This window comes from Mustela nigripes, chromosome 5 (genome assembly GCF_022355385.1).
Source record: "Mustela nigripes isolate SB6536 chromosome 5, MUSNIG.SB6536, whole genome shotgun sequence".
NCBI classification, from domain to species: domain Eukaryota; kingdom Metazoa; phylum Chordata; class Mammalia; order Carnivora; family Mustelidae; genus Mustela; species Mustela nigripes.
Genome location: NC_081561.1, coordinates 90,200,534 through 90,410,827, shown reverse-complemented (window position 1 = coordinate 90,410,827; position 210,294 = coordinate 90,200,534). Strand labels below are relative to the sequence as shown.

The 210,294-nt window shown below is 37.5% G+C and overlaps 1 protein-coding gene across 5 annotated transcripts; it reads right to left on the bottom strand.

Moving 5' to 3' along the window:
• Nucleotides 1–47,516: 47,516 nt before the first annotated feature.
• ADGRG6 (adhesion G protein-coupled receptor G6) lies at nucleotides 47,517–185,018 on the bottom strand. Of its 5 annotated transcripts, none has more exons than XM_059400841.1 (26): nucleotides 183,835–185,018; nucleotides 183,436–183,617; nucleotides 176,189–176,289; nucleotides 118,865–119,206; nucleotides 116,129–116,752; nucleotides 107,399–107,467; nucleotides 105,110–105,193; nucleotides 98,929–99,014; nucleotides 96,089–96,141; nucleotides 95,053–95,115; nucleotides 91,450–91,592; nucleotides 88,558–88,669; nucleotides 87,409–87,473; nucleotides 86,529–86,739; nucleotides 85,330–85,501; nucleotides 83,827–83,967; nucleotides 81,353–81,472; nucleotides 79,631–79,676; nucleotides 78,168–78,274; nucleotides 74,132–74,259; nucleotides 72,492–72,760; nucleotides 71,212–71,308; nucleotides 69,651–69,934; nucleotides 56,495–56,596; nucleotides 55,699–55,851; nucleotides 47,517–50,421 (listed from the first exon to the last, which is right to left on the bottom strand). In XM_059400841.1, the coding sequence occupies exons 3-26, from the start codon at nucleotides 176,286–176,288 to the stop codon at nucleotides 50,243–50,245; spliced, it is 3,750 nt and encodes a 1,249-aa protein (XP_059256824.1). In that variant the 5' UTR covers nucleotide 176,289; nucleotides 183,436–183,617; nucleotides 183,835–185,018; the 3' UTR covers nucleotides 47,517–50,242. The 5 variants fall into 5 exon arrangements, with proteins under 5 accessions (XP_059256824.1, XP_059256823.1, XP_059256825.1 ...); XM_059400843.1 differs by lacking the exon at nucleotides 183,436–183,617 and adding an exon at nucleotides 53,107–53,152 and having other exon boundaries at nucleotides 50,335–50,421; XM_059400840.1 differs by lacking the exon at nucleotides 183,436–183,617.
• Nucleotides 185,019–210,294: the final 25,276 nt, after the last annotated feature.

The window sequence follows — 210,294 nt, the reverse complement described above, 5'->3', positions numbered from 1 at the left end:
TCTGGGGGAGGGGCCTGTTGTAGTGATTCTCAAGTGTCTTTGCCCCAGGCGGAATTGCACCGCCCTTACCCGGGCCCGGGGTGAGTAATCCGCTTGGGTTTGCTTTTAGGAGCTTTTGTTCCCTGAGCGCTTTCTGTAGAGTTCCGGAGGACGGGAATACAAATGGCAGCCTCCTGGTCTCCGGCCTGCAGGAGCCGAGAGCCCAGGGCCCCACTCCTCAGTGCGCCCTCAGAGAATAGTGCCCAGTTACTCCCATCTGCCTGACCTCCGGCCGCGCTCCGAGCTCACCGAGCCTGCAACCGGTTCAAGGTAACACCGAGCTGCGAGCTTACTGTCGGCTCTGTCTTTGTAGCCAAGCCAGTGCTTTTTAAACCTTTGGTCCTGACTCATTGCTAGGTCATAGAGTCAATTCAGTATATCACCCTCAGAATTTAGAAAGGAATAGCATAAAATAGAATGGGATGGGAAGGGGTGGGATGGGGTAGGATAGACTAGAAAAGAAATACGTCAGATTGTACCGCAATTTTATTTCAGTTAGATGCAGGCATATGTTTATGTGTGTTTGCACTTGGGCTTGTGGATGATGACATAAAGGTAGTCATACTGTGTGTTCTTGTCAAAACAAGGTTGAAAAACACTGCCCTGGAGAAATTCTCACATATATGAGCAAGGAGGCATATACAAGAACGCTCATTGCAACACTATTTTTTTTTTAAAGATTTTATTTATTTATTTGACTGAGATCACAAGTAGGCAGAGAGGCAGGCGGGGCGGGGTGGGTGGGAGGCAGGTTCCCTGCTGAGCAGAGAGCCTGATGTGGGGCTTGATCCCAGGACACTGAGATCATGACCTGAGCCGAAGGCAGAGGCATTAACCCACTGAGCCATCCAGGCACCCCGCCCCAGCACTATTCTTAATAGCAAAGTTTTAATTGTGTAAATATTCATCAAAAATAGAAAAAATGGATTATGGTAAACTCAAATAACAGAATAACAGTAAATTAGCAGAATGTACTGAACTTAGTCTATGTTTGTCAAATCAGACCAGTTTGAATGGAAGATGTAATGTCCTAGAGGGCTTATGAAGTGTGATACCATTTTGAAATATTTTTAAAAAATCAAAATCATGCATTTTGTAATCATGACCATCCGGTAAGCAGTCTAGTAGTTACCTTGGGGAAAAAGTGGAGGAGAGAGTGAGAAAGGAAAATTAAACTGTTGGCAGAAAGCTCTTCAATTCTCTTGGTAACATTTTCTTTTTCATCAGTTTAAGTCTTCAGAAAATTTGGCAAAATGCTGTTGCTTATATCTGCTTAGTATCATATTAATTGCTATATTTTTTGACTATCTGAATTATTTTACAATAAAAATTAATTTCTTGACAACAAACAAAGTACTGCATAAATCATGTCTATTCCATATCCTTAGCATCTAGGGCATGCTTGAATATAGTAGTTGCTTAATTCATTGGTTAGTCAACCAGTGGACTTTAGGATATTGATTTTATTAGAGTACTTGCTAAAGCCAGATATCTTGCATGAGATAAACTGGTAGAGTGTGTAGGCTTGTAGGAAGAGAGTAGGCAGGGTTGGAAGGTGGTGTAGGCTTGTAGGAAGAGAGTAGGCAGGGTTGGAAGGTGACAACCTTATGACTAATTGCTTTTTCATTCCTAAGCACTCTATAGGAAATCGGGAGGAAAATTCAGACACCCCAGATAATGTATTTTTTAAAATCATTGCAGAACTTAATTTTACTCCAGCAATGATACAAATACAGTTATACTACAACCAATGTCTCAATGTGGAGAGAACTGCCAGATAATGTATTTTTTAAAAAAAATTTTAAGATTTTATTTATTTATTTGACAGACAGAGATCACAAGTAAGCAGAGAGGCAGGCAGAGAGAGAGGGGGAAGCAGGTTCCCTGCTGAGCAGAGAGCCCAATGCAGGGTGATCCCAGGACCCTGGGATCATGACCTGAGGCAAAGGCAGTGGCTTTTATCCACTGAGCCACCCAGGTGCCCCCAGATAATGTATTTTTGATGGAGATGACAGCGTGAAGAAAAATATCACCATCCCTCCTTCTTAACGAATGCAAAGTAAGAACCAAGAAGGGATGTTCGGTTGCTGGATGCTTTTCATCAGTGTCAGAAATTCCCAGGAGGATATCTTGATCCCAAGAAAATCCAAAAGGGGAAGGAGGAAAACCTTAGGGCATCACGGGACAACGCCAGGTGCCTCAGACTGCCATGAAGCTGGAGATTCAGCAAAGGTGTGCGTGTGAAGAGAGAGACAAAGAGGATCTCAGCCTCAGGGGAATGGCTTGCCTTGACTGTGTGTGGCTTTGTAAATTCCTCTGCATTTCTCTTAGTCTGAGGATCCAAGGCAGCTCTACTCAGGATACAGTCCCATCCAGGCTACAGCTGTGATGGATGCTATTGCTCTCAGGGAGAGACAGAAATAGGTTTGTGAAGGCATACAACTCCCTGGTTTAGAGAAAAAGAGAGAATTCATAGTGAGAGAAAGGTTGTCCTCACCCATTCTTCTTTGTCTGAGATGCTGCCTCAGAAAACATGCAATTCTCAGCCATTCAAGGTTGATTGAAAGTGAAAATCCCCTTAGTAGCTGATCACAGACCTAAGGAATCCAGTGGTCCCAAATTATGTCTCAGTGCTTATTGTACCAGTCTTCTTGCACCTGATTAGGGGAGATAGGTGGTATAGGACAGTTTCCAAGGGATGATTTTATAATCTCCTTGAATTTTCATCTTTTAAGAGAGGCATCTGATTTATTTTGACAAGGAAGAAGAGGAATTTTCTTTTCTTCTTTTTTTTCCCCTAGCAGTGGTTTTTTGAGGTTGGGGATGGAGGGAAGGCTGTTAGCATTTGGAGAATGAGTGCACTGGCAGACCAGAACACTATGTAGACTGGACAGACCAAGTCCAGGGCTAAAAGGGAGGGACCACAGAGGGGAAAGAATGAAGGAAAAAAAAATAGAGAAACAAAATAATACCTAAAATTTATTTGGGGTTTACTATAGATCAGTCAGTTTATAGACTCTTGAGAACATTGCTTCATTTAACCCTCTAACAACCCTAAGAGATAAGCACAGTAGAATTATTAAGGATGAATACAGGAGGTATAAAAAATAAAGTAACTTGCCTGTGGGAGTCATTAGGTTTGCTCACCACTACAGATCCCCTCCTCCTAAGTGCATGGTAGAATAGTATCCTTCTGCTTCCTGAAGGTAAATGTCACCATTTTACTTGTTTGGTCTAATAAAACATATTAGTGGAGGTGACATATGTCACTACTGGACAGTTTTAGGAAACAGTGTTTCCTATGTCTTTCCCTTCCCCTTGCCATGACAAACCAGAGCCACTCCAGTCTGGGTCCCGGAATGAAGAAAAATGAGCCAGTTCTGTACTGATTGGGAAGCACAGCCAAAATCTACTGCTTCAGCCCTTCCCATGATTTTGTAAGTGGCTAATTCAGTGAATTCCATCCCTTCTTGCTTAAAATACCTGCCATGTATTCTGTTACCTTTCTTGACTAATAAACTTAGGGAAAGACTCCTGTAGAATATGACACAGAGAACTACTCCCTCCTTCACCGTCTCCCTTTGGCCTTGGTGGCATTGTTTTTTCTGTTTTCTTACTCCTTCCCAGTGCCCTTCACAGGTTCCGCACCCTCTGCCCACCCCTAAAATGTTGCTTTGTTTCAAATTTGATCCTTGGCAGCCTTTTCTTGTTGCACATTTTGCCCATAAAATTCTATCCACACATGTTCATTTTCTACCGTAATCTATATGGATGCCTGCCAATATGCTGATGGCTATTTTCAGACCTCCCTTCCGAGCTCCATATCTGCGTTTGCAGCTACCAGTTAGACATCTCTATTCGAGCACTACATAAATACGTAAAATTCAAAATGGAACTATCCTCCTCAACACCACCAAACTTGCTCTTCCTCTGGGGAGTCACTTCTCAGCTAATGATATCATTAACTGAGTGAAGTTATTCACTCCATGGCCGCCTTCAACTCCTTCTTTCCACTAACCCTCACACTTTACCTCCCATCTGTGAAATCTACTTAAGCAAGTTTATTCTGTCCTCTTCTCTATCACTTTTTAGTTCAGAAAATATATATTAAAAACAGAAATATGTCAGAAACATCATGTCAGACAATGGTGAATAAGATGTGGTCTCTGTCCTCAGAAATCTTAGTTTAGTTCATGCATCATTATGTCTCACCCAGCCTATGGCAATAACCATCTAACAGGTGCATCACTCCAATGTACCTTGTTATTGCTAAAGTGGTCTTTCTGTATTGAATTTGAGATTAGAGGGTCTTCTGTACTCAAGAGTGATCTGGTTTTGAATGATTTACTACTTTGTAGTTATGTACCCTAATAACTCAAGTAAATTTTATGTTATGTTCTTCTATATGAAATAGGCATAGGGAGATAAATAAAAGTTAACATAATTAAAATGAAAATCTGATCAAGTTACTAGCCAGCTTATACTTTTGTGAATCTTTGTTAAGAATAAGATAAAGTCAAATTCTCTTTATCATAGGGTATTAGAATCTTAATGAACAGGATAGAATAAATTTGACTTTGGTTCTCTGCACCCCCCACACCTATCCTGTGTTCCTACTACACTGAATGACTTGTACTGAATGTATCTGTTATGTTCTTTCTGGCCTTTGTGTTCTTGCACATTCTGTTCTTTCTGGCTAAAATACTCTTCTCGTGGTTCACTGTGGACTACTGATCATTTTTCAAGACTCAATTCATTCAGCAATATTTATTGGTTATTTATAATTTCCCAGACACTACTATAGGCACTGGGGAATTAAACTTTATAAGACTTTGTATTTGTTCAGGAGGCCCTTACAGTTTAATGAGAGAAGTGTCTAGTAAGCAGGTCATTATAATACCAGGTGGTAGGAACTGTGATGGCAGAAGAAGACAGAGGAAAATTATCTCAGATTCAGAGGGTGTGAGATTTGGGGGTTGAGGAGATGCCTGAGCCGGGTTTTAAAAGAGGAGGTAGAAGGTGCTGGCTGGCTCAGTGGGTTAAAGCCTCTGCCTTTGGCTCAGGTCATGATCTCAGGGTCCTGGGATAGAGCCCCATGTCAGGCTCTGTGCTCAGTAGGGAGCCTGTTTCCTCCTCTCTCTCTGCCTGCTTCTCTGCCTACTTGTGATCTCCGTGTGTGCATGTGTGTGCATGTTTAAGATAGGAAATATAAAAACATGTTTCTATACTGATGAAAATAACACAACTGACCCAATAAAAAAGCAGTAATTGATAGGGTAATGAGAGGGAAGAGTTGCAAAGTGGTGACTTTGAGAGAACAAAAGAAGACAAGATCCAGTGCACAAAGGAAGTACTTGACTAGAGGTTGGAGCATGGAGTGGTAGAAGGACTCATCTACAGTACACTCATGCTGCCTTCTCCTCTGGTATACTCCTTTTCATCTTTCTAGAAGCTCTTATTACCATTTTCCCAGCAGAGATAGGATTTTAACCATACCTCTGTAAGTAGAAATCTCAAAAAACAACCCTGTAGAATGAATAATAAATTATGAATAGCCTAGAGACTGCACCAACATGTGCGAACCTATAACACCAACATGTGAAAACCTAAAACACAAAACTTAAAACCTAAAATCTTGTCCAAAGGAAAGAATAATTGAATTACAAATTGCCTTTTGGAGCACACTTATCCATGAATTAAAAACTACCTTTAAATGAACTTTTGAGACTTCATTAAGGTAAAAAGCTTCTGCACAGCATAGGGAACAGTCAACAAAGTGAAGAGGCAACCCACAGAACGGGCGAAGATATTTGTAAATGACACTACAGACAAAGGACTGATATCCAAGATCTATAAAAACTTCTCAAACCCAACACCCAAAAACCAAATAATCAAGTAAAAAAATGGCCAGAAGACATGAACAGACACTTTTCTGAATACTACATACAAATGGCTAAAAGACACATGAAAGAATGTTCATCCACACTAACAGGGAATTCAAATCAAAATCAGGGAATTCAAATCAAAACCACATTGAGATAACACCTTACTCTAGGTAGAATGGCAAAAATTGACAAGGCAAGAAACAAGTGTTGGAGAAGTTATGGAGAAAGAGAAACCCTTTCACATTGTTGGTGGGAATGCAAGTTGGTGCAGCCACTTTGGAAAACAGTGTTGAGTTTCCTCAAAAAATTAGAAATAGAGCTACCCTATGACCAGCAATTGCACTACTGGGTATTTACCCCAAAGATACAGACGTAGTGAAAAGAAGGGCCATACGTACCCCAATGTTCATAGAAGCAATGACCATAGTCACCAAACTGTGGAAAAACCAAGACACCCTTCAACAGATGAATGAATAAAGAAGATGTGGTCCATATATACAATGGAATATTACTCAGCTATCAGAAAGGATGAATACCTAACTTTTGCATCAACTTCGATGGGACTGGAGGAGATTATGTTGAATGAAATAAGTCAAGCAGAGAAAGTCAATTATCATATGGTTTTACTTATTTGTGGAACATAAGGAATAACATGGAGGACAATAAGAGAAAGAAGGAGAGAGTGAATGGGGTGGAGAATAGGAGCGGGAGACAAACCATGAAAGATTATGGACTTCGGGAAACAAACTGAAGGTTTTTGAAGGTGGGGGTGAGTGAATGGGTGAATGGGTGAATGGGTGAGTCTGATGATGGGTATTAAGGAGGGCATGGATTTCCTGGAGCACTGGGTGTTATAAACAAACAATGAATCATGGAACTCTACAACAAAAACTAATTATGTACTGTATGGTGACTTACGTAACATAATAATAAAATAAAATACATTTTTTTTATTGCAAACAGTTTGACCTTTAAATTAATTTAAACAACTTTTCAACTTTTTTGAGAGGAGATTGTAAATGCTGTTTATAGAATTATCCATTTCAAAATAATAAATAATAACTTCATTTTATATAAAGAAGCCCTTAGATTTTGGAATTTTGCATATTTGCTCTGAACAATTCCACTAAGAAAAAATGTTTTTTTAAATATTTTATTTACTTACTTGAGAGAGAGAGAGAGAGAGGAGAGAGCAGGAGTGGAGGAAGGGACAAAGGCAGAGGGAGAAGGAGAAGCAAACACTCCACTGAACATGGACCCCTACTCTAGGGTGCAATTCCAGGACCCCTAGATCATGACTGGAGCTGAAGTCAGACACTTAACCAACTAAACCACCCATGTGCCCCTGAAGAAAAAATTTTTTAGTAAAAAGATTAAATTATATAATTATTTATCACAGCACGGTTAATTTAAAAAAAACAGGAAACAAAATAATCTATAAGAGGAAATTAGATTTAGAATTTTGTTAAGTTTGATACAGCCACTGAAATGAACAAATAAAAGAATATGTATATTTAATGATAAAAGCCTGTTTATTATATGTATATATATAATAAATAGATACAAATATATATTTATATATAAATATAAATTGTATATATAAATATATATATTCAAGTGAAATAAACAGTATACAATAGTATGTTCAATATTTTTTTTAGGAAAAATACAGATTAATGCATTGGAAAAATTATCATATAATTTTCTTTGCATATTGGAAAAATCACAGTTTTTTTTCTTTTCTCTCTTTCTTTTTGCTTATCTAAATTTTCTAGTTTTCTACAATGAAAAGATATTACTTTTGATTTTTAAGTGTTATTTTTCATTAAGAAAAGTCTATTTGCTGCATATTCTATCAACTCCTACAGTCAACATTCTATCTATGTGGTGTATTCTAATTCTAATCCTAATTGTCATCCTAATTCTCCATCACTAACATCTTTAATAGACCACATTTTCCTTCAGCTCTTAGAAGCAAAATGTATTTTACCTCAGTGTTAAATCTCTCCTGAAGTAAAAGACTGTTCATATAGTGTTAGCATTCATCTGGAAGGAGCATGATGGTGTGGCATTCATTTTATATTTTCCATTCCAGACCAGGAATTGTACATGTGATCTGGGCATGTCAAAAATAAATGTTCATGGCCATTGGATATTTACCTAGCCTTAAAAATGCTTGGTAGCATTTTTCATGCTGTTTCTTCAGGTGGTAAATTACTATTCATTTGTCATCTTAGAATATTTCATTTTCTCCAATGCAAGTATGCTGTTTAAAAAGTAGTCTGCAGTCTTTTGAATGAGGAAAGGGAAGGTTTAAACTGGTGAATGCGTTCTATCTCTAACACAGAATCTATAGCATCTCCAAAAGGACACTGAAGAAATGTTATACAACTGGTGTTCGTGTTTCCTGGTTTGGCTTGTCATAGGTAAAAGTAACATTTTCAATTTTATGTGCTCAATGCCCTCCATCTTAGTTATCCTTAATTTCCACTGTAATCTTCTCCAAAATTAGCCACCAATAGAACACAAGCCTCCTCTCCAAATATAGCCTCCACCAGAATTAAAATAGCAAGCTTCTTTTTTTCTATTTCTTCTTCGTCACAATCACAGAAGAGAGAATTCAGTAAAATTCTTCCCTGTGAGGAGCATCTTAAACATAATTTGAATCCTTTTGGAAAAATAACCTCTCTATAGATGTATAGCTGGCAGAGGTTTGGACTATTAGCGTTTAATGTGGCCAGTGTTCCTTTAGACCTAGAATGGATTTTAATTAAGCAACTATGTGGACTTGTCTATAGGCCAGGTGATGGGAAGCAGGCTGTCCGTTCTCCTCATACTGTATGTTTTCATTGGTACTGGTCCTGAGGAATGCCAATGTGTGTGGAATAAGGAAATGCAATAAAGGAAGACTCAGAAGAAACATAATTTTTAAAAATAGCAAAAGGGAATGGAAAGGATCTGCACATTCATGGGGGGAGCTCAGAATTATAAATATATGGGGAATAAGTGCCAGAAAGGAAAAAAAAAAAAAAGACTAGAACAAGACTACAAGATTAATCAGATGTTGGATGCCCAGCTAATTGAGAAAATATCAGTCTTGGTCAAAGAAAAAGAAGTACAAACTAAAGATTTAGAGAGCTTCTCCAAATTAGAAAATTAAGAAATGAGTACAGGAGAGTTATGATGCTTCATGCACAACAAATGTTCTGGTATGGCATTCCTTTCTACCCTTTGAAGGAAGGACTTTGGGGTGAAACAAGCCAGAAAGGCATCTAGAGGGAAAAGCAGTTTAATGGAGGGAGGAAATCTTTGAAAGGGGAAAGATTTGAGAGTTGCTTCCCATTTGTGCCTCATGCAGCAAGATACCTTCCTCACCACCCCACCCTCAACTTGAGTCTGCTTTCCCTTATTTAAAGTGGGCAGTTTAGCCACTATCTCTTTGGAGTTTTATTATCTCTGAAAATAGATAGTATGATGACTAATATATGATTGATGCCTCTGCAAAAAGTATCTATAATTACTTCAGAGAATGTTGAAACCTGTAAATATAGCTTCCCAGGAAATGCTTGGTTACTCTGACTTTGGGGTACAAGTAATACAGCCATACTATACATGTTTGTCTAATGTAGCCAATGTCCTTAACTTTTTATGAACAAACCAATGTAATGCACGGGTTAATTGATAAATAATATTTTCTCACTGAGCATCATGATTCAGTATTAAATATTATAAATACCCAGTAAACACATTTTGCTTTTCCTGTATAAATTCAAGAAGTAGCAGAGACCAGTATGGAGAAATGGATAAGAATCAACAACAGAGGTCAGGTAGAATATGGTCATGGTACTAGTCTCTGGTGTCAAACAGACCTGATTTGAAAGACTGGCTGTGCCTACTTAATGCTCTGTGGTCCTGAGCAAATTGTTTAATCTCTGTAAGTATCAGTTTCTTCAACTCTATAATATAATGAACTACTAAAAATTAATTATTTCATTGGTAAGTAAGAATGAACATAGTAAATATTAATTACTGTCATTAGTAAGTAAGACATAAATGGGTGTTTGCGAATGGAGGGTAGTGGACTCAAGTCCCTGCCTTGCCTAGTATAGAGATGCAGGCTTATAGTAAGAGCTTGAAGCATCCAAAATGGACCTAAAATTAGACATTACGTTTGTAAGTATAAACTTTTCTCTGACCCTTGGTTAAGTGTTGAGAACTCATTTCATATTAAATAAATACTTCTGAGTTTTATTTTTAAGTTACTGTTAGCTATGGTGGCATTTGCAAAGATGAATAAACACCCAATCATATTTTCTTTAAAGCATATGTCACTGAGATAGATACAGAGACATACAAGTGAGGAAGTGACATGTGTCATAAGCCAAGTGTAGATAAAATGCTATGGGACTTTGGAAAATTATTGCTTTCAGTTGGGGGTAATAGAGATGTGATAACTTCTCATGGTTTTTTTAAACCCCCCAAAATCTGTATCTAAATATGGGATTATTGAGACACAAACAAGCTCTACTTTCCAATTCAATCAGGGCACATTTGAGTACAAATTGGAATTATGTCATGAAGAGCACCATAAACCAATATTTGGTTTCCTTTCAATTCAAGGTAAAAGATCAGTTTGTACTATTGAGTGGAAGTTCCCATGTGAAACAAAATATACTGACTTAACAAGCCAACCAGAAATTTTGGTTCTAATTCAGTTACCTCATAGGTGATTAACCTTAGAGGAGAGTGAGCTAATTGTACCGGGACTTCTCAAATATGACAATAACAATAAACCAACGATTAAGTCTTACTAACAATCATTATAGAGAAGTGTTCAATCAGACAACACTATTTGTCTATACTCAACAATGTGGAAAGCAAGTAGCTCCAAAGACTTAAAACCACCTCCCTGCATAATAGAGCATTTTGTCTGCTGGGAAAAAAAGAAAGTATAACCCTAATTGCAAATGGGCTCTCAACTCTGAGAAAGTATTTCTTATTTGAATGAAGATCAGAACAGCAAGTTTGCCATTACTTGGCAAAACTAAATAATGACAGGAAGTCTTTTTCACAGATTTGATATTGATTTTGACCTATGGATTCTCTGACAGACTCTTTTTACATGTCTATAATCTCTGCAACTCTTTAAGATTACCTAACTACATAAACTACATAATGTAATTCAGACCATTTGAAGTCTCCATTGTTTAGGTTGTTTTTAAATGTTAGTGGTGAAAGAAATCAGCTTATTACATATTCCCTATTCCTATTTCCAGATATTCTCATTCACTGAGTCTTGGGTGGGACACAAGTTTTGGTATATGTCATAAATGGCCCCAAGTCATTTTGATGCAAGGGGTCCATGGACTGTATGTGAGAAACCCTGTTATAGATTTACTAAGCTTGATTATAATGGCCTCCTTTAATCAAAGATCTAGTAAGTTCTTTCTTTCTGCAGTTTCTAGAGTGCAGCCCATTCCCATGTTCACTCTTTCTTAAAAATGCCACTCACTTCTGGGCCAAATCTTTGCCATGCTGTGAAAAAGAAAAATATTCTTTCTGTGAAACTGTTTAAATTCTCAAAGTTAGTTGTCTTCCAAGTAGGTGTGTGCATCCTAAGATTTGCACAAGGAGAGCCACTAGAGAAGGAAAAAAAATAGGATTTCTATTTCTATTTGATTTTATCTAAAAAGATAAATTAAACTTTATTAATTTCATTAGATTGGGGCAATAGTATAAGTGTGTGGTTTCTTTTTTTAAAGATTTGTTTATCTATTTGAAAGAGAGAGAGAAGGAGAGCTGGAGAGCAGGGAGAAGGAAATAGAGAGAGAATCTCAAGCAGACTCTGTGCTGAGTGTGGAACTTGACAGGGGGCTCTATTCCAGAATCCAGGATCATGACCTGAGCTGAAAACCAAGAGTCAGACACTTTACTGACTGAGCCACTCAAGCACCCCAAGTGCATTATTTCTAAGTGAGTAAATATACAATAGAAGCATGACCCCTCACACATTTTTACTAGTAAGAATAAGTTATGAAGACAATGAGAATCAGCTGCTTTGAGCAGTAAATTTCCCATTTTCCTAAAATTTTTAGCATTTATTAAAGCCTTGTATCATTACTTACATGTTATGTGCTTAGGTCTTCTTTTCTCATTTAGAATATAAACTGGTGGGCAGTTTAATTCCCTCTTCCCGCACCTAGCACTTAGCCCAGAGCTTTCCATTAGTGGACGTTAAATAACTATTAGGAGATTAACTGACATGTTTCAAGTCTTTCAGGATATTCATTCTCTAATGTCAATAAGATTGACAGTACCACTGACTGGCCTTTTTTATCCATATTTTCATATGCTGTGTCAGCCAGAACGACTCTTTATTCCTATTTCCCTCTGGCGAACACATACATTGTTGCACCAGCTCCAATGCTACCTCTGATGGGTTTCCTACTTACCCAGCCTCTGTTAAGTCTACTTGTTTTCCTGACTTTCCCGAGTAACTCATCCATAATTCTGTCATAGTCATTGCAATGCTGTGTGCAAGCCTGAACTTTCCTGGATTCTAAGTTTACAAGAGAAAGACTTAGGTCTTATGGTTATAACAGTTATAACACAGGAGACACTCAACGTGTGTTTTTAAATGCTTGGTTGAGTAATGAATGAAGGAACAAAAAAGCTGCCTTTATTCTTTGTCTGTGGAGGTAAAGAATCTTAGAAATATGCATATCAATTTAAAAAGAAGAAAGCATAATTTTATCAACTTAAAGGGAGTTTTCACAGCATCTTTTCCTTTCAGCATGTGAATTGCTATGCTAGAACTAAGAAAATTAGTCCAGTTTCCTTTCAAAGATAGCAATTTGTAAACAATTGCAAATAAGAAATGCCTTAAAGAATGCACAAGCACCCCAGAGTGCACCCCAGAGTGCTGATGAGTTTATATGGTGATTTTAGGAAATAAATGGATGAAGTTAAATATATATGAAAGGATAAGAAATAATCTTATATTAAAGTTCATCTCTTTAGATCAATAATGCAAGAAACAATAGGTGTCCGTGAGGATGTGGAGAAAGAGAAATCCTCTTGCACCACTGGTAGCAATGTACACCACTGCAGCCACTATGGAAAACAAGATGAAGGTTCTCAAAAGTTAAAAATAGAAATACCCTATGATCCAGCAATTGACCTACTAGATATTTACCCAAAGAATACAAAAATACTAATTCAAAGTGTTAACATTAATTAAAAAGTATTAACATTAATAAACATTGCACCCCAATGTTTATAGCAGCATTATCTATAATAGTCAAATTATGGAAATAGCTCAAATACCCATCGACTGATAAACGGATAAAGACAATGTGATGTGTGTATGTGTGAGTACACACACACACAAACACACACACACAATGGAATATTACTGAGCCATAAAAAGAATGAAAGCTTACCATTTGCAATGATATGAGTGGAGGTAAAGAGTATTATGCTGAAAAAAATAAGTCAGTCAAAGAAAGACAAATACCATGTGATTTCACTCCTATGTAGAATTTAATAAACAAAACAAAGGAACAGAGGGGAAAAGGGAGGCACACCAAGAAACAGACTCTTAACTATAGAGAACAAACTAATGGTCACTGGAGGGGAGGTGGGCAGGGAGGTGGGTGAAACAGATGATGTGAATTAAGGAGTGTACTTGTGATGAGCCCTGGGTATTGTATGGGAGTGCTGAATCACTAAATTGTACACCTAAAACTAATATTACAATGTATTTTAACTAACTGGAATTTAAATAAAAACTTAAAAAAATGAATCTCTGTCCAGGTTTATTTTCATTTTTTTTATTTAATTTTTTATTTTTTATAAACATATATTTTTATCCCCAGGGGTACAGGTCTGTGAATCACCAGGTTTACACACTTCACAGCACTCACCAAAGCACATACCCTCCCCAATGTCCATAATCCCACCCCCTTCTCCCAAACCCCTCCCTCCAGCAACCCTCAGTTTGTTTTGTGAGATTAAGAGTCACTTATGGTTTGTCTCCCTCCCAATCCCATCTTGTTTCATTGATTCTTCTCCTACGCACGTAAGCCCCCATGTTGCATCACCACTTCCTCATATCAGGGAGATCATATGATAGTTGTCTTTCTCTGCTTGACTTATTTCGCTAAGCATGATACGCTCTAGTTCCATCCATGTTGTCGCAAATGGCAAGATTTCATTTCTTTTGATGGCTGCATAGTATTCCATTGTGTATATATACCACATCTTCTTGATCCATTCATCTGTTGATGGACATCTAGGTTCTTTCCATAGTTTGGCTATTGTGGACATTGCTGCTATAAACATTCGAGTACACGTGCCCCTTTGGATCACTACGTTTGTATCTTTAGGGTAAATACACAAGCACTTGAACACAGTACTTGTAAATTATCTATAGTTACATCATTCCAATATATTTTTTAAACCTCGTATTTCCTAGTCCATCACATTAAGTATATATTGCCAGAATGATTCTTACTGAGATGTTTTATAATATGTTCATGTTGCTATTCTATATTCTATGCCTAAAACCTTAAAGAGATTACCAAGGAACTTTTGAGCCAGGAAGTGATTGGAAGGCTTGATTTTATCCTGAAAAAGATGGACAAAATGTTCTGGTAGTCACAGTAAATGAATGTTTATACCTATCATTGGGAGAGTCCCTTCCTTCCTTCCTTTCCTCCTTTCTTCCCTTTCACCCTCCCTCTCTTCCTTCCTTCCTTCCCTTATGGCAAATCCAGTGATCGAGGTAAATAATAATGATAAAGTAACTGTTAGTCAAAAGTATAAAACTATTAAAAACTTTGAAGCCATCCACGTGAAAGGTAGTAGTAGCTTCAGGTAGGAAGGTGGTAGCGTCTTTATTTTATTTCTGATTTTAGGGAGAATGTATTCAATTTTTCATAATTAACTGCAATATTATCTCTCTGTTTTTCATAGTTGTTCTTTATCAAACTGAAGATGTTCCCTTCTATTTCTAGATTATTAAGAGATTTTTTTCAGGAATAGATATTGGACTTTGTCAAATGTTTTTTCTTCATCTTTTGAGATAATATACATTTTTTTTAGTTTGTTGAAATGTTACTTACACGGACTGATTTTCAAAGTTAACCAACCTCGCATTCCTCAGAAAAACTATACTTGATGTCCACTCTCACCACTAAAACAAGAACTGAAATTTGCACAGTTGTAGAATATGAATTCAATATACAAAGCCATCTTTACTTTTATGCACAATCAATGAACAATAAGAAATTGAAATTTTATAGAATACTGTTCACAATAATATAAAAATAATTAACTTAGTGGTAAATCTGACAAAAGATCTGTATAACTTGTATACGGAAAACTACCAATGTTCCTGAGAGAATTTAACAAAATTAAAGGATATCTAAATAAATGTAGAGATATACCTTATCCATGGGTTAGAAAATCCAATATTAAGATTCTAATTCTCTTGAAATTGGCCTACACATTACAAACAAACCCAAACTAAATTCTAGAAGCCTATTTTGTAAGGATTGACACTCTGATTCTAAAATTTATACACAAGTACAAAGAACAAGAATAGACAAAACAAATTTGAAAAGGAAGAGCAAATTTGGATAATACTTCAAGATTGTTTATAAAGTGTTGGTAATCAACACACTGTGGTATCAACATAAAAATAGGATAGATAAAGAGACCTGAATAGAGAATCCAGAAATACATTGCACCTATATGGACAACTGATACCTGACAAAGGTGCAAAGCAACTCAGTGGAGAAAGAATACTCTTCTCAACAAATGGAACTGGGATCATTGGACATCCACATGGCCTCTCCCCGAGAACGATCTTTGAGCTATACATTACACCATAGACAAAAATTAGATCAAAGGGAATCAGAGTAAATGTCAAACCTGAAATGATAAAATTTTCTGAAGAAAACATAGGTGAAGTTATCATGACCTTGGGTCAGGCAAAGATTTCTTAGATTCCACACTAGACACTCCAAACATAAAAGAAAAAAATGATAATCAGATTTCATCAAAATTAAAACTTAGCTCTTCAAAAGATGCTGTTAAGAGACTACAAAGGCAAACTCAGAAAATATTTGGAAAACATCTATAAGGAACTCATATCCAGTATATAAAAAAATCTCAAAACTCAGTATCATATCCAGTATATAAAAAAATCTCAAAACTCAGTAATAGAAAAAAAAATTTAAAAATGATCACAATGCCTGGCTAGCTCAGTCGTAGAGCATGTGACTTTTTTTTTTTTTTTTTTGAGCATGTGACTCTTGATCTCAACATTGTAGGTTCAAGCCCTATGTTAGACATGGAATCAACTTTATTTATTTTTTGTAAAGATTATTTATTTATTTATTTATTTGACAGAGATCACAAGTAGGCAGAGAGGCAGACAGAGAGAGAGGAGGAAGCAGGCTCCCTGCTGAGCAGAGAGCCTGATGCAGGGCTCGATCTCAGGACCCTGAGATCACGACCTGAGCTGAAGGCAGAACCCACTGAGCCACCCAGGCACCCCTATGGAGCCAAATTTTTAAAAAATGATCAAAATAACTGGCTAGGCATTTCACTAAAGAAGACAAAGGGATGGCAAATAAATATATGGAAAGATACTCAGCATCTTTAGTCATTAGGGAAACACAAATTAAAACCACAATCAGGTACCTGTTATAATGGCTAAAATGAAAAGATTAATCATGCCATGCACTGGCAAACGTATAAAAGAATGGGCACTCTCATTCACTGCTGGTGGGAGTACAAAATGGTTATAACTTGTTGGAAAATTTCATCAGTTTCTTAAAAAGATAAACATCTACCTTCTATAGGATCCAGTCATTCCTCTCATATTATTTACCTATGAGAAAAGAAAGATTTATCCACACAAGGAATTATACACAAATGTTCACAGCAGCCCCATTAAAGATGGTCCCAAGCTGGAAATAGTTAATGTCATCTACAGATGAATAAATAAACAAATTGTGGTTTATCCATATAATAGAAAGCTACTCAGTAATAAAAAAGCAATGAACTACTGACATACTCAATGACATCGGTGAATCAGAATAATCCTGCTGAGTTAAAGAAGTTAGACATAGAATCCATACTGTATGACGTCATTTATATAAAATTTTTAAAAATGAAGATTAACCTATACTGACAGAAAGTAAGTTAGCAGTTGTCTGGGGATGAAAATGGAGGGCAGAGAGGATAGACTATAAAGAATGACAGGAAGCTTTTGGAAGTGAGGAACCCGTTCATGGTCTTGTTTGTGGTAATGACTTCACAGTTGTACACATATGTCAAAACTTTTTAAATTGTTCTTATTTTTGTACAAAATTATACAAAAAATTTAAATTATCCACTTTCAATATGTGCAGTTGATTGCATGCCAGTTATACCTCAAGCAAATCTGAGGTATGTGTACCTATTAGAAAAGATGCAAGACTGTAATAAAGCACTTTAGAATTTTAAAACCTAAAATGACTCTTAAAAAGCTTCTTTTATAATTGTATTTATTTTATTTTTTTAAATTGATAGGTAAAATAAAAAGAACTATTTTTCTCAAAAGAAAATTCTAGGAGGACCTGGTCATCCCACTAGATCCTGGGTAAGTCTTTTTGCCTTCTAAGATAAACCTCCGGGACGCCTGGGTGGCTCAGTTGGTTAAGCGGCTGCCTTCGGCTCAGGTCAGGATCCCAGCGTCCTGGGATCGAGTCCCGCATCAGGCTCCTTGCTCGGCAGGGAGCCTGCTTCTCCCTCTGCCTCTGCCTGCCTCTCTGTCTGCCTGTGCTCACTCGCTCGCTCTACCTCTATGCCTGACAAATAAATAAATAAAATCTTTAAAAAAAAAAAATAAATAAGATAAACCTCCACAGTTTATTCACAGTAAACTGTGTATAGGCTAATTTCTCATTTACCCCCACATATTGTTAAAGGCTTTATTGCTTCTTCACCTTTAATTCTTGCTAAAATGTTATTGCTTCCTACAATTATGCTCAGAGTCAAGTACAGCCGAGTGGTTTGAAGTCATGCTATGTGTCTGCCACTGTTTCTATACAAGTCCTCACTTCATTGCTAATGAACCAAAGACTCCCTTTTAGATTTTATAATAAGTTCTGTATGGTTGGATCATCTTTAATCACGCATGATGTGGAAACAAGGAAGGAAAGTCAGATTTCTTTAGCCTCGGTATTCTAACAGAATGAAAAATAGTGAGTAAAATGTACTTAGCCAATTGCCAAACATCTTGCAACTAATAGGCTTTATTATTGTTACCTCTTTATCATTGTGTCCCAATGAATGTCCATCTGTCTGTCTGGCTATGAGCCTCACTCTCCTCCGTGTCTGTTTCCAGACAGAAAAAACTATCAAACTTCCCAAGGCAAAAACAAGCAGAAACTAGTAAGTGATGTAGCTTGGGTTTCAAGGCCTTTCCTGCCTGACACTACTTGTCACCATTCTTGTGTGCTGCTTTCCACAACTGCCAACTGACGTGTTAAAATACATTGTAGGCTCTCAGAGTAGGTGCTCGGTATTTCAGGAATTGAATAGAACTGAAGCTTGTATCAGGAAGAAGGGATGGTTGCATGCCAATACTTATTTTGCATAACATGACCTTGTATGTGGCTTCCTTAACAGAAGGCAATGCAGTTTCATTTCTCTGTGGTTCCCTGAGTAATTCCCCACTGCATTTGCTATGTATCCCCCCCCACTTGCCAAAACCCAGATGCTCTTTTTTGATCTGTATTTGTTCAGTAGCGGAATTGTGCATGCTATCAATTGGTCAGTTGGCACTCATAATATTTATCCCTTTATGATTCAAACAGTGCTAATTCTGTTGGGGGGAAGAGAGCAGTTGTTGATATATTTTGGCCTGAAGATCTTATTCTTTAAGACACCAGCCTATGCTTACATTTCCCTTTCACAAACATTGGAAGTAAAAAATCTTTTCTTCCTCTCCATTTTATTATAAACCTAAGGTGGCTCTAAAAAATAATCTTGAAGGGACACCTGGGTGGCTCAGTTGGTTAAGCATCTGATTCTTGATTTTGGCTCAGGTCAGATCTAGGGTCCTGAGATGGAGCCCCATGTGGGACTCCTCACTCAAAAGGGAGTCTGTTTGGGACTCTCTCTCTCCCTCTGTTACTTCCCCCTCCCAAATAAATAAACCTTTAAAATAATCTTTAAAAAGTCCTTTTTAAAAAGATTTTATTTATTCATTTGCGAGAGAGACAGAGAGAGCACAATCAGAGGGAGAGGCAGAGGGAGAGGGAGAAGCAGACTCCCTGATGAGCTGGGAGATCTATGTGAGTTGGGAGCCCTATGCATGGCTGGATCCCAGGACCTGGAGATCAAGACCTGAGCCCAAGGCAGACACTTTACAGTCAGAGCCACCCAGGTGCCCACCCCCCACCCAAAATCCTTTTTCCTTCTTCTCATTTGCATCACATTCCACATTCCATTGCCATCCTAGAGAAACCATGAAAAAAGTTCAGGGTGTAACTAAACTTTTAAATATTTTATATGATAATAGCTTGGTGAGTGGGGGGTGTGTGTGGCTGTGTGTGTGTGTGTGTGTGTGTGTGTGTGTGTGTGTGTGTGTGTGATTTGTGCTTGTTATGAAAATATTCTTTAGTTGATATTGGTATATTAATTTTTAAAAATCTAATTTTCCAAAAATATTGTGGGAGAAAGACCTAACATGGCATGAGTGCCTACTATGTACATGAGATTTTGCATAGGATGAGAAATCTTATAAGAAATCCTAGGAAAATGGAGGCTCTGAGAAATTAAGGAAATTGTCACATTGTAAGTGGCACAATCTGGATTATTTGATCCCAGCTATGCCTATTTTAATGTTCCTCATCGCAGTTACTGGAGGGAAAAGAGGATTCTCATCTTGGGAAAGTTGCTGCTGTCTACTGGTGTTAACACCCTTCCTACCTCGAGTCTGTTCTCCTCAGTGCAGGAAAAATTAAAGCTAGTTTTAGAGAAACAAAGTTTAGTTCAGAGGCAATGAGGGAACAGGGTTGCCTCATCTCTCTACTTCTTGTGACCCACAGGGAAGCTCTGGTAAATATTGGAGGAGAGCTGAGTGAAAGAATTGTTAGGGCTACTCATGAGGTCCCTGGGGGCTGTTCACATCATGATGGCCACTTTCAAGCCTCTGTGGTTCTACTCTGGAAAGGCAGAGTGGAAAAGGCAGGAAGGCAGTCAGTGGAGAAGGGACTCATTAGAAATAGAACTGGGTATAGTAATTTGAAAAAAGAAAAAAAAAAGGAAACAAGCAGAAAACACAAGGGTTGGAGGTCAATGATATGTTTCATTAGCTCCTCTGAGCTACTAATGGAATATGGATTGTTTGCCCTGTGATGGCTGGTTACAGCATAAGTCAGTGGTAATGTTCCTCTTGCAGAATACATTATCAAACTTTCTCCTGCCATAGCTGATATATCATCATTTTATAGCAAGGCAAGCATAAATGACATAGTAAATTTTCTCAAGATAGAAAAACATGAGGGAAGAAATTTGACAAGTTTATAAATCTTCTCTTTTATAAATGTACTCTCAACACATCATATATTCACGAATTTGAATAATACTTTTGAGGTATAGGATACAAGGGTACCATTCCCAGCTTTTGGTTGGGAAAATTTAGATGCTATAACCAAGTTATTTAGCCAAAACCTTATATGGGTTTGTTGCAGAAGAACATAGGTCTCCCAACCCATGTGCTGTCAGTTACTAGTTGGACTTAGTATATTTCCTTCCTGCCAGGAAAGACTATGCAGTTTACTGTGGTTTCTAGTGCTTAGCTGCCCTGGCGAAAAACATCACCATTGTTTTGAATTATCATCATCATTAAAAATTAGTAGACCTCGAAAGTAATGGTCATATACCAAAAAGATAAGAGAAGAAAACTTAAAAATAGTCTTTACAGAGATCCACATCTATAAATGAGACGCAAGCAGTATCACTTCTGAGCTGGACAATGATTTTTCGTGTCAACTAAAGAGTTCTCTGAATATGAGTTCATAACACTGAAGGAGGAACTAGGCATCCATCAATGTCTTTCTTACAAGGAAAGGATTTTTATATTGAGAGTTCATGCCTATTTTATCAGGGTCCCATTTAAAAGAAGAAGAATATATAATTTTTTAAACTGTTCAAGTCTGTTAAATTTTTTTAAAGTGTTCTGGCAAAGTCACATTGCCCAGGGAAATATTGAAAGAAGACCTGACACCTAGAGCAAGAGAAAAGTTTTTTTCTCTAAATTCCTTATTTTTTGAATTTTGAAACTACAAAGGAATGTCAATTATTCCAATGTTTCCCTCCCTCTTGAAGAGAAGAGGAAATATTTGAATCATTATACAATATAATTCAACAAATCTCTCAGAGTCACATAACTTTACTTTTTTGCCTTTTGAAACTTATATGAAATATTTCTATAGTGATTGATTTGTAGCCTGACCCAGTTTTCTGGGCTGAAGTAGAACACAGAATGGCTGATTCCCCAGAGATGTGATAGTGAAGTGGTTTGAATTCAGGTGCTGGAATTGGACAGATGTGGACTAAGTCCCCATCTCTTTCACACACTGGTTTGTGCATATTGGACACTTATGTAATCATTCTGGCACATTTCTTAATCAGCAAAGTTGTTATTGCATTAAGTAGTATTTTTCTAAAATGTTATCTGATGTGATCCCAGAAAGTATCTAGCAAATAGTCTACCCACTATGAACATTAGCCATGATTATAACCATTACTTGTGTTGGAAGAATTGACAATTTTTCTAAGACAGATCACGGAGGATGGAAAGAATCATCCAACTATAAAGGGTCTAGCATGTGTTGACTGGTGGTGTAATTGGAATTGAGGATGAGGTACAAGTGAGGCCAACTCCTCATGGAGCTGATAGAGATGAAGACTTGACAATCAAGTCTTCATTGATTGGAAAGCCCAGGTGGAAGGTTCTGCCCAGAATCACTGGGAAAGCCCAGGTGGAAGGTTCTGCCCAGAATCACTGCCCAGAACTTACCTGGTGATGTCACCAGACACAACCTGGGCACTCTCTGCCTTTGCCAACACTTCAAGGTGCCTGGTGTAGCAGCCATTCCTGGAAGGCATGGATTCTCACTTTGCCTCCTCGTTTGAATCACTGTCTTTAAACTCAGAGTTTTGAATAGATGATTCTGATCAGTGAAAGGGCCCAGAAGAGCAAGCACACCTTTTCACTTGCTAAAGCGAGAGTCAGTTCTACCTACTGTGACTTATAGGATAGAAAAACCCAAGTTCGAGAAGAAAATGACAGACTGACCAGCCGAAATATTTTGTACATTGTAAGTGGATAGGATCAGTGTCAGATTTATTTCAGAACCAAAGGTACTTTTGTGAGTCATTCTGCAAAATGATTCATGCTTAGAGTGTAGGTTGGGAAGTTCAGCAGTTAAACTGACCGAGTAATCCATTGTCTAAGGTCTCTTATTGGTCATTCTGTTCTGGAAGGCATCTGGCCTATCTCCATGACAGCCTCCAGTATTTCCGTGAGCTCTCTGAATGCTTATGGGAAAAGTTAGGGGTTGAACTGTTGGTAAATTAAAGTGGTTTCCCTGCTCTTGATGTGAACAATTCCTCCAGGGCTGAAAGAGAGAAGATAGTATAGAGTTTTTGATTGGGAAGAAGGGGACACCTACTAAGTCTAGGCATTATTTCCCCACCCTACTACCTCCAACCATAGCCCAGACTCGGGTTCCCATGTTTTGGGACAAGGAGGAGGAAGTCTTCGAATCTCTTCCTTAAACCAGGTAACCCAGATTTACTCTAAATAGAGAACATAAAAATAATTTTACCAATTTTGATGCTTTAAAAGCAAACATGGTTTTTATATAAAAGGATGTAATTTAATAAAACATAATTTTGAAAAAAAAATAGAGAAAAATGGAGACTTTTTTATCATTCTAATAAAACCTCGTTGAGCCTTTTGGCCTATTTTTTGTCATGCAGCCTCTGCTGTTAAAAGGCATGTGGTTGGGGAAGCGCCTGTGTGGCTCAGTCCATTAGGCATCCGACTCTTGATTTTGGCTCAGGTCATGATCTCAGGGTTGTGACACTGAGTCCTGAGTTGGCTCCACAGTGAGCATGGAGTCTGCTTAACATTCTCTTTTCCTCTCTTTTTCTGCCCCTCCTGTCTTTCTCTTTCTCTCCTTCCTTCTAAAAAAAAAAAAAAAAAAAAAAAGGAAAAAGGAAAAGCATCTGATTATTCCCCCAAACATCCTTTAAAGTAGAATGTGAAGATCAACTCCAGGTATACGTGTGTATCTTCGGAGGTTAGGGAGAATGGAGAGGGAACGAGTCCTGAATATTGGCAACAGGATTGTGAATCCATCCTTGCTCTTTGTAAATGTGGTGACCTGAGCCATCAGTTGACCTCTGTGACCCTGATCTGCCCACTGGTGACAATGCCAATTACAATGGTTGATATGCAAATTACTGGAGAGCAGTAAAATCACGGATGCAGCAGTGGAGACACACATACCCATGGACACAGAAGGAAAAAGAAAAACAAAGATCCCTACTTACTTCCTTTATCCTCTATGGAATAGGCAACTCATGAGGAACATCACACTCTAATTATGCTTATTAGACATAGTGGCTTTTATCTAACCATATTTAAATATAGCACTTTCTTTGTGTCAAGTCCAGTTCTTCGGGTTTTATAAATTAACTCATTTATCCTCTTAGCACCCTAGAGGGTGGTATTATTTCACAGCTTAGGCCACTGAGTGCAGAAAGTATACATCACTTATAGACCTCAGGTCCCACAGCAGGTAAATAGCAGGGCTGGGGTTCAAATGCAGCAGCTAGACCCAAATCCAAGGGCTCTTCTTCTCCTGAGATCACCTGAAAAACAATTTAAACTTAACATCTTTCATTAGGGTCTTACCAAAGGTAGGCGACTTAGTGCTGCTCTGCAGGCTGGGTGAGGTCTGTGCACAGCAAACCAGAAAGAGGACACATCCATGTTGAAGCAAGGACCTTTCTCAGGACTATTCGCTCCGTGTGGCCATTTCTTAGACCGCATTTAAAAACAGATAGGCAAAAAGCAATCTAAAAAGTTCCCAGATAGGAAGATGAGATACAGGAGCATAATTTTGCTGGCCCAAACAAAAACCCAGAGCACAAAACTACCACAGGTTCCTTTGAATAAAATTTTTGAAACTCAAAGAGAGAAGTAACTGTTGACACGGTTTAAGTGCAAGGAGGGCTTCTTATCAAGCGGCTGCAGGTGAGGGCTTCTGAGGGGTAGAATTCTCAGCTGGAAATTTCCTGTGGAAGAAATCTCACCCTGAGAAATAAGTACTTCCAGGCAAGTTGCGCAGAGTTCCCACTCGGAATACGGGAGAGGGCTGGCTGTTCAGTCCATGGGGACAACGTACTCTTTCCCTCAAGCAGACACCCAGGAACTGCTTCCTCACAGACTTCCGGTCTCCACATGAGATGCCCTCATTTTGCAAATAGAAAATTGACAGCCTGACGAGCTATGTCTAAAATTCCATGGGGAATCACCTCTGGTCTCCAAAATATCCTAATAGACTCTTCCTTGAATCAATCTTCCTTCCTTCCTTTTTCTCTCCCTCCTTCCCTCCCTCTTTCTCTAACATTTCCTCTCGACTCTCTTTGCCGATTGGATTAGACAATATTAAAAAACGAAAAGAAAAAACGAAAATCTCTTTTCCTGGGAATTGTCAGAGAGTAAGCCACATTCTCATGCAGTAATACTTGTAAGAGACATTGTCCTTGTCAAACACCTAATGTGGGCAAGATACTTTATAGGCACCGTTTCTGTTCCTAACACAAACACTGACAAGTGGTTGTGGTTAATCTCATTTTCTAGATGAGGAGAGTAAAGCACTCAGAATAAGGAAATTGCGGACAGTTATACAGTGACCTTGGATTAGAGAGGAGATCGGAAATGAGGTGCACATGTTTCTTTCTCATGCAGTCCGTCCTGAAAACTCAGGACTGGCTTGGGGTAGATTTGGTGTTTAATACGAGAAGTCGCAGAAAAAACTATTTAACTCAAGACCAAATGGTTGATTCCCTGAAGTATTTGGTTTCACGGAGGGAGGTGTTGCATGCTGGCTTTTTTGTCTATCTGTGAGCCATGACAAGAAAAATAATTTTTACGATGTGTGTACTCCTGACTCTTGGCACCAAACGGCCAGTGAATGAATGAGCGAAATGTAGCTGGAAGGAAAGTGGAAACAGGAAGCAGCGTGGCCTCTCCGAAGTGATGTAATGCCTCCCTTCCGCCCACAGTCTATAAAACATCTTCAGAACAGGTGTCTTCTGGAAGACAAGACTCAGAGAGCTCAGTGCCTAATGAGTCTAGCCATTTCCTAACCGTACACCATGACGATCCCTTTAGACCGGAGCACATGGAGTTATTCCCCCTACCAAGTAATTAAACTGCGTGACATCCCTTCTCCTACACCTACTCCCACCCTCGCACGTGGCTTTGTTAATGAGAACATGTGGCACTGTAATGTGCTTAGCAGTGCCAGGTGTGGGGTGTAAATCTATCCAAGGAGTAGGAGATAGGCATGGAGGAAGAAACCTCTCTGTGCCTTTGAGTAACTCAGGAAGAGAGAACTCAAATAGCTAGTGGATTAAAGCCTTTATTTTAGCCTGTCATTGCTGCTGCTTAATAAAGAAATTGTCCCTAGAAAAGGAAATTGTGAATTTTGTGGTACTTGGTACACTTCCAAGGCTTTAAACACGGAACGGCAATATCTGAATCACTCCAGGAGTTCACACAAATTCTTTTGTCACTGTCCAGCATTGTGCCAACATTAATTCTTCACGTCTGCTTCTTTGGATCAGCTGGCAGTGGATCACTGCCTTTTTGTGTTGATCTTATTCATGTCTTTGGAGGTGAGCTTCTTTCTCTAGGGTGGAATGAGGACAAAAGGAATAGAACTAGAGTTTCGCCACCAGACGGATGTCAGTGACCCCCACATCGTCAAGCCTGGGGAGTTGAGCAGCTGCATTCCCTCCTAGGCAGCCGGATCGTGATGGGGCTCCTGGTACCGGTTTGGAAGCATTAGCCAACACGATGCAACCTCAGGACTGTTCCCAACCAGGTGCATTCAATGGCTCCCAGGCAGCCAAAGAAGATCCCAGGGTCTCTTTCTCTCTCTCTGTCTTCCTTCCCCCTCTCCTTCTCCCCTTGCCCCACTTTCCCTTTTTCTCCTTCTTTTCTCTGATGGTGGCAAATATGTAGAAATTCAAGGATTCAATAATAAGAGTCGCAAGTACTCATTATAGAAATTTAGAAAGCTGGAAAAGTTTAAAGAAGAAAACAAATGGCACCAGGAAATCGTAGTTTACAGATAAACACGATTACTATGTTTTTATCCAGCCTTCCGGCTCATTTGTACTATGTGTGGGAGGGGGAGGAAAGCATGGAATTATCAAACCTTTCTCCCTTCCAAGTACTAACCAGGCCCGACCCTGCTTAGCTTCCGAGATCAGACGAGATCGGGCGCGTTCAGGGTGGTATGGCCGTAGACTTATCAAACCTTTCTAAGGATTATTGTGCTTCATCTTGTAAAGGTAAATATAATTTACCATGAAATGATGTTGGAGTGTGAAGACTGAATTATGATATTTCCTATTGGTCACCCTAAAACCCATATTCTTCATATTTTAGCATAATATTTTATAATAATTTTATCTCTGTAAACAAGAAAAAATAGTATGAAGTATTTCTGCTCACCCTGAACCTATATCCCCGACTGCTAATATCTTACCACATTTGCTTTATCATTCAGTCTGACTTACGTTCTCTTCCATGGATGAGAGATGATAGATAGGTAGGTAGGTAGGTAGATGGATAGATTTTTTCTAAACTCTTTGAGAGAAGTTATAAGTTGCAGACCTTGTGCCCATGCACTGATGAATACCTCAGTGTGTATTTCTCCAAAATAAGAGCCTTCTTTTATATAACCATACACAACTGTCAAATTCAGGAAATTAACAATGATACAGAACCATTACGTAATCTACAGACCTTTTTCAAATATTTCCAGTTTCCCATGAATATCCTTTCAAGAGATACTGTGTGTGTGTGTGTGTGTGTGTGTGTGTGTGCGCGCGCGCATTTCATGTTTCTGGTTTGATACCAGGTCTAGGATTACACATCTAATTTAATTGCTATGCTTTAATATGGAAAACTTCTCAGCCTTACTTTTTTGGTTATGCCATTTTTGAAGAGCCATTTATTTTGTAGGATGTGCTTCAATTTAAGTTAGTCTGGTGTTTCCTAATAACTAGATTGAAGCTTTAAATTTTTGGCAAAAATACCATAAAATATTCCATCTTTCTCAGTATATCATGTTAGGAGAGACATAATAACCATCTTACTACTGGTGATTTTAACTACAATTACCAGATTTAGGTAGTATCTTCCAGATTTCCTCACTGTAAAATTATTTTAACATTTTCCATTAGTAAGTTTCTGTTGGAAGAAATAAGTATCTTATGAAAGATACTTATATATACTTATACATATAAGTCTATATACTTATATATATACTTATGAAAGATACATATTCTTATGAAAGATATGTATCTATATATGATTTCTTTTTCTTGGTCCTTTGGATTGTATACTGGATAAGATAAATTATGAAGATTCTGGATTCTATTATTTTTCTCCAACAGGTATTACTTTCTTCAAGCAATGTAATTGACAATATTAATAGATTTATAAATCGTGTTAGGCATGGTCCTGGACACCTAACTGAGAATAAGACAGAGAAGTTCTTCAGTCTCATGGAAAGAAAAGGAAGTGACTGACAATGAGCAAGTACACAAATAGGTAAAAACATCACCAACGTGACTGGTGTGATGAAGAGAATAAATATGATAGTCCACTACACTAGGGGTTGATCAACTTTTTAAAAAGATTTTATTTATTTATTTGACACAGAGAGAGAGATCACAAGTAGGCAGAGAGGCAGGCAGAGAGAGAGGAGGAAGCAGACTTCCTGTTGAGCAGAGAGCCCGATGTGGGGCTTCATCCCAGAACCCTGAGACCATGACCCGAGCCAAAGGCGAGGCTTTAACCCACTGAGCTACAACAGGCACCCCTGGGGCTGAAAAACTTTTTAGGTAAAGGGCCAGGTAGTAATATATTTTAGACTTTGCAACTATTAAATTTGGCCACTGGAGCACCAAAATAGCCCTGGGTGATACATAAATGAATAAGCACGGTTGTGTCCCAATAAAACTTGATCCAAAAAATGGATGGTGGGCTTGTTTGGTCCATGGGTCAACGTTTTCTAACCCCTGTGCTAGGGAGTAAAGCATGCTTGATTCTTGATACTTGAGACAGAATGGTCAGAGAAGATCTTTCTGAGGAGAAATATTTTAGCGGAAGCTTTAAGAAATGCCAGTGTGTTCTGGGGAAAGAAGTCGTAAGCGTAAGAGTTCTAAAAGGTGGGAGAGGTGTGGGCTGTTGCAGGAGCTGTGGAAGGTTGGTTTGGCTGGAGTGTGGTCAGCAAGTGAGAAGTTAAGGTTGAGGAGTCATCAAGGAAGATTATACAGGGCTCATAGGTCAACGTGAGGAATTTAGGTTTTTCTCTCAAGTGCAAAGGACAGTCACTACAGGGTTTTAAAGCTAGAGTAATATGACCCATGTAATTTAAAGGTCACGCAGTCTATCTCATGTTGGGTCAACTAATGTGTATCTAATTAACATTGGTTGAGGGACTAGAGAAATCATTTTCCCATTCTTAAGTCTCCCTGTATACAAGAGGATTTTAGCTGTTTTTGTTTTCCTTCTTTTCACCATTTTGTCTTGGAAATGTGGCTTTCAACAAGGTCAGGAAGAACAAGAGGAAATTTAAAGAGAAGCTCCAGACAATTATCTCTTACTGCTTGCACATACTACTTCACTAGAAGCACTCATCACAGCAGTTTTTGACTGTTTATTGACCAGTGGCAACCAGACTCTGCATAAGAGCCTTGCACACAGTAGGAGATCCATAAACATTTAAGTATATTGATATACCAATCCCCAAAGATTTTCTTTAATTCTACAAAAATTAATTTTTGTGAATTTATTTTTATGTTCGATTAGCCGGCATCATTAGTTTTTGATGTAGCGTGCAACGATTCATTAGTTGCGTATAACACCGAGTGCACATCACCACACCTGCCTTCTTTAATACCAATCCCCAAAGATTGAACCCACCGCTTTCTAATTTTATGCTCAGCTATTATTAATGGTGCAATGCCATCTGCTGGCAGTATGAGTAATTACAGTTGCATCCGTGAAAAATCTTGAGGGACTTTTTCCTTTGTTGCTTTATGTTGCTTTAACAGAGAAAATTGTGTGGGAACATTTTATGTCTTTATAATAAAATAAAAAATATGATCTCTGTAGGCCATAGAAATCTCTTCATTTTCCCTGCAAAAATGACAAAACATGAACCCTCACCTATAGTGAGAGTTCTAAGCAAGCCAGGGAAAGGCTGGAAGCTGGAAGCGAATACACCTGAATCGGGAAGAAGGAACCGAACAATGGGGAGGCGCGCCCCCCTGTGGACATTCTGAGCCTTACCTTAAATGGTGAGGTGGGACCCTTTTTTAAAGAATTTTAAATTAACAATAAGATTTCTGACTGCCTAGAAAATTCTCAAATTTGATTTGTTATGCGGTTTGGTCCTTTAGAAACAAAATCTTCCTTGGCATGTTTAAATTCTTTTAACATAAGCCCTTGTGAGAAAAATTTGTGTTTTTTAGAAACAAGAATAGGTTACTCCAATGTGGGATTTCTCTGGGCCTCGAGGTTGTCCTATAAAAGATGGATTGTTCTAGAGAAACTCTAAGGTAATTACAACCTTGAAAACCATTAAGTCTGCTAAGCATTTCAGCTTTCCTCTTCAAAAGTGTCCTCACCATCTCTCCTCTCTCTAAGATACAGTGCCTGTGAATATGAGAACTTACATGGCAAGTGGGAGTTTGCAGATGTGATTAAATTAAGGATCGTCCGATGGGGGGGTTGATCCTGAATTATACAGGTCAACTCAATGTAATCGCAAGGAGCCTTGAAAGAGGGAAGGAAGACCAAAATCAAAAAAGACAATGTGACAGCAGAAATAGATCGAAGTGATGCGGCCAGGATTGTCAGCAACCTCCAGAAGCTGGAGCTTCCAGAAAGAATCCGCCATCTCAACACCTTTCTCCAGAAGACTCATTTCAGACTTCCAATCTCCAGAACATTAAGAGAATAAATTTGTGTTGTATCAAGTCACTAAAATCATGGCAATCTGTTACAATAGCAATAGGGAATGGGTAGCAGACATATTTTTAATAAATAATGATTTTAATATAATCATGGTGCTATTATCAGATTCCGCAAAGTCAACCACTCCTTAATACCCTGTTCAAATATCCTTAATTTTAAGGCTCCAATCACTGTGTATTACTGTCACCCATTTTAACACACCTGCTTCCCCCGCCAGACCATGATGAGTTAATTAAGAAGAGTTGATTCTATTCAGCAATGTATGTCCTACAATGCTCAGTTGTAGCATATAGTAACTATCTAATAAAAACGGGTTGAATTGAAATTAATCACAGCCACAAATAGCCTTGATGTGAAATTTCTGAAAACGCAACTTCACTCTCATGACTATACAGGGTACACCAAATCAGAAAGACATCTCACTCCAACGACAAAGTTACTGTTTATTGAGTGGCCAATCTGGCAGATCTTATTATGTGTAGTTTTAAATCTAATTGTTCTAACCACTCTGTGAAATAGCTAGTGTTATCATATACAGCCATGCCTTGATTTATTATGCTTCACTTTATCGTGCTTTTCAGATAATGTGTTGTTTTGCAGATGAAAGGTTAGTGGCAATCCCTCATCAAGCAAGTCTATCCGTTCTGTTTTTCCAACAGTACTTGCTGCTCACTTTGTGTCTCTGTGTCACATTTTGGCAATTTTTGAAATAGAGCCTACCTTTTCATTATTATTATATTTGTTGTGGTGATCAGCAATCCTTGATGTAACTGCTATAATTGTTGAGGGCACCATAAACCACAACGATATGAGATGGCATCTACCAACCTGATCAGTCAGCAGCCATTAATATCAAGGCAAGACCCTCCACCAGCAGAGAGAGGACAACTCACTGGAAGCTCAGATGACGGTTAACATTTTTTAGCAGTAATGTATTCTTTTTAAATTAAGGTAGGTGTGTTGTTTTTTTAAAACATAATGCTATCGCACATTTAATAGACCACAGTATAATATAAACATAACTTTTATATGCACTAGGAAACCAAAAAATTCACTAGATTTGCTTAATTGAGATGGTCTAGAACCTAATCTGCATACCACTGAGGTATGCCTGTGGTTGGTCTGACTGAAATTTAGAGGTCAGTAACTGGATAAACGTCATTCAACAGGTGATTAGCTCAGATGAGATTCAAATCGTGGAAACATCTACTGTGAGCCACCCTGCCTTCTTCATGAATAACTGCTGCTTCGTGAGGTGAAGGGCACAAGAGCAAATAGGACAGGGGATGGCGGCAAACCATGAAGCCCACAATACCACTTGCTTGCTGTAATTCCCACAGCAGAACTGTAGGTGGAGACAGACTGGCAGAGAGAATGCCTGGAACAGGGCAAATCAGAAGGTAATGATTCATGTTCAATGTCAAATGCCTATTTAGTTCCGGAGTTATGAGTGAGTATGAATGAAGGTCATCAACCCCCCCCCCCCCACACACACACACAAAATATCAGCTGCAGTAAAAAAATAAACCCCTTAAAAGGCTATGGTATGGTAAGAATCCTGGGTATCAGTTAGATTTTGCACCCTCTCACTTGCTTACGGTGGTAGGCTGATTTATGCCTCCTGAATCCATCCAGGTCCTAATCCCTGGAGCCTGTGACCCATACCTTGTATGGTACAGGCTTGCAGGTGTAACTCAGTTAAGGATCTTGAGATAGCGAGAATGACCTGGATTAATTTCGTAGGTCCTAAACATAATCACAAGTGTCCTTATAAGACGGAGAGGGAAGGAAGAGACAGAGAAGACGGCAATGTGACTGAAGCCGAGAAAGATTTGTCTCTAGAAATGAAGGAAGGGTTCCTGAGGTGAGAACGGAAGGAGTGGAGAAGAATCTGGGAAAGGCCAAGAAATGGATTCTCCCCTAGAGCCTCCAAGGGAGCGTAACCTGGCTGAGACCTTGATTGTGTAGCCCACTGAATCCGACTTGGAACTTCTGGTCTCCAGAATCATAAGAGAATAAATCTGTATCATTTTAAGCCACAGAGATTGTGGGCAACATGTTAAAACATCTACTGGGAACTAGTACACACACATAGAGATGATCTCTAATTACAGGTGTATTTTAGTTTCTAGAAAAGGCATGCTTCAGAAAATACTCCTACAAAGTATATAGGCATCTCAAATAAAATTTTCCATTGTCTTTTATTATGAAACAGCAAAAATTGTATTATAGAACTTCAAGGGAATTCCATATTTCAGGAAGAGTTAAAACTGGCCCTCTAGTGACTATCACATGGTTTTACTTTTAAAACTGCATACACAAAAGAAACTTACGAATAGTAAATGCAGCTTGATGAATTTTGAAACAGTGGATGTTCCTGTGTTATTAGCATCATCAAGAAATAGAACATTCCCAGCGTCCCAGACAGCTCCTGCCATGCTTCCTCATAGACATTTCACAGGCGCTCTCAGCCTTTCCCCTAAGAATCTTCTTGACTTGTACCTGGTTATGAACTTTATTTATTTATTTAAAGATTTTATTTATTTATTTGACAGCAATCAGGAGAGAGAGTGAGAGAAAGCAGAAACGAGGAGGCAGCAGAGGGAGAGGGAGAAGCAGGCTCCCCACAGAGCAGAAAAAGAGGGGAGAGAGCATCATAAGCTGACTCCTCACTGAGGGTAGAGCCCGGTATGGGGCTCAGTCCTATGACCCTGAGATCACGACCTGTATGGAAACCAAGAGTCGGATGCCTAACCGATGGCACCACCCAGGCAGGCATCCCATTGTAGCCTTATAATAAGTCTTGATGTATGCCAATGTTAGTTCAGATCTTAAAGCTTGCCTTAGTTATGATTGTCTCTGTTTTTCTACAAAAAATTGTAATTTTAGCTTGTCAGTTTGTGTACATAACAAAAGAAATCCTACTGGAATTTTTAAAATAGGATTGAATTGAATGTACAGATCAATTTGAGAAGAACTAATATTTTTATATTAATGACTTTCTCAGCCTATGAATGTGGCATATACATTCCCCTTTTATCCATACCGTCTTCAACCCTCAGCCTTTGTCAATAAGGTTTTATATTTTTCAGTGTGAAGATCTTGCATATTTTTTCTACCTTTATGATTTTTATGCTATTTCGAGTGTCAATCTTTTATAATTTTGTTTTCATGTGAGCTATTGTTTATATAAAGAGATACATAGTATGTAGGTATATAGAGAAATACATTTGATGTTTTTTGACATTTTATCCAGTAGTCTTATTAAATTTGTTTACTAATTCTAATAATTTAGATATTATTCTTTTAGATGTTCTATGTACAGAATCACAGTATCTGCACATAATTACATTTTAATTTTTTTAACATAATTACATTTTTATCTCTTCCTTTATAGTCTTCATAATTTCTATTTTTTCTTGTCTGATTGTCCCTCTAAGGCTTACTAAATAGATGTGGTGTTGGCATGAGCCTTTGTCTTGTTCCCAAAAGCAAAATAAAGCTTTTCATATTTTGATATGAAATCTAATATTTATGGTAGTATTTATTTCGTAGGTGATCTAGATTCCTAGCTTGCCAACAGGTGTTTATAAGAGAGTTTTTCTGTATCTATGAAGTCGATCATATGCCTTTTCTACCTTATTCTGTTTACATCACAGTAAGTGATTATCTAAAATGAAACCCATCTTATCACTCCTATTCAACATTGAACTGATGGTTTCTGCCAGTGCAATAAAACAAGAAGAAATAAAAGTTATCCAGGTTGAAAAGAATCAAATTGTCTTTATTTCTGGATGACATGATTGTATATATAACAAATCCAATAGAACCTATAAAATAGTTGCTAGAACTCATAAATGACTTTAGAAATGTTGCAGGATACAAAAACAATTGTGTTTTTATATTCTGGCAATTAACAGCAAAAAGTTGCAATTTAAAAAATATAATTTATAATAGCATTAACAATATGAAACAATAAATCTGACAAAAGATACAATTGATATATAGATATATTAAAAATGAGACATGACTAACAGAAATTAAAGGAGATATAAATAGATGGAAATGTGTCCACTGTTAGCAGGTTGGAAGTCAATATATTTAAGATGTCAGCTATCCCAACTTGAGTTGCAGATTCAAAGCACCTTCAATCAAAATCCCAAAAGGCATATGTATATGTTACATATGTGTGTTTGCATGTATGTGTTTGTGTGTGTGTGCTGATAGATAGATGTAGGTATAGACTTATTAAACTTAAACTCCACCTTATTAAAAAATTTGGGGGTCAGCAAACTATATAGCCTGCCAGCGAAATCTCACCAGCCATCTGTTTTAGTAAATAAAATTTTATTAGACCACAGCCTTGCTCATTTATTTGTAAAGTCTCATACGGCTTTCATGCTACAATGGGAGAGCTGAGAAGTTACAACAGAGATCATATCCCTATAGCCTACAAAGCCTAGGATATTTATTATCTAGCCCTTGGAAAATGATTGCCATTCTGTGCTAAAACTTATATGATAGTGACGGAATTAGCCTAGGTAAGACAATTTTGAAAAAGAAGAAAGATTTGGAGGACTAACACTATCAATAAAAAGAAAAACGCTACTGATACCAGAAGATGGATGGATGGATTTCAAAAGCATGCTGAGGAAAATATGTATGTAATGAATAAGTATATAATGAGTACTGGGTAATTACATCTGTGGTAACTTTTAGAACAGAACTAATTTATAGTGACAGGAATGTGATTTTCTGTGATTAAAGAGATTGCAAAGAACATGAGTGACCTTTCAGGAAGATGGCAATTCTGTATTTTGTGGTAGTGTTTACATTACATGGGTTTACACTTTTGTCAAATCTCACTGAACTGCTTAAAATGATTACAATCAATAAAGTTCATTCAGGGAAAAAGAAAAATGGATGTAAGGAGCACAGGGACAGGTATATTCATCCAAAAATAGATGTGTGTCTTTGAGGAATGTGAAATTCCTCAAAGTCTCAGGTTCCTCAAGATGACTCTGGCTAGCCATGAGGCCCTGTCACAGGTTTTTGTTCTGTTCCTGGGATTCAGAAATCACTAACTATATTATTTTCCATCAAGGCTGGTGTCATGGTTACTTTTATGTGTCACTTTGCAAGGGCCATGTGTGCCCAGATTACCCATTGTTTCTGGGTGTATCTGTAAAGATGTTTCTGGATGACACGAGCCATTGAATCCGTGGCCTCTGTAGAGTAGGTCGCCTCATGTGGGAGGGCATGATCCAGTTTGTCGAGGGCCTGAATGGAACAAAAGGTGGAGGAAAGAACATATCCCTTTTTACCTCCCTTGTTGAGTTGGGATGCCTCATTCATCTGCTCAGCCCTTGGACTGGCTTTTGGACTTGGGCTGAGTGACACAGCTGGCTTTCCTGGGTCTCCAGCTTGTAGACAACAGAGCGTGGAATTTCTTAGCCTCCTTAAGCATATAAGACAGTTCCCACAATAAATATCCATATACATAGATATCAATCATGGGCTTGGAAAGCCTTGAACTCTAAGGAAAGGACTTTAGATCTGATTTAGTAAACAAGACAGAGGAGAGGGTAGTGATACAGTCAGAACTTAGATTTTAGGGAAATTATTCAGTTTTCTGTGTGTATGATGTTTGGTATACAAACCACACGATATACTGAATGAAAGTGGGTTGGATGAATTTTAGAAATACGGCTTTACAAAGTTAAGAATTTAAGAACAAAGCAACAAAATGAATGCAAAAGTCCTCCATGCAAACTGATAAAAGAGTAACATTAAGGTTCACAAAATCTTAGTACTTGTTACGCTGTATGGTATGTATATATATTAGCGACAGGAGACAGCAGGGATGTGGGTGATTTTACATATAATAGAAATTCACACGCATAATAAATAGAGTGCATAATATCTGCTATTATTATGATTATGCTAGTAAACTAATAGGCAGCTATTTTGAGAGATGGTAAGGATAGAGTTGGGTAGTGAATCTTACTAAGGGATGAAAAAGCCACGATAGATCATAGTAAAACAGAAACATCTCTCTTAGACCAAGAACAGGGAGAAGGAAATCATCCTAAAAATTGGAGAACATGAGCCTAGCTAGAAACCTGGATTCTGACAGAAAAACATCATAAATTTTGGAGACATTATGGACTTCAGGTTTTTTTCCACTAACAAGTTGGCAACATCTGCAGAATGTGGCCAAGATCGTATGTTTCCATTGCTATTTGAGAGCCTGGACTTTGAAGGCACAAGGTTGTCACCAGCATCACAAACACTAGTTTTCCCAGGAGCTACAAACCCTAATGATACTTCACATTACTGGTTTTGGTTCCACTCAGCCAGGACAGGAGGTATATCTAGTAATTTTCTGAGAGCCTTGCAGCCAATGCGGGAGGCCGCTGGCTGTGCTATAGGAAGAAAGCATTTCCCGAAGCTGAGGGATCCTCTAATAGGGAATTCCATATTCCAGGAAAAAGACTGTGTTTGGTAGGGCCACCAACTTACGAGGTAGAAGTGTTCCCAAGTCTAAGGTCAAATTTCTGAGTGACAAGTTAGTAACTCATGGAGACACAAGAGATGCCTTCTTTAATAACCACAATTTCCAGTCATGGTCAGAGAGCGGAGACTGACCATCACTTTACAGGAATAGTCAGGACTGCAAAATTAACTTCTTTTTTTTTTTTTTTTAAGATTTTATTTATTTACCTGACAGACAGAGAGCACAAGTGGGCAGAAAGGCAGGCAGAGACAGAGAGAAGGGGAAGCAGGACCCCCACCGAAAAGGGAGCCCCATTCGGGGGCCTAATCCCAGGATCCTGAGACCACAACCTGAACAGAAGGCAGAGGCCTCAGCTGGCTCTGCTACCCAGGCACCCCCAAAACTAACTTCTTAATGGAAAGTCTTTTGTTGTTTTCACAACATCATGCTATCAACTTCTTGATTTAAAGCAATCACACTTAAGGGACAGAAATAATCATCAATATTTTTTTAATTTTTATTAAAGATTTTATTTATTTATTTGAGAGAAAGCATAAGCAGGGGGAGGGAAGGGGCAGAAGGAGAGAAGCAGGCTCCCCTCTGAGCAGGGAGCCCAAGGCGGGGCTGGATCCCAGGACCCTGGGATCCTGACGTGAGCCGAAGGCAGTTGCTTAACCACCTGAGCCTCAGCCAGGTGCCCAGAACCATCAATATTATTAACATTTTAATTAGAAAGAAATGACACTTTTATATCATTTTCCTGGACTTTTGGAGAGAGATTATAAAGAAGAAATAAGGTCCGGAGAAACTGGGAGCTGGTGGCTGGGCCACATGACCTCTTTCAATTCCATGAGGTCAGCCTTTTCAGAGACAGTTTCCAAAGACATGAGCTAGCACTGCCCCTTGTAAGTTCCAGGAAATGCTCAAGTGTTTGCCTTCCAAAAATGTCCTAATCCTATGTGGGGACAAGAATGAGAAGAGATATATGAAGTGGTTAACAGCACTCTGTCCTGCAAGAAGCACCTTGCACAGAGTCCCTCCCTATTAACATACAGGTGATGGTGAATTTTACATGTCAACTTGGCTGGGAAACAGTGTCCAATTGGCCAAGCATTATGCTTGGTGTTTCTGTGAAGGTGTTTTTGCTTCTCTCAAGCAAGAATGAGTGTTGCCAACAGATGGCTTTTGGACGTGGACCACAACTCTTCCTTGCGTCTTCAGCCTGCCTGCCTCTCCCATCAGATTTTGGATTTGTCCACAATTGTATGAGCCAATTCCTTGAAATAAACCTCTCTGTATCTGGTGGCTTTATTTCTCTGGAGAACCCTAAATAATCAATAACACTACTTATATTATGTAGTTTATAATATGCATTATACATACACGCATAGATACTCTCATAGACACAGATATCTCTATGTACACTCTATGCAACCATTGAATGAATGAGCTCTACTGCCCCCTATGAAATTAAATCTAGCGTGCCGACCAAGTAAACAGATCATCCTTTTAACAAGATGACAACCACACCCCGATTGCCTCCGGGTTTGAGGTTCAGGGTTCAAGACAGAAGGCAATAATCTCAGTTGAATTTCCTTCTTTGAGAAGGAAACAGAGAAGGACTCAAATTGCCTGAGACCATTTTCATTCACCTGGATATTATGGCGCAATTTGTACCCAAAGGAATGTTTCATTAAAACCATCAGCTTGGACACTTGGGTGGCTCAGTGGGTTATGCCTCTGCCTTCGGCTTAGGTCATGATCTCAGGGTCCTGCGATGGAGCCCCGCATCGGGCTCTCTGCTCAGCAGGGAGCCTGCTTCCCCTCTCTGTTTCTGTCTGCCTCTCTGTCTGCTTGTGACCTCTCTCTCTGTCAAATAAATAAATAAAATCTTAAAAAAAAATTAAAAACAAAACCAACAGCCCATGTTCATGAATTCGAGAACAGAACACTACTCTCATTTGGGAAACACTAGATTCTAGATACCTGTGCACACCCACGCTGGACTCCACAGAGGTTTGTGTTGATGAGAATTTAGGAGGAGGGAGGGGTTGGGGTACGGTGGATTTGCTCTGCTATTTCCTTGTAGCTGGAGAAAGCAAGGGGCTGCATGTCATAAATCTTTCCAGAAGAGCTTAGAAGCCCTAGGAATCATTCAGCCTGGGTAGATCGGTAGGTATAAAGAGGCATCTGCAAACTTGGAGAGGCTGTGTCATGTACCTGCTAGAGCCACCATGAGTCCAGGTCATTCATGGCCACTTGGATCCCATATACATTCTATTTGAGATATGAAGAAAACAAGGGGAAAACTACGGAGAATCTGCTCTGTGCAGTGGAGTAAACACTGACTGTGCAAAACAGCAGGACAAATGTTCGAGGAAAAGATCCTTTGAAAAAAAATGTCCAACTGAATCGAGAATTATTTGGAAGAATGAAAAGCCTCAACTATGTTAGCAATCCCTTATCGCTTTTGTGGATGAAAACAACAACAAAAACCCCCAAACCAAACCCAAGCAGAACAAAACAAAACGAAACAAAAAACAAGCCAATGCTTTGTAGCTACCAACCAATTTTTCTGTAAATTGTGGCAAAGGTCTAGCAAAACATTTTCTAACTCTTCTGTTGGGAGTATTTCCTTGGGATTGTTTCTGAGAAGAAAACATCCTTTTAACAATTCTGAGCACTTTATTTAGAAAGCAGTCTGTGTGTGCATGTGTATACATTTTCACACATATATAGTTATCTATCAAAAATGTTGAAGAAATGCAGTTTTGGGTTTTTTTTTTTTTGTTTTGTTTTTTTGTTTTTTGGGGGGTTTTTGTTTTACCTTTGGGTTAAAATGTAACTGGAAGCCAACTAATCAGACTAGTGTATATTTTCAGAAATATACCTGCATTAACTTTAAGATACTAATTTAATAGCTGCCCGGACTGCCAAGTTATTCAAGAAACCCTCCTCCTCTGCCCTGCAATATATTTGCCTTGCCATAGACAGTTTCCCATTGTCGTGATGTCTGTAAACTCATTACAACTTAGGAGACTCTCAGGGCCCTAGAAAGTGAATCACATGAATATTATCTTTCAAAATGTGCCTTCTGTTTTCTGCAATATTCTGTACTAAGAACTGCCTTCCATAACTTTTATGCACAAAGCTTTCTTTAATTTGAATGCAGCCCTGGCCTCGGCATTCAGGGGCAAAGATAAGATGTCCTCTGGGCTGTGGGGCATGTCCATGCATATTTATTCAATGGCCCTATTGGTTTTGCCTTCTCACTCACCCAGAGGGAGATCCTGTATTACAAGTTTGAGGACAATTCTTGGCAACAGGCAAGTCTGTTTTGCCTGCTGTCTTTGTATTTCCTGCTGATTTGTTTTCTCCTTTTCCCCTGTGGCTATGCACATTGTTGTCACACAGCTGGGGAGGAGAAATGGGGCTTTTTTGTACCCATGTTGGGAAGATCATTAATTCCACAGACTTGTTCAAAGAAAACTGGGGTTTTATCTCTGATTTTCACAATAAGTACTGACTTGCTAATGAACTGTATTCTCCTTTGTATTTGAGAGGGAATATTCCTACTAATTTAATCCCTAAAGATTTCACTAGTGCCCTAAAAATATTAAAGTTTGTGTACAGAAAAGGCATTTATTTTGAAAATAAAAAGACTTAGAATTTACATATTCCCTTGAAAAATTCAGTTGGAAGGAGATCAGACTTGGTTGATAGTTTTTGGGTCTTTAGATTCTGTGTGATTCTATACGCGTTTTTATATTTAAAGAAGTTAAAGGGAATTATAAAATTCTAGTGCTAAAAATATTTGAGCTCTTAATCAGCCTCTTTTAATTAATTTATTGATTTTTAAAGATTTTATTTATTTGAAAGAGAGAGAGAGATCACGAGCAGAGGAGAAGGGTAGAGGGAGAAAGAGACTCCTTTTTGGGCGGGGAGCCCGATGTGGGACTCAGTCCCAGGACCCTGGGATCATGACCTGAGCCGAAGGCAGACACTTCACTGACTGAGCCAGCCAGGTGTCCTCAACCTCTTTTATTTACCAGATATACTGAGGCCCACAGCAGATGGGTGACATACTAAAGTCATGCAGCATAGACCATTGCTAGAAGAGTAAACATTTCCTAAAAATTAAACTTGTGATGTTCCTTCTACAATATATGACTCCTTTCAGAGGGCAGGAGCTATTGGCTTTAGCAAAATGGGATCAATATCTTTCTAAACCTTAAACAATATTAACTGCTTTCTCTAGTTCTTATCGTTACTAGTTATGAGCATCATAGTTTACCATCCTTGCTGTAGGCTGTAACATAGATTACTTGTAGAAACTGTCAGACAGATAGTAATAGAACCCAGGCTAATATGCTAGTTGGGATATCACACTTTTCATTAACTGTAACAAGCTAACCAGAACAATAGTATATTTGCCAGAAGTTCCTACAAAGCAACTCTAAAAGATACTGGCTTTCTGTTAGCCAAATTATCACTGTTCTCTCAACAACCTGACAGACATCCAAGGGAACTGATGAATTTACAAAATGGGGATAAAAATTAATTCTCAAATGCTCAATTCAGCATGCTTCCTAAATGTCTCTTGATTTTACGCATTGAACGTAGAGAGAGAAAAATATGGTAGTCACATTTAATCTCTAAACCCTGCTTTGTATTATTAAAATATCTTCTCTCTGTAACTCATAGCGGAAGATACTGCTCTCTGGTGTTCTGTGCTGGATGTTTGCTGAGCCTCTGCTCAGCAGCACTTGGAAGGGGTCCGGTAGCAATCCATCAGGGTGACTCTGCATGGCTCCTGGCCACACAGACTTTGAGGCAGACTGTCTAGCCATTTTGTATTTCTGTGAATTGGGAGGGGTGCCCGGGGCGGGGGGGGGGGGCACTACTTGGATCTTTCCCAAGAGAACTTACTGCAAGGAGCAGAGTCAGCTAATGGCCTCTAGATATTTGCCTCAGAGGTCTGCTCCTGTGTGTGGTGTCCCTGTAGACATGAAGACCGTCTTTTCCTAAACAATCCCAACCAGCAGGGAGCACAGCAGAAGTTGCGGGGTATGGGGGTGGGGGGCAGTGCGTCCATCCAACATGGTGCCCAGGGATGAGAGATCTGTGGGCTGCGCAGGCTGCCAGGACTTGTTCAGAGTTGGGCTGCACTCCGAGGCTCTTCCTACACCATCCTTCTCCCTCCAACTTTCCTTACATGGGAGTGACACCTGCAGACGCTCCTTCCCTGCCTCCTGCTCCCTCTGGCTCCTTCATCTTTCACAGGTGTTATTCTCAGTAAATTGCTTGAGTTTCTAAATCCATACTGCTTCCTGGAAGACCCAAGCTGACACAATGAGCTAGTAATAAATCACTTTTTTCCATAATCCACTTGTTCTAATTGAATATACTTGAAGAATCCTGTCTAAATTAGCAAGTTTGAATGACCACAGCTTCCGTTGATGGGGGTGCCGGTGCAGCCACAGTCATACCAAATATTGTTGGACAGCATATAGATACTTCAATAAAGCTGGGTCAACCAGAGTTGTTTTTCTTTCTTTCTTTCTTTCTTTCTTTTTTTTTCTGATTTGCAAGGTTCTGATCATTCTCTTAAGACCATTATTAATTGAGGTAAAGCTGACAATGTTGTATTAGTTTCAGATAGGCAACATAGTGACTCAACAATCCTTTACATTATACTCTGCTCACCACAGTAAGTGTGGTTACCTTTTGTCACTCTACAAGGTCATTACAATATTATAGGCTACGTTTCCTATGCTGTGCTCTTCATCCCTGTTCTTTATCAGTAACTGGAAGTTGGTACATCTTAATCCAACAAGGGGCTCTTTTTCAAGAATTTAAATTAAGAGATACTGAAAAAAGAGGTGGTCTGGTACTGAGAGGCAGAGCTGTAATTTCACATTTAGGGTGCAGGCCCAAATTGGCACGGTGGTGATTTCAGACCTCACAGATAGCACAGCTATGAGGGGGACGTGAGTCTAGAGCAGATGTGGAACGATGCACAAAGCTGAAACATCATAGCTTCACCACACTGTAGACTGGTGGTTTCTTACGGAACTAAACACACTCTCACCACACAATCCCGCCACTGTTCTCCTTGGTGTTTATCCAAAGAAGGACCCTCTGTGCTCTCACATTGAATTCCCTAGTACTGAAGCTAGTTTGCGCCGTTCAACAGTTAGCAAGACAACGGCTCAAAAGCAGGTTTATATATTTATTTGTGTCAGACTTGAGTTGAACCTAGTTCAATACCATTAGAATTATTTAGAGTTAATACCAAACTGATGTTTTTTTAATCTTACCCCACTTGCTGTATCATACAAAGTGCAATGTAATGTTAATACTTTTCCTCCCTTTGCTTTGTTTTTCAAATTATGTTCTTGCAAACCCACCAAAATACAAGGTACTTTGGAGATCTACTTTTCCGAAACATAAAATGCAAACAGACCCAGCAATGTCCATATGAATTTCAACTTAATTCAATAAACTTTAAAACCAAGCACCTGATATGTGGCCCCAATATGCTATCACCTATGAAAATGAGGAGCATAAGCTTAACCCTTAATATTAACTTCATTCACTAGAAGACATACACGTATGGTTCTTTCAAAAGAACCATAATACAGGGGTGCCTGGTGGCTCATTACATTAAGCGTCTGCTTTCGGCTCAGGACATGATCTCGGGGTCTTGGGATCAAGCCCTGCATCAGGTTCCCCGCTCAGGGGGAAGTCTGCTTCTCGATCACATTCTCCCTCTGTGCTCTCCTGCTCGCTCTATCAAATAAATTTTAAAAATCTTAAAAAAATATATAATGTGTCAAGTTTATGTTTGTTGCCATTGTGTTACGGCAGACAATCCATGAACTCTAATTTGTCAGTATCGATTACATCTCAGATCTTTACAGATAAACATTATTTTTTGAGTTAAAATAGCTTCTTGTCATATTCATTCACTCTACCCAGCAAATTCCTTGTAGGATGGTTACACGGTTATAATCATTTAATTGATTGATGGAGCTTCAGGATGATGAGGAGGAAATTAAGGAAAATACTGCAGTGCTCTAGAGATCTTTCTTTTGCTCCAAGAGTATTTAAACTTTCTTTTGTATTGTTGTTTTCTCATGCAGTGCAAGTAGACACTCTAAATATTAATATTAATAGGATTTAATGTGAATATCAAATCTTTTACTTTCACTGGCATCTTGAATTTATAAAAATCATTTAAACTGATTCCGAATGAAAATGAGTCAAGCCAACCAGAAGATGTAATTTGAAAGATTCAAAAGATTTTGGAGTATGTCTGAAATGATTCATCATCCAATTATTCATAAATGTTTAAAATAAATCCTTGATCAATAAGGTTTGAGACTTTGGAATATTAAGTGTTTGGTTAGGACCTTGAATAAACAAGCTTTTCAAAACATACCAAATAAAAATATTTTAATGAGATGATTTAGGGAATATACTTGTAAAAACTACTCTAAGGGCAAACACCACTTATTAATTTATTTAATGTAAATTAGCCAAGGACTTACATTCCCTGTAAGGTTGTTCCAAATCTTTTTAATTTTACTCAGATCCCCATCTGGGTACCACCTCTGTTATAATACCCAGCATGTGAAGTGAGGCTCTACATTATTTTTACTGATAAAAATCAAGAAACTCAACAAGCTTTCCTCACTCTCTGTCTGGTTACCCCTCCTTGTCTCACATAGTAACTATCTTCCTCCCTCCAAAGGGCACAGCGCCAGTGCCTCTTCTCTTTGCCAAGACTAGCTCTCTCCCTACAGTTCCCACACCCTCACCTCCAGGACCTTCCATGGAGAGCATAGCATCTACTCTGTTCTGCTGCCTTTCTTTTTTGCCTTCAAAAAGGCCTTTACATTCCATTCATAAACAAGAAACGAGGGGGCTTGGGAGAAGGGGTTTGGGGTTATGGATATGGGGGGGGAGTGTGTGGACCTGGCGATTCACGGACCTGTACCCCTGGGGATAAAAATATATGTTTATAAAAAATAAAAAAATTTAAAATAATAAAAAAAAAAAAAAACAAGAAACAAAACTCCATAAGACATTTTGCTTTATGTTCAAGGTGTCCTGAGCAACACAGGCTTAGGGTTACCTACCTCCACGCATCTGACAAGCCAGTATAAGCTGTGACTCCCCCAAAGTGAACTGCTAATAGCATCCTGTTAACCAGACCTTACAGATAACACAACTGATGAATACACAGTGTGTATGTTCCTATGTATCCTTACAATAAAGTAAGCGGAAGAAAAGAGAACATTATTAAGAGAATTGTAAGGAAGGGAAATAATTGGCAGCACTTATTGTATTTATCAAAAACGGCACACATATAGGTAGATCTGGGTAGTTCAAACTCAGGTTGTTCAAGGGTCAACTCTACTCTTTAAACAAGACCACAATTTCTTCTCCTCCACCCCCTTTCCCATATTTGACATAAACAGCTTCTTTGAAAGACTTACTTTCTTAGTGCCTCTAACCACATGATATCGGGAACAAACAGGGTGCTCATCACTGTTTTAAGTACAATGACCTTGCACCTACCTACCTAGTAATGTGGGCTGGCGGCCCCTTGGGAAGCCTAGCGGCAGGCGATATCACTCCCAAGACCTGCGAGCCCAGACTCCATTCTTCGGATCGCCTCGCTCTTCTGTCAACTTCTCAAAAGGCTTCCTCATTCCTCTAGTCCGAGACCTCTGCCTTCTAATTATCCTTCTGTGGTCACCATCTTGAAGTGTCCTTGCAGTGAGGATTCTGCTCCTTCCCTGCCTGTAACCTGTATGCCTCCCCTGTGCCTGCCCCAGCCACACGCCCCTCTCTCAAGCTGTGACCTGGACTCGGCCTCCCTCTGCTTCCACACCCCACAGTCATGCCATCCTCAGCTGTGTTCCACTCCCTGCTGTGGACTTCCCGAGCACCAGGCCTGGAACGACTCTCCTTACTCTCAGGAGAGGCCTATCAGAATCTCAGAAATTCGAAGACCCCACGGTCACTAATCTGCTGTGGGCCCAGAGCTTCTCTCTGACGTTCTGGAAACTCTCATTGGAATCTCATGACGTGGATCCCATCCTTGCAATGCCTTCCTTCACGAGGATGCCGGTTCTTTGAGGAAGGCCTCGAAGACCCTCCCATGTAGAAGAGTGAACAGAGACCTACAGATTTACTTTGAACCCACTCTCACTTCCTCTGCGGCCACAACAGGTTACTTACCAACTTCAATCAACAATGACCCAAAAAGAAGATTAAAACAATAACCCCTCCTAGAATTCTGCCAGAAAGTAGGAGAGAGAGCAAAAAAGTATCTTGTACCCAAGTATGTTTGTAGATTCGATCTTTCTTTTTCTTTTTCTTTTTTTTTTTTTTAAGATTTTATTTGTTTATCAGAGAGAGAAGGGGGAGAGAGCGAGCACAAGCAGACAGAATGGCAGGCAGAGGCAGAGGGAGAAGCAGGCTCCCCGCCGAGCAAGGAGCCCGATGTGGGTCTCGATCCCAGGACGCTGGGATCATGACCCGAGCCGAAGGCAACTGCTTAACCAACTGAGCCACCCAGGTGTTTCCCCCCCCCCCCCCCCACCCCAATCCCCCCCGTTGGGGGGGGGCCCCGGTGTGGAAAAAAAAAAACCCCCCCCCCCCCCCCCCCCCCCCCCAATTTTGTGTTTCTGACAGGCTATAGAATAGAAATGCAAACACTTGAATATTTCACATTTGTTCTCATTTTTCTCTAGGTTGGCAGGAACAGAAAAGCGTTACTTTACTCTTCCTTAAAACGAAGAGGGAGGTCAGTTAGAAGAAAGGGTGGGGGGAGGAGGAGGAGAGCAGAATGGAGGAAAGGAAGGACGCTGGGCGGGAGGCAGGGAGGGAGAGAGGCCTCGAATGCCTTTACATAAGGAAATTAGAATGCTATTCAACGGCCAACACAGAAATGCTTCCCAAACACTGCATGTGTAAAGCCCAGTTCCTCTAGATTTCACAAGATTGCAAACACAGGTCCGCCAGCCCCAGCGAATCAAATCAGTGTTTCCCATCCGCGCGCCCCAGCCGCTCCCCAGGCTTTCTGAAGGAACCGGCTTGTGTATGAGTGTAGAAGAATCGGAGCAACCGCCTGCCTGTTTTCTTAACAGGGCTTGGCCGGGAGTTGTGAACATTGGCTCGGAAGACCCGATTTCACAGTGACCAGCTAACACACCTCACAACTTAGCACTGAGTAGGGCTGGGAGCCAAATTGGCCTTGGCTCTCTGCAGAAGAGAGAGCCTCAATAACCACAGAAAAGGAACATGGGAGGTTCTGTTCTAATCATGCAAGTAAGCTGGCTAAATTCTGTCATTTTCTAAGCTTTCCACCATGAAAACAGCAGCTATAAATATGAGAAAACATCTCAAGACCTCACTCCATGTTATATTACTGATTTGGTTCTCTTTTTGAGATGCTGAAGATATCCTCAAAAAGGAACCTACATTACTTCTAATCTTCCACACGGCTTGGCTTGGTCATCTTAAGAAAATCCAAGAACTTCAAAATGCATTAATCCCCGGTGAGCTGGATCTTCGTAATATATTCATTCTTAGTGTTTGGGCAAAGTAACGCCTTGTCACTAGCTTAATTGGTGGCAGGTTATTTTCCAGTTGTCCAGCGATCTTTTCCTATTTAGGAGTCAGAAAAACACTCACTCATAAAGGAATTGAATAATCTGGATCACGAACAACATAAGTATTTATTTGAAAAACATTCTCCATTTAAGTAAAATGACAAATCAGTTACAGTAACTTCTTACTACTAATTCTAATTTGCACTCACAGTCACTTTTATTCATCATATTCAAAGATATTACTACAGAAAACTATTTCACAAAGTAGGAAAAAATATATACATTCTCTCCAATAGAAAGTTAATTAAAATAACAAATCCAGGCAATATAAAGCTAAGATATGAAACAAGCTGGCACTTATACAAATAAATAAATATGTACAAAAGACTCTATACCAACAATGGACAAAGAAAAGCTTCACAATGCAAGGAACAATGGTAAGAAGACAAAGTGTCTCAGAACCCTAGACTAAGACTAACATAATGTAGTTAAAAAAAGATGAAAAGGAAGAAAAAAAAGAAACACCAGGGAATATGAATTGGTATTACTCCCAAGATTAGTCTGAACTAAATTTTGGCTCTACAGCTAAATTCCTACAATTCTTCTCTGAGGGAACCCACTGAAGGTGAGAAGCCCATGCTTGGAACTGAGGGTAGAATTTGGCTCAGTCTCTTAAATCCATCTGCAAATGTTTTTATTCAATTGCTTCTTTATTTCTCCTTACCTGATTGATGGAAATTTTGAAAGCGGAGTTGACACTGTTGTCAATGATGAAAAAAAGAAAATGTTTTCCCTGGTCTGAATGAACAGGAGTAGAAGTGAAAGCCATTTTGGCAGCTATCTCTTAAATACTATCAACTAATTATGCACTTTGAGTAGAAATCTCACAGTAGAAAAATAATGAAATTCTCTCATGAATCTCTAAGACTTGGGGGAAAGTATATGAAGTTCAGTGATGATTTAAGACTAATTTTTATCTACATGTAACCTCTGCCGAATAAGCAGCCTATTAATAATACGCCTATAGCAAAGGATCTGGCTCTACTTCAGTGAATCTTAGTGACCTTGAGGCTTATTATCTTTTCCTACTATATATACTCCTCCCCTGTGAAAGTCAAGCAGGGTAAGGCTCATGTCTCCCAGGCCTGGTCCAGACTGCTGCAAAATGAAATGGTAACAAAATCCCATCACCATATTACCTTATCACCCACTTAAGTCTGGCAAATAGCTTTATGACTGAAGATCAGCAAAAGGTGAGAGATCCCTTGGATGCTGCATAGCCTGAAAGCTCTCTTAGGTCTCAGAGAGAGAGCTACCTGCTTTTTGCACAGAAAGACCCCCAGGTGCTCAGTTCTAGCTTTTGTCTTCAAGCAGACTGGCACTACCAGAAAGCTTTGTCTTCTCATCACACAGGCTAATGTCTCCCAGAACCTGATACTTCCCGGATAACCCAGAGCAAATATAAAAGTACAACATGTACTGAGACCAATTTCTAAAGACCTAAATACAACTCCATCATTTAAGAGAAATTTAAAAGTCCTCTCTAACACATTCACTAGGAAGCAGGCCACTTAGGGCAGTTGGAAATTTAGGTAAACTACTTAATATGCATGATTTGTACACAGAAACCCAATTTATTTATCTATCTTGCCAGACCTTCTCTGGCTCTTATAATCAGAGGACTCATGTACAAATGTTTTTTAGACTAACAACTGCAGACCCACATTTTTATAAAGTATTTTGACTAAAACAATTCACCCATATGTCTCAGTTTATATTCTTTGAAACAAAACACTTGAAAAGGAAGTAAAGAGGATTTCCAATTGTGCAAATGAAAATGTCTTAAAGTCTCTAGAGCAAGGACAGGACCACAGAGTCTCAAGGACTGTATTTTCTAAAAGGGAGAGGCTATTATACACAGTATGTCTAAAGGAAATCCTCATTCCTCCCATGAATCTATAGGCTCAACAGATAGTAGAGGAGCAAAACCAGAGGTCTAATGGATTCATTCTCAGCAGGTAGTTGGAAGTCCACTTTAATATAATCTCAACATTATACTTCATTCAAATGTATGGGACTAAATTCTAATTTATGATGATGTTTAAATTTAACCTTATGTCTTGCGTATGGTAAGTGAAATAGTAGAAATTTACAAGGCCTCGTACTAACGGAGTCAAAATTTTGGAAATTCTTTCTCAAGCATATTAATGTTCTGTAGGTGAAATATTTGATATAAAAAGAATGAATTCCTTTCTAATCCTTGGGCCAGATATTAAGCATTCTTTTGTATCTGTGGTTGAAAATTTATGGAAAGTGAAGAATTGCTACTGCATTCATAGACACTAGCACTGAGAAGCGACTTGTGGGCATCCAAATAGTTAGGACTATTGCTATGCTTTTCATTGTTCAGAAAGATGATGTAGCAAATGGCCATATCTAAACCCTAATAGTGTGGTGTGAATGAGCTCTGAGCTGTGCTTGCCCCTTGCTCTGCCCCTCCCTTGTCCACTAACTTTAATGTCCCCCACCTCCCTGAGTTCTAATTAGTCCAATCCAATTACAGATTTTAAAAAAATCATATCCCCTGTGGCTACTGGGTCATGTTGCTCTCAGTACTAAAGTTTTAGTGATGATCAAAATGCTCCCATGGAAGAAATGCACTGAAAAGACAGATATTTTAAATTTCACAAAAGCCTTCTTAACAAAGTACATTCCTCATACACGTACATCCAGTTACCAAGGTCACAGCACGTTCCTGTGTGCTCATGATGGTTTTCACTGCTACAGAGCTTCATGTCACGTAGAAAGATTCTTCTCTGGCATACTAACCACGTTAAAACTTTGTGCTGTGGCTGAAGTTGTCTGACATGATAATATTTTTATAGAAGTTATCTGAATGAGCATTGCAGTAACCCTTGACCTTATCAATGACCTGGTGGACAGGGATGATTGATGTTTGTTCTCCATCAGCACGGGTCAATTTGGACAAGGATTTGTCCATGGAAGCGCTGTCTGTAAGAAATGATACCAGAAATTAGACTGCCAGATGAGGTGATATGCCTAAGGGCCACCAAAATGGACATTAATTTGCACATCCAAGTACACAAAGGAAATGAAGGTCTGTTCTTTCTTAGGTTAGGTAATAGGCAGCACTAACATTTCATGCTTCTCATCTTCAAAGTGCATTTCTATGCATGATTAAATATTAATTTGCCTCCTAGTAATGTATGTTGGAATTTGTTTCAAGAAATGTTCCTGGCATTTTTCAAAGGGTCAATGAATAGAATAATCAGAAAATTGCCACAAAAATAAAATGTGGCAGATAACTCAGAAGAAGTAGGGACAGATTATATAGCAAATAAATTAAAAGAGGCCAAAATATCTATGAAAGAAATGTCTGATGTCTAAGATAAAATTTCAGAATAATACAGACTGGGGGAAATGGGTAGGTGACCATAAACTGATCGGTACATTACACTATCCGCTCTACTTTTTATATATGTTTACCACATTCCATAATAAAAACTTTTATGACACATAATCTAAACTATGTTGAAGAATAAAGTGAATGAAAGTGAATATGAAAGGGTATTTTGAACACATTTCTCCATAGTTTTTAACTTATAAAAAATGATTGGAATAAAAAAGTAATCTTTTCTCGGGGCACCTGGGTGGAACAGTGGGTTAAAGCCTCTGCCTTTGGCTCAGGTCGTGATCTCAGGGTCCTGGGATCGAGCCCTGCATCGGGCTCTCTGCTCAGCAGGGAGCCTGCTTCCTCCTCTCTCTCTGCCTACCTCTCTGCCTACTTTTGATCTCTGCCAAATAAATAAATAAAATCTTAAAAAAAATTAATCTTTTCTTAATTATTTCTAAATTATAGAAATCAAAATTATCAGAAATATTTATGTATGTATTTTATTATCTATGCTACTTTCTCAGAATGATGTTATTGTTGATGGCAATAATATCAGAGCAATTGATGGTGACAGAGGACTGCTAAATACATATCTGTTCCAAATTTCTCAATATTATTTATTTGATTATTTATTTATTTATTAGTTTTAATTTCAATTCCAGTTAGTTAATACGCAGTGTAATATTAGTTTCAGGTGTGAAATTTAGTGATTCAATGCTCAGTACCATATATTTAAGTATTATCTCCCTAGTGCCAAAACCTTTCTAAAATTGGTTCAGATAGTAGTCTAAAACTCACGTAAGCCCTATTATCTACAAATTCATATGGCTGTCTTTATGTACCCTATGAATATTTTGTAAGTATCAGCTCTTTTCGCCTCCTCAACACACTTTGGAGAAAAATTCTAACCTAAAATTAACCACAGGGATCTCACACCAATGAAGGAGCAAATGTGACCTTTGATAAAGTATTCCATTCCCTACATTGTATATTCTCTATTAATTGTGGAAAAGACAAAAACTCTATCATGAAAAATTCCTTCTAGGAATCACGGCTCCAAATTTGGGATGTTCATTGCGGCCATTTTTCAGCTTTGTGTAAGTTGCCCCAACATGTGACATAACATGAAAAATCCATCAGTAATTGGTAAAAACCATCATCACTCCATCTGTTGTCTTTGGAAATGACTCAAATTGTTCAAATGCTGTCTTGTGTGGAAGGAGACACTAAATAAAATGAAGGCTAAAAGAGGAAATGGTGTGTCCACCCCATACTAAAGGAAGAAAGAGAGAACAGATGGCTCATGGGAAGAATGGCAGGTTGAAGCATGGCAGAATGATTACATCCCAGGACTGCTGAGGAAAGGCTTAGGAAGACATTGTAGAAAGGCCCCTCCCCATTTAGCTCTCAGCAAGCTGATTGATCCTGTGCTTCCTTCAGTTCATATAGTCACTAGCCATTGGTTTTCTACTGGGGATTTTTCTATTAATTTAAACATCAGTAACAAGAAATTTGTGCTTGATGTTTTTAAAAAAACCACACATCCTCAAAGAAGCTTCAAGGATACACTCATTCTGCTTCATTGACAACTTCCAGGAGCATGGGCCTTTGAGATATTTTTGACCAGCTCCTTTCCAAATATGTGATCCAATTTTCTGGGTCTTATAGTCAATAAAGTAGAATTGTGAGCAAGGGCTGTATTTCAATATGTATGCTATTCCCAGTCCTCTGGTTAGACATTACATCATTAACAATAGAGATTTTGGTTATAGCTGCAAGTTTGAAAACCAGGAGCTAGGGAAATGAACTATTATTTGACCTATGCTGAAATATCAAGCAGGTAAAAATCTTCCAAAAGCAGGCTTTGAATTGACAATTTCTCCATTATGACTTCTATGAATGTACCATGACATCGCCAGTAATTCATAAGAGCAGTGGAAAAGTAAAGAATTTTACTCTCTTCTATAACAAACTTCTCAAGTACTACTATCTCTTCATTATTTTACATGCTACATGACCCATTAACTCTAGAGCATGGTACATTTCCTAGAAGGAGCAGCTTGCAGACACCCACATGCAGAGAAGAACCAGCACAGCACACAACCATTCGAAATTCCAGAAATTCCAGCTCAATGAAGGAATGTCAGTCATTGTGCTAGCTGAGTATTGTAAAGAACAAGCAATTTTGCTGGTGCAGCAAGAATCTTAGTTTAATCCATGCAAATATTCTTTTATTACCTTGCAAAAAAATTCATGCATTCAAAAAAGTAATAAATGTTTACCTGAATGATCCACTTTTGCTGAAGGAATGCTCTTAGAAGACATTATCTACACCATAAACATATGAATTTCTAGATCAATTTCAAGAAATAAACCAACTAGATATCCAAGATGATATGCAGTGAATTTTTGCATACTCCTAGGGACCCAGTACACCAGCAGTCACACTGAGAACTGGCTAGGTAGCTAAAGGTCATTGGTATATCAGTTGAAAGGAAACCTTAAGTTATTATGTCACAGAAGTAATGTCATATAGCTGACTTATGCTAGCTGACAAGAACTCATTTAACCCCAAGGTTTTTATTATGGGAAACAGAAAAACAATAATGCATTCCTTTAAAAACAAAAACAAAAACAAAAACATGCACAACACTTTGAAATAGCAAAGTTTTTCTTTGGCACCTCCATTTCTGTATTTCCTTTTATCTTTTGGTCAATTTTCCCCATAATTCTTAATATGCTTAAATGTTTCATTAAGACTTCCAAAATGCCCCCTGTTCCAAATGATCTACCTTCTTATTTTTTCTCCCCTTTTTAATAGTGGCATTTTTCTGGCTAGCTATCCTCAGCTGTATTAAGAGGAAAACAATCTAGTTGGTCTAATCCCTATTCCTTCCTAACTGACATACAATGCACTATTTGCATTTTAGAAGGGCAAGCAAAATTGAGTAATTTTTTTTCTTATAAATGGGATTGCTTTAATTTCTCTTTCTGCCACCTCATTATTAGTATATAGAAATTCAACAGATTCTAGTATATTAGTGTTGTATCCTACAACATTACTGAAATTCCTTTATCATTTCTAGTAGTCTTATGATAGAATCTTTAGGGTTTTCTGAATATAATATCATGTCCTCTGCAAATAGTGAATATTTTACTTCTTCCTTACCAATGTGAATCCTTTTTCTTTTTCTTATCTGACTGCTATGGCTAGGTCTTCCAAAAATATGTTGAATAAAAGTGGTGAGAGTGGACATCCTTGTTCCTGATCTTAGAGGAAAAGCTCTCAGTTTTCACCACTGAGTATGATGTTACCTGTGAGTTTATTATGCTGAAGCATGGTCCTTCTAAATCCTACTTTGTTTTTACCATGAATGAATGTTGTATTTTGTTGGGTGCTTTTTCTGCATCTATGGAGATGATCATACAAACATCTAATTTTATAAATAATGTGAAAAATTCATTCATTATAAGTAAAAGAAATTTTGTGCCAGGGAACTACCAACTAGGTAGGATAATCTATCTCAGACTATACACCTGTCATCAATTTTCTTACTCAGGTATTTAAAGAGGGGATGCACAGACCTCTTAATTTTAGGCAAAATTATTTGTGTACAGGACTCAGAGGTTGCATCTTATACTGGAAGGGAGTACACAGCTTTCACTTGGTTCTTGTAAGTGTCCTCTACTACAAGAAATGTTTAGAACTGCTATCCTAAGCTGCTCTAAATTTTCAGGTCTTTAATTAATTTTGTAATTAACAAACTCTCCAAAGGCTCAAACATTTTTCCAGAGAGCTATCTTGAATCTGAGGCAGTGGCCATTCCAGTGGCAAGTTACAAACTGTGGTGCAAGCAGGGACATGTAAAATGATTCAAATGTACATAAGGGTCATTTGAAATCTAAGTGTTTGTAATATTAACATTTACAGATACATTACACAACATGTTTCTTATTTGCAAAAAGCCAAATATGAATCTCTTCAGTGTCATTCACCTCTGCTTATGTTTAATAACTAAACAAATTCAAAATTAAGTTATTTCCATTATCCCTTTAGAAGATCTTTAATTAGGAAAGTGCTGGTGCTAAGTGTTGACAGCTGTTTGCCTGAAGCATAATTAGTATTTCAAAATAGCAATTATGCTTTTTTCCTTTGAAATTATTAAAATATTGCAACTTTCCACACCACTCACTGGCTATCAAGTACGGCAAAAGAATCTTTATTTCTACATTGTCTTCAGGATTATTCACACACATGCTTAGTGTCAGAACCTGTGGTCACTGTAAATATCATGACAGTCCAGAAGATGAACAAAGACATGATGTTTCTCACCATCCTGTATCACTTGCCAAATATGATGCTCTCTATTCTGTCATATTTAATCAGCAATTGGCAATAACACTTCCAATGGTTAAGGACTTAACCCTTAAATGTAATATACCCTGTATAGTGTTTCTACCTGTTCCCATGTCAACTTGCTAATTAACTTTCATAGTAAGTTATAAATCATGAAATACGCAGTATTACAAATAATTACAACTCAGTTTCTGTATTCTTAAAATAAAAACATAACTTTTTAAATACAGTATTTTTGAAAAGAAAACAGGTTTAAAGCAAACTAAATAATAATAATACTCAGAGCTAATAATATTATGGCTCGATTTTGGTTATAAAACTTAAAAAACTTAAAAAAAGACAAAAACGTCCACAAAAGTGTTGGATAAAGTCTTCAAAGAGATTGTGATTTTCATAAATCTAACATAAGCACCCTAAAGGGCACTGTTATCTATCAATCTTCATGATATGCCAATTGTAATATAAAGATGGTGAGAAATGGACCAAAGAACATTTTACTACTGTTAGAGTGACTCACCAGTGTGGCTGTTCCTTTTGAAGTAAGTAGTAGAGCTGGATTTAGATTTGGATGTAAGATATGTTGAGTTGGACCCAATGGAGCTTGAGGACAAAGATTTTCCTAGGTTATCAGAACTTTTCTTAATGATATTGGTGGCTGTCTTGCTCCAGTCTGAAAGAAAGAACATCTCTCCATGAATGTGTTTTAGGGGGTATATGTTCTACTATGAAAAATCACCACTGGATTATTTAAGTAATTTAGCCAAAGCACTCAATCTTGTATATGCTAGCAAAGGGCTCAGTGAAGAGACTGACATATGAACAATAATAAAATGAAGAAGTAAGCTTCAAACTTTGACCTATAGCACATATTGTTTAAGATCCTACCGCAATTTTGTAAGGGTGAGAGGTAATTATTGCCAAAAAAAGTAATGCTATTCTTCAAGTATTTTTATGCAAAGAAAAATATCTTTGCATAATAATGTGATCAAGGGCCTCGAAAACATGGAAAGGAGTAGGTGGTATGGTGGAACCTCTGGATACCTGAGTTGTCAAACTGGACATAAAACCTTGAACAACTCAGTTCACCTGGCTGGAATTCACGCTTCTCTGTAGAATAGAAGGGTCAGGCCCAGACTCCAGATAGCTTGCAGTCCTCGTATTCCAAGATTCCAACTAAGCATCTTCACGGGCACCACCTTTACAATGTGCTACCACTGGGACTGCATTGCTCTAACAACGGAAGGCCAGATGAGGAAGGTTTCTGACTACTCTCCTTTTAGGTATAAAAACCAATGACCAACATGCCCCTTTACCTGAGTTGTCTGCTAACCGAAATCTCCCACAGCAGAGATGCCGCCTCCACTGTTTCTGAACATTCTCCTTCATAGCACAGTGGAAAATAAATATAAATAAGCCTGGAACAGAAGAAAATATAAACATTTAAGCCAATAGACACATTCTTAAAGATAAATCTTGTGAAACACATGGATTCACTTTAAGGTTTTGTTTTGTTTTTTTCTTTTTAGTGTCTGAGTCACTGAGAAACAAGATCTTAAGGGATCTTGAAGTATGTAGATTTTTTTTTAAAGATTTTATTTATTTATTTGACAGAGAGAGAGATCACAAGTAGGCAGAGAGGCAGGCAAAGAGGGAGAGAGGAGGAAGCAGGCTCTCCGCTGAGCAGAGAGCCCTATGTGGGGCTCGATCTCAAAACCCTGAGATCATGACCTGAGCTGAAGGCAGAGGCTTAACCCACTGAGCCACCCAGGCTCCCCGAAGTATGTAGATGTTTTAATCTTTTAGAACAGAATAGGAAGGCTCGAATAAAACTCGAATAATTATATATATCTGATTCTGTCTTTGTCTGTTCTGTTCAGCAATTACTATAACTTGGCCTAAAAGTTAAGCTGAAATGGGCAATTTTCAATTTAAGAGGCATTTAATACTTCTCCTATGTTTGTTTTAAAATTCTGTAAAAGTATCTAAAAATCATAGAAAAAAAGAGAAAACTGAAAATATCTATAAGTTCAATTACAATTTGTATCTTCTAAGCTATTTTATGTATATGTATTTTTATAAGTTTGGGCCACAGAAAAATGGTATTTTTGTGGGTCAAAACAGGCCAAAAATCAGCAAATTCATGTGGCTTTACCTAGCCTGCTTTAGTTTTTCAACATTTTTAAAAGATTTTATTCATTTAATTTAGAGAGAGAGAGATTTTATTTATTTGAGAGAGAGTACAACCATGAGGGGCAGAGGGAAAAGGGGAGAGAATTTCAAGGAGACTCTATGCGTAACCGCATACATACCCAGTTACTCCCTGGCTTACTATATTTTCTATGGCTACACTGTGCCAGTAAGTACTCATCTTCTCCAGTCATGTGCTATGAGTGCCATACGCTAATTTTTACATTTGTCCCCATTTCTTTCTCTTCCCGCCACCACCACCAAATACAGGACACCTTCTTTGGCTGTATCTCTCTACCTGGCAGCATCTCAAACACCTAATGTTCTCAACAGACATCCTCTTCACTACTACCCTCAAACCAACATCTCAAGTTCCTTCCTGTCCAATACCATTTCAAAGGCTCCTCTTTCAAATCTTTCTGGAAGTGCTTCCTATCTGTCACTCAGGTGTTAGATCAACTCTTCAAAGAGGCCATAACCAACTGTTTATTTCATGTTACTTTAATGTTTTGGCTCTCATCACACCCTTGCACGTACTTTTGTCAGGGCACTAATCAGTACCCGATATTCCTGTATTCCTCATTTATTTGTTTGCTTGGTTGTCTTTTGCTAGGAAATAATGAGCTCCAAGAGCACAGGATATTTGTCATCCAATGCTGTACTGGTCATTCTCAGAAGGATACCAGAAACTAAGCAGGAACTCCATGAATGTTGAATGAATGAACAGAAAGCGTAATTAACTGCTCATCTATTTACATGAGCTAACTGAATACTTACACATACATTCTAATGTGTTAAATGTATTTGGGGGTAGGGGATGAATGATAGGAGTAGAACACAAAGAAAGGAGCCACAGAATGTAAAGAAAATACATTTAAGGCAAAAGTTTCTAAGAAGTATGCAACCTAGTTGCCCAGGTACTACCTTTTTTTTTTTTTAATTTTTAATTTTTTTATAAACATGTATTTTTATTCCCAGGGGTACAGGTCTGTGAATCGCCAGGTTTACACACTTCACAGCACTCACCAAAGAACATACCCTCTCCAATGTCCATAACCCCACACCCCTTCTCCCAACCCCCCTCCCCCCAGCAACCCTCAGTTTGTTTTGTAAGATTAAGAGTCACTTATGGTTTGTCTCCCTCCCAATCCCATCTTGTTTCATTGATTCTTCTCCTACCCACTTAAGCCCCCATGTTGCATCACCACTTCCTCATATCAGGGAGATCATATGGCCAACTAATCTTCGACAAAGCAGGAAAGAATGTCCAATTAGTAATATACCATGGTAACCAGAATATCTACATAAGGGAGGGTCTTTTAGAGGGCACACGGTTTGAACTGAACCTGAAGAAAGCTTTGGCTAGGGAGGCAAGGGAAGTTTCCAAAAAGGACAATTCATTCGGTGACTACTAAGCACTGTTAGGCAGGAGGAACAGTTGTTTTAAGCTGGATATTCAAGGGTAAACAAAATAGATGATCATTGCACTCATGAGGCAATGGATCTAGCATGGAAAGATATAAAAGTAAAAAAAAATACAGTATATTTAAGGGACATTAAGACTTTAAGGCTTATCTGCTCTTTTCAAATATGGAGTATTCATCAAGAAAACTGTAAATTACATTGTAGCGTATACAACTGGAAAAGTGGGGAAAAATATCCAAAGGACTCTCTTTTGATATGGGTCGTTAAACTCAGAAAGTTTGTCTAAGGTTATGCTTGTATGTTTCTATGCTTCAATATCTTAACTCAAAATGGTTTATAATTTAATTCCAGAATAAATTACATTATGAACTATTAGAAAAGGAGCATGCTGGATTGCTATAGGCTGGGCCCTGACCCCAGTGAAGGACCGTGGCAGATTCTCCTCTTCTGGGATTAGCTTCTTGGATCACCAGTGAGTGTTTGACATTCAGGAGGGACTATATAAATTCCTATTGCTATCTCTGATCACTGATTTCAATAGATAGCTAACTTATTAAAAATTCCTGGGAAATGCAAATGTATTTATCTCTAAGAGGTATAAATAAAACATACAATGACCTAAGTGAAGTAATATAGGTCATCAGCAATATTACCAATTTATTATTTTTATGATTAAATCATCCTCTGTATATTTATATAAGTAAAACTATTCTTTTACTTATTATATTATTACTAATATTTTATTCTTAATAAAGTGGTCAGTAAAGGAAATATATCCTAGTGACCTAGTTATTTGTCCAAAATGATATCACATAGGGTAAGGAAGTTCTAATTTTAAAAGAAAGCTCTAACAAATATGAATCCGATTTTAGACAATGAATCAGAAAACACACACACACACACACACACACACACACACACACACACACCCTTTATTGACGGCGCCTGTGCTGTGGGTAAGAAGATGGCAGCTGGGCTGGGCAGGGAGAACCAGAGAGAAGTGGCTGCTTACAGACCTGCCTGGCTTAGGCATGACAAGTCTCAGAGTAGGGGTAAGATTTCTTTCCACACTCCAAACCCTCAGAGTCAGCACCAGGAGGCTGACCCACCTTCCCAGGGAGTAGGAGAAGACCTCACTGGGTCTGGACCTCACCCTCACACTGACTGACTAAATCTGTCTGCTTGTCAAAACCTTCCCACACCTACAACCCCCGTTCCCTATGCAGTTAGCTTGATACAGACAATCCCTTTAATAGGTAAACATGCCTTTCGGTAGCACTGAACCAAGGTATATAAACAATCTGAATCAGTTAACAGATTCTCTGAAGTTTCTTTGAGGTGGTGGCAGCAAGAATCAAGGGGGTATGAAAGCCTGAGGATAGGTTAACACAAGTCATAGATGAAGGCAGCTGCTGGTGGAGGGGACAGAGCCCCTGCCGTGGGTTTACTCTATTTTTGTGAACTGGGGCAGAATTTTCAGGGTTTGCTCTTAGAGGTATTTTTTGTCAGATCCTGAAAACCCAGGTAACCATGTGTTCTCAACACACTGTTTCACAAAGTCACGTAGAGGTGCTTGGAGAGATTACAAACTTCAATGAGAAACTTTCCTCCTCAGGCGTCACTCACTATAGGGCCTCGCACTGAGCAAATGATTTTCTTTTAGTGGAGAGCAGGAGGTGAAGTTGCCGGATGATGCTTCCTTTGTGTCACACTCAACAATTTTTATACATGTCATATCTATTTGAGGAAAAAAAAAACTTCAGGGGTTATGTCTGGTGTTTTGAGGACACTGGGAGGGATGTCACTTGGACATCCTTGCTGGGATGCTAAGATGGGCATTACTTTGAGGGACTGACACTGACCACAGTCACAGAGGAGGAGGTTAAAGATAAAACTGACTCAATAAAACAATTTTTTAGATTGTGCAATGCTGTTCTAAATTATAATTACACAGCATTAGATGACAGGGCCTATTTTTAAGCAGCTGTATGTGCCAGTAAATCTAGAGGCATCCAGTAAGTTCAAGAGATGCTGGAATGTAAATTAGATTCAAAATCAGAACATCTCTTCTCAACTGCTATGATGGCAGTCATTGAAATGATCCCTACCCCCAACTACGAACTGTGATGCTGTAAGACTAAAATTAAATGACAGGCACGAGAAATTAGAATTCTTAGGAGTTAATATATTTTTAAACGCCAAGGTATTAGGCTGATTCTTTAGCCATGAGATACATTTCCATTTTAAAGCAGAATAGAATTCTCATAATGGGTTATTTTACTATTCATAGTAACAAACCCTTTCCGTGTGAATTTAAATTAGTCTGGCAATAAATATTATACCAAAATTCTGACAGGACAAAACATCCCTTTTACAGTTCAGCTGTGGGGAATGTGGTAGGTATGCGCATCTGGAAGAACACACATACTCAGTATGGACAGAAATTCTAAATACTTCGGGGAGGAGGTGGAGAAAATGCAGCAGGAGAGCCAAGGGAACTTGGAGGCCAAAGTGAGAAAACAGAGGGCTATTCCCTCAGTTCTGAAGGTTTTTCTGCTCCCTCTTCATCTATTTATAGGTCTTGGTGCCAGAAGCAGAGCTAAAAATCACAAAACCTTAAAGTTCTTCACCGACATCCCAGAGAATCTGTTTGATTTCTCATCCCCATCTATGCTCCCTTTCTAGCAAATGTTTTCCCTTTTTTTTTTTTTTTAAAGATTTTATTTATTTGTCAGAGAGAGGGAGAGAGAGTGAGCACAGACAGACAGAGAGGCAGGCAGAGGCAGAGGGAGAAGCAGGCTCCCTGGCAAGCAAGGAGCCTGATGTGGGACTCGATCCCTGGACACCGGGATCATGACCTGAGCTGAAGGCAGCTGCTTAACCAACTGAGCCACCCAGGCATCCCGCAAATGTTTTCCCTTTGAGAATCATCCTATCAACCAGACGGCACCTCAAAGAGTATGTCCATACCACCTGGAAAAACATGCTCTTCTAGCTTTCTGGAAAGAGCTTTCAGCAGGGACCAGGATAATTGAACTAGACTCTTCATATTGACTTACAGCTTTATTTAACTGACCAGGGAGTAGAGAATATTGCTCATAAAAGTTGGAAGCTGAAATGGGGTGAAAAGATTCAAGCAGAATTAAAACCTTTACTTCATCCTGACAGGCTAAATGCTAGCTCCATGAAACCTTGATAACTCACGAAACACAGCTCATGATGGTCTTTTTTTGGTGAATTTTAGCCTGAAAACCAACCACTCTAATGAATCCAAGCCAAAATTCCTTAGCAATCATTTCTTTGACTTGATAACTGCTTTGATTCTTTATTTTACCTGCATGAACCCAGATTCCATGTTGGAACAAGAATAAAAACAAAAACGTAAACATATTTTAAACGAATACATTCCCAACACATCCTCTACCCACACATCCCCATCTCCTCCTTTTGCCACACCATCTTTCACTAACAAGAGGGACCTGCCCCCTTAAAAAACAAAAATCTAGATGAATATGTGAATTCAGTATGTTGTACTTCTCTGTAAATTTTGCCATTTTCTTTTTTTTTCATTTATTTATTTTCAGCATAACAGTATCATTATTTTTGCACCACACCCAGCGCTCCATGCAATCCGTGCCCTTATAATACCTACCACCTGGTACCCCGACCTCCCACCCCCCTCCACTTCAAACCCCTCAGATTGTTTTTCAGAGTCCATAGTCTCTCATGATTCACCTTCACTTCCAATTTACTCCAACCCCCTTCTAACTCCATGCTTTTTGTTATGCTCCACAAATAAGTGAAACCATATGATAATTGACTCTCTCTGCTTGACTTATTTCACTCTGCATAATCTCTTCCAGTCCCATCCATGTTGCTACAAAAGTTGGGTATTCGTCCTTTCTGATGGAGGCATAATACTCCATAGTGTATATGGACCACATCTTCCTTATCCATTCATCCGTTGAAGGGCATCTTGGTTCTTTCCACAGTTTGGCAACCATGGCCATTGCTGCTATAAATATTGGGGTACAGATGGCCCTTCTTTTCACTACATCTGTACCTTTGGGGTAAATACCCAGGAGTGCAATGGCAGGGTCATAGGGAAGTTCTATTTTTAATTTCTTGAGGAATCTCCACACTGTTCTCCAAAGAGGCTGCACCAACTTGCATTCCCACGAACAGTACCATTTTCTTATTTAAAATAAATGACCTTTTCAATTTCAATGGCAGATGGTGTTGCAAGCATGTGGGATGGTGAGTCTGCCCATGGGCACTGCCAGGGAAGAAAAGGTAATGAACTCCACTTCCCCCAAATCCTCCCTGGGAAGCACATCACAGGCCAAAGCTGGGTCAGCAAACATGGCAAAGGGACACCTACAAGAGTGACTTAAACTTGGAGCAAGACTTCTGAGAACTCTCATCAAGAACGGGATTTGGTTTTTGATACCTACTCCTGTCACTGACCGGGGAACGCCTTCAAGCAGCATGTCTGCGGTGGGGAGGAAGCTTCCTTCTAAATATTGGCACGATGTTTGCTGTAGATTTTATGAGCTGTGTTTTACTATGAATTTAGAAAAAAAAAAAAATTCTAAGCCTCAATATTTTGGCTAGGAATTTAGCTCCCGCATGGGACTCATTCTCTTTGATTGATTCTGGCAAAGATCTGGGGCTATCTGGGGGCAGATATAAAATGAGCAGCCAAAGGGATGTTCTCAGATCTTGAGCCTGATTATCAAAAGTTAAAAAAAAAAAATTGCCAAGGAACAGTTCCCCTTGGATATAAAAATGAAAGCGGGGAAGTAAAATTCAGGGCAGCACATACTATCATTCTTTCTCGGGTCCAAAAGGTCCCTTTCGAGAAGCCTCGGTGGAGGGGAAAACAACAACAAACAACAAAACCCAAATCAAAACCCAAACCTAGGGTCCTCAACTCTCAATGAGTGCTTTACTGACAAAAGGCCACTGACACTTCCAGCAAGATTGTCATCAACTGGGCGCCTGGGTGGCTCAGTGGGTTGGGCCGCTGCCTTCGGCTCAGGTCATGATCTCAGAGTCCTGGGATCGAGTCCCGCATCGGGCTCTCTGCTCAGCAGGGAGCCTGCTTCCCTCTCTCTCTCTCTCTGCCTGCCTCTCTGACTACTTGTGATTTCTCTCTGTCAAATAAATAAATAAAATCTTTAAAAAAAAAAAAAAAGATTGTCATCAACAAAATCCAACAAACGGCCTCCCTTAATTTTTTCTTACTCTGGATAATAAAAGATCCAGAAACATAGTTGGGGCAAAACTGTAGATTAGCTATAGATAAATTCAGGGATGCAGGGTGGAGTCAGAATAGGTAGTGATGAGCGAATGGCATCTTAATCAGGTCCACAAGCACGAGCTGTTCTGGAATTTTGATGGGTAAATCAATTAAGAATTAATCAAATCCCATATGTGAGCAAAAAAGGATGCATGTTTTAGATAAATCATTTTATTTTATTTTTTTTAAGTAGGCTCCACACCCAGGGTAGAGCCCAATGCAGGGCTTGAACTCATGACCTCGAGATCAAGACCTGGACTGAGATCAAGGGTTGGCTGCTGAAATTACTGAGCCACCCAGGCGCCCCAAGAGAACTGCTTCTTGACAAAAATGGTCTAGATTACCTCTCCGCTTCCTAGCAAGCCTGAGTCCAAGTCTCTGAATGGCTCATATATTCCGCTGTCGCAGAGACATAGCCAGCCGGCTGCAGGGCTGGGTTTATAGCTCTCCTTGAGAACCTCTTGACTCCTCCTTTCATACTACCAAGATGCCCTTTAGAAAATTATTTCTCTGTGGCACAAAATGCCCTGCCAACAGAGGAGTAATTTATTTCCTTGCAGTGTGTGACATCTCAGCCAACATGACATCATTTCGGATGTTAGGGTTTTAAAGGTGGTTCACGTCTTTACCTTGGCACCAATGCCCTATGTTGCGTATGTGATTACAACCCAGCTTAGCTGTCAGGAGGCTCCTAACTCTTAATTGGATTGAATTTTCTTACTTTACCAGTAAGATTAAAATAATAATAATAAACATATTCTCTTTAATTATTTTTTTCTGAGTAAGGGTAAGAATAACATTTATTCATTAAGCATATAATTAATGATAGTTTTTTCAGTGGATACAGATACTTCCTAGAAACTTTGAAACAAAAAATTGAAGGGCAGTAACTTATTTTCCTTATGCTTTAGTCCATCATAATGTATTTTTCTATTTTCATATATGCTATATTATAAATATTACACTGTGAAATTCAGACTGAGCTTGGGGGAATCATTAACTCTTCTGACCCTGTTTATTCATCTATAAAATGCAGAAAATACCTTCTTTCTTGGGTACCTACTTTCTATTGTTGCTTTAAGAATTACATCAAATCACTGATGCTGTGTGTAAGTTTTTTATAAGCCATAAACCATTATGCAAATATAAATTATTTTATTGCTCTGGGTATATCTTAATATTATCAAATTAATTAATAGCAAGCATTATCTGAGTAGACTGACAACCCTCTGTGTTCAGAGGCAGCTTCTATTTCTAGAACCATACGTTGCATCTTATGCTTTCATAAAATATGTATAGAAAATGGGCTGATTGTGCCTGAGATGATTAGTCAATAATGCTTCACATGCCTAGAAAAGGAAAATTGAAAACTACCTTCTTGCTAAGGGAATAAACTTCAGATCTTGATAAACTTACCAGGAGTGTTAAACTTCCCTATATGTTGAAAAAGTCTAATCTAATAGATAATGTCAAATGTCTTTGTACAGTTAATGAAAAATATACATGGCCTGAATACTGTTCATGACTTTTGTGCACATACTGCATCTCAGAGCAATAACTTATTCTACAAGCACATTGATATTGCCAAGGGCAAGAAGAGCCCAAGAGGACTCTGGCCATGATCTTCTCAACAATCTGGGAATTGCCTTTTACTTCTTTAAAATGAGTGACTCTGTTTTTCCTGAAGTGTAGTCTAATGTTCTCAGGCATGTGAATTATGATACACAAACATCTGTTCCCTTTTAAACAGCAATTTGTATACCATGCCATTTTCTCAAGTTGTAGTCTTTAGAAAAAACTAAAATATCTAGTACAGTGATCTGCCACTTTCATCCTGGGAAAGCAACAAAGATAGCAAAAGCAGGTAGATAAGTAACACTACCATGGCAAGAGAAGACATATTTATCTTTTTATCTTACAAAAAAAAAATCAGTGGATTGATTAAAATATAATTTGTTGAAGTGAAGAAGCAATGTACTGTGAAAAATTAGAAAATAAGCTTAGATGCAGGCTCAATTCAATTCATGATTTCATTTGCTCATTCAAATAGGTAGGATTTTGATTATAAGCCACACAGGTTATAATAATTTCCTAATATTCAATTAGCACTATTTTGGCAATTAAGTTGTATGGTTATAAATACCCATAAAAATTAAAAAATACATATAATAATAAACAAAAATATATATTAAACTGAACATTAAAATATTAAAACATGTACAAAATTTTAAAATGTAGGCTCTGCAAATTTATGTAAGTATCCATATAATTATACATGTATATGTGTTTGAACATACTCATATCTATACATGCACTTATTTATAAGAACCCTGAAAGATAAAATGGATTTTTCACATGTTTGAATCAAAGTTTGGAAGAGAAACACAAAAATGAAATGCAAGCTGCTAGCAGAAGCCACGCCTGTGTTAGAGACATCTTGGCTTCCCTGCAGACACAGCTTGTACATCTGTCCTTGGAGGCCTCACCTCTATAACACTCAAGGGTGACTTATGGGATTCTAAATGAAGACCTGCTGATTTTCAGATGCTCAGCTCCAAGATAAATCTGAGATTAAAATTTGTTTGGTATAGATTTAATTTTTTGAATATTATATCACATTCTAAACCTTTGGCTGTTGCTGAGTCCAATACTGGTAGGTGTTAATGAGCTATGGTATGGCATTAATCAAGAAGACCGCTCACCCTAACCACTCTAGAAAAAGAAGAGTTTACTTTAATGAAACTCAACACCAGTGTTGAGTGTTTTATGGCAGCATCGTTCCAAACTTTCTCTTGACTCTTCTCATGTATCTCCAGCTCCCCCTGCCCCATCATAGTCTAAAATATGGCACTGCCTTATCTCCCCCGGACCACAGCAGTAGTCTCCTCTCTGCTCTCCCTACAGATACTCTGGGAGCTCCAATCCCTTCACCACATTATGTCCAGCTTCGTCTTTCTAAAACGCACATTTGATCATGTCATTCCACAGGCCTAGAAGATTTCAAAGACTTTGCATGGCTCTTAGCAAGATCAAAACACAGGGCCTTCTGGTCCAGCCCCAGCCTCCCGTTTGTGCCATTCCCCCCCACCCTGTCACTCTGTGGCTCCTTCTTGGTTCTCCTGTTATTTGAGCATTTTTTTAAATTTTGGGGGCATACTCATAATCATCACGGATAGCAGGGTTTTTGCGCATGGAGGGCCCTCCACATGAAATTTTCTCTTCTTGGTTCCTACCCGCACCTTCACCTCGCTCTCCCTACATATCCTTCAGATTACAGCTTAGACACTGTGGTTTCTGTCGTGTGTTCTCCCCACCACCAGCTACGTTTCACAAGGTGACTATCTGATTAGTGGTGGTCTCTCCCACTAGAATATAAACTCCATGAGACAAAGGGATCATGTCCAGTTTCTTTTTTTTTTTTTTCTGGAATAAAAAAAAAATATTAGAAAGAATAAAAAAGACAATGTAGTCTGCCTAAGTCTTACCTCAATTTATTTTGCCTAGATACTACCTACAGTTCGCTGACTTGTTTCTTTAGATGGTCTAGATTCTAAGTGCACCTTTTAACAAAGCATACACTTCTGACAACAACCAACAGCCTCTTCTTGGAGGGTTCAGAAATGACTCAAATAAGAACCATTAAGTGACTTTCTATAGCATCCTGACAAGTTTTTGTACAAGCTCAGCCAGTAAGCAATTGTTGGTGGACTCATATGCTCGGTATCACTGTGTTTTAATTTAAATTTCCTTTTCAGGAAGTGTTTTTAATGTGACTGGGTATGCAGAAATCTGTTCTGAATTTATATAATTTAACATCAGTCTTAAAAGCTAGCGATTTATGAAGAACTGGGACTTGATCATGGCTTAGAATATTTTTCCCTCCCAACAGGAGACCTAGGCTGGGAAAAATAAGGTATCCCAGTTCTCATTAATGGAGACAGAGCTGAACAGACAACTGTAGGTGCTGAAGCTTACTGGGACTGCCAGGAAATTCTAAAAGCAAAAACAAGGTTGGGCTGGCAGATTAATGTGCCTGAAATATAAAACCATGGAATTTCTAATGTTAATGGACATTTTTGTCAATATTTATCTAGGCACTTTTATGTTGTATATTACAGACTAAATTAAATAGAGGAATGCTCACTTTACAAAGCACGGTATGAAAGTGCATTCATATGGTATTTATCCAGTTTCCGACTTCTAGAGGTGCACTTGATGCTTATTATTGTATTTACTAAAGATAATGAGCCCACAGATTTCCTCTGTTATGGAAGAGTGAACCTGTAAAATTTGCTGAACTAATTAATGCCTTTTTATGCCAGAAGGGTCTCAGGTTGGATTTAGGCCATCTCAAAAGCCCCTTCCCTTCTTCACCCAGCCATCCATTTATTTGTTTAACAATCACTGAGCACCTAATGCACGACAAATATATATATATATATATATATATATATATATATATATTTTTTTTTTTTTATTATTTATTTTTTTTTTTTGCAGGAGCTCATGAGCTGGTGGAAAAACTAGGAGTGAGACAAAGCGGGTATGTATGATATAAAACAGTAAACACTCCCCTGCGGATAAATACCAAGTTCTCTTAGAATGCACGTGTAGGGAGCAGCTGTCCAGGCATCTTATTCAGTGAGTAATACAACATGCCCCCCACCACGCCACCCACCCCAGCTCAGATTTCGTCAGCTTTAGTCAGCTTGCCTTTCCCCACATGCTTACAACTGCACAGCCAGGAGCTTCAGGTAAGCCCGCAGTAATGCCCTACTCAAAAAATTCCAAGCTTTGTCCCCTTGTTCCTTTGTTGTGTGGGCCTCCTGGTGCTTCTGAACATTGGGGAAATTAATCAACAACCCAAGGTATATCCAATATCTTAAAGAACGTCATTCACCTTTTGCAAAATATAATTTATGTTTATTTAAGTTTAAATGTTAAGTTCATCATGGAGTATACTCAGGTGTGTATTATGGAATCAGAAGCGTGACAGTGAGCTCCTCAGAGGAAGCCTTTGATTTTTGTACACAGCAGACCATTGGCAAATGTTTGCTAAATTGTTCAACTAAATGCTGTATCTCATGAGAAAATGAGCACTTTTGAGCTGGAGTACTGGTATTTATTTTGAAATCCAAGGAGTCAAAGAATCTAGGAGACTTGTTCTGTCCCTGAATAGATTCTAAAACAACTTCTGGCCAAGATTGTTACATCCACGTAGGATATTAAGGAAAAATGTGTAGAAGGTAAAAGTTATCTGTGCCTCCCTTTAAACTTGCCATTGGATACCTCCGTGCCCCATATTTAGTCATTAAACAATACAGATTTGTTGAGCACCTATACCTGCTAGGCACTATTCTAAGTGATACACCTCACTGAAAACAAACTGACATCCTACCTCACCTTTCTGTTCAAGATCCTTTCAGTGAGTACCCTGTACCTGGAACTATGTTCATTATTTGGAACAAAGATGTAGAAATTTGCATAGCATCTGGCCTTAAATGAAACTGTCTGTACCCATGATGAAGTCTGAAGGCAGCAATTGCTTAGCTTACCTTGTAATGAATTGAAGATGGAGAACAGGTACATAAAAGGGACATTTAAGGGTCCCCAGGCAAAGAAAGCAAAACCCCATGTCATGCCCAGCAGAAATGTTAGGCTGATCACACTGCGCAAGTTCCTTAAAACCTCTTCACGCAGGGTCCGGTTGCTTCTTTTGCCATTCCTCCCACAGATTTGCACCATCACCACGATGAACATGGCAACATTCAGAAAAAACATGACTCCAAAGTACCCAGCGCAGGTCACATAAAAGACGACTGGATCCTGAATCCAACAGCTGAAAGAAGAAGAAACCAGAAAGAAAAAGATTTATTACCACCTCCTGTTGACTGAAGGCTTTTCCTGGCTTAGCTTGGGTTTCAGCAGATTTCACAGCTCAGCCTTTCTCAATACCTTTAGACAGTCACTTCATTTTCCTGGGCCTCAGTTTCTTTTTTGATGTTTACACAGTTATTTTGTTTTGTTTTGTTATGTTTGTTTGTTTGGCTTGTTTTGGCTAGCCATCATCTTAATATCAAGTTATTTAAGTCAACAGTTAAAAAGAAAACAAGGTGGCTTCTTGAATTCTGTCTTGGTGTGAAGACACTCATGTTTGGCTCACCCAAAACCAAATCTAGACCCCTTTCCTCTTATGAAACTACTCTCCAGAGAATGGGAAATCAAAGTACTCATTTTCTCAATCTCTTTTGCAGGGACATTGTTCTATGAAATGGGGAAGCAAAATCTTCTAGGGGATTTTTGGGAGAGACCCTAATGTGTTCTTTCCACTTCCACCATGAAAACAAGCTCTGGAGCTGTACAACCACATACTAAATTTGAGAGAAAGGCCAGGATCGCTGTAGAGCTGCTGATCCCAACATTTTCAGCCATAAGACCAATGGCAGTAGCTGCCTAATTCCAAGTCTCCCATCATGCGAGTGGAGTAAATTCCTACTTAAGACACATGTAAATCACGAATTCCATTACTGTTGCAAAATAATTGGCCTAGTTGAGGCAAGACTTCATTATAGAACTTTGATACTCCTATGGTAATGCTCCTCATGAAGTTAAAAAGCTTACACCAATCACAACATCTTTATAAGATGTGGAAGGATATACTTGATATTCAGAATCACACACACACACACACACACACACACACACATGCACACACATAGATAGACAGAAAATAGATGAAATTAATTTAAAAATGGTACCATGTGTAACATGTTCTATGAGTAATGTCAACACAAACTAAACAATTTACAGACGCTCCCCAGGCCTAATTAATACTATGGGAGTTCTTAAGGTACCTCAAAAATTGGATAAAGTATTTAAAGCAATTAAATTCATCTAAAAATTCTCGTAAAAATGGTTATCATTCTGGGTTATGTATTCCACACTGGAACATGACTGCCACAAAGGCAAAATCTGTCTTGAACATCTTTGAATCCCAGACCCTAACATGATTCCTGGCATATAACAAATGCTCAATAAATCAGACTGCTGATGACACAGAAAGCAAAGGAGATACACTCATCACAAATAAATTTCCAACAAGTTGTTATTACTTACAATTCATCCCCCTGTCCTTTTCCATAAGTATCTTTTCCGTAGACCTCATTTTGCTTTCTGCTTACCAGAACAATGGACACAACAAAGCCAGGCAGACCTGTTATAGAAAGACCATGACATAAGCAACTGCTCCAAAGCATCTAGAACTGCCTTATAAGACTGATAATGGCAGGCGGGGGAAAAGAGAGAGAGAGAAAGAAACCCCCCCACATCACAGAATTTTTTTTTAGAACTTGCAACTTGCTTAAAAGCAACAATACGATCCCTTCTTTGGTGAGGAATGTCCAACTTTAACTGGCAACAGTTAAAACCTGTTCTTAAATAACAGTTAAATATTGTGTTTGCTTACTGTTACTCATTAGAGACCCAGAACCTGGTTTATTCTGAATCCAGAGCAAATGTCCTTCGTCGATGACAGCTGCCACTCTGCCAGAGTTTGGGCAGTAAGGAAACTGCAGTTTATTTTGTCCCTTTCTATGTAAAGAAAACTCCTTAGAAACAGTGGGGAAGAAACCATGGGGCTGTAAAGTTTTTACAGTCTCCTCTTTCCTCTCCAGAGAGTCAATAAAGTATTTTCATGAATATTTCACTGGGGAAGCCCACACCACCCTAATTCCCTGAAAGATGATTTTAGTTCCCAACGCCTTGGAAATGTCCCATACATCTGTATTGCTATCTCTGCCCACCACCCTCCCAAGAAAAAAAGAAACGAGCAAGCTCTAAATGTTTGCTCCATTATGAACCCAGATAGAGAAGAAGCCCATTTAGAAGATTCCAAACAGTCTAAGGCTACCATCCATGTCTGGCTAAGGAATCATGTTAAGAAGTACAAGGCAAGAATTTTGTCAATATTCTGGTTGCACACACAAAAATAACACTCTCTTGCTGGATCCAAGACATGCGCATGTGTTTGGGGGTGAGGACAGCAAGGAGTCTAAGCTGCTTTTATATTTTGAAACATAATGGAAATGCACCACTGTCCGCCAGCTGCTTCTCCAGACTTGGGTGGGCTGGCTCTGGTCACAGGAAATAAGTTTGTGGTGACTCAGGAGGCTAGGGCTTTTTACTTTACTCCTGAATTTAGTAAGAACAGCTGAATAGTTTTTAAAAATACCATTCTGAGGAAGCCCCTGCCTTGGGATGTGTACACCAAACCCGCATCATTCACAATTTTGAAGTTTCTTTTTAGCAGCACTAATCTTTCGACTTAGGACTTTCCTGTGAGAGACGGTCAATTTCCCTGACAGTGAACACAAAGCCAAAACGTTTATGAGGCTTACCCCAGCCAGCGATGCAGAATTTCAGTATGTATCTGCGAATGTAAGTATTAAATACTTTAACCAGGGCAATGTACATGTGAATTGCTTCCAGCCCCATCCAGGTAAAGGTTGCAAGAAGGAAGAAATGGAGCAAGGCCGCAACGGCCGTGCAAAGGCCATCCACATGAAATGAGGCGATCCAGCCATCCAAGAGGAAAAGGAGGTTCAAGAACAACAGGGCTGTACTCAAGTTCATCAGGATTTTGGAGGGATAGTCCCTTCGCAACTTTCTGGAAAAGGGAAAAATGAAGAGAAGAAGGAATACCGTAAATTAGTATTTTAAGCACAGGTGGTCAATTCCTATCTTCGATAGATCCCCGCAATAAAGCCATCTTTGTGATGGCACCATTAGGAGGAGATTTGTATCTAATTAGGAGTATTTAAGAATATTTATGAGTATTTGACAAATTACTAAGTTTTTTAAAAAAATTAAACATTTTATTTATTTGAGAGAGAGAGAGAAGAACAAGTGCGTAAGCAGGGAGAGGGGCAGAGGGAGAGGGAGAAGCAGACTCCTAGCTGAGCACAGAGCCAGACTCAGAGCTTAACCCCAGGACCCTGGGATCACGATCCAAGCAGGAGGCAGATACTTAAATGACTGAGCCACCCAGGTGTCCCTAAAGTTTTTTTTTTTTAATTTTTTATTTTTTTATAAACATGTATTTTTATTCCCAGGGGTACAGGTCTGTGAATCGCCAGGTTTACACACTTCACAGCACTCACCAAAGCACATACTCTCCCCAATGTCCATAACCCCACCCCCCCTTCTCCCAAACCCCCTCCCCCCAGCAACCCTCAGTTTGTTTTGTAAGATTAAGAGTCACTAATGGTTTGTCTCCTTCCCAATCCCATCTTGTTTCATTGATTTTTCTCCTAAAGTTTTTTTAATATCAATTTTATTTCAAAACTGTTTCCAATTGTTTACCAAATTTCCAATTAAGTTTCAATGGCTTTTTTTTTTAAATCTAGAAAACATCTTAGTTATAAAAATGAGATTTTTGTTAAAAAAATTTCCCTAAAATTCTCTGAAATTTCCTTGATTTTTAATGAGGTAAGGATCCATTAAAAAAAAAAAAGTTCCTGTTAGGGTACCTGGGTGGCTCAGTCGGTGAACTCTGCTTCAGGTCATGATCTGGCATCCTGGGATGGAGCCCGACCCCTAGGGTCACTGCTTGGAAGAGAGTCAGCTTCTCTCTTTCCCTCTGACACTCTTCCCCTTCCCCCTGTTCATGCTCTGGGACAAGCTCTCTCTCTCTCTCTCTGAATAAATAAATGAATAAATAAAAAATCTTTACCGAAAAAGGGTTCTTGTTTCAGGACTAATTTTGTTTTAAATTAACAAAATGTATTATTTGATTTATTTATATGTTAATCATCTATTAAATGCGTTTTATCCATGGACATACAATAATTATACATTAAGATTCTATAGTGAGAAAATTTATGTTGCATGATCTATGTTATGAGAAACCTGAACATTAAAGTTGAACCACTCTCCATGATTCAGAAAGTGTACAGTGATTTTTTTAAAGCAAAGGCAATTTCCTTATTCATGTTTTGGGGCAGTTAGCACTGGCTTTTGACAGATAAAAAATACTTACTCAAATGCAACATATGTCAGGAGAGTGGCTGCTGAAAATATAGCAGATAACCCACACCCAATATAGGTGATGAAGGTGAGAACTTTGGTGTTTCTTGCATCTATCTGAGAGGCAGTTCTTTGAAGGTCCTACATAAAAACATGGGAAGCAGCTGTTAAGAATCTCTCTTTTCACAGGAATAGTGTTTTATTAGAAAGTTCATTGCTAGCACTTACAATTTTAGCACAATCTAAGGGGCTAAAAGCAACACTGCAAATCAATATGGAAGCTTCCATGTATTGTACTCTTGCTGATAATTCCATAAGCCAAAGTGTAGCATTACTGAGAGGGTTGCATGTTGTTTTCTCTCATTACCTGGTAATCCAAACCCTTTGCCCACCAGAATAGACTGAAGAGCAAAACCACTGGGTTGGTCCCTCACCAGAAATTGGGGAAGTCCCTGCCTTGCATAATAAATGATCAGGCCCATTGCTAACATTCACAGGGCTAAGGACACAAGTACAAATAGAGGCCACTATGGCCAATGGGAGCCCTCAGGCAAGTGCTGGCTTTCCAGTAGTGCGGGGCTCAGCCAATGGACAGCCAGAGACTGGTGCTTCTGAGTGTAGTGCTGAGGACCTTAACTGTGGTCATTTCAAAGCTTGGCATGTATTGGTTTAAATGGTCTTTATTTATTTATTTTTTTATAAGTGAGAAACCGTTATAGATTTTTAGATTACAGAGACTTTTCTTTTTTTAATCCCTGTTGACCTGAGAGGGCACCATTATGATTATGATTATTATAACACCATTAAGTGTTATGATTTGTGGAATGGAAAGAAGTAAACACTTCTTAGCATATTAACATGAAGTATTAATTTCACTATGCAGAGGCAAACTTGTAAAGTCTGGGTCTGGGAGGGAAATCTTTCTTTTCTTCCTTAAATAGGGAATTGGGTTAGGGATAAATCTTGAGTTAAGACCATCCACTAATCTTGGTTGGAGAAGAGAAGACATCTCTGTTATACGCAGATGTTCAAAAATGGAGACTTCTTGGAGAAAGGCCATATTCCAAAGGGGATATCTGGTTTAAAATTTTAGATCTTAAAAAAATTTTTTTAGGTCTTAAATTATGAAAAAATAAATTCTGCTTTATAAGATTTTCATTTTATGTCTTAATTCTCTTTAATTTTCACCAGCATGCCAATAAAACTTGTTACTCACAAACAAAGCCTCCGGTAGGTTGTGTCTGCATGTGAGTTTGTGTCTGTGAAATGATGACAGAAGAGTCGGTCTAAGGTTTGGGTAAGGCAGTAAGAAACAGGTAACCACTTCTGTGGCTCCCAAAAATGCACAGTGATCAAATTCAGCAGACACAGGGCTCTAGGTCAGAAGGGACATAGCCTACCTTTTTCTCCCAGAAATCCCTCCAAACACTGGAAGAACCTGGGACTGCCCTGGCACATGAGATGGGGTTCAAGTCAGTGCCAGTGGACTCACGGATAGGTTACCCTGACCAACATTTTGGTTACTCCAGGATTTCATGGAGCAGAGAAATGGTCTTGAGGAATCTCCAGATGACTTGTTCTTACCTCTTGAAAAACTTGTGGCTTCCCATCTAGGTGAGGTGAACTTGCAAGCCACAATTAAAACCATAACTTAAAGTGTAAATTAAATAATGTTGTTTACTATTACACATTCATACACAACTCTCATGTTGTTTGTACTTTTAGAGAATGAAGAATATGAAAATATTTATTCCTCTGAACTAGCCAACATGAAAATGTACTAATGTTAAAAGCATTAAATTCAGTTTTACTATAAGAGAATGTTAATAGAGGACATTAAAACCTTTGCATATTTGTAGATTAAAAGAAATAATTATAGGTCTGGGGTATATTTTTTAACCTCCCCTATGGTCAGTGTGTCACAGGGCAATGTAGACTCTGAGAATATCTTATATAAATGAATAAAGAGTTTATAAATCAAAAAAGTTTCTTAGCAAAGTCCTGGTGGTCTGGAAAAGCTGAGGGGACATGGGCTCATTGCCAGGAAGAATAAATTCTTGGAAAGTTTGTCTCCCAGCAGTTTATAAACTTGTAAGAGCAGCCAAGGTGCAAAGAACAGTATTAAAAAATGCATATACTTACATATATGTAAAACTAATTATTTTATCAAATGACAACAGAAAAATACACAATTACAAATTCATAATAAAATTCAAACCATATGTGAAGAAACTAACCAAAGTAACAGGAAACCAACTTGGGTGACACATAAATCACTACTGTATACTGAACTGTATTACTGGTTACCTATTTATCTAACCTTAGACCTACAACATACACAATCGTGCTCAAACACACACGTGCACATACATACATGTGTGCACATGTACACAATTCAAAGAGATAAATGAATTAAGCTAGAGCTTATATACCTGAGTGAATAATGTTGCAAATCAGTGTTTTCTACAACAATGTCTACTATCGCTTTTGGAGAAAGGAGAAAGTGGAAGTTAAAACTGAGTAGGTTTGGGGGCAGCTGGTGAATGTCTGACTCTTGCTTTCTGCTTAGGTCATTATCTCAGGTTCTTGAGATCAAGACCCGTATCAGGCTCTGGACTCAGTGTGGAGTCTGCTTGAGATTCTCTCTCTCCCCCCTCCCTCTGCCCCTTCTCCAGCTCGTACTCTCTCTACCTGTATCTCTCTCTAAAATAAAAAAATAAAATCTTAAAACAAAACAAAACCAAGAGCGTGTTTGTTTTACTTAGAGAAAACATGCTTTAGTTTAATTGTTCATTTTCATGCTCTAGCAGTAGAGAAAAATACTTCTATTTTTGGAAAGTTAAAAAGTTATTTGCTATAATTGCTGCCTTTTTCGATGACTTGCTTTATCCCTCAGAGCATATATGCAGTAGAGTGTCAGGAAGATCACTTTCAGGATGGCCGTATGACATCGACCATTTACATTGGCAAGTGGGTTCATGAGCCTAATGCCACATCCCACAGTCCCTACTGCACCTGCCCAGTCCCACGGGAAATGGGAGTAAGATCTAAGGGAGGGGAGAAACATAACCATGATGTTTGTGATTCAAATTCAAAAAGCTTTACTGTCTCAGCCTACACGAATGCCATCAACATTTTAAAAAGCAAATGTGGTTTGATCCTTGGGAACTAAACCAACTACCAGAAACAAGAGCTCTGTTACAAGCGGAAGGATATAGAACACATCTGAAATCTATCCTCAAAGACACACATCTATGAGATATAAGACAGAGGAATAAGTCTATCGGGGAATCCAAGAAAGTTATTACATGGACGGTGGCTCTCAAAAATTTGGCGAGATGAAAAAAAAATGTTGATGTGATCTAATTTTTGTTTTTTAAAACTGTGGACAGGCTAGTTAATGAGACAAAAATAGGGCCATGGGAAAGAAGGAAGGAAAGAAAGAATAATATGAAGGTTTAGTGGTAACAGGCATGTCACACCCCCCTCTTCTCTCACAGTCCTGAGGACTTCATGGTGTCTTAGTCCCTAATCTGTTCCAACAGGCTGTGCTCACGAGGGGTTGGGGGGGCCTGCATCATTTGGGGTGACAGCTGGATCACCTAGCACAGTACCTTCTATAAAGTCACATTCAGTCCAACGAGAGATAATACAAGAACAATATTTTATCAAAATTTTCACAGTTCCCCTCAGTGTGAGTAAAACCCAACATTGTCTTCCTCTTTAACTTTTTTCTCTCCCTCCCCCTTTCCTCTCTGCCTCCCCAACTCTGTGTCTCTCTTAATTCAAGAGTCTCATGGTGATCCTCTTATTTCCAGGACTATTTATAACTGCTGTTAATACTACAGGAAAAAAGAATTCTTTTTTATAATTATTGTTACATATTTTAAATATGTGATCTCTGCTAATTACCAGGATTCAAAATACAGATGACAATTATCAGGAAATAATTTCCCAAAACACGTAATCTAAAAAGGCTGACTTCCAAAAAGAAGTATGCCTTCCCAAATTATACCATTTCAAAATGAGTTTAGAAATTCCTCCCCTACCATCAGAACTCCAAAGTGTGTGAGGTGGTTACATAAGCAGACGGTCTCGCTCTCATCTGAATTTCTCTGTGTCACACATCCTGAAGTATTCCAAAATCCAGAACCTTCTGCAAGAGGAAGTCCACAAACAGTGTGAAAATAACAGCAGGCCAGTTCCTTTTCTATAATGGATGATATCTTCTTTAGGAAAATATGCCTCAGTCTTTTCTGCCTTGCAGTTTATCAGTCAAACAGATACAATTCTTAAAGCTGCCAATACTCGGAATAATTTAGATTCCTGGAATCATAGATTGTTAGTGCTGGCAGCAAGACATTATCTAGTCAGTGGTTTTCAACTGTGTTCTACTGAAGATCCTGCAAAAGTTTGATTTTAGTTTAACTTTTAATGTATTACAAAATAAACTTCCATGAAAAGAGTATCCCTCTTTCTAATATGTTACATACTAATGAAGCCTGAAGATCAACACATTTTTTGCCTTGGGTCAGCCTTTATTTTTGTAAAGACATAAGAACAAACAGAGGTCAGAGTTCTTATTATTATGTGCACAGCAATCATGCACAGTGGAAACCTCTTATAAATGCCCTTAGTACATCTTATCTGACTTTTATGGTAGGATATGGAATATGAGCAATTTATATATTTGAAGAGTATTTTAAGTCTGCAAGGTAATACCATTTTAATTATTTTCCAGCAAATCCAATTTCTCAAAACTGTGCAACTAGAAACCAAACACCACAACTTTCCAGTTCTGATAAGGCTTATCAAAAACAGAGGTTGGGACACCTTCAGACTCCATTTTTTACCAAGAAGCAGTAGGACTGGTCCTGGTTTAGATTTAGCCAGGATAATCCCACCGGGTATCCCCAAGAGAAGGTGACCCTTAGGGAGCAGACGAGGGAAGTTTCATAGTTGTATGAAGAGATCCCCATACCTTATACCTAGTGACTTCTCCCTTAATTTTGCCTTTTTCTCTTAATTGTCTAATGCCATTTTGGAGGCAGTTCATTTCTTTCAAGCAACATACATGTATTATAACCATTTCTTATTTATAGTCCTTTAGCATGTTTTCCACATAATCTGAAGTCTGGTAGCTAGATTCTAAATTGTGTGCCTCATGCATATTAATAATCTCAGAGGCATCCTTAAAAGAATGAGATCAAACATATATCGACGTTCATCTAAAAGTGGCAATCAAAATGCATACTGTATTTTCAAAATAACTGAAATCAAAGAGATTGTTTGGTTAAAAAAAAAAGTCAAGTTTACTTATGTCTTCTTGCAATGAGTAAAAAGTTGCAGAAATGTGGTTCACTTCCCAAGCTACCTAAACTAAACTCCGCAGTTCAGTTATCACACTTACACTGTGACTCATTCTGGCTGGGGTGGAATGAAAGGAAACGGGGGTGTCTAACAATGTTTAAAATTCAGTTGTTCTTAAGACAGCCAATATTTTAAAACTTACCGTTTTTGCTCAGATCCCAGAAGGCACAGATGGGATGAAGCACTGCCTATATTAACATAAGAATAAACATGCGAAATTGTGTTTAAAATAAGTGAAAGATCTTAAGATCTGAATATGGGAAAAGAATCAGAATGCTAAGGTTTTCACAAAGAAAGAGACCAGTATTAGTCACGCTGATACGACCTAGGAATGGCAGGCAGTCCAGAAGGATCTCCTCTCACAAAGACTCCAAGTGGAAATCAACCATAACCTCGTGAGGAATCATGCTTCCCATTTATCTAAAGGTGACTATGTATGTCCCACCATAAAATGCTGTCCTCAGCATTTATCAAAGCTCTTTACACTGTAACCTCGGTTTACCTTCAAAATTCTCCTTTACATCTAAGTAAGTGCCCAGAATTGAAAGTAAGGATTCAAATAGATATTTTAAACATCCCTGTTCACAGCAACATTACTCCCAAGAACCAAAAGGTGGAAACAATCAAAGTATGATAAATGGATTAAAAAATGTAGAAGACACACACACACACACATACACACGCATATGGAATATTATCCAGCCTTAAAAAGGAAGGAAATTCTGGTACATGCCATAACCTGAATGAACCTGGAAAAAGATGGTTAAATGAAATAAGCTAGTCACAAAAGGAAAAATACTATACGATTTCAATTATAAGAGGTGCCTAGAGTGGTTAAGTTCACAGAAAGGGAGAGTAAAATGGTGGTCATAGGGAACCAGGGGAGGGGAAATGGGGTGCTACTATATAACGGCCCACAGTTTTGGTTGGAGAACATGAAGAAGTTCCGGGGATGAATGGCTCTATGGGCACAGAAAAATGGGAAGACACTAAAAGGTCACAGAATGGTACACTTAAAAATGGTTAAAATAGTAAATATTATGTAATGTACATTTTACCACAATAAAAAAATTCTTTATGGATGAAGGAGCTGAAACAAAGGAAGCCAGAGGGTAGAACAAGGACATCTCAGAGGGCTCGATGACAAAGCCAGGCTAGTGCTTAGATGACCTAACTTCCAAGCCTCGGTCCTTATCAGCCAGTTTCCTTCCTGCCTGCCTTCCTGCTTTCCTAATAAATGGGAGACCCATGAGTGGGCCCTCTTGAAAAGAGAGGAGAGCCTGTGCCTGGCCTTACCTGAGACCAAAGGACCCCCATATAATTTTATCAAATAAACAGACGATAGCAAGGGCATTGAAGCAACACAAAAAGCAACATTTGCCAAGATTCTAGATAACTGCTAACCTCTCAAAAAATGAGTCAACCCTGCCCTGTTTCCCTTCTGCTTTCCCAGTAGCAGTAATTTCTGACTTAAAAAAAACAATCCAAGCCTTTTAATGGCAGGATTGTGCAACTGCAACTGCCTCTAATTTCTCAAATTAATGTGTCATTCCTTAAAAAGTGGGGTCCTCTTCTTCACTCTCATTCTTCTGAAGGCTGAATCCTAGAAGGGACGAATCCCCCGACTTGCCAATATTTACCATGACATTACAGCACCACCTGCTTACCTGTTCTCCCCTTTTTGGAAATTTGCCCTCCTCCAAAAAGTGCCAGAATAAAATTCTTAACATGTAGAGAAGAAGAAGGAGAAGAAGAAGAAGAGGAGGAGGAGGAGGAGGAAGAAGAAGAAGAAGGAGAAGAAAGACCCCACACTTCTCTGAAGTCATCTGCCTCTGTTCCATTGTCCTTTGTGGCATTTTCTTACCTGGTTTCTCATATGTTTGATTTTAATTTGAACAGGATCCTTCAGACCCTGGATAGTCATGTTTCCAATACTGCATGCCATCACATAACTCACTAAGGTATATTTCTTGGTTTCTACATCCTTTGAAAGAAAAAAAAAGTGTATTACTAGTGAGAAGTACACTTGTATTTGATTTTGTACTCCCAAACACGCAAACTGTCAGCACTTTTTGCTTTTAAGATTTTCAATTATAGAACATCCTGTTTATAAGATCAAATTGCTGGCTTTCCTGAAAGAGCTTTGCTATTTCCCTTATTATAATAAATACATTGAGGGAAGATTATGAGCTGATGGTATAAGGCAATGTTCATAAACCTCACTCGTGATTGCTGTGACTGATGTCAGCCAGTTAACATCAGAAACAATGTGAACCCAGAAATCATGTACTCATAAAAGCCACGAAACAATTAGATCATTTCCCTGCCCTAGAAAACAGATGAAGTCGCTTGCTCTTAGAGAAGTATAAAAGAAATATGGAGAGAAAAATAAACTAAAAAAAAATTCATCATTCAAATCCTTGCTAACAATGACCTGACGTGTTTAGTAACTTACAGCGAAATGTAATTCTACTAGATGAAGTTCCCATCCAGATTTTCTTTTTTTCTTTTAAAGGTTTATTTGAGAGCAAGAGAGAGAGAGAGAACGAGCATGGGTGTGGGGGCAGAGTGAGAAGGAGGGCGTCTTATTCAGACTCCATGCTGAGGAGGAGGGGCTTAATCTCAGATCTGAGATCATGACCATGAGGTCATGACCTGAGCCAAAACCAAGAGTCAGACATTTAACCAACTGCACCATCTAGATACCCCCATCCAGAATTTCTACCTTCCTTCACTGTACACTTGCCACCCTCTGGATCTTCCCCTTCGGAGATGAGGTTGTGAAGAAATCAAATCAGTGAATCCATATTGCAAAATGACTGGGGCCAACAGCATGTCTGTCAGCAAGACCTTCTCTCACTCCCTCTTCCCTCGTGTTTTTCTTGTCAAACCTCCTGCATTTCTCTATTGCAGCTTATAAATCAGTTGTCTGGGAACAATTACATGGCTTCTTACATGCCAAATAAATCTCAGCATTCAGAGTATGGTTTTTTGTTACTTACGTGTGATCATGCTCAATAAAGTTGGTAATGCCTTGAGGATAACTAGTCCTTTCTTTAAAAAATATTCATCTCTTGTTCACTATGTTAAGAGAGTACCAGAGAACCCTTAAAATCTTCTGACTCTGCTATAAATTTGCTTTAAAAAACAAATATATGTTTCCTAATAATATGTTGATTGGGAGCTGCCAAGGGAAAAGGGAAAGGCAGCATGCAGAAGACAGACTCAAAATGAAACAATGACAGATTCTGACAGTTCTAACCTTTCTCCCAAATCCTTCCCTCTGGACTCAACCTCTTTGAACAGAGCCTCCTTCACCACCCATCACATTTTTGTGACACATACTGCATTGTTTTGTTTTTCAAGGTGGCATTGTAAGCCTCAAATAATTTTTACAAGAGCAGTTTATTTGTTCCTAACTATTAAAGCCTTCAAAATAATTAGTAATCGCATTCTAATTTACCCAAAATTTTACATAGCTTGTTTCTAAAACACTGGCTGAAAAAATGTTAAAATTTTAGAATTATTGTAAATGATTTCATGGTATTTCTTCTCTGCAACTTATATTGCCATGCCTCTGTATGTGACAGTTGGAAGCAATGCTATTGGCCTTGAGACTTGCCTATTTTCTCTTACACAGATGACATTGTTTAATATATGCTGGTATCTTTAATTTAGTAGACAACTTCTATTTTTTAAAAAAGAGTTCAGTGAAACTACTCTGGATAGGGTTGCACTGTTACAGACAATGAGAGGCCACCAGTGTTTGCTGGCAGTGGACTTTCTAGTATCTAGAAATGATGCCAATAATAATGACAGTATGTGCTCAGCACAATGCCACCCAACTCTGGGGTGTGAGGGCCGAAGGTCTTTTGAAATATTAATGGGAAAACTGATTAAAGCCAAGAATGCTGCCCATTATGTAAACAGTCCTTCCTGCTGAATTTTAAAAAAACAGAAACAAAAACCAAACCTTTCCTTTGGCATACAGTTTCTTTGACTCTGAAGGTCTAAATTGTTGGAGAGCATAAAATATTTAACAAAAGGAATAATAAATAATTCTTTCTCCACAAATTCCATTCTTAATTGTACCATGCCAGTCTTAATCTAGTATTTGATTTATTTAAAAAACCTAAATGAACACTTCCTGTAATAAGGATATAATCATCTGAAATAAAATGCTTAACTAATTATGTTAAAATTTTTCATTTTTGAAGATAGAGTAGGTTAATTTCTCTATATCTCTTGATATATTTTCAAGGAATCCAAACTTTCATATTTTCCTTCTGAACAAAGAAACTCAACTTGCAACTGAAAAATGATTTAATGAACCCTTACCTGGAAAAGTCCAGTTTTATTGAAGAAAGTAAACTGTGCTCTTTTAACTAATACAGAATCTTCTTGACTTAAATTCTCAAGTAAGTTGGGAGGCAAAATTACAGAAGCCAATGGGTCTATTTGTCCACTCTCAAAATCCATCTGCCACACAAAGAGAGATTCACAGGTCAAGTAATGACAAATTACAATGATAACTACTCCATGTACTGAGCGAGGCAGGAGAAGGGCTACTTAGCTAGGGCTGGGGTTTCCCTTCACTGGAGTCACTGCCCTCCTGACTGAATCCCTACAGACAAAAGCCTGGATCTTCTCTGAGTTTTGCAAATGTGGAAAAACAGAGAAGATGCACTGATTTCAAGGCAAGTAGAACGATCCACAAATCAGTTAACATCTTCAAATATGAGTGAGATTTACACTTAATAGACTTCGAATTTTTCTCAAAACACCTAGTGAAAGCTAACTACAAAAAAGGAAAAAAAAAAACAAACCCACAAGATTGGAGTTGATTTGTCTGGTTGCTGAGACCAAGTATCTCTGCGCAGAGGAAGCAGCAGAAGTTGTATGAATAATCTTTGATATCATTTCCCCAGAACCCACAGATCAGGACAAAACGTGTCTTTCCACAAATGGATTCAGAATGAGACTGAGGCTGACCAACTTTTCACTCTTAAATGTGAAACAGAAATATCCAAAAGAGCCGCTACTCTGAGGCGAAAAACATTCTTCCTTTCCTCCAGATTTTTAAACATTCCATCTTGGTTTATCTCCACAGTGGAGAAGCACCACTGAGGGCTCTCCCATCTCAAGGACGATGTTCCGATCATTTCATTTACCCACACGGCTAACACTGACACACGTGGGAACTTGAAAGTTATCTGCTGAACAGTCACATTCACAGGGCAGAGAAGCTCTCTGTTAACCCATCCAATCTCATTACTGCCTACCCCCTCCCAGGCTCCACGCCACTGGTTCTCAACAGAGCTCTGTTCAAAGACTAGCCCAATCTGCAATGCCTGGAAACTTGTTCCAAGTACAAACCTTGGAGATCCACCCAGGATCGACTAACTTAGAAGCTCTGGGGATGGGAGCCCTCACTCTGTTCTGACAAGCACACCAGGTAGTAGTACGCAGTTTGACAACAATTGGTAGGGTTGAATACATGGCAGTTCTTCCCACCCGGACCCTGAATAAAGCCCTTTCTTCTAACTGAGCAGATCCCTGCCCACCAACCTCAATAGGGGTTTCCCACTCATGGTTGAACACTCAGTTCCACTGTCACCTCTTGCAGAAGGTAAGCTGACCACCCTATCACGCAGGTACTAAAAGGATACCTCCTCTCAGTGTCCACATGCCTGTGGCTACTGCTACTATTAACCTCAGCCAGTACCTGAATTACTTGCCTGTTACCCCACCAACCAAGATGCTGAAGCAGAAACTGGCAAGTGATCAGGTAGTTTTCCTTTGTCTAATTAATTAAAATTAAAGAAAGCACTAGCTCATTACCTGGAAATAGGACTCATTATTGCTTGGAAGACCGATGCTAAAATTTGAAATTTCATTTGTCTCTGGGGACAGGGATGATACTCCAAGGGCCAAATTCCGAGTTGTAATATTCACATGGGATGTGCTACTTAGGTCTATCTTGAAGGCCAATTCGTCGATTGTTTTTAAAGCTCTAAAGAAATGACAGTGCCACTGTTAAGCAACACGTTATTTATGTAGTTGTACACATGCGATTTGCAGCAGGGACAAAATACAGACCAAGTAAAACTGCCTTTAAATTTTCTGATCTTAACAGCATGAATACCAACAAAATTACTCCAAACCATAACAACATCAATAAAAATACAGAATCATACGGATGAATACATCCTCAAGAGAAATATTATCCTTTAAGGAATACCAACCATTGTATCACCCTAAACAAATATTGTTTTTCACTTCCTAGCCTTTTTCTTTCCTCATATATAAAAATACCTTTTCTATTTCATAACTGAGTGAGAATCAAAGGAAAATAATGAGGTAAAAGCATTTTTTTGGACTCTAAGACACTATAAAAAAGTTTATAATTATTATGTAGATAAAGAAAGTCAAAAATATATTTTAAAAGATACAAGATTTTCATTGATAAAATTTGGGTGAAAGGAAGGAAACAAGAAATATTAACACATTAATTGAAATAAGTGGATGCATACTAATTGTGTAAAAATGATACATTTCACATGCCCTGAGCATTTTCATTCCTGAAGTACAATGATCACAGCTATGGCATTTCCATGTCACAGTCCGTAGGACAGAATTTACATCGACCACGTTATGCATAAAAGATGTGAGCGGAATGTTTGCTAAGTGTCTCCTTTGCAAGGAAAGTGTCCTATGCTAATATATATAATAGCTTATCTTGTGAATTAATTCCAGTTAACATTTTTTTCAGATGAGAAATGACATACTGATTATGTTTTTCTGGAGCTATTTATATATCTTGCCAGATGGACAATCCTAATCATTTTGTAAATTATATTTCTCAAGAGAGAAAATAGAGAACTTTGAAATCCATTTTGTGAATGATCTTGGGAAATGTCCATGGATCTTCTGGAGATTTAAATGATGAAAGCTGGACACCAAGCAGTCAGATAACTGAGAAATTACATAACATGTATCCAATAAATTTTACTCTCCAGAAGAAAAAAAAAAATACTTACTCAGAAGAAGACTCAAGCAAGTCACTGTCTGGACTGGTTAAGATATTGGAAAATATATTCATTAAAGTTGAACCAAGCATTATATCAATGTTTTCTTCTTTATTCACAATCCTTTTGACCTGTTCTACGATTCTGGTAATATTGGCTGAGCTTAAGATCTGCCCATCACTGGTTAAATTTAAAATTTCGTTGGCCACTTCATTTGCTTCCTCTAAAAAAATACAGGAAAAACACACACACACACACACAAGATTTTGAACATTTCAGGAATCCAAAATATACTATGATATTTTCACTTCATAGTCCCCACTTTGGAGGGACCAATATTCATACAGAGTCCTAAGAGAAATATCCCCAGAATCATAAAATATAAATGTATATCTCCTGCCTAAAAATAATACACAACTAGGGGTGCCTGGGTGGCTCAGTTGGTTAAGGGTCTGTCTTAGGCTCAGGTCATGGTCTCAGGGTCCTGGGATCTACCATCAGTGGGCTCCCTGCAAAATGGGGAGCCTGCTTCCCTCTACCTCTTCCCCTCCACCCCCAACCAAGGTTTCATGCTCACTTTCTTCCTCAAATGAATAATAAATAAAATATTTAAAGAAAATAATATACAACTGAAAAACATTGACACAAGTATCAATTTATATATTACATGTTCTCTAAAATTGACTATTTTTAATCTCCAACAGAAAAAACAGGACAAAAAGTTGGAATCTGGAAAAACAGAATTTTCTACCTTAAGTGAAATAATCATTTGCTTAGTTTTTGCTATTACAATGATTATCATTTAGCAGGAGAATACATCTGAAGAGGATGAAAACTATGATGTATGAAGTCATTTCATTTTGCCTGTGAGAACTGAAGAAAAATTGCTCACTTGAACAATTGGAGAGATCAGGAGGCCCCCAGTAGGCTACAGAATTGTTGTCAGCCTTAAGATAACTGTGGAACAAAAAAAGATATTTCAAATATTTGGCATAAATGACAGTTTAAATGACAAAATTAGTTAATAGTAAGTTTGAGAATTTGCCTTTGGTACCTAGGTAAATTTCATTTGAAAATAAAATTGTAATACATGGAAATAAAACTCCCACTAAGAATCTTATTAGAAAAAATAATCAGGTGTCATGCACCCTGGAAACACTATTGTGTGTCCTAAGCTAGGATATTCTGGTTACTAAGGGTAATGGCATACTCAGTAACATGGGTCAAACACCTCTTTAAGAACTTTGATAAAGTCTGATTTTGATTTCACAAGACTCAGTAAATCGGGTTATAATCCACACTTTATAGGTGAGGGAAAGGACAGAGAAATCAAAGAACATTCTGAAGTCTCACAGCCAGGAAGAGGGAGAGCCTTGTTTCAAGCTAGGGTCAGTAACTCTCTAAAGCTCATTCCTTCCTTCCTTCCTACCACATGTCAAACAGCAGAATGTGCAAAGTTGGGCCAGTTTCCATTGCTGACCTCTTCTGTCCCTGTGAGAAAACTCTAACTGGGGGTGAGGCGGAGGGTGAAGGGCTGGTCTTAGTAGTCAGTGAATCCTCTGCGGTCAACGTGGGTCTGGGGTTTTTGTTAAACTCTTCAGAAAAATCTATTCCCCGACAGCCTGCATTAGCAGCCCAACCTGAACCCTGAATTTATTCCCTCTTTTTCTGCCTATTTTCACTCCAACAATAACCATTGCCAACTGTTTAAAAGTTCTGGAATTTCAGATGCATATTCCAAAGCTGTGGGTTAGTGCTGTTCATCCACATGCTTTGCTCTAGAATCACCCTATGGTTTCCAGATTTCCCCATCTTTCTTTGGAGAAGTCTTAAATCATCATGGTGCTTGGGGTCAAAAGGCTTCTCTGGGTAACCTACCTGCCTCTTTACCCTCCATGAAGTGTGTGATTTAGGTATTCACAGACTCTCTTGCCCATCTTCCCAATCAATATGCAATGCATGGGAGCTATCGTGCACCCTGTGTAACCCAGGAAGGTAGGTACTGTGGAGCTCTACTAGCAAGATTCAATAAAAGCATTACCATGTCCGTGAAGCAGAAAAGCCCTGTTTCCCTACACAGGGATGGATGTATACAGAAGGGTGGATGTCTGGCCAGTAATAGCCTTTGGGATCCTCATCAGCAAGACAAAAGCCTACATGAAAATAAAAGCCAACATGGACATGTTAATCTATTCTTTGAAGTTAGGGGTGAAAGATGAGAGAAAATGATGGTGTTGGTACTTAGGTATTTATTTCATGTAATACTAAAGTACCAGTTTTTTATGGTCAGAATTTGTAAAAATTTAGAAATCAGGAACAATAAACATTTAGTACATTTCAGATACAAAAATTATTCAAATCAAACCACACACTTAAGTATAATCATAAAACATGCATCATTATTCTAATACAAATCATTAGCCAATAAAATGAGTAAGATAAATATATTTTCAAAAAAATAAACACTGCATGCAATGATGATCCTGAAAAGTTCAAAATGTGATTTTTGAAGATCAAAACATGATCTTTTTCCAAAGGTGAAACCCTATAAAGTAACGCAGTAATTGTGCTGTCATTGAGTTGTAAGCATGTTTTATGGAAAACTTTTCTAGCTGCTCTGAAAGCATCTATTGCCTGGAAGTTTGCTGGGGGGATGGCAAGAGGAGACCCATGAACCAGCATCACAGGCCTCTTGCACATGCCCTCCTCCTCAAATCATCCCACCTGTTGTTGGAAAACTCTCTGGGCAAACGTCATGACGCCAGTAATTCAGATTTTACGATTTTAAAAATACTTCAAATATAAGCAATATATTAATGACAACAAAATTATGTCATTTCAGGACAGAAGAATAGCAAGTTAAACCAGACTATTGGAAACTGCTATTAGAGTTACCAACCAAATATTTAAAGAAATTTCCCATCTACACATTTTAAACCTTAACATCACCAGGGTTTGTTCTTAATATTTTCAATTGGTAGGAATTTTTCCTCATAGGCCCACTTGGAGAAAAACAATAAAGCACAGGACTTAAATTAAGTCATATAAATTATATGTCTAGGTATGCAGAGAGTTTTCTGGAATTCCTCAGCCCCTTAGAACAGAGATGAAGCTGACTGACCCTCACAGAGCTACCCTGTCATATATAATCCACCATTCATCAAGCCACTTCCTCATGGAGACTCATTTGTGAAAGGCAGCATGTGCACTCTCTCCAGGCTCATGAAGCCTCATTTGTTAATAAGCAACCACTTTCCCACAGAGGCTGAGAAAGTGTTCACGAGGATGATGTCCATAATGATGACTGGCATTCCACCACATCTGTGAGTTCTCTGTAGTTGTGTAAGTGGACACATTACATATGGGTAATTCCTTATTGAAGCAGGGATGCCTGCTTCTCTATCACACCGGGATTCTGGCCTCAGTGGGAATCAGCCTCTTAGAAACTGAGAAATACTTGCTTCCCTCACCTTAGCCTACTGTGCGTGTATCAGGAAAAGTATCAGCTTTATTTCTCTTGATCTCTATTAATATGCTTAATCATAACATAATTATATAACATTACAATAATAACTTCACTTCTGGTTGTCCTTATTTGTGACCATTAATTTTTCCAAAATATTTACATCAAACCTCATTCTCTTATTTTTTCAAGTATTTAAGTGATAGGGAATGTGCTGAGTGTTCATAGGGCAGGTGGGAAGTGAGGGTGATTAAAAAAACAAACATACTAAGAGGTGTTCTCAAGCCAGAGGAGATTCCTGTTTAAAGAAAATATCCATAAGAACGTAAATAAGTCCAGTCAAATGTTATGGTCTTCTAATTTGTCCAGAGTTCTAGGGATCCAGAAAGCAGGAAGTGGATGCTCAAAGGCACTGACTCCTACTTATGCATCATGATGTCACAAAACACACCACAGAAAAGACAGCTTTGGGCAGTCTTTAAAACAATGGTGTGATGTCAAGTGGAGGGTGGGAGTATGGAAGAACCGTGTGGGCAAGACACAGAAAAGCACCAAGGAGCATGGCATGTCTGCAGAGGTACACATGCGTGGTTGGAGCTCCACATGCAAATGGCGTCTAGGTAAGAACTGATTCTAAATCTGGGCGAAGTCCCATATTTTACCTATTCCTGTGAAGTCAGTGCTATCATTAATGAAGATGGGAAGCATAAGAGAAGAGATGTTTTCTAATAAGAAACTGCCTTTTCTAAGATTTACCTCATTAGAGTTCCCATATATCCACACATATACTTTTTAAAATTGACATACAATGTACTATTTGTTTCAGGGGTACAGGTCTGTGAGTCATCAGTCTTACACAATTCACAGCACTCGCCATAGCATGTACCCTCCCCAGTGTCCATCACCCAGCCACCCCATCACTCTCCCCGCCCCACCCCAGCAACCCTCAGTTTGTTTCCGGAGATCAAGTCTCTTATCATTGGTCTCCCTTCCCCAGTCCCATCATGTTTCATTTTTCCCTCCCTTTCCCTTATGACTCCCCCACACTGCCTCTCAAATTCCTCTGATCAGAGAGATCACATAATTGTCTTTTTCTGTCTGACTTATTTCGCTTAGTATAATAACCTCTACTTCCACATATACACTCTTTATTCCTTAAGCTAAAGTCAATTCTGATCAAGTCTAAATGGGCACTTTGCTCATGTTCTTAGTTTTTCCAGAATATGTCCCCCAAATAAAGTGTAAACTCTCCTCCGCCCCTTTCATTCCTTTAGATTCACATGTGTTGATATCTCTGATGTGAACCATGTCACCCACTTGTTACTACGCCACCAATATGATGAACATCATCATCAGAAAGAATAGTTTTCAATAAGCAAACAAGGCATAGAGGAAGAATATTGTTGTTGCTGTTTCAAGTAAACCTGAAAAGTTATACAAAATACACATAAAAAAAAATACTCAACTTACCCAGTTGCCTCACACTCACTGTATACAGCCTCAAGCCTTCATCCAGGGACTCGTTATTTTTTAAGAGCTTCCTTTCAATGTCTTTTCCTTCTAAACTGGCATTGTTGGTAGCATTGTAAACTAGAAGGGCCAAAATCACCAACCTAGAAAAAGGTTTCAGATGTAATTATTGGAATTTCTGATTGGTTGGTTGATTTATTTTTATTTTTATTTTTATTTTTATTTTTATTTTTATTTTTTTTGGTGGAAAAGAAGGACATTTGGATATGGTAGTAAGAGGGATGACCATGAAGGGTTGAGACAGGAGAAACCGGCCAAGGCACTCAGAGACTCCTGTGGCTACATAAATTATAATGTTAAAAATATCTCAGTATTGGGCACCTGGGTGGCTCAGTGGGTTAAGCCGCTGCCTTCGGCTCGGGTCATGATCTCAGGGTCCTGGGATCGAGTCCCGCATCGGGCTCTCTGCTCAGCAGGGAGTTTGCTTCCCTCTCTTTCTCTGCCTACCTCTGTCTACTTGTGATCTCTCTATATATCAAATAAATAAATAAAATCTTTAAAAAAAAATCTCAGTATGAATAGATTATATATATATCTCCTGTATAATTCTATTATATCATATCACTATCACCTCATTTCTTTTAAGAACTATTTTAAGTAATATTTATAGCATACAGGCAAGAAAGGGTCATACTTGTGGTTAATTTGTTAATTGTTTCTTTAGAGCCAAAAATGAAGTTTTTTTAGAAAAGCTAAGCTCCAACGAACCTGACTAAACTGATCATTTGACTTTAAAATTATTAAGGGTGTTATTGTTTACAAATGTGTTAACAATTTCTCCAGAATAGTGATAATGATTTTCCATCTCTGTGAAGCATTGCAAGTATGTTGTATGGTGAAAAGTTACAAAATAAATACTTAAAATATACATGGTGATTGCGGGGGTATTATAGATGGAGTTTATAGACTGTCTGACCTTGAATGTCTTTAAAAAGAAAATATTTCTATGAGAAGCAGAGGTGTATCCTAAAAACCCCACCAAAACTTTTGGTTCTACATTTTGAAATAACGTAATTTTCTGTTCCACTATAATCATAGCTAGAGTCAATAGCAGAAATCAAAACATGCCAAATTCAACATAATAATGCTGCTTTTGAAATAAGTATTGCCAGTAGAGAGGCATGACATATTGTATTTATAAAATTATACAGGTGTCAATAAAAATAAAACCGAATACTGATACATTTGTGGTGCTAAAAAATGAAAGACTAAATGAAATCTATGCTATTCAAGGCTAGGTAAAATTAAAGAAGGGCTCCATTTCCCCCCAAATATGTGTGTTAATTTCAAAGACAAAGTGTGACTGTTCTCATAATTCAGTCCGAAAAGCTATTTATCCCAAAAATGATCTACTCCCCACTGTTCATATATAAGTCATACTTCAGGTTGAGCAAGACACAGATGTAAAAAGAATGGTGAACTGTGATAACTTAATGATTTTTTAAGTGGCCTAGGAAAAGTATCCTCTGATTAAATTATTGTAGGAAGATAAGCTTTGCTACTCCAGTTCCTGAGAGCTTAGTGTTGGGAACATGACCTTTTACTTCTCTTGAATATTGAGAACATCATGAGCACAAATGCATTGTGATAATCCTGAATACCCAAATTCAGCAATCCAAGAGCGGCCATGCATTTTCACTGGTCTTATCTCTGTATTTTCCTCTCTCATCCTGAAAACTGAAACTCACTTATGGTTCCACAAAGTTTCATTGACTGTTACCATCAATCATCCTTTATTTGAATAAACCTGTCTCTGCAGCTTTGGTTTCCTGTCTGTCCAGGCAATAGAGGATGATAGCATTATCTGAGCTTATGGTCTATGTTAAGTGTTACAACCAAATAGAAGGAAAAGTTTGGAAAAAATTGACTCTGGTTTTGAGAAAAACTATGAGGAACTACAAAGATTCATCAATGAGCGTAGAGAAGAGAAAAAAGGGGAAAGACTATAAGAATACATTTTAAAACAATTCAAAAATCATTAAAACATGCTTAAACAATAGGCTTTAAATAATTTCAAAAATTTTTGAGAAAAAGATTTAAAGATTTATACCGAAGAAAAATTAAACATGTGGACTTTCCCATATACATGGTCTTAGTTCCCTCTCCCTGTAATTTGCTGTAAAGTTGGTTTGACAGACAGAAAACGGAGAGTCCATGAATTTAAATGTTTTTCAAGCAAGAGTTTCTGAGGTATTGATGTACACTAATGATGGCTGGGACTTAGTATTACTGGGTAGTAGAAGAATCACAGAGGGTCCACTAAAAAGGGCCCTGCTGACTTCCTGAAGAGGATTCACGACTGGTGATACCCCAAACTATGGCTGCCTCAATTATTAGACAAAGTGTTCAGCAAAGGGATCCATATCTCTGATCTGTTATTAAAAGCTCAACATGACCTAGCAGCACAGGTTAGAGAAAAAAATGATTTGGCTAAATAGAAAAGTCCTGTCACCATCAAGAGAATAGTATTAAAATAATTATTCTGTTCTTCAGATCATAAAGGAAAAAGAACAAAGAAGATAAAAAACAAATTTCCCTCATCTGATAATTCGAGCCAATCTGTTGAATACATACCAAAAGGAAAAGTTTCAATTATAACTTAAACACATCTGCTTCCTAATATTAAACAGAAAAAGAAAAATAAGAAGAAACTTTCTGGTCAAATCTCATATGAAATTCTATTTTTATCTTCTCCTGGTAAGAGTATATCACCTGAAAAGAAGGATTTTCCATCATTATGGTTAAATCTGTAAAATTAATTCAGTGTATTGACACAGAGCCAGACTTACATGAACTTTTGCCTTTCAACTATTTCCTTTTCTCTTCTTTGGAAATGTAATAGACTACCTGAACCCAACTAGATTTATTTCATTTAGTAGTTTAAGTTTTTTTTTAAATTACACAGCACTCTGAACAGTTGGCCTTTATCTGCCAGCTGAATCTGTAGGACAGATCTGTTAAATTACCTGCTTGCTTAAGTCATCATCTTGATTTAAATTTTAAAATGGACACTTCCAAAAATTAACTATTACCCATATTATTAGATGCTACTGTACATAAGTACCTTACTTAAAGCTGTAACTATCTTTTTTATTCTTTGACAGTCTTTTTGAAACTTCAATTAAGAGGTAATGGGTTATTGTAAGTAAACTAAAAATACAAAAAATAATAACTCATACATTTTAAGTGTTCTACTTCTGAATTATTTTTCACCAGATGTACATCTCCATCTACTCTACTATTTGATGCCTTTGACCACAAGAAAAAAAAATTAGTGTGCCAGTGTTAAGGAGATAACTTAAAAGCATTACCTGTTTTTTGCTTTTTTTTTTGTTTGCTTGTTTTTAATTTATTTTTTATTTTCAGCATAACAGTATTCATTATTTTTTCACCACACCCAGTGCTCCAGGCAATCTGTGCCCTCTATAAAAGCATTACCTGTTAAAATGTTTCTCTCATCTCATTATTTTCACTTCTCTACCAGTCAAAACAAAGAGCTAGAAAAAGGATGTTATACTTTCTATAAGACTTTGTCAGTGTTACCTTTGATCATTCACAATGCTTCTCTTGACTTTAATCTTGTCCTCTCCCGTGTTCAGGTGAAAACTATAAATACAATATGAATATTCATTATCAACCTCATCTGCCACATCATCAGCAACAAAATTTGAGGAGGTAAAAGAAAGAGGCAAAGTGAACGTTGTAAGCCAGTATTTCCAGCATGTGTCCTGAGGTTCCAGTTCTTTTCATAGGCCCCAGATCAAATGGCTCCTTTGTAAATTAGCTTGACAGCTGTGCACCCTTGTTCTCTTTTCAAGACTCATGATGTCATGTTGGTTACACTAAATAATCTGAGATATTTGGATTTATAGAAATCTGCTTCAGTTTGTTTAAGAACATACTTCCTGAGCTAATTCAACATGTGATCCCTTTTCATGTGTTAACTTATGATGTCTCTTGGGTTCACAGAACATCTATCTAGGGGTAATGACATACACTTTTGAAAGCGAATTTGAAACTGTGAATGCAAGTTGCAGAGGAGGATATGTGGATGATACTATTTGCTAGGCAGTGCAAGTATTTTAACAGAATAGTAAAATATATTTTTGAAAAGCTAGGTGCAGAGTGTAAGTGTCTTATCTTGTAGAAAAACGGTCTCTAAACCATGGTGCTATCACTGGTTCACTGGGGTGTGAGATGAAACTAACACAACTTCTATATATACTCGATTATCTTGTTATATTTTGTAATATATTTATAACATGTACTGGTTAAGTAAGACGCAGATTTTAAATAAAATCACAAAATCACAAATATATTTTGGGAATACATACTAGTTTTTTTAAAAAAAAAGATTGGGATCCATGATCAAAAGAAAATTAAAACCAATTGCTGAAGCACTGAAGATTTTTATGCAAAGAAATTATATAATACAGAGTTGTTTTAGAAAGACTATATATATGGTGTATGTATATGTGTGTACTGGTGTCATGTGTGTGGGGTATAGTCAGAGAGATGAAGAGTAGCATTAAACTAGACACTACTTTTTATTCTTCAAATCATTCATTCTGTCATTTACCTGATATTAACCACATAAACAGTGTAGTTCCAATTTTGGAAGGTTGAATTGAGCTGTAAAACACAATGGAAAAGGGTGAGTTCTGATAATACTTCCTAAAAAATATCTGAATCTAGTTTCTTCCCTCCCAAAAGATAAGTTGTTATTTGAATAAGATCCTGGGAAAATCCCAGAGAGCCAGAGGAGTGAAAGAAAGGTAAAAATAACATTCACTGGATCATGATATGCCAAGAACTTTACAAAGGTTGTTTCTTCGATCTCACAACGACTAATGAGATAGGTATTATCTGTTCCCCAACCCTCATAGATGAAGAAACTGAGCTTCATGGAGAGGAAACAGCTTGCCCAATGTCCCTGACTAAGAAGTAGCAGATCCCAGATTAGAATCCAAGTATGTATGTCTGGAAACACTATACTTTTCCTCTCTAGTCCATATTATAATGGGCCCCACTCTAGTGGTTCTTTGAATTAGCCATAACACTGAGGGCTACATAGGAGGATAAGCATAATAAACACCTTCTATATTCTTCCTTCAAGAAACACTGTGGTACAATAACATATTTTTCTAGTAAGTATCACTTCATAAGGATATTAGTAAGAAGAATTACAAATTAACAACACAAAACAAACCTTTAAAAAACAAACAAAATGAGTTCAATATTATTGGGAACTATGTTAATTATTATGTGGGTTATTTAATAGTCTTATAGGTCTTAGTACCAGACTTTTTAAAGAAGCAATGGATTATATTCTCAATATAAATAGCAACCTCCCATGATGCACTGTCCAATATGATCACAAATGAGATAGCTTTACTGTTATGAAATCTTCCTATTTCTGTATCACTTTCAAAGGGTTTTTTAGGTCTTATTTCATATACACAGTCAGCCTTCCTTGCAAGCATTCTTAAAGTTGAATGTAAATTCTACAAGGTGCTGACAAAAAGTATTAAATTATTTTAAAATTAAAACAGCAATAATATGAATCAGGAACACTACTTGTGTTTTCTCTAGTATCAAGCATCTGCTTTGGTATCTTGCCTCCTAAATGAAAAGTTTCCAGTAAAGTTTAGATTCAGATGAGAATGAAGCTGCATTGAAAACTATGCATGTAATAAATATAAATGTAAAATTATATGCTGCCTAAGGCACAGACTCTCCAGTGAATGTTAATTTCTCAGGTTAATAATATTAGTAGTGGCTTATTTGAGCCACTTTTATCTTTTTTATCTTTTTAAATCATTCTGACTTAAAACAAAAAGAATTCTTGGAAGTAAATGGGTTGCAAGACATTGGGGGAGTATGTGCTATGGTGAGTGCTGTGAATTGTCTAAGACTGATGAATCACATACCTGTACCCCTGAAACAAATAATACATTATATGTTAATAAAAAATTAAATTAAATTAGATTAAATTTTTAAAAAGAATAGGCTCTTTATGTAAGGCTGCCCTCCATTTGGAAATGACATATATCTCCCAATGTTTGAATTAATTACTGACTGTAATATGTCAGTCCAAAAAGTCAACAGCAGCATTTTTCATTGACTTCTATTAGAGAATGTTGCTCCTCTCAATTTTATAATAGAATTGTTCTATCCATATGATTGTTTCCTATGTTAACCTGTTTTAAAGTGTATTGAGAATAGGAGTTTTCTTACTACAGACCCTTCAAAACAAGACTGTATTGTTATATTAAGTTATTCTTCAAAGATAGATAGATAGATAGATAGATGATAGACAGATAGATAGACAGAAAGACTGTCACTTCTACATCTCAATGTATGATTTAGCTTTGTTTTGCTACCAAGGGCATGGTTACTAGATACCTTCTGCATAAGAAAACCTGTCTTTCACAAAATGTATACTAGAGTGACTTTATTCAGTGTTTAGTCGATAGTAGTATTACATATAAAAAGCAGTATAAAATCACAGTATGCAGTAGACAGAAAAGAAAAAAAAGAAAAAACAAAACCTATGGAAAATGAAATTTTTGTTATGGAGACAAAAATAGGTGATATCTGTAAGGACAAGAAAAAAAATACTGAGGTTGTTTTCTTTTTACTGGAAATTACAAAAATTTTCATTAATAGAATACTGATTAAATAAATTAGTATGCCCTAAATCTCCAACAACAGAAGACTTGGGAAATCAATGACCAGGTAGCCGCATAATGCAATACTATGCATCATTAAAAAAAAAAAAAAAGAAAAGGAAGGTCTCTGCTCACTTACAATATAAATCTGACAATAACAAAAGTAAGTACAGTGTAGAATGGTATGCAAAATATGTTTTTAGTGTAAAAAGGAGGGAAAAGATGAATCTATAGTCTTATTTTCTTTTATATGCACAAAGAAATTCAGGGGGGAAAAACAAATAAGAAAAATTAACTGATTTCTAAGCATATGGGTTGGTCTCCAGGGAGATGAGCTACAGGGATGGGTAAAATATTTTCATGATATATTTTGTTATGCTTTTTGGTTTATGAATCAAACATTCAAACAATTAAATTAAAGATATATAATCTATTTCTTAAAGCTCTGCTAAAAATGTAGGGATATAGTAGTAAACAAATATACCTATGAAAATATATTTCTATTTGTGTGGTACTTTTCTTCCTTAGATATTAATCGTCTATTAGGCCTGTCCTTAATTCAAGTGCACCTCCCTTTCTAGAAATCAGCATATACCTCACTTCCATGTTTATTCTTAGTACATATAAGGAACAGTGTCTATGCACCAGTGTGATCTGTGGACTCAGTTACCCAGACAGCAGAGTCCCTTCCAGATTTTCAGAGGTTAAAGTTTTCAAATCAAAGAAGAAATTGTAAAAGTTCACTTACCCATTCTGCTACCTTGCTCTGCACTTTAACCTCAGGGTGACGAAGGATATTTTGCATCACTATGGAAATTCTATAGATAATTCCATCTGTCCATTGGAAATAGGATTTAGTCCATTAAGTATAATTTACAGTTATATAATTCCCAATTTAAATTTACAATCACACAATTTTAAACACTTTAAAAGAAATGCCTTTTTTGGGAGATAGAGATTCCAGTAGGAATGCATAAGTCACAATAATAAAAGGTACAGTGCAGAGAACATAGTCAGCAGCATTGTAATAGCATTTGTATGATGACAGATGGTAACTATACTTGTAGTGAGTACAGCATAACACACACACTTGTTGAATCACTATGTTGTACACCTTAACACTGTCTGTCAACTACACTTCAGTTAAAAAAAAAAAAACAAAAAACCTAAAAAGAACAGAACACCTTCTACATAGGTACAGAAAATTTGAGATATTTTGACGTTATGCTCATTGACCTTTGTAACTTCTTAGAAAGAGTTCTCAATTTATTCTTATAAATAATTCATTGTCTCACAATTATCACCTACATGTTTCTTTAATTCTATGGATTTTGGATATAGAATTCTAAAATTTTTTCATGACTTTTTCATGTACAATTTGATCTCTTATAACAATTATCATTTTTTTGTACACTATAAGGAACAACAGAGTTTGGGATATGAAAACTTGAGTGGGATGATGGACGAAGTTAACCTGAAAAAGAATAAGCATACATATATTTGGTGCCCTCGGCCCCTTATTCTTCTTTTACTCTTTCCCCTCCCGAATATAGCATTTATTTCTACTCATTTACCAGATTTTTCATCGAAATTCCATAAATTTAGTTGCTTGTTTCAGAGTAAAGGGGGAAAAAAAAATATTTGCAGATAGAGTTTTATCTCGGCTAAGTTGCTTCAGAAAGAAAATCTTATGGGAGAGGAAAGTTCTGCCTCTTTCTTTTTGGGACAATCTTTAAAGTAGCCTGAAAAAAATATATATATATGCGTGTGTATATATATATTTATATATTTACATAACTCAATTTATCCAACTCAATTTACATTTACATTATATATAAAATGTAAATTTATATATAATTTATATAAAATGTAAATAAATATAAATAAATTGCATTATATAAAAATGTAAATGTAAATATATATATATATATATATATATATATATATTGTAAATGTAAATTGAGTTGGCTGGTAAATTGAAGTTACCAGCCAGGCTTTGCTAAATCTCTCTAGAAGTGTGTTAGAAGGTAACTTACTATAAGCAGCTAATATAAAAAATATATCATTTTAAAATATCATAGGCTATACAGAGAAAAAAATTGAATATCTGTTATTGTCAGTCATCTTTTTTCATGCTTATAGTTTGGTATATCTTAAGTAAAATATGCACAGAAAATGTAGAAATATATAATTAAAACTATGTTGGGGGAATAGATGTAACAAAAAAGTTGGGAAGTCAGTAGAAAAAATATAAAACTCTGACTCCAGAAACCCCTATAATCTATCAAAATGGAAATTCCAGTCACACTACTAAAGGAATGCTTTTCCATTATTAGGTCACAATCTCATGCTAAAAATTTTTCCACTCCCCGAGGTAATAATATAAATACATGAAATTTGCACAAGTCCAAGGACAGGTGGGCTTAACTTATGTAGACTAGGTTATTTAGCTTCTAAAGCTCTTCAAGTATTTTAATGATTTTTTATTTTATATGCCTCTCAAAATATTCTGAATTTAAAATATTTAGAGGAGTATATTTAAAACAAATGATATTAATTCAGATTAAAAAAACCTTTATCACACAGTATATGTCATCATATCAAATCACGGACATTCTGAGTGACTGAGGAGAAATCCAAATTGCAGATGTCCAAGAGATATTCTAGGATCCTAAGGGTATCCTGTGTATCCCCGGTGTCAGCAGAGGAGCTAAAAAGCAACCACTAGATGGAGACCTAAAGCATGTGTTTAAGAGTAAAGTGTTCTTCCCTCTCAGGAAAATACTGCAAAATACTAAAACTCATTATTTTTTTTTATTACTGACATTTCTGTAATGTTTTGGAAACATTTAAGATATTCTTCTTTAAATTTTAAATATTTCCTGCCTCATTTTTTCCCCAATCTGCTGTTATTTATAAATGAAAAAGACATCCAATATCAGAGACAGCCTAAATCAATATATAAGTACAGCACTCTCCCTAGAGTTAAATTGCTTACAGCAAATAAAACGTGAACACAGAGAACAATGTAACATCTTATGTTACAGATTCTCTTATGCTATAGATCATTTTCAAGTAATCTCCCTTCAGAAGCCTCAGAATGAGGCATTTATATACTCGGGAGTCTACTTGTTATACTTATTTAAAATTTCTGAATAATGTAGGCAAACAAGTCCAGGAGTGAACTGTCAAAACAAGATAAAATGTCCACCAAAGAACTGGTAGGAGGGGTTTTGGACTGCAGCAAAATAGCTGGCTTAAGCATTGCTGTTGCAGAAAATATACAATTAAGACATACTGATTCAGGCTTTCCCGCGTCATCCCAGCAGTCAAGGCATCTTCTATAGGTGTAACAACTCCCATAGGTTCTCAATAGAAACGCTAATCACACATTTTCATATATTCCAGAGACTTCAAAAGATATATGTATTGTCCTAATAATGACATCCAAGCCAAAAAAATTCATGATAGACATTTCTTAAGGTTGGGGGCATGGTGGGGGGACAAATTTACAAGCATACCCATTTTCCAATAAAGGACTCTTCCAATCAAGTAGAACCTTAAAGTAGAAATCATTGCTTGCCATTATAGATGTGGTGTCAAAAGCGTATATTCCTGTCAATAGGTCTTTCTCCAATTAATCTTTTTTTTTTTTTTTTTTTTTTTTGCTCCTTCTTAGCACTCTTTCCAGGGTTTCTTAGGAGACACAGAAATGACACTATGTATTTATTCTATAGTCAAGGATGTGTAACATGGGTTTGAGAAGGTAGGTTTTAAAACATTTGTGTGAAAAGAGAGATGTTATAATATACACCAAATGTTATTTTAGAGTCAAAATGATATCTTTGAACTGGTGATGAGGTCACTATAACATGACAGTTGGATTTATAATATGACTGGAGTTCTGCTCATTCTACACATATCATTTCTTTAGGTAACTGGCATCCAAAGCTAGATTGATTGTCCAATCTATACACACATCCAGAGAATTTTTTTTTATTTGAATAGTTAAACATATGTTTTTTGAATAGTTAAACATATGTCAAGAATCTGGACATATGCTCAGTGGGCTAAAGCCTTTCCCTTTGGCTCAGGTCATGATCCCAGCGTCCTGGGATTGAGCTCTGCATCAGGCTCTCTGCTCAGCAGAGGGAAACTCTCTCTCTGCCTGCTTCTCTGGCTATTTGTGATCTCTCTGTCAAATAAATAAATAAAATCTTTGAAAAAAAAAAGAATCTGGAAGTAGTGATGTAATTAATACATGTAAGCTAGATTTTTAGAACAATAATAAGGACTAACAGAGTTATTCCCTTACTTGGGTTACTTGTGTTGACCCCACAAGATTTAATATTCAGTAGCACTGGAGTGATGATTCAAGCACAGAAAGTACAATTTAGTATGCAAATAATAATTGGCCCAAGAGCGCTCCTTAAGAGTATAATGGAAAAGGCCCAAAAGTTATTGTGGGAATACCTAGATTATCCATCCCATATTGAAATATCTGTTCATGAAAAATAACTTAAAGATATGATTTTACTAGTATACAAACTGAGGTAACAGATACAAGTCATTTGAAGATAACAAAAAGAACTTTCCATAGAGAAACAGGAATACTTCATAAAGTTTAGGAAAAGAAATTTTATGGATACACTTAAGAAATCTGTCTGATTATCAAACAGTCACAACCCCACCCCTCCCCACACCAGCATATCATCACTGAGAGACCCAGCAAAACTCTTCAATAAGCCAGAATTTCAAGGACTGGATAAGTTAGATGACAAATTTGATAGTTGTCCCTATCTTTCTTACAGTGAATAATGAAACAGGATTTTCTGATATATCAGATCGTAAGCCTGACTGAGTTTCCCAAGGAATAAGAAAAGTGTATCTGGAATTGCTGACAGTATATAAATGATTTAGATAGTCTAGGACATGACGTTAAATCCCATTTATTCACAAGGTGAACAAGTAATTCTCTTTCCAATTACTTCTAATTTGACTACATCAAAGAAAAAATATTAATTATAGTCTGTCTCTAACTCTTTGTTAACTCTTCCTTTTTTAAAAAGATAATGAAGTCTTCAGGCATAGAGATATGAGAAAGCAATAGGATATAGAGAAAATTCAATAACATTGTTTTCATTACACTTGCTCTTGCTTTTCATTTCTGTTTTACAACAAACTACTGATTTTACAAGAGCAATATCGATTTTCCCATATAAGTGCAAATGTTTAAATTAAAATGTGAGTCAATTTAGATTTAAAACTATTAAATCAATAGTACAGATAGCTCAAGGATGTAGGAAAAAGTATTCTGATAGTACACAGATTTGAATACATAATTTTGAGAATATTTCTACCACATGATGACTGTGGAGTAATTTTAAATGCTAGGATTACTTTTTTTTTTTAAATCAAGAATCATCTAAATTGCATTTTTCCCTTTAATGTAGTCAAGTCAAGCCATTTTAACTGAGTCTAACATTTGCTTGCTTTGTTGAAAATCCAATGAAGATTATGACGCAGAGAGAAATGGCTGAACAAGGCTCTCTTCAAGAATGTCAGAAATTACATGATTGAGTGAATACAGCTCCACTCCACCAAGTCAAGGACTCTGAAGCATCGTATAAATGTTCTTGGGCAGTAGAGGATGTGCCTGTCCTAGAGGGAGAATGCCACAGAGGCTCTTTGTATATTCATACAAAGAGTGAAATACTTAGTTAGAATTATAATATTCCCATCCACTGGCTGGAGTCCATGTGAAATATGCACTGGGAACGTCAGCTGCTGCTGCTTTCCTGGGGGTTGCTGGAATGTTTGCCCCGTCATAAATCTCCGTGGTGTAACTACCAGAATAACCATAAACACTTCCCTGAATCGATGTCTTCATAACCCTAGTAAAATTTATATCTATGTAGCATGTAAAATATTCCATACTTCCAATTTAAATGTCCTCACAGAGGAAGTTGGTGTAACCCCTGAAGCCAAAGAAAAAAATGAACTATGTGGGTTTCTTTTCTCTGGGTTTTGGTCTCTGCTGATATATTACAGATGTTTTGGCCTCACAAGTTAAATGATTGGGGTTGAGAAAATTCCTTTGTTTCTAATAGCTCATATTTGAGAATATTGCTGTAGGCAAGGCAATGGTGTGGTCACCTGATTGGAATTTCTCTTTCCTAGGAGAGACTTAAACCATTTATTCTGAATTACCAAGGCTATGTAGTCCATATAGGTGGCATAACTCACATTACCTGGCATTTTCCCTGCTCATTTCTGTATCTCATATATCTGCCCTATTTACAAATTACAAAAAATATAAATAAAAGAGTATATGTGGAAAAATAGGCAAGAAGTATTGACACTTAAATTGAAATTTCATCAGTTGAAAATTGACTTAGTTGATATGCAATCATATTCTAACCATTACTCTTCAAGAAATAAAAATGGAGAGCAAAGTATTATCATATAAATAGATCTAAATGTCATGAACACTTAAAGTTGGTTTCAGTGAGAAATTACATTACTAACATAATTCAGTTTTTTTGAAATTATAAAATTCTTTAAGAAACTGGTTTCCTGGAGCATATAATCTGACAAAATACCATGAATACTTTTTCAGATATCTAGTATAAAGCAAATTAATCCCTTTTAATTAAATGTTTTTCTCTTAACGCTTCCTTTGAAAGCAGTTTTTGCTAAAAGTGGACAAGAGTAGTACTGGAAATGTACTCATACCACCAGTAATCAGAATAAGGAACTCCAGGGAGTCAAGTAATATTTATTTCTCTTACTAATCTTTACAAATGTATAAATGTACCGACTGAGTCCAAAACCAGAAATTTTGTTTGAACATTCGATTTTCCACTCTTAGAAGACAATTTTTTTATTACATCGACATACCACAAGTAAAAAAGGTAATGATTTCTTACCATTGCTTTGCTTAGCGATTCTATTAGTAACAGGCATGTTAGTGGTGACAGTGGGTGGTGTAGTACTAGGAGAGTCTACAGTAGCTGGTAATAAAGATGAGAAAGATGTAATTTTGCAAGGAGCACATGACAGTTAATTTGGATGAGCAATCTACAATTAATGCATGAAAATATACAGAGGAGGAATAGAAACCATTTCTTGCTACTAAATACAACAGACTCTAGGGTTACAATGCATAAAATGAAGCAATGCTTCCTATGGCACATTAAGAATCACTTCATATGGCCTCTGGGGTCACATTGTGCAAGAGCATGGAGCTGGTACCAAGGAAAAGGAGGAAGAACATTGAGATTCTAGACCCAGGTCTGACTGATGACCACAGAGTGAATTACTAAATCTTTCTAGAACCCAATTTCCAAAGTTCGTAAAAAGAAAAGTTTAGAGAAGGCAGTCTGTACTGCACCTATATCAGTTTGAGAAATTATCTAAACTAAGTTAGTCTTCCACTGAGACTAGAGAAATAGTCTCCAAGGAAAAGTATTTCTTCTTGAGAAGATAAATGTGAAGAAAAACAAAAGAGAATGAAATGTATAGACTATATAGAATATTAATGTGTAGGATCATTTACAGATCCCAATAACTCTACTAAATGTTGATGGATAAAATGGATTTCAAAAGAACAAGCCTTACAGGGGAGACCTTTTCAAGGCATTATGTCATAGCTATGCTTCTTCTACTATTAAAACTTTCAAAGATTAAACCCTTATGGAATGCTTTATTATCTTTCTAAGAGATTCTGGAGGAGCTGTATAGGTAGTAAAATACACACACAATCTCCCTTTAGTTTATCTTAGGAGTATGTTTGTACTAGATGTACATTCATATACACAATGACCATAACGTAGTTCCACAGTGTAGCGGTTAGCACGTCTGCTTTACAATGGCCATTTGTTACATATCTCAATTTTAAAAATATTACCTAAATTTAAGACATTCACTTGATTATGCATTGAGTGATTATGATTATGATTACCTTCTAAAAGTGAAATTCTTTGATTCAAAATATATATCCTTAACTAAAATAATTTTCCATGCCAAAGTATTCTTTTTGAAGTTTTTCTTTTTTTTAATTATGAACAATTATATTTATCTTAATGCAAAATACATCAATGAATTTAAAAATGCTTTTTGGCCATTTAGGACATGGGGAAGGGGAATTGCTGGGCATTTGGTCTTTGATCTGTGGAATCAGGACTATAGGTGTCTCAGATTAAAAGAAAACAACAAACCCTTCAGATCTTGAACTAAGCAAAATTAAGTTTTCTTCCTATTTCATTTAACTATTTCAAGACTAGAGTGAGTTCATGGAAATTCTGTAATGACTTTATTTTCATAGCTCATTCATCCATAATAATAATGAGAAATACTGAATTACATCCCTTCTTCCTGACTACTCCTACACTAGAACCACAGAAGAGAGTTTAGGTTACTACTAAGAAACACTTCTAACCACTGTCACTTTCAGGATATGATACTCCTGATAAGAGATCCAGCTTTTTCAAAAGGCATAGTCATGATTCTTAATGTGGCACATAGAACATGTTACTTCGTAAAGAAATATTTAATAGAATAAATGGATGAAAATGGGTCATAAGTAATTAGGAGAAACAATGATAAAATTAAAGCAAAATACTTATTATTTTAAAACTTTAATTATATATTATTTGCATGCAACTATTTAGTACATAATTTATAACTGGGATATTGGCCATAATATAGTCATTGTGCATTATAATAATATAATTACATTAAGATTAGTTTAATATAACTAATTTTATCTTAATATTTAAGTTATAGTGTACACCATGAACTGCCTTATGGTCTTGTCTCAAGCTTAACTGAATATTTAACTTAATTTACCCCTTATTTTTTATACATGAATACCTTTTCAAAATACTGCATGACTATATTTATACAGGATCTTTGCAATACTCTTGAGAATAAAAAGAGGAAAAAATGAAATAAATCCTTGTTTAATAACATATAATCATTCACATTTAAAAACCCAGTCCTTTATGGAAAATGGTCGTCAAGCATGTGAATGCATTCTTTCTCCACAGTGTATGTACTGTGCACCCACACAACTAAAACACATCCAGAAATTCTTCTGTTTTGCTGGTTTCTGGCTTCTCAAGTGAAAAGTAAGATAATAATCAAAACAATTACAACCCCATTATCCAAAACAGCAAGTAGGAAACAGACTCCGGAAGACGATGTTGGCTCCCTACCTTGGCAGAGGGTCCCCAAATCGGCACAGCTGGCTAGTTCTGCTGCTGGGAGTGGGATCAGGTAGGAACCTTGATCAACACAGAGGAATTATACAAGTTTAATTGATGATTTAATGACATTATCCAAAAAAAAAAAAAAAACAACCCACCAAAATGCCCACAAATCTTATGGTTGGCATAATGGGAGCAGCCCTAGAAGAGTCCATCAATAATCTAACACGAAGAAAGTCTCTTAAAGCTTTTGTGTCTTTGTTTCCACAAGTGTAAAATCAGGTTATTGAAATTTCCCTCAAAATCTTCAACTCAATTTATTGTCTATCCACACATGAAATGAAAAGAAGTGCTACTTCCCATTAAAGTTTGTGTAAAAAATCCAGGGCCATTTCACAGAACAAATTACAAAGCTCTGGAAGAAATTCATATAAATAAAGTAATATAAACATCAAAGATAAGTTTCAAAAGTAAACTTAGATATTATTAATATTCATAAAACGCATATTTTTGGTTCACAGGCACCAGCATATGCCATTTGCAATTCCAGAAATATGTTCCTGTGGCTTCAAGTTGGTCTCTGTGTCTTTTTATTTCAATTTTTTTTTTTTCTGACTCATCCTCAGCAGGAAACAGTGTAGAGCTGGCTTTCTAGTAGGATAAAGGATTTTCTCTGTTACATTAAATCTCCCTGACAGTTAACAGACTTTCATCAACAGGTTGAGTCTGGGGAAGATGTGCTAAGCTTACCACAAAGCACCTGCGTTATACAGAAAGACAGAAGAATAAACACATACGCATGCACAAATACATGTATTTGATTTTAAAAGGACATTTCTATAACACTGATTCCAGTCTAATATTTAAACATTTTCCAACCTGTCCTGTGGGAATAGTACATGAAGGCAGAGCAGGTACATGATCTAACAAAAGATGTCTAATTAGGTAATTGATGTGCATAAGCAGAAAGCCTCCCAACAGTTTTTAACAGCATCTCATGAATCATGACTTCTTCATTCTCAACTGCCTCAAGCACCTAAGCCCAAGGAAGAAATGTTACTTCAGAAAAACTCAACTCTATAGGCAGGTCTATGAATTTACCTGGCAAGAAACCCTCATCATAGACATTTACATGTCCATTCAAAAAAAAGTAATCACTGTTTAATGTGTGAGGCACACAGGCTAGAATAACACTCTAAGACATTGTCACTGCCATCAGAATGGAAGATAGAATCACAGTTCTCTCAATGCTGTAAGTACTCAGTGGCTCAAAGGAGGGTATAATTAGCAGCTTGGTGAGAAGGGGGAAAGAGAATCCAGTACAAAGAAGGAAAGTAGTATCACTATACTGATGTGGGGACAGAAGACTAGAGATGGATATTCCTAGCAAACAGAATTACTGAATTATACACCAAGATGGGAGTAAAAAGCTCTGAGAACCTGGGTGACATGGCATTACTGGAGTAGAGTATAGGAATGATTGGATATATAGACAATGGATACTAGTGGAGGCCTGATAGAATATTGGCACCATGAGCGGTAGGACTCTTCCAATGGCGTATCCCACACACATAGTAGGTGGGTACTCAATCTTTAGCAAATACAGTTCTGGATACATCATGAATGACTGAGAGCATTTTGAACTCTTTCTTAGAGGAAAGGGAAAACATAAAAGGAAAGTAAGTGAGAAAATTAGGTTTAAATCTGAAACCACTTTTGAGGCTCCAGGGTCAACTAAAAGGGAATATATAAGAATAAATATTATTAATTCACACTTGATATCATGAATACAATGAGGATGACAAGAAAGAAATGGATATAAGCCATCCAAAGATAGAATGTACAGTATTTAGTAACTAATCAGAGAAGAGAGAAAGAAATAGAAGACTAGGGCATATTTTTCTGGTTTCCAGCTTGAGAAATTGGTGTAAAATGATATAGAAGGAAAGAAGAAATACTAAGAGAACAGCAGACTTAGGTAGGGTGGGATGAATAAGTCCAGTAATGGGAATTGAGGTGCCTGTGTGACATCTGGATACATGGGCAGGTACACAGGTTTTTGTAAGAGTCTAGCCGAGAAAAAATGCTGCAAAATCTGCATATGTGTCTGGGATCGCTCAAGCTAGAGTAGAGATTTGATGGAACCACAGATACTCCTATTTTCAAATATCATATCATTATTTTTTAAATTTTTTTATTTATTTTCAGTCATATTATTTTTTTAAAGAGCTCTAAATCTGAGAAGTAAAAAGAGTTCTTGAAGAAGGTGACTTTATAGAATTTAAGTGAAGAAAGTTTCACAGAGGTATGGCCATATCAAGTATACTGAAATGGTCAAGAATGGTCAAAACCAAGAAGACCTTTAACTCTGCATTGGAATTTTGGTGGTAATGGTAGAGGGCTTCGTTTCGGTAGCGTGGGAATGATGAACTCAGGAGCACCACTTGAGAAGTGACTGCAAGAAAAGGAAGCCTGGCTATGAAAGAAAGCAGAGACAGGGAGGGTGAGTTTGAAAGACTGGAAACTTAGACAGTGTACTGTGGAAAAGGGCATCTGAGGAGGCAGACGTTGAGGCTTGCCTGGTCAGGACCAAGGCAGAATTTTACTGTCAAAGTTTCTGTCCACTGTTCTTTCTCATCTTATTTTACTTATGACCCCTTTTTGTAGAATCTTACTTCTCTGTGAGCTACTTATATTTTAGTGAGGAATTTCTGAAAACTAAAAAGGCTTCAAAACTCAAAATGAGGAAACGTCAGCCACTGCAACATAAGGGAGAGAGAAAGATCCTTGGATGGAGTTCCTGTGCTTCTCAAATTACACACAATGTTGGCTGTCAAAGGTTCCTTAGGTCTTTCTGGCACTGATACCATAGCTTTGGAAGACAAAGAGAGATAAGGAGATGGTGTGGGAAAGAAGTTTATAGACTAACTACACTGCCACCACAGTATGTTAAGGGGCTCAAAGGTGGAAATGAGGAAAGAATCAGAAGAGTTATTATTTAGAGCATGATACTTAATAATTTTTTAAATATTCATTGTATGGTAACAATTACAAATTTATTAAATAGTAACAAGTGTCATTGTATGATAACAAGAATAAATTCCAAGATGGGACATCCCTGTCACAGTAAATTATAATACTTCTCAATATTTAAATTATTGGTTGCTCTTTTTTTAGGTACTTATACTGTAGCAAATTGATACTGCATTATAAACACTCATTAAACACTGTTTTATGATGATTCGATACAGAAACAGAAATTAGATCTGGAGACTACCTGGTGTAAGTATAAATGACAAAACTTATTATTTTTTTTTATTTTAAGAGTTATTTATTTATTTATTTATTTATTTATTTATTAGAGAGAAAGAAAGAGTCAGGGAGAAGCAGAGGGAGAGGAACAAGCAGACTCTGCATTGAGAGGGGAGCCCGACATGTGGCTTAATATCATGACCCTGAAATCAGGACCTGCGCTGAAACGAAGAGTCAGACCCTTAACTGACAGAACCACCTAGATGCTTCCCAAGTGACAAATGTAATTAGCAGAAAATTACATTGCTAAACGAAAGCTTTATTACAAATATACCAAATTACATAAACAAATACATAAAATATACAAAGTACACACAAACTTTTTATTTCTACCCAGTTCCATTTTCAGCGTATCCACATAAAAAAGTCATTCTAGCATCAGTTTTCCTAGGTGGACATATTTATGAACCAGACTGATAAGGAAGAAGAGACAATTTTCTTTCCTGGATCATAATATAATTATTATCAAGGGACTATATTCAGAATGTGACCTATGTATGTTCATTGATGTTTGTGGATACCACAAAGGCATTTATTTAATACTAACTGTAAAACTTAGTGCAAAGTTTCCTTGTAAGATGTAGGCACTGAAAATGAACAGGTGATGAAAGGGTGCAAACTTGTTAATCTCTCTTCTCCATCTGTTGTCCTTCCAAAATCTTGCCACTGAAAGGAGTCACTATTTACACAGGCTGTGGTAAAAAATGACTGATGTGTAGCCAAGAACTCATCTTATATTCTACATAATGATAATCCAAATAATAGCCAAATCTTCACAGCGAGTAGCAATAATGAGAAAAAAAAAACAATTGCTTTCAATTCCCTCTTTGCAGTTATTATTAAAATGAATTTTATAATTTTTCATAAATATACTTAAAATAACATTATTTCTGGACCTCTTAATTCTCATAGAGTTTGGGGCATCTTCAAAGAATAGAGTCCTCTGTAAAGATAAAGTAATTTTTTCCTGATTTTATTACTTAAAAAAAGAATTCATTTATCTAAAAATGCTACACTCAATAATTTTTTTAGGGATGAATGAAGGAGCCAATAGTGAGTCACAATTTTATGGCTGTGAAGGACAGAACTGTAACAATTGACAATGAAAGGGTAGGAATCCAAGAGTTGATGAAGCCTTGGTAATTAAGAACAAAAATCTGGAAGTGAAAATAAAAGTCAGTACAAATCCAAAAATTTCTAGAAAAGAATAACAAAAAAGTTGGGTACTTAGGAATTGTGTCTTATCTCTACATCCAAAAGTGGTTCATAAATGGAAGTGTTTAATAAATTTTGTTAAATAAATGTAGTTTGTTTGAGCTTAGACTGTTTATTGGGTTATACTGTACCACTCCTCAGGAAAGAGCAGTCATCAGGAAAATAAATAAAACTCATATAGAAGGCACTACTTGTTCTTTGTGAAAACTCATGGACAGTAGCCAGTACCTAAACTTAAAACATAACACAGGCAAATACTTGCAGTTATAATTAAAGAGTCCACTCACTGGGAAAACTATCTATGGAGGTCATAAAACTGAATATGTTTAATAAAATTGGGTTAAGTAAAATATGCTTAATAAAATAAAAATTATAAAGTAAAAATTCTAAGAAAAGGAATGATGCTATAAAATGAAAAAGAATTACTGCTAAACAAAGTCTTTCTGAAAAAAAAAAAAAAACAGACAAGATTAACTGTGTTTTAAAAAAAGAAAAACAGCCTGCTGAAAATTTCTTAATTAAGATATAGTTCCCCACAAGGTTTAGAATAGTGTAGGAAAACAAGAGTCTAAATCTGAAATTGTTGAAACATTAATTAATAACATGTTGATTTTATTAAGGCTAGGATATTTACTATTTGAAATAAATGACAGGATGTTTTAATGTTAGTATAATCAGTTCTGTTTTACCATCTTAATTTTCATATCATAATTTACTCAGCAACAGACCTTTGGAAAATCTATTCATTCTTCTACCACAAGTTGAATCTGGAATTAAAGGTCATATTTAACAGACATTGTCAGTCCAATGGAATGTTAGGCATGAAATTCTATTTTCCCATTGGTTACTGTACTGATCATTAGTTTTTGGAAATTACTGTTACGATAAACAGCAAGCCAAATGTTCCAGGAAAAAAAGAAAGGTTAAAATGTTAACAGAGTAAACTTTTTTTCACTTGTTCAAAGTTCTGCTTAGCTAACAAGCTTAGATATCCTCTCTCTTACAGGTATTTCCTGCCAGTTAATAAGTGACTCCAGTTCTTCAACTCCCAAAGCTGATGACTGAACAGCGGGAAACTCCCTCTCCAGTGATGATTCCTGAAATGCAGCCCAGGATATCTGAATCCACGGAATGGGGTGTTTGACATCACTGTGGAATGTTAAGAAGACTGCTATAAAAATTAAAGGAATTCAAGCCCGCTGAGTCTGTGACTTGTGCTATTCTTTCAATGAAATCATTTTGAAAACATATAGATGACTGTGTTACACCACCATATGTTTGATGTGTCCCAGTAATCTTAGGCCTTGGGAAAGGAGTTTTAAAGAGAGTGTTAAAGAAAATGTGAGGACACCCAGATATAAAACCTGAGGAAGGGGGACAGGAGATGTGCATGTTAGTTCACCAACTGCCTTGACCACTTACTTAATTTTTTTTTTTTTAAGTTTCAGTTTCCTGCCCTATGTTAAGTGAAGGGACTGGCCTAAGTTGGAATTCCAAACAGAAATGCCTCCTGGAGCCAGAAGGCCATCTGAAGATGAAAGGGGGCTGGTGGAAGAAGAATACCCAGAGCGGTAAGGGCTGAGGAGAACGCCCATCCCTTCACAAGGAGTGAACACCACCTAGCTCCAGCTGTGTTGGCCTGGCAGCAAGACTAGCCCAGGCTTCGTTTCTTGTTTGCCAGCAAATCCAAAAATTTATTTTTATTTGAGATCATTTTCTTAATGTTGGAAAGAAATCATTGTTTAAAAGCATTTGTGTGGAACAAATATAAATAAATGAGAACAACTAAATACTACCACCATCATGGATGTCTGAGGGCTAAATGAGCTCATGAGGGGCTGACTGACTCCCCCTGGCCCTGGAGACCTAGCAGGTCTTTACCACAGTCATCCAAAGTGTGTGCTTCGGGAGGTTGGACCCTCATGATTTTTTAGACTACTTTCAAGGATCAGCAAATTTTCTCTGGAAGGGCCAATAGTAAAAATATTAGGATGGTGGGCCATGTTACAGTCTTCCACAATCACCAACTCTGACCCTATAGCAAGAGTCAGCCACAGACAATACAAAGCCTCCTAGTCATGGCTGTGTCCAATAAAACTTTATTTACAAAAATAGGTGGCCTGTCATAGGCCTTCCTAGTTTGCCAACCCCTGGTCTAAAGGATTTCCTAGAGAAGCTTAGAAACCAATCCATGTACATCCCTCACATTTTATCACATTAATGTATCTAAGAGGCAACACAGGAAAGAAAACTTATGACTTTTATTTAAAACAAATAAAATATTTATGCCCCAGAAAGCTAGTGTTTTCCCACAGATCACTCCTGGGCCTTCATACTCCTTATCCAGGCAAGAACTAGCTCATCTACTCTAGTATGTCCCATCTTCTAGTCTGATTTATTCCAAAAGACAGTCAAATTTATACTTGTAAGAGACATAGCTCTAAAATTAAACTCCTGTGTTCACCTCCTGGCTTAGCCACTTATTAACTGACACTAGATAAGTTACTTAATTTCTTTGGGCCTTACATTTCACATCTGCAAAATGGAGTTAGTAATAAGACCCACATCAGGGGTCTATGTTGTAGAAAAGAGTGATTATGTGTAAAGGGCTTAAAACAGTACCTAGAAAATATGCACTGAATATTCAAGTTAAGCACATAATTTAAGTGTTATCAATTATTAATACACCTACTCAAATATTTTTGGTTGCCATAGTCCTCAAATATTTCACCATAGAAAGGCAACTATTAAATGGTCTATATTATGACTTTCTAATAATAGCCAAAGATATGGTGAAAACAGGCCACTAGAGCAAAAATAATTACCCTGGACATAAGAAGACTATCACTGCCCTCTCACTGTTCACCAACCCACACCAAACACACACACTTGATCTTCTCAATTTCTTCACTGAGTGAAAGTCTTGTCAAGGGTCCCTGACCACCCTCTGTAGCTAGTCAGACTGAGAGGATGCTGGGGAACACCATCAGCTCTTATAGAGTTCTGCAGTCGTCTTCTGCAACATGCTTGTGGTTTACCCTCTGCCAACAACCCACAAGAAAATACCCCTCAAATGGCATCACTTCATAACCTCTCACCATTTGTGGGATCACTATGGACCACTCGAAGGGATGGGTGACTTACACTGAGAGTTTGCTGACAAGAGTTCCCCAGAGCAGAAGGGCACACACAGGTCAGGGAAATGGGGGAAGTGGTCTCAGGTCTTCAAAGGGGTCCTACTTTGTTCAAACTATTGGGAATGAAGTTCTGAAAAAAATCTCCTCCAAAGCCACATGAGTATTACTTTTTAACATCAGACTCCTCTCCTCTTTTAATGAAAGTTATTTCTGTGACTAAAAAGTATTTATTATCAACACTTTAGATTTAGTCATATTACATTATCAAAAGTGACAATGAAACTTTACTTTTTGTATTTTAATCAGTCCTATAATAAAATAAGGACTTCCAAAATTAACTTAGGTATGTAGAGAATGTTTGATAGAAGTCTATTTTAATATAGTGTTGTCATATGGAATTATTTTCCTAAATATTTTGCATTTAGCTACTTCCAGTAATATTACATTCTAAGTCTCTCAAAGAGCAACTATTACGAGTATTGAAAACAAACAACAAATGCTCATTTTCAAACAGAGAAGAAAGTTCAAAGAAAAATCTGATAATTTCTGATTATCAAAGATTTTTCCATAAAATGGACAGCTTCGATATTTTATCCTGGCTGAGTAAATACCATTCCTTTTCAGGGGTAGTTGTTTATTTGAATGACATAATGGAAATTTCATAAAGATCAGCTTTTTATTGTACCTCTTTGTGGTCAAAAACAATTACTTATTAATTAATTTTGTTTCAGTCCTAGTGTTAACCTTTCTATTCGAGGTATGACAGTTACAACTTTTGTTACATCAGTGATAAACTGTGTGATATTTTATGACATAAGAAAAACTTTAAAATGGTAGAACCAAGAGCTTTGATTGAATAACGAAGGTTTGTAATCAAATGTATACTATGTTTGGCTGAGCATATAACATTTTAAAAATCAAAAGCTCATTAATGACAACTACATATATACACACACAAAAACATACACACCCATATATATACACACATACATAGACACAGGTACATGTGTATGATTTCTTGTTCACCAACATTCATAGAATAATTTTAAAAGGGGGGGGGCATGCCCAGACTTACCACAGCTTAAGTTGCTTTCTGCTTTCAGAGCTAGGGTGGGGATATTCCAGAAGTCATTTTGCCAGTCAACCACATTCCCTTTCACATGGCAGCTGAGGTTGGAGAGGACTTTGGAATTCATGGTAAAATTCCAGAGTCGAAAGTTATAAATGTCCCCTTTGAGGGAGGCAATCTCATTGTGCTGGGAGCCTAACAACAACTTCCCATTTCCAGGAATAACTTCACTGATGGTAGAATCGCACGGAACTTCTTCATAGTTTCTTTTGAAATTTACACCAACAGAACCCATAGAATTATTCCAAATGATGCAGAGCTGCTCAAAGCTTTCTGTGAAAATGTCTTCTTTATCCTTCACAGGTAACACGCTGTTTAGGAAGCATTTTGAGCCAGAAATAGAAATAAAGTAGCCATTCTTGGCCTTTCCAAAGCTAAGCAACTGTGTGAAAGATGCATTTGAGTAGGAAAAAGCTATCCATTCATGGTCTTCCTTGCCAATTTTGGTTGCTTCAAAACAGAGAGTGAAAGCGCTGAGCTCTGGAATAGAGACACTTTTGGCAACAGATACCTGATAACTATCTAGCATCTGGGGTAAAATGACCTTCTGGTTCCTTAAGGACACAGCAACTAGGAAAAGTAATAACAGATAAAATGTATTAACTTCAAATAAGAACTAATGAGAGATACAAAGCATCTGATATGCCCACCCCCACCACACCACTTGACTGACTGACCTCTGCCCCACCAACCCTCTTTCATGATTCTCTATCACCAACCCATCACCTTGTACCAATAATAACAGCAATATGAAACCCCATCTATATTCACGGTGGGATCTCACATCAAAACTTTTGAGCTAGAGACGACCAAGATGATAAACATCTTTTTTTAATACCAGACCTAAACAAAAACAAAAAACAAAACCCTCAAAAACCCAAATTAAGGAAACTACTATTTCAGGAAAGCTCTGTTTATACATTTTTCCAAATAATTTTCTAAACATAATAGCTAATAGTTCTATTTTTCATTAACAAGAGCCTTTTACTCTTCTTAAACACTCCTATGCTACTTCAGATACCCCATTTCCTATTCATTTTCCCCATCACCAGGCCATTTCAGGAACAAAGGTAAAAATACTATTATGGAGAGGCAGTCCAATAAAAAAAATAAAAATAAAAATGGAATTTTAAGCCATATTTCCTTTATAGCAAGGCCTCTGCACTCCTTTCTGAGAGAGAGCAAGGAGCAGAGGAAAATGGGGCAGACAATGCAACTTCCCATCCCAGCTCTTCCACAAAATGCAGTGTGACCTTGGACCTGTTACTTCAGCACTCTGTACCTCATTCTGCTCATCCATAAAATGAAAGACAATGGCATATATCACACAGGTGGTCAACAGGAATTAATACTTGGAAAGCACTAGGAAAGTGTCTGTTAAAGTCAATCTATAGTTAAGATTGTGTACTAATGTTACTAGTTATTAATAGATTATTATTATCATCTGCATAATATATTCCAAGTAAAATGAATCAGCCTATCTCTGACGCATGTGAAATTGTTAAATAATATAATGGGTTTCACCCTCTGTTAATGTAATAGACACCATGAAACATGTACTGACTGAGAAAGAAGTAGCTTTCCTCGAAAATTCTGTTTAATGCTAGCTTTATAGGAATGCTAGTTTGAACATTTTTTAATATATACCAAGAACAGGTCTATGGTAGAAAAAGCATTTTAAAGTAAACATTCTAGTTAAAAATCCAGGGTGGAATTTAATAGAATCATGGATTTTTAGCCTACTTCTTAAACAAAGCATTTGAGAGCTCTGATTACCCAAAGGGATATTTATGTAATAGGAACCCAGTATTCTACATGTATTATTGAAAAGGCTGAAAGGAAATATGTCCATCAACACTTTATTAGTAGTTACGGCTGGTTTATAGATATATGGCCAATTCCACTTTGCTTCTTTTTTAATTTTCAAATTTCCTGTAATGTTTTACAATTTTTAAAACATTATAATGATGAGGGTCATTTGCATAATGGTGCCTTTCTCCTTCGTTTCTTTCACGCATGACATCTACTTACGAAGCTACCCTCGAAGCTTGAGTTTTCCTTAAGCAAAGAGAGGTTTTAGAGAGACTGAGATTATTCCAATGCTTTAATATGCCAAAATCTGGGAAATATGTTTGAAAGAAATTTTTTTTCCTTTCATTAGTCATTTTTAAGGGGCTTTCCTTAGGCTATGTTGTTTATTAGCTTTAGTTATAAATAGCTCTTTTTTATTTTATATGCTAATTTTTTTATATTTGTCCCCTAGCATAGTTCCTTAAAAGGGCAACATCTTAAAAGCCTAAAATAAAATGATTTCTGAAAAGGAATATTTTAAATGTTCAGTGAAGAGCTGTCAGCATTGCAGCTTTTAATTATTAGCTGTGGAATATCTACAATATCTTCCAAGCAGCCTTTAAATGTTCTGCATATAAACAATATAAACAAATTTGGCTCTACTGTGACCAGATTTTGGATCTGGTAACTGTATATTGCTAATGAGAATGTTCAGTGAATATTAACAGATTCTTGCCCTTAAGTGAATATTAACAGATTCTTGCCCTTAAGTTCTAATCCTAATCATTCACATTCACATAAAAGCACATAACTCTGTCTTCTGGTCCCGGTGTTTACTGTAGAACATGTTAAATGAAAGCAGAAGGTTGGCGCCGCCTGTGGTTTACATACCTCTGATGTAGCTGGCATTGAAACCTTTCTTCTGGATGCTAAAGTCGCTTGAAAAGGACACTTGCATCTCATTCGCACTTGAGTTAAATGATAGGCCTTTGGCAGTTGCTCCACAAAATTTAGTCTGGCTCTCTCCATTTTCAAGGGATAATGAGTCATAAATGCAATTGGGAGCTTCTTCAATGTCGAAATCATTAAACGTTATCTGAATGATATAGCCGGTGGGGGCTCGCAGGGTCCACAAGCAAGCTTGGCTGTTAGGGTAGTCGTTAGGGTAGCATGGAGAAGTAAACGTCCCAGAAGGGCTGGACAGGACAACCCTGCAGTTGGCACATCCCCACGCTGTTGGCCAGACAAGAGAGAGACAGAGAGAGGGCGGGGATCAGAGGCATACAATAAACCGAGAATACCACACACTGGGCACAATCAAACAAGAAACATTTTAAAACACCAAAACACAATCATGCAAAATAAAAAAAGAACGAAACCATCTCAAGGAGAAAAAGGAGAAGAAACAGAGAAACAAAAGGTGAAAGAAAAAGAAAAAATTTTAGAGCAATGATTCTTAGACTTGGGGGATCATATACCCTAAGATAATCTAATGAAAGTTACCGTAAATCTCTGTCAAATGCACAGAAGCCACTACAATACTACACTTTGGCATACTGTTTTAGGGAGTTCATGAAGCCCCAGGAGGTAACCCTGGATTTCCCAAAGGTTCACTGGCCCGGGTGAAGAATCTCTACTGTAGAGAGTAACTGCACTGGGGTAAGGGAGTTACAGAACCATAAAGGAAGACAGAAGTCAGTATTAAAACCTTGGACATAAAGGAGCATCCATACGTAGGAAATAAATATTTAAAGAGAAATCTACTAATACAAAATAAACAAGCAAATAAGTTATCTTCTGGCAGACTGTACTTTTTTCTAAAATTCAAAAAATTAGCATCACCTTGCATGTGTGGAACATTTATAGTTTTTAAAATGCTTTCACTTATCTCCTGTGCTCATTACAGTTGTTAAGTCTATACATGTGTGATGATCTCATTCTTTCATTCATGCAGTGAAGATTTATTGAGTGCCTGTTACATGCCAAGCACTATTCTAAACAGTATATATTAATCAGCAAGAAAGATGAAGTCTATGTCTGAATGATTCTTACACATCAGTTCTGGGCCCAAAGATAAACAAATAATATAATGACAGATGGTAGTAAGAGGAAGGAAGAGAAGTAAAGCAATCTATCCTTTCTCAAATATTAGTCATCCGGGACCTGGTCACCAGTGGAACCAGACACCGAAGTCTACTGTCTTTCTGTCTGGTAGTGCTTTGGTAATTAATATTCATGTTCTTTTAAATATTTCTGTAAGTCTAGGCAGTAAATTCATTTATTCAATATCCTGGATAAATAAGCTGCCATAAAACTTACACATACACTTTAAAACAATAAAACACTTTAACCATGTTAATGAAAATCACTCAAAATTTGTGTTCCTCCCCCTTTTACTGGGTTGAGTAAAATAAATATGCAATATTTTTTCTTAAACATGATAGTTACTACAAATACAGTTGATAATATGCAAGGACTTATCAGATATGTTAACACCACTCAGGTTAGGTTTTTCTTTTTTCTTTTCCTAATGGCCACGTTGGGTTATCCTCAACAACACTGCTCCCCATCAATTCTTTCTAACTTTACCTCCCTCTGCTCCTCCTCCCTATGTCTTCAATGTCTTCTATGGGGATGAAGACAGAGAGAGGAAAACAAAATGATCACCAAGTGTTAGCCAAACGCCTTCTCTCATGTACCTCTGGAACACCACGTTCCTCTCTGTATCTCTAACCAGAGCAGTTGTGATCCTTCCACTTGTGACATTATTCACTTATTGTTTGTTTTTCCCACTCTTCTCTGAGTCCAGAAAACAGAGTAGGTACTGTTCTACTTACCTTCTTACTCCTCAGGACCTCACTGCATCCCTGGTACACAGAAGACTTTCGGTAAAATTTGTGAAATTTGTGAATAAATCCATGAATAGCTTAGATCATGTCTCAATTAAAGAAGGACTAAATATAGCATATGAAACTAAGCCAAACAAAGTCCAAATCAGAAAAAAGACAGTACATGAGCTCTGTAATGTCCGTTTGGATGAAGCTTTGGGCTCTTTCTTCCAATAGTTTCACTCACAGTATAAGAATGAGAACACTGGGCCTCTCTCACCCTTTAGCTTCCTGTTAATATACCGTGGGCCGAAAAGAGGGAAGTAATCCTACTAAATTAACAATAATGAACCCAGTAAAGGGCACTAAAGATTTAAAAAAAAAAGGGGGGAAAGGGAAATAAGATACAATCTCTGTGTCATCTAAACATCAGTGATGTATCATCATTTTTGCAAAATGAAATACCATCCCCTATGTTGAACACCCAAGTAATGTTCATGACTTGCTTTATACCAGTGTATATACTTTTTTACCAAATTCTTCTCTAAGAGCTGAATGAAAACTACAGGAACCTTCGACCTGACTGAGCACATGGAGTCTGTAATCTTGAACAAATTAATCTCTCTGTGCCTGAGTTTCACAACATTCATTTCACACTGATGGCAATGGAAGCACCCACCTCCCACGGTTATTGAGAGGATGAGATAGGTTAATATTCAGAAGTCCTAGGAGCCACACCATAGAAGTGCACCAAGTGTCCTGGGAGCACCACACCCATGTTGGCTATGGTTAACCATCCCTGTAACACAAAATCCATAACTTCAGAGATAAAAACAGCATCCCACTTTAATAGAATCTCTTTTTCTTTTTGGCACTCATTGGGATGAAAAAGTGAAAGAGAAAAACGCAATAATATTCATTTAAAAGCCATTTAAAGCATTCTACGATTCTCATCTAAAGTCACTAGACAATAGTTAGAGAGTGCTCTGAAACCCCAATGATCTTAGTTGGATGAAAAAACCAATTAAACCAGGCACAGTATCATTATGTCCATCATATTTGTAGATAACTTCACAGTAAAGGACTTCACATATATTATCTCATTTGACATCAAGAACAACCCTGGGAATTAGTACCACCTCCATCTTCAGATGGAACTAATAAGGCTAACAGATTATATAATTTGCTCAAAGTTAACATCTAATTGGCAAGAGGACCAAGACTCAAACCAGTGGTTCTAAATAGAAGTCTAGTGTTTTTCTAGGGGACAAGTTTCCACAATATGGTGATTTGAATTTGACCATTTAGAGCAATCAACTGTCACTCTTAATCAATTCCTATACAATGAACTGGTTCATTAGAACTTAATTCGTCCCCCCCCCCCCCCTTAAAGGCACAGCTACTTAAAAAGATAGCTACTGTGGGAGGCACTGAATGCGGTCTCGGTAAATCCAGAGTTAACATATTTTCTAAGATACTCAACTCAAAACATCTGGCCCAAATGGTTTCCAAAAGCCAAAGTCGTGTAACATATTCACACCTATAAATTTATAAAAGCGAAGTTTTTTTGGTAATCTAAACAACAAACCAAATTCCACCCTCAGCCCCTGCCTATGCTTATAAATGTTTAGTAATAACTTACTCATGCTTATGTCACAAAACTTTATTCTTCAAAGAAACTCAAATCTAAGACTGAAAGCCTCTCAGTCATGCAAAAGCCTATTGCGATTTATAAGCAACATTTAGACCCAGATTTCATAATCATGACCTTCTGCGTTTTTTGTCGTCGTCGTTTGATCTCAGAGATTGGGACTCTCATCCCATCCTTGCCTCAAATCCTTCCTCCGTAACAAATAGTATGTTCTTTACAATTTAAAGCTGGAGTATCAGGTTCCAAAAGATAAATCAAAAGAAATCAATTTTAGCTGCTTTCAACACAGATCTATAGATGGAATAACTTTTTCCTCCACTGTATTAAATGAGGAGCAGAAAGAATGCATTTAAATGCAATCTTGTTTTTTATTTGAATGCTATCTCAAACTGCTGCTGATGAGTCTGTTGGAAAACCTCGCCGGTGAAAATCAGCTCAGAAAATTTTGGTTTAAAATATTTAGTAGCCTCAGAGGGTTCTGCAGATTAAGTGGAAAGGTCAACAACTGAGAATTCCAGCATCTGTTCTAATGCCTCAATCATCACAAAGCCAAAAGGAGTCACACAGGATTCTCCAGACTGAGTACAATGCTGCCAATCATAATATCACTGAGCTGTCAAATAGCTGACTGATAATAGACAGAACTATATATAATATATAGCCATCAAAGTAAGTGTTTAAATTTAAGTGATTTCAGGCCTCGATGCATATTTTTTCAGGATGGCAAGGAATTTGAAGGCAGTCTGGCTGTGACATCTGCGTTTCTGTTAATGTGACAGACTTGGCAAGCATTCCCACCTTCCCTTACCCCTCCTCTTCAAGCTCTGCACTCAGAGATAGTATTTCCATGGAGGGGAGGATCCCTTCTAAACCAGGGTTACACTGGTCATTCCAGTCTCCTGCTGGAGTTTCCAGCACCCAAGCAAGGATATCAATATGCTCCCCGACTCCTCCTCAAACACTGGTTTCCCCAGAGTTAGCTAGAAAATTGTCTGATTTCCCACTGTGATGTTTCAGCCTCAAAATATTCTTTGGAGGCACCACGGATATGAAGCCAGCACCATGACTTGCATATTAGTTTAAAAGGGTAGCATTTTACCTGAATCAGTTCAATTAAGTTTGATATAGCTAGAAAATTAACGAGAATTTGAAGTTTCCTTGATGAAGCACCATAAAGCCCAACAATTTTTTTAAATCCCCAAAGCGATTCACATGCACCATACTTTCAGATACAGTTTTATCTTCTGTAATATTATTAATGTTTAAACTTTAAGTTTTGCCTTTCCATAATCACTGGAGCATAAGAACATTCCATATGTAACTGTGAAAAATAACGCTTTCTGGATCCAAACATGTGAACTGCTGGAAATCCTTCCAGACTCACTTTATTATGTAGTTACATTTCCCTTGCAAGGGGATTAAACAGACAAGCATGTCTGCATGCATATGCACACACCCACACACATTTTCACGGGAAACTCCCCTCTCTTAACCAGTGGTTGAATCCTTCTCCAGCTGTTAACAAACAAACAAACAAACAAACAAAACAATCTAAAGGCAATGTATAACTTTAAACAAACTAAAGCTGCAGGGCCCATCACTTAACTTACCTCTGGTTAACACGTTCAAGTCTCTTATCCCGGACCTCCATATTCCTACACTGCATGCCCCACCCCCCCGCCAACTCTGTATTAATCCAGCCATGGACCTTTTGCTCTCTAGTACATAGGCTTCCAGAAGAGAATCCACAAAACTGTGTGGATTTATACTGAAGAGGTTTCCAAATTTATCTCACTCACTCTCTTCAACATTCGATGTCTCTGAACATTCCCTGATTCTTGAGTCTCTCCACTCATAGCTCCTACCTTCTCCTGATTCTCCTCCTGCTCTTCTCCTAGTCCTCTCTGAGCTTGCCCCTGCTCTAACTGCCCTCACAATTTTTGCTATTTTAAGTGTGATCCTCAGACCCACAATTTCAGCATCACTTCATGCTCGTTAGACATACAGAATAAACCAGACCTACTGAACAAAACTTGTATTTAAAAATATGTATACATATCTTTTAATTTTTTTTTAAAGATTTTGATTTATGAGAGAAAGAGAGAGAGAGAATACGGTCCAAGGGAGAAGAAGACTACCCAGTAAGCAGGGAGTCCAAACCAGGTCTCAATCCAGAGACTCTGAAATCATGACCTGATCATGATCAGATGCTTAACCCACTAAGCCACCCAGGTGGCTGCAAAACCTGTATTTTAAGAAGATTTCTGGGGCACCTGGGTGGCTCAGTGGGTAAAGCCGCTGCCTTTGGCTCAGGTCATGATCTCAGGGTCCTGGGATCAAGTCCCCATCGGGGTCTCTGCTCAGCGAGGAGCCTGCTTCTCTCTCTCTCTCTCTCTCTCTCTCTCTCTGCCTGCCTTTCTGTCTCCTTGTGATCTCTCTCTCTGCCAAATAAATAAATAAAATACTAAAAAAAAAGAAGATTATCTGGTGATTCATAAGTACATTAAAATCTGAGAAATGCTCCTTTAAATAACAACATTCTATGGAAGCTATTCACAATCATAGCACATACACCTTCTTCCAGAGCGATCTGCCCCTCCCACAACTCATTGTGTCATATTGATACTATCACCACAAGGAAGGACCCCTAACCTGAAGGGAACTAAATCATGGGCTTGGCTACCCAGATTCTCTGAGAATGTGAAGTTAGGGACACAGATGGTTTTTTCGGAGAATGATAAAAAATGGCATCCCAAAGTTCTATGAATTCAAGGATAGCAGCATAGCTTGCCTTCTTGCAATGGAAGGGCACTGATGAGCAGAGAAAAAAGAAAGCAAATGTAGAGAACACAGAGATAAGAGAAAACCAGACTTTTGAGAAACAGAGAGACTAATTTTATACATTCCGTGTCCAGACGTCAATGAGAGGAGCTGTTCTTTGTGGCTCATCCTTGAATTCTATGATAAGAACTCTTACACCTGCCGTCTCATTTCTCTTGATCCACCTTCAGTCGATTTCTGTTCCTTACTACCAAGAGTGCCTCGAGGCAATACTTTATGGGGCTCTCCTCTCCCTTCAGCTTTTCTGTCTCTACACTCAGTCTTTCTGGATGATCTCATCCAAACACAGGCCTTCACTATGTCCAAATGCTGATGACGTGCATGTCCTATGCGTACCACACCCACACTCTCGAATGTCTATTCAATAGCTCCACGTGGATATCCCATAGATCCCTCAATTCAAATACCATTCCTCAAGTGATTTGTTCTTATCCATTTTACAATTGTCAGCAGTACGAGAAACACTATCCAGACTAGAACTCTGAATCTTCCCGTCTTCCTTCTCCTATACCTTTTCAAAAATAGTTGATCAAGAGCTGGGTAACTATCTTATTCACAGTTATTCAGTTTATCCCTTATCTCATTCCCATGCTACTCAGGTAAAGGTTCACATCTTTTCTCTCTTGGACAAAAAGCTCACTAGCTAGTCTCCTTGTCTTATCACCTCCAACTCATCTTTCATGTCACTACAAGAAAGAGCTATGAAAATATAAATGCAAGGATAAAAATGTGTTTTCTCTAACTCAAAATCTTCTCTAGAGTCCAAAAAGACAAGCTTCTTTGAATGACACATATAGCACCCATATTGTCTTGTTCACGCTGTCTTATCATCTCTTACCATCTCCCCATTTCCAGTCACTCAGTAAATACTTCTTAAGCATCTCTGTGCCTGGCATTGGGAATATTAAGCATACTGTGGACAGGATGCAATCCCTACATCTGGATTATTTCAAATACAGACAAGTAAGTAGACAGCAATAAAGCACAATGTGAAAATTGATCTAATAGAACAAGTAGACGAGTGCAATCACCTGGATTTAGAACTTGTGGAAACAGCGCCATTTCGAACAAATGAGAAAGAAACTAAGACCTAAATATGCAGCACAGAAGTGGGCCATATAAAGAAAAATGTGCCGGCCAGTAGGTCAGCAGGTGCAAAGGGCAGCAGATGAAAGAGAACAAGACTGTTCAGATAACCTAAGAGTTTCATTTTGTGGAAACATAGTATCCAAAGTGAGGCAAAACAAGAGATAAAGATGACAAAGTAGGCTGAAATGAGATTCTGCAGAATTCTGCAAGCCATCCTAAAGTAATAGTAAGAACAGTAGGGAAAATACGAGGTTTTAATTAAGGGAAAGCAAATTAATCAGATTTGTGTTTAGCACAGATTTTTTTTTTTTTTTAAAACCTTACCCTTCTATATATAAACAACACAAAACTACCAGCAAACAAATTCCCTTGTATGAATCCCCGCAGCCTCGCTCAAAAGACTGGACAGGAAACAAGAAGAAAGAGACAGCAAACTACCCTGGTGGCTCATTTGTGGAGAGAGAATAGTGGTCAAAAGCAGAGGAAGATTAATTTTGCAAGGACTCCCCAAAGCACAGCTTAACTGGGTAAGATCTGAAACCTACAGTGACCAATCTAGTGTTCATCGAAGATCTGTCTTACTGTGATCTTACACGTTTTATTACCCCTGACGAAAAACTGAGGGAACTATAAAAAAACAAACACCCACCTAATGTTCATTTCGCTTGAGAATGTCACAGAAAACTTCTGCATATGGATTATCTAAGCAGCATTGCAGGGTAAAACTGGTTTACGTTGGCATCAGCCAGAAAAATATTGCTAAATATTACCAATACAAATGGAAGAATGTCTTAGCCTAATTAAAGCTAATTATAGTTCTATACCCATGAAGGCAATGATATCATTATTGGAAGTTACTTACTTCTTGAGCACATGAATGCAACTAATGAGAGGTCCATACAATATACTAGGACTGCACTTGGCTGCTAGAAAGATGCTCAAATAATGTTAGTTTTTAGTGTTGTCGTGACTGTGGTTGCTGCTTCATAGCAGAGCATGTGAGCGATATTTCAGATTCTGTTAGTTCATTCATTCGTTCGTTCATTCCTTTTACTGGGCCCTTACTTCCACTCATTTCCAGATTTCTCTTCCATGTCTTTACACAGGGTTAACAGAGGGTGGGCAGAATTGGAGGTTGGAGTCAAAGGTCATTGCTTCCAATTCATGTCATGTTATCTGGTACAGATGAAGAACCTGAAATTAATTGCTAGAACGGGTTTTGGTTTAACAATCCTGCCCTCCCAATAAGTTGGGAGAATATATCTGGAAGAAGATGGCAGTGGCAGGGCAAGTGTGCCCTGTAGCTCAAATTTTCCAAATAAGCCTATAATTTGAGGACATTAAAAACAACAATAACAACAACAAAAAAAACCCACTTAGGTTTGTTCACATAAATGGCAGTGGTTTAATTTGTGAAGGGCTTGGAGCAAAGTAAATGACAGATGCAACTAGCATAATTTTGCCCCTTTATGGAATACTTTTTGTGTAAACATTTTGGAAATAAGAAAGGGCTGATGTAAGATTTCCATAATATAGATTTTTAAAATTAAAATGTTTTTTAGTAAAAGTTTCCATTTAATACATAAACGGGTTGTTTAAATATGCTGTCTAACTGCCTTAAATTAATCCATTGCTGGAATTAATTACTTTTCAAAATATTTACATAATGTCAACTTTGCACACAGATCTCAAGAATAATATATTTGAGGACTGTATGAGAGGGAAGGAAAAAGAGAAACAGATTCTCTTAAGTTTGTTCCGCACACTCTGAAATTAAACTTTATAAAGTTCTATTTCCAACTTTTTCCTAGCTAAATCACAAGAGCTGATTAAAAATATTTTATTATTTTTGAAAAAGAAACACTGTGGCAAGGACAATATACTCTTGATGCTGAGTTAGAAGCTCTCTCAAAATCCTTTCCAGATGTAAAATCATATTTTTCGAGGTAATTTTTTTTTATGAGAGAGAGAGAGAGAATGAGTGGGAGGGGCAAAGGGAGAAAGAAAACAGAGCCCAACGTGGTTCTCGATTTCATGACCCTGAGATCATGACCTGAGCTGAAATCAAGAGTCAGATTCTTAACGGACTGAGCAACCCAGGTGCCCGCAAAGTATTTTCTTTAAAATTTCAGTATAAGCCATTTAAACTCATATATATATAAACGAGAATAATTTTAACAACCCGATAACAACTAGCCATTTGGTGAGTGATTACTTTGTGCCAGATGAGAGAAGACTATATTGAGATAATGTTTACCTCTTGAGATAATATTTATATGAATATTTGGTCATATTATGAGTGGATCACAGTGTGTTCTGGTCTTGGCTCTTCCATTAACCAACCATGGGACTCTGAGCTAGTCACTAGCCATTAAGGCCTCGGTTGCCACATCTGTAAGAATTGTCTCTTCCAGCTCTGAAACCCCAATATGGATGATAGATTCAAATTTTCACACACCATAGAGCTTCAGTTGTTCCCTTTAGTAGGAGAAAGCTTCTGGGAGAGTCATGAGGATATCTGATACTTCCCTAAGGAAAAGAACGCACTGATCATTCATGGAACTATGAGGAAATGGCGTCTTCTTGAGTATCCAGGAGTCCCAACCTGAATGTTTGTGTTCATTTGTCCACATTGAGCCAGATGTCAGCCATTACAGGTTGAATAAAAGTAGAGCTAATGGTCAGCAAACATCCTGGCTTCTGGGACATATTCCGACTGCTCAAGAAAATTTCCACATCTTGCTAACAGTGGTTATTATGCTATTTTGAATATTGCTGGCTCAGAATTATAGAGCAGCTTGACAGACTGTAAAGATTTAGAGTGTGGTTACATCAGGGAAAAAAATCACCTACTCACTACCTATTATAGCTGCTTTAGTGTGTTCTTGATGTCTCCCAGCTTACTCTACAGAGGAAAAAACAGTTTATTACTTTTATAAAGTTAATACACCTATTGAGAAGTAAGGTTGAATTTTGGTTTGCCACACTATTGCCAAAACGTTTATCTAAATTTCAAACTGCCCTGGGTTGGGAATGAGGTAATGTAGATGCAAACTTCACAGGGCTTCTGGAAGGTTATGCACATCCAGGCAACTCCACTGACTTCACATTTAAACCGCTTCACCTCTGTCTCAGGGGTCGCCCACATTAATCACAAAATCTGCAGCAAAAACACGCCTGGGAAAGTTCATGAAGGTCACCAAACTTTATAATTATAAATTTGCAGGGTAGTAGAAAAATCAACTTGCTTACTCTGTTCTGGCCACTTGTATTTTTAAACTCCAGAAAAATGGGAGAGTGACTTGTCATAGGTGGGTGAGTAAGGTCACACCTGCAGACAAGCCAGACAGAAGGCCACACCACCACAAGTGGGCGGGCTGGGTGGTCTGCAGAGCAAACAGTGCAGCATGTTTCCAGCTGGAGGCACAGACCTAGGAACAGAAGCTTGCTGGTGTCCTAGAGATTTGAACTGGGGCAAACTGGGCAGCCGTTGGAAAGGGGAGGTGAGCTCAAGCTGCAAACATCTGTTTCAGCTACCATTTGAGGGGCTTAATGATCACTTGAAATTCCCATCAGATTTCTTCTATACTCTTGACCGTAAATTGCTCCTATTTAGCTGTGCAGCATTGAGAAAAGGGGAAATATTATTTTAACATGCAGATTCCTTTCATGATCCTCTGTAGAACGCCATGCGGGGGAGTTTCGGAGGGCATTCTCGAAGGAAATGGCTTTGGAATAACAACAGGTATAGCTCTATTCTGGTTCAATACAAGTTAGTAACACACAGTTTAGTTGTGCCACTCCAAAGTAACACTGATGAAGAAGCAGGCCGAGCCCCAGGGATTATCACGATGACACAAGGAAGTTGCTTTTACAGAAAAACTGGAAGGAAAATTTCAAACAATGGCAATTTGGGATTCCAATATAAATATAAAGCTTTGGATAAATATATATAATTTTTCTAGGGACAGGAATATTATAGGACTGTAAGTCCTCTTGGCATCAAATCTCAACCCCCAAAAGATGAGAAACTTTAGGGGTGGGGATTCTTTAATAATGCATTAAAGTAAATAGGATAACATATCTTTCTGAAATTTATTTACTAAAATAATTTGAATTGAATTTCTACTTAGGAAAATCAAAATAATTTTCTCCTTCTTCAATATACTCAGCTGACTTCCAGTTTTTATGATGCGCATGACATAAGGCTTTGTGAAAGACCACCCAGCCAGTGTGATTCTCTTCTATGGGGAAGGACTGAGCCTCACAATGCAAAATGGGCCAAAGAACAAAGTTAACCAAACGTTTAAGGAAAATTAATTTTTGCTTGTAAAGTGATGTCAAAAGTTTACATATATGTGATTTTGCCTGAAATGAATCACTTTTTAAATTACTGCAAAATTTTTTTTGTCTAATACATCATTTTTATGCATGTTATTTTATGGTACTTTATACATTTTCTATAAAACTAAGTCACGATTCAAAAGCAGACAATGCAGACGAAGTTCCTTGGTCATTCTCTCTGTCTCCCAACAAACAGAGTCAGGAGGAAATATACATATCCCACTGATCTTAAGGAGCAGGCCAAAGCTCTTGGCTACAACATGAGAGAGAATGTTCTGAGTGACTGTGCCTAAGACAACGGACAGCTGACAAATGGAGGATCATATCTGGTCATCAACAACTCAGACACAGCAAAGCCCTTTCCAAAGAAGACTATGAGAAAAGCAGAATGTTAAAGGACAGCCTGTCTTGTCATTTGTTTACTAGATTTAAACATTTGCTCCCTGGAGAGCTGAACATTAAACACCTAGGGTTCACAGAAGTTCTTTTGGACACCAATCTAAGTTTCTAGTTGAACTGGCTTTGAAGTTGCTCCTATGCCAACATCTTTACAGCTGTTTTCAGTATGTAAACCCTCCATATACTTGACTAGAAATAGCACACTGACTGGCTGGAACTTTCTGCACAGTGTTTCAGTGAAAGACACTACTGTCCTCTAAAGCACATTATTCAACAATTCGTTTTGGGCTGCTGAAGCAGAAGACAAAGGCAGCACTATATCCTGTGTAATTCAATCAATTTGCTTCATGATGTCATTTTTAGGTACAGCCTTTCAATTCACAGTTTGATTTTTTTTTTACATGGCTTCCAGTGATGTAGAAGCCATGTAAAAAGATGTACATCTACCCCTGGGGGTACACTCCTTTCAGAAATATAAGGCTTTGGTGAAAAAAATATCCTAAGTTGAAGTAACTTTTCTATTAAAACCATTAATAAAGGCAAATGTTAATGTTCATGAAATGTGAATAATAAAAACAACATCAAATTGTAGTCCCCTTTGTGTATCATTCAAGTAATATTAATGAGCTTATCCTTTCACTGTCTTTAGTGGATGGGGAAAAAAAAAAACAGAAAAAGAAAAGATAATGTCAGTGCTCATTGATGTGACCCAGGATTGTAGGGGAAGACTGGGAGGGAACATGTTACACTAAGAATATCTGATATAAGATGTGATTAAATCATTGCAAGACAAGTGCTATCTTGTTAGATGTAATTGGAAATGCATAAGGGCAGATGAAACTATCACATTTTCCTGTCAACCTATGTTGGTAATTGGTGGTAAGAAATATAAAAAAGTAAAGTAAGATATATTTTAGACATGGCTTGGGCGGGAGCCTTTTGCTGTCTGCTTCCTCTTTGATTCTATGGGTTGTATCCAATAAAAATGGAAGTAGAGAGAAAAAAAATAAATGGGTATCTCTAAGATGACCCACTTATCTTGAGTTCATACTGTGACATTGTGTAATGCCAATACATGAAATTACAGACTTCCTTCAAACCACATAGAGAAAGGACTGTTTTTTTTTTTTTTTTTTTTTTTTTGGTGAGCTTTTGTTGTTATTGTTTTGTTTTGTATTTTCGGGTTTTTGTTGTTGGACTGGGGAGATCTGAAAATCTTGTCGCATGTCCTCTGAAACTTCAGACTATTTTCCTTGGCATCCTTCACCTAATTTTATTTGCTTGTTTTCCTTGTCAAATATTTTTTTTTCTGAATTAAATACCAAAAATTCATAAGATGAGTCAAGCTAAAAAATAAATAAATAAATAAATAATAAAAAAGGGAAAAGTTCTATGTGTGTATCCATAATGCCTTCTGAATGCATACATGATATATATGTAGACAATTTCCATGTGGTCAGGCTGCCCACCTACCCGGTTCACTTCTAAATCTCCAATGCCCAATGGCACATGGCAAGGATTCACCACTCAAACACCCCAAAAGTGAGAAAAAAGGATATGGAAATACATACCCTACACATGCATCCTTCAAAATATATACAGCATTAACATAAATATATTCACATGTTTTTAAATATATATGTTACGAGATAATTTTTTCTTGCAATAATCATGAGTTTTACATGGCAAAAGAGCATTAAGTCATTTGTTCCTAACTGCTTATGGTAGAAGTTAAACTGAATTCCATTCTAGGCTGAGATTACATTTGATTTCATATAATATGCTTGCTTCTCTCTAGTTGACTTATATATATTATGTATAAGGCACACATTATAAGCACTAAAGAGGAAAATTATTTCCTTCAGGAATAACAAGAAGCTACAGCAGAAATGTCATAAACTTGTTGATCTAGAAGAGGCCTGCTTTACCGAATGCCAGTTGTTGACTTTATTTGTTTCATCTTGAACCACTTGGATCTCTACCGTCAAAACAGTTAGTAGGATACTACTGCTTCTAGTTCACCCACCCATGCCCTTCATTTTTCAGATGTGGAAGCTAAAGCCCAGAGATACCAACAGACTTGCCAAGGAGAACACCATGAATTAAAATCAAAATAAGAATCATTTCTGTTTCCCAGCTCCACTAAATGTAAATATTCTCTAATATGTGTGTGTCTCTACTAAATTTAAACATAGTAAATAAATTTAGAATGCCAAAATATCTGAAGTCATGTTCAATCGTCTTTCCACATGTAAATTAAATTCTTATAACAGTCTTGCAAATTACCATGTTCTTATGATTTAATTAATGAGAAAAATGATTTCTCTGTATCATTTTAATGTATCACTTTACTTCTATAATCTAGCCCATATACTTCTGAAAGCCAGGGAGCACATCTAACTTGGTTTAGCCAATATCACATGCTAAGCCTATTTTGGGTGGTGGTAGTATGGGTGGTCACAGTATTATATTAATTAATTTAATCCACACTTTCTCCAGAACGAAAGGAGTTCAAGGAATCTTAGAGTTTAGATAACCCACTCCAACCATATTTCTTACCATAAGAGGTAGCAAAAAGAACATAAGCTTTGGAGTCAGGGAGACTAGGCATTTGTATGTGATCTTGAGCAAGTTATTTAACCTCTAGACCCCTTTTTTTTCTTAGAAAAGGAAAGAAGTCACCTTCTTTGTGTGTGTGTGTGTGTGTGTGTGTGTGTGTGTGTGTGTGGCTACTGAATGGATGAGTGAAATCTTCCATAAAGGACCTCATGCATGGCTGATATGACATGGCTGTTTGATCACTCATGGTGTAATGAGTGCAGATGTCCCTTCAGATCCCTCTTCTCTCAGATGCTAGGACTGTCAGCTACTGACAGTTCACAGTTGAGTATTCCTCAAGACTGCCATCAGCTGAAGAGAGACACCTCACCCAAGGTCCCACCACTTTCCTGGTGTAGTCCCCAACCAATGACAGATCAAAGATAGAATACAAGTCCCAGCCCCCCAGATCCAGAGCTTCCTGTAGTATCTGCTAAGGCTACTGTGGCCATCGAAGACCAGCTTCTCCCTCAGTCTTGCTCTTCCCTCCCTGCCTCGCAGGGGCTGGTTGAAGGATACTCGCTGATGAATCTCCATCTCAGAGTTTGAGCCACAAGAACCAAACCTATATCATCTGATCATTTAATTGTCTTGTGCCTAAATGAAATGGTAGACATTGAGGATGCTCAAAAAAGAAATCTCTATCCAAACTGTAAAGATGTGATAAATACTAAAGTGATAACTCAAAGGTATTAAGTTTGGCTCCAGTTACTACCTAGGTATGCTGTGCTGCTTATTTAACATCCAGCTTTAATGGTTTAAAATGTGATGAACTGGGGCACCTGGATGGCTCAGTGAGTTAAAGCCTCTGCCTTCGGCTCAGGTCATGATCCCAGGGTACTGGGATCGAGTCCCGCATGGGGCTTTCTGCTCCTCGGGGAGCCTGCTTCCTCCTCTCTCTCTGCCTGCCTCTCTGCCTATTTGTGATCTCTGTCTGTCAAGTAAACAAATAAAATATTTTTTTAAAAATAAAATAAAATAAAATAAAACATGATGGACTATAACTTTGACATAAAGCTTAGGTTCCCTCCTTTTAGTTCTCCCTTGAGGCCCTAGTATTTTGGCCAGGCCAAGAAAAACATGACCTCTATTGAAAAAAAAAAAAAAAAAATCAATACATACATTTTCATCAAACCCTAATCCATTCACAAGCCTGAGATGATGAATTTAAACTTTGTGATGTTTTTCTTAACAGTTTTGAAATGCACAACTTTCCAGATTAGCCAAGTAGAAATGCATTAAATAACTTATTATGGAACACTAATGCAAGTATATTATTGGAAAGTAAAATTTCCTATATTACCACTAAGACTAGAAGTAAGTTTTAGGAAACTAGTCCTTCTAAATATCCCAAAAGAAAACTCCATGGCTATGTATATATTCACTCATGACTCATGAACTTTTTGAGGCCCAGAGAGGCGGCTACTTAAGAGCACTTTTGTGCACAGTGAAGATGATTTCACGTGATGTCAGGAATGAACAGTAGAAGGACAGTTTTAAATAACATAGGGAATTAGAAAATGACATTTTCCGAATATCCTAGTTTTACCAATCCAAAGATACATATTGTTCCCACCAGGAAAATGACCTATCTCATGCCTGTATCTAAATTTGTCTCACCCATTTGATCTTTTAGCATTCGATACAGAGTCTGATTATAAGAAGGTTCACTTGTTCAAAGTTGGATTTTTATATTCCCTTTGATGTATTCTCTAGAGAGCTTCACAAACACCATTTTAAAAATATACTGTACTAGAACATAAACCTATCGCTCATGTTTGTTTTTCATTGAATTTCTGGTAAGCGGGCGGGGTGATGATTCTCAAAACCTTAATTCCACCACTCCATTCCCGTGTAGCTAATGGGTTCAGAAAAATCCAACCACGAAAACATAATCACAGTAGTTCTCTGTAAAGAGGTACCTGAAACCTCATTGATCGCGACACTTAAAATGTTCCCTGTGAAGGTCAAATTCAAAACATATTTATGAAAAATAAACCTTTATGTTTAGATTTTAAATCTGTTGGCCAGAAAAAACAGGGTAGTTTGGTCCAAAATATAAAAAAACTAACCCAGGAATCCAAGAGAACATTCAGCAACTTTATTCAAACAAAAACTCTTATTAGTACTTGGGTGCTATGATGAAGAGTTCCCCCAAGAATTTAGAAATCAGATTGTTCTTTAAAGTGTTCAGTTTTAACTCTTTTGTATTGATAGTGACATAATCATCTTAGAAAGAGTCTTCCTGAGGAAGACTTGAACTCAATGGTAGCACCTATCTAAATACTGTATGGGGCCAGCAAGAAAATCCTAGCAAATGGCCCAGTGACCTCCTGCCACTAATAAGATCAAACCTCTCAGGAGATGGAGACACAGGCTCACTGGATTGATAAGGTCAAAAATGGTATTCATCAAAACCTTCTAATTCATGCTAAGACCACTGTCTGGTTTTCTGCATAGGTGGACCAACAAGTCTTCTGGTTCCTCTGATATTACTCATTACATACCAACAAATTAGCTCTTTACAAGTTGGTTTCTCAAGTACTAATATTCCCATGAAAGCAACACAAACAGGGGCATTATCAAAAATATTTAACAACCCATAACAATTAGGACTTGGGCCCTAACCAATCAGAGTAGAGGCAGACCATGAAAAACAGCTGAATAACAGTTCTGACTGTGACTTCTGCACTTAACTTTTTACTTGTAAGTAAACTTCCAGTTACTTGTTTAACATTTTTCTCCTCTCTTACACAGTGAGGTTCCTGGGCACAGGGACTGTCTCATTTGCCACCATATCTCCAAAACCTAGTATAAGTTCTAGCCCTGGCCTTAGCTCTGAGAACACATGAATGAATGAGCAAACATATATTAGTACAGATGAATTTCCTTTTAGGAGATAGATCTACTTTCATCGTGGATTTAAAACCAAACTTCTGAGCCTTCAAGACTCAGGGTCAGATCAATTCACTATGCTGAGGAGTAGCCTTCAGAGAGGTCTCCTGAGAAACTTTCAGCAGCCTCCCTACCACAGGAAGCTCACTGTTCTGACCCAGCCCTGCAGACACCATAGGATTACCCCCCACAGAACCTACAGGGAGATCACCAGCATGAGAAAACAAGTTTACACTCTTTGCTGTCTGAACACAAATCTAAGACATAACAGCAACTAACATAATGGATTAAGATAATAAGCCAATTTTCTGCAAATGAAAATATGGCTAGTAGTTATAAGTTTGATTATTGAAATAGTCACTTCAATCATGAGATACAACAACTTCCTTTTTCAATTTGTTTTGCTTTACCCCCAGAGCATTAGCCATGTTGCCACTGGGAAAAATGCATTTTGGGTTGAGGGAATTATTTGATCCTAAATTTACATGAAATATAATATAAACCATCCTAGAGAGCATATTCAGAGCATACTGTAGGGAGTGGGGTTAATATTTAAGATATTGTTTCTCTTTTGAGTATCAGAAACACCCACTAAAAATTAGTGCATTTAACTCACATGTAAACCAGAAAGACTTTTTGAATTCATACACAGTTGATCATGTTGTGAAAAGGATTTCTAACCAAAAAAAGCAAGAGACTGAATATAGTGTTTAACTTTATAGTTAAAGACCAAACTTTTATTCCCTATTTTCATTATATATACAATGTTTATAGTCATCAGCCAACAAGTATGCGCAGAACAGCCTTTGCTATGACTGCCAAGGACGGAGATATTTTTTCAAGTTATGTACATTTTCCTCTCATCAAGCTACTAACTGAAAACTAAAGAAAGATTACAGACAATTACATTTTTATATCAAAAATCCTTAACACGTCACCAAAGCTGTAGCACCTATTTCTTTTCTCCTTTGCCCCTCTGCAGACAATTTCTCAATCATGTTTTTTAAAATGCCAAATGAAATATTCTTTAGCCCCCTCTGACTTCCATCATGGACAATATTTTACTATCCGGTCACTGAATGCCCCTGATTCTGATTCTGATTCTGAATGACCGCTGATTCATTTGGGCTGATTTGACTCAGTTTCTCTAATCCCCCTTTCACCTTTCTGCTATGTTCTACCCTTGGTAGCAGGAATTATTTGAAGGGGGAGAGAATCATTTCCCCATATCACCCTCATCTCAAGGGATCTGCAAATATCTTTGTAGTCATCAATCTATTTTATTGCAAAGACAACTAAGGAACTATAAGTGAATATCACAATGATAGATATGTTAAACAAGGCGTGTGTGTGCGTGCGTGCGTGTGTGTGTGTGTGTGTATCTCTTCTGTGTATCTTTTCCATTAAATCTTACCTACAATTACCGCCTAAAATAGAATGGGAAAGAGAAATGGAAACAACTTTTTATTTACAATTTTAAAGCACCAGCCACATTAACAAAATTTTTTGAAGGAGGCAGTGACTCTTAATATATCACACAATATTAAATGTCTAAAGAAAACATTTAACTAGTTAATTGTAAATTAATAGACTATCTAGCCTCAGAAATTTTCTTCCGTTTAAATATTCTCCCACATTATTTTCTTTAAAATATGTTTGTGATTAAATGTCAAGTTAATTTTAAATGCAAAGGATAAATCCTATTATATCTTTCAAGTCATGACCTAATAACTTTGTGTAGTATGCTAAAACTCATGAAAAATAATCAGATAGTAGCAGTAAAGCATTTCAAATATCATTTTAGTACAAAGTTACAGTATAAAAAAAACTTATACTGATAATCATATTGTCAGATGGGATTTTTCTCAAGCATGTATTCTTTTTTTTTTCTTTTTACAATTTTGACCTCATGCAATATTTTTCTTATCACTAATACTCTGGAAACAAAACAATCAGTGACACCATCTACGAGGTTTTTTTCCCTTTCACATTTCATAGAGTAATAAATCCAGAATAATGAATCATGTGTTAGCTTGCAAGCTAGATCTTTCTGATTTCTCTCTGAATATCTTTTCTATCTTCCAACCGGAAAAAAAAAAAATCCAGTAGGAACTGTAGTTATTGTTCAACACAGATATCTTTCATACATTTCATTTAGCATGTAGATAAACTTTAGAAACAGGAATTCAGTGCTGAAAATTTCAAATATTAAGGAAGTATACCAAATATAATGTGATGGGGTATCATAAATCTTAATGTTTCAATTCAGAAGAATATAAATTAAGAACTTCCCCATTTTGAATTTTTTCGTTTGCCAAATAATTCACATAAAAAGTCTTGAAGAAATAAGTGAACTGCAAATTTTCATGGCTGTGGATTTCATTAAACTTAAAGTTACGGATGATTAAATATTATTACACTTAATCACTAAACATATTTTCCAAATTGATGGCTCTTGCTCTCACTCTTTTTTTTTTTTCAAGATTTTTATTTGTTTATTTGAGGCAGAAAGAGCACTAGAGAGAACAAGCAGGGGGAGAGACAGAAGGAGAGAGAGAAGCAGACTCCCTGCTGAGCAGGGATTAGGATGTGGGCTTTAATCCCAGGACTCTGAGATCACAACCTGAGTAGAACACAGATACTTAACCAACTGAGCCACCCACACACTGCTCTTTCTCTCTTCTTTGATTATTAATATTAAAACTATTTTTATATTGTAGAAATTTTAAAATTCATAACTTAAAATCTATAGTTTTACAATCTCAGGAAAAACCTGTATAATAATAATTAATAAAATAATAATAATAAAATAAAAATAATAAAACATGCATCTCTAAAAACTTCATATTTTTATCTTTCAAAGAATAATTTCATTAAATAAGATCATCATGAGAGAAAAACCGTAATTTAAAATAAATAGTAAATAAAGATCTTTAGTCCAGAATGTTAAGGCACCTCTTCAAGATTATTGAAATCAACAAATATAATTTGTTTTTCTGACTGTTATTAACAGTAAAACTTACTATATATTTGCTTAAAGATGGCTATCTCTGGCTACTGAATACTTTTTTGGATACTACGTTATTTTCTTACATCCAAGTGTTTTCTTTATTCCAACCAACCAAGTAAATTTTAATTAATTTCTTCATGAATATGAAGACCATCTAGGCACTTATTTAGGTATCACTGTAGTTATTAAATAAAAGTTTAGAAATAGCAGCCAACATATTTATAGAGTTGTCAAAAGCACATCACATTTTACAGTAAAAGCAAGAGAATACATTTGTAGACAAATATCTATATTTTTGCCCAGTTTAATACAAAGAATACATTTATGTGTATCTGGGAGCCAAGCCGAGGTCCATATAAAGCAGTAGTACATGAGTAAGTCAGAAGTCAAGATTTTATCTGTAGTCTCAGTAAAAATTGTACTTGTCTAACTATATTTTAAAATAAGTAAAATTTGGTCTTTTCCATTATTTTCCTCTTCTAAATTTAATGTATTTAGTGTGGGGAGATAATTCATGCCAGATGAGTATGAATGAAATTAATTTTGTTTTTTTCCTACAAGATGATTGGCTTTAAGGAATTTGGATAATCTCTTTTTAAATTGCTTATAAGGGGGCGCCTGGGTGGCTCAGTGGGTTGGGCTGCTGCCTTCGGCTCAGGTCATGATATCAGGGTCCTGGGATCGAGTCCCACATCGGGCTCCTTGCTCCGCAGGGAGCCTGCTTCTCCCTCTGCCTCTGCCTGCCATTCTGTATGCCTGTGCTCGCTCTCTCTCCCTCTCTCTCTCTCTGACAAATAAAATCTTAAAAAAAAAAATAAATTGCTTATAAGTTTAGCAAAATGAAAAGGGAAATTCAATGGAAAGACTCCTACTCTCAGCTTTGTGGCTTATTATTCTGATTTTTGGAAAAGAACAACTGAGATGGCCAGTTAATTATGAACACTTTTAGATGCTTTATTTAGATGGTAAAGCTTCAATAAGGATGCTCAGGAAATTAAGGGTTTCATAATAAATATTTTCAAGTTAATGATAAGGATCATGTCTCCTAAAATTCCTTTTAAAAGAATCTACTATGTGCTACAGAACAATAAAAATCATCTACATTTTCCTTGGTTCTTCAGGATCTTATAATTTCTCATTTTAAATAAATAATTATCATTGAACTACAGCAAAATATGAATTGGGAAGGCATTATAGAAATGAATTTCTTTTGGAATCTGATTTTTGGAATAAATCCCTGAGATAAACTTAGTTCCCTAATGTTTTTCCTTTCAACAGTTTCCTCTGGCCTCTGGGGAATGTTTTTTCCATGCAGTTATACTTTGACTCTTTACCAGTTGTTCATCTTTCCAAAACTCCCACTGCCCTGCTTGCCTTTCACTTCATTTTATTCTGTCTCTGAGCACAGGTCCTTGTAAGGCAGCCTCTTGTAACCAGCTGAGTCACCAAACACCAAAAAAGTGTTTCCTGGATTAGCCCTAAATGGCCTGCCTTCGAAGCATGGGATCTGAGTCCAGCTTCCACCCTTGACATTCACAAAACAAAACCAGTTTGGGGGTATTTCAAATTTGAGTGATCAAGTTTTTTTAAAAAAGTTGGTATTCACTGATAAAATACTCACAGAATTATAGAACTCTAACTAGAATAGAATTAGAGAGCAGACAGTCCATGATTTCATTGTGTAATTTAGAAGGAGAAGGAAAAAGAGGAAGAATAGGAGGAAAACGGTGTAACCTGTCCAAGGCCACATAGTTACTCACACATTACTCGGTAGTATAACGACCATTAGAATCTTGCTCTCCAATGAACTCTCCCTTCATATTTCTAAGAGCAATAAACCAAGATCTTGATTTTCCATTAAAAAGTATACTAAGCTCTTACCAAATGCTAAGCCGCTCAATGAGGCAGACACTATTAATAACTATTAATTAATAACTATCAATTAATAACTATTAATTAATAACTATTAATAACCCTACTGAGTTAATAAAACCAAACCTTAAAGAAAAGTAAGTACTACCAAGTCATAGAGCTTCCAAGTTACCAGAAGCAGGATTCAAACTAAAGGAATCCACTCCAGGACTTCCCTGTCACCCTAGCAGCACCATCATTAACTACCTTCAAAACCAGAAGTCAATTCTAGGCTGTCATTTCCCATTTTGAAGACCTCTTCTTTCTCAAAATCCACCAGCCAGAAGCATACTCTCTTAACATATTCCTTTTTATTTTTACTTTTTAACTTTTTCTTTCAGATTTATTTATTTGGCAGTGAGGGGTAGAAAGAGAGAGAGAGTCTTAAGCAGACTCCACGCTGAGCACAGCAGGACTCAATCCCAGGACCCTGAGATCACGACTTGAGCCCAAATCAAGAGTCGGCTGTTTACTGACTGAGACACTCAGGTGCCCCTATTTAATTTTGGAGACATCTTTCTACAGTGACTTCCTAAACCAATTCCTACCCCCTGCATTTGTGAAACCATTGTTTTTTGTAATTATTAAAAATGTTACCTGGGCACCTGGGTGGCTCAGCCCACTAAGCATCTGCCTTCAGCTCAGATCAAGATCCCAGCATCCTGGGATGGAGTCCCACACTAACTCCCTGCTTAGCGGGAAGTCTGCTTCTCAGTCTGTCTGCCACTCCCCCTGCTTGAGCACTCCTGCTCTCTCTCTCTCTCTCTTTCAAAAAAAAAAAAAAAAAAAAGTGTTGGACTCTTGGTTTCAGCTCAGGTCATGAATCTCAGGGTTGTGGGATGGAGTCCCAGGTCAGACTCACACTCAGCACGGAATTTGCTTCTTCTTCTCCCTCTGCTCCTCCCCTTCTTGTGCTCGCTCGCATGCTCTCTCTCTCTCACTCTTAAATATATAATAAATAATATATTTAAAAGAAAAAGTTACAACCCATGTCATCCTATAACACCCTGAAGTTTAGGATGACCAAAGAAAATGATAGAGTGAAGCAGTACTCTAACTCACATAAACCCCTCAATTTAATATAAAAGTCTCCTCAAAGACCTTGGGGGTAACAGAAACATACATTATAGAAATTTCAAATAAATGCTCCAAGCTTTTAAAAGTTACCCACTTGCAAATCAGCAACTTCACTCTTCAAGAAATAGATTTCTCTGGTTCTACTTGGAATAGGTGGGAAGACAAGGATGCTTCTCTCTCTGGGAAAGTCTATGACTCAAAGGGCCTAAAAATCCAGAAAGAAAAGAAGTCTCCTTCTCCCTTTATTTTGTTGTTAACTAAAGAGTAAGGATATATTCTTTGGAAATTCTTCTTAGTACACTTAAGTTCTTGTTTTATATGATGGACATATGAGCACTGATGATTATGTACTCTCTGACTTTATACACCTACATCTACATGAGCACTTCTTTATTCTTGCAAGTGATCTTAGTCTCATAAGGCCTCCAAGAGGGGCTTAAATGTACATTCTGGGAACTGGGCTTTCATGAACAGGGAGACTTGTGATAGGCAATAAACATTTGATGATAAATGAATTGCCACAGATAAGCATTCATTCCTGGGACTACATCTGTATTCCACATCGTCTTCTTTGCAAAATAACTTGCAGCAATTGTTGATACGTCAGCATAACACCACATATTAATCTAACTCCCACTTCTAGTGTTCCTCTTCCCACAGACATGTGGTCACATGCAGACAAGAGCCCGATCTCACTGCACATACGAGCCACTGGTATTACGCAATATTTATCACTAATAAGACAAGAATATGGAGCTAATTTTATCAAAGAAGAGTGGCTTCGCATTGCCTAACTCTGCATCCAATATTTAAAAGCTTTTCTGTCTGTAGATCAGGAGCCAGAATCTCTAATGTCAACCACACCTGCAGGACACATGTTAAATAACAATTCAATGCAGAAGGGAATACTTACTCTATTATGTTGAAGAGTAATTCACTAGAATAAAATGGGGGGGGGGGAAGCACCTGGTTTCTAAAGTTTCAGTGATGTAAGGCAGTTGAGAAACAATTATCTGGCATTAAATATAAACAGTTGTAATGAAAAGATTAAGTAGGTAATTTCATAGCAGTTTTTGTTCTGTGCTTCTAGTAAGGCTCATAAGAATCCTTGAAGTCCAAACGTCTGAAGAGCATGGGTAGTCTTGAGGAAGGTCTGCTCGTAATCACTAAGTGTGAGTGCTACACAAACCTACCCCTTGAAATCACAAAAGGATTATGTTTTTTAACATAAGACAATGTCAGAAGGAACACAGAATGACAAATATGGGTACTCTAGCAAAGCAGGAGGAGAAACAAAGAAATGGCCTGTTTGTATCAGTACTCATTCTTGGCACGATAGAGGGAAAGGAGGAGTTCTAATTTTAATGTAGTTTCTACAAAGCTCTGAGATCAGCCCTAGTATAACCATGCTTGACGGTTTCTCAACCAAATCCTCAGTTTCACTGCTCCATGACAATTCTGATTGCCTGCTGGTCTCCAGCTTCTTTGGAGGCATAAACATTGTTATACCTCAACACCAATGGGCAATTTACAGTACAGAAGGGATTCCCCACCTGGCTGGTCTTTGCATGAGCTCTGAGTGGTCTACTAACCTCTGGTAAGTGGTTATAAAAGTCTGTGCATATCTAGTGTCAGATTCTCAAAAGGTCTCTGGCTCAAAAATGTGAAGAATTTGTCCTACTAAGGAATATAAATACTAATATTAATATCTGAGATTTGTATACGAGCTAGCTAAGGCAGGTTACAAATTAATTTGTCCAAGATATGAAGATGTAAGAATAATGATTAAGTTCTTACAAGTTTAGAGTTAATAAAATGTCCAGTGGGATGTGGACTGTGTTTCTGTCTTTGGCAAGGGGTGGGGTTGGCGAATTTCTGGATCAGTCACCAAGAGGAAAGTTCATTTATATCGGGGTTGCTTCCACATTTACAAGGGTGTGTGGAGCCAGATAGATGGAAGGATGAATAAATGATAGGTATTATATGAATTGGAAAAAAATCATTAAAATGGTTTCATTATATACCAGATAAAATTAAGAATTATACTTAATTTCTTTTAGATTATTTGTAGGATTATAATATATAAATCTAATGATGTCAATGTTCTACAACTATTTATGAAATGCTAATTACCTTAGTAAAAACTTTGGTTGAAACTTTTTTATATTAAAATGATATTAAAGAAAATTAATTTGGATATTTTAAAGTCTTATGGCTGAGTGTGATTACATATCTATGCAAACTTACTAGCCATTATTTAAACACCAAGTATATGTTTTAAGTTTTTTAATTTATGTAATAGAATAAATACTCTTATTTAGAGCATTCATTAAGAATTTAATTATTGAACTACGACCAAAGAAAATCAGGTATTCTCAACATTGTTTAAGAAACAACTTTAATTAAAACCACAGATCTCCTTCATTTCATTAAAGTATAAAAAGTACAGGGCACAAAAAAAGGTTACCAGAATATCTTCTCATTTTCAGCGTAAGAAATATATTTAAATCCAGTATCAAAAGTTATATAAGTAATCAGATGTTAACTAGTCACTAATATTCTTGTCATCTACATCACGAGGTGTCCTTGTGCTTCAGGTAGGAAGTCACTTCCACACAGGAGGGTGGAGTCAGACTTAGGATGTAGTTACACCTTCCACAGATTACCCCTCATTTAAATTCCTCCACAAATAAAATCAACCAAGAGCTTCCTTCACAGGGAGGAATCATCAGGAGAAAAGGTATGTTTCTGCCCTCTATACACTGTGGCCATTTTTCTGGTTTGTTTTGGTTACATTGTTTGAGTCATATTGCAGCATTCAGCAAACCAGTCCATGGGACGAGGGGGAACCTAAGAAGACCGACCCACAGTTTATTTGGTTTTAATTAAGACTTCCAAAAGACAAAGTGAACATTTTTTCTTAAGCTCTGGTGCCACTTGAGCGCTTCCAGCAGGTGGAGATTTTGTTCACCCTCAGAGTTTCAGGCTTTTTTGGTAAACGCACACTCCCAAAATCACAAAGAATACCAGATCATGTGACATTCTTGAAGACACATAATATCATAATAAAATGATAGCATGTAAACCTAAGGAATGCTAATGGCAAGAAATTTTGAAGATGAAAATTAGATAGAATGGTCTCTGAAATTTATTCAAAAAGAGAAAAAAAAAATGCCCCTCCTGAAGCACACAGTAGTGGAAGGAACAGTACCCTGAACCTCTCTGCACATTAGCTCACACACATTCACACCTTGACGGTGAAGTCTGTGGATGGGCCCCACCTTAGCATCTCCATTTCCCAGGAAATGCAACACGACACAGGGATGGAGAATATTGGATTTGAAAACAGACATTTACAAACTCAGTTTGCTCACTGGTATAATGACAATAACACCATCTCTCTAAGGCGGTTGTCATAAAAAAAAAAGGTAATACAGATGCGTATTTGTGTATGTGTGTGTATAGGATGGTCTGTAATAGCTACCATAGTACTTTAGAACATGCCTCAACATGTGGTGGCTGTTATATTAGTAGAATGACTGCATTTAATTACCAGCAGCATATACTATAGTTGCTATGATATCATAAGTAAACTACTGAGTCAAGGATTTTAGTTTCAACTATAGCAGTTATTCTATCATACAAATAGAAAAACACAAAAAAGAAAACCTGTAAAGACTCCACAATTGCAGTCTGAACTGTATGTGTAGCGAACCCAGCTGTGAATCAGGATTTGACTTTCTGAATGCCTATTTAGACCAAAGTCAGTCTTCTGACAACGCTATCACCTGCATGTCATTTTAGAGATCACTGGAAGTTCCCTGTTAGTATGCCCCAGTTGCCTAATTTCCCCCAAGAAAGAAAAAGAGGAGCCATGCCAACCTCCGATGGAGCTGATCCAAAACTACGAATTAAGACTGACTTAAAAGCCTTTATCCCCAAGAGAAGTCTGAGCTGCAGTGTGGGGAAGAACACTGCACAGCTGGGCACAGAAAGGCATTGCTGTTACCCAGAAAGGAAAAAAGGACATCATGAAAAGTCACTGCAAGTAACAAACAAAACTTAACCTATAATTGGAGGCTGTTTTGTTCTTCCACATTTAAAAAATTATACGGCGCCCCAGTTTCCAAGCTCTTGAAAGGCTGTTCGAATCCTTCACGGATACCTCCAACTCAGGGAAAAAGACACGTGGGTTTGTTCACTTCTCACACTTCAACTCTCTCAGAGGGACCCTGACTACATTTTCTTTTTCTTTTTTTTTCCTTATAAGATTTTATTTATTTATTTGACACTGAGAGGGAGTGCATAGCAGAGGGACAGGGAGCCCAATGCAATGCAGGGTTGGATACCAGGACCCTGGGATCATGACCTGAGATGCAGGCAAGTGCTTAACTGATTTAGCCACCCTGGCATCCCCCTGACTACATTTTCTTAAAAATTCTCTTCTTTCTCAGCTTCCGATAAATTCTCTCGCTTATTTTCCTTATTCATCATTCTTTTATTATTGTCTTCTTTGATTTTTCCTTCTCATTCCCTATATTTTGATGTTCCCCAAAGTTCAGCTTAGAGATCTCTTTTCTCCTGAGTTTCTCCTTCTGGGATTTCATCAAATCGGATTATGTCAGTTTCGTCCTCTGTGTAAATAACTCCCAGATCCGAGTCTCAATTCCTGGCCTCCGTTGCAATTCCTGATCTCTTTCTCGATTCCTTACCTCTGTTCCGCACTGGTGGCTGTCAGGTGGACAAGACAACCTGCCTTTACTGTGATACCCTCCATAACCTTTCCTCCCTATGCATTTCCCATTTTACTGAAAGGCAGCATTGTCTTCCTAGGAGCCAAATTCCCACTTCTGTCTGCCCTTCAACTTATTTCACTTGGATATTTTATCCCTCCCTTCTCATCCTTCTTCCCGAAACTTTTTTGTCCACTACTAATAAATTAGTATTTGTGAAACAAAACTCATGTCTGCCTTTATTTAAAAAAAAAAAAAAAAAAAAAAAGCCCTTCGATAGGGGTCCCTCGGTGGCTCAGTAGGTTAAGCCTCTGCCTTCGGCTGAGGTCATGATCCCAGGGTCCTGGGATCATGCCCTGCATCAGGCTCCCTGCTCAGTGGGGAGCGTGCTTCACCCTCTCCCTCTGCTGCTCTGCCTTGCTTCTGCTCACTCACTCTGTCAAATAAATAAATAAAGTCTTTAAAAAGAAAAAAAAAAAAACCCTTTTGACAGAAATCACATGTCCAAAGGCCAAACATCTGAACCCAAAATACCTAATGCTGCTTCAGACTGCTTTTGCCCCAGTGCTGTCCTCCCATCAGCTTTACTAAAGGAAAATATCTGCTCCTAGCTCCTTAGATGTGCTTCCCCTCCCCTGTGTAAGCTCCTTTCTCTGCCAGAGTAATACCAAATACTAAATGCAATGATAAACTCTTTACTAGATGTGTTTGCATTCATTGCAAATCACACTTACCCAACTGAGAGTTATAATCACTCCCAAAGATTTTTATATGACTTTGAAAAGAATCTCATACTCTGTTTATTTTCCTGAAACATACATTACTTTGAATTTATTTGGTTACTTTGTTTTAAAGGAGTGTCACAGCTAATCTTATTGCATAAGCCTCAGTCGCTCTCTCTGCATATTAAAGGATGTTTATGAAAAACAGTAAAACTTTGAGTATGAAAGAGAAATAAGGTGTAACCAAAACAGTCATAGAATTACAGATTCTTGGCAAGGAACCCTTGAGTTCATCTGATTTGAACTGTGACCCAGTGCTACAACCCCAATGTGGCAACCCCTGCCAGACAATGTTCTGGCTGCTGTCGGACTCTCCAGTGAGAGGAAGCTCATTACTTTGGGGATTGGGACATTCCATTGTTGGCAGCTCTAATTGTTAGAAAGTTCTTCCTTACTCTGGGCCAACACATACTTCCTGGTGAGTTTTCCTCATCACTCCCAGCTCTGATGCTACAAACACTTGGGCTTCTGTTATTTCTACAATCTGTTAATGTCTGCAAATCTACCTTATTGTTTTAGGGGCAACTGGCTGGTCCAGTCCAGATCACCTAGTGGCTAACCCCATTTAGTATGTCTCATAGCATTGGGAGTGAGGAGTTCTTTTGCCTTTCCTTTCTCCTTAACCACTTTGTTTAGCCACTCACTGTTTTGATTCTCTGCTTCTTACATGAACTGTTATTCATCCTAGCTTCTCCATTAGGTCATTTTCTTCCATCTTTCATCTAAGAATTTTATATTTCTTCTAATGATCGTATTTCTAGAATTTCAGGTTGAGCTTGACATAGCTTTGGGCTCACCTTGGAAACATCCTGAAGCTACCACAGAATAGACTGCTACACCCATTCACTGGGAGAAACCACTTTCCTCCCAAGTCAACCATCTGATATCATCAATGGGTGGTAATCTGTATTAGCTCTCCCTTGGCAAACATCATTAAGTTACATACATGCAATCCCTTGGAAAAGATTTTATTCCACAAAATGTCTGAATTAACGGCAGTGATAGTTGGATAGGACATGAGATTAGAGACAGAATGTCCAAATTTAAGCCCTACCCAGCCACTACCTCCTAATGTCATGATGGGCAAATCTCCAAACTTCTCTGCAACTCAACTTACTCAACCCTAATAATAAACTACAAGGAGGTGGGCAGGCATCTGTTACATTGTTTCAACCTGACTATAGGTAATATATAGGTATTTTTAACTCCATCTTTAAAAGATCAGAACATGAAGTATAGTCTCTAAGTTCCCAGACCCCGAAGCTTAAAGGTGGTGAAGGTGAGTTAGGGGTTCTAACCGGACTGACCCCAACACTCACTCCTGAGTATACCATACACTCAAATGAGGAAGAATTCCCTGATATCCAAGATCTATCATCTTTTATGATGCTAATGACATATGCAGACGCTTAAGGAATAGTAAAATAATTAAGAAGGAATAAAACCCTGAAATACCAACATTTGTTACACCTGGTAATGAATTTAAAACAAATGACTCAATATACAGTGTTCTTTTTCTAATCCTCTGGTCCTCCCATTCTGCTCAACATTATTCCCTGAGCACGTCTGATCACTGAGGCACTGATTAACAAACCCAAGCAAGAAAAATAAATTAATGTCGTTTCAATCAAGTCCCGTATCATGTATTCTCTTTGTTCTGAAATGTGTGACAAACCACAGGATCATACTTCTGTAATGTTATCACCATTTGGATGATGGAAGTCTGTGACCATCTCTACTCTCTAGCTTTTGGAACTGTTCAGACACCTCTGAGTCAGTAAGGTAAGCGCCAGGCTATTTTTATACTCAGTCAATTTCCTAGTGTAGCTAAGTTAGGATGATAACTAGACAGCACACTGGCATTGCCATATGCTTAACTTTCCAGGCGTCTGGATAGAATCCCTTGCCTGGAAAGTGTAAGAGTTCTCATTGGTCTGTTCCTCTGCCATGATCCCTCAGCCCTCCAAAGATGTTGTCCTTGTATCTCTGGAGTAGGAGGAAAAGGGGCTCAAGGGTCTTCTCACTAATTTATACAGAATAATTTACAGAGGAGGGAGATCTGGATAAAACCCCAAAGACAAACCAAACAGATGTATACAAAATAAACATAACCTATCTTTATTCCTCTTGCAAAAGCTCTCATATCTTGGCTTGGTACATAATAATGTTTTATGTCCACACACCATCCAAGCCTCACAGCAAGATTTAGAAAGAAAGGAAATAATTTCCTAGAGAAACTGCCTTGGAATGAGGTGGCTCATTATCTAAGCCAGCAGAATGTCAACTGTGCTTAACCCAGACTTCCTTCACAAATGAGGCAAAAAACATCCTGGTTAAAAACATTCTAGTTTAGGGGAGAACACAGAAAGGTCACCAAGCTAATATTTACATAACTTACTTTTATTAAAAATAAAAACTTTCCATTTCTATGGAATGTCTTCTAATGCATATGTTTAAATTTCTGAGTTGACTTCAAAGAGACTATCACTAACACTCCAAGACACACTACCTACTTTTCACTATGCTAAAAAGTAGAGCCCTTCTTCAATACTTCTGTATCTAAATCTTTTGTCAGGGAGGATGGGAACCTATTTTACAATGTAGAGATACAGTTATTTTAAAGTAATCAACAAGGGACAACCTACCTGTATTTTGATATTAAATTCTGTTATATCTATTTGAAGAACTGGGTGCCATATCTGAATTGAGATACAGTTTCTCTTCTGAAACACCAATATAAATTTTAGATCTGACAGTATTTTATTCTAAAGATCTAAAGATTTTTATTTAATTGTCCCACCATGAAGCTCTTGTTAACACAAGATATTAATACCATCCTGAATTGTTTGAGGTACCAGTATGACTTCACATCTCATTAAAAGATGGTCTAACATTCTAGACAAAAACGTTAACATGAAAACGTGCCAAATTCCACAAGCTGTGAATTAAGTTGATTAGTTAATGGAGAGAGGATGGGGGAAGTAATGAGACATATTTTCCTACTTAGTCATAAGTACACTAAAAAAAAAAAAAAAGTTAAAAAAAATAGCAGAGGGCAATAATTTTCATCAACTCTTCTGTTCCATTAACCTTGCTTCTAGGGATCAATATTGTTTCTTTTTTTTTTTTTTTTTTTTAAATATACCATTCAGGATCCATAGTCTGTGACTATCAGGGTTTTTCAGAACTATTTTCATCAATAAAAATACTGCAAGGTCAAGTTAGCGACATTTCTGAAAAGTTTTCTTTTAGCACCCTTTTCAGGAGGTCATGTCATTGTTGGAGCCCCATTGCATTTTCGTCATACAGCATGATGATCATACCGGCAAACACAGAACAGAAGAATCTCTTTTCATTTCTGACCCTGCAAGATGAGATCACAGAAAGCCTCACACAAAGCCCATGGGCTGCAGGACATGTTTCACTGGACCTAAGAAGACACAGCCCTTTTCACTGTGGCTTTTCTTTGAACTACACACTTGGAAGGCGCCATAAGATTCAAGGGGGGAGGGCCAGTGACAGAACAAGAAGACGCACTAAATCTTCTCAGAACTAGGGGAACAGGGATAGCAAAGGTTAGAACTGAAGGGGAAACACTAAAAAGTCTAGGACAACCAAAAACACTCGTTTGATGGTTGTTTTATTATTATTATTATTGCTCTCCTGCTATCTCCCATAGAATATCCATGTGACTTGCAGGCATCCCTGACCCCGACTCAGGACACCCCACCTTCCTGAACCCTGAACCTTCAGTGACTTCCAGGCAAAGGTAAGTTTTGCTTCTGGGCTCCCACAGAAAAACTGTTGATCAAGCCCAGTTCATAAATGAAGCTTTAAAACAAAAATCCCTTTTTGAAAGTAATTCTGAAATGTTGTATATGGCCAAGAATTCTATGCTTTAAAAATCCCAGGCTACAGATTCCTCTGATGTCTAACAAATTGAAAATTGATTTTTCAAGAGAGAAAGAGCATGTTTTCATATTTTAGTAATGAAAATGGAAAGAATACTTTGTAAATTCCTCCTCCTCAAAGTCCCAAATTAATGACTATTCGGGGAAAAAGGCATATAAACTATTTTCAACATTCAGCCCACTGAATGCATTCAACACTACAAGGTTATATAGTAAATCAAACTGTCTTCTTCTCAAGCATATGTTATTTCTTTTCCTGAAGGGAAAGGCAAGGTATCAAAAACACTACCACACTAGCTGTTTCTTGATTCCAAACAGAGTATAGAAGACTCTCAGTTCCAGCAGGATCCAGTGACCCTGTAGCTGACACCACAGGACAGGGGAAGCCCTTTCCTTAATATGGTTTTCATGATTAATGAATGACATTACCATATTCACTCCCACACCTTTCCGGCTTGCAGAAGTCCCTTCTGGCTGAGAATACCATTAAGAAAAAAATGTTCTCACCACCAAGTTCTGAGGCTCTCCTCTACCCTGTTTTTCTGCTTTTCAAAAAAGTTACAGTGGCAAGTAAAAAAAAAAAAAAAAATTCTTCCAGCAGAACATTTTTTTTTTTTCCCGTGCCAGAACCTATTAAAGACTAAAATAAAAGAGCAAGCAGTTGCTGGCCATGGGCTGCCCTGAAGAGGGAAGTTCTGTAGCAGTTCTCACACAACTAAACTTTGCACAGCTGCCATCCCCCACCTTTTCTTTTTCTGCCCTCTTCATAGGCAGCAGATCCACAACTCCCATAAACTTACAAGAGGAGCAAGGGATGTCAAGGAGTGACCTGGGAATGCCTTTGCTGCCTGAATGTTTTTTTTTAAAAGATTTTATTTATTTATCAGAGAGAGAGAGCGAGAGAGAGTGAGCACAGGCAGACAGAATGGCAGGCAGAGGCAGAGGCAGAAGCAGGCTCCCTGCTGAGCGAGGAGCCCGATGTGGGACTCAATCCCAGGATGCTGGGATCATGACCTGAGCCGAAGGCAGCCACTTAACCCACTGAGCCACCCAGGCGTCCCTGCTGCCTGGATGTTTAAGCACTGATGTTTAAATGAAAAAGAAACCTTCAGGGTCAGAACACATTTTCATCACATACAGGTCCTTCACTTGCTTCTCCCTTCGTAGGGATCACCACGGGCTCTGACTTCAGTGATGGGAGCTTTCTACAAGTGATGACTCTTCACTGGAGGAAGAAGGAAAGGCTAGATGTTGTAGTTTAAGCTCACTTTGTTAGAATTTTCTTTTAGCAAGGATCATGAAAATCTGACAGATTACCAAAAGTAGATGCTAAGGGTTGCTACAGATGGCTGATGCCCTGCGGCCGGATGCTTACATAATTCTCTGCTTCCCTTTCAAAAGCAAAAATAGTCGAGGAAAGAAAATGAGGAATATTATCTTCTAATGATTGGGGAGGAGATAATATTGTCCTTGTGCCTACTTTTAGTTATTCATAAGTTGTTTATTAAGACGAAACTGCAAACATTTAGAAAACAAACAAACAAACAAAAAAAACGGCTAACAAGACATGCATAATATGTGCTACTCCTGGAAAGTTTTCTAAATGGATCATTTCCTGAAAAGTTCATTTTTGAGATCCTTGGTTGAAACAAAATATTATTTTCCAAAACACCATTTACTGGGTGAAAAATCATTCACTGTGCAAATCACTATGCTGAATAATGATAGAAACTATAGCCACCATTTCACTGGTGCCTTTTCAGGGGTCAGGTTCTGATAGATACATTGTGCAGACTGGTCAACTGTCACAGCCACCCTCTGGATTAGAAACTGTCAGAGCCACATTTCACAGAAGTAACTTCTCCCCAAACCGCAGGACTTGTAAGTCACAGAAGCAGTACTCCCACTTGTCGTCTGTCCTCTGGGCCCACATACTGAACCACCACAGGTAGCCCATGTTGGAGGGTGCAGACATCAAAATCAAAAAACAAAAAAGTATTATAAACACTGCCTGGGCTCCTTAGATGTCTCAGGGAAAGATTAATAAACTCTAACTTGAATTTCAACAGCCATGAACAAAAGTGTAAAACAGTGATTCTCTTGTTAAAACATAGACTTGTTAAAACATGAACTTGATAAAACGTAGACTGCTGGATCTCACTCTCAGTTTCTGAATCAGTAGGGTTGGGATGGGGCCCAAGAATCTGCATTGCTACCAAGTTCCCACATGATGGGGATGACTGCTAGTCCCAGGACCAGCCCACACTTTAAGAACTACAAACTATCACAGCAGGGATACTAAAAATTGAAACATAGTGGAAGAAATTTTGTTCAGTACTATAATTGAATAAACATTAGGCATAAAATGCATACCCTGACTCATGGTTACAGAGATGAAGTACATTGACTCAGAGAAGAATAAGCATGTGAACCATCACAGCCTTTGCTTGCTTGTTCTTTGTGGGCCTTTTGTGGATTTACCTCTCACAAAATGGAAAGAACAAAGACTAGGAGCCAGAAGAACTACATTCTGGTTCTTCTTCCACAGAACTGTGCTGCTGCCTTTTGTTTTTTTCCCCCCAAGATTTATTTATTTATTTAAGAGAGAGAGCAAGTGAGGGGAGGAGCAGAGGAAGAGGGAGAGAATCTCAAGCAGGTGTCACACTGAGCAAGGAGTACAAGTCCAATATGGGGCTTCATACCACAACCCTGAGATCATGACCTAAGCCGAAATCGAGAGTCAGATGCTTAACCAACTGAGCTACCCAGGAGCCTCAACTGTACTGCTGCTTCTTAAAGTGGGTCTCCCCTTCTGTGCAACACAATAGTAAATAATTCCTTTCCTTCTTTTTTTGTTTTGTTGTTGTTGTTGTTTTTGGAACATTGTAAGAATCTGATAAAGTAACTAAATAAAAAATATTTTATATACTAAGGAAAATATACACAACAAACTAAATATTACTGTGACTCTGGTTACATCTGATTTAGTCTCAAAATGTAGGCCTTTTGTTTTCTTTAGAGAAAATTAAATTTTATACCAGTTTATGAATAGTTGATCATAATGAATCATGCTTAGAGTACATTTTAACTCAAAAGTTTCCTAAAGAATGGAAACCATGGAAGAGAACTTAGTGGGAAAAATGGAAAAGAGTTTACCCTTTATAAAAATAACTGACTAGGGGCACCTGGGTGGCTCAGTGGGTTAAAAACCTCTGCCTTCGGCTCAGGTCATGATCCCAGGGTCCTGAGATCGAGCCCTGCATCAGGCTCTCTGCTCAGCAGGGAGCCTGCTTTCCCCTCTCTCTCTGCCTGCCTCTCTGCCTACTTGTGATCTATCTGTCAAATAAATAAATAAAATCTTAAAAAGAAAAATGTCTGCACTACCCAAAGCACTCAAAAAAAAAAAAAAAAAAAAACTGACTCCCAAGAAATAAAATGAATGAGGTTGATTATACAATTCTCTTGAGAAAGACCAGAAATAGAAAGGTGATGGGTAAGAAATCTTTCACAATTACTGCCAGACACAGGTAAAAAACCGTTCTGGTGTTATGCAATTGTCAAAAAAAGGTAATATGTATTTCCTAAAAATATCTAACAGCCATTTTTAAACCAAACTGAGTAACACTGTTTAACCTCAGAAGTCTATTCAAAGTCACTACTAAGAAAATCTGTTCCTTACTAGCACTGATCTTCATACTGTGTTCAGAAGCAATGTTTCTTAGTATAAAAATTAGACTTCAGTTGTTAAATTTGAATTAGAGGAGTTTCCAGTTTGCACAAAAAATTGCTGTTGTGGTACTTCCAGTTCCTCCTAGTTCTCAAAGTCTTATTAAAATAAATAAATTTTAAAAACCTAAATTCCTCTTTTTCTCTCCTTGTCTGTCAGTCTAGTTCAAACCGTGGTTCATTTGCCTCGGCCTTCATTTTATGAGCCTCCAGAAATTAAAACATTTTTAGCAAAATATCCCATTGATGACTGCGTTACATCTGGAAACAATAAAATATAAATACCCCAGCAAAGTATTAAAACAAGATGTGACAGCAGTGTGGGGAAGCAGTATAGGCCACCCCAAAATGTGCAACTTTGGCCTGTGGATTGTTTTGAACAGAAGGCAATCAAGACCCAGCAGACTCAAGAAAAACTTATACTTCTCCCTCAATTACCTAAAAAAATTTTAATAGGGACCTACCCTAGAAAAATAGCTATTCCCAGACATAACTTTTGATGTGACAGGGCAGATATCTAATTATCAGACATCTGCTCTTCTTATCAGGCTGTGAATCACTGCTCCTCCCCTTGAAGCCCAGGCTTTTATCCCACCCCTCAGCTCAGGATGGGATATGAGCCTCAACTAACTGACTTGTCCTTGAGTATTATATCTTTAGGTCTCTAGTATGCACAAAACTCAATTTTTTTTTTTTCCTGTGAATCCATCTTCTGTCAATTTAACTATTAGAGCAGCTAAAGACCCCAGAAGAGAAGGAGGGAACCTTTTTTCACCCCTATACTAGTCCTTCATAATCAGACCAAGATGAGAAATTATACTTTTACAATACCCACGATTTGGTACTGAATCATTAAACAATGTACAGATTTTTCTGAACGTTATCAGTTTCTAAAAGAACGATCAATGTCAATTACTCTAAAATGGATTCTTAAAGTGAACAGATTTTTAAATGAAAAGCAAATGCAGGGAAATACAAATTCTGTAAGTTTATAGAAAGAGTTCATAGCCAACTAACCACTGACCTCCCCCAATACACACACACACACACACACTCCTTTTACCCTTACACAGCTTGATTGTATGGCCCTTTTCACAGATGCTTCTGTAATCACTTCAGCCATGAAGTCTGTCTCCACCTAATAACTAAGTTTTGATAACAGATGATCTCAGTCTCATAGAATGAGTTTGTCCCTGCACCATTAAGTTAAAATAACAGTGAACAGTCAAGAGGTACATAAGAACAAAACAACTCTCTTCTGGACAAGGAGACAGCATTAGTGTGACACTCATCTTGAACCACATTCAAGACCAAAAAAAAAAAAGAAAGAAAGAAAGAAAGAAAAGCTGAGAGTCTGAAAAATTATGATAACATTGCATAATATAAATAATTAGGCCTGATAAATATGCCAATTATCTTTCTAAAATTAAAATTAACTTTTTAAAATGTTTTATTATTTTTTTTATTTAATAGAGAGAGAAGGGGGCACCTGGGTGGCTCAGTGGGTTAAAGCCTCTGCCTTCAGCTCAGGTCATGATCTCTGGGCGCTGGGATGGAACCCTGCATTGGGCTCTCTGCTCAGCAGGGAGCCTGCTTCCCCCTCCCTCTCTCTCTGCCTTCCTCTCTGCCTACTTGGGATCTCAGTCTGTCAAATAAATAAATAAAAATCTTTAAAAAATTAAAAAAAAATAGAGGGAGAGAGAGTGCACAAGTAGGCAGAGGGAAAGGAGAAGCAGGGAGCCTGATGTAAGGTTCTATTCCAGGACCCTGAGATCATGACCTGAGCATAAGGCAGATGCTTAACCACCTGAGCCACCCAGGCATCCCTTAAAATTAATTTTTAATTCCTATTTATTTTGTATGGGATATTAAAAAATTCACAAATGGGATAGCAATGTAGGGAAAAGGAACCGCAACAAATGGGGATCGTTTATCAACAATAATTTTTCTTTTTAGGAGGGAGGACAGAGAAACAAAATCAAAGTTCTGAATTCATCTTGATGCATACTGCTTTAAATCAGCCTGCATTATTGTTTCAGCAACAACCCACTTAAAATTAAGGAGAATTATTTTGAAGACACATTTTGAAAAAATGTATTTTTTGCTATATATTCTTAACTCTCTTTCCCCTATTTTAATATTTGCTTACTACCTCCCAGTCACCTATACACATGCATATTTTGTGAACATGATATACCTAATATTTAGTCCTGATACTTTATTATTCTAAACCTTGTATTTCTACATTATAATTATAGTCATTTTGAAGTAGTTAATAAAATTATTTTGTATTAATGGAACTTTAGATGGTTGTTTTTTCTACAATAGATGGTATTAAATGAGCATGTATAAAGCCTTTGCTTTTATTAAATTATTCTCTTTGAGATTTTCCCAGTAATTAATCAGAAGGTATAATATCATCTCCCAGATACATCTATCAAAGACTATTTTTAAAAAATCAAACATATACAATTTTATTATAATAAATCCACTAGTTACAAGAGATAAAACCTTTTTAAAAATCTGCATATATTCATTTAAATAAAAAACATATCAGATAAACTGATAAAGCACTGGTTATATCATATTTCTAAATAATTCACAATAAGGATGCTTTAATTTGACTTTTTAACAATAGGGCATAGACAAAATAAATTCTGAAATATTTGGTCTTAAAAAGTCAAAACTACTAAGTCCAAAATATACTAATTTTTGTATTGCAAAAAATAAGTTCCTAGTTGGTTGTTTGGATCTTAAAATTCTTTTTCCCACGGAAATAACATTATAAAATTCTGTTAAAATCCTAGGCTAACCCATAACATAGCTAAAACAAAATTAACAGCAGCCCAGATTCCCTAGCCCACTTAATACCCTGGAACGTCAGCCTGAGATTCTGCTAAACTGTGAGCCTCATGGGAGGTATAAAGAATATGAATTTGTACCTCTCCTTCTCTCCTCTGGAAAGGGTGGGGAATGTGGGTTACAGCAGAAGGATGTGCCAGGAGCACAACCCTATCAAAGGGATGGGTTAGTCAGAAAAATACAGGTAGAGGTAAACTTCATGATACTGACCTTTAGACACACTATTTTAAGATCACAGCTTTTTTTTTAAATTTTTTATTTTTTATAAACATATATTTTTATCCCCAGGGGTACAGGTCACGGCTTTTATGTACCAACTTCTTGGGAGGTATTCTCTCATTTTGTCTATTTATCAACAAAGTCAAAATGAATGAAATGCAGAATGGGCCACCAGGGGCTGGCCACACTTGGGTTAATTCAAGCCAAACCTGCTCTAAACTAAAATGGATGTCTGTGCCTTGGCCTGCTTTTTCACAACATGGCTTCTATGCCTTTCCCATCAAACCTGTAGACTGGAGGGGTAACCCTAATCTCAAATGTCTCCCTTTAAATAGTGTACCTTCATTCACTCTATTGGAGTACCTACACTCTCTTGGTTTTGTGCAGAATAAAGAAGAAGAGATGACCCCAACTTTAGGCACTCTTAATCAATAAGAAAAAAAATATGAACATTAACAATCGTGAAATACAATATGGCAACAAAACCTAAAGTACAGCCTGTTACAGAATTCCAATGGAGAGATGGAGAAAAATTGGAGATTTAAAAAAAAATCTTTCCCTGTTCCAATTCTACTTTTAAAAATGGGATCCAATTTGTGGTTACATGGATATACACAGACATGAAAATTAAGGAAAAGAAATCATCCATCTTAAAAGCCTCATTTTAAATGCTTCTGACATCAAGAGGGCATTTACTATGGGTCTTGAGATGGGGAAGCGTTTTATTAGGTAGCAAAGGGGAAATGAGTTTTAGGTTGAGGACGAGGTGTGAAGAAAGACTTGAAGGCAGGGAAGTACATGGAATGCCAGAGAAAAGAAGGTTTTTCTATTTTTTTTCCTTAGTTTATGAATAGGGAAACTCAGAAATAGCTTAGAAAATACCTGCTGAAGCTCCGTGGCGAAGGACCTTGACTGACAATCTCTTAGGCAGCATTTAATTCACAACTGAAAGCCCTTTGAGGTTCCCAAGCAAATTACCCTTTACTAAACATTTATATGAAAGTGGTTTTTACTAGGTGGCAGAGGAAGACAGGAGACAACAGCGCCAATTTTTTCTATGTCTACAAAAGTTGGGGCAAGAAGCAATGAGTTTGCATTAAAACAAAGAACAGGGCGCCTGGGTGGCTCAGTTGGTTAAGCAACTGCCTTCGGCTCAGGTCACGGTCCTGGAGTCCCGGGATGGAGTCCTGCATCAGGCTCTCAGCTCCACGGGGAGTCTGCTTCTCCCTCTGACCTACTCACCTCTCATGCTCTCTCTCACTGTCTCTCTCTCAAATAAATAAATAAAATCTTTAAAACAACAACAACAACAACAAACAAAAAACATTAAAAAACAAGAGATTCCCAGATTTTGCAATAGATTAGATGATCTCAGAAGTGTTGCTAAAAAAGAGACAAAGATACCTCTGGAAGTTTTAATTCTAGAGGAAAGAAAAATAATGGTATTAGTAAGACTGAGACTAGGAAAAACATCTTAGATTGAAGAAAAATACAACAAGCTGAATAGTCAAAGCTGTTAGTCCTGGCAGGCTGGCATTCAGCTGCTTCCCACTGGGTGAGTTGTGCTTCTTGACTATGTTTGTCTTCAGACTATTTTTTCCTGGTTGGACTTCATACCGTAGTTACAAATGTATTATATTTTACATGAACCAATAATAACATGAAAGTCAAAGGATATATGAATCCATGAAAACTTGGTTGAATGGTTAGGAAAGTTTTTTATAAAGATAAATGAAACAGCCATTCAGTTAGATATGGGTTTGACGATCTTGAATGACTCTGGTGGGAAAACAAAGATTTTGCGTTCAGAACATGTCAGAAGGATCTCTCTCCAGTGTAAAGGAATCAAATTTAAAAATCACTTGCACATTATGGGCTTGATTTATGCAAGACAGACAACACTGAGCTCCAGTTCAAAGCTATCCTCAAAGGCCCCAGTGCTATATGAAATCAATGGCAAATAAATGTAAGCTTATGTTAAGTGCAAATTAAATGGTAGGGGGCTCCTGGCTCAGCCATGATGATGTCACAAGTATTGGATTCCTCTCCCAGCATAAGCAAAAACAGACGTGGATGAAATACATGAAGCAATTGCTTTCAGATACTGGAAAACTGACAAAACAAAGCTCTCTCAACCTTGGGAGAAAAGAAACACACTAGGTAAGCCCCACATATCTGTCTGAAAGTCCTCTCCGAGCCATTGCACAGGTAACTGGAACCCAAGCAGAGGGTAGTGGCTTCACAAGAGAGACTATCTATAAAATTTTCCCTACTCTACCATGTTATAAGCTTGGTTTCAAGATACCCCTGGTACCTTAATAATGTATGAATTTTTTTTTTTTTTTTGAGAGAGAGACAGCACAAAAATAATGGGGAAGGGCAGAAGGAGAGAATCTTAAGCAACTTTCCACGCTCAGCATGGAGCTCAGTGCCTCGATCTCACAACCCTGACATCATTACCTGAGCCAAAATCAAGAGTAGGATGCCTAACTGACTGAGCCAACCAAGTGCCCCAATGTACAAAGATTTTTAAGAAAATAAAATGTCCTAGTCCATGGCATCACCAATGATACTATAACAATTAGCACAGGCCTTCCATAGCAAAATACCTGCCAAATCAGCTTAATTTTAAATTTGTATGAAACTCAGAAATGAGACCAGAATTTAAGATGTAAAAGTTGAGCTTTACCTTTTTGCAATATTTGTGAAGTGTAAAGTTAGACTCCTAACCCTCTTTAAATTTCCTGAATTACACATAGTGCTTCCTCAAATTACCCACCCAATAAGGATACATTCTCATTTCCATGAGAGCTTTGTGTATAATCTCTGCATTATCTGGGATCTTAATATTAACAGCTGATGATAATGGGTCCCATTATTTTGCTTCAATCAATGATCACATTCTCATTAGACCCTTCATAGGCAAATAGCGACCTTTATACAGGGCTACAGTCATAGCAGGTGCTTCTCCAGAAATAAGACTATCTTGACTGATGCTTTCAACCCACTATTTACCCATGTAAACCTTTCAAGTCAGTAACCAGGGCAGAACAAATAACCTCTCAGAAACCACTCACCAGGTGCTCACTCCACTCCAGGTTGGAATTTTCAAGTGCTCAACTGAAACTTACTTTCTGATTCATGCTTTATATTTGCTGAGCAATCAAATTTACAAAAAGATTTGTGAAGTTTTTCACAAGATCCATGAATTTTTTAAATGAGTACAAATAACTTCACCATAATCGAGCAACCGCTCCATTTAGAACAAATTAAACAGAAGAAAAATATGCTTACAACAAGTCAGTGGGAGTTAGTTTCCCTAGGCCACCTTTTTTATCTTTAATTTTTATTAAAGGTAACAAGTCAAAACTATAATAAGTCTACCATAAGGTTTCAGTTAAAAAGCAAAATCCAATTAATGTATGAAAACTACAGAAAATAAGGAGGAATGATATGCTGATCATTGCATTCGGTTTACTTGATGGAGGAAAGAACCTCTCAAGGAAAACCGCTGCCAGGCAAAGGTGTGATTTGAACTTCAGAATGTGTGTAGGGACTAAAGAAGGATGAAATGCAAGCTTACTCTTGAGCTAGGTGAAGTTTATATCCTTTATAGAAATGTCTTCTCTGACATACACAAAAGAATATTCTTCAGTACTGAAAAAAATTGAACAACCATAATAATCCGTACATAGTAATACTGAATATTCTTTTCCTGGTGGCAAACAAACAAATAAACAAAAAACAGGAAAAAACACAGCAAATACAATAAAGTTGTGCTTTTAAAAGCCACTATTTAATTTTTGATACAGCTAGTAAAATCCTGAGAGTTCTGAGGTCCCTAAAATTCCATCTGTTGTGACCCCAGAACTATTAACCAGTATTTTTTCCAATGAGAAATTTCTTTTTTTTTTTTTTTGAGGTGTAACTGACATGCGGTAAAATGCACAGATTTCAAGGGTGTTCTTTAATGAGTTTTGATGGGCGTATTCCCATCATACATATTCCCATACATAACCATATTCCTGCCAAATTCTGGACCCAGGCTATCTTCCTGTGTCTCCTTCCAGTCAGTTGCTCCCCGGAGGCACCAACTGTTCTGATTTTTATCATCATGGGTTAGTTGGGTCTATCCTAGAAGTCCATATAAGTAAAATCACAGAGAATATACTCTGTGTCCCTTCCTTACTCAACATTTTTTACAGCCCCCATTCATGCTGTTGACATATCACTAGTTGATTTCTTTCTCACAGAATACTGCTCTATTTGACGAATACACCAAAATCTGTTGATCCATTTACATCCTGATGGACGTATGAATTTTTCCCAGTTTGGGGTTATTAAGAATAATGATATTATGAAATAGTTATGGAAGTTTTGTGAGCAAATGTTTTAATTTTTTTGAATGAATACCCAATAATAAAATTATCAAATCACAGTGTAGATATGTGTGTGTGTGTGTGTGTAGCCTTTTAAAGAAACTACTGGACAGCTTTGCAAAGTGGCTGTACAATTTCACACTTGCCCCAGCAACATATGAAAGTTCCAATTGTTCCACATCTTCATCACCACTAGAATTTTTCAGTTTTTTCAATTCTAGCTAAGCTAGTGGAGATGAAGTGGTGTCTCCTGCTTTCAGGATGAGATTACCACTAACCAAACAGTCTTCTTAGGCAGAAACGTTAACCAGTAGAATTAGATTAGGGAACTTTATATACATATCACAAATGAGCACTATAAATATACACACACACACACACACACATACACACACTGTATATACACCAATACAAAATCAAGATATTTTAAAATCATGTCTATAAACTATATTCATTTCATTCATACATAAAACTATAAAAACAGGAAGTATGCATTAATTTTATATTATTATGAAATCAATGCATGTTATTGCTAGAAACATAAAGAAAGATATGATGAAAAGGAAATACCTGAATCTCAAGAACACATTGCTATCATGTTATATTTCTATCTTTAACTCAGACCATTGTATTAAAAAAATCATACTAGTTATAGTTTGATGTCCTGACCTTTTCAATTGTGCTTGAATCTTGATCCCATTATACTAAACATTGGAAATAAAATAGAAATATATGTACCATTTTGTCATGTAAATATTCCAGAATTTATCAGATGCCCCATTGTTGGATATTTAGGTTATGTTTACTATTTAGTAATTACATATATATATATACACAAAGCCCTAAGCACACATTGAATAGGTATCGCAGGCTGCAAATGAACATTTTGCAATATTTAATTTCAGAGTCTGCATTTAATTCATGTTACTGATTGATCAAATGCCATTGATGTCACACAAAATTTTTCATTATCATCATTAGTTTAGATGCATTTTAAAGTAATTTTATGTCCTGGTATGTAGAGTTCAAGTTTAAATAAAATCCAACATAGGTTTGAATTTTTAAAATATGTTTCTCCAAAGCATATTTTTACTCTCAAACAGTACAGGATTCACTAGCATTTTTAACCGGAAATAGCCCATGACATGTTTTCTGATTTTATTTCTGACTAGAATTACTAAAATTAAAACACTCAGAAGGTAATATGGTCTTACTTTTGAAAAAATGACAATTCCTTTAATAATAAAGAAAGCAAAATTACAGTTTTATTATTAGATTTCAAATCTAATTTTCTGCTTCAATATGAATAACAAAATCAGATTAGTTTACATATTCTACCCTAAAAGCTAAAAGACTTCCAACCTATTTTAACAAAGGCTAATGACCAAAACAGTTAAGTAAGGTGTGGTTTTCAGCACTAAATTTTTATATCTTACATATCTCTGTTTCCCACAAATAGGAGCTTTAAATGTAAATTAACAAAACTTCCCAGTTCAAAATGTTTTCAAATATAATTACAACAAAAATAAAGGTCATTGTAAAGTGAAGCCAGGCACAAGTATGGGACAAATATTAAAGACACGCTTTTTTTTTTTTTTTAGTTTCACTCGAACCAACCACTTTGAGATAAATAGCCTAATAACTGCTAGTATCCTAATACCAGAAAATATTAAGATATAATGGGAATATTGAAAAGGAAAGAAACAGGAATGGAAAACAACTAGGCAAATCGGGATGTTAATATGATTTAAATGAGAGAGAAAAAAAGAGAAGATAAGCTGACGGGAAATCAGAGGCACCTAAAGGAACAATTTGAAGAATATGAAAAACTGCATGCAAAAAGGTATATTGTGAAAGTTAAATGCAAATACACTAAATTCCAAATCATTAGTCATCCTATTTTGTGACACAGTTTCATCCTTAAAGAGACTTTCTATGAAGGAAGGGTTTCCTTACTCCCTTAGCAGCAAACATCGTTATAGCAAATATGTTCCACCTACTTTAAAAAATTCTTAAAAAAAAACAAAAACAAAAACAAAAAAACCCACAAACCTTTGGAAAACATTAGACTACTCAGGAGATCTTTAGGGCTTTAGAAAACGGTAACAGAATTGTTTACACACACACACACACACACACACACACACACACACACAGACGTGTCAATGCATCTCCAAAACAGAATTATCTATTTTCTAAGGGTGAGGAAGTAACAGATCCAAATGTAGACTACGCTTTCAAGCATTCAAAAATGAAGGGAATAAAAAATGAAAATGACTTCCTAAAAGAACAAAAGTCTTTGAGGGGAGGTGGGAAATTTTTGTTTAGAAAAGACAATACATGAATATGTTTGTGAGCTAACCTGGGGAAGACATAAAGCAAAATAAAAGTTCAAGATACAGGTTATGGTGAGGACAGCTGGGGAAAAACTAACAAAGGGGAAAGAGAAGGACAGCTAAAATAATTTTAAGACAATAATCACCTTTTTCTCCACTTTCAATAAAACCAGACATTTTTAAAAACAAATATAGGTGTACATTTTAATAGTGATGAGAGTAGTTTGGTACTAAAAAAAGACATATTTCCACAAGAAGCTTAGTCCTTGAGGCAAGTGTACATAAATAAACTATTCTGGTTATTGTACACATTTAGAGTGACCACTTTCTTCTTTTGGCACAGATAATTCTTGTAAAGTTTTATGAAACTTCATCTCTCAAATAGTTGGTTTTCCACAAAGACAGAAGTTTCGGCCATTAGTTTTTAAAACTAAACACCTATGATAGCAAAACTGAAAACATACAAGAAAGCACCTATGATAACGTAACTATTTATGATACGTATTATATAATGGATATTTATAACTCATATATAACAGTTATTTATAAATCCATGGCTAAATCCTACTTTTGCTTCACAAAAACATACAAATTCTCCACTTGCAGCACTCATTCAATATTTAATTGAGGTCCTACTATTTGGCAGGCACTTGGTAGGACATACCAAAGCTCGGGAGCCATGAAATTACATAAACAGGACTGGACTCTGTCTTATAGGTAATGAGAATCTTCAAGGCAACTTAATCAGAACAGCATCATGATTTCAAGTGTAGTTTAACAGAAACATTAAATGCAGGGAGATGATTAGGAGCTCATTTAACACACCTGGTTGAGATGAATGCCTTGGAGGTAATAGTTATAAAGATGAAGGTGATATTTCTAATATAGTTTCAGCAACCCTTACTCACAATTAAATATGGGTTCAAGCAAGAAAGAGAAGGCATCAGGGGTGCCTGGAATTCTATTATAACTCCAGCTTCTTGACATGAGTATGGATGCTATTCACCATTGGTGAGCAAGGTGAGGCTACCATTTCTGAAGCAAAATGATACTATAGAGAAAAAGCATACACTATGCATTCAATAAACAAAAAACAGTCTGTCCTGGAGTTACCTAACTATAATCGTAGGGAAGTTCCTTACCTCTGTTCCCTTCAGCATGCATTTCTGATTGCTCAAACCCCCCTGGTCCTAGCTAGTTGTGATAAGTCTCTTTCCCCTCCTGGACTGGAAGTTCTCGCGGCTCTTTGAGCACAGCTCCCTGAATGACATCCTTCACAGTCTGGCCCTCCACTGGCTGTCTAACTTCATTCCCTACTCTCTTCTGCAGAGATCCTTTATTCTAGGAACAAGAAGTATTTATCCTTCCACAGTCATTTTCAAGGCATCCGTAGGTTTGCCTTTGGCCCTTTCTCCCCCAACACTGCCCTTCTCTATTGTCAAAACCTTTTTCCATTTTCCTGCTTTCTCTTCCCAGCAGAAGGGATACTTGATGGGTAGAAAAACCGCCCCAGTTTTTACAGTAGGCCATACAATCTGATTGCAGGGAAATCCCTTCAAATGGCCAGTGGGGAAGCCATACCATTTTGTAAATATTTTGTTCATCGCCCCTGGTAAAAGACAGAGGTTTTTTTTAAAAGATTTTGTTTATCTGACAGAGAGAGAAAGAGAGAGAGCATAAGCAGGGGGAGCTGCAGAAGAAGAGGGAAAAGCAGGCTCTCCATTGACAAGGAAGCCCAATGCCTGTCTCGATCCCAGGACCTGGGATCATGACCTGAGTAAAGGCAGACACTTAACCATCAGAGCCACCCAGGCATTCCGATGACACAGTTTTAACATTATTTCCTCCATGAAAGCATATCTGAGCTCTCCTCTGCCATCCCTTGATAGATCACCCTTGCAATTCTATTAGACCACATATTATGGCACTTCCTACTTGTCTCATGTCAGCCTCCTCATCAACAATGTCAAAAATCCCTGACCTTCAGGACCATGATTTTGCTCTAACATAGATCTGATACACATACACACACAACACTCACATATTATTATGACATAGTCCTCAGCTTTTAAACGCATCTTTAAAAAGCAATATTAATTCTATTTTCTTTGTATGGCACTTAAATAAAACCATGTTCTCACAAGTGTTTAACATACTTTAATATTATTAGGGGAAGGGGCAAGGCTCTGATCTTAAATCAGATAGACTCACCCTGCTAAGGAAATCAAAGGCACAGAAGGGTGGCTTGGAAAAGCAGTTTTATTCATTCATTACACATTTGCTGAAAACCTCTTTTGGGGCCACAAGAAGCATCATATGCATAAACAGATATCCCCTTCAACACAAGAAAAGCATCATATTTATAAACAGATACCCCTTCAACACAAGAAATGTTTGAAAATTCAGAGATGGCTTTCTTCTGGAGAAGTTACTAAAAGGGGCAGACGTCTCTACTGTATGTGTGAGAGACATGTATGCAAGTCAGAAGGTAAGTCATGAGAGTCCTAACCAAACACCAACAAAAGCATCAAAGCAACTGAACTGGAAGAAAAAGGTCCTATGTCAAAGGAGCAAAGGCTCCAAGAGGAAAAAACCACAAACCTCCTTGTTTATTGAAACAGTCGTATTTCATCAGTCCTGGATAGAAATGCTGAGATCACGAGCTTCCTCCAAGTCACAGATTTTCAGGTTACCATTCTCAAGAGAGATGAGATTAGCAGTCCGAGTGAAAAGCTAATATTGACCTGTGATGAGCCAGCTAGCAGACAGTTGGTGCACACAATTGGATTAAGAGCATTCAGGAAGTGGTGGAGTCCACATTCCACAGTGCCCCCGTGCACACTTAGAGCTCATTCTTTCTGAAACACCTAACACCCAGGCAAAATATCTTTAAAAAGTCTTGCTTTCGCCCCATAGCACAATTACGGAGGCCCCTGAAATCACTAGGACCAGAAAATTCTCATCCTGGGCCTTAAAATTCTCTTCAATAAAGCCAGTAATCCGGCAAAACTGTTACTTACACTCAATAGGGGTGACTATTAAGGATACATATTTAAAGCAAAAAATAAAAAAGGAAGAAAAGAGCTGTGGACGTGTTTAAAAGCAGTGATTAATATTCCCATTCAGACGATTTTCTTTTCTCCAGCTCTGTTATTTCACTTTACTTTAAAGTGAAGTGTTACAACACTCTTTAAAGTTTTGACCAGGGAAGGAAATCTTCTAAGAAGGTCCTTTTGTTCAGAGATTTGCAAATAGCATGAGCAGTAGCTCATCCCTGTACCTTTGCCCTGACTAATAACAGTGATTAGTGTAATTTCATAATTAAAGAGAGAGAAAAAAATCTGATTTTTAATTGAGTTGACACAATCTATCACCTGAGCTCCAGTGTGAACACTTCATTGCTTTTATCTAAACCAGAAACACCAGGCGTGAAGCAGATTATGTTAGAGAAAGACATCCTTTCTGGTTCATAAGAGTTGATGTACTGAAGAAAACTTTGAAACTTTTTTTTAAATAGTGTATCCTTTCTCAGTCACAAGTTTAAAATGAAGCTAATTTAGGAATGACTGTTAAACCAAGACTAGTTTATGCCTCTCTGGGTTTTTTCGTTTTGTCTCCACCCCCCCACTTTGGTTTTTTTTTTTTTAATTATTATTATTATTTTTTAATAGTTAGAAAGGTTTATCTGAACTGTGAGAGCCTCCACCCATGTGCCGGCAAAAGACATTGTTTTCTTTTCAGGTGTTTTACTGCCTTAGCACAGTGGAAGGGAAAGGATGTTTATAATATTGTGACTTCACGCTCATTGTGGGATGAATATATTTTCTCATCTAATCACCATACTTCTCTCCTCTGCTACCACGCCCCGCAAAATATATTTACTTTTAAAATCTGGAATAAGTTTCTCTCTCTCTGGTTTGTTTCCATTTTGTTCTTTTCCACATTCTTTACCTATGGAATCCTATGATATTGCAATCGTAGTAAGAATGGTGTCAAAAAGCACCTATTCTACTTGCTAAAATAAAACGAAAACTCCTTAAAGAATTATTCATTTGAAAATCCAGGAAAATGTTTATCTGGCAAAGTCTAGAGTTCCCCCCGATCTCTCCTGTCAAACAAAATTACCTGACCAATCTCCAGTGTAGAAATTACCTGCTACACTGAAAGGAAATGCACACAGAAGAAACTTTTGAACTATGTGTACCTTAAAAAAACTAGCCTATACCACACACACACACACACTTTCTAAGTTGTAAACTGAGAAAAACTTCAAGATCTTTAGTACAAATTCTTCTTCAGCATTAAGATTCCTTCTTCATGTCCTGGTTTCCAGCGAGGAGGAATTTAAAGGACAGCTGGTTTTATTTCTTGGCAACCTATTACTAGGAGAGTCATCTGGTACTTAGAGCACCAACCCAATCATCTTATCTTTGCTCTGGAGATAATTTAGAATAAGTCTGTTATCACTTCCAAATGACCATGCTTCAAATATCTGAAGGCCACTATCTTACTCTGACTGACTTCATTGCTCCAAAGTAAAAGTGCCATCTCTCTGATTTTTTTTTTTTTATTCAGTAGGATTTTTACTTTAAAAAAAAAAAAAAGAAAGAAAGAATTGCTATGCAAAAGCAACCAAGTTGTAGCTGACAAAGGGTGTGAGTCTATAGTGGCAGCCCATGCCCAGAGAGGCTCTCACAGCACAGGGACCCAGAGATGTCCTGAAACACTCCTCAGACCTCTCAAGACCCATCACTGAGCAGACCTGCCTGCTGCTGCTCCCGTTTATGAATTCTCTCTAAAGGATGACAACCGTGCCTGGAGACAGTGTGACCTGACCAAGGAAGAGCAGGATTCTGCTGACAACCCCTTCTTCCTAATACCATCAAGTGGGGTCAGCTTCATTAGTGGCCCCATCACTGCTCAGTCACTTGAAATCATCACTGTGGTGTACAAGTCATCCTCTTTCCACATTCATGTGACTGACGTTAACGACCCCAGTGTAGGATTTCATGGTTACCTACATCAAATTCAGATCATCTCAAAGGTACACAGAGGAAATTATCTTGGAAGATGCTACAAGGAAATTTTTGTGTACCAATTTCTGGGGTTTGTTTATTCAATCACATTGACTCCTCTAATCTCAGGTGTAGAATAAGACAAGAGCCTTGTAGCTGATGGCTGTGGACAGTAATTTGGTATATTTTGATCCTGACTGAAAAACAAACTTTATTACTGTATGATTTTCTGTTAGTTGCTTGATCATTATTCTGCTATTTTTTTCATTTGGTAAGAACAGTCTGCTGGGTCATAAGGTAGTTCTATTTTTAACTTTTTGAGGAACCACCATACTGTTTCCACAGTGGCTGCACCAGCTTGCATTCCCACCAACAGTGTGTGAGGGTTCCTTTTTCTCCACATCCTTGCCAACACTTACCGTTTCTTGTATCTTTGATTTTAGCCATCCCAGCAGGTGTTAGGTGGTATCTTATTAGTAGTTTTGATTTGCATTTCCTTGATGATGAGTGATTTATAGCAGCATTATTTACAATTGTCAAATTTGAGAAGCAGCCCAAGTGTCCACTGACAGACAGATGAATAAAGAAGATGTGTATATATACATATGATACAGTATGGTATGCTATAGGGTGTTCATATCATAAGATGTGGCATGCATATGCATATAATGGAATATTATTCAGCCATAAAAAGGAATAAAATCTTGCCATTTGTAACAACATGAGAGTATAATATTATACTCTCATTATACTCTAGTATACTAGAGAGTATAATGCTAAGTGAAATAAGAGAAAAACAAATACCTTATGATTTCCCTCATATGTGGAATTTAAAAAAGAAAACAAATGAGCATGAAAAAAGACAGAGAAGCCAAGGAAAAGACTCTTAACTACTGAGAACTGATGGCTACCAGAAGTGAGGCATATGGGGGGACGGGTGAAATGGGTGATAGTGATTAAGGAGTGCACCTGGCATCACGAGCACTGGGTGACCTGTGGAAGTGCTGGATCACTATATTGTACATTTGAAACTAATATTACGCTGTATGCTCACTCTAATGGAATTTAAAAAGATAATAGCATAATTGGAGCCTTTTTTTTTTTTTTACCTTTCAGACACATTTCATACTAAAATATCTCCCCCAAAATTGGCAGACTTGTAAAAAGATTTTTTTCTATCCATTTGAAAGCCTTTTTGATCAAATATAAAAATATGCATAAGGTGATAGATGTCTAACACATAAATATAAATTGCAAGGTAATTGCTGCTATAGGATAATTGCTTATTCTTTGATCATGAAAAAAATTAACACACAAACAAGTATAGGATTGTTTTTACCTACCTGTCTTCTAGAACTGTGCTGTGCTCTGGGCTAGAAAGTACATAATTCAGGCCAGATTGTACTTTCAAAAACATTTCCCCTTTTAGCTACTGATGTATCATAGATATCAGAACACTGAGCTTTGAAATAATCTGCTGATATCATCTATTTTTCAGAAGAGAAGGGAGGCTCCTCCTTCAGTGCTCATGACTAAGGCTATCTGTATGGAAACAGGCTCTGGGTTGCTTAGGAATTCATTGGCTCCTGGCTGGCTGTTTCCCACTTCACTTCAAGCAGTAACCTTCAGCTGCTTCAGATACCATCATTCATCCTCAGAGCCATGGAGTGTCATGCTACATAAAAAGAGATTGTTTTTTGAAACACCTTTAAGAGATTCCTATCAAATAAAGGAAGAGCCAGAGTAACAGTTGCATGTCTAACAGAAAATCAAAACATTCATGTATTTCAACAGTCTCCCTGGTCAGTTTTTTTACGTGGCTTAAAAAAACAAAACAAAAAAAATGATCAGGTTTTCTTTTGTTTTTCCAAATTACTAAAGTAATATATGTTCATTGTAACAAGGCAAATAATTCAGAGACATATGAAGTCCCAGTGGCTTCCCCTTGTTCCAACCTATGCTCGAGGATGCCCCATTATAAAACCTGATGTGTATCATTCTATATGTTACTATGATTTTTAAATAATCTTAAACAAACATATATACACATAACACATTCCAGTTTTATAATGTAACCGATTACAGATCTGATATTGTTCAGCAATTTGTTTTTTAACTTAACATTCTTATCAATGACATCTTTCAAAGCTAATATACCATTTGACCACATTGTTTTGAGTGACTGCATAATATTTCATAGTATTAATGTAAAATAATTTATATAGCCATTCCCCCATTGAAGAAAAATTAAGTCTTTGTTGAATGTTTGCTACTATAGTGTTAGAGTTAACATACCGGTACATATTTCTCTGTATATTATTTTTTTGTGTAGGATAGATACCTACATGTGGGAGTGATATATCAAATAAAATACAAATTCCTAATTTAAAAAAAAATGTTACCTTCTTACTCTCCCAAGAGACAGAGCCAATAGTGTTAATGTGTTCCCTTTCCCCAACAACTCTGGGAATATTGGATATGGATATTATCAATGTTTCTAAATGTTGTCCAGGTAGTGGATAAAAAAGAATCATGTTTTATTATTTTAATCTGCACTTCTGTGGGACTAGTTTAAATATTCAGCTGTTGATTTGTTGTAGTCCCTATTAAAAGTTATATTTGTCACTTGCCAATAGAGAATGAGTTTTTTCTACATTCCTTTTTTAAATCCTGAAGGGCACAAACTTTTGTACTATTTGCATTGTAAATGCCCCCTTGAAGCTACAATTGTTAACTTACCTCACCTACTGAAAGACTTAATCTTGTAATTTTATTATATGAATTAAATGAAGGATGTTAGACAAATCTACAGGATTCTGATTTTTAATCACCTGGCCTAAATTCAATCTTAACAATCAAAGGAGGTTTTCTCAACCCTCCAGCCCAGCTATCACAACCAAATCACCAAAACATTAACAACCAAGGGAGCACCCAAATTCTATACAGATTATCAGTAAAGGGTAACATGGTAAGAGGGTGGCAAAGGGGCACCTTTGAATTAGGGGACCGGAAGGCTTATCTGAGGTGGTAATAATTAAGATCGTAGTGTCAAGAAATAATCAGGTATGTGCAATTAAGGAAGAAGAGGGGATAAGGGAGGCATGGTCAAGAAACAGGGCAACCTATCTAGAAAACAGTAAAGTGGGAGAGTACAGATAGAAAGTGAAGTCAGTTGGGGTAGGAGGTAGGAATCATGAGTCTTGCTCGCCAAGTGTGAGGCCCATCATACACCACAGTATGAATGGAAAAAAGCTACCATAGAAATAACTCCAGAGTCAAGGACGGGGCCACTGCTGAAAATACAGATTTAGGAGACATTGGCATCAAGATGCGATTGAAAACCACTGAACTCCATAAGATTACTTAGAGGTCATCCAAAGAAGTGAAAACATCAGAGAGTGCATACACTGAGACACAACATCACAGTTAAGCACCAAATGTTCTTCAAACATAGAGTTACTCAAAATTACACTATGATGTAAAGATAGGACTTTGATCATTGGATATGTCTGTAGTTTTGATATGCATTATTTTAGGGAATCCTTTACCGAGTTGTAAGGCAAAAATTTTATATTAAAGTACCAGTAATAATCCCCAAAACATTTTTTGTGAGTTAGATACTTATGGGTGAAGTGGCGGCATTCTGAGTGACTCATGATTATAGATATATAGATACAAAGTGTTCTGGGTTCATAAGTAAACACAGATTACTATCTGTCACAAAGCCCTACATGATGCACATAAAGTACTAGGTAATGCAAAGAATTTTTAAAAAAGATTTCTTGTGTGAGACGGTAACTTAAAAACAAACTTAAGGACTCTGATTCCCATGACCTTGAGATTGAAACCTAGTTGCTTTGCTGGCCCCACCCTAGCCTAGCCAGCAAACTCCTTTAAATTAGTCTGAGAACATGTGCTTTGTTTCACTGATTCAACTGATTAAGAAAGTGAAAGTGCATATGTCAATTAAAATGTTGACATCAAAAATAAAAAGTCTCAATTTAAGGTCTGGAGAAGGCTTGAAAATTGACAAAGGTCATGACCTAATAAAAATGAAAGTAAACAGATCTCAATAATTTTAATCTCATAATTTATTCTACATCATGTAATTGGTTCTTAGAGGATTACTTTTCAAAGTTAAGAAGTCCAATACTGTAACCAAGTAAATCCAATGTATATTGAATTTTCAGTTCTCTTCACAAGTTTCTTTCCTCTTTTGACAATGAAAGTAAGAGAAAGGGTGGCTTTATCATGAAACTGCAACAAATACACAAAAAACTTCAAAGATCAGTTTTGTTTTGAAGCCATTAAGCAAGTGCCAGGGATTTTCCAAGTTAGTAGCTGAAACTCTTAAAATACTTGCTGGCTTGGAAAATCATACTTATATATTAAATACAAGTTGAATCTCTTAATCCATGAATAAACGATTTTAGCAGATAATCTATTTTATGATGCATTAAATGTATGATTTTTAACATACAGATACATTATAAATATGAAATGCATAAAATCTTGATTAAACCCCAAGTAATAAATACATAAGATTACATGAGTGGGGTGCCTGGGTGGCTCAGTGGGTTAAAGCCTCTGCCTTCAGCTCAGGTCATGATCTCCGGGGTCCTGGGATCCAGCACCATGTCAGGCTCTCTGCTCAGCGGGGAGCCTGCTTCCCCTTCCCCCCCCACCCCCCCACCTACCCTCCCCCCACCCCCACCGCCTGCCTCTCAGCCTGCTTGTGATCTCTCTCTGTCAAATAAATAAATGAAATCTTAAAAAAAAAAGACTACATGAGTAACCATTTTATTCTAAAAACAAATAAAGCAAACTGAATGAATATAGCAATTAAAAAAAAAGAGTAAAACAAAATGGGTTTAAGAGAAATGCAGTTTGCTCAGACACAAAATCAGATATTGGGGAAAGTTTACTTTTAAATATCACTTACATTCTTCAGGTTGATTGGCTCAGTCACACAATTAACTGTTCATAGAAAATTTTGCTTGCAACAATAGCTCAAAGGATCTTGTTTAACAGTTCAAAAATTGTAATTAAAAATATTTGATATTTTATTCCAAAAAATGCTATAATTAAAATTAAATTTTTCATATCATTTTAAGCCAACTAAATAAACTTCTTGTTCTAAAAACTTAATTTCAAATTCCTGTCTTATACTGCAACATCGTGAGAAAATCAAGATGAATACAAACAACTAAGTCTATACTTTACTTTCCATAAATAACTATAAGAAAACTTGAGAAAAGAAAGAATCAAGTACTGTATATTTATTCAATAGCAGAAGAAAGAACTGGCACATTTTTAATGTCAGACATGTAGCTATCTCCTCATTCAATATGGGCTAGATAAATAAATAAAACTAATAGAAATGCAGCAAAGATTAAAGAAATACACTCATTAGAAAATAGAGCAATGATCAAAGTAATAGTATCCACATAGATGTCAGAGAGGCCATGGACAGCAAAAGCCTGTAAGGAAAGTAGCAGAAAAAGAAAAAGACAAGAAATAAAGCTGACTTAAATCAGTAGCACAGTTATACTGAAGGCAATACGATCACTATTAAATTGAGCGTTTGAAAGAGAAAGAGTCTTACTTACCTGAAAGAGGAACATACACAATACATAAAGCCAGTAAGAACAAAAGAGAATGCAGCTTCCTTTTCCAATGACAGTTCCACATTTGGTCTGAGTGAAACATCCTGCAACAGAAGAAAGTAACCCTCAGGACACTCAGTATTCAGTAAAGCATTAGACAATCATAGTCAAAGTGTAGGTTTTCAGCAGAGATCGGAAAATAGAAATCATTTCCAATCTTGCTTCCCAATAAAGAGGGAACTTTAAGCTAATTAGGCAAAAGAAAAAAAAAATCCATACATGTTATTTGCCACTTGGTGGCACCTTCCTTATCAGAGAATATACATAACCCATGATTTCCCAGTGAAGATGGGGAAATATTCAGATAATTCAAGTTCATTTATTAAAAAATAAAGCAATTTCAGTTTCAACCTTCAGCATCACCAGTCACATGCCCATCTGTGTGGCAAGAGGATTTTCTATATACCTCTTCTATAACCTTCCAAAAATTTAGACTTTAAGGAAATGTTTTCATTTTATAAAATCTGCTCTTTTACAAATGGAAACATTTAAAATAAAAATAAATTGTCTACTTGTATTTTTTCCCCTAAAATAAAGCAATGAAGCATTAACATCCAAGGAGAATAACTTCTTTATATATAACACTAGTTACCAATGTTTTTAAATCACTAGTAAACACCAAGTATTATAGAACTAGTAAATGACATTAGATGGAGGGCTGGTGCTTTGAAAACTCTCAATTATTTGCCTGTACAGTGACCTCATCTTTAAGCTCAAAAGAGTACCTATAATAGTTTAGACAGAAACATCCATTTTATCCTGGCTTCAAAGAGTGGTATGATACCATGCATTGACTCAACCCCATCACAAGAGGCAAGCCTGAGAATAGTGCAGCAAGTGTAAAGGTCAGTCACCATAAGGGCGATAAAAGGATCAGTGAGCATGACAGCCATCAGGCAGGAAGATGGTTAAGTAGCAGTAAGAAATCTCCAGATCTTAAAATCTTCAAAAGGAGTTACTGTAGTTCCAGGGGATATCTGAGAGTCTTTTTATTTCTAAAAAGAGAAACAACCAATAAGATACTGTAGGATCCCAGTAATACCTTCTTTACCTGAAGGTTGTTTATCTGGAGCAAAATCTGGAATACCAAGCACAAAACCAGAAAAGTAGGAAAAGGAATGCTCAAATAAGCAAAAAGAGACATCAAGTGATTCCTACACTTGCCTCAAGCCTTCACTTCCAGTCCATCTTTACTGTTAGAAACCATCTAAGCAGCAAAGAGAACAAGCTCCAGAGTCAGACAGATCAAGGTTGCTACCTGTTAAACCATGCAACACTTGGGAAATTCACTTGACCACCCTCTACCTCCTATTTTTTTTAAATTTTTAATTTAATTTTTAATTTTTTTAATTATTTTTAGTAACATATAATGTATTACTTGCCCCACGGGTACGGGTCTGTGAATCACCAGGCTTACAGATTTCACAGCACTCACCATAGCACATACCCTCCCCAGTGTCCAACACCCAGCCACCCTGTCCCTACCCGCCCCACCACAAGAGACTCCTAATCTCACAAAACAAACTGAGGGTTGCACCTCCTATTTTTCACCCATCAAACAGAAAAAGCAATAGAACATAAACCATATAGTTGTTGGATGATTAAATCAGAACATGTCAAAAAAATCGGAGCACATCTTTTAAGAACAGTGCCTGACACTCAGCACTCAACAAATATTGGTTATTATTATTGCTACCACCATCCTGGGCATTCTTTTTATTTTATTTTATTTTTTTAAAGGTTTTATTTATTTATTTATTTGACAGAGAGGAATCACAAGCAGATGGAGAGGCAGGCAGAGAGAGAGAGAGAGGGAAGCAGGCTCCCCGCCGAGCAGAGAGCCCGACGCAGGACTCGATCCCAGGACCCCGAGATCATGACCTGAGCCGAAGGCAGTGGCTTAACCCACTGAGCCACCCAGGCGCCCATCCTGGGCATTCTAATGTGAGAATGGTTATTCTGTCCATAGTAAAATCAAAAGAAAAGGCTTAAACAAGAGCGGACAATAGGATGTCATAAACCAACACCAATCGATTTACTTTGTGACTACTTCTGGGTCACCTGGGAAGAGAAATGGAATGGGTTATTCAAGTCTGCCATGAATACAGAAATTCTGAGGCCTGTCTTATACTCATCCATGTTTTTCTATTTACCCAACTAGAAGTTCTAGCATCACAGAGCTCCTACTGGAGGCAAAGCTTAAGATCTGAAGAGTACTTTTCTGTATGGAGGGCATGTTTTAAAATACCTCCATCCAAAATGTTTGAAATTTAAAGCAATATTACCACTTATGAAAAGCAATATGCCACCGTACATCATCATCATCATCATGGATGTGAACTCTGGAACAGCGAATTACAACCTGCTGCTTCTATTTATTGTGTGACTTTTTAGAGACAAGTACTTAAAACTCAGGACTATTTCCTCTACTTTAAATAGAGTATCATCCACCAAAAAGGTAGAAGAAATACTGCACGTCACTTAGTAAGGGCTTTAAAAAAGGGTAGACAATAGGGGTGTCTGGGTGGTTCAGTTGATTAAGCTGCCTTCAGCTCAGGTCATGATCCCAGGGTCCTGGGATCCGGCCCCATGTCAGCTTTCCTGCTCAGAGGGGAGCTTGCTTCTCCCTCTCCCTCAGCCCTTCCTCCTGCTTGTGTTCTCCAGCTCTTGCTCTCTTAAATAAATAAATAAAATCTTTGGGGGAAAAAATGGTAGACCATAGACTTCTGTTACATGGAAAGTTCACTCATTTGGAAGAATAGGTTCATTTCCCACTGATGGTAGATGAATGAGGTGTTTCCCATTCATGCCACGGATGAATAAGTATGCTTGTAAAACAACAATAACAACAACAACAAAAACAAAACACAGTTATATATTCAAAGAAGTTTAGAGTTGGGAAGACCAAAGATGAAGTCTAACCTTCTCGTTTCACAGAGGAGGAAACTGAGGCCCAGGGAAATAAAGGGGCAGAGCCATCAAAACTGGCTGCCTACTGTACCATCACCAGTCAGGAATGTCAGCCCAAGAGAACTCCCAGCTTCTTAATCTTTATGGCACATGATAGCTTTCCTTTATCAGTATGCGAATGATGGACTCCTCTCAGATCTAGGTGCTCTCTCAACAATCCTCAAAGAATGTTTGTTAGCTTGGTAACATTCAATTCCATTTCTTTCACCATGCAACTTTGTTTTGCTACAACAGGTTCTGACAGTTAAGAACTCCAGACTCAAACCTGAAGTTGTTTTACAAAAACTGCCTGCAATCCTTTCAGACAAAAACTTCAAATGACCCAGCACCTCATGCATTCTGGGTCCCAAGACTCCATCACTTTGTATTGAAAAGGACCCAGGACAGGGCAAGCACTTGGAACCAAACTCAAACCCCGTGACAAGTCAACTTTCATCCACTTGACTGTTTTCTGAAGAACAGAAACAAATAAATTAAGAATAGAACAGAGGAAGGAAAGCACTGTCTTCTCAGGGGATCACTTAGAAAAGACACATCCCTGAGATTCAAATAACTTTCTCACAAGAACGGAAAATCCTGAACAGGGTTACTAAGATTCTAAATGGGAACTACAAAAAACATAATGCAATCTTGTATCACTTGAGTTGCAGCCTCAAAGTTCTGAAGAGAGCAAGAACATTTTTTTTTTTTAAAGTAAATGAGAGTCATACATAGACTACTATCACCTGAACAGAATCCAAAAATATAAAACTATCACTGCAGAGGCAAAAAACATTACAAAGCTAAACTTCTTGGCCAACATCATGTAATCAGTGGTGGCACAGCCAAAACACCCTCTGAGTCACTGGGCTTCCAAGTCACCTACCTCTAACTGCAAACTTATTCCCCCTTTCAAATGGCATAGGCTACAAAATACAGTATGCTTGAGTCCTATTTCAGGAACTCTAGAACTTAACCCTTCCATAGGAATTGTTTTAACATCAGAATGACCCCTTGTAAATGTGACTTAATGCAAACACATCACTGAAATAATCTGTAATCTCGAAAAGCTACCGTCTTGCACCTTTTTAGTCCTACAGGGTCCCTTAAAAGTCAAATTTAAAGAGGAATTAGTGAAGACATTTTGAAATCAGTGGAGAAACTGACATGGCACTAATTCCATTACCTGTAACGGTCAGAATTACATTCATTCCTCACCTCCCAAGTGTATTTCTGTATCAAATCTTGTCAGAAAGGGGCATGAGGAGTAGCAGAGAATACCTTAATTCTTCTAGAGTGAAAAGAATGTAATTTGGTTTATTCAAGTCTGCTCATAATTGGGAGAAACTGGGTAAAGGGTGCACTGGGTCTTTACTATTTCTTCCAACCATATGAAATCTACAAACTTTTCAATAAAATTTTCAATTAAAAAAGCAAAGCCTAAAGCCCTGATGTATATAATTTACATTCAGATGATTCAAGAAAAATACTGTGTGTGTGTGTGTGTGTGTGTGTGTGTGTGTACAGAGAGTAGTGGGTTGGTGGGAAGAAGAAAGGATGGAAAATAAAGCAAATGGGGTAAACATTTACATTAAATGATTCTGCGTAAAGAATAAACAGGTGTTCTTTGTATTATTCTTGCAACTTTTCTGTAGGTTTAAAATTCTTTCTAAATAAATTTCAACAGAGCCATTCACATTTACACTGAAGTGTATCACATGAAGTTTTTCATGACACTCCCATCACTATTATTTTTTCATCGTCAACAGCTTGATAGACGTAGCATCTCATTTGGATTTCCTTTATTTGGGTTGGCATGTTCAAATTCTTTTTGTAAGTTTTCTATTATAATAGAAATATTTTTCTTAGTGATTTGTGATTTTTTTTAACCAATGCTATACGAAATACATTAATTAATTAATTAATATATGAAAACTTTGTCATATTTGCTACAAATAGTTTTAAACACAGTAATCTTGAAGTTTTCCTTAGAGCATTCCAAATAATTCCATCCTGAGTAATGCTTATAAGGGAAAGTAAGATGATACTCAGGTAGCCACGTTCAAGTTTTACTGGCATTTTTTGTTACCACTGAAAAGTCCTTTAAATGTTAGCACCCCACTCACCAAGTATGCATCTTAACACAATCCAATGTAGATAATAAGATAAGGGCATCCAATCAGAAACAAAATGGAAAGATATGGGTTTTTTTTTTGCCTAAGCACGCCACACACATCGAACAAAGTCTTATTCTATTTAGTCTAAAGTCCAAATTGTCTCTAGAAACTTTTTTTTTTTTTTATCATCCCATCAGAAATGTAAACTCTGTAAGAGATGGGCAGTTAGAAAAAATGGTCAAGTTTAAGGAAGTGGTTGTCAGTTTATTTTTAATGTATAAACTGATTCTCTTTCAAATCATTATTTCCAGAAATCAGAGTGACGTGTCCAGTTAGGCAGTAAAACTACAAGCTTCTAATATTTCCCATAAGCCAAGAGACAATAGCCTCATTCACCATTCACACTGGAAAAGCACAATGTCATGTAATTTATATAAGCCATAAATGGAAAGATCAGGAGCTTCATACAGCTTGAGACCAGTTTAGCAAGACCAAGTCTTGCTAAATCTATTAAATTTCTTAGGATATGAAAAATGAGTTGCTACAACTCCAAATATGCTTATAAAATCTGTAATTCCATAACTTGAGTGTTACAATATATTAATACTCTTTCTTCACAAAGAGTAGGCAGAAAATATGTTTGTGTGCCTGAACCCATTAAAATTAAAATTTAAAATATAATGGAGTTTGTATTTCCATTTTAACATTTTTCAACAAGATAGTAAGAATATTTATTGTGGAAAGGTTGATATTATTTCCATATATTCTAACATACTAATATCTAAAAGAATTCAGATCATCTTAAACCATTCCGTATGAATTGTAAAGAGCAAAATGGAAAAAGAAACAGTTATAATCTGGCAAGAGATGGAAAAAGCTCAATAAAGAAACTGAAATTAGGGTAATAAACTCTGTATCTTATGTGATTAAATATTCATATTTTTACTCTATATAACAAGAAGTTTTAGTCATATGCAATTCAAACGGGCTAAATAACTTAATTGAATAATGAGGAATTCTGTACAATACCTGTTGATCAGTTTCACAGGTTTTATTTTAAAAATTGGTATTCCCACTTTTCTTCATTTCCCATGAGATCTAAATTACCTAGGAAAGCTGAAAGGAAGCTAGACAAATATCTGCTGTTAAAAACCTTACGATATTTTTAGGAAAAACCAAAGTTCAAAACAAATTCACATTTATTTAAAATATGCCGCCTGTATGAAAACCACTCTTATGTGGGACTGTTGGCTGTATCCCAAGATAAATTATTTCAGGTTATACCTTACTGATTCCACTGGCATAAATGAAACCTTAAAACTCACAGGTGTGGAATTACTTCACATGCAGTTTTAATAAAAATAAGTAGTTCTTTCCTAATTATACTGCTCACTACCAGGAACAGTGGGGCAGAGTGTTGGGCTTGTGGGCACTACTCTTTTCCTGTTTGAAAACTGTGTGCTGGGAGGGGAGAAGAGGAGAAGCTGCCAGACAAGGGAAAGACAGGGCCTGAGGCGCAAGTCTTTTCCCAGGTAATAAGCTGAAAGAGGAAATTTTAATGGAAATACTTAAGGACCCAGTAGCTGGGGAAGGGAGGGTAAGTATCAATTTCTAGAAACACGTGTGTATCAGTGGAAGGGAGTAAAATGTCAGGGTTAGATTAAATAAATGTCAGCGCAAGATTAAATAAAACATCAGAGGGAAAATTACATATTACAAGAAAAAGCAACTTCTGAATTGGCCACAAAAATGGGCTCTTTTTAGAACAATCTTCTCTTTTGCATGCTGGAAGGCCCATGCCGTTCTCGGTGGCCCTTTCGCGGGGTCGCTCTGAGGAACCTCACCACTTCCATGGTAACTCCATAAAATCAAAACCTTTTAGGCTTCTCTGACTATGCATAGCCTTATGTACCCCACTTCTAATTCAAGGCAAGTTGCCTCCCGGGTACCATCCCATAAATGGCATATTCCTTCATTACTTTTTAATCTACAAAATACAACCAAGAAATTTTTCTGCGCGTTTTTTTTTTTTTTAACCATTCAAATAACCCAAAGATCCAAGAATAACTTCTACAGTCAAGGGTGTCAACGTGTAAAGTCAACATTTTCTCGGTATACCAGTACCTTTCCAAGCCCCCAGGTGTTGATCCAGGATCCCTCTTTCTTGGCAGGGCAAGGCCCCTGCATAGAGGAGCTGTGGCTGTTACTCCTTGTTTAATTTGACTCGAAAACACGTTTTCTCCATTCTTGAAGCCCTGCCCTTTTTATTATGCTTTACACCGCCCAAATGTGAGGTTTACCTCTCCCTGGGGAAAAAAAAAAAAAAAAGCAAGCCGCACACACATGTTACAGCTCCGCCTGGCAATACCAGCTCACTCCTCGGTGCCTCAGGGGTCAAACTGAAGACAAACCGGTTTATTCTTTTAATGTAGTACTTACAAAATCACTTAGTTGAGGTGGGGGGCGTAGGGGTAGATACAGGTAAAGGTGTGAAGGAATTCTCAGCTGAAAGGTGAGACTTACATGCTGGCATCACTGCGCTGAGGTCCCCAGGGCCCGCACGGTCATGGTCCACAGTCTTCCCCCTGGCTCTTCAGCTCTGAGCTCCCCGATGGAGACCCCGGGCGCCCGAGCGGAGCGCGGCGGCCGGACCCTCCTTCACGCTCTTTCTGGAGAGTTCACGGGGTTTCCTGGCAGTCACTCCACGCCCGCGCAAGGTGGCAGGCCCGCGCGGCGGAGTTCAAGTACGGATCGTCGCGGTTAGGGGGAGGGCGGGGCGGCAGGTTCCCCCTTACAGACAAGTTTAAGAAAAGTTAGGGCGAGGACGTGAGGGCGGTTGGGTCTGCCTCTGAGCTGGTGCCGGGTGCTCCAGGTGATCTGGGCCGGGCGCGGGGTGGAGGGGTCTGACCCGGCAAGTCCTCGCCCCCGCCCGCGGGAGGCGGCACGTGGTCACCCTTTGTGGCTCTCTTTCCCCACCCCCAGCCCCCGCCCGCGGGCTCCAGTGGCTCCCAGCGCCCGTCCACTCGGCAGGAGCTGGGAGCTCAGGTGCGGCTGCCCCGGCGGCGCGCGGCGTCTGGCCGGGCCCCGCGCGGCCCTGCGGCGGCCCCAGTCTCGACGCTCCTCTGCGGGGGCCGTCCCCAAAGCGCGGCTGCCCCACCCAGGAGCGCCTGCCCCGGGGCAGTCAGACTGCGAGGCTGGAGAGGCGCTTCCCCAACGGGCAGCCGGGTCGGGATGGGCGATTGGCGCAGGGCCGGGCTCGGCTCCCGGCGCGGGGAGGGGACGGGGCAGACCCGAGGTCAGCAGAAAGCCGTAAGCCCTGAATTCAGGAGACTCTCCGCCCAAGAAACGAGAAGCTCGGAATGCGGGCGGCGAAGTGGGCATCTCCTCCCCGCCTGCTGGGATTCCGTGCTCTCAGCCCACCCAGGTCCCTGCGCGGGACCCTCCACCGAGCTCCCGGACACCGTCTTGCTTTTCTGTACTTTTCTTGATCTTTTCTGTCCTTTTTCCTTCCCTGATCTCTAACTCCTGTTTTCTTTCACCTCTCCCCTTTTTCCTTCTTTCTTCGTTCTCTTGTTCCTTTTCCTTCTAAAAATCGGAGTGAAGTCCGTGTGTCTTCCGGTACCATCGCCCCATCGCGTGGTCTCTGCGGGAAAGGGGATGTCTCTGACCACACGCTTCTCCACCGAGGGTGAAGACCAGAAGTAAGAGGAGGCTGAGAAGGTGGCAGTTTCAGTACACCTATTCCCTCTCCCGCACCCACCACAGATACACCCACTACCTGTCCCCGCCCCCCCCGATTTGCCGACACCTATAGTTCCACAAGTAGATATTCATCATTTTGACTTAGAATTTTGTCTTCTTCATTACGTGCCTCTAAATACCGCCGAGAAGTGGTAATACTTAAAACCTTTGCCACTGCCTTTAGTCTGAGTTGTTCAAATCCCTTCAGGAAAGAAGCATTTGAAGGGGGAGTGAGTGCTGTGATATGAGGTGGAAACAAACTGGGGGGGGGGGTCTGAAAATGGGTGCAGAGAGATTCAGTGAAAGCAAAACTTGGCAGGACTGTGGCAAACTGTTTGATCCACAGTTTTGACTGAGCAGGTCCTACCAGGACCCTCTCTATTGCTTCACTGGGTCTTAAAAATAGGACTACATAAATTGCACTTTCTTTTAAAACCTGCATCATTCAAAAAAAAAAAAAAAAAAAAAAAGAAGAAGAAGAAGAAGAAGAAAAAGAAGAAGAAGAAGGAAGGGGGCTGGGAAAATGTTGACAAAACATTTCATTCAGCAGGATTGATTTGCAAATACAAACCCCAGGAACTCACTGAGGAAAAGTGCACTGCCTTGGACTCCAGTGCTCCTACAAAGTAGCTGACTGGCAAAAAGATCTGGACACACCTCCTGGGTGATGAGAAGAAAAAAAAAAAAAAAAAAAAAAGGACTCACATTTGGAAAGTAGCTCCCTTCCCCTTGTGAACTGCCAGTTCATCCCTGAAATGCTGGAGGCAGATCTTTCAAGGATAGAGCTGGATTACACAGCCAGAGCCGGAGCAGCCCGGCTTGAACCGTGAGCATGCACACATATACATACATGGGCCACACAAAGAAGTGCCGACAAATTTATAAAACATGGATAGGCTCAGGATAGAAAACTGTCTGGGTGGAAAGAAAGTAGAGCAGGGCTGGAGCACAGACAGTTACTGGCAGAGAGGAAGCTGGAAGGCCGCCACCAAATTCAGAGGGCTGAAAACCCAGGGTGTGTTCTTCTTGTGACTTTTATCAATGTTTATTTTGATGAATAAACAGTATAATTAATAGAGACATTGAATTCAGTACTTAAGGGAAAATTAGTTCCTCTCTCCAGAGCTCTCCTATTACAGAATGGGAAATGAGACCCAGAGATGTGAGGTCTGCACTAACTAGCTGGAAGTGGCCAAGGACTAGAAACCAGGTCTTATAATTCAAATCAGGCACTATGACCCCAGGATGTCCGAGGAAAATTTAAGTGCTACTCCTTGAATTTTCTTTAGAGCAACAGTATTTATTATTTCATGGTTCTCAGGGGCAGGAATCTGAGGGCAGCTTAGCCCAGTATCTCACAAGACTGGCTAAGGCTATAGTCTCATCTGAAGGCATGACTGAGGAGTGAGCCACTTCCAAGTTCATGTGTGTAGTTGGCTCCCTTTAGAATTTTAAAGCTGGGAAACATAAAGGCAAAAAATGAAATATAAATAATTGTTTTTGGGTTCTGTAGAGAAATAGAACAAAGAGGATATATATGTACATATAAGGAGAGATTTAAGGAATTAGCCTGTGTGATTGTAGAATACAAGTTCAAAATCTGCAGAGTAAGCCATCAGGCTAGAGACAGGAAAGAGCTACAGTCCAAGTACAAAGGTAGTCTGATGGCAGAAGGTGAGTCTTTGTTCTATTAAGACCTTCCACTAATTGGAGGAGGCCCACCTCCATTACAGACAGGAATGTGCTTTACTCAATGTCCACTGATCTAAATGTTAACCTTGTCTAAAAAACATCTTCACAGATACATCCAGAATAATGTTTGATCAAATATCTGGACACTGTGGCCCAGCCAAGCAGACAAACAAAATTAAACATCATAGTAACTGAAACAAATACACATATGCCTAGAAGATGGGAGTAGTATATTTACATGTGCCATTATATGCTAAAATGTTCATAAAATATATATATTGTTATTCTATATGATTCTATGAGTCATAGGTAAAATATTTCTTGAGACAGGGTCTCTCATTCATCAGTACATTAGTGAAACCTGTATATTTTGATACTTCTGTCCTTGAAATGAGGATTTGTTCTTTTCTTTGAAAGAGTTTGTTAGGAAGAACATCTGTATGGTTCTGTCAGTCAAATGCCTGCCTTCAGTTCAGGTCAGGATCTCAGGGTCTGGGGATCGAGCCCCACATTGGGCTCCCTGCTCAGTGGGAGCCTGCTCCTCCCTCTCCCTCTCACCCTCTTCCCTGCTTGTGATCTCTCTCTTTCTCTGTCTCAAATAAGTAAATAAAATCTTTTAAACAAAAATAAGAAAGAGCATGCTAGGGAAAGGGAGAATGAACAGGAAAGTACATGATCTTTTAATGCAACAACCTGAGTTCAAAACTTGTTCCTGTAATTCACCAGCACTATGAACTCTGGCAGTTTACTATGTAAACCATAAACCTGATTTGTAATAATACTTATAATGTTTAACTCATGGGGTCATTAGGCAGCTTCAATGAGCTAACAAGACAGAGCACCCAGCATATTTCCTGGAATTTGGTAATATCTGCTGCCTTTGCCTGCCTCATGCCTCATCCTAAAACTGAAAGTAACAGGACCACATTCCTTTGCACACAAGAATCCTCTGACAACATTCCAGACAAAATGAATATTGAACATCTGTTTGAATCCTTAGCATTGATGAACACGCAACTATGAGAAACTTCCTCTTTCTGTTGATTGAATCAAACATTCATGCCATCAACTTCCATTCAGAACAAGGACATTCTATCTTCCACAAAAAGCCTTTCAAATATCTGAAGACAGCTAGCATCTCTCTCTCTACTCAGCTTTTCCTTATTCAGTTTCCACAGCCATGATTATTTTAACCATTCAGTGCCTGGCCCCTCATTACACATGTGATTCACCCTTTCCTGTGGAAACGGGAGTCAGTATCATTCCTCTCGACAATGTACTCAAGGTGGATTCTTTAGCTCCTGATAACAGTGAGATCTTTACCTTTCCTGAACTGGATATTTCTCTTGTGTAAACAAAAGCTAATGTTGACCTTTTAAGCAGCCACATAAATATTTATAGTAGGAATAGGAGTACCTATTATTATATTGATCTTCTACCACATGGTAGGGAGTGTATAAATTTCATGCTACAAAGCTAGTTGCTCAAGATATATATCTTAATTTGTAAATAATTCAACCCAATTTCTGTTTTAATCTCTCATTCTGCTTTAATCAGTTGGATTCCTCCCCCTTTCACGAGGCTAGCTGCTTTCTTTAGAAGGGAGGGTAGAAAAACAGGTCCTTGATTTATCTGTGTCAGCAGACATCAACCCGCTAATGTCCAGGGATGCTGATGACCTGATCATCAGTCCACATAGGTTTGTCAATCTTGTCAAGAGTCCCCTCCAGGTTTGCGACTCTCTCTTGACTTCTTGATGGGTCATCACTATCCATCAACCTAGCCCATTCGAGGCCCTAGTTCCCTCTCTGGAATCTCACAGAGATGGGAGGGGCAGCATTCAGGAAACCACTCAGTTCTCTGCTCTAATACACCCACAGTCTCTCTTCCTTCCTCTTCTAACCTGAGAAGGGAGATAGTTTCTCTTTCTCTGCTGTGCCTCAACACTTCATCTATATCTCCACTCCTCTTAGTTCTCTTGGTGTGATGCTTAGGGTATGAAAAAGAAATCCAGACACTCCAAATTCCTCCTGTTTTTTCTTCTCGGCTCCATCATTTCCAGAAGCTGTGAGCATCCATCAGCTTGAAACTTGTATAGGCAGAAGGAGAAGGGGAAATAACTAAAGAGAAAAAGGAAAACAAAAAGTTAATCTCACAAAAATATCATGCCTCCACTAATTCAGGTGCTCTGCAAATAATTGTTCTTCCCATTTAAAGATAGGAAATTAAAGTTCAAAGTGCATATGCAACTTATCCAAGATCACACAGCGAGGAAGGGAAAGCTGAGCCCACACCAGTCTGATTTCCAATATTGTATTTTTCCCGCACAGCTTCTCTTCGCTGTTGGCCCCACTTACCTTTTCCCATGAGGGGTTACGAGGTCAGACAGCCTGTCCTGCCCTAATGCAATAATTTGAACCCAGGTCAGGGCGTCTAGTATTTTATTTTGTTGCATTCAATCCAGTTTGTAGAAATCCATTTGAAATTTGATTCCTGTGTTAATGTTGTTAATCTTTTCCAAGTTTTTGTTGCATGAAGATTTAATAATTCCATTTTCTATATTTGAGTCATAAATGACAATGCTGACCCAAGTAAAGCCCTGTGGAACTCCATGAAGGGGCTGCTTCCTAATAGCTAATTTACTAATAGTCAATGTTGGAAGACACACATTTCAACCAGTTCTTATCTGACTTGCTTTACTCTTCTACCATCTGTTTTCCCCAGCTGAGACCCCCCAGATGATCGCAGGACAGTATATACGTCAGGAAATTCATATAGCTTTTATAGTCTCCTGGTCTGCTTACCAATCTAGATGTTCTAGTTTCCATCTGTGAACATGAGTTTGAGGATAGGACTTGCTCTTGGTGAGCTCTTACTGGCTCTTAGTAATATCTCCTTCTGTTCAAGGGCTCAAAGTTATCTTTTGTAACCCATCCTTGACAATTTCTAGAAGGAACAGCAAATTCATTAGATCCTACTTCCCACAAATCCTTTTTCCTGATGATAAAATGAAAACAAATTAAGTATTGTTTTAAAGCTGATGTGGGGGCGCCTGGGTGGCTCAGTGGGTTAAGCCGCTGCCTTCGGCTCAGGTCATGATCTCAGGGTCCTGGGATCAAGTCCCGCATCGGGCTCTCTGCTCAGCGGGGAGCCTGCTTCCCTCTCTCTCTCTCTGCCTGCCTTTCTGACTACTTGTGATTTCTCACTGTCAAATAAATAAATAAAATCTTTAAAAAAAAAAAAAAAAAAAAAAAAAAAGCTGATGTGACATGCATTGCGAGTCTGATTCTCCTAGCCTTTGGTGACTAACATAGGCTGCTGTGAATTTCGGGCCCTGGCAGCTAGCTCTGCAGTCTTCCACTGATAATGAAAATATTAATATTGACAGCAATTACCATCATTAGAGCTGCCTACACAACTGACACTCTATTGAAATAATTACATGCAGTACCTCCTTTACTCTTCACACTCGCACTGAAGATACTGAGATTTGGCCTAAAAGAGCCTAGACAATCAAAACTTAAACTCAGTTTTTCCTACCTCAACTCCTAAACCCTTGACCAACCTACCCTGGTCTAGCTGTAGTTGCCTGGAACATTTACATAGAGGTTTGAGTGGGCAGTCTGGTCAGAAGACATGCAAGCGAAGTAGATATGGATCTAGCATACAGGTACAAGCATACAGGTGTTTCTGCTTGTGTTACTCAGCTTTTAAAAGCACTCTAAAACCAGCTTTCAGTAGCAGGGTGCCCATTAGTTAACGTGTCTGAGAATCCAGCTAAACAGATAAACTTCTCAGTTTCAAAAGCTGGGAGACAATCCTGAATTATATAAGAAGATAAAATGTAAATAAATGCGATAATAAGAGCTACATTCATCCAAGTAATCATTAATTTCCCTTTCATTCATTTGTTCATTCATCAGTAAAAATGTTGATTGCCTACTTTATGTCAAGCATTGTTCTAAGCACTGTCATTATAGCAATGGACAAAAATAAAGTCTGCTTTCATTGAGCTTAAATTCCCCTTGGGGTAGGAGCGAAGGTAAATGGTAAGGTAATAAAAAATACTTTTGGAGTCTATAGATGCTGATAAGTCCATGAAACATAAGCAAGGAGGGATTTTAAAAGATTGTGATGACAGGTGCAATTTTCTAAAAGAGTGGTCAGGGAAAGCCTCTCTGGTAAGATGCCATCATAGAAGAAATTTGAATTAAGTGGTGAATAGAACCAGGCAGTATACAAAGGGAGAGTGTTCCAATCAGGAAGGATAACATGTGCAAATGCCCTGTAGCAGTATAGGCTTAGCCTGCATATCAGAGTAAGGAGAACAGAGAGGCAAGACTTGAAGCAAAAAGAAAGAATGAGATTTGAGAGAGCACAGGCAAGAGAACAGACATTGGATTTTTTTGTAGGATAAATAAACATTGGAATAATTTTGAATAGACAAAAGTGTCGTCTGACATATTGGAAAATAGAAACTAGGAGTTCAAAAGTGGAAGCAGAGAGACTATTTAGCAGGCTGCATCATCAAAGAAAGAGATACTAATGATTTAAACTAAGGTGATAGAAACTGAAGCGGTGAAAAGTTATTGGACTTGGGATATTTTGAAGGTAATTTGCTGATAACTGGATCTGGAGCAGAAATGTGAGTACTCTGGCCTTTTCACCTCGATAGCTGAGTGAGTTGAGTTGTTAATACCTGAGGGAGCAGACTGAGGGAGAAGCAGTTTTGGGAGGGAAATCAAGACGTCAGTTTTAGAGATGGTAAGTGTGAGATGTCTATTAAACAATATAATACATGCAATTATCACACTGCTTGGAAGTGTGTTAGGTGCTTGATAAAAGTTCCTTACTTAATTAAGCAAGCAAGCATTGCATCCTAAGATTTTTCTTGAGATCTCTGTCAAATTTCTTTGGCAAATGTTTGTAGAATAAACTTTCTTAGAAAAGTAAGAAATTTCATGAAGTCATGAAGAATAAATTTGATTCTCAGCAACAGAGGAAAGAGAGTGAGAATTTGGAGCAGTGGGGCTGTTTTAATCACAATGTAGGAAATGATGATAAATACTTAAGGGCAAGCAAGGAAATGGCCTGGCTACAGTCATAGATTCTAGAGGCTGATAAGAAGTGAAAGGCTAATTGATGGCAGATTGTGGAAGGCTTGGAGGGTCAGACTAAAGAGTTTGACTTATTTTCAATTGTCGTCTGTCTTTGTTTATCTAGTTGGCAAAGGAGCCACAGGATGAAAGCAATGTTTGTAGAGAATTAATCAGGATGGACTATATTAGAGAAGATTTATGCAACAGGAGGACTGTAGTAGCTCTGAGTGAGAAAGTATTGTGGGAACAATGGAAATGGAAAGCAAGCAACAGGTTCAAGAGGCTTATGAAGGCAAGGAGATGTGGTTCTTATCTAGTCCAAACTCCATAACAGATACCAAAGCTCTTTGATGTTTGGCATCATCCCAACAAAGTATGATTGCCTGGATTCTTGTTAATTTACACAATTATACATAATCCTTTGTTATTTTTACACACTCTAGCTGTGGGAGTCGTTAGGGTTGTTTACCAGGGTAGTAGTTCTCTTTCTCAGCACGTGGTAGGAGGACTTTCATTCTCTAGGACGTGAGGCACAGGAATGTGACTTGCTTTGGGAAATAGGAGATGAGCATAAATGGTGTGTGTCATTTCTTGGGCCAGAGTTTTTATTTTTTATTTTTTATTATTTTTAAAGGTTTTATTTATTCATTTGAAAGAGAGAGTGCATAAGCAGAGGGAGACACAGAGGCAGAGAGAGAAGCTGGGAGCCTGAGATGGGGCTCAAACCCAGGACCTGGAGATCATGACCTCAACTGAAGGCAGATGCTTAACCATCTGAGCCATCCAAATGCCCTGGGGCAGAAGTTTTTAAAAAGTAGAGTGCAAATTTATCACCATCTCTTCCTGATGCAGCCACAGGCAATATTAAAAACTGGTGGAGATTGTGGGGCACCTGGGTGGCTCAGTGGGTTAAAGCCTCTGCCTTCAGCTCCGGTCATGATCCCAGGGTCCTGTGATCGAGCCCCACATTGAGCTCTATGCTCGGTGGGGAGCCTGCTTCCTCCTCTCTCTCTCTCTGCCTGCCTCTCTGCCTACTTGTGATCTCTGTCAAATAAATAAATAAAATCTAAAAACAACAACAACAAAAAAAAACTAGTGGAGATTGCATCAGCTGATTTCATCAGTTTCAAAGTAAGGATGATTAGAACAGCTACTCCAGCAAACCAGCAGAGTCAAGTGTGAGTGAGAAAATTTGTTCCTATAAACCACTAAAATTGGGGTTATTTGTTACTAGGGAATAATCTAGTTAATCCTGAACTGATACAGTAACTGTTATCTGAGGAATTGATAAAGTATTATACAGTCAAATGTCAAAGATATTTAAATAATTTAAAGGAACGTATTTTATGTGGGAAATCTTATTTTTGTTTTTCAAAAGTATTGAGCAACAGATTTAACACAAACTGTAATGATATTCATAACTCTGGCCAAAAAGAGACAAGCAAACAGGAAGTAGTAGTTTTTATTATGTATTTGCTTTCCTGAGTTTATTCTATACAAGTTTTCTGTGACCTGTTTTTTTTTTTAATCAAAGGAAAGTAATTTTCCAGGGATTTGGCAGAAAATGGAAAGTGTGTGCATATGTGTGTGTATGTGCATGCGTGTGCGTGCCCATGTGCGTGAGAGGGGAAAATCAAATTCCTCATGGGAGAAAAACAAATAGAGACAGGAAGTAAACACTTTGTGAAACCAATACTAATATTCTTTACTGCTACAGAGCTTAATATCTGAGATACTTTTCTACAATTGCAGAAAAAATAATTAATTCGAAAAGCTGACTAAAAAGATAAACACACTCAACACAAAGGACATTATGTCATTTCATTTAGAACCACATGCCAAGAATATTTATAGATGTGAACAGACACCAGTTTTACATTTTAGGCATATTAGAACTGGCAAAGACTCTTCTGGACCAAACTCTGGGTCTGCTCCTCAGAGCCTAACTAGACCCTATCCTTGGGCATGTCCTCAAGAGCTGTTTTAGCAAGAATCCTGCTAAGTCAGTTTAGCCAGAAACCCCACCCTTAATATCTGAACAAATTCCTCATCCCAGCCATTTCCCAGGTAGTATCTGGTCATCGTGGCTTACCTGCGCAAGAATCCTGTCAAGTTCACTTAGTCAGAATTCCCCTTTACCCATGATGTTGCATCTTAGTAGGTCTTTCGTCTAAGCTGCTCCTTATATAGATCCCAAAGCAGTCCCCTTCCTCACTATTGAAAGGAGAGGAATTTCATACCTTCAATTTCTTTCTTTTTTTTTTCTCAAGATTTTATTTATTTATTTGACACAGAGAGAGAGAGAGAGAGAGAGGGAGAGCACAAGAAGGAAGAGTGGCAGGCAGAGGGAGAGGGAGAAGTAGGCTCCCCTCTGAGCAGAGAGACAAATGTGGGGCTCCGTTCCAGGACCCTGGGATTATGACCTGAGCCACAAGCAGACATGTAACCATCTGAGCCACCCAGGTGTCCCTCGTACCTCCAATTTCTGAGCCTTCCTGGATTGAGAGCAGTTATGCTTGTTCACTATTGGTCTCCATCGCAGCACATCTAAGTTTGACTTCCATCTGCGAAGTAACATTTCTTTCTTCCATTAGCTTTCCAAATTCATGTATTGATCTTTGGATGACAAGTATCTCCAAGTCCCACTGAAGATGGAGTTTGTTCGAAGGCAAAATATTTCATGATCATGAAAAATAAATGTTAAGTAGTGGGGTAAATGGTGAAAATGATCATTTAAAACCTGAAGAATACCTTACGAACTTGAGCACATTTATTGAAAATTAATTACTTACAAAGTTGAAGTTGAATACCTTTGTTCTGATTTTTCAAAAATTATGCTTAAAAGCTGAGTTTCAAAATATGTAAAATCCTTGTCATGCTGAGCTAATTGAATGTATATTCTTAAGTAGTATCTTTACTCTGCCATAACTTTGAACTAAGTGCAATTTCTTTTTTTTTTTTAAAGATTTTATTTATTTATTTTTTATTTGACAGACAGAGATCACAAGTAGGCAGAGAGGCAGGAGGAAGCAGGCTCACCGCCGAGCAGAGAGCCCGATGCGGGGCTCGATCCCAGGACCCTGAGATCATGACCTGAGCCGAAGGCAGAGGCTTTAACCCACTGAGCCACCCAGGCGCCCCCTAAGTGCAATTTCTTAACATCAATGAAGTTAATCTCACATTTTTTTATTTAACACATTTTATTTAACATACCTATGTGCTGTAATCTTGTCCTAGTTCATAAATAAATATAAAGACCTCAAAAACAATAGTAGCTATCATTTCCAGTGCTAATTTTTAAGGCATACTTACTACATCCTACTGAATCTTATTGCAATGCTTCTTCAGTGATTCTGAAATAATCAACTCTTATATCAGGTTTTAGTGCAGAAAATTTTGAAACAAAAATCAAAATCAGTATATATTGCTTATACTTCTAGAAACACTAACAAATGCTCCCTCATACACAGAATACTTGACTCATCAAACATGTTGACAGTTGACAAAATTCTATCAGTATCTAGAGGAAAAGCTAAGTAGAGGTACTAATCTGCCATAAGAAGATTTTTAGGAAGGAAAAATTGATCTTAGTTTTTAAATCCATGTATTCCTTAGCAAAATTAGAACTGGTTTACAATGTCAACTGTTTGAAAAAATAGGCTTTTTTCATTACAGATTTATACAATTTATTTTTCAGTCCAAGATATCAATTCACATGTTTTAAACATTTGAATATATTTTGTCTAAAAATGTATGCATGCTTAAGTTCCAACTAGATTATTGATTATTGATTTGATATTAAGTATGCTAATTGATGTGGAATGTTGCCAGAGTTGGGACTTCTTTTTCTCTTACTTCATAGCACTTTTAATCAAATTTTATCTGCTGATTTTGGAGAAATGAATTTTATTGTTAGAATTGTCAGATAGAGTCAGAACAATTGGGAACAAAAGAAAGCACAATCCCAGGCCAAGAAATATGACTGAAAATAAAACATATCTTTTAAACAGTAGAGGAGAGTTGTTAAAAAAAGGAATAAGCAGTCAAATTTGTTTCAAATCAATAGCTGCTCATTGAATTTAGAGGCCTCAAAGAGTGAGAAATCAAGAAGTTCTAGAACCTGGGTCCAGCAGAAAGAGCAATGAACTTGGGACTCCAGTAGAAAACAGAGCACAGCGGGGAAAACACACAGATGGGAACCACAGAAGCAGGGATAAAAACCCAAGCTTTACCACTCACTCATTAGGTGGCCTTGGGCAGAGATTGGTCTTGAGCCTGATTCCATATCAATAAGTGGAAATAAATGATGCCTGGCTTCATTCCTTGTTATTATGCTTAGAGATCTTATTTGTAAAATGTTGGGTGGAGTCAGAGCTTAGAGATGACAGGAGCTATTATTATTAATTGTAACTAGAAACAGAATCAGGTCTTTCTATGGAAAAAAAATAATTCCCTCAGTGAAGAAGGCAAAATTCACTAACAATATATAGCAAAAAATAGTGGTTAAATCAAACCAACTTGGATTCTATTACTCTGTTTAGTGTCTATATGTTCCCATCTTGCATATAGTTGTACACAGCATTCCTTGAATGATGGTGTAATAGATTTTGCTATCTCAAATGTTCATGGTCTGGCTGACCACCATAGAATAAAGACAAAGATCTTGGACTATGGAGGTCTGACATGCCCACCAAAGATTTTTTGGTGTCTCTGTATTTACTGTAAATGTATAAGCCAGGTAAACTGGGTACACCTAAAACCCTTCCAACACAATAATTTTGTGAGCAGTACCATCACCAGAAACTACTTTTTTCTGAGTTCTCTATAAACCGGTTCTGTTTTTGATTGACAAGAAAATTACAAGACTCTTGGTCTCATAGTTTCCCTGAAGTGTCACTTGTATTATGCATGGGGTTTTTAAAAATAATTTATTTGTTTTATTGAAACATTCCAAAATGTCTTTTCAAACTAAAGTTAAAATAAGGAGCACCTAGGTGGCTCAGTCAGTTAAGCATCTGCTTTCAGCTCAGGTCATGATCCCAGGATCCTGGAATTAAATCCCACACTGGGCTCTCTGCTTAGAGGGGAGTTTGCTTCTCCGTCTCCCTCTGCCTGCCACACCCCCCCTGCATATGCACTCTCTCTCTCTCTCTCTCTCTCAAATAAATATATAACATATTTTTTAAAATAAAGTTAGAATAATATATTGAGCTACATCATCTTTTTTTTTACTGTAGTAAAATACACATAACACAAATTTACCGTTTTAAACATTTTCAAGTGTATAGTTCAGTGCATTAAGTACATTCTCATTGTTGTCAACCAACAGTACTTTCTATCTTCAGAACTTCTTCATCTTTCCAATCTGAAACTCTTTACCTATTAAACAGTAACTCCTCTTTCTCACCTCCCCCAGCCTCAGGTAATTTCTATTCGGCTTTCTATCTCCATGGATTTGATTTATTCTAGGGGCATCAAATATGTTTCCTTTGTGTCTGGTTCATTTCACTTGGCATAACATCTTCATATTTCATCTGTGTTGCAGCACATATCAGAATTTCATTTCTTTTTAAGGTTATAGGGTTTTTTTCCACTTCCAAAGGCATAAATTATTAATTAACCTTATTGTTAATTGACGTTTTTTAAAGGAGCAGTTTTAGGTTCATAGCAAAATTGAGAGGATGATACAGAGATTTCCCAAACATCCCTCTGTCCCCACACAGGCACAGCCGCCTCCATTGCCACCATCCCCCCACCAGAGTGACACTTTTACTGCAACTGATGAACCTACACTGACACATCATTATAACCTCCAAGTCCATAATTTATGTTAGAGTTCATCCTTGTTATGCATTCCATGAGTTTGGACCAGTGTATTAGGACATGCATGTATGTTATATAGTACCACAGAATATTTTCATCCTCCTAAAAATCCTCCATGCTCCATCTATTCATCCCTCCCTCCCTCAACCCCTGGCAACCACTGATCGTTTTACTGTCTCCATAGTTATGCTTTTTGCAGAATGGTATATGGTTGGAATTTTATGTATGATTGATTTCATTCACTTAGCAATACCCCTTTAAATTTCTTCCATGTCTTGATAGCTCATTTCTTTCTAGTGCTGAATAAAATTCTATCCTCTGGACATAGTTTATCTATCCATTTACCTACTGAAGAACTTTTTTTTTTTACATTTTAATTCTTGTATAGTTACAGTATTATATTAGTTTCCATTTTACAATATAGTAACTCAACTATTCCAGTCATCACTTAGTGCTCATCAGGATAAGTGCACTCCTTTATATCCATCACCTATTTCACCCATCCCCCTACCCACTTCCCCTCCGGTAACCACTGATTTGTTAGAGGGTTTTATGTTTTTTGTTTTAAAACAAGCTCTATGCTCAATGTGAGATCTGTACTCATGACCCTGAGATCAAGAATTGTGTGTTCTACTAACCGAGCCAAGGAGGCGCCCCCCATCCCCCAATCAGGTTGCTCTTTATTGCTGAGTCTGTTTCTTGGTTTGTCTCTCTCTCTCTCTCTTTTTAACCTTTGCTCACTTTTTCTGTAGTTTCTTAAATTCTACACATGAGTGAAATCATATGTTATTTGTCCTTCTCTGACTTATTTCACTTAGTATAATACCCTCTAGCTCCATCCATGTCATGGTAAAATTTCTTTCTTTTTTAATGGCTGAATAATATTTCATATATATAATAAATTATATATAATATTCCATATATATAAAGAATATATATATATCTCCACTATCACTGGATACTGTATAATTTGGCTATTATAAATACTACTATAAACATAGGGATATATATCCCTTTGAATTACTGTTTTTGCATTTTGGGGATATATAATTACTAAATCATAGGGTAGTTTTCCTTTCAACTTTTGGAGGAAACCCCATACTGTTTTCCACAGTAGCTACCCTAGTTTGCATTCCTATCAACAGTGCGAGAGGGTTTCTTTTTCTGCACAACCTTGCCAGCATGTTATTTCCTGTGTTTTTAATCTTACCCGTACTGAAGGACATCTTGGTGGCTCTAAGTCTTAACAGTTAGGAAAACATCTGCTATAAATACCCATGTACAGGTTTTCATGCAGATGTAAGTTTACAACTTTTTTGCATTAATACCAAAGAGCATCATTGTTGGATCATATGGTAAGGATATATTTAGGTTTGTAAGACACTGCCAAACTATATTCCAAAGTGGCCGTACGATTTTGCATTTTCACCAGCACTGAATGAGGATTCCTATTGTTCCACATTCTTGCCAGCATTTGGTGTTGTCAGCGTTCTGGATTTTGACCATTGCAATAGGTGTGTAGTGATATCTCATCTTAATTTGCATTTCCCTAATGACATATGAGTGGAGCCTTTTTTCATATATTGACTTTTCATCTGTATGTCTTCTTTGTCAAGGTATCTGTTAAGGCCTGCTTTTCAACTGAGTTGTTTGTTTTACTATTGGATTTTATATCTTGGATAATTGTCCTTTATCAGATGTATCTTCTACAAGTATTTTTTCCAAGTCTGTTGCTTTTCTGCTCATTGTCTTTGGCAGAGCAGAAATGTTTAATTTTAATGAAGTCTTTCACAGATTGTGCCTTTGGTGTTATATCTAAAGAGTCATCCTTATACTCATAGTTTCTCATAGGTTACCTTCTAGGAGACTAATGGTTTGGTTTTATAGTTAGGACTGTGATCTATTTTGAGTTAATTTCTATGAAGAGTGTATGGTGTGTGTCTGCCATTGATTTTTGCATTTGGCAAAAAAATTGTTACAGCACCATTCATTGAAAAGATTATCTCGTCCCCACTCTGCTGTTTTTGCTCCTTTGTCAAAGATCAGTCACTATGTTTATGTGGGTCTATTTCTGGGCTCTATTCTGTGCTCCTGATCTGTTTGTCTATTCTTTCACTATTACCACGATCTTGATTACTGTTGGTTTATAATAAGTCTTGATGTCAGGTCATGTCCGTTTTCTGACTTTATCTTCTTTAATTTGATGTTAGCTAGTTTGAGTCTCCTGCCTCTCTGTATAAACTTTGGAATGAGTTTGTCAATATCTACAAAATATCTTGCTGAGGTTTTGGTTGGTTGTTACATGCATTATTAGAAGTTTAATTCTCGGAGTTGGGAGGGTGTCCTATAGAAATCACACATAACATTACAAAGTACCCAGTGAACCCAAGGCTTTTGAAACAGAGTCATGCTTGTGATTAGAAACAGGATGGGGCTGGTGGAGTCCATGCTGATTACAAGTTTATGACCCTTCTGCAACCCAATTCCACCTCTGATAACAGGTCAGAGATTGTGGCTGTGGATAATCTCACTAGCTCAGAACTTAATTCTTATCTTTGAAATTTGCTACATCATTTCTGAAGAACCAAAAATAAATTCAACCTGGAGGAAAATAGAACAAATTCTACTCACTTCTCTTCCCCCTTTTCCCTGTCTCCATTAGCCAGCATTAAATATTTGAGCAAAAATAAAACAAAAAAATGTTTGGAATGATTACAATGCTACCTGGTAAATGAAAGAAAGAGGGAAGGGTAACTTTATAGACTTTATAGCAAGCAAATCTTTTTCCAATAAAAACTTTTGCTTTGTAGACTATTTTAATATGCCACAGAATGAATAATTATGTTTAAAAAGTGGCAATAAAATTAAAGGAGACAAGAAGGAGGTGCCTGCCATGAAAGCCAGAATTAAAAACTTCTTTTGAAGCTGTGAAATATCATTAATCTTTGAGTGAAGTGAAAACAATCCTCCCTCTATTCTCACATAGACAGCTGCTAATGGTTAGGTAGTTTCAGGAAAAAAAATATTTGACATGGAAAATGCTAGTGCATTTGGGCATGGGCAACTATGTCTAGAATCCAAACTGATTCAACCAATAAAATATTTTTAACTGTATTTTATTAAAAATATTTTTAAATGATATATTCATTCAGTAGTATAATGATATTTTTCTTAATCATTTCTATAGCATATTAATATATTTGTAATCAGTTTCTCCTCACCCACTTAAAAAATTATGGCTGGTATCAAAGAAATCATCATTCATACCACAAACTGGTTTTTTGTTTTACTTTGTCAGAATCTCCATATATGTCCTTTAAATTTAACATGACTACTGTTTGAATGCTAAATACCATTTATGATCTATGGAGTTGCATCATTAGCTCACATATTTCTATTTTTATATCTGGCCATTGATTTAAGTGGAAGGAAATCTCTGCCAAAACTAATAAGATTCATGTCTGTGAACGCCTGATCATTTTTATGGTTTCCCCAAATGAACCTGAATCACAGATCTTGCTTTCCTAACTCAGCTAGACTCAACAAGCTTTTACTCTTATAATCAAGGCATAGGTCATTGCTTTGGAGAGGAACTGACTCCACTGAAGCTCAAGAGAACTATTAATCTATTCCTACTAGACACTGTTTGGCCTTCAGTCTTTTTCATCACGCTAACACTGTTAACACAAAATAAAGTCATATTTTAAAGTGGCTAGATTTATTTTTCAAATATACTTAAAATGGCCACTGTCTCTTATGGAAGAAATTACCCTTTTCTGAATCATTATAAAAGTAGATGAGAAGATATGAAAATAATTTGACCCTCCGAGCAAGAGTCATGAAACAATTGGGAATTTCTTAGATTTAATTATTAGCAAATCAACATTTCCTGAGTTTCTAATGTATAAAGGACTCAATGAGAGGTATTATTCAGTATTTCATAGAAAGAGGAATGATAATCCCAGACTGGAAGATTATTTTTTATGTGTGCTCATATCTAAAGCTACTCTTCAAATTCATTAATCAGATTTTACCAATGTAATAAAGTTCCCTTTTTATATCTAACTGAAAAGACTAATAAACATAAAACACTTATTAATTATATAGCCTGGGACAAAAAAGGGATTCAGTAAATTACAATAATTGTTATTGTTAACAAAAGTATTACATTTTATTTTTGTACCATTATTTTGTGTTCAAAACAATCCCCCATAATTAAGGAAAAGATTTGACATAATACTTTCATCACTTTTTACTTATTCTTTTATGTATCTAAATTTCCTCCTAAAGATATAAATTTCTTTCCTTCAAATCAAATTTAACCCTGAATTTCTGCCATACATTATAATTTATTAATAAGTTGATATCATATTTTTCCTGTTTGGTCACATTTCACTTTGCATATATTATGAAGTTTATAATTATTTACATTATATATTTTCCTTAATTTTCATATGCAAAATAATGATACGGTAAAGTTAATATTTGGGGTTTGATCAACACACTATATATTACATAAATATAAGTGTGAGGTATGAGTTTTGTAATCGTATATAAATATATCTGGTACAAATTTAATCTGAATTTAAAATGTAAGAATATTTTTTAATTATTTGTCTTTTAGATTTAATTTTTAGATTTCTAAGACTAACAGTTTTGATGTAGTTACTAGTTCTATAATATTTATAGGTACAGAAACAGTATAAAATGAAAGAAGCATTAATTTTGGAGTGAAAATAAATATGGAGCCTTGCCATAGTTCCAGAGAAGCTAAGTTGGAGTACAGAATGGACCATGGGGATATTAAAGCATTGTCTCTTGCATTCTGTGACTATGCTTCATAACTATCTAAAAGACTTTGAATATTTAGCTTAATTTTGGTAAAATTGGTATTATAGCAACACCTATTTCACACATTGTGTGGATCACATTAAATAATAGATGGGCAATGCCTTAAAAACTGCAAAGGGTTGGGCACATATATGTTATTATCTGAATATTTTCCATGTGATTTAAATTGTTTTCAGATTTCTAGTTTAGCATGTCATAAAAAAATCAACAGCTTCATCTTTGATGACAGTAAGAAACACTGTCATAATGTTGAACCATAATAAATTAAGAAGGGCCTCCAAGTGTGATAAAACCCTTCCATTATAGGAGAGAATACAAGGAGAAGAACTTGGGCAGATTTGGCAGAGCTTAGTGTACTTCAGTGTAAGTAGAAACATTCATGGTCAAAGCCAATAATCTGATGTTTGGAACAATTAGAGTGGGGTAGTCTGGATGGACTCTGAAGCATCCTTCAACCCTCTTGGCATCATGCTCTCTGGAAGGGGAAGCAAGATTGAATGAAGAAATGAAAAAAACATGTCAATTTAGAAAGAAACAGTGTATTGATATGGCAGTATAGTGGAGACTCTCAGTGAGTTATAGTACTACAACTGTAATTTTCATCAAGCAAACTCAAGACAAAATTAGGACAAGTCACGTGTGTGCATACACACACACACACACACACACACACACACACACCCCTTTGGTTGTATGAATTGTTTTTCCTGATCAATGGTTTTCCAGAATGCCAGCTAAAACAAAAACAAAACAAAACAAAACAAACAAACAAACAAACAAACAAAAGACAGCAATTATAAGCCCAAAAAACTAGGCAGCAGAGACATCAGGTACAATCCACCACATGAAGACAAGTTTCACAATTTGAGTCTGGGCAAGTTGCAGACTACTTGACAAAAACCAACAGTCCTCAGAAGAGCAAAACAGGTTCCATAATTGCTGCTGTGTCTAATTTTTAACTAAAATGTATTAGCTATAATACAGAAAAATTAGGGAACAAAACTATCAATAGACACTAATTTAAAGTGGGTCCAGGGGGTTGAATTTAATAGTTATAAAATTCAAAACACTACTGCAAATATATTCAAGTAATTAAAAGAAATTTTTTCAAATAACTAAAGAAAATATCATACTAATGAGTAAATATGTAGGGATACCAACAAAGAAATAGAAACTAATTTTGAAAACTGAAAAATCTAAATATAAAAGAGTACAATAACTGAAGTTTAAAAAATAACAATGGACTCAGAGGATCTCATATGTTGCAAGAAAAAAAAACTAATACATTTGAAAAATTATCCCATCTGACAAGTAAAAAGGAAGAAAAGATTGAATAAAATGAAAAAAATTGTGTGACAGTATCAAGTGATGCAACACACGTGTAATCAGAGACCCAGAAGAAAAGGACTGAAAGAAGCTGGCAGAAAAAGCAAAACCAAAAAAATTTAAAGAAATAATGGCTTAAAATTTCTTAAATTCATCAAAATAATAATACCCAAGTAGTGGGTATTAGGGAGGGCATGTATTGCATGGAGCACTGGGTGTGGTGCAAAAACAATGAATACTGTTATGCTGAAAAGAAATGAAAAAAATATATATATATAAAAAACAAAAAAATTTTATCCCAGGAAAATTGGTCCAATAAAAAATAAATCTGATTTTTAAAAAAATCAAGACATTTTTAAGTTAAAATAATTGAGAGAAATTAAAATAGGTTGAAAGAAAAAGGGGAGAATACAATGTACAGATAAATAAAAAGCACAAGAAAACTGGAGTTGCTTTATTACTCTATTAATATAAGACAAAAACTTCTAACTAAGGAATATTGCAGCAGAAAAAGTGAAACTTTCATGAAGTTGAAAGAGTTGATTCAACGAATATAAATTTATAGACATCTAATTACAGATCTCCTAAAACTGGCAGAAATAAAAGGAGAAATAGATAAATTTAAAACCATAGTAGAAGATTTTCATACTCCTTTCTCAGTATTTGATATAAAACATAGACAAAAAAATTGGGAAGAATAGAGAAGACTTGAACACACTATCAACCAATTGACACTTATAGAAGACACCACGTAACCCAACATGATATACAATCAATTTAAGCATACATGGGCTATTTGTCAATATGGACCAAAAGCCATACAATTATCAATAAATGTGACGTATTGATATCATACAAAGTGTGTTCTGCAACAACAATATGAAACTTGAATTCAAACACATGCATATGTGGAAATTTACCCAAGTATTTTGAAATTAAATATTTAGAAATTTAATTAACCCATTAGCCAAAAAAATAACTAAAAAGAATTAGAAAGCATTTTGAGATGAATGATAGTGGACACATGTTACAGCAAAATTTGTAGAATGAAAATAAAGCAGGGCTAAAAGGGAAATTCTATTTTAGATTTTATTTATTTATTTGAGAGAGAAAGAGTGAGCCCACAGATGAGGGGAGGGGCAGAGGGAGAGGGATAAATAGACTCCAGGCTGAATGCAAAGCCCAATGTAGGGGTGAATCCCAGGACCCTGAGATCATGACTTGAACCTAATTCAGATGCTTTATGATTGAGCCATCCAGGTGCCCCTTCAAGGGAAATTTATAGCAATCAATGCTTACATGAGAAAATAAGAAAGATCTAGAATAAGACATAAACTTTCAAGTTAAAAAGCTAATATTAAAAAAAAAAAACCTATTTAAGTAGAATGGATGAAACAAAAAAAGATTGGAAATCAATGAAATAGAAAGGAGTAGAGCAATAGAGAAAATATATGAAACGAGAAGGTGGCTTTTAAAAAACCTTGATAAATTGGTAAAACTCTAGCTCATCTGATCAATAAAAAAGAGAAACACAATATGTCAATATCAGGAATGAAAAAGATGAGAGGGTTCTATAGATATTGAAATGATCATATTACGAAAAACGCTATGCCAATGAAGCAATACTTAAATAGACAAGTTCCTTAAAAAAAAAACTAAAATCTGAATCTAAGAAGAAAGAGAAAATCTGAATGGTGACTTTAAAATCACCATTCATGGGTCAAATTCATGGGGTGCCTGGGTGGGTCAGTGGGTTGGGGCCTCTGCCTTCTGCTCGGGTCCTGATCCCAGGGTCCTGGGATTGAGCTCCGCATTAGGCTTTCAGCTTGGCAGGAAGACTGCTTCCTTTCCTCTCTCTCTGTCTGCCTCTCTGCCTACTTGTGATCTCCTCAAGTAAATAAATAAAATCTTTTAAAAAAGTATCAAATTCATAATTAAAATACTTTCTACAAAAAATAATTCTGATCCCAGTTGGCTTAACTGGTAAATCCTATCAAACATTAAAGAAATAGTATTAGTCCTACACAAATTCTATCAGAAAACAGAAAAAGGAGAATATTTAACAACTTGTTTTATGGGGCCATTATAACTGACAGAAAAATCAGAAAGAAAAAATTGCAAGACAAAAAATCCACAAATATTTCTCGTAAGTAAGCTCAGTTGCAAAAATCCCTAAGTACATCAGAGATTTAAATACAGTATGACACAAATAGTAGAAGAAGAGGAAGGAAATATTTGCATTTGAGATGGAACTTGTTAGTTGGGAAATTTTCCATACAAGAGGCAGAAACATGAAGAGCAGCACTTTAAAATCAGGTAGATGGGGATTCACATTCTGCTCTTACTTACTTTATAATTCTGGACAGTTACTCTATCTCTGTGTACTAATTGTAAACTGGGGAAAAAAAAAACCTCTTATCACGGGATTGTTGTGAGGAATGAATGGTAGATAATGTATAAACATTACTTAAAACAGAACCCAGGAAATGGAATAAGGTCAACAAATTTTAGATATAGATATCAGGTTGAGAAAACACTGAGAAGAAGCAGAGTTAGAACAGCACAGACATGTCTCGGTAAAGACCAAGATGCTTCTTTTTCTAGATGACTAGATTTGAAGTAAGGGAATCAACTACTGAGATGAAGAATTAAAGAGGCAATTTTCTGAAGGTCTTGCTGAGTGGAAAGTGCCTTTTATCCCACACACATCCATGGATAGTTGAATCAAGTTGTGAAATATTCAAAACTTTAAGAAGAATAGTCTGACAGCTTTGTAGTAAAGCTTGAAATCAAGCTTTCAACGTGATGCCTCCAGTTTTGTTTTTCTTTTTCAACATTTCCTTAGCAATTTGGGGTCTCTTCTGATTCCACACAAATTTTAGGATTGTTTGCTCCAGCTCTTTGAAAAATGCCAGTGGAATTTTGATCGGAATGGCATTGAAAGTTTAGATTGCTCTAGGCAGTGTAGACATTTTAACAATGTTTAAGCTGTGATCACCAAGATGGCATGGTACTGGCATAAAAAGAGACACATAGACCAGTGGAACATAGTAGAGAGCCCAGATATGTACCCTCAACTCTATGGTCAAATACTCTTTGACAAAGCAGGAAAAAATACACAGTGGAAAAAGACAGTCTCTTCAATAAACGGAGCTGGGAAAATTGGCCAGCTATATGTAGAAGAATGAAACTCAACCATTCTCTTACACCATACACAAAGATAAACTCGAAATGGATAAAAGACCTCAACGTGAAGCAGGAATCCATCAGAATCCTAGAGGAGAATGTAGGCAGTAACCGTTTTGACATTGGCCACAGCAACTTCTTTCAAGATATGTCTCCAAAGGTAACAAAGTGAAAATGGATTTTTGAGACTTCATCAAGATCAAAAGCTTCTGCACAGCAAAGGAAACAGTCAATAAAACTAAGAGGCCACCCACAGAATGGGAGAAGATATTTGCAAATGACAATGCAGAAAAAGGGCTAATATCCAAGATCTATAAAGAATTCCTCAAATTCAACATACACAAAACAGATAATCATGTAAAAAAATGGGCAGAGGGGGAGGAGTCAAGATGGCGGAGAAGTAGCAGGCTGAGACTACTTCAGCTAGCCGGAGATCAGCTAGATAGCTTATCTAAAGATTGCAAACACCTGAAAATCCATCCGCAGATAGAAGAGAAGAAGAACAGCAATTCTGGAAACAGAAAAACAACCACTTTCTGAAAGGTAGGACCGGCGGAGAAGTGAATCCAAAGCGACGGGAAGATAGACCCCGGGGGGAGGGGCCAGCTACCAGCAAGCGGCGGAGCAACGGCACACAAAATCAGGACTTTTAAAAGTCTGTTCCGCTGAGGGACATCGCTCCAGAGGCTAAACCGGGGCGAAACCCACACGGGGTCAGCGTGGCCTCAGGTCCCGCAGGGTCACAGAAGGATCAGGGATGTCTGAGTGTCACAGAGCTTGCGGGTATTGGAACGGGAAAGCCGGCTACAGAGACAGAGCCGACAGTGAGCTCACAGCTCGGTGTTACCTTGAACTGGTCGCAGGCTCGGTGAGCTTGGAGCGCGGCCGGAGGTCAGGCAGACGGGAGTTACTGGGCGCTGTTCTCTGAGGGCGCACTGAGGAGTGGGGCCCTGGGCTCTTGGCTCCTCCAGGCCGGAGACCAAGAGGCCACCATTTGTATTCCCGTCCTCCGGAAGTCTACGGAAAGCACTCAGGGAACAAAAGCCCCTGAAAGCAAACCTGAGGGGATTACAAACACCGCCCCTGGTAAGGGCGGTTCAATTCCGCCTGGGGCAAAGACACTTGAGAATCACTACAACAGGCCCCTCCCCCAGAAAATCAACAGGAAATCCAGCCGAGACCAAGTTCACCTATCAAGGAGTGCGGTTTCAATACCAAGGAGAGCAGCAGAATTCCAGAGGAGGAGAATGCCAAGCACGGAACTCATGGCTATTTCCCTGTGTTTTTTTTTAGTCTGCAGTTAATTTAATTTTTTTCTTTTTCATTTTTAGTTTTTTTTTTCTCGCCTTCTGGTAAAAATTTTTTTTAACTTTTACCTTTTTCTTTTTTAACGTTTTTTATCTAGTTTATCTAATATATATATATTTTCTTTTTTATATTTTTCTTATTTGTTTTATTTTTTAAATTCTTTTCTTTTCTTTTTTTTTCTTTTTCTTTTTTTTTTCTTTCTTCCTTTTTGAACCTCTTTTTATCCCCTTTCTCCCCCCTCACGATTTGGGATCTCTTCTAATTTGGTTAAAGCATATTTTCCTGGGGTTGTCGCCACCCTTTTAGTATTTTCCTTGCTCCTTCATATACTCTTATCTGGACAAAATGACAAGACGGAAAAATTCAACACAAAAAAGAACAAGAGGCAGTACCAAAGGCTAGGAACCTAATCAATACGGACATTGGTAATATGTCAGATCTAGAGTTCAGAATGACAATTCTCAAGGTTCTAGCCGGGCTCGAAAAAGGCATGGTAGATATGAGAGAAACCCTCTCGAGAGATATAAAAGCCCTTTCTGGAGAAATAAAAGAACTAAAATCTAACCAAGTTGAAATCAAAAAAGCTATTAATGAGGTGCAATCAAAAATGGAGGCTCTCACTGCTAGGATAAATGAGGCAGAAGAAAGAATTAGTGATATAGAAGAACAAATGACAGAGAATAAAGAAGCTGAGCAAAAGAGGGACAAACAGCTACTGGAGCACGAGGGGCGAATTCGAGAGATAAGTGACACCATAAGACAAAACAACATTAGAATAATTGGGATTCCAGAAGAAGAAGAAAGAGAGAGGGGAGCAGAAGGTATACTGGAGAGAATTATTGGGGAGAATTTCCCCAATATGGCAAAGGGAACGAGCATCAAAATTCAGGAGGATCAGAGAACGCTCCTCAAAATCAATAAGAATAGGCCCACACCCCGTCACCTAATAGTAAAATTTACAAGTCTCAGTGACAAAGAGAAAATCCTGAAAGCATCCCAGGCAAAGAAGTCTGTAACATACAATGGTAAAAATATTAGATTGGCAGCTGACTTATCCACAGAGACCTGGCAGGCCAGAAAGAACTGGCATGATATTTTCAGAGCACTAAACGAGAAAAACATGCAGCCAAGAATACTATATCCAGCTAGGCTATCATTGAAAATAGGAGGAGAGATTAAAAGCTTCCAGGACAAACAAAAACTGAAAGAATTTGCAAACACCAAACCAGCTCTACAGGAAATCTTGAAAGGGGTCCTCTAAGCAAAGAGAGAGCCTACAAGTGGTAGATCAGAATGGAACAGAGACCATATACAGTAACAGCCACCTTACAGGCAATACAATGGCACTAATTTCATATCTCTCAGTAGTTACCCTGAATGTGAATGGGCTAAATGCCCCTGTCAAAAGACACAGGGTATCAGAATGGATAAAAAAACAAAACCCATCTATATGTTGCCTCCAAGAAACTCATTTTAAGCCCGAAGACACCTCCAGATTTAAAGTGAGGGGGTGGAAAAGAATTTACCATGCTAATGGGCATCAGAAGAAAGCAGGAGTGGCAATCCTTATATCAGATCAATTAGATTCTAAGCCAAAGACTATAATAAGAGATGAGGAAGGACACTATATCATACTCAAAGGGTCTGTCCAACAAGAAGATTTAACAATTTTAAATATCTATGCACCCAATGTGGGAGCAGCCAACTATATAAACCAATTAATAACAAAATCAAAGAAACACATCAACAATAATACAATAATAGTAGGGGACTTTAACACTCCCCTCACTGAAATGGACAGATCATCCAAGCAAAAGATCAGCAAGGAAATAAAGGCCTTAAACGACACACTGGACCAGATGGACATCACAGATATATTCAGAACATTTCATCCCAAAGCAACAGAATACACATTCTTCTCTAGTGCACATGGAACATTCTCCAGAATAGATCACAT

Coding starts and splice junctions, on each gene's coding strand:
- ADGRG6 (XM_059400840.1), bottom strand. Junction 91,593..95,052: donor AGCATTGTGAATGATCAAAG/GTAACACTGACA, acceptor ACCTTTTTCTAG/GTTGGTGATTTTGGCCCTTC. Junction 85,502..86,528: donor TTGCTTGAGTCTTCTTCTGA/GTAAGTATTTTT, acceptor TCATTTCTTTAG/AGCTTTAAAAACAATCGACG.